The 235737-nt window shown below is 39.8% G+C and overlaps 9 protein-coding genes and 1 long non-coding RNA gene across 19 annotated transcripts; 2 read left to right on the forward strand and 8 right to left on the reverse strand.

Moving 5' to 3' along the window:
- The first annotated feature begins 15014 nt into the window (after window positions 1-15014).
- On the forward strand, window positions 15015-18322 carry admb (adrenomedullin b). The gene is made up of 5 exons (XM_084364739.1): window positions 15015-15126; window positions 15508-15623; window positions 16319-16453; window positions 16874-17115; window positions 17468-18322. The coding sequence occupies exons 2-5, from the start codon at window positions 15520-15522 to the stop codon at window positions 17509-17511; spliced, it is 525 nt and encodes a 174-aa protein (XP_084220865.1). The 5' UTR covers window positions 15015-15126; window positions 15508-15519; the 3' UTR covers window positions 17512-18322.
- On the reverse strand, window positions 17037-34120 carry LOC311264129. Its single transcript, XR_014623437.1, has 3 exons — window positions 34053-34120; window positions 33540-33590; window positions 17037-17125 (listed from the first exon to the last, which is right to left on the reverse strand). It is a non-coding gene; the product is annotated as an uncharacterized lncRNA (long non-coding RNA).
- ampd3b (adenosine monophosphate deaminase 3b) lies at window positions 21237-39326 on the forward strand. 2 transcript variants are annotated; one of them, XM_084364737.1, is made up of 16 exons: window positions 21237-21433; window positions 25217-25281; window positions 29589-29811; window positions 29927-30098; window positions 30725-30890; window positions 32920-33139; window positions 33294-33423; window positions 33981-34175; window positions 34471-34602; window positions 34855-35018; window positions 35483-35609; window positions 35733-35896; window positions 36595-36715; window positions 37328-37501; window positions 37591-37701; window positions 38569-39326. In XM_084364737.1, the coding sequence occupies exons 2-16, from the start codon at window positions 25224-25226 to the stop codon at window positions 38743-38745; spliced, it is 2334 nt and encodes a 777-aa protein (XP_084220863.1). In that variant the 5' UTR covers window positions 21237-21433; window positions 25217-25223; the 3' UTR covers window positions 38746-39326. The 2 variants fall into 2 exon arrangements, with proteins under 2 accessions (XP_084220863.1, XP_084220864.1); XM_084364738.1 differs by lacking the exons at window positions 21237-21433; window positions 25217-25281 and adding an exon at window positions 26479-26784.
- A 2813-nt stretch (window positions 39327-42139) lies between these two features.
- rnf141 (ring finger protein 141) lies at window positions 42140-49518 on the reverse strand. Its single transcript, XM_084363921.1, has 6 exons — window positions 49430-49518; window positions 47970-48167; window positions 46351-46459; window positions 45665-45846; window positions 44656-44763; window positions 42140-44562 (listed from the first exon to the last, which is right to left on the reverse strand). The coding sequence occupies exons 2-6, from the start codon at window positions 48104-48106 to the stop codon at window positions 44412-44414; spliced, it is 687 nt and encodes a 228-aa protein (XP_084220047.1). The 5' UTR covers window positions 48107-48167; window positions 49430-49518; the 3' UTR covers window positions 42140-44411.
- A 4454-nt stretch (window positions 49519-53972) lies between these two features.
- LOC311263352 (alpha-1,3-mannosyl-glycoprotein 4-beta-N-acetylglucosaminyltransferase C-like) lies at window positions 53973-109608 on the reverse strand. 5 transcript variants are annotated; one of them, XM_084363344.1, is made up of 5 exons: window positions 109521-109608; window positions 90076-90157; window positions 56226-56368; window positions 55989-56136; window positions 53973-55382 (listed from the first exon to the last, which is right to left on the reverse strand). In XM_084363344.1, exons 2-5 carry the CDS (start codon window positions 90128-90130, stop codon window positions 54217-54219), a joined length of 1512 nt encoding a protein of 503 aa, XP_084219470.1. In that variant the 5' UTR covers window positions 90131-90157; window positions 109521-109608; the 3' UTR covers window positions 53973-54216. The 5 variants fall into 5 exon arrangements, with proteins under 5 accessions (XP_084219470.1, XP_084219472.1, XP_084219471.1 ...); XM_084363346.1 differs by lacking the exon at window positions 109521-109608 and adding an exon at window positions 107620-108165; XM_084363345.1 differs by lacking the exon at window positions 109521-109608 and adding an exon at window positions 95605-95855.
- Window positions 105416-107596, reverse strand: LOC311263354 (uncharacterized protein). The gene is made up of 3 exons (XM_084363349.1): window positions 106472-107596; window positions 106308-106379; window positions 105416-106216 (listed from the first exon to the last, which is right to left on the reverse strand). Exons 1-3 carry the CDS (start codon window positions 106541-106543, stop codon window positions 105971-105973), a joined length of 390 nt encoding a protein of 129 aa, XP_084219475.1. The 5' UTR covers window positions 106544-107596; the 3' UTR covers window positions 105416-105970.
- On the reverse strand, window positions 109543-127972 carry borcs5 (BLOC-1 related complex subunit 5). Of its 3 annotated transcripts, none has more exons than XR_014623339.1 (5): window positions 127425-127972; window positions 126597-126740; window positions 125829-125986; window positions 124873-125176; window positions 109543-109630 (listed from the first exon to the last, which is right to left on the reverse strand). XR_014623339.1 is itself a non-coding variant. In XM_084363348.1 (4 exons), the coding sequence occupies exons 1-4, from the start codon at window positions 127480-127482 to the stop codon at window positions 124943-124945; spliced, it is 594 nt and encodes a 197-aa protein (XP_084219474.1). In that variant the 5' UTR covers window positions 127483-127972; the 3' UTR covers window positions 121795-124942. The 3 variants fall into 3 exon arrangements, 1 of the variants encoding a protein (XP_084219474.1); XR_014623340.1 differs by lacking the exon at window positions 109543-109630 and adding an exon at window positions 121795-124514; XM_084363348.1 differs by lacking the exon at window positions 109543-109630 and having other exon boundaries at window positions 121795-125176.
- Window positions 127973-128049: 77 nt separating this feature from the next.
- Window positions 128050-141399, reverse strand: smc1b (structural maintenance of chromosomes 1B). 2 transcript variants are annotated; one of them, XM_084363340.1, is made up of 25 exons: window positions 141173-141399; window positions 140617-140805; window positions 140147-140259; window positions 139633-139836; window positions 138481-138719; window positions 137911-138169; window positions 137042-137182; window positions 136425-136507; window positions 136024-136231; window positions 134989-135174; window positions 134721-134912; window positions 134146-134292; window positions 133794-133931; window positions 133552-133668; window positions 133039-133145; window positions 132528-132669; window positions 132105-132250; window positions 131509-131656; window positions 131110-131208; window positions 130872-131028; window positions 130481-130635; window positions 129893-130044; window positions 129130-129199; window positions 128708-128818; window positions 128050-128612 (listed from the first exon to the last, which is right to left on the reverse strand). In XM_084363340.1, exons 1-25 carry the CDS (start codon window positions 141279-141281, stop codon window positions 128502-128504), a joined length of 3723 nt encoding a protein of 1240 aa, XP_084219466.1. In that variant the 5' UTR covers window positions 141282-141399; the 3' UTR covers window positions 128050-128501. The 2 variants fall into 2 exon arrangements, with proteins under 2 accessions (XP_084219466.1, XP_084219465.1); XM_084363339.1 differs by having other exon boundaries at window positions 131503-131656; window positions 141173-141398.
- Window positions 141400-142120: 721 nt separating this feature from the next.
- Window positions 142121-146632, reverse strand: cpa4 (carboxypeptidase A4; the record flags this gene model as incomplete). The annotated part of the gene is made up of 10 exons (XM_084363145.1): window positions 142121-142406; window positions 142571-142655; window positions 143398-143597; window positions 143957-144047; window positions 144294-144404; window positions 144764-144865; window positions 145151-145252; window positions 145483-145581; window positions 145999-146133; window positions 146597-146632. The coding sequence occupies 10 exons, from the start codon at window positions 146630-146632 to the stop codon at window positions 142219-142221; spliced, it is 1149 nt and encodes a 382-aa protein (XP_084219271.1). The 3' UTR covers window positions 142121-142218.
- On the reverse strand, window positions 146068-228139 carry LOC311263351 (copine-8-like). 2 transcript variants are annotated; one of them, XM_084363341.1, is made up of 22 exons: window positions 227967-228139; window positions 215142-215182; window positions 209174-209220; window positions 206914-207017; window positions 198329-198368; window positions 193886-193962; window positions 188217-188280; window positions 186422-186525; window positions 184694-184798; window positions 183100-183141; window positions 182164-182239; window positions 179312-179368; window positions 177580-177641; window positions 177274-177320; window positions 174634-174815; window positions 170265-170392; window positions 167709-167811; window positions 166542-166599; window positions 165754-165827; window positions 164787-164984; window positions 146761-146842; window positions 146068-146133 (listed from the first exon to the last, which is right to left on the reverse strand). In XM_084363341.1, exons 1-21 carry the CDS (start codon window positions 228047-228049, stop codon window positions 146810-146812), a joined length of 1725 nt encoding a protein of 574 aa, XP_084219467.1. In that variant the 5' UTR covers window positions 228050-228139; the 3' UTR covers window positions 146068-146133; window positions 146761-146809. The 2 variants fall into 2 exon arrangements, with proteins under 2 accessions (XP_084219467.1, XP_084219468.1); XM_084363342.1 differs by lacking the exons at window positions 146068-146133; window positions 146761-146842; window positions 164787-164984; window positions 166542-166599.
- Window positions 228140-235737: the final 7598 nt, after the last annotated feature.

Here is a 235737-nt window from a genome sequence, read left to right on the forward strand (position 1 = left end):
TTCTCTGGAAAAAGAGAAAAAACTGCAACCCCCATGGACTGTGCTGTACTACTGCCAGCACATGAAGTTATTCCTTTTTCACTTGAAACCGTCTGACTTATCATAACTGAGCCAAGTGTGGAGCTGGCCCCCAACCAGAGCATTGTTTACCAGCATCCTACTTAATTGCACAGAGTATATGGAACCGTGCTAAAAATACCAGAGCACAGCAGGCTTAAAAGGAAACAAGTCAACGAGTCAGCGGATCTCTTCTTTACCGGGTGAAAGGCCAAGTGCTTGATGAGGCGATGCCGAGGGTTACATTACCTGCACACTCGTGTATCATCATCCCTTCAGTAAATACACACCCTTTCTCTTCCAGGATAAGTGTGTCATCAAGGTAAGGCTGTAGGTGCTATTTATGACCGCTGAGCAATACAACCAGCTTTATATATATATATATATCTTTATTTCAGACTCAGGGTCCATAGCAAGACAAACACAAATACGACAACAGACAACACAAACATTAAAAGAGAATAAAGCTAAAAACATAAATTGGGTTTTACATAGTTAATATCAAAAATATCAAAAACATTTCACTCACACTCAGCCATCGGGGTCTGTTAAGTAAGATTCTTAATGCATCGTTATAAGCAACCTGTAGTTTTTTTATGCTTGCTTTCTTATAGTTAACCCATAGGTATGCGGTGTACAGAGGTGTACAGTACAGCTTTGTTCTCCTTTAAATAAAAAAGATATATGCGTCAAAGGAGGGAATGGCACCTAATCTTAACTGTCATGATCCTTCTGTAGTGAAGACACTGGCCAGGAGCATTGCCAATCCTCCACTTCCACACTAACTCCCTAATTGGCTTTGTTAAATTACCACAATTTATGGTGAACATCTTTCTGCGTCAACACTACTTACCAATAATGATCACTAATAAATTATCCACAATTCTTTGGAAAATTGGGAAAATAGAAAAATTTGAAACATCCACTGACAAAAACTGTAAAACTCTTTTCAGATGTGCGCTTTCTTAATGCGATGGCAATTTTACACGTAGCCACAGCTCATAGAATTTTTTTTGTTCTTCTAATTATTATTATTATTTTTTTTAACTATTAGTCTTTTGAATCCTACATGGAGTGTATGGAGTTTTATTCAACCAACCCATATCTAGTTCATTTCTTCAATGAAATGGTTCAGAAAAACAAAGCTAACATAGCCACTATGACATACTGTAGCTCGCTACTTCTTCTAAATTACGTTTTTGACTTTTAAATTTACTGATTTTAGTCATTTAATGTGTTAATTTTTAAGGTAATGCAGAGAAACAAGTACTGCTCTTTATCTATGTGTGGTGATTAACAAACGCCACCGTCCCAGCCTTTATTTTTAAAAGTAGAAAGAAGAATTGAACAGGGTGAACCTTCATGTCCAGGTCAAATTGAACAAGTGTCTGCTCTCAGTTTGTGTTTACGCTCAGAAGATTCAGACTCCCAAAAGTGACCACGAGCAGCTTTGATAATCACAAGCGTGAGAATCCCGACTGCTGGCTCAGATTTAGTTAAACAATTCCTCTTGTATGCCCAAATCATCTGGCACACCGCTGATTTAATCCTTCTTTGCACACAAATCTGCTATCAAAAATCCCACCCAAATTTATTTTGTGGTCTCTAAAATTGTTTGTCATCAATATACTTCTATACATAAGACTTCCAACATGGCAACTGATGAGCTAATTCTAAGTTATTAATAAGATTCCTCAGACATGGGAAAAAAAAAAAAATCACAATTTTGATAGGCTAGCACCTTCTTTGTATTCATCAATGCCAACAACATGCATTAATATCCAGCAAAACTGTGTGCTAACAACAAACAAACAATAAAAAGTGCATTAGTGTCCCAACTAAACGTCTCGTCACTGAATGCTATACTTTCGGATTGGAGCTGCAGGACAGAAATCAACAAAAAACTAATCTGCAATTATCTTTATATAAATCAATCATTTCTCAAGCAAAACTGCAAAAAGTTCAGGTTTCAGGGATATTGTAATTGGCATTTTTCACAGTTTTTGGATGTTTCATAGATCTAACAATTAACAAAACAATTATCATTAGTTAGTTGTACTTAATGTACCTACTTTGGACATTATAAAATAGCAACAGAGTTAGTCATCTAATGGTTAAGTGATGAGACAATGTATAAGAAAATGTATTGGGGACAAGCGGGGACAAGTATCCCTTACACTCTCTGTGGTCACTAATAAAGGCTAGAGCCTGATCAATACTGGATTTGTGGGGCAGATGCTGATATTGATATATTAAAGTAAAAAAAATCTGATAGATATATCTGCGGATTAACACTTTTTGGCGGTGTGGATATCAAGTGGTTATCCAACACTTGATATGTAACAGAGGCAGGGTATTTTACAATTTAGCAATAATCTTTATTGTCCAAAGTGACACCAATGCACTGAAACAGTAAACTTGGCTGGGAATTTAACAATCATAAACTATATAGGACAACATATCCATTGATATTGCTGGAAAAGAGGGCAGAGAACAATATTCTTTGTTCATATGTTAACTTTATAAGTCACCAACGCTGCTCTCTCCCATCCACAAGGTGTCAAATATCCCACAAACATTGGGGCTCTCTTATTTTTCATAATAGACAAACATGTCTGAATGACAGAAGGCCCTCACTTCAACAGATAGATGAAGCCAACCATGTTACATATTCCATGACTGAAAAGGGCTCAACAAACCCTGAAAAACACAACAACAAGAGAGGTGAGGTCCTATTTGAAAGAGCCTGTCTAAAACAGTCAAATAAATTCCACAAGTTACCCAATCCATCTCTCCACTTAATTTGAAAGTGATGAAACATGTCTTAAACTATAAAGTTGTAATGAGGACAATGTGACAGTAATCCCTTTGGCTCCAAAACTGGAGATAAACTCCAGTTTCTAATGAAGTGTTATACAATCATTTAGCTCACACGAGTCCCTGGTTCACATTTCAAAGAGTCTGAATCACTCAGCAGGGAGACAAGGGTGAGTGATGGCCAGTGATTCTAGCCAGATTTAGCTTTTTGATACACAATCAACGCAGCATCAGGCGAAGACTGTGGCCTTTCGGCATGCGATGCATCCGTGTAAGCAGATGACTCATGGCAGCAGAATGCGATAGAGCAGGAAACATCACTTCCAATTACAATGTTAACTTCCAAGGGATAACTATAGTAAACATGCTATTTTCGAAACATGTTTATGGGCCACTTGAGGGACATCCATCTGTTGGAAATAGCGAATAAAATGATGAATAAAGCCCCAAAACATATTGGAAATGTGATCTACGTTTGCTCTCTGCTTGTTGCCTTGGTACAAAAATAAAGGGGATAAACAACTGTAGGCATTGACCAACATATCAGTGTGTCAGTGTGTTTCTGGGAATATGGTTGGTTTTACTGGCAAAGGACAAGGATCGCTTATATAATTTTACGTGTCAAAGTGTGGAACTTCAGCTTGTGTATAGATCATTGTGTATGGCAAAATTTGTGTTTTGTGAGGTCACAGGGACTTTGACCTCTGGCAGCCAAAATCTTATCAGTTCATCCTTAAGTCCGAGTGGATGTTCATGCCAAATTTGAAAAAATTCCCTTGAGGCATTCCTGAAATATCATGCTCACAAGAATGTGACGGACGAGCAACCCGAAAACACAATGTCAAAACTCTGAATAAATAATGTTGACCCCCACACACACCACTTACTGTCAACGTGCCATCAAAGATATAAATCAGCATTAGAGTGGTTGTACTAGGTGTGATGAATGTACTAGGTATGAAATGGTGAATGTTAAGCAGGGCGTTGCTGGAAAACTATAAATGCACTATTGAATAAAATTCCAGACAATTTCCATATAATTAGGCTTTTAAAGCCAATTTGTTACATAAGCATATTTGCATGTCATTGCTTGTTAGTGGACTCACACAGAGGTGTTTTGAAACCAAATAAAAGCAGAGCGTTGTTACTGAGAACAGATCGTAAAGGGAGATTTCTATAAATATTCAAAGGAATAAGAAGAACTTGTTGAAGATATTTATTGGCCAATAGCATGAACAATGAACAATATATCTGTGGTTGGTTGACAGTATTGTTGATCAATATGAGTGACTGCTCTGCCAGGTGCAGAGATTTCTGGCTTTCAAAATCCAGTTTCCATCCTGCACCCCACCCACTGGAATGTCAGGACTGTCCAAATCGATCCCTGACGTATTTGCACTCTCAACGCAACAATGAAAGACAAGTGAGGAACCAAGATCACCAGGCACGTTAGCTATAAAACACAAATATGTGTCAGGTACAGGTCAAAAAGTAAATTTGGCGTGCTGATATATTTCCCTTTTCTCCTCTTCTGTTAAATTAACCGGCCAGGGAACATTACTCCATTATGAAAGATTGGTTTAATGGGGTTGTTGAAGCTATGTCTAATGATTATGAAGAAATATTTAACTGTGCTGGACCCTTGTACACTTAATACTAATCAAACCTTGATGGACACAACACGGACAACATCAGCAATCACAGGGATCAGTACCTGTGTTAGTACATGTAACTGTTGCAATTCTCCAGACCAAATTGTCCCTCTACACTCTGCCGTCAGTGACGACTTCAAACACATTTCTCTTTACTTCCATGACCTCATTCATGACATTTCAGTGTTTCCCATACATAGGCTCTGGTTGGCCAGGTAAATTGAGACCCACCCAGGAAGATTAAATCCGAATTCCACTCTTTTACCAATCAACAATGCAATTTTACAACGCACACAGACCATCCGCCCTCCAGCCGCACCCACCTCATCACACACGAGTGCATCACGCAGCACGCATCAGCTCTGGCATCAACAATTTATTTCAGTGTTTCCCCACACATTCATTTATTTGTGGCGAATATCAACATTGGCCTCCACATATTGATTTTCTATTTTTGGAGCTGCGCATCACGTTCTCACTCACTCAAGACAGCGCAACCGTCAGTGAATAGCATGATGTTATATACTTTGATACAGTGGATGGCGGTGTGGTTTTTAGTCTGTTGGTAAAACCAACGAAGAAGAGGAGAACTATTTAACCTGGTTGGCTTGACCAGAACTTCCTCTGCAAAGAAGAGGGCTGGCCTCATCATCGAGATTAAGCCCTCAGGAAGAGCGCCAGGCCTTGAAGCCAGGTTTTGTAGTGGCCAAACCGTATAATTACATCGTCACGTGATGCACTGGGGCCCGAAAAGACTTTTTCCCATAAGCTAGCATTGTGAAAGATGCGTCTGTAAAACAGTGGATTTGTTTTTTTGAGCCTCACAACCCCCACGCAATGACTAATTTTACTGTCAGAATTTGAGCCATTCAGTCCAATAACATTTGGAAAGTCTAGAAGAGCCGCATGATTAAATCATTTTAACCCCATTCAAGTTAGCCGGGTGCTAAAATGGGAGATGGCCGGCTCGGTCGGCGGAGGTCTTTAGTGCCACCCTACTTTTTATTTAAGAAGAATAAATAATTAATACAATGAATTCTGAGTTGAAATGATTGTCAAATGATTGCTAAAGAAAATCATTATTAGTTACAGACCTAGAATGAACTTGATGATGCAAACGTCTGAATATCAATATCTCAATAACTGTTAAACCATGAAATTGTGTACAGACCTTCATGATTTCCAGAGAATGAAACATTCTGACTTTGTAGATCCTCCGACTTTTCCATTAGCACCACCATGAGGCTGACCTTTTGGGTTTCTGCTGAAATATCTCAACAAATCTTGGATTGATGTAACTATCTGACCACAGATATTTAAGGTCCCCAGTGGATAAATTCTGACACATTTTGTTATCCTTGACTTTTGTTCCATCACCATCATCTGGTCAAATCCTTATTCAGTGAAATATCATATTTTGAGAGGTACTGGATGACTTGTTGTCAATTTTGGTATAGGTGGTCTTGCTCCCCAGAGGATGAAATGCCATCATTATCCCCACCTTTCATTCAGCACCACCATCAAGTTAAGTCATGTTAATCTGTCGAACATTCATATTGGTTTATGAAACAATACTTGCAGAACTAACGACATTCACATCAGCCTCATTTGTTATTTGTGTTTAGTGCCAAATGGCAAATGTCGGCATTCTAACACACACTCAGGTAGGATGGTGAACATGGCAACAATTATGTCTGTTGAACACAAAATAGCTAGCACTACCATTGTGAGCATGGTGATGTTAGCATTTAGCTCAAAGCACTACTGTGCCTAAGTGCAGCCTCAAACAGTTGCTAGCATGGCTGTAAGCCCTTCTTGGCTGGAGTCTTTTTAACACTTCACCAGCTGGGTAATTAAATTCATTTCTGGGAAACCTCTTAAAAATAAAGACAAATGAAACATTTGATTACCAAAGACTCATTAAACGCAACAATAATGGTAAAACTCTGAGACTTCTGAGAAATGTTTCACTACCATGTGACATTTCTGAAGCTAGCCAACATCTGGAGTATGATTAAGTCAAAAGGTATGAAACTGGGTACAGTATAAACAACTGTAATCATAACTATTTGTCATTTGTGTTGATATCGGTGTAATTCATGAAACACGGAAGAGCAGCACCATTTCAACACATAGACCCCACTGTTTAGGGAAATATTGACTGTGCTTTTAAACCTGTTACAGAATATCAGATTAACTAACATCTGTGGCTTAACGCTGTTGAGATTTCTGGCCTTCAAGAGTCACTTTCTGGTTTGTTTTGGAACAAAATATCTCCCCCTCCCCCGCTGATATTCTGACACGCTACTCACTCACATTTTTAACTGCTTAATAATGGAAAACTGTGCTACGAAAGCGCTACTAGCAAATCATTTTAGTCTTAAATGATCTTAGGGTTATAAAAAATTAAACAGTTTCAGCTTTCATGCATCATTTCATAAATGTGCACATTGTTTGCCATCTTGGTGAGATTTTCAACAAATCAGAGGTTCAATGACAATTTAACATGACATCTATGGTACACCAAACACTCAAGTGAGGTAAAAGACATTAACCTTTGAGTCCAGTTTTTGCGAAGAGCAGGCACTCTGCTGTTTATGTGGCAGTTTGGATTAAAAAAAAGTCAGTTTGGCATCTGGACACTCATCTTTACCCCAGCTCAGTTTGTGATGAAGGATAATAAAACAGATTTATCCTATGATAAAAATCTAGAGCAGCTTTAAAGTAGCTAAGTCACATACCAATCTAATTCAGTAATTGCTCTCATGAAACAGATAAAACAAAACTGATAGTTTTACATCCATTTAATCTTTGGCACAGCATGATGGAGTAATGCTGAAGCCCAACAGTTATAAAGTCTGTCTAGTCTTCATATAAGTTCACTTGTATCAATTTCCCTTGTGTGTGTGTTTGTGTGTGTGCATGCATACAGTATGCCTGAGGGTATGTATTAATGAGCGTTTAGATCGAAAAAAGCATCACATACAAGAAAAAACAATGGAGTGCGTTGGTGGAGTGTGTCACATTTCAGGTGTGAGTGAGATGATGAAATATGTTCCAGCACGGGTGGTTTCCGTAATAGATCCATTGTATTTGAAGGTTAATCAGCCACAAAAACACAACACAGTGATTGAATAATGCTACAAGACAAGATTTCACTAGTCTGAAAGGTTATAAAGAAGTCATTTGACAGTAGAGCTACAGCATTCACATTACCGAATAATATGCAGTTTATGTCACGTGTACATATTTGCTAATACAGTGCATTGCCAAGTAACAAAAACAGTCGAGTCATGTTAAACCTGCAATAACTGATGACTGAATAACTGGGCAGTGATTTGTATGATGCATTCGCACGGCATAAGGAAAAGTCTAATTTTTTACTCTGTTTTACTGATATTTTCTCCTGGATATGATGTCAAGGTTTCATGTAATATCAACTTTCAGAGGCAAAGCTTATGTTCTACATAAGCCACATTATTAATATAGCTCAGAGGTGATTTGCCCACTTTCTGCATGTGTGCTACAAGCATAAATACACATTTTCAGCTCTTTAGAATAAGTAACAGTGCATTTAGTAAGGTTTGAGCCACCAAAAACCTCCAGAACAGCTAAAAATCTCCATAGTGTAGATTCTCCAAGTCTCTGAACTGGAGGGATGAACACCATTCTTCCTAAAGATAGTCACTGATTTTGTGTTTTGCGTTGGTGCTCTATCGGTAGCCTGACAAATCAAGAGTTTCAACTTTGTCGCATCACTGGTCATCGGTCTATGCAATCACCCTGCCACTGTGGACAGCACGGATCTGCTATGTGCCATCATTGTTTCATCACTGAAGTAGTTAAGATACATTAAAGTCACAGTAATAAAGTGAACAAGAAATGAAATGTGGTTATTTCCTACCACCCTTAACATTACAAAAAACAGATATATTCATGTTCTACAGGGTCATGGATGGAATGATGAACTTAACAATGAATCATAACAATACTGGCACTCTGTATCTGTACTCTCCAAATATCCATCACTTGACACAAGATTTACTTTATATTCTGACTAAAGGTTCTGCCCTGCCTCATTTAGCTGTGATGAACTAGTCTCTCAGGACAACTGTTGAGACATTGCATTCTGAGTTTAAGTACTAGAATTCCCATGGCAAAGTTCTCAGGACTCAAAGGTCCCACATGGTATAAATCTGAAGTGCACAGTAATAAGCCAGGCTGTCACTGGCCCGGAAGAGTAATATTTATAGGGGCGGGTGAACAAAATTGATTCAAAGAAGGATCTCAATTCTTATATCCTACGATGAAGACTGATTCACAAAAGTCCAAAATCGATTTTGTAAAAGTTACTAACACAGGACGAAAAAGTCAGAACTCAACTGAGAGGACAGTGCAGCACCTGGACAGCACACACAGGCACGAGTAATCTTATAATTCACCTTCAAAAAAGAATTGCCAGTTGCAATCATTACTTTCATTTATTGACTTAATCATTACCTTTGTGAGACAAACATTAAGTAGGCCTGCATTGGGAATACTTTGTATGCCTTCACACAGAGAATAACATTAACAAAGTAGAGCAGCAATCAGCAGTGGCAAACAAGACCAGTTAAGCAAAACACTAAAAAATATTAAAAACTTGAAATCTGTGGTAAAGAAAATAACTATGTCCAGTCTTGTACCACAATGACCCTCCCTGGAGCTAACAGTGCAGCAGAGAGGCTGCACTCCACTGGTGGACTTATAGCTTGAGCTCGACCAATATATTAGTTGGCCGATATTATCAACCGATATTGACACAGATATACATCTGTTTTTTTTAATTACTTTTTTTAAGAGAAGGAGATTATAGAGTCATGTTATGGTCTTTTTAGACGGTAAAATGTATTGCTGAACTTTAAATGATCCAGCCTCCATTACATACCTTGTGTCACCTGACACATTGATATAAGAATTTTTTACTTCCTAATATCGGTATCAGCACCAATCTCAAAACACATCGGTCAGGCTCTACTTAAAACATTAACAACACGGAAGAACACAACTCCTCATGTTGTTATTCACATACAGACATGAATCGAAACTTGAGATTGCCAAAAAGTCATAGTCCTAACACTGAATACTGTTATCAATAAATGTTATTTGTTAACTAGCCACACATTTCAGCCGCATTTAAAAAAATTTATAAGAATTTGATTTCAATTGAATTGAACAGTTTCAGACAACTCCTATAACACAAGCCATCTGCTTTTGTTATACATTTATTATATCTTAACTTGTGCTCCATTGTGACTGTTCTCTAAGTGTTTTCTTACTTTTAGATTAGTTGACTTGTCCGAGTTTAAACTTTTGCTTCAATGTAAGGGAAAGTCGTTCTTAGGAACATGCCTAGTGTGTGTTAGATATACAGCTCTGGAAAAAATGAAGAGACCACTGCAAAATTATCAGTTTCTGTGATGTTACTATTTATAGGTATGTGTTTGAGTAATATGAACAGTTTTGTTTTATTCTATCAACTACTGACAACATTTCTCCCAAATTCCAAATACAAATATTGTCATTTACAGCATTTATTTGCAGAAAATGACAAATGGTTGAAATAACAGAAAAGATGCAGTGTATTCAGACCTCAAATAAAGAAAAGAAAACAAGTTCATATTGACTCATCAATATTTGGTGGAATAACCCTGATTGTCAATCACAGCTTTCATGCGTCTTGGCATGCTCTCAGTCAGTCGTTCACATTGCTGTTGGGTGACTTTATGTCACTCCTGGCGCAAAAATTCAAGCACCTCAGCTTTGTTTGATGGCTTGTGACCATCCATCTTCCTCTTGATCACATTCCAGAGGTTTTCAATGGGGTTCAGGTCTGGAGATTGGCCTGGCCATGACCGGGTCTTGATCTGGTGGTCCTTCATCCACACCTTGACTGACTTAGCTGTGTGGCATGGAGCATTGTCCTGCTGGAAAAACCAATCCTCAGAGTTGGGGAATATTGTCCGAGCAGAAGGAAGCAAGTTTTCTTCCAGGACAACCTTGTATGTGGCTTGGTTCATGCGTCCTTCGCAAAGATGAATCTGCCCGATTCCAGCCTTGCTGAAGCACCCCCAGATCATCACCGATCCTCCACAAAATTTCAAAGTGGGTGCGAGACACTGTGGCTTGTAGGCTTCTCCAGGTCTCCGTCTAACCATTAGACGACCAAGTGTTGGGCAAAGCTGAAAATTGGACTCATCAGAGAAGATGACCTTACTCCAGTCCTCTATGGTCCAGTCCTTATGGTCTTTTGCAAACCTCAGCCTGGCTCTTCTTTGCTTCTCATTGATGAAGGGCTTTTTTCGAGCTTTACACGACTTGAGCCCTGCCCCTAGGAGCCTGTTTCCAACCGTTCTCGCCGCTGGCATGGTCAATAGTTATTTTTTCGATTCCAATTACTTTTGAGGTACTACTAGCGCTGTTTTTCTCATCCAGCTGGTCCTATTGCAAGAGGATAGTGAGGACCACAGTAGTGGTTTTTATACTTTTCCTCGTTAAATGAGATTTGGTTCAGGTAATCACCTAATCAGTAGCTCATTAAGTAGAATGAGGTGTTTCTGTGTTGGAATTCAACAGACACTGGAATGGAATGGCTGTCATACATGTAGAGATGCTGATTTCAGAAAAATTTGCAGAGGTCTCTTATTTTTTTCCAGATCTGTATGTATATATGGTACATGTGTCTTTGTAACACAGCAGCCATGCACTGACAGCAATGGTGAACTTCACCACAGCAAGATCAGATTGGTTATTGGCAACTGAATACAACCAGGATCACATAATCTGAAGATACAGACATTGCCCAAGCCTGGCAAACTTGAACAAAACAGCTGCAGTTCATATCGTTCTGTTATATCTCTTTAACCATATCCGTCAGGAATACGAGGAAAATTGTCTTTCCCTTGGGCAAACAGATATTTTCCACCTGTTAGATATCTGATCCTGTATTCTTCCACAGAAAAACAACACATACTGTACATACTGTGATTTTCCGTTGTTTGGAAAGGAACTAGAAGGAATGTTTAGGCCTCACATTTAAACAAAAGGCATATCACTCAGTGCATTTGAAGGGAGTATTTTCTTTCTGACCCATGAAGAGCACCATGGTATTACATACCAGAGGAGTAGAATTGATAAAATCCCTGCAATTCCTGCCTTTTTATCTCAGTAGTAATAAAAACACAGAATGAAATGTGGAACTATAAATAGACACTGAATATCTAATAATATCACATAATGGGTGCCTGCCAAAGTTGAGCTCACATTGTGTTCTACTGACCCCTGACTGTGGAAATCAATCACAGCTTCATCCTTCCCCCAACTAAACACCATATTGTCTTGATTTCTTGTAATGTAAAAGGTATTCTTGCAGCAACAGTTCAAGGGGGGAAAAGATGTTGGCCTATTGATATGGATACAAAAAACATTTATCAAACGATTGGTCTGATAGATTTTGATCATGAGTACACTTTGTTTTGGAAAAATTAAATTGTGCAGCACGAGGCATAGCAGGGCAACTAAAATTAACAACTGGAAAGGATCATGTTAAAACACAGATCACCGTTACACCCTTTCTGGCCTGTGAAGCGTGCCGTGTTGTTGCCATGACTCCACTGTGTGTATCTATTCAAGGCATCCAAACGCATGACTCATGTGCTTCTATAGAGCAATCAAACCTAATGTGTCAGTGGTTTTTGTAAAGTCATATCAAAACAGACCTGATGCTGGCACCAATTCTTACAGAGATTTTGCCTACGGACATGATGAGGATGATAATTGTGGGGGTGGTAGTTGTTGTAAATTGGGTTGGGATTGCATCAGCTGTATGCAGGTCAACACAAGTTGCTGGCAAAAGATGTTGCACAAACTGGGAACGTCCAGTATTACTTTTCATCTGCCAACTGTCGATTCAGTTCATCAACAGACCATTGTGGTAACTGTGCTAAATTCAGGTGATTTGTAAGTATGCTGTCACACCTGTTGTTCTGTTCATTTGGTCCGGTCCGAGGGGAAATATGTACATGTACATAAACATCGTCACATAGTTGTAGTTGTATGCATCAAGTCGCACTGCCCCACATGGGGAAATCAAATTTTAATGACTGACAGCAGGCCATGCAACACTTCTTCTTAACACTAACACTAATTCTTCTTATATGTATATTTATGTTCCTGGTGTACAAAAAAAACTTGCAAAGAAATAAGCGATTAAAAGCAGTATTAGGTCTATATGGCAAAAAATCAACTGCAAAAAATGAAAAACAGTCTTTTCTTCTCAACAAGATAAAAAAGAGGCGTCTAGTACGGCAGTACTATGACGGGTGTTGCTTTGCTACGACAGACTTTAAATCTCCATGCCCTTCAAACATTCACACTTAATTCTATTGTGTGGAACACATTTAATTAAGTGATTATAAACAATCTGTCCTGATATAAGACTTGATCAAAATATTTAAATCATCTTCAATTTTTAAAACCTTTATTGGCTAATGTTATAAGTATTCAGTCTGTGCAACGGTGAGTTAGTTCACCTATTAGTGGATTTAAGGATTAGCTGATAAAAGAAAAACATTAGTGTTTTACATATGAATCCTTGCAGTCCAATAGAGACTGAGAGACTCAAGTGACAAATTTTGACGCTCAAAAGTGACTTAAGTGTTCAGCCGAAACTACATCTAAGATGCCCAAATATACAATTTGAATACCAGGAAGCCAGTAGGAGGTACAGGTGTTTCCTGTGGTAATTCCCTGTCCAACCACAATTTCATACAATCAAAGTAGATAGAAAGGGAGAGTGTAAAGTGGAAACCCCATTAAGTAAATGAATTACACTAGATCAGCTCAATCCTCTACTGCTGGCAACTGGGCATTAGAGTTAATTCTGCATTGTCATTTTTCACAGCAAGATTTCCTTAACTAGGCCTTGCATTTGAAATGCGTATGCTCTGGTTAAAAGCCTCCCAGGTGACACCTCATAGACTTCCATTAACTGTTTAACAAGTCTTAAACTGAACAAGATCATCACAGTTATTAAATTCTTCTTATGATAACCACAAATGGATAGCCGAAGGGTTTTGGGTGTGATATTGGACGTTTTCCCATAATACTTTTTTTTTTTTAAACTTTTGAGGGTGCTCTCAAGCTGACATCAAAATTGTCAGTAATTAATTTCCTAATTGATTATCATTTAAGTCATTTCCAACAAAATGCAAAATATCTGATGGTTTTAGATTCTCGAATGTTTGGCTTTTCTCCATTACTCCATATCCGTTTAGTTTTGGACTGCTGGTTAACAATTTTGTGGTCAGCATTTCCCACCATTTTCTGACATTGCATTGCATATCTTGAATACAACATGTCCATTCATCAGTTCAACCTACAGGTGCCTCGCAGAGATGAGACTACACTTGAATCTTGAGATGAACCTTGAGGCCAACTGAAGTATTGCTTCTTAAAAATGACTTTAAAATCTTGATACGTTTGGGAGCACTTTGAGCATAACACAGCGTGTTTTTCAGGGCAAGACTCAAACTTCACATAAAATATTCAATTTCAATGCATTTTTTAAATATGAAGCCTTTTGCATTTTTGATAGCTCTCATTAGTCTGAAGCTAACAAGAAGACCTTAATCAGTCTTAATTCTTACACATGCAGAACCCAGTGCCCTTGTCCAGAACGCTTAGAAGTCACTACCAGAGGGGTGTAAGTAACACTCAAAATGCTAAAACTAGTCATCTGGAGGTTCACAAGTTCAGGATAAAGCCCATGTTCCTACCCTTAATTTCCACAGTGCATGCAGTTGCTGTAACAACACAGTCCTAATTTAAATATACTTAGCCCTTAGCAGTGATTTAAAATCACAGATGGCTAACTCACACTGAAACAGAGCCGTCCAAAAGCACATGTCTTCTAGAATAAATGGACCTATTGACAACACGAAACACCCTTAACTGCCTTAAAGCATGCATGCCCATTGTTTGAACCATTTAACTTCCCAAAACAACTAGTTTTGAGACAAACATTAAGAAAGTAAGACAAAAATATGTAAATAGACCTGGTGCACATAAGTCTCCCATTTGCACAGCCAGAAATAAACCTTTGAGAGAGGGGAAACATGTTTTAGGGCAATTTAAAAAAAAAAAAACATGAAATGCACAAACCCAATTCTTTCAACATTTTTTGAAAGAACAGGAATTCTTTGAGTGTATTAAATTGGAAATGAGATTCACACAAACAAATAAGCACTAGTCACGCCATTTTTGGGATTGCTGACTCAATTATAATCTCTATCTGCATGTTTTTGGTTTGACTGTCTACATGTGGGGTGGATGGGTTGACGTGAACTGTCCCACAGTCCCTCCCACTGGGTCTGGCATTCAGGTACAGCTCCCTCCCTCCCTCTATAAAGCCTCTCATGTTAGGAGTGTAAACTTCAGACTTCAACTCATGGTAAACTCTTTACAGCATTTGAAACAACACCCGACTCTTGGTAAACAGCATACAACATATTTGGATGTGCATCATAAATTCTCTACATCACAGTACAAGCTATAGCCTGAGGTAAGTGACTTTTTGCACAATTTTACTTTAGGATTATGTTTTACAAGTTGGCTTTAGAGTCTTCAGGTATTTAAGAATGTAAATGTATGTCCTGTCAAATTTGGGATTGGAGTTTGGAGGACTACAAGTTGACAAAAAATTTGAATTTTTATGTGTGTGTGTGTGTGTGTGTGTGTGTGTGTGTGTGTGTGTACTTATGACTGGAAGTTTCTTTAAAATCCCACCCTTAAAATCCATTAACACTGATTTCAAATTGACAACTGTTCTTAACCATCCTGTTGTGCAGCTATAAAAGCAACTGAATTACCTATTAGATGTTGTTGTGCCAGCAGTTCAGAGCCAACTTCCTCAAAGTAATTGTTTTATCTTTACCACTGACAGCTGCCAGCCAAAATGAGATTAGCCCTGCAAACTGTCATCTGCTGCTGTGTTTTCACCACTGTCCTGCCACTGGTAAAAGGTGCCACAGAGGATCTCAACACTGGCATGAAAAAAAGGTGAGCTGCGTGATCAACAAGCACTGTGAGAACATTGTGTTCATTCTTAAAAAAAAGCTTTATTTTTCTGTCCTTCAGCACTCAAGCTCTCAATAACACAACATATATTTATATTAAGTAATGTCTGTTAGCAAATGAGAATAAATGAAGAAAATAATAGAGTAAAGTCAGAAAATGTCAGTATTGCTATAGCTCGACAGATACTGGGTTTCTGAGACAGATGCTGGAAGATATTTGAAAATTTTAAAAATCTGATCACAATGTCAGCCAATGCCTAAACTCTTGGAAACCTTGTTTGATAAGGATCCCCAACTTCATCAGTACAGAATAGTGACAAGCATTGAAAATAAACTTCTCAGTGTTTTACAGTGGACAAACTATTTTAAATGCCCTCAAAGATGTCTTTGGAATTTTAGTGCTGCAAGTTGTAACTAATTAGACATGTATAATTATACCAATACAGCTTTGATAGCCCAATATTGGGCTACAGTGTTGGCCTGGCCGATATATCAATAAGCCTCCCTTCATGATAATGCTACATGATCCAAGACAATCACTGAAATTTCTTGAGCTATGAATTGATTGCATATATGGAAGTGTGATTCTGCATCACATCAGTCTGTACCCCACAATTTGTCTCAGTAAATTAGTGTCAGTTTCTGCTATTACAACCTCTTTACTGTTCTTTGTGGCAGGTTCAGAGTATGGATGCAGAGCCGTATGAAGAAAGACCTGCGCAACAGCTTAGTGACAGCCAATGAGCGGCACCCTGACATCCATGTCGGACCACACCAGGACGGGAATGAAAAAATTGTCGCACCTCCATCAAGGTAACAAGCTGCACTTTTCTGAGCATTTTTCCTTCTTTTGATGGCTGACAGTGTGGAGATAGATGGGGAACATAGGGATTGAGAAAAGGGTATGAAAGGCAACAAAAGTCCAAATATGTCTTACCCCCTTAAACATTGGGCAACCATGACACCCAAGCACCGCAGTTTATTGAGTGTTTAAAGGAGCCACAGATGCCATCTGGTATTCCCAACTGAAATGTCCACCATGAGGGAAGAGACAGATATTTTTGAGAAGATGGGTAAATGGGGGCTGTGAATGATCTATTCTCTATTTTACTGACACATTTAAAAGAATTCAGTTAAATCCTGATGACACTTTGGATTTATTTGTTGCCAGGTCAGATTTAACTACCCTGGAAAGCCAAAAATAGAGCATAAATATTTCTTCTCCTTTCCCAGCTTTGGACTACATATCAGAGCCAAAAGGTCAACATCATCCAAATCATCTGGCTGTGCCTTTGTCACATGTTCATACCAGGACCTGTTGCACCGACTGAGCCATTTTAACAACAGGAGCAAAGAGACCAATGCCCCTGAGATCAAAATTGGTTCGAATGGCTACGGACGCCGACGCCGCTCACTCCAGGATGTCATTCAGCTTATGCTCTGGACAGGAAGACAAAGACGGAGCACTGAAGCTGGTCAGCAACTCTGCAATCACAAATGCACAGGCACAGTGGCTTAAGACAGGAATGGAAAGGCAAAGGAGAATCCTTGTTGAGTTGTTTACTCACAGCAGATAAAGATGTCCCATCAGAGGTTTTATTCCATAGATTTACAACTAGATATGCAGAAAGAACGACTGCTACATCTGTACAGTTCTTCAGAGGAAGACTTGCTCAGGTCACTCTGGATGAAAGCAAGATTCCAATAACAGATACTGTTTGTGCATGCTTAGGCGCAGTTTTCAGTGTGTCTGAACAAGTGTGTGATTAATGGATGAATTCAGGTCAGGCCTGTGCGACTTGACAAGAATGTCTGTCTCTTCTTCAGCTTCCAAAGACAGTTTGGCAGCTGATATAGAAGACAATCCCTGAAGATCTTCTCTGACATACCCGTGAACTGAGGAGGAACTGAGGCCGCGATGGAGGATTTTTTCCTCCAAGAAATTGACATTACTGGAACCCCAAAACTGCGACAAGCATGATCCTTTCACAAGTGAAACGAATGTAATGAACTGCTTGTGAGATGCAATTTATACAATATATTTAGATAGTTCAAAATATGTAACTATCAGCTTGTATAAAAGGATATATATGCTACCTTATATTTAAGCATATAACACAACTATATTTTTATACAACCAAAATACATATTAAACATGTCTTTTTCAACTTCAATGAAGTATATGTATCTTAACTGTGTAAGTAATTATCTTGTCCTGTATTCTTCATGTCAATTAAGTCTCCTATGACAGAGTTATGTGTTATATCAATTGCCAAGACTTTATTGTGGTGATTATACCTGATCAGAAAATAAGCATATAATTAGATTTGTTGTGGACATTTGTTTGGATGGTGAAAAACACATATGGTAACTTAACTGCAAAGCAGTCATCCAGTTTTTTGCTGGAGCTATGGAAAGTGATGGAGAGCCTATTTTTGGTATGAAGTAGAAGGACTGATGCGCTAATAAAAGTGTTGTGCTGCCATCTAGCTTTACAGAAGGAGACATGTAACAAATACAGGCCAAGTTGTTTCAAAAATCAATGTAGCTTCAACAAAGCACTTCCTGTTGTTATGCTAAATGTTTAATCTTAAAAGCCTTTATCTGCTTCTTCATTTGAATGTAATAAATCGTATTCACAATTCAGCTGAAATTACTTGACATTGTTTTTGAATTAAATGAATTAATGCAACAATAAAAAGAACTTGAAGCAACTTTAACGTTATTTGGTGACCTAATATCAAATATTCTGCTTATGCATGCGTGTGCTAGTGTAAGGAGGCTCATAAGACAAACAGTACACTATGTGCCTCATCAGGTTATGATGGTATGTGTTTGTTTCATTAAGTTCAGAATATGTGAACCAGTAGTACAGATTCCTTTCTAAAGATAGTACGAGATTTGTCAGCTGCACACATAACAAATATTCTGACATCTATTTTTTCTTGGGTCGACATGTTCCCAAATGTTTCAACATTTCACTAAAATGAATGAGGCCTATCTTTTGGCAAAGACACACCAAGTTTTTGATGAATGAAGGGAAAGAGGCAGTATGTTCGTTTTTAAACCAGGAACATGAGGATTAAATAGAGATATTAATCACTATGGAATGTGACCTCCACTGACAGTGTGCAGAGTGGTCAGACTGGTACAAACAATTTCACCATAAATCTGATTATTTTCACTGAAACATCAAATTCTCCCCCACTATATTGAGTAGATACGAATAAGTAGATTATAAAAATAATGGTGAAAGACTTGCAAATGTTTGTTATAAAAAAAGTTGAAATAAAGACTTACTTACTTAAATCAGTAACTCTTTTCTTCATCTTTTTCAAATAAGGATCAACAATAAATTTCAGCAGTTGTTTGTGTTCAAAATAAAATGTAGTTTTCTGTGATACTTTTCTTTCCAAAAACCACCCCCAAAATGCAATTTTTATGTCACCTTTTTTAATTAAGTCCTGCACAATGACTCAAACAAATTGAACGTAGCTCTCTTCAGAACTATTTGGGCCAACTGAACAATTCAACATATACATATAATTTACAAGGTACCATTTAATGCAGCAATATCTCAACATGAACACATGCTCAGTTCTTTCTGCCAAGTGAAAATAGTAGCCCTCAGAAATTCCCGGCATCTTCCATTCATAATTAGATGCAGCCTTATAAATGGACCATCTAAACCCATACTAGTTTATTGCTGATCTGTTGGTTTCAGTGTACCTTATTACAGGTACACTGAAACCAACAGATCAGCAATAAACTAGTATGAAACTTGAGTGCAGAAATGCTAGGTTACAAGTAATTTAGAAACGCTCTCCATTATATAGTTTGTCCAACTGAGAGCACTGACACAGTAACTGTTCAATTGCTGGGTATGTATAATATTTAGCTTGTTTAAAAAGGTGCCATTTTTAAGAAAAGCTGATTTTTAAGTCTCGCTCCCAACTCGTCAAAAACTGACACTTGGGGATTGAACGCGTCAGCCACCATACCAAAGTATCAGTTTTTGACAAGTTGGGAGTGAGACTCAAAAATCATCTTTTCTTACAAATAGCACCTTTAAACTGTGTTGCTTCTTTCTTTTGTGTGAAATTTTCTGTTTGTTTTAAGTTGGCTGTTCTTTTGTCTGAAACTTTTTCTGTTGCTTGTAAAATAGATCATGAATCTCAATGGGACTATTCCCGGTAAATTAAATGTTTAATAAATAAATTAGAATAAATACACCTACATAAATACAATAACCAATATATCAACATGTTTTTGTTTTTAAACTATCAAATATCTAAATGGCATTGGCCTCAAAAATCCTATATCAGGATTACACTCACACATTACACTCATAATTACAACTAAAAGTGTGACATAAATATTTTTCCCAGTTGACTGCATGATGTGCACTCAACTCCCAGAGAGAATTCCTGCTATAATCCTAAGTACTGCTCCCAATTATACTCAATGGCGATGCACACTGGTGTGGCAACTCTTACACTAAACACAGCCCAGTGTATACTGAAAATAAAATAAATGTTGTGCCTTTATTTAACGGCAAGTAAAGCAACAAGAAACATTGTGGCATTGTGTGTCAGAAAATACAACAGTTTAGCATAACTGGTCACCTGCTCATTTCTGCCTGCCCTGTCACCAGCCATTCTCACCTAATCAGCCAAATCCACTCACCTGTTCTCTCAGCTGCTCCTCATCACCAATCAACCCAGTATATACTCCAGCCTCAGTCAATTTTAAACACCCCCGAAGTCACAATTCCTGGTTTCCTGTGTGCTGCATTTGGGCCCATACACCATCTGTTACAGTAATGTAACTGTTTTCTGATCATAAGGCGACCAAAATCTTTACAAATGCAGTAACTTCAGAGTCACATCATTGTAATTTTATTTTTACCAGTGTATTTATTGAAATGTCATAAAATACTATAATCTTAAATACTATATTTCCAGAATTATTGTTCCAATGAAAAAGTCTAGCCATACAAAGGTCTTGAGAGGGATGGAGGATTTTCCTTGACTGTCCAGATGGTGGCATTCTAAGCCTTACTCCACCACTCTAACACCAACTCAAGTCCCAATATGCATAGGATTCTGTAGGTAGTCAAACACCGACTGATTTGTACCACTTATGTTCATTAGCATTCATTACCTTGTCACAGCAACTTGGGCAAAACAAATTTAAGTTTAAAAGTACAAGTTTTCTCTAATGATTCCTTGCCACCCCCTAGATCTCTCTAATTTAATGCACTTTACCAGTTTACTCTTCTGTACTTGTCAAACTTCCATCTCTACTTAGAGGACACTATAACCTTTTAAAAGAAAAAGGCTCCACCTAATATTTAAATACCTCTTTCTATGAGTACTATCTGATACAGGTCTTGAAGCGGATTTTTGTGCAATCGTATCCTCTAAAAGGTTAGACTTTGCCTGCACAAGGAACTGCGCATACATCCTGAATGAACAATGAGGGGTGTGGCCAAAAAAAGTTTACATGCTCTTTAACAGGGGCAGAAGTACTAATACGATACAAGCTTCCTCCAGCACTTCCTCCACTGCACTGTGCAACACTGATGCAGATAACTTCCTCAAACTTACTGAGCATAGTAAACATTTTAATTCCAGTTGCACACCCGTTGCACAGACTGGCAGTGAAAGGTTAAACCGGTTTTACCTCTGCATGCTGGAAGAAGCTGCTCTGACAAGAGTCCCGTCCTGTGACTCCTAATAAGGGTCTCTACAGTCCCAAGAGGTGTTTACATTGTCCACCGCCCTGCAAACAGTAAGTACACTGCTGTCACAACGATTCTTTGAACGTGAGTTTTGCCTCTTTGCTCTTCTTAGCTTCATACCTCTTCTATCTTTAGTCACGGCTTATCATTTTCATCACTCTTGCATTCTTTCTAGCACTTAACCTACTATGTATGGTGCTATCTGCTAAGAAAAATACACAGCTGTAATTTGCCCTGGAGGTTGATACAGAGCAAATTTTGTAAAGTAAAGATGCACCTCATCAGTTTTACAGATAAGAAAGTATCTATGCATATTAGAACAGAATCTGAATATTTTGCAGTTGTTTCACTTCAGGGACAATAAATGTCAAGAGATACAGTTGTACTGTGGATAACACTGTACAACTGTTCACACCTAAAAAGTTGCTGGGTTTTTCGCCTCAGTTTTGTTTGTTCAGTAAAATCTGCTCATGTTTGTGCAAGTGTATTCTTCTTGTTTACATAGCCCCAAGATAAGCAAGATCAGGTTCATTAGAGACCAGGAAATTCCGACATGTATGAATGTGATGTGATGGATATGGCATGTCCAATGTATGGTGTGAAAAACAAGTCAGAGGTGCAGACTATGTGTTGTAAAGATTGGGTGAAAATAACCTCCCAAAAAGTAGAATTAAATGACATTCACGTCATTTTTACTTGTTCATTTCATTACACTGTAAGCTAACACTTAGGTTTACCCAAATGCAATAACAGACAACTAAATGCATTTGATTAAGTAATGTTAAAATTAGTAATTCAGAGAAAATATGTATGGCTGGCAAATGCAGGCCAGAACTTGCTGTGCAGTTGTGCCTGAACAACAAGCCTAAACATGCACTTGTATGTACACATGAGAAGAGTGCCCTGCAGCTGGATGTATGCTCTTCTATAGATACTGGATTGACTGCTGCTGTATTGAGTGAAATTATCACAGAAACACATTATTAAGACTGCTTGCATTGCCTGTATCTTTAAGTATCTACACTGTTGACCAAATACATCTGTGATATCTACTGATCTGAAATGATTCCCTCAAGGCTGAGACAAGCAGACACATGCAGACCTTGTAGCTTTTCAGCCAAAGTTGTATCATTAGTAAACTTGCCAAACCCTCAAACGATGTCAGCTGCCACTGTAGCTTTGAGGGTTTTACATTTAGGAAAATTTGAATATCTAAATATAACCCTGTTCACACTGACATTGTCAGTAAGCCAGTGCTGCAGACGCTTCAGACATGCAAAAGAGCTGCGAAAAACAATATTGTAATGTTTGGCGTTGTATACTTTCTTCAGACAGGAAAAAAACAGGAAATTCCAAAACCAACACAGCGTTTCATGTGAAACTTTCTCAACCAACTGCCAGCCAGCCTGGGTTTCTCTTTTCTGATTTTTCTTCTCTTGCAAGTGCCATTCACCTCAAAGTTGTATACTTAATCGGACAGATAACATCGCACACTTAGTCACACTAGAAGTTCAACACCCAAACTTGATCTGAACCTACAGACCGAGGAACTGAACCCACATTGACCTTCATTCTCACTGGTGATCATCACAAGTGTCTGAGTGAGGCTGCAAGGAATTTGAGAGATCACAGATTAGAAAAATCACTAGAAAAATTTCAGGGTAAATTCAAATGAAAGGCTTCCATTTCTAGATGAACAAAATAATGCTTTTGTTACTCACTTTCTGAAGAACAACCTAAATAAACGACACAATCGTGCCTTTTTATAAAAGGAAGAACCAGTGCTTTCTGCTACGTGCCGAATCTGATAAACTTGTTCTGTTCAGGCCATCTCTTTCATCCTGATATATATATATTTTTTTATTATATACATATATAATTTTTTTTTTTTTTTTTGGAAAGAGCAAATGTATGCAGTTATACACATAATACAAATACAGATACAAGATTCTTTCCTCTCTTTTTTTTGTGGGCTTTTTTTACTCACTTCAACATCGCCACTATTACCATTATTTTCTGTTTAACTTCTTTCCCCCAAAAACTTTAAGCCAGTTCCCTTCACGCACCAGCCCATATATACAAAAACAAAAGATAAGAGAGAGCCAGAACATAGAGAATCTGACACTACAAACTATTTACACTAAGATATTCCAGCTTTTTAAATGTTAAAACAAAGGAGGAAATTGTGGGTAATCCCCTAAAGCAAACAATTATCTGCAGCTTTGCGAGATTATTGTGCAGAAAAGGTTATTAAAAAAAAAAAAAGCCTGAATTCTTGGGGCCCTATTGGGAATGGGCTTTGAAGGCTTTAGCCAAATATGTCCACCTTGTGTCTTAAAATAAAATCCATCTTGTGGCTCAAAATCTTCTTTTTTTGTATTACGTGGAAAGTTCTGGCCAATGCTGACATAACTTCTTGTATCCAGCGTGAAAACAAAAAAAATATCTTTTTTCTCTCTATTTTTTTATGTTTTACATTTTCTTAGCCTAAGGATATTAGCATGAAACAAAACAAAGATTTCTCACATTGTGTAGGAATAATTCTAAATACACAAGGTTCCAACATGAATCACAAAAGTAAAACTGAATATAAGGATAAACAACTAAAATGGACACTTTTCTCTCTAAATGTCCGAGTATTCGATGCAGTGCAGGAAATGTGCTTCTGCTGTTTACAGTATTATTACTGAGAGTGGTGTGTGTGCGTCTGTTTCGTGGAAGGACCTGAACTGCACTTTAATCCCCTTAACTCTGCTGACCCTCCAGCAGGTCTATCATTATAAACACATGTTGCGTGGGCAAGTGCTGTGCAAAGCCTCAGAATCAAGGCAGTTATCTGAGCATTTTGGCAACTTAACACCACTGCAACACCAAACATTTCTCACTTGCACTTCCCACCTGCACGGAATAAATCTGTTCTTTTAAAACACTTGGCTACATTCGGCTCCTGCTTCATATTCAATATTTATCTAAATTATTTTGCAATCTGACTCTTCACAACTTTAGCACCAGTCAGACATTGCCTAAATAAGGAGCTGAGAATTCACCTCAATTTGACAATGTCTTGTTCCATTGATGGTTTTTATTTTCTTGTCTGAGAAGCTTAAATATGATACTGCGGGTTTTCTGCCAGTATTCTATGTTTAGTGTTTATCGACTGCACAAGGCAATAAAATGTGAGGATGTGAGGATGAAACATATTTAATGAGCATTCAACAGCTAACAACAAACTTGGCCATAGGCACACTCCAAACTTCAACGGAGCAGTTGGTGATGACTGCTAACACAGTAATCTTGATAAAAACTAGGGCGTTCTCAGATTTTACACTCATAATTCACCTTTTCAGAAAGAGATGAAAGGAAAAGTCATAGATAGATCACTCATAGATACCAGCAACCTAAAAAGCTGGATTTTCTACATCAAGAGCCATTCTGTATTCCCTGAAAGAAAGTTAGAAAAATTAATGGATCCGTGCCTTTATCTGAATCAACACCAATTAATGGGGTCTATTCTGGGCTGAGACCCATCCTACATCCAAGTTTTGGGGAAATCTGTTCAGTTGCGATCGTGTAATCCTACTGACAAACAAAGCAACAAACAAACAAACAAAAAAAGGAAAAACGACTACACATAACCTCCTTGGTGGATGAAACAAAGGCTAGTGAACAGGACAGTACAACTAAGTGCCCCTTATTTACTACCTTACTTTTGTTCTGTGGACAAACTCTATCAGTTGACTCAGAATTCATCTCTGGGTTACTACTCCACCACTCAACAAACAGTGGATTATTTAATTTTTACTCAATACTTTTTATCTCTTGTGTCAACGCAGATCAAAAATGAAGAAAAGGGACACGCCCCTTTGTAAGCAGCAGTCCACACCCTGCCTTGGGAAAGGTGAGTAAATAATCCAGTGCATGAACACAGTTCACACAGGGACATACCACTTCGTACACAACAAGAAACAATGGTCTCATTCAAGTAGCACAAGTACTCTGACTTCACGTCAACCAACATGCTGTTATAACACAGTTTAGTATGCATCTGTTCACACAGTTCACAAACCAAAGTGCCAAAGATTAAACTGTACAACGATACTGATCATTCTTCTTCCATTGTCTCATCATACTACCCAGTACTGACAAGGAAAATGTTTGAATGTCATCAGCTGGCAACATGTCATGATAAGCTACAATGACTTTGAGTTATATGTATTGAAGTCTGAATACAACTGTATTAAAGAATTATATTTCAGGAAACAGCTTCAGTGGGTTTTACCTTGATGAGAACAATTAAACAGTAAACCAAGAGTGAAATCTCTACATGAACCCACATTATCCATCAAGGTAGAAAGTGGGTCACAACTGTAACAAAAGCCTGGACAAACAGCTTTGTGGACACATGATTTTATGCCACCCACACATACAGGTTCAACTAGTTTTCTTCTGAAACGTTTTTTCATTTGTCAAAGGACAGGCACCACAAATATCCTCCTCCACCGGCACACTCCGACCCCCCCATCAGAACCAAGTACCTTACTTGAGCCTTTCCTACTGCTGCTCCCACCCTCTGGAACTCACTCCCCAAAAACACATTCAAGAAATCCCTAAAAACACACCTCTTCAACACTGCCAACAATTTTTAATAATGAATTGATTTTTAATTAATTTAGTTGTTAAATAAATTAGTTACAGTGGTTGTAGCTGCTTATACCTTACATGCTAGCTAAACCACAAAGACTTGTTGGGGTTGTTTGCTTTGGGAATTACTGGGTTGTTTACATTCAGTAAATGGCCCTTCTGTCTTCAAATACATGGCCAGCTGCCAAAGCTAACGTTGTAATTTGGGAATTATTAAGAGTTTTTCAAATATACTTTCCCACGGCCTAAATATTAACTTAGAACCAGAGGATTTCATTCCCTCCTCATTGCCGCATCTCACGGATAGCGGCTCACATGTTAGCAGACAGTTGTGACATGCCAGCTTGGATTAGCAGCCCCTGTTGCCGTGACACTCTCGAAACCCTAAAATAGAGATAGAGAGGGACACTCTAGACAGCAACAACGAGCAGCTGCATTATACATAGAGGCACCAGGCCACATAAACAGCAGAGCACATCCTGACTCAGGCAGTCGGGAGTGTAAACCCAAGAAGAGACGCACCATAGATACTAGAAAAACAGAAACCAGACAAGACCACCTTGATAGTGTCAAGAGGTTTCTGCAACAATTTAAAGTGTTCTGAGACACGACCAAAGTGGCCGACATAAAAAAATAGCAGAGCCACAAGCTCCTAAATACTAGGGAGTCTTGAAGAGAAAGCAGACGCTTGAAAGCTGAAAGCCTTGATTCAACAGACAGAGACTGAGAGAGTTAAACATGGCTAAAACCACAGGAGAAGGTAAGAGACAGATAGAGCTTCCTCTGCAGAGCTGTGTATCGACACTGAGATACAATGTGATGACAATTACAAGTTACAAAGAGGTTCGTTTAATGTCTATGGTCTAAGGTACTGAGATCTGCTGGATGACTCACTTCCTGATTTTAAGATGCCAGCATCCAGCTGTGACAACTATACATTTTCCATTTCAAAATTCCATACTTTTCCAGACTCAAGTCTCCAGACTTCTCAAAGGATTTTTCAAACCATATTTGGCATCTGGAGTACAGAAAAGCTTGATGTTTATTATGTGAATATCATAAGTTAACATGTTACCATGCTACCCTATGACCATGTATGCTGCATTATGTTGCCAAATAACTGCTCGAAGACTGTTGCTAGGTACCGAGGCTCCCCAAACCATAGAAACAATCATTAACACAGCCATAAAGGTATGGTTTCCTTATATGCAAAAGATAGATTACCTTTCTGATAACCACATCACTGCATAACTCATAAATGTTCAGACAATATTAACATTTGGGTGTTACTGCACCAATCACTAGGAAACATACTCTGCTTGTATTACAGTTACATTTTAGAAATTCAGAATTTTATATTTTAGAAAACAATATCTTTATTCAATACTTATCAAGACTTCAGTAAAATCAAATTCCTAACTTTTCAATACTGCGTGCCCTGTGAAACAAAAAAACTATTAAAATTAAGCACTGTGCATTACTGAAGTATTATTGATGTAAGAAGTTGTGGCTAGATAAGACATATTAATCAAAATTGTATTACATATGTTAAAAGACCCTACCGACATACATAGACTGCTACATGTACAGCATGTGTCAGGTTTCTATAATAGAGGGATGTAGGTCAAGGTCAACCTAGAAGCTTCTCAGCTGTTCCAGTAGGCAGTGTACACGCACTGAGAGGCTCATCAGGAATGACAGCTTCAGCAACGTGCTAGCCGGGTAACAGGCAAAAAATTGTGCCGATGTGAGAGCAAATGTTAACGGTGTCATCTTTGAGGCACTAAGAGCACTCGAAGTTTTCAGACGGATAGAGTTGCATGACGGTGAGTCTGCAGCAGAGACTTTTGCTACCTGATCCAACAGTACTGCATATCCTGTCTTGTACTTGTTGATTCAAATACCTCCACAGGGATTGATGCTGGAACTGGCCTAGTGACCGACACCAGCTGCAACATAAATATTATTAGTAACAGCGATGACATGGTGATCTGAATAGCCAAATATCTCCACCACTGATGGTATGTTGGAAGCAACACTATTTTTCACACCAGGGGGATTAAGCAAGCAGTCAGAGCTAAAAACCCGATTCAAAATATAAATTCACACAGTCTCAAGTTTAAAAATAGGACCCCAGTTCTAGCCATGGGTATGCAAGAGAGGCAAATAAACATGACTGTTTTTCCAACCAAAAGGTCAAGGAAACCAAAATGATGGTATGCTAATAACTGCAGATATAACCACAAAAGGGTCGGGCATTCATTTTCCTTTTACAGTAAAAGCCAGAGAAATCACAGTCATGTGAATTTAGCTGACTGTTCCCAAGTTGATCTGGTTTAGAGTTTCTGCAAATACACTAACTTATAGACTGAGTCGTAAAGAAAAAATGTTTTGACTAACTTAAAGGTTAAATATAGGACATTTACTGCCACTTGATATTACACTGGAGCACCAGCCTCTCAAACCAAAACATATGCACGTGTTGTTGTCTAGCAAGGCTAGAATAGCTGAGAGGGAGTGACATCATTCTCTGCTTATGCTGCTATATTTATGTTCAAAATCTCATATATATAACCTTTAAAAGGCCCGCATGGAAAATGCAGCAACAATGAAAAGTATCAATTTAAACTCAATCAGCAAACAATTGTCAACCAAGCTTCTATAAACCATGCCCCCCCATAAAGCAATCATTAATGGAGATAAATTACAAACTTATACTTATCATAGAACCTATAATCTGCATGATAATGTCATGCTTTTGGATTTAAAGCGACTAGATTGACTTAAAAATGATGTTTCACATCAACAATCTAAGCACAGTGATGCATCAGCAGACAAACAGCAGGCTGTGGAAGCAAGATGTTTTCTGTTTTCTTGGTGTTGCATACCATTCCCAGTGCTGTGTTTCTAGAAAGGGTGACCCTTAGTCCCCCAGGGGTTTGAGAGGTCACCCTGCCAGTCTTGGAGACCCGGGACAGTGATTAACTGTGTTTACTGTAACTTGCCGGACACGCTGGCAGAACACGTAGCCAGCACTGAAACACAAGTCAGCCACTCAAGACATGTTTACTGGTGCGAGTTAGGATGAGGTGTTGCAAAATGTGGTAAGTTTATCCCTTAAGTCATATTTGTAGGTCTCATGTTTATCTTGCTGGTATTTGTATTTACTGCCACCACTAATGTTATTTCTCTTAAGTGCTGCCACATTTCATCGCATTTATGTGATGAAATACAGCATGTTGGCAAGTTGCTCAGATTCTAAAACCATGTTACTACCTCAAATCTATATTCTGTTTCAAGTCCACAAACTACATTCAACTGTGTGAGGTGGACCAGAAGGAGAACTGACATTTTAACTACAAAGAAAAGACTGATAATCATAATTGTAATTGGCACGGCCAAGCATTTCCTGTAGGCCAACACAAAATGAAGCTCTGCCCAGAGCCAGCCATCATCATTGATCATTTCAATTAAAACTTTTTGTCAAGACACATTTAAGTCAAACATTTCCTGGTAAGACAAGAAAGCATTCACTAAACCCCAAATCTTTCTAACTTCCCTCAGACATGCCACGGCTTTTCCAAAGAATGTCAATGAGTGAGGTGGATGAGAAGGTACGTCTGCTAGCAGAGAAGGTGTTCGCCTCTGCTCTGAAAGAGGAAGACACCAAGGATGCTATTGCCCTGTTCACTGTGCCGGAGGACTGTCCTATTGGTCTACATGAAGACAGGGAGCGGGCGCTGCAGAAGGAGATGGCTGAGCAGCTGTCCCAGGAGACTGCGAAGAGGTAGTAAATTAAATTATGTTTGATAAAATATGTCTGATGAAAAGAAAATACCTACAGTATGTGAGCTTTTACTCTGTCAGGAGGGTAAGATTTCTCCTCTCTCATGTGTCACTAGGAAGAAGAATTTCATGTTGAAGCGTTCGCAGTCGGTATCTTTGCAGATACCCATCGGCGGTGACTGGGCCCAGGCTATGGGGTCCTCAATCCCGGCCACACCTGAACCTTTCCTCCCAGAGGGTTTTCCAGACTTCCAGAGAGTAACCATCAGTGGAGATTACTGTGCAGGGGTAAACACTCCAGCATGTTGATGTGCAACTATGCATAATATGAACATGTAACTGTAGCTTCACACAACTTCCTGTACTCAAAAATGGCTACCATTATTAAAACAAAAACAAGTGGCTGTGCACAAATGACAAATAGACAAGTAACAACCAGAGTAAACACGACTCAAAGTCTGAAGCCATGGAAAAGATGCAATGGTCATTTTCACACAAGGAAACCAAATGGATGTGGTATTTTTCGATTCTTAGCTATACTGGAGGAAAAGACATTTGGCCAAAGTTAGTCAGAGGAAAGGCCATGTTTTCACCCGCCTTAAAGGGTTTGTCATCAAAAATAAAGCCAAACAACAAGAATTCAAAATTACTGAGACTGCCAATTGTGTGGTTGTTGAAATGCAATCTACTGTTAAAAGCCAGTGTTGCTCAAGAGTTGAGAATCTACAAGATGGCTTCCTGTTGTTGCCTTAAAGGCTGACGTAATGCTACACCAGAGAGAGCAGTCATTCTGCTGAGTATCATAGTTTCAATTGATTATTATTATTCTGAAAAGGGCATATAAGGACAGACTTTGTTTTTAAAGTAGTTTCTTGGTTAAAAAAAAACCTGAACTTTTTCCATGACTTTTTCAGATCACAGTAGAGGATTATGAGCAGGCAGCCAAAAGTCTCCTTGGGGCGCTGTTCATCAGAGAGAAATACTCTAGGTTGGCCTACCACCACTTCCCCAGGACCACTGCCCAGTTCCTCCGCAATGCAGAAAATGAGAAATGGAGGGAGGAGAATGAGATCCTACCAGGTAGGGGTATTTAAAAAACTTGGTCAATACTCCTGCAATTTTTGGTCTGGTATGTATTCATACATGCCCTGTTGTATGCCCTGCAGAATGTGAGATGCCATTTTGGGAGCCCCTGGTCTCTGAAGTAATATTTCCATTAATTTTTCCCATACATAAATGTTAGATGTCTAAAAGTTGGAGCACTATTAAAGCTTGGGTAGACATCAGACCACAGATAAATCATCCGTACACAAGATTAGAAAAACTGCATTTGAAAATATCTGTTTCTAACTATAACTAACTATGTCTCCCAAGGTGCAAGCACTTCAAAAGTGTACATACTGTACAGTACTTGAGAAAATTAACTTAGTTGCTTTCAAACACTGGCTACCGATTAGCTCTTCTGACTGGCCCCTTCTCAATGGCAACAGCAGCAGTATGGGTGTTGTAGTATTTGAAGCCCAACCCCACCAACATTGCACTGCTATTTGTGCAAGGACCAAAGACATGGAAGATAGGTGGTACCTGATTGAAATAAGGAAAAACTGTTTGGGTCTGGAGATCAAAAGGATGAAATATTGGTTTGCCTGTCAGTAAATCGCAATTAGCTGACCTAATAAAGACAACAGTCTGTGAGTGGTTGGCACTCTCACATCGAAGACTAGCAAATCAATTTAGACTGAGAGCAGAAACACGTAGACAGAATATGAGAGACTAAGAAAATACCTGCTTTTCCCCACATTACATTCACTACAACAGGTGTCCATAACAGAATAGTATAGTAAGTTTTTAACTAAGCCAACTGCAACCTTAATCTGATGTCAAGATGTCAATTGGCTGTTTCAGTGTTGTTTATAACTATTTAACTATTCTACAAGCCTATTTTGAAGGGCTCTCTGTATATCAGAGTTGGTGTGAAGAGTGTGTGAGTCAAGGTCAGTCGAACTATTCCTGGCTGCAGATAAGGGACAAGCTTCCAGAGGCTTCTCCTGAGTGCAATCCAGCCAACGAGAGGGGGAGAGACAGAATGTGTCGCTGTTATCATATTTCATATATGATACATGGATATTACCAGAATTGACTCATAATGTATTCATCAAATATGTGTGCATATTAGTCAAAACTAGTTGTTTCGTGCAATTATCAACCATATGATGTATTTGAGATTTTTGGTCAAATTTTAACAGACCTGGGAAAGTTATGAAATTTTGTTTGGATTAGGTTAAAGTTTTCTTATCATGTGGGAGCTAAAAAAAGTATGTTTATCAGGTCGAAGGGTGAGAAGGAATATTTTAAAAGGACAATGTTTTTAGGCAGTGTGCGGCAAAAAACAATTAAATTCTGAACCGAGGATAAAGAGGAACTGCTTTATTGCTCAACTCTCACCATGTCTATTAAAAACTGAAGCCACAGTAAGCGAAGTTTGTTTAAAACAAACAGATGAAAGGATAGTTCAAATTTCAGCAACAGAAATAAAAATAAATAAATAAAATAAAACCACCACAGTCTTCCCTTGAAGAATAGCAATAATATCGCACAGATAAGGGACCCTATCGACATAATTTTGTTTCTTTACACCAAAAGATAGACTTAAATGCTTCTTGAAGAGTTTAAGGTGGCAAAACTTGTTTCATGTAATATCACGAACCTGACTGGAATAGCGAATTCTGCTTACAGAGCATGTCACATGCTGCTATCCACACTGATCATTCCACAGTTGTGAATAATTGTGTTTTACCCTCACATAAAACGTCTTTGTCATATCATATGCAATGTCCTTGTGTAATATATGATTACACAAGGATATAATAATATAATAATAATATAATGATGAAAATGCTATCCATTAATGTGCACAAGTCATTCTGTTTTGCACCCAAAGTGTTTATAATGGTAAAATAGTATGATACACAATTTATAATTGTGATATTTCACATGATGTTACAACTGTTTTTGTCCATATTACTCTGACTGTAAGGCATTCTCTATAGATTAAACGACTATGACTATTTCTCATTTGCTGTTTTGTTTTTACTTCCATCATCTGTAGACACCTTGCCTCCCCCTCATGAAGGGGAGGATCCGTACTCCATGGAGGGTATTCCTGAGGACCTAAACTACGAGCTGCAGATGAAAGATGGTATAGTTCATGTTTACGACAATGCCGAGGCCCTGAAACAACAGCAGCCTCACAGTCTCCCTTACCCTGACATTGAGACCTTTGCCATAGACCTGAGTCATGTCCTTGCAATGATAGCTGACGGCCCAACGTGAGTATACTCTTAACAATACGTCCAATAGACATTTTACACAGTTTTTAACTAATATTTCACACAACAGTTAGAATAGGTTTCTGTCCCTGAACTGTTGGGACAGTGTGCCTGGTGGTGATGAAAACTAGTTTCTTTCATTGATGCCTCACAGGAAAACCTACTGTCACAGACGGCTGAACTTCTTGGCCTCTAAATTCTACCTCCATGAAATGCTGAATGAAATGGCAGAGCTGAAAGAGCTAAAATGTGTTGCACACAGAGACTTCTACAACGTTAGAAAGGTCGGTCAGTATTTCACTTCCATCTAGTTCACTGTGCAGTTAGTAACTTATTGTAGAAATTCTGCATTAAAGGGACGGTTCACCCCAAAATCAAAAATACATGCTTTTCCTCTTACCTGTAGTGCTATCAATCCACCTAGATGGTTTTTGGTGTGAGTTGCCGAGTTCTGAAGATACCGGCCATAGAGAAAAGGATGCAAAGCAAGCCGATTAAGATAATGCTAGCAAACGATACAGTGATACGGATGGCGGGTTAAGTTTGGCAGAAAGGAAATAGTTCCTACATTAAACTGCTCACAACGAGGTCTGTGGAATATCTTGAGTAACTTGGTCATGATTTCTGGGAAGAGATTTTGCTGTTGAGACAAGTGCCGTGTAGTTCCTATATATTCTAAAGAAGGTAGACATCTCTACAGCTGATATGATAAACATCATGTAACAGAGGTTATTTTTAACTTAAGTGCTTTCAATCTAAATAAACTTAAGTTTATGGATCTACTGGAACTTGCCCAATAAATTCATGCACATTGTCACTGTTTGCTTTCTGTCAAACACAGGTGGACACACACATACATGCTGCTGCTTGCATGAATCAAAAGCATCTGCTGAAATTTATAAAGGCCTCGTACCAGACAGAGGCAGATCGCGTGGTCTTGGAGAAGGGCGGTAAGAAGATCACACTCAAGGAAGTCTTCAGCAGCCTCAGCATGGACCCCTATGACCTCACCGTAGACTCTCTGGACGTGCACGCTGTAAGAACAAATTCATAACTCATAATGACGTACATAATAATTCCATGTGCCTCCCGAGAATCAATTCGTCATTTTCAAAAGTCACAGCTCATTTTGTTAACCTGTGCTTACTGACACAAGGATGCAATTATGGGTGTTTATACATTTCATATGGTGTTATGCAATCATTTTCTATGTTCCATGCAAGTTCCTCTTAATGTGTAATCTGAAAATAATCAATACAGTCACTATGTTGGAATGAGAATGTGATCATCAGTACATACGATTCACTCTCTCGCACGATTTACTCTTCTAGGGAAGACAAACATTTCATCGTTTTGACAAGTTCAACTCCAAGTACAACCCAGTGGGAGCCAGCGAACTGCGAGAGATTTACTTGAAAACAGACAACTACATCAAAGGAGAATATTTTGCACGTCTCATCAAGGTGTAGTATGACTTAAAGCACTAATGTCACTTAAAGACCCTGGACACCTGTGTTTCCAGCTCATCCGGTTTAATGAGATGAGTTGGATGAAGCTAAGAATAAGAGTCGTCACTTCATGTTTGTGCTGTGGAGCATAAAGTACACTTGCTTTGTTGGTATTTAGAAATTAGAAGGAAGTGACTTTGAATCATGTTATCTGTCAAGTGAGTTGCTTCTGCTTTATCAAGAAACATCACCAACTTCCTGTTTCAGGAAGTTGCCAAAGAGCTGGAGGAGAGCAAGTACCAGCATGCTGAGCCCCGTCTGTCGATTTACGGCCGCTCTGCCAGCGAGTGGGAGAACCTAGCAAACTGGTTCATCCAGCATAAGGTCCACTCACCCAACATGAGATGGATGATCCAGATTCCAAGGATCTAGTAAGTGCTCAGTGAGAGCCATTTAAATAGGCCTAAAGAAAGACATTTGGAAAAAAGAAACATCACTGTTGTATCATTATTAACAGTAAGCCATAATAAAGGTTAATACTTAACCAGTGACTCATCTTCAAAATTGTTATATTGTTTCCTCTTTCAATTAATGAGTAATGAAATACAGGTAGTTCATTTACGGTTAAAATTTTGGAATTAAATCCTCATATCTGGGTCAAGTTTAGCCTTTTTTTAAAAATCATAAACTAAGAAATCCTGAGTCGATAAATTGTAATGCCAGTTTTGCCAAAGCTTTGGCTCTGAACTTGTAAACTGCCGGTTCACAATTAGGTTAGGAATAATAACATTATTCAAAAGGCTGTTCTTCTGAACTTAATAAGCAAATAAATGCAAAAATGTTTGTGCTGTTTGCATGAGATGACGAGCTGATTTGATTCCTTTCTGTCTTGCAGTGACATCTTCAGGTCAAAGAAATTAGTACCACACTATGCCAAGATGCTGGAGAATGTTTTCCTCCCCCTCTTTGAGGCTACAGTCAATCCACAAAAGCACAAAGCAACACACGTATTCTTGAAATACGTAAGTACTGTTTGGAAAAAAACTGTGCAGACACACAAGCATCTTTCTGCACTGATGAATAAGGGCATTGTTGTGTAATATTTATTTTGCAAATGTCCTGGAATTATCTCAACTGTCCTGTAGGTAACAGGATTTGACAGCGTGGATGACGAGTCCAAACACAGCGACCACATGTTCTCTTACAAAAGCCCAAAGCCTGAGGCGTGGACAACAGATGACAACCCTCCCTACACCTACTACCTGTTCTACATGTATGCCAACATCATGGTTCTCAACAACCTGCGCAAGTAAGTCCTGCGTGTTTCTGCATGCAACAAGATTCCTGTGTGGATTTATGCCATTGAATGCTAATCCAATTAACACCTAGGAGTCATGTTACTTGGCAAGAAAGTAGTAGTGGTAATGTGCATGATTTTAGGGAGCAGAATCCAATCCATCTTCTGTTTTCCTGGCACATATGGGTGGTGGGGTAACATGCTAACACTGATTTCATAGAGAAAACTTATACTGTATTTATTACATATCTGTAATAAAGCCTGAATGTAAACACCAGCAGTTTCAAAAAAGTATTTAGCGGGTGAAAAAATGTGGTGTATCGATAGAAGGATGAAGCCATAAAAGCAGATGGAACATGTCTGCCTATTCTGCATAATTCGAGCAGTGCAGACACAACATCAGGGTATTACTGTTGCCAACTGCTTAATGTGAAGTAATTTAGCGGTGGCCAACAGAGAGCCTAAAAGATTAAAACTGTTGCACACAAAATATTACACAAAAGCTCTCCTAGAGGTGGAAGTACCAATGAGGAGGCATCATATATACAGAACTACATTAGTTAGGCCTCCTGAGGCTATCATTGATGTAAACAGACACTAGTGCACATTTATGTTTTTGAAACTTGTTTAAAATTTGAGCAGCTTTTACCTTGTGAAATGCTACATGTTGTACTACTGGTTTTAAAGCATCATTATTTGTCCTTCCACAGGGAGCGAGGACTGAACACCTTCCAGTTTCGTCCCCACTGTGGTGAGGCCGGCTCCATCACCCACTTGGTTAGCGCCTTCCTCACAGCCGACAACATCTCCCACGGACTCAACCTCAAGAAGGTACAGACCTGAATTCATATTTGGGTTTGATACTCAACATCTTTGAATGCTGATACCGTAGATGATATTTACTCCCAAGAACAAAGATACCAAGTGGTAAAGTGCTAACCAATGAAGGTTTGCTTTTTTAATCTCAACACTTCAACTTAGAAGCAACCACAGATTCGGCAGATGCTGGCTGAAATATCAATGACAGAAGGACACAGAAAAAAAAAATCACTGTTGTCTAAATTCTGAGCTTGGAGAAAGTCATTTTAATTCATAAACTTGCAAATGAGAAATTTCTGTAGGCGGCACTCTTTTCTGTTTTCATCCCCAGTGAAACACACTGTTTGTAGTTCAGCTGTTCAATCAAAACAATTTGCGGTTAATGCTGACGGTTACCCCAAAATCTATCACTTGCAGTTGTCCATCAATTGTAAGAACAGTCATGAACTAGATATAAGCTGAATCATTATGCTACTGATCACTTAGCAGTACCCCATGAGACATTTATATTGATTTTAATTATTCCTTCAACCTAAGACAGTTCATTTTCTCCAGTCACCCCTCAAACTAATCCATAGCATTACTCATATTACTTTGGTGTCTTTACCTCCTCCCCCTCCCCAGAGTCCAGTGTTGCAGTACCTGTACTACCTGGCCCAGGTCCCGATCGCCATGTCCCCACTGAGCAACAACAGCCTCTTCCTGGAGTACTCCAAGAATCCTCTAAGAGAGTTTCTGCAGAAAGGCCTGTGTGTGTCGCTGTCCACCGACGACCCCATGCAGTTCCACTACACCAAGGTCAAAACAACAACAAGAAGGGATCAGATATGACAATTTATGTTATCCCCACAAAGTTCTTGATAATTCAACTCTCTGAACCCTTTCAGGAGGCCCTGATGGAGGAGTATGCCATTGCAGCCCAGCTGTGGAAGCTGAGCACTTGTGATTTGTGTGAGATCGCCAGAAACAGTGTGTTGCAGAGCGGACTCTCACATCAGGTAAGTCCAGTAGCATAACTGGGTTTTAGGAATAGAAAAGGTGAAGAAAGATGCAATCTAAGTGCTATATCATAGGCAACTGGACTGGTTTCACAGTTTGTACAATGCAGTACTTCCCTCCCCAGACAGCTTAACAACCATTCACACCTGGGCTCACCTAGCCCTAGCAACCCACACGAATGCTGGTTGGGTCAACGGCCCACAAGTGGCCCTAACGACTCTAAAACTCAGAACTCACATGTGTCCTTAACGACTCTGTAAGGACACTCCCACACAGAGTTTAAAAGCCTGCAACTCCCCTCCAGCTAGTCAGAACTGAAGAAGCCTCTTGGATGAGAGGTGAAACGTCTTCAGGAAACTGAAACAAGTCCAGTTGCCTACGATACAGCACTTGGAATTACCATGACCTGGATGACTGAGAACCTTCATCAACAAAGATGACACTATTACACGCCTACTGATGTATTTCCTATCACTCCTCTGCTTATTTCAGTTACAGTCAGCTAACATGACTAGCTTTATAAAACTTTGCAGGCAGCCATGAAGCCAATAGAGCTTGCTAAATCCTACATACTTGGCCTTTAAATTCGACTCCACTGAATACATTTTAATGAGAAGCATTTCTTCAGTGCATTTGCAGCCTCAATACCCCAAAAAGTCAAAAAATTACTGAAAATTATTCAGTCACGCTTTAAGCTAACTAAATGGTTGCACAGCTTGTCCACAAACAGAGAGATCAACAATTCATATACACAACTGTTACCGCCCATGTCCCATGCTAGTTACCTAAAAAGAGCTTGCCACACACTGAAAGGATTAACACATCTGTGCAATATCTGCTCTTAATTCTTTTTTTTTTTCCTACAGGAGAAGAAACACTTCATTGGTTCCAACTACCTTCAGGACGGACCAGGGGGTAACGATATTGGGAGGACAAACGTGGCACAGATCCGCATGTCCTACCGCCACGAGACACTGTGCAATGAGCTCAGTTTTCTTGTGGATGCAGTGAAGGCAGATGTTGTTACTAGCCCATGTGAGTGATTGACCATGGCAGCACAAACTGGGCCTGAGCATGTTCTCAGGGATGAAGGGGCATAGGTCAGATGCAGCATGAGAAAAACTTGATTTTTGGACTGAATTTTAAGCTTTATCTCTAAACTTTGCCAATCACTGTGTGCCACATTTTATTGTGATAAAGGTTTATTTTCTTTTTAAGGGTGTGAAGTGTACTTGTGGATTCTGATATATGAAAGGGCATCAGCCACAAAGCCTGATTTAGATTTGACACATTCAGAAGTTCTTTGTAAAGGAACTGATTTTCTTTCTACTTTTCTGTCACTTGCACATACATGTTACAAAAGGACTATAGAACAGAAATGTAATGTAGAAAAAAGACCAATTTAATGCTACGGTCAGATACTCCTTTTCACACTGTCAGACAAATACTCACTGACAGGTGTGACCAAGAATTAAAACTAGTTTTGTGAGAGCTTTGTAGTGATATCAGTATCAGAAAACCCTGTTAAACTCACAACTGTGAAAAGACTGATTAGTTATTTTTTTTTTATGTTTTTCATTTTTCATAGTTTTTCATATGTAAATAAAGGCTGCAGAACAGTCAATGCTTCTTGTTTTTCTCATGTATGTCCATGACGATACATTTACACAAAGTGAGCAGAACTAGTAACAGACCCTCATACTTGGAAATACCTACCTCAGTGTTAGTAAGTAGTAATCTGCTGGCCACATGCAAGAGGCAACATTTACTCCATCCGCAAATTTCCCCTTCAGACGTTTATGACAGTGCTAGGGCAGCAACTAACAAACGTTCACCATTGAGTAACTTGTCAATTATTTTCTCCTTTAATAGATTAGTTGTTCGATAACATGTCTTGTGTTGTCCACAACCCAAAGATATTCAGTTTACTGTTATACAGAACTACAGAAACAAGAAAATATTCACATTGAAGAAGCTGGAATCAGAAAATTACTGATAACTTTTTGACAACTCCTTGATGATTCAATCAATCATTGCAGCTGTACATGGTGCTAACCATTTGTTTCTTTACAAGCACCTATTTCCAGCATCTTGAAAAGGCGATAAATTATATTGTCTTTTATCAACTGCTTCTTATTTGGTATCCTATTCAATGTTTTAAGGAACCTAGCCAGTGTTAAATTTTCATATAGAAAATTAAATTGGTCCGTTAGTGAAAGCATGAGAAATTGAAAAGCTATTATAGCCAAGTTGCATTAAGTGTGTACATTGGTTCTAAAAGAACAAACAATGATTGAACATTAATTATTGTTATTGTTATTATTAATTATTTCTAGCTAATCCTGCCAGGAAGATGTCAACCCACAACAGGTGCCAGTGGTTTGTTAGCAATTAGCTTAGCGCTGATCCCAGACAGTTCAAGTAGCCAATGTAACTTTCTCTTTTAGGGCTGCATACGTTAATTAACCCATTTCACGTATTTAATGCTCATACACTTCGGAAAATACAAACTCATCGGAGGAAAGGTGAACATCTCAACAGGAGACAATAAGGTCGACCGTAAGGTGGAGTAAGGTAATGGCCACAGGGTTTTCCTCGTGCATCTCATCCACGAACGCCACCGACCACAGAGCTGCTCAGTGCTGCCATTGATGACCATAAACTGTATTGCAGCAACTTCAACTTAACTCTGATTTGTACGGAAGCCCTAAAGGGCCATGCATTCATACATTTTATTTCCTCCGTTTTCCCGTGATAACGAGTTAATTTCATTTTTTTTCTCGAGATCTCGAATTATTATCTCGAAATAACAACTGCCATTTTCCCGAGATAACGGGATCATTTTCTCAAGATAACGAAACTTTGTTTTCCCGAGATAATGGTATAGTTAATTCGAGATCTTGAGAATACGGAAGCCCTAAAGGGCCATGCATTCATACATTTTATTTCCTCCGTTTTCCCGTGATAACGAGTTAATTTCATTTGTTTTCTCAAGATCTCGAGTTATTATCTCGAAATAATAACTGCTGTTTTCCAGAGATAACGGGATCATTTTCTCGAGATCTTGAGATAACAAAACGATAGTGTAGTATATTAAATCATTGCAGGAAACATCATTCAGTGTAGCAATGTCAGAGGAGCAGGAGCATATCGATCACCACGTCACATATCTTTTCAATCAAGGCCTGGCACAGGCTGAAATAGCATTATGCCTTGCTATTACAGATAATATACACAGTTAGCACGGCTTCAGCTATATCGGCGCCACAATCTAAGTGAGCCTTATGTCGTCATTAACTACATAGCTGACCAGCATCGAGGTCCTCAGGCCTGTCATATCATAGTCATTATCGTGAGATCTCGAATTAATTGTATCCTTATCACAGGAAAACAAAGTTACGTTATCTCGGGATTTCGAGAAAATGACGAGATCTCAAACTAATCATATTGTTATCTCGGGAAAACAAAGTTTCGTTATCTCGAGATCTCGAGAAAATTATCCCGTTATCTCGTGAAAACGGCAGTTGTTATTTCGAGATAATAACTCGAGATCTCGAGAAAACAAATTAAATTAACTCGTTATCCGGGAAAACGGAGGAAATAAAATGTATGAATGCATGGCCCTTTAGGGCTTCCGCATGAGAAAACAAAACGATAGTGTAGCTTAATAAATCATTGCAGGAAACATCATTCAGTGTAGCAATGTCAGAGGAGCAGGAGCATATCGATCACCGCGTCACATATCTTTTCAATCAGCTATATCGGCGGCGCAATCTAAGTGAGCCTGATGTCGTCGTTAACTACATAGCTGACCAGCTACGAGGTCCCGGGGCGTCTCCATAATCTCAGGCCTATCATATCACAGTCATTATCTCGAGATCTCAAATTAATTATATCGTTATCTTGAGAAAATTATCCTGTTATCTTGGGAAAACGGCAGTTGTTATTTCAAGATAATAACTCGAGATCTCGAGAAAACAAATTAAATTTACTTGTTACCATGGAAAAATTCAATATGAAATGCTGTCCTCTTCATCCAGCGTAAATAAATAATTTGTTGTATTGCCTTGCAGCCACTGGGTCAGAAATGGAAGTTAATATTAAACATTTAAATATATTAAATGGAATTACATATTAGGAATCAAACTACGTGTGCTACATTTGACCAACTTAGTGAGATATTTTAATCATCATTTTCAGAAAAAGGCCAAGTAGGTATGAAGGTATTGAAATGCAGTAATACAGTACTGCGCTCAAATGAAATTAACACATACAAATAAAAAAACAAATAACTTCATAGTACATAGCTTTAACGTAACATTGTTGATGCATGACAGAGGGATAAATGTTTTTCTTTATGATCAGTAATAAAACTTGATTTAAATAAATTCAAGATATGAAATACATTTGGAAATCAATCCAACATAAGACAAAGTGTCTTTGTGCAAAAAGTGAGTATCACTTTATTAAGGATAATACATTAAGTGTCAATTCATTTTTATTACACCTCCTTCCATTCAGTACATTAACTTACAATGTGCATATGTAGATTCAGATGCTTTTATAGTAATATACCATGAGAAGTGGCCTCGGGACCAAATTGAACATTTTCTCATTCTCTTTACATATTAAATATAATTATAGGCTAATATTACAACTTTATACATTTTGAAAGGACCACACAGCAATGTGGCCACTAGGTCAGAGTTTAATCCTTAGTTTAAAGTTAGTGATGACAGTTTCCTTCTGCTGCAGCCAGATAATTGCAGCATCAAATAATATGTTCCACCACAGAAGTGGTCGTGGACAAACACCAAGAAAGCTACAGTGAAGTTTCAAAGTGCAATTCTTCAGCATCAAAAACCAAAAATTACCTTTGGTCAAATTAAAAATTCACATGTTTATGCTATATTAATTGAACATAAATCAAATGTCTATTCAGGAAATAAAAAGGCTTACATAACTGTGGAGTTACTGTCTCATATTTTGAAAAAAGCTGTAAATTATTCTGTGATCAAACGCAAAACTGATTAATTTGCTTAAAGACACAAAAAAATGCTATATTAGCATTCCACATCTTTGAAACTTTTAACAATGCAACAGATTTCAGTAAAATAGAAATTTAACAGTCTAATGAAAATGAAAACAATGCATTTTCACATTTTCTGAAATACTTCAGCATGGATCCAGACCTCATAAATCACAACGACATCCTCTTTAACTTATAGTGCTGCCTATGATTCATGTGATCTGGAAACCAGACCAGAAATGCTTAAAATAAACTAAATCGTGGTTTTAAATTCTACTTTAATTCTACAAGAGTTCATTTGTAACTGAAAAGCTGCCTACCTCCATAAATCAGTTATTTTTAGCAATAGGCATGACAAAACAAAGCAAAGCAAAGACCGGCTGTTTTTGGAGTGTAAACTACAGTACTTACACAGCAATCAGATTAAAATAAACTCATAAAATTATGGTGAATTAAAAAAATATCTATAAGTAAAAAGATGAAACAGCATATATGACAAATAGTGGTTATTTCCAACAGTGAAGAAGACACTGCATGAAGCCATGTCATTAAAATCATATAAAACTATTTAGTCCTGTCTGTACACCCAAAAGCCCCTATGTCAGGTTCTGAGCTGCATCAGAACATCAGTACTTAAAAAGGTTCACATAACACAGCTTATAAGGCATGTCATGTGGGATATTAACATGCAGGGTTACATTGCACAGCCTACAGAACAGCTTTACATGTGGAAAATAAATTTGCTTTTAAAGTTCGACCAGAAACTCTGTGCACTTGGAAGCAGAAGTCGACATTTTGGGACCCAAACTTATAGTGGAAACGTCTAGCCTGAGACTGTCTAAAAGTACCTCTAGAGCTCACTGATTCACACATTATATCTCCATCGTTTGGACCGTAGCAGTACCAAAACGTAAAAACAAACATATAAAGTTAATTGAGTGAGCTTTAAAAGGTGCTGGCAGATTGATTTTTTGAACATTTGGACAGAGCACGACTAGCCGTTCCCCCCGTTTCGGGTCTTTGTGCTAAATTAAGCTAACCAGCTGGTGGTTGTCGTCTTACAGTTCACAAACAGATGTAAAAGGGGTATTGATCTTTTTATCCAACTCTCCCCCAGAAAGCAAATAAGTTAAAGTCCCAAAATGTCAAACTTAATTTAAATTTGTATGATTATGAATATATGAGACATTCAACAACCCTCTCTGGATATGAGGGTTTACCTCAGCTCCCCTCGTCTGTCTCTGCTCAGTCCTGTTCATACTAATATGAAACGCAACTTCAACTTGGATCCTCTTCTCCCATGTTGATAAACTGGCCTGACTGTACTTCTGGTTATTCTGTGTGTTAAATCAATATATTATAATTAGTTATAACATAATACATATACTGAAGGTATAATCACACACAGTTCCCATAAAGCACCACATTTACAACACTTGGGTTACAAAGAGCATCCTGGGATTTTTAGGACTTGACAGAAACAAGGCTTCTTTTTCCAACCCTATCACTAAGCTCCCTTAGGAGCAGGACACCCTGCTGGTTTCTTCTGCAGTGTGCGCTTTGTAGGAAAAAAGAAAAATCTCCTCCTCAGTGAAAGTGACATTTTGTGTTGCAACATGTAAAGTCTACTTAGTACGGGTCGATTTCCCTTGTCGTCTAATTGGCTCAGTGTGCGGTGCGTTAAGGCCTGTGTGGGTGGCCCGCCTCGTCAGCCAAGTTGAGGATGTAGCCAGCTATGTCGTCCTCTGTGGGGATATCAGACAGTACCCACGATTCATTGGCAGCAGTCACCTGCAGGCGGCATATCGGACAGTTTCGGCTCTGCCCACTCCTGCGGAAACAGAAGGGAGTGTGTGATAATCATCAAACACTTTTCTGTGACAAAAGAATTACTGGATTATTCAAGCTTGATCCATCAACTCACCATTTATCAATGCACTTCTGACAGAAGCTGTGTGCGCAGGGCAGAATGAGGTCAGCCTTTCCGTCCATGCAGATACAACACTCCTCCTCGTCAGTCAGCTGCTTCACTCTGCACAGACACACAAACAAAAAAACAGATAAAGTTTTACTTATTTTCTAAGGAAAAGGGCACAGATTTAAAATATCAAAATCATGTTTTGATTGAAATGCTTGATGTTGGATGAGTCTGGATCGCTTGTAATAAAAAGATCAGCCTGAGAAAAATATCCTTCTGTCATAAAAATGCATGAAAATTTAAAAATAATCCCCTCAGCTCCTCTTATGGATGGGAATCCATGCAGGGGGATAAAAAGTAATTCCACTGCAAAATAGGATGCAAAGTCCATCATTTAAACAGCCTGTGAGACATTTAATAACTTATTTTCTAGTACTGACACAGGTGGTGAGCAGGAATAAAACTCCAAACAAATTAATTGATTCTGAAAACTTAACTGAAAGTGAAAGCATAACAGTGACATACATATATCATCCATATTTGTAATGGAAAATGTGTTTCATTGTCACCAATGCAGAAGACAAACAGCAACATTATCATCATTTATATGGAGTTGTGGTACGAATATAAGTCCAATATTCAATCAAGTCGGCAGTTTGATTCCCAGCTCCATCTGTCCACATTTCAAAGAGACCCAGGCAAAGACATTGAACCCCAAATTGATCATGATGGTCAGGCCAGCACCTTGTAAGGTAGCTGCTGCCATTGGTGTGGGGCAAATTATAAAGCATTTTGGAGAAATGTCTCAGCTTCCCATTTACCAAATATCTGACACTTTAGATGCTAAATGAAAGAAATTGAAAGACAAGGGCTGAAGTATAATGTACACACAAAGGGTCTTTTATGTGAAACATTATATGTAAATGAAACTGTGACTTTCTAACTGAAATTCTTCCTTAAGATAACTTCCTTAGTTGTAGGCTCTTTGTTTGAGGGACCATTTCAGTTCGCCTACCTGCCCATCCACATGCTGGCCTGGCAGGAGTCAGTGGAGGGGAGTGGGGCAGACGGGCCCTCGGTGGCGCCCTCTGCAGCGAGAACCCCGGCAGCCTGGCTGGTGATGTCACGGTACAGCTGGATGAACTGGTACAGGTTCATGATGCGTGATGCTTCCACCATGCCATTCTCTTTGTTGATCTGGGCAGAGGCAAAGGCAACCACATGACTCAAACAACACACTGGTATGGTATTCTGTATGACATGCAGTCACAATCCTACACAGTTCGGAAATAATTGGGTTTAACAAGTGTGTATTTTTAACAGTCAGCACAGGTGTCTGAATCTTTAAATTTGATGATTTTCATGTAGCAATGGAGATTTCGAAAACAGTACACACAAACAGCAGAAAGAAAGGGGAAATAAGTGCCCAATGACATACTTTATACCAACAGTCTACATCCAGTAGTCAGACTCCAAAGGGATAACAAAGGGATAAACTAATGTAACCATAATAAAGATAACCAAATCTACCCGATAATATCCTTTCCACACTTACCCCTGCACATAAACACAAAGTACAGGCTCATTTTCACCATCTGCATCTATCTTTCTGTCACTCTCACACTCCAACACTAAATCAAAGCTGTGGGCAGATGCTCTTCTTGGCATGTGATGAGTGTGCAAAAGGTTCCTTGGTCTCACCTTGGTACAGAGGATCCTGACAGCCACCTTCCACAAAGCTGAGGCGTCGGATCCTGGCTGCACCTCAAACAGCAGGTGCTTCGGCTGCCCAGCAGCTAACTTGGCCGTACTGAGAGAGATCCAGCAGAAGAGAAAGAGACTCTGTAAAGCATTCTGCATCGTTTTTACTGCCTTGTGCTAAAGCAGTAAACATTACAGTGTATGAACACAGCTACACATGCAAACACACACAAAGTATCCATGTCGAATGATGGCCAAAACTGCTGTTTGTTGTTATAGTGTGCACTCTGCATTTCAGGTGCTGTTTATTCATCAGGATACTCTGCTGTGACATAGGATCCAATACCTGCACTGACTGAAACTGGATAATAGGAAATGTAAACATACAGTGCATAATCACTTACATAAAGCTGCATAAATTATTGCTCAACTTATCCAAATGATAGCTGCATTTTTAGATGGATAAGACTTCTAATGACTGTGTCATTTCATGATATTATTATGACTTTCTTTTGTCACAACTAGGAATACTTTAACCATGTTATCCTGCTCTCTGAGAGCTAATAAGCTAAAATTAAGTTGGCAGAGGCTAGGCCTAATGCCTGGGGAGTGAAATGGGCCAAATTCTACATGGTGGAAATAGTACTGAGTACTGAGTACTGCTAGCTGTGCAGAGGTCTCAATCAGAACAGTCTACACTGGGAGCCAAAAAGAAAATCAGCTAAAAATACATAGCATTCAGTAGGGATGCAGAGATTGTGAAATTCTGGGCTGATACCAATGCTTAAAATAACAATTTGGCTGACAGCTACAGATGCACTGATTGCAATTTTCTTGGCCAACTCAGATTTCAAATATTTTAAAAGTCTGACCGGTTGATTCCGATTTTCTTTCTGTATAAGAACAATAATTAACAGCATACGCAAACATATTTGTGATCTTTTTTTTAAATGGAAAACCCAATTGTATGTTTGTAATAAAACACTGACTATGAAATAACTAATTAAAATAAACGTTTTAAGCTATTTTAGGAACCTGTTGCTGAAATGTCTCTGTGAGTTTTAGCTTCCTCTTATAAGCAACTGAAATGTGAGCATAATAAAAAGTTTGCTGCTATGGTTCAGACAATGGATCCTTATCTTCATGCAGCATGTGTGTATATGTGGCCGGCATAGAATCGCATATCTAATACTGACCAGCTGATCATAGCCGGTCATGCTGAAAACTGGCCGATTCCAGTCCCAGTCAACCAGTAGCTCACGAATGTGGCAGCAAAAATGTGATGCGACACAACAGATAAGCACCGACTACTGCCATCACTGACTGTCATCTTGCTTGCCAATTGGCTGATAGCAGTCAACAAGTTGAATGTCGGCTAATAAATCGGTTCATCCATCGCATTCAGGAATTCTTAGTAAAGTACCCTAAGTCAACAGTCCTCAGAGCCAGTTGGTTCAATCTGTTTTGTTCCAAGGCAAACTTGTTCATTCTACTGCCCCTACACTACATTAAAGCAGCTGGAAAAACAGTGGCATGTTTGCACAAATGAAAATCTATTGATGGAGAGTTAATTGTTCCTGAACAGCTACAGTATGTGTCCTGAACAGACTTTTACTTACACATCGTTAAGTTCAGCCACTCTTGCCAGAAACTCCTCGTAGGTAAGGTAGCCGCTGTCACGCACCAGTCCGGCGTGTTTCACCAGCTTCTCAGGCAGATGGTTCACCACCGCCTGACCTGAGAGCTGCTGGCCCATCCTGACAGCAGCAGCACTTACAAAACAGCACTGGCAGAAGGCTCATTCAGTTCTGCAGAGCCTGGTGGGAAATTGGGAAAAACAGTTTGTTTATATGTGACAGTTTATCTTTCTTTCTCTGGGACAATCTAGCCTGTACTCATTCATTATTCTTTTTCAATCTGGACACCCATATTTGATTGCTAAATATTTGATTATACTGTAAGATTTTTTTTCTTTGAGATTTTGGAAGGTGGCTGCAGGGATTTGACCCATTCAGTCAAAAGACGCATTTACATCCATTGATGAATTTCAGGGCATCGTTAAGAATGTAGTGAAGGAGGTATGTTGTTTTTCTAGAGAGGCTGCTCTGTTTGAGTAGCTGATGTTCTGTTTTATTGTGATATTTGTATATCATGTTTAATATGTTGTATTTAATTATTATGTTCTGATTTTGTGCTGAGGCTACCTTGGCCAGGTCTCTTTTGTAAAAGATCTTGATGTCAATGGGACTTCCTGGTAAAATGAAAAGTAAATAAATACATTTTTTGCTTTTTTGTTCATGTGTCCTGTCATTGTGTTACTTATGAATGGAGTTGTAGTGAAAATAAATGATTCCTCTTTATGCTGTCGACCACACTCTGAGAACCACTGGGCTAAAATGCCACTGTGAAGCATTAAGAGACCCAACTGGGGCCCTAGTGTCCGAGCAGAACCTCACAAATCCAGCCTCAGACTAAAGCACACAGATCAACTTAACTGAGATAGCTGCTGAAGTGCAAACTCAGCGAAGTGAAAGTAACTAAAACACACATCCTGTCAAATCTGCTAACGTTAACTAAACTATTACTTCCTGTTGCAGCTGACCATTAATTTGTACAGCGATGAGGTATCATATCTCCCAAAAAAACAACAATTGTTTGAAATTGAATCGTTAAAAACGCAACTAAGCAACCAAAATCTTAACGTACACACAGGACTGCTCCTCAACATAATTAGCTAAATTAGCATTATGTAATAACTGAAGCTAACAGTACGGATGATAGATATTTCATCTGTCACCGCCACAAATGGCAACAGCGTTCTAGTATTGAAAACACTTCAGTGGCTCATTTAAGACACCACCATTTTAGGTCCAAGTCACCAATGAACCTCAATTCAAACACGACTTGCTAATCTTAGCAACAGCGTCACTTCTTGACAGCAGTTTGCTAACGAGGAGCAGCATTTCTTCACATTCCCATTCAACAAGCCACGATTGAGAAAGACAAAACCTTTCGAAACAAAACACAGATAAATATGATCCCCTGTTGTGGTGTGAGAAAGGGAAGCTTATTTTCTTACCAGTCACTCAAATTCAGAGGCAGGAGTTGAGGTCCTAACTTCACCACTAGCTTCGCTGGACAGTTGTTTGTATTGACACAACACGGTCGCCGTTTGATGACGTCAAAGCGAGTCGCATAGTTTCACTTTTCAGTTTCTGATGTGTCATGTGTTCATTTACAGAAAAGAGATTTTATTTTTATGAGACAAACGATCCAGGCAGAGGCCATATTATTATTATTATTATTATTATTATTATTATTATTATTATTATTATTATTTTGAGTCTTCTCATTTTATATGGTGAATTTTATATCTTTATATGCAAACCCAATATTCACTAATTCAAGCATGCAATGAATCTCTGACACTGCTAGGACTGACAAATCTGGACTATGGTCATCTACAATGCCTTAAAAACCTCTTTAATAATTACACCCTTTTTCCATTTTGCTTGTTTTCCATATTACTTATTGTATTCCATCTGTTGTAGACTGCATTTTTGATGATTCAGTAATAAAGGAAGTTTAAGATTTAAAAAATGTCACTCTACCTATTGTGGAGGAATTTGCTGAAATTTTGTAAAGATTTAAATGGGCCTAAATATTTAGGTGATTTTGGTTACAGCGTACAAGACTTGGTTGCTTAGATCTCCCCAACAAATAAGCAGGGTTACTTTAAAAACATATTCTGATACAATTACTAATTACCTGTTAAAAATGCGGTTAGTTACATAATCCAAGTATCACAATCTATCTCGATCACTTTCCATTACAAAAAAAGACCAGAAAAAAGGAATATCAATGAGATGACTTTTATTTAATCTAAATAACACATTTTTGGATTTGGTTTCACTCAAGACCAGAGTGAAGTTTGAGACCTGTGAAGTGTCTGAAGAACCAACATTTTACTACCTAACTAAACACTAAAGTCTTTTCAGTACTTTTTTAACTAAGTCACTTTTTTATTTATTATAGTTTAAACTTGAAATATAATGTGTTGTATTTTTTCACTTCCTGGAGCTGTATTTTGTATTCTCATACAAAATGCGGTTACATTAATTTTGCTATCAAAGATCTCAATCCTAAATTCTGAAACAATAGTCATAGTAGATAGGCCGAATTATTTAAAGTCTTTTGTAATGATGACATTATAAGATGGACATAACTTATATTTTTATTTATAATTAGATCACATTTGCCAAATAAAGTCCAAGTGTAATTTCTCTTTATATGAGCCCTAAAAGTCGAGTACAATTTGTTCCATTGTTATGACAATCAACCAGTCAACACTGCAAGTTTATCTCAGCAAATTATTACAATATTTTGGTACTCAGTTACCATGACTTTAGTCTTTAAAATACAAGCTGACGCAATGTTTCTTTTCAAGTGCGCTCAATCATCCAGCCATCTAATCTACGAACCATTAACAGAATCATATTAGTAGTTACTATTTAGAACACTGTCTTTATTTTAATTTCCTGCTACTGCTTCATCTTTGAGATAAATACAAATAAAATGGTTTTGTGATGGTTGGTTTTCTTCATGTCATGTTACTTTAACTGAAGTGCATTAAGTTCACTATCTTTTGCTGGGGGAAGATAATGTGAGACTGATTCAGATTACATATGGCCGCAGGGGATCCAGGAGGCCGCAGGTGGTAAAAAAAACAGAAGGTAAAGAATATAACGAGGAGAGAAATAGGAGGTGAGAATTGGATACGACTGGAGGGCAGGAGAGCAGAACATGCCGCCTAGGGACAAAAATAAGGAGGATAAAATATACAGTAAGATTGAGGAGGAGTGAAAAAGAAAGAAACTCTGAAATGTGAAGAAAAAGCAAAGAAAATGGCTGCCGAAAATAAGGCGCAGGGTGTTGATACGAGGATAAAAACCAGATTAACGTCTGATGCATCCAAATGAAATGTCACTGTAACAGAGTTAGAGAAGTTGGGTGAACTTAGTTGTCTGGCAGAAAGTCTATTTTTCACTCAAAAACTCATTTTGGGCTGGCTGGATCTGCAGCCAGACCATCTGTCTGAAACTGGCAACCAAAACACCTGAAGGGGACTCAAACAGAGAAGAGAGTGCAGCACAAACGACACCTGTAACTCTCTGAGACCAGAGAAGGACACAATCTTCCTCAGATTCATATTCCTGTTGTTCTTTAACTAGTGACCGAATATTGATGTTTTGTTTCTTGTTATTTCTGTTCACTCTGCATACACATCTGTGTGTGTCTGTTCATCCGAGAAGAGGAGTCTATCCTCTGCTGCTCTCTCTCTCAGGTTTCTGCCCTTTTTATTTTCATTATAGGTTTTGTTGGAGGTTGGTTTCCTGATCAAAGGTCTAAGAGGCTGTTGTATGATGCACAGATTATTAAACCCTTCGAGGCAAATTTGTGATTTTAAACTATATGAATAATATTGACTTTGCTCAAAAGCCAGATGGCTACCCAAGTACAGTAAATGCCACTGTTTGTTGTTATCTCTTAAAGGAGGAGTTCACCAAAAAAAAATTCTAATTCAGACATTATCTACTTGATTTGATGTCAATGGAAAGTTTAGTGAAGTTTTGTAGTCAGCAAAACATTTCTGGAGCTTTACAGCAAAACAGTGTTGCAGCTTCTCCTAAACAGCTGAGTGAATGATTATATAAATTTTTCTGATTGAGGGTTTGTCACACTTTAAAACGGAGATCTGGGACATTTAATCACATTCTCCCGGTTCTCTTGGTTCAAAAGCTGATTAATAAGTCGCTTTTTGTTATTTCTTTGTGATATACCAGCAGATGGCAGGAGAGGACATCAAACAATATCTACCTGAAGCTGAAGTCAGAGACATGGATGGTTCATGCTAATTCTGCATATAGACAACTAAAAGCTTAATTACATGCAAATATTCTGCTGTTTGATGACGGGCAAAGCTGCAAACTCCAGGTTCCCTTAAGATTTTATTGGAAAACTTTTCGAGTACACTCTTTAAGTAATCAAGATATAAAACCAGTTGATTGTTGCATTTTTATGGAGAAAAAAGTTACTTTACAAATTGGTTGATTTTCTTTCACTTGATTTAAGAAATTCATGATTATTAAAGGACATTAAAGGATTTCTTTTTGCATATTCTCACAATTTAATATAATCAGCAGGTCCTCAGGCTCGTTCTTCTCATAGCCGTACCTCAGCTACTCACAACTCCAGACAGAATATCACATCAAGACAGTCCAATGAACCATTAAAACTTTTCCTCCTTGATTTTTTCCTTTCATTATTCTTTTCAGATCTTATTTAATTTGAGATGCAGGAAAAAGCTCTTTGGTGCAGCACTGAACCCATCGTCATTCACTTTCACACTTAGAAACACTGCACGAAAGGCAACTATTGAGGGATTGATTCTGGCTGAATGACTTCCTTTAATTGCCACCCTGATAATGAGACTGAATGACTGTTTCTTCTCAGTTTGTATTTCTATTTTACAACATTTTGGGGGCGGTAGGGCTGCAACTAGCAATTATTTTATTTTTTCAAATCTGGGACAAACGTCCACTTGGACTGAAGGATGAACTGATTAGATTTTGGTGTTCAAGTGTCTAAAGGTCAGCCTCACTGTGACATCATAATGTTCTGCTTTTCTGGTCATTATTCATAGCCTGATTGGTTCACAAGGCAGTAATTATAGTTTTCATTATAGATTAATCTGACAATTATTCTTACGATTAATCAATTCATAACATGGTGTATAAAATGTCAAAAATTATCACATTTAAGAAGCTCGAACCAGCAAATGTTTTACATTCTTGCTTGAAAAATGACTGAAAGGATGGATCGATTATCAAGAGTTTACAACTAATTTTCTTTTGATTGACTAATCAATAACCCAACTGCCAGGATATAATGTGAGCAGTTAATGTTTCTACAAACCACAAAAACGTACAGGTTGACATTTGCAGCATCGGGTTCACATAAAGCTTTTTAACTGACTTTCACATCAGGAGGTGAAGATGATCAAACAAGAACCAACAAGGCTGCCAAACAGCCAACTGCAGTCTGAATCACACCACTGGATATTTAAAGGACACCTGCAGTTATTTCTAGCCATTTCTGTGTGATCAAAACTGGCTATCTTTCATGTGAAGTCGGATCAACTCCATCCGTGATCGTGACAACCAAGACAGGTATTTCAAGGCAAACTATGATGTTTTTCTAACCCTAACCAGGTGGTTTTTGTGCCCAAACCTAACCAGATCATAAACACAGCGCTGTGACGAGAGAGAAACAGAAAATTCAACCAAAATAAACATAATATCACAACATAAAGAGATGTTTAGTTTGAACTCATTTTAACTTATTTTGCAGAAATGCACTAACTAATGCTAACATTCATTCTAGCGATTGGGTTACTAATAATATTATTATCTCAGCTCTAGCAGGCAGCTGTTTTAGACATCTGTGGCCAGGCTTTTTAAAAATGTTGTCTGAACTACGAAACAGAAGAACATTTTGAAGCATAGATGCTGTAAAAAAAAATAGGCCTTTACGTGCTCTGACAAAAGAAAACAAGATAACAGTCGAGTTTCAACAGTTTTATATACAGATTTTCACTTTAGGAAAACAAGAACAAGTATAAAGGCTTCATACCGTACAGATAAGTCATTTTAATACATCACACTGAAAACAAACAGCAGATCTCTGAACAACCCAAGAAAATATGGATTGCTTTGAATCCCAAAAACACACATTTCTCAGGAGTAGTCCAAAAATGAACTTATAGAAACTGCATCCAAATGTAATACTATACGTACAGATGATCATTTAAAAACTCTGACTGACAGGTTGTGTGGTCCATAAACTGATAGTTCTTATAATGACCCACTCTTTCTGATTGGCAGTGACGACTATTCGTACACACTCGATGTCGAAGCCGATCTTGTGGTCCACGTTGGTAACCTCAATGCTGCCACCTTTAAACTCTCCTAACGTGATGTAGGATGAACACTGCCTTCCCTGTTTAGTGTCCACAGACTTCTGGCCTACTTCCAGAGCTCCGTGGTGAAGAATGTCATTTTGTCTGTCCTCTGTTCCCGTCACTATTTTAATTCTGCTGACTTTAGTTGATTTATTAAAGATTATGACAAAGAAATCTCCAGTGCACGGAGGCTTCCCCCAGAAATATTCATCAATGATACTGCTGTAAGCCTTTGTGGCGTCGTAGTTCTCAAAGACGTTAATGTTGGTGTAAAGGCTGGCAGGAGGGTTGTCAGGAATGTCTATGGAATCTTCCTCGAAGTCGTCGTCCTTCAGCTTGTTCTCCGCTCCTTTGTAAGAAGAGTAGTAGCCCATGTGCTGGAACAGCGAGGGCTTGAAGCGGATCACGTCCTTCTGGGCCAGCAGGCCCCTGAAGTGTATGAGGAGCCAGTCGCAGGGCATTTCCTGGTAGAACATGAGGAGGAAATGAGCCAGACGTGGCAGGTCTTTGGAGTGGTACAGCTTCCCGATGTAGCCCAGCTTGGAGAACTCCAGCATCACCCAGTAGGAACCTTCTCTGGAGGTGATCACCTTCTTCAGCGATGTCAGGAAGTTCCTGGAGCAGCGCACATCGTCCTCTAACATCATGTAGAAGTGAGAGAGGTTTGTGCAGAAGTTTAGGAGGAATGCGTAGTCCACATTCTGCTTAGAGCGGAAACGGACCCGATCCTCCGGGTCGTTATAGTTCCTTTTCAACCCATCCAGAGATGGATAGTACTCCTCTGGAGTGTGGATCACAAGGAGGCGTCCGGCTATGATGTGGTGAGCAAACTTCCTGGTGATCTCCTGCACCAGGTTCTCACACCAGACCAGATCAAAGTCTGCCAGGTGGACCACAACCACAATCTCTTTGAGTTCCTCGTAACTGGACTGATCAAAGATGGATTTGATCGTCTCCAGGAGGTAATTCCCCTTTTTCCTCTTGACAGATGACAAACCGATGGTGAGATACTCTGTGAACAGAAATCACTTTAGTCACTTCATGATGAAACAAAATCTTAAAGGAGACCTACAGTATCGTGCTTTTCAGATTGTTTTGTATGTATCTTGAAAGTTAAAAAATTCCGCACCAACAGAAGCTCCTCTCTCCCACAGAAAACACTGCCCCTGAAATGCCTCGTCAGTAGTCTCGCCTATAATTCTGTGACTTTGTGACATCACGCAACGTCACCATGTCATACATTTGCATAATTTATGCCTAGCAGCTAGTTTTAAGAATGAATTTAGCACAGCTGCTCTGTTGTTGTTAGCTGTGCTGGCTCAGGCGTGTGTGAGTGGAACAATCAGAGGAGACTGGGTATTCAGAAGGGGGGGCCTTAAAGAGACAGGAGCTAAAACAGAGCGTTTCAGACAGAGGGGGAATACAGTAGTACAGTATGAGAAAACATGCATGTGCATTTATAGAGCGAGTATAGAGCATGTAAAGCTATTCTGGTAGTAACCCAAAATAAAATAATGAACCTGAAAAAAACATATTATGTGTCCTTTAAAATATTTCTCGCTGTTGTGTGATTAAATAAGATTCGCCAAAGTTCTATCAGCTTGGTAGAAATACTTACTTTTACGTGGCAAAGGAATTCCTGCAAGGTAGCGGTACGTCACGTTAATGGTCCCGGAGAAATTAGAGAGATCTCTGAATGTGTGGACGTATCTTTCAGAGTTAGCAGGATGCATCAGAGTCTCTCCCAGCTGTCTTTTTTCAGCCTCCTAAAATCACAAATACAAGAACACTGAGTAAAAGCAAAATGCTGTAATCAGCAATTGTTGTTTTGCCTTTTGCAGGTGAGAAAACTTACCAGCACATAACCATCATCCATATAAAGATTGAAAAAGAGCAGGAAGGTGATGAGGAAGCCGAGGAAGGGGAACATGGATCGTTTCCTGAAACACCTCATCTTGTCCACGGACTTCCACATTAGCCTCAGGATCATGCCTCTCGCTGCAGGACATCAGAGATAAAACAGAAATTTGGTCATAAAAAGTGAATAAATAAATCGATCAATTTATTCTTTGTGGACATTTGGGTAATGACATGAATATCAAGGATTAGGTGAAGGCTTAGAATAACAAAGAGCTCATCACCTGATTTAATCAAAAATCATGACTCAGGATTGCCTCACTAATCAGAGCAGAACTGATTTTTTACTGAAACATAAAGTGGTTAAAGAAGTGAAGAAAGTATCATCGTACTACTAATGAATCAATTAGTTAATTAGGAGAAACACATTAACGACAATTTTGATAACAGACTCATTATTTATGTAATTTTCTAATGTCAAAATGCCATAAAAAATCAGTAGTTTTAGCTTCTCAAATGAGAATTTGCAACTTTCCTTGTTTTTTATATTGATGCAGCTGAATATCTCTGGGTTGTGGTTGGTTTGACCAGACAGTTTACAGTGGAGAAACTTGGGGAGAGAAAGCGGGTTTAACATGCATTAAAGGTTCAAAGCTGGAACTGAACTGAGGACTTTGTGGTGCAGTGTACGCCTTAGCCAATTTTCCGCCAGAACATCCAAAAAGTCATCTTGGTTCAGGGGCTCAGGGACATTTTCTCTATTTTCTGACATTTTAGAGGCAAATGTTTAACTGAATGAATAAAAAAAGGACAAATTTGTCAGCAGGAGTAATGGAATTTTCTGAAGGACTTCAGGACACAATATTGAGATACATCGAGATGCATCAAGAATCTTGCATTCAAATCGTTTACAGTTGAATCGTAAAAAAAATCAAATAATGAGGCCTCTACCAGCCAATAGCTATCTTTGCCCGTCTGTCGTTTGTCGTACGGACAGGTTGTGTTCAGTGGGTGTATCAGAGCTTTTTTTGCTGGAAACAGGGCTGATCGGGCCGGTGAGAGTGAACCGAAACATTGTTGTGGTCCATAAAACAAAAACAATGAGCAAAAAGATGCTAAATTGCTCAACAGAGCTGAGAGAAACTGCAGTGTCAGGTGATACTTCAACGTTGGTTTATCACTCTGAGTCATTCCTTTCACATTACACACTCACATGATCCATTGTTGATATAAAAATACTGATACTAGTGCGGCTTTTATTAAAATACTCAGTACTCACGGCCCTGTAGTATCAATCACGAAGCAAGACTGATGGATATTCATCTTTAAGTGGGTTATGATGAGGTGCTCAGAGTGACAGATGTGACCAACAGCACTGACACAGAGATACAGAAGGCTGATTTCAAGGTTTATTATCGGATTAAGCAAAATGGATCTAATAATGGATCATCTCGGTCGTTAATCTAACCGCTCACGAGGGGAAACGTCAGTCATCTGTTCAGTTTGTGTGCAGCAGTCAAACGAGCCAGATGATGTTTCAAAACTCAGTAAACACCAGCGACATCTCTGGATAGAAAACAAAAGCCTCCAGCCCCGGATGTTTACTCATAGTGCTGACAGTCTTTAAAGTAAAAAGAATTACCCTGGTCACTATCTGTCCTATTTGGCGCTACATCTAAAAAAGCACCGATCCCATGACGCCCTCCATAATTCTGATGTTGCGTAACGTGAAAACACAGCCTTCGATTTGAGAAGCCGTGAACTCCCTGGCGACGGCGACAATTTTGGCAGAGGCTGGACCCAACAACTCAATAAACAACTCATTATTCATTGTGTTATTCATTGCTCGAGTTCCATTTTAGCAGAAAAAAATCATCTCCCGTCTGCCTGAGAAGTGAGCCATTTTGCGTTTCTGTTACAAAAGAGCTGCACGGTGGCACCTGAGAGATGCAGCGGCAAGAGTAAGTGGAAACACAATGACAGCTGTGAGTCAATATTATGAAAGTCCTCACAAAAAGCTTCTCTTCCACACACACACACACACACACACACACACACACACACACACACACACACACACACACACACACACACACAGCATTATTTGAGATAGCAGCCTGCAAAATCAGATATTGAGAAGACGCAAGAATACCTAACAAGGCGAAATAATGGCCACATGCCTTCTCTGCAAGTGGAAATACTGCTAAGAAATTAGATTTTTGTTTGCTTTCTCTGACTTAATCTACACAACAAACAAGTCTCCCATAGGTCACATACATTTATATGGAAATGAAGGTACGTCTATGAATAAATAAGCACCATTTGTTGGGTCTATTTGCTTTTGTTTACAATGCTGCTCTGCCAAGTTGTGTTTTCTTTTTTTTTACCTCGGCAAATTATCAGCACGGTTGCCCAGCGAGCTCATTTCTACTATGAAGTCATTTTAGATTAGAGCCACTGAAATAATAACAGGTAGAGGGGAATACCAATGGGTTTTAGCATAAAAAATGTTATGGGTCCCTCAGGAGGGTTTTATCTTCACTAGACATTAGCGACAGTCTCTCCAGGACAGAAAACGAGAGGAGATTTGTCCCGTTCACTAATCTTTTGTTTTAAAAATGTAAATTCCACAGAAAAGGGGAAATTACAGCAGTACTTAGTATTGGTTCGAGCCCAGCTCTCCTGGATTATAGGTAAATCTTCTTGAAGAAATGAATGTTAGTATTTAAAGTGGAGCTGAATTATGATTCACACAAGCTTTAACAATAGCCTGAGGAGAAATTATGTTTATAGGTGCAGGTTAAACTGTCCTACGACACTGGAGTACTGCAGTCATTCATTGACTAAATTAGGGGTAACTACTTATTTAAATTGCACATTAAGGCTGCAGCTGAAAAGGTCTTGGATTTATTTCCCCTTCTGCATCACAGAGACCTGATGTTTCTTTCAACTCAAAATGGCCCAGTCCCTAACCAACCATACCTGACCCATAGTTTATGGTTTTTCACCTGATCATGGTGCTAGATGGAAAGTTAGAGAAATTAACAGCAAATCCAACCAAAAGTTGTTGAGATAGTTCAGTTTGGACCAGAGTGGTGGACAAAGCGAGGGACACCGATGTCCCTAGAGACGCTCTGCTAGCACGGCTAAAAACATGCTAATGCTTACTTACCTACCTACCACAACCAAAAAACTCATAAGTCACCCAGCAGCGGATTTAGGGAAATCTGAGAAATATTCAACTTCACGCAAATGTCCCTTGATGAATGACGCCCACAGCCTGATATCTAGTCCTACCAATCATGTTTGTTTAGATACCCTCATTAAGAATATGCACCATAGTCGTTTTCTGCTTTACCGATCCCATGACACCCTCCACATTTCTGATGTTGCATAACTTGAAAACACAGCTTTCGATTTGAGAAGCCGTGAACTCCCTGGTGACGGTGACAATTTCGGCAGAGGCCTGTTTTCTGCTTTACTCAACTCTATAAAAACACTTCAAACTAAAGACAGGAAACTAATCAACGCTGTCAACAACGTGTGTTCTGCTGTTCTCTGTGATAAAATGTACAATTAGCTAATCTAGGTCTGGACACTGGGAGTCTTCAGAAGCTCCTTCAGAGCCACAAAGGACATAACTCTTCTCACTAGATGAATAGTACTTCTTGTGATGAGTAAACTGATCTCAATGTGCTATATTCATGGAGTGCCTCTTTAATGTCTTGGCATTAGACGTAATCCAGGGTATTACAGGGTAATCCAATATCGACATTTTCAATCCATTAAGATATAAACCTCACATCAGAGAAAGTTGTCACGACGCGAGGGCAACAAGATGCAGAACACACAGAAACAACATCAGACATGTTAGAAATGTCTGTTGCTGGTGTGATTCATGGATTTATTCCAACAACCCTGTCAGTGCGCATTAAAGGCATTCTGAAATGAAGACTGACAGCTAAAAAATTCAGATTTTAACAGTAATTTTGAAAATTGACGTGCCGAAGCCTCATTGAAAGTGAAAAGAGACAAGCTTGTGGCTGAAGGCATTCAGAGTCAATAACTAGACACACTGTGAAAGTCTGATTGTGGAGAATGAATGAGTAGTGCTTAAAAGAACTTCCATCAAGGTGCCCTTCGGCACCGCTCTTAATCCCCATTTGCGTCAGTATAAGCGGAAGAATTCTCCACCAGTAAGGAGACTATGGTGGTTGTACTGGGAGGCTCCCAAGTGGGAATGTGTGTACAGTAACTGTACGGAGTGCTGGAAGGTGATCTGCTCTCTCAGCAAAAACCTTCCCTGAATAAATTAAGACATAAAAAAGATGGATGGGAGACTTGTTGCTGCAGAGACAAAGTGTCATGAGACTCTACAGTGATGTATCTATCTGACAGCTGGCTCACATCTTTGACTCAATAAACTCAGAAGAATTTAACTAGTTAATGAATTTACATTAGGTTGACCATGTGTTGATTTTGCTCTCTAAAGAAGGAAGATGTGTCTGGTAATCTGAGTACAAGAGGATGGCTTTAAATACTTGAGTATGGTGAGTATGCACCAAAACACATGTGGAAGGTTTTTTTTATCGACGCCAACTTGATCTAAACTGATGTATCCATAATCCAGTTTGTATTTTAATGCATAACCAAATTCAAAGGCATCTCTGACTGCATTAAAATGTGGTCTTTATGTAGTGTGCTTATTGCATAAAAAGCTTTCTGTAACCATGTTACAGCCGCTTCTCTCACAATGTAATGTCTCTCTTTGGAAAAAAAAATTTTTTGGGCCCCTGTGCGTCATGTGACGATGTTATTACACAGACTGTCTGAAAGTTGGCTTCAAAGCCTGGTGCTCCTCTCGGGGGTTTATGGTGCGTTCCAAGTAAGTCAGAATATAAAGCATATTCTCAAGGACGTCTGATGAGCACAGATCAACGCTGCACGTTTCACAAACAACACTATATGAAGTAAAAACTGATGAAGAGGTAAAAAGTAAGTGTTCACTATGTGTGCCGCCATACTGCTGTGATGTCATCCGTATTTATGTCAGGGAACTCGGGCTATGCAGATCTTGCCCGAACTTGGACTTTTCCGTGTAAGAGGTCGTTTTTTTTCCCCGGGTTCTGAGTGTAATGAAATCTTAAAATGACATCTTAAAATACAGTACAGCAGAAATAAACATGTTCGCCAAAAAAATTGTTTGGATCTCTATAGTTAGTTTTGTTATTTGTTATCCTGTTCATGACAACTATATAGGGGGTGAATTTTAATATAATTCACTTTTATAGGAATAGGCTGAGATAAATACAGTCTTAACACTAACATAGACGTATAAAGCATGTGCAGCAGTTAAAGTAGGCAATTTGCAGGTAGGCTGCAAGTGTAAATATACAAGGCCGGTGTAAGAACGAGTAATGCTAATATAGATATCAGAATAAACAGCTGGATATGAATATGGTGTTTACACTGTAGGTCAGAAAGGTACAGTGTAGACAGAAGTGTAAATGTAAAATATGCTCAAGGTTATAGATAAAGATATATGGATGGTGTATTGGTATGTAGGAGCATCAATAGTGCAGGTGAGAGTATCAATCAATCATTGGGATCAGTTCACTGATTTTTGTCTTTTCATGGATTTAATGACAATGAGAAAAATATAGAATATTGCCAGATGTATCGTTTATCATTTAAGGCAAATGTGTCACTTTATCTCTGCTTTTATGAACTCTTATGAATTTTATTTTTATTTCTTATTCACTTTTGTGACACTTAATTAATATTTCCAAATGCTTTGCTGCTGTTTTATCTCTTAATTCTGTATGGACACCTTTAAACTGAAGGTCTTGTCTCAGTGTATCACCCTGTATGAGTAAAAGCAGAGATTTTAATGGAACTCTACTCATCCATTATGAGTGATGTTCCTTCAAATTTCTTGAAAGTTCAAAGTCCACTGCAACTTGAACAAAAATATGATAATGCCTCTGCGGTAAGATGCTTTCAGTTCTTTTTCAGAGTCGTGAGATGTGCTGGGGAATCTCTGCCAAGGGCTTTTAATGGCTTTTTTTTCCAATCCCCTCTAGTTTATGAACTTCACACAGTCTTGTGGAACTCTGTGAATATAATTTAATATACAATGCGCGTCTTAGACACTATATCCAGCTATTATTCTCCATCTCTATCCTGCCTCAGCGGGCCTCGGGCAGAGAGCTAATGTGGGTCAAAGCACTGACTGCTGAGGAGAGCCCATCCTCATTACAGTCGCCACCACTGGGACTGCGAAAGCCTTTCATGTTCGTCTTTGACCTGAAAGGTAAATACACTCTAGATACAATTTACATGTACTGCAGGCCTGCTCCTCACGCAGTGCCACACTTCACAGGGAGAGAATTATGTCTGCTTCGGGCTAAAGCCTCCTTTAATCACGAGTAATGTGCTGCTGCAATTTGTAGGCAACTGGGATTATTGATTACGGTGATCTGATTATTTTATAACACTGATGATGATAATATGAAAATATTTCTAGGACTAAAGCAGCAGTAGTTTTGAGATTAAGAGGCGAGAAATGTCTTTTAGTTCACAGAAAACAAAGAGCCTGACTGATAAACTGACCTGGCTGACATTATTTTTGTACTGATTACATATTCATCATATTATTATATTATTATTATATTCTATCAAGTACATGACTGCTGTGTGACCTCCCACACAACATTGTAAAAGCGAGATGGCAGTGTGCAGCGATCAGCTGATGGCTTTCACATTCAAGCAGCATCAGCAATACCTTACTAATGTACAGCGGGAATAAACAGCGTGTAGAGTCAAAATATTTTCAAGTAACTGAACTTGGTGAATTAATTATTTCAACCAAACCGGAGTTGGTCATTGTTGGAACAGTGGGAAGATAAACCAGGATGGTTTATAGTTTTATTCTAGTGTTTCAAGATGATCTGCAAGGTAAAATTACTGCTTTTGTCAATGGAGTCTGGTGGCTTTGATGAGACCAATGTTATGGCTGTTTATGGTTCGGGTGGAAATGTAGACAACACGGCCATTCCATCGGTTTTCGATGCAGGTGCTCTACTTCAACATCTAGTGGAAGTGAACGTCAAATATAGAACAACCATTTGGAAATATAGTGACACTTTACTGTATTTTCTATGAAACAGGCACTTTAACCAGCAGGTTGTCAGTTCGAATTGTTGGAAATTTGTAGTCCCAGGTCCTCTATCTGCTAAATAATATCAAATATTACAGCACACTCATTTAAAAGCCAAATAATGTCCTCATAAGATCTATGGCTTCTATCTTTTTAAGATAATTATATCTTTGACGAGTGTGATCTCTGTTCTTTATCAGGCTTCTTCTCTTTTTTCCATCCAGAACGAAGATGGTGAACAAAACACAAAAACACAACAAAAATGCTCTCTTTTTCTTGTCTGCTGTGAAGCTGACTGTCACAGCCAGCAGATAAACATGATCCACAGGCTATTAGAGTATATACTGTGTACACTGTAGCACAGCTGCAGGGAAGCAGTGAAAAGTGACAGTGAAGAGGAAATGCTTCAAACTTGCTCAGGGCAACTGAAGTTGGGCTTTACTGAATAAGAGTATTGTAGTTCAGTTGACTTTTGACTTTTTATTGAAATTCGTATCTGGGTCATTTTTTTTAGTAGTCAGTTCACTTGTTTTGCAGTCAGAGGTTTTGCTGACTTCTTTATGTCTCATTTTTTATGCATTTCAGTTTTTTATGCGTGCGGCTGACTAAAGTACAAAGTGCAAAAATGAAAGGAAAAACATAATTAGGGACAGATTTTCTAAGCTGTACAGAATTTTTTTATGGTGAATAATTGAATACAAACAGTATTTGGAAAATTGATGCTGTTCAAATGGTCTTTAGTTAGTTTTAATTTAAAAGCACTTTAGACATTCCTAATGACTATGGCTCTAGGGAGAGCAATGTCGGCCAGTCACACACTTTGTTCCAGACTAGATATCTCAAAAACTATAACTACAGTATGAAAACATCCATGGTGCCCAAAAGATGAATCATACTGACTTATTAAACTAAACGTTTTTTACTTATTTGGTGGAATATCTTTCTGATTGGTTGCCATGAAATTTGGGACAGACGTTCACGTTGCTCTCAGGATGAATTTAATATTTTGTTGATTAATTGGTGTTTACTGCCATTGTCAGGTCAAACAGGTACCTGAAAAATTAATGACATCCCCATCAGCCTCAGCTGTGCGTTGTGCTTAGCACTAATAATCAAATGTTAGCTTGCTTACATACTAAACAGAGCTGGTGAACAGAGTAAACAAAATCATCACAGCCCTATGTGAGGAGTGCATGCACAGGCTAAGGAAGATAGATTAAATCTGGACACAGCGCTGGAGGCCTATTCATTCCTATTCCTATTCCTAATATCCGGTTTGGTGCCCGGCTAACTTTTATCGGAACAAATTGCTCCAGTCTTTTAAGGGCATAGTGCATCACCTGACGATGTAATTACACGGTTTGACCACTATGAAAACTGGCTTCAAAGTCTGGGGTTTTTCCTGCAGGCTTGGCGCAAGTGTGTCCGCCATCTTGGACAGCTACGGCAATGCCATTTGGACAAACTACATGAAGATCTGTGATAAAAACTGAATTTGTTAAGTTAGTTTATGAATCGAATTACATTTGATAATTATTATTTCAGACACTGTGTATGTGTTGGCCTGTTGTAGCATAGCTGTTTATTCTTTTTAGTGTGTTTGGCAATATTGTTCTTAAAATTTCCATGTCAATAAAACCCCTTTGAATTGAACTGAAAAGGCTCAGCATGCTCATGTTAGCATTTAGCGCAAAAAAACAGCCTTATAAAGCCAATAGCATGACTATAGACACTTGTCTTGTTCTTACCAAACTACCAAGTGAAATATAAGCAGGTAAGACAAAAAAAAAATCTGTATTAGGGTTGCATTGCATACAGTGTTGAATTTAATCTTATTTAAAGTTATGCAAAACTCCAGCACTTGATTGGTGTAACACATACAGTATATGTTCATATGCATTTCATATGATGATCAGATGCTTTCTGCTTTCTGTTTCAAGAAAAAACTTTGAACCTCAGCGTTTGCATATTCAGAGTTTGTACAAAGGGTGATTCAGGCCAGCAGTGTGAATGGACATTGGGAGATATACTGTTGGACGTTTCATTAATTTAGTAGAAAACACATTGAGCCTCTTTTTACATACAGAGCAGAAAAGCTTGTGTTTGAAATTCAGCGTCGGTCTGCTCACAAACACAGCTCCGCCTTTGGCTCGTTTCCCAACCGTTTCTAAGCTTCCTGTAATATGAATATGTAGGGCTGTTACGGTCACAGCAAATCCATATGCAACGCAGAATAATAATGAAGAGAAAATGCTTTCAAAAGTGCAATTAATCTCTTAGAAAATGGCTACTGAGGGCCTCTAATGAGATGCCATTTTAATAAGCCTGTGTGTGTTCAACAACAAAGCCATTTGGTAAACACTATTGTTCATTTGCCTGTTGACATCCAAGCAGTGTACAAACCCACATGGACTCTGCTGAGCTGTGGTGTCTTTGTGTTTGTGTGTGTGGGTGTGGCAGCAAAACAGGCAGCAGGAAAGCTATTGATGAGTGTTGCTGATGACAACGTTTTGGTGGTATTTCAATGCTTTTCAGTCAATTCGTCTGAATGAGCTGTTAAGATATATTTAATTTTGCTGAACTGACCATGAAAAATATTAAGACCTTTCAAGGAGACATCCCTTCTGTAACCTTGAGTCTTTATTTTCAGTAAAGTCAGTCTATACTGTCGTCACCACGATTAGATTAATCTCTCAATAAATGAGGAGATGAAGCTGAACAGCCTCCGATTTATGGCAGGATTCACTGAACACTGTCCAAATAACATGATTTGGTGGTATGAAACAAAATTAAAGGCTTTAACTATTATTGAACACTAGTTTTAGAGATATTAAATTGCTGAGAAACACGTGGACCTCACAGTACATTCTTGACCTGAACAGCCGTTCGACAAAAAAAAAGTAAGGTCCACTAGCTTTTTAAAAAGCTTTTAGTCACATAATAGGAGGTGGTAGTCGTTGTGATCAAGTATGCAAGAAGTGTGACAGGCTTTGAAGCCAATTCAACACAGTTATATGGGATGAACATGGCTCTGCCTCTGACGCTGTATCCAGATTTGCCTTATACATCCATAGTTTTGATTTCCCTTACCATATACGACTGCATGTCATTACTTGACCAAGGACCCAAGATAAAACTGAATAAACCAACCCAATCGCCTGAATAATTGTTAGCTAAGTAGATTTCTGCAAAACCACAGACAATTGATTTTTTAAATGTATCTTTCATCACAATGCTTTGCTTATGCTGGTTTCTGCACAAACATCACTTGGCTAGGGTAAGTAAAACATCATGGTTTTACTTTAAATACCTGTTTTCGTTGCTACGATCACGGATGGAAATGGTCCAACTTTCCGTGACAAATTGTCAATTGTCTTAGTTGCTACGAAAAGGCTGGACATGTCCCCACGTGTGCTTAAAAATATTCAGGAGTGTCACTGTGATCGGCTGTTTGGCGGCCTTGTTGGCTTGTAATAACGAGATCACCGTCCCATCTACCTCCTGATGTGAAAGTCAGTTTATAAGCATTTAATGTGAACCTGACATGCCACGGTTGGTGCAAATGTTAACCTTAAAGAGGCACTATTTAGTTTTGGAGAAGAAATTCAAACTCAGAATTCCTTAACTGAATAAACAAGCTGCTCTCAGAGGAAAATAAAGTCCCCAGACCACTGTTTGAAGCTAGAAAGGTGGCAGGGTCCGCCACATATAAACAAGATAAAACAGTAGGAAACTGTGTTGTCTTTTAAGGTCAGTTTGTTTATTCGGTCATGAAAACAAAGAGAGTTTGTTTATTTAGTTTGTTTAGGCATATAATCAGTCAATGAAGATCTTTCTCTACTGATTAAAATGTCCTTCCCAAAACTACGGAGTGCACCTTTAAGTAACCTGATATCGCTGTGCTGTTGTTGTTCCTGGAACATCTCGATTAATGTTGCCCGGGGACCATCCTTGAAACTGACCAATCACGTTTTAATAATCTCATAGCCCTGTGACTGAGGGAAAAAGACTGGAAAAACACATGTACAGGACAAGTTATTATTCAAAACACACTATTTAAATCCAAACCATGTTTACATGTCGAAACATAACCAAGATTTTAACAGTGACATTAAACTGAAAGGAAATGGACAGTTTAACTACAAAATGTTCCAAATGAGATACCAAACCCAGTTTCCTGTACTGAACCTACTCAGCAACAATGACTGCACCAACACAGCGATATCAGATACACCACTGTGACCTGCCCAAGAATTGATGAAAACAGTTGGAAATTGGATAAAACATGCACAGCCATGGGTTAATTTAAAAAATTTGGTTTTGGAACAACCTTTGCAACAAAGGTGGGATGCTGCATCAACTTCAATCCCGTCTCTGCTGAGAGAGTCGCATCAGCTCTGCATGCCGACAACCAAACACGCAACGTGGGTGCATGAATATTTGGCACAAGTGTTGCAGTCGAGCCTGTTCCCATTCATTTTTAATCGGGTTTGCCCCTCTTGTCCACAGCAGGAAGAGGGTAACTGCTGGAGCCTGGAGTCTGAGAAACTAGCTGGCCCCCTCCACCTTGATGAATAAGTAAACACATCGAACGAGGCAGAGATGCAGTCGGTAAAACTCCCGGCTGGAAGCAAAAAGATTTGCTTTCTTCTGGAAGAAATGCTATTTACTCGCTGATGATTCCACAGCTCGCTCCCTCTGAACTCTATTAACATTTTCCACTGAGTCTGGATCCATGCATCATCTTTAATTCTGGCCAGGAGATTGCATTCCAGTGCCTCAATCAAACTCGCAGCAACCCTTATTAAAATATAAAAAACCTTGCCTCAGCCTTGATATCTGGCTGTTAACACCGGGGTTTTAAGGTTTTACTTGACTTGTCTTTTTTCCTTTTACATGAAAACGTTTTGTTTAAAGACAGAGGAGCAGTGTATTACAGTGATTCTGCCAAAGCTAGGACAAAACTGGATGAGATTTCTGTGTTAGCGTTTTGTCTGTGCTTTTGGTTTGAAGTGCATCAATCAGCATGCAACAATGAAAGTATCAGAATCTGATGGATTGTTATGTTGTCAAGGGTACAGCAGGGTGACGAAGCTGATTAGCTGAGAGTGGTCACAGAGTCAATGTCATGGTCGAACTAGAGGAAATGGTGCAACTTATGATCTGGTAAGATTTAGGCACAAACACCACATGGTTAGGGTCAGGAAAAGATCATGTTTTGGCTTTAAATACCTGTTTTGGTCGCCACACATTTCCACAGCTGGAATGTTGTGCGGCCTCATTAAAAGCACCCGTTATTGTTATCACACGGCCGCATGTGTCCGAACTCCCTTTCAAAAATATCTGTTTTTTGTTGCCACAAACATGGCTATACTTTGTCCTGAGGTCTCCATAAACTTGTCTGGTGGTGTCCATCTTACAAATGTTGAAACGCAGTCTTGGACTCCAGTCAAACTCCATCACCATCCCCTCCTGCTCCAGATATAAACGTCAAGTCATAAAGATGCAGTCTGAACATGATATGACACGTTTGGTACAAATGTCAATATGGTACATAGCCGATAACATGTACAAACGTGAAAGTGGTTTGCAGAAACGTTAACTGCTAATATTTATTCTGGCAACTTGGCTGAGTTAGCAGATTATTGGAATATGCTTTAGTTGTGTAATCTATTTCAGCGAACATCAAATCTGCATTAAACAAGTCAAATTCTTGCTATGAGATCAGTGCAGACTTTCTTGCAAATCAACCTTCACCTGTTCACTCAACACTGACAAAGAGAAATGCAGACTTGTCATTGGTGAAATCAGCAAATGGAAATCAGTAAAAAGAGTAAGAAAACTGTATCATGTGCAAATAAAAGAGAATAGGAAAGTGATCTGTAGTTAACGAGTTACAAAGACAACGGTCCGTTAAAAGATGAAAGGAGTATTTCCCGTCTCATTAACGCTGTTAATATAAGACGGTAGAAAGCGGCAGTAAAGAGAAGAAAAAACAGAGTTAATTGAAGTTGTGAGTCTTCTTCAGTGACAGCAGTGATTTCTTTTGTTGCCGGGGGAAGACAAGGAATCGCAGCGGGGAGGCAGTGATGCAAGTTTCAGTTCAAACGTTTGATATCAGGAAAAGACGGCGATCAAACCGAGACTCGACAGCCCACACGACAAAAAACGCTCAGCTGTAGGGGTCTGATTTGTATAAGTAAGTGGAAAATGGCATCATATTGGCTGGAAACAGCATGAAGTTTTGAAAGCACGATTTTTCAGCACAATTTACAGCCACAATCATCTACAGCCGTGTTGGTTCCTCCATCAAAACTGTGGTAAAGAGCCTTCAAAGGGTCAAGGTTGATCCAGTGGGATGTAGCTGTAAATGGGAAGGAGAGCAGAATGTACTTACAGCTTGTTTGTTTTGCTTCCAGGTTTATGAGTGCTTAAAGTAATAATCTGCAACATTTTCCAGCTTAGTTTGGAGCTCCCATAAGTGATTTATGTAACCATTGCAGTTGCATTGATTCAATCTGCAGCTCATGAAGGTTTTCCATTTGCTGTTCTAAACATCAGAATATCTTTTCTGGGAAAATGGTGCAAAGAAGTGGGCACCTTTCATGGAGCAGAATAACCACCACAGATAAAGAGCACCACCGAACCTGATCAACAGATAATCTGGTTAAAAAGAAGATCCAGAGTCGTTCAAGTGTACTTACTATTCATTTTTACATAAATGAAACCAGCAGATATCAGTATGTGTGGCTCTGCAAGGTCTGCCTGGAGATCCTTTATGTATGACTGCTGGATTTACTCACATCCTGTTCTTGAAATGTGGCTCAGCTAAGGTGAGGTTGAGGTTAACATGCAGTTATTGTCCTCCAATTAATTTGGTTCTTTGAAAGCAGTTTGATGATAGATAATGCCCAATACATTACCAGTGAATGTGGTGGGACTACGAGCTTTTATAGGCAAAATATGACACTGACATCACAATGTAGGTGTAGTGCTGCTAGAGCGCCGCGCTTCCTTTTTTCTATGAGGAAGTGAGGACATAAAATGCTCACAGTTTGAATAATTCGGTTGAAGTTCCACATTAAAAGATGCCGGTAGTCTTTGAGAATGATTTTTTTCCCTCAGTTTTTAGCTGGATAACATTAACTAGTAACGATGAAAAGGCAGCAAAACATCCTTTCATTTTCTGTTATGGCTAAAAAGGTAAAAAAATATTACTAAGCAAGTATGAGTGTAATCATTTAAAACAGATGTTTTGGCTGATTGCCGCATTATATTCTCAATGTTAGTCGTTAGAGCGGGTCATCTAGTAATCGGAGGGTTGCTAGTTTGATTTCCCGGCTCTCCTGGCTGCATGTCGAAGTATCCTTCAGCAAGATACTGAACCCCAAATTGCTCCTGATGAGCAGGTTGGCACCTCGGCATGGCAACTTCTGCCATCAGTGTATGAATGTGTGTGTGAATGAGTGATTGTGACAAGTGTTGTAAATCGCTTAGAGCGTCAGTAGACTGGAAAAAGCGCAGTAGAAATGCAAGTCCTTTTAAACATGTGGTTTTGACCAATGTATGCTAAACTTGCCGCAGTAAGAACAGTGGTTACTTTACCTTTGAAATTAGCCATAATGTAACTGTATACGTGCACGTGTCACATGTGCCTGTGCATGCATGGACGCATGTCTTTGGTGTGCCCCGGTATTTAAACAAATATCACTACATCCCTGATTGACACAGTGGATAAGAGCTTTGGTGTGATACCGGGTTGCAGAATTTGATGAAGTCTGTCTTTGGCGCTTTAAGACATGTGGACATCTCTCACAGAGCAGCTTAGGACCTCTTTTTTTGGATTGATGATAAACGATTTCACAAGGTTTCTCACATGACTTTTCACTTTTGACTGGCAATGCCCAAAAATCGAGAAGAAGGGTTGTGGTATTCCCTTTAGACCAACCAGTATGCTCTAAACTTTCCTGTCGGTGAGTGAAGTACTGTCTGTTGAGCGGTGCTTAGTTTTGGCTCGTCGGGTTTAAAGCAATTGCAGGCTATTCACAGTGTCTCGCAATTACAGATCTCTCTCTTGATCCGACTTCTATACCACATGTAAAATCTGCTGTTCCGACGACAGCCCCAGAATCAACAAAAGTTTTAGGCCGTTTTGTAACATCCGGTTGGCTTTTGCCAGCTTATCAGTGGGGAGCTCTGGGTGCAGGCAACATGGAAGGAAGTTTAACAAGTTTCCCTTTACGAAGTGCTGTGAAACAGTGGTTTGTCGATTTGATTCAGCCTCTTGTCAGTAGCAGATACATGCTCAACAGCATTGATCATCGTTAAGATTAAATATTCATAGTTTATCTGGAAAGTGTTTACACCAGTTATGTGAAGTTACTGGAAGCAGAAGGTTGTCAGCGTCTGTTTGCACCACCGCGGGCCAAAACACGCTTCCCACTCATTATTTTTACATCATTATATTATATATCAAAGAAATCATTTACAGAAACTTTGATTTGTTTCATCTGTTGCGAACAAACCGTGCAACAACAGTGCTGCTTCTAAACTTGAAGCAAAACAAGCAGAATTCAGACAGGAGGAGAAAAGGTTTGAGATAATCAATCAACACTGACTTCAACATTGTTGAATCCTTCAGAAACACTGATATATTTGCTTTGATCATTCATCAGCCGGCACAACATGGCTGACAATATTTTAAATTGAAGTGATACAGAGAGGGCTTTCAGCAGAGAAGTGGAGAAAAAGAAATCTGTGCCGCTTCAAAGTTAGAGCAGAAATATATATTTTTACATTAAAGGTACTCACAAGCTTAAAATGTTCTCTTTTGAACGATGCAGGAAGTGGCTTGACTGTCACAGGATTTGACTCCATGTGTCACTGTGGCTGTTGAGGGCCGGGTTTAAACATTTAGTCTCATTATGTAGCGATCGAGAACAGTGATGGGGCACGATGACTAACTCAGTCGGCTTTTATTGTCCAGATGTGTGACGTCAAATCCGAGCTGAACGCTGGAAAGTGGCTGATTTGGGCTAGAAGTGGTGGACAGGAGGTGGGTGGTGTTGTGTCAGTTAAGGGGACATTTTGGGAAACATGGTCACCTTGGAAACGTTAATAGCCTCAGATAATGTTGATAGCAGTTTCTTCTGGTGTTGATTTATGCATCTTTAGCCTTTAGACATTTAGCCTTGCTCAGAGGAACATCAGAACATTTCAATGCTGACAAAAGTGTCAGACAGAGAGGACGAGTTGTTTCTCTCTGCTGTTTCAGCTCCATTAAATTTTACTGGTGCTGGTCTCACTTGGCGTGCTCTGACAGACACTAAAAGGTTGTTTATATGTCAGAGATCACTGTATGTGAGTGTTAGCCCGCAGTGGAAGAGGTACTCAAGTCTGTTTTTTAGGAAGGATGTCCGCCAGCGGTATGTTAGAGTGTCAAAAATAAATGCATGTTATATGTACAATTCTGGAGATTTTAATAATACTAAGTTTAGATGGAGAAAACAAGATAAACAAACACAGAAATAAAAAAAACAGAATGAAAAGATGAAGGAGACAAGGCAGGACAGAAAAGGGGAAGGAAATAGAAAAACGAAAGGGAAAACAGTAAAAAGAATGTTTTGTGATGTTGTGCTTATCTCATATCAAATCAGGCAGTGTAAGTGTTAATGTAGCGAATTAAAAGGAAAAAGTCTCCCTAAATACTCACCATTACTTTAAACTGCAGTCAAGAGCGGCGGCAAAACAGTGATTGTAAAATATTAATCAGTAAAGCCAACGAGGTTAATATAAGAACACTAGCAGTGTGGAGAAACATCCTGTAAGCCCAGAATGTCGGACCTAACTGACAGAATAAATGTTGGCACCACTTGGTCATGGTTATGAATACCTCATGCTTTGGCTTGAAATACCTGTTTGGGTTGCCACAAACATGGCTGTAAAACTGGGGTCTTGTTAAAAATATCTAGTGGTTTCACACTTGTTGCCTGGCTCTTTTGGCACTACATTCCACTTGTGTGTAGGAATACGCACGTTGTACGATTGAGGGAATGTACTGCCAAAGGAAAAGGCTGTTTAACGGCAACGTAAAGCACCAAAAATGTTAAAAACATAGCGTACACTTAAGCAGATATATATATATTTTAGGTGGGACTCATTTCAGGTGGCTAAAAATACATCTTGTTGCTGGTACAGTTTCAGCAGTACAGAGCCCTGCTTCCTGTCGGCGCTGCACACCGCTTCTCCACACCGGAGGAGAGCTGAGCATCTACTGCAGGTAACACACTGACTAAGCACCTCATACAACCACACATCAAAAGACCCAAACTATCCCTTTAACTCCACCACCACCATCTCCACCTCTTGATATAAAAGGCAGGTCCTTAAAATGTAATGTGAATCTATGACAAGCACATATTTTACAGAAAGATTAACTGCCAACATTTAATTCTGACTCGACTCTGCTGCTACTGTCGGACCTACAGTAACTCAGTGAACATACATGTTTCCTTTAATTCTGCCAAAGGACTGACACACTGCAGATCTACCTGCGCGGAAATTTGTTTGGGAGACCAGTTATGGAAGCACTCTGACTCATTAATCATTCATCGGGCAGAGGAGCGTCTGCTGAGAGCTGATTCTTGGCATTTAGACGAGAGGGAGACTACAGTAAACACATTTTCTGAGTGCTGCTCTGTGGTCCACATATAATCAATTCTCCTGTTATTGCGTTTCACTTGCTGTGGGGCAATAGGGCGAAGGGATATGATATCACCCAGCACTTGCCAATAATAAAATTCTATCAGCAAGAAAGCACCAGGGGGTTACTGGGAAGTGTCAAGCTAGTCTGAACCACATTTTCAATAACAAACAGCCCTCCTGTGAGAAGTCAACAATGCCCCAAGGTGAGACGCATGCTATTTGTCACTCTAGACACATGACACTGTGCGCGGCATAAATGCAAAATACGTGCTATCCGCCCGCAGGGGAAGGGACTGAGATTTCACATCTAAAATGAAAACTGCCTGAGAGGGAAATACAGAAGTCATTAAGTATTCTCAAAGCCCATCACTTTCTCTCAGCTCTGCAGGAACTGGGGAAATCCGTGTTGAAGCAGACAGCAGTAAAACGGGTGCAGTCTCATCGCCACTAGTTTGGGAGTTACATATATTGGACAGAGGGATTTTACTGTAGAGATGCAATGGAAAATGGGGGAGAAGATGTTGGTCTCCATGGCGACGAGTGTAATGGAAACATCAGTGGTTGCTCAGTGGCAGAGCGGCATTGAGACACCCAGAATCTTTGTGACTCTGAAATGATACTGCTCGCTGTAAAATCATCCCACAGCTCAGCTCCGCAGAGAGAGGAGGAGGAGGAGGAGGAGGAGGAGGAGAGGGAGAGGTGTCGGAGCGCACACAGCTCTGATCTGAAGCTCAATCAGCCGCTTAAAAAATTTCCCAATTTTTTCTAACACGACTTGATGATGATGATTCAGAGATATGATAATAAGCCGCAGATTCACACTACCGCTGAACGCGTCCCCATCCGCCCTAATAAGTGTTGGAGAAAGAGATGATTTGAGATGGCATGACAATATTGAAAGAAGCATGTCATCTACACCTACGTGACATGTAGATGATGATGCTGAGAATGTACAAGCGCATGGCCTGAATCTAATGCTGTAAAAGGGGGTTTAAAGAGTGAGTTCAGCCGACAATGAAAATTCAGTCATTATCTACTCAAGTTTCACAGTCCAAAGAACATAAAACAACTGAAAAAAAACACAAAATGGGTCAGTATAGCTTGTCCAGCGTAATTCAACTCTCTCTCTTCATTTGAAAAGACACTATTTACACCCTTTTTTAGAGCTGAAATCTTCACTGTAGCTGCTTAGCTCAAAGCATGAGCAAACACCGTGTCTGAAGTGGGTGCAGAAGCTATATTGCGTTAGTAGATAATTTCTTTTTTTTTAAATCAATTTAAAATTTTAGGCTGTCAGAGACTTGGATTGAGCCAGACGAGCTGTATTGAGGCAGCTGGAAGTGACTGCTATAACTGACTAACAGGTTTTAGGACTCACGCCTGCAGCACTTTATTTTGCCTTCAATCCAGCGACACACTGGCAAGCACATTTCCCTGATAGATAACTTTGTAACTTGAACAGTGTAATGCTGCTTTCACGTGCTCCTCGGATGGTCCCATTTCCTGAGTTGGGAAGTCATTCATCCGACTTCAGTGTGCTCATGTGCGTCATGTCGGAATGTGGGAGAAACATGGACGCCAGAAAGAAGCACTGTATCGCTCAGAGCATTTAAACAACATGTTGACTGATGTACAGTATTTGAGTGACAAGGAAGCACAAAGGAAACAATACAATGACTATACAATAAACTTTGGCAAAAGTTTCTTACCATCAACCCACTGTTTAGTTTTGTTTCACCATGTTTCAGCGTTATACGACATCATCTCGGGAACTCGTCTACCAAAATTTTCTCTTTTTTGAGATAATCTTTGAGATAAAATTTTTTCGATAATTCCGACAGCACAAGAATGCAGTTATTGTACTGTCACTGCTGTCAAACCAGCTCAGGGAAAGTGACAAGTAAGGAGATTTATGCTGCATTCCAGTTACATGGGAGACCACTCGTCCGAGTTGCTCTTACGTGAGACGTGACGTCATTTTCTGGCTTGTAGCACTTTTAGTGTTCCCGTTTGTCATCGCTACACGACAAGTCGGAAGAACATGGACGCCATCAGGGCAGTAGCAAGCTAGTCATTGTTTTGTTATTGTTAGCTACATTAGCCTCTTTAGCAAACCAGCTCGAAAACAAAACTTTACATTGTATTGTACGCACAGCAAGACCGTGCAATGCAAAATATGGTGACCGGATTAAAGCAGCAATGTAATCAAGTGTGTAAGAGCATTTAAAATCAACATTAAAACGACCAACGTGGTACAAATACAAAAAAATACATCAATTATGGGCGCAGCCATCTTTGTTTGTCAAGTCATTTGTCGATCCTTGCTGAACTCGGTGTACTCTCAGGAAGACCGAGTCGGACAGTGGATATTCCAACCAAAAGGGGGCCTGTCTCGGTGAAATGTCGCGAGACAGCTGCAAGATTTCCCACTTTCCAACTCGGGCGAGTGGTCTCCCATGTAACTGGAATGCAGCATTACTTCAGACATGAATAACTTATTAAGCTACGGTAAACACAAATCAAAGACAGACTGAAAAACATTATTGCAAGGTGGATGGCAGCTGTAGTGAGACACATGGGGCAGCTTTTATAACCCAGACGAGCTCCCATGCAGCTCAGAGAATGTGACACTACTGTTTACTTTGCCAATATTGGAGGATAAATGATTAGAGCGGTGATGACTTCCTCGAGTTCCAAAATCCCGTCCACCGTGCAGTACTTTGGTGTTTGATAAAACTAAACCATCTGATTCATGGTGGCATCTTATAATTTGCCCACAACATGCAGTCTGTACTGTAGAGTTCATGTTGATCTCACTGTGTTACTCATCCATCTTTCACTTGACATACGCTCACTTTGGTTATCACCAGCTCGGGGAAAATTTGGCTGCAAGAGAAAGTGTGATGGTATTTCTTATTCTCTGGACGCTTCATGACACTGCTGTCAGCTCATATTGATAGAAGATTATTTTATTACATCCAAGCAGAGACGTGAACAGTGATCCAGAAAAACCACACAGGAGCAGAAATTTGGAGGCGAGCCCGAAAACCCATGTTGTGAATGTAGCCTGAGAGTGCGGAGAAACAAAACCTTCATTACTCAGGTGCCTGCCAAGAGTGTACCAGGGAAGCTGCTACTATAAGATGAACATAATAGAATGCTAATAAATCCTCTGGAGATCACCTCGAGTTCAAAATGATGTTTCCCAGAATACTCATCAATCAGACAAGCGAGAGGCTGACTCGCTCTTGGAAGGCGTCCTGGTTCAGCAAAGCTTCACTTCGTCTGCAACCCACACACATGTTTTTCTCTAATATCTCAGTTTGATGTAAATAGTCACATTTGATGGCTGCTGCTACAATCTTTAACCACTTCACTGTTGCTCAAACTGGCAGAACTTCTTGGCTCCAACTAGATCGCACCGTCCTGTTTTCTCCTGTGCCGTTCTGTTTTGTCTGGTTTTGTCTGGTTGTGCCTAGTCCCCCACATCGATAATGAGTCACATACTTGCAGTTTTAAAGCAACATTATGTAAAAATTGGCATTTTGTGTGATTTGGTACCCCCCACAGTTTCTGAGTGCAACACCACTGTCATAAATAAAATCCCAGGTCTGTAACAGTTAATCAGAAAATGTAGGTGCTAACTACAAACAAAGCCCATTATGTCATAACAATGTTATGTGTTGACAACTTGTATCTTGAAGTAAACATGTATCTAACGCTGTGATCTCGCGCCGATATTCCGCCTCGCTGTCTGTATGGAAGTTAAAGGCAAAATGGGCGGACAGTTTCATTCCGCCTCTGATCCACCAACAGAGGTAGTAACAGAGGCGAGATGACATCTGTGTTAAAGGGTAGGCCGGCAGCGTGGGACAGGAGTGTGACCACACTTCAACCCACAAAGCAACGTTAGAAGACCAAACAACAGTAATGTGGGAGTAGGTAGTGTCTTCAGCAATAATTTTGAAGGTCTAGCACCATGGATAAAGAAAGAGAAGGAAATTATATACAATTTTGTAACGTAGGCCCTGATGAACACCGACATAATGATAACATTTTGGTTTTGGGTGAAATTGGATGGAGCAGTTGGATGGATTGCCACGACATGTGGTATGTGACATATTGTATCAATTCACCTCATCTGCTCATCAAGAATTTTTCTGGTACCCCTGCCCACGTCAATCCAATCAGGACAGTCTGTCTGGTTGTGAACACACAGAGAGAAGGATCCTCCTGTTTGCTGCGATGTGTGGCGATAAATGCTTATTGTGTTCATGCGTTGACGTAGAGCAGAGTGAGGGGGTTGCTGACTACAAACTGACCGAATTGAATTGGAATACATTACATTGGACAGAATTGAATTTAAACTGGATTAGATTGGACTAGAATAAATTAGATTAAAATAGATTAGAAAAAAGAAAGAATATGGCTTCAACCTGAAGGAAAATCCAATTTTATCAAAAAGGATAAAATGATAAAATCTGTTGTTTCCACTTTGGTCTTCAAAGACAAAAATAACATGTAAGGTTACACCAAACACACTGAAAACACTAAAAATATAAATGCAAGGCACTAGCTTTTGAATCAATAGCTGGATAATACAAAACACCATCAATTAATTTATAACATATCAGTATGGAGATGGTATTTAATATCTGTAATGTACTGTAGTAACACTGTTTTAAGGAACATTTTTATTTGTACAGTTTATTATATTACCTGTCTTGCCTGGACAAATGTAAATGATACCATTTAAGACTTTCATCTACATCAAAATGTATTTTTTCTGGATGCGATTTTGTTTTGTGCTCTTAAAAGGATTAACTGAAGACAGTGCCTCAGTCTCACAGTTTATCTTCCAGCCTTTAAAGTGGAGATACGGATGTGCTGGAAGAGAACATTTTTACTTCTGTTTGTTGAATTTCTGTCTTGGCTGAGAGCAGCAGCAGATCTCTCCGTGACTGTTTTTCTTACAGAGAAGCTGTTTTGATGAGAGGCGACTGTGAGACCGGAGAAGGACCTCCACAGCAACCTCGGCTACATCAATTAAAATTTTTAAACTATCTGAAGTCACTTTCATTCCCAATCTGAGGACTGCATGTCTGCCTGGAAGAATAATGAGCGGCTGACTCTGCCATGGGTTTTCTTTCGACTACCAGCATAACAATCCACTGCAGGAAGTGTAAACAATCTTCCCTCTGCTCACCAGATCAATTGTAATTTTGTTCCTGAAGTCGATATGCTTCTCATATCCCTCTTTTTCTTCAGCTACTGTATTTATCGAACCGTTGCCTGCATGTAGAAGGTTAAATCAAATCTAATTTTCTGACTGAGATCATAATGTATGATGTACATTGTTTCATAAAAACTGTTTTTTACTTCCCTTGTGGGATTGGAGCCAACACTTTTCTCGTTCAAAGACTGTTGACTCCTGATGCAGTTGATGATGGTCTGGTGCCCCGCTGTGATATTATTTCTCTCAGAAGAAGAAAGCCTGAAGTCTCATAAAACATTAAAAATCCCAATAAACCACATTCTGAGTAGAAATGGCAAAAATAAACAACTAGAAAGGCACTCAGTAGAGCGTATACCTCCGCCAGGGCACAATAGTCCCCTTACGTACTCGGTTATAGATACCAGCCACCTAAATAAACCTGATATATTTCCATCATATCCATGAAAAATTATGCGTTCCATTGTGAAAAAACAATTTGCAATGTAACGGCTATCCAAGTCAGAATTCGGAAGTCGGTAATTGGCAAGATCCGTGTAGCCCGAGTTCGCCATCATAAACACAGGTGACATTACAACAGAATGGCGGCACACAATTACTGAACAATTACTTTTCACCTCTATATCACTTTTTACTTCATGAGGTGTTTGATTGTGAAATGTGCAGTAAACACAACTTCGTAGTTGTCATTTTCACTTTCATTCACTTGATCTGTGCTCAATAAAAGTCTTTGAGAGTAAGCATTTTTCTAAGTGCCATCAACTGATAAATCAGCTGCTGTAGTGGCTTATGAATCTCGCAGACTTGCCATTCAAACACCTGTTTGCAGTGTCCATGTTTTTACGAGCAAATGCACTGGAACGCTCTTAGACTGGAAGTCGGAAATACCGACTCGGAAATTCCAAAAATCCTGTATCCATCCTTTTCTGGATCCACATCAAAAATTAATGGAGTCTATTCTGGGCCGAGACCCATCTGACATCCAAGTTTTGTCAAAATCTGCTCTGTACATTTGTGTAATCCTGCTGACAAACAAAGCGGAAATGAGTGAAAAAAATCCTGACATACCTGATGCGTATGAAATCAAACATTTTTACTATACTGAGGAGTCAAAACATTGTTTTAACAGGTATTTTAAGCCAAAACAAGATCTTTTCCTAACCCTAACCAAATCGTTTTGTTGCTCTAACCTAGCCAGACTATAAGCACTGCGTTGTCCCAACATAAAATAGAACATTTAATTGAAGGAAATGTAAAAGTTGCAACAAAAACAACAAATCTGTGGTTTGTAGAAACTACTTAGTAATTTGCCAACATTTATTCTGTTGATTGATTTGGATAGTATCACAATGTATTATACAATAATTCCAGGTTAAATTAGTTGCTAAACAGCACCAACAATGGACATCTCAGAAATATCTGCTGTTTTGTTCGGTGTCTGTGCTGGTTGGTGACTGTGATAGTAGAAAATAACACTCAGATGTTTTTTGTCACATGTTGCCGCCTTCCACGATGATCAAAAGGTTCTGTCAGGGAACTATGAAAATGGGTCCCCCAAAGGTGGAGACGCCTGGCAAGCCTGCCGCCTTCAGAGGAGACAAGCTCAGCTTATTAAGTTGAGGAGCTGTGTACTGAATATAGCTGCCTGCTGGGACATTTTAAACACCAGCAGAGGCTGATACTTCCCATCATCTTACACATAACTCAAAGAGATTTTGAACAAAGCTCACAAAAAGTCGCTGAGCAATTACCAAACCTACCATCCCCGTCAATTTGAGTACAATCCACTGTATGTTATGCGTCCCTGCTTAAGCTGACAGATGGAAAATGTCTGCTGCTGTAACATGTCTATTTGACAATGCACCACATTGTTTGCTTTTATGTTTTACCTTTTTCTGTATAGTTTTGTTGAGTTTAATTATGCAATGGAGAGCTGGGAAATCTCAGTGTATTTAGTCCACTTTTAAAGGCTGCTGGGAAGAAAGTCATCACCGCATTGAAAGTGTACAGGGCAAAGTCAGTTTCCTTGAGGCTTAAGCTGTGAACTAATTCCACAGAAGTACACGGCCTTTGAAAGCTGTTTTATTCATGGAGCTTGAAGGCCAAATGAAACATCCTCAGAGACAATAAACTAAAGGTGCATTCAATCAATCTTTACAGACTTTAAAGACAAGTGATGCCTGAAGAGGTTGTTATGGTTCACTGATGGACAACTGTTAAAGAGTGTACAGGTTAAAGACAGAAAATTGTACATAGATTATATGTATCGATATAACATCTACTGAATGACTGCATGAGTCGTTTCAGCCAAGTGTCACGAAACTACATATGTTATGGCTTATCACAGTGCACTAGGTTTAGGGCTGAAAGCATTATTCAAAATGAATTAGCCTCAGTCTTTAAGCCCCAGGCTAAGAGAGCTTTCACATCAGCCCTATCTCGGCCCAATCCTAAGTGAGCTAACCCAAATTTAGCCTTGGGTTTGCTGGCCCTGCTCTGGAGCATTGTTAGCACCGAGTCTGTGGGGGTTGTCCCCTTGAAATCGACAAAAAGCAGAGCCAAAAGGTCCCAGTGTGAAACGGAGATGAAGTAAATAATGGACTTTGGGTCACGCTTCTGTTGTCTAATCACACGACTTCATCACGTCATTACAGTACACATTTGCTTCATGTTTAGGTTGTTGACATTTTGTTATGATTTACACAAAAAGGGACCCAAATGCAAGACAAACAGACAGGCGGGTTGAAAAACTAAAGCTTTATGAACCGACAAAGAGAGAGGGAAAGACATAGACTTAAATAAACAAGGGAGGGGAGACTAATGAAAGACAGATGAAACTAATAGGGCAATCATAAAAAGGTGGGAAGAAACAGAAAGACAGTAAATGGAAAGTAACACATGACACATGAGAATAAACATACCACAATAAAACAGGAAACAACTGACCAGAAACCTAAACCCATGACACTTATTGAACCGACACGGCAACATTCAGATGACTTAAAAGAATAATATGTCAGGAAATCACTTTAAAAAGTCAAACTGGTAGCAGGTGGAAACAGCATTGTTCCTATGTTTGTGGTCGGAAACTTCCATTCAAGACAAACTAAATGGTACATACCGCAGCTGAAAGGTTTTCCACCAGTTGTAAGCGAAGCTTGCGAAGCAGGTTTCAATAGGACACTTGACTCAAAGAAAAGAAACTCAAAGAAAAGCTCAAAAATGAAAGGAATGCAAAACTATTTACATCAGGATTTTAATAACCATTAATAATTTTACATTCTTATCTAAATAGACACTACACCAACAGGTCATTGACACTGTAGTATGGGCATAGATAATATATTAAAAAAACAAACACTTATCTTAGATCTAACCAGCCTAAAAAAGAGCCACATTAAAATAGGTACATATCAGATTTTTATTAATAGTAATTTGATTATTTTTTGAGAATAGAAACTAAAAATTGCAGCCATATTTGACATTAACTTTAAGGGTTAAACTGACATCAACCTTGTATCTTTACTATCAAAAAATGAAGTGGGTGGGAGTGCTTCCTGGACTCAAACTGAGTTTTTTTTAGAGGTGCTCTTTGGATAGGGATTCATTTTAACATACAATTCACAAGAAAACTACAAGGTAGTCTATTTGAAACTGTTACAATGTATTTATTGACACAGCGTAGTAATGTCAGATGGTCAGGGACTCCCTGACGAAGGCTTGAAGCTGAAATGCATCAGAGTTTGGTTAGTGCCTTGGAGTATTCTTGTGCTTATTATGTATCTTTACTGTTTGAATTAGTAAAAATGTCTTTCAAGAAGCATGTCAAAAATGTTGAAGTAACATTAATGGTTTCATTTCAGGAACTAAATATAAAAAAGGTGAGGCCATGGGTGATGTCATTGTTGGCCACCCCAGTAGCCCCCCCACAGCAAATTCACGCCGTTGGCCAATAACAAGCAAGTGTGAAGCTGTAGTAACTTAACTGTGTTGTTCCGTAAAAAGAGTGATGGTTGATGGAGACAAGAGTCGAGGATACAAAAACATCTTTTGAATATCATAGCTAACGTGCTAACAGAGCAGTACTAACTGACCGGTGCCTCAAAGAGCTTTATTTTCCTTCTTAAATTAATTTTAATTGAAGAAATGGTGTGCAAAGGTGACAAAATGGCAAGGAGAAGTAAACAAAATAGTAAAGATCAACAGAGTGAATCTCAAGGAGCTATTGTGACTGACCAGTGCTAGCCCGACCAAGTTGGCTAACAAGTTAGTAGTAAGCTTGCCTGTGGAAATGATCACACCAGCATCTGCTACAAAACACCTACTGAAAATCACAATAGAGAACAAATATGGAAATCACACTTGTGATGCTTCTCAGTATTCCAATGGAAAACAAAAGCATGATGACACTGAACCATAACCACAGCAGGAACAACACTGCTACAGCACAGCACGACTGCAGGGTAGAAATGGAAAAGAAGAAAATTTAATTTGAGAGCTCAAGAGCAGGCAGGCAGGAGTCTGTGATGAAATCTTCTTTGGGATTTGCAAAACAAGGTAAAAGCGAGCTCTGAATGTCAAACGCTTATCTGATCCAATCACTGACGGGCTTCAGTTTGTGTCAAAGACGAGGAGCGTATCCTCACTAATTAGTGAAATAATCCCTGATCTGAGTCACCGTCATAGGCGCAGCACAGAGCATGTGTTGGGAATTGACTCCTGTGCTCTTCATGGTTCAGCAGGTTGTTGGTATAAACGGAGGATTGATAAGCTCCCGTCTGATTGTCCTTCTGGCTCCAAATTGATGACACACTTAGTGATTACTGAACTGTTAAATGGCTGATTTGGTTATTGCTCATTATATATCATAATATTACTGCTTATTATGTATTTATATGAATTTGTGTTGCTATAATTTGACTTGACTATGACTTGTGGGGATTCTTTTCTGGCAGCTATGTATGTCTTTTTTTTATAATATGACGAGGATTACTATTATTATTGGTAGTAAAAGTAGTATTTAAGTATAAATGTTAATATTATTGAATGCAAGTACTTTACTCAAGTAATGTACTTAGGTACAATTTTGAGATACTTGTAGGTTACTCTAGTATTTCAGTTTGTTGCTACTATATATTTCTACTCCACTACATGTATGAGGAAGAATGGTATAGTGTGGTATAATACAGTACAGTGCAGGATAGACTAGAATTATATAGTATAGTATAGTACAGTATGGTGTAGTACCTTACAGTACTGTATAGTATAGTAGAGTATAGTATAGTAGAGTACAGTAAGTACTGAACTGCATAGTAAAGTATTCCACAGTACAGTACAGTATTACTCATCCTGCCGACGAGAAACAACATGTTTATACTGGTTAACATTGCATTTCTCTAACTTGTTTTTTGTTTTCTGTTCCCTCAAGCTGCGGAGCTGTGTCGCTCTCTCACTGTCCTCTCTCTAGCTTTCTCCTTCTCCTCATCCTCCTCCTCCTCTCTTTTCATTCAGGCTCCCTTCTGATGAACCACGAGCCCCTGGGAACATCTCTCTTTCCTGGCTCCTGCTGCCTCACATATAGATGGATCTGAATCATCATACGCTGGGCTCCACTGGATCATTGCTCTCCTCTGTTTTACCATCTCCTTATGTCTGTGTTTCTGTCAAATGTGATGCCTCTTCATTCTGATGTTTTCTTTTTTATTGCTTATAATCTTGTGTGGCCTGTCCTCTTCCAGGTCACCATGGTGGAGAGAAGGTTGTATGGCCTTGGCATCACTTTGCAATTCCTCCTGGATCCACACACTTTACGTATATTTTATAATTCGTATCAGATATTCCGTCAATGCAATTTGTAAACTGTGATTTTGTTGTCCTGTTCTGTACATGTGACATCTATTGCATATCTGTCCGTGAGGGATCCCTCCTCTGTGGCTCTTCTTCTTCCATCTTTTTTCCCCGTTTAAAGGTTTTTTTTTCTCAATATAGCAATTTTTTCCTCACTCAAATCGAAAGTCTAAGGACAGAGAGGACATTGTTCACTGTACAGATTTGTAAAGCCCACTGAGGCAATGTGATTGTGGGCTATGTAAATAAAATTGATTTGAATTGAATTGATTTGTATAGTATGGTAGAATACAGTAAAGTTAAGTTGGTAACTATATAACTGCACAGTAAAGTATTCTACAGTATAGTATAGTAAAGCATAGTATAGTATAGTATAGTATAGTATAGTATAGTGCAGTACGGTATAGTACGTTAAAGTACAGTATAGTACAGTATAGTATAGTATAGTATGGTATAGTATAGTGCAGTACAGTATAGTACGTCAAAGTACAGTACAGTATGTTAAAGTACAGTATAGTACAGTACAGTACAGTATAGTATAGTATAGTATAGTATAGTATGGTACAGTATAATACAGTACAGTATAGCATAGTATAGTACTATACAATACTTCATGATAAGTACTCTTACTTTTGGTACTGTTCGCTTTTGTTGCCAATACTGATGTACTTTTACTTTGGTAATATTGTATTCCAAGAGTTTTATTACATTGTGATATTGCAATTTATACTCTTTTATTGCTCTAACTATTGCCGGTTGTCTTACTTTTTGCCATTTCCAGCTATAACTCACAATTTAGACGATATGGAGAAGACAATAGTGATAAATATGTTATTATGCCTATACAAGGAGCTCAGTAGTTGCTTTTGTTCTCTGTTGCTGGGATTTCATACAAATTAATAATTAATACAATATTGCAGATCTAACCAATATCCCATTAGTTTGCGCTATCAAATGATCGTTCCCTGTGCTTTTCCCCACATCCTGTTCCCAACGGCACCACAGTCAGGAGTCAGGATGCTCTAAACACCATCTCACTGACTTATAATGTCACTGATTTTTGTATTCTAACAAAACAGTCACTTAAGTTTTGGGCTGCTGACCGTATCTCCTCCTCAGTCAAACGGATGGTGTGTTTTCTACTCGTCCACTCCTCCTCTTCCAGCCCCACATGACTTTGTCATAATTACTTTTGCCAACAGAGGTGAAAGTGGATATTTGAATCATTGGACACGGACACTCAGCTCACCTCTTCTCATATTTGATATCATCGTATATCATCATTTGATATCGTCTCGAAAAGTTAACCTTCAGTTTGAAGGTGGATCACACCGTGGAAATGACTGTTTCTTCGCTGTGAACTCATTCAACAACAGAGATGAACACCAGGAAATATCAACCATGACAATATAATGACTGAAGATTATTATTATTACTTGATAATATCACAAAATTATAAGTAGATTTCTCTTTGGGACAAGATTAGTGCTGTCAAGTGCAAACCCAAATAGCTGCTTTTTCTGTCTGCTAAGCCGCTTAGCCTTACGACATCTCTGTTAAAGGATAAAGTCGCTGTTTATCAAGCCAGACTTGTAGAAGTGATGTTTCCCCTGATTTACAATTCTGCACAAAACGAGATTTAAACCACTAAGCTGTAGCTCCTCACTGGGTATGAACAGTCAAATGCTGACTGTTGTTTATAAGCCTTTAAAAACAGAATAAATGTTGTTTTGCAGGAAGCTGAAAGCACAAGAATATCTATATGTTCTTGCCATAACAAGTGGGTTGCAAACCACATTTTCTATCACGTTTTATCGACTCGACTATTCTTGGCCACGTGTATTACAGCAGCAGAAAAAAACACTCAATAACCTGACCTGATAGCGAGCATAGTTCCCTGTTTTTTTCACTAGCAGACATAAAGATGTGTGATTGCACAGTGAGCTTCGCATTATTGAAAGGAGGCCTTTTTATCTGTTTTGAAGGCCTTATAATTGGCCCCGTTGGACTGCTATTATTGAGAAGTTGCAGCAGAGTGATTTTTCTCGGTTTTAAAAGGTATATGTGTCCTCAGCATTGATCATGTGTCAACAATATATCTCTTTTTAATTAAACTTTTTTGGTATTATGCTTTTTCAGTTTTTTTTCAACGGGAGCTCTTCTCTCCCACAGAAAACACTGCCAGTGAAACGCCTCATCAGTATTGCCGCCTTTAATTCTGTGGCAGCACACGATGTCACCGTGTCACACATTTGAATAATTTATGCCTATTCTCTTGGTAGAAATGAATAGTAACTGGGCTCTGAAAACAGGACAGAGCTGACCAGAGACACTGTGAGCAGTGCTGGCTCAGGCATGTGTGGGCTGACCAATCAGAGCAGACTGGGTTTTTGGGAGGGGGGGCCTTAAAGAGACAGGAGCTAAAACAGAACGTTTCATACAGAGCGGGAATACAGTGATGCAGCACTGGACAGTATGAGAAAACTGATGCGTTTTTTGAGCATTAAAGGGGCACTATGTAGTTTTGGAGAAAAAATCCAAACTCAGAAATATTTTTCTTCCATAACTGAATAAACAAGCTGTTCTCAGAGGAAAATAAGGTCCCCAGAACACTGTTTGGATATAGAAAGGTGGCAGGGTCCGCCAAATATATACAAAGTAAAACAGTATGAAATTGTGTTGTCCTTTAAGGTCAGTCTGTTTATTCAGTTTATTCAGTCGTGAAAACAAAGAGAGTTTGTTTATTTAGTTTTTTTGGCCAAAAAAAATAAATAAAAAATGTCTTACCTAAAAATACATAGTGCACCTTTCAAGCATGTAAACATTTTCTAAACCAAAATAAAATTATGAACCTGAAAATGAGCAGAATATGTGTCCTTTAAGATTAAATAGAAAAAAGAAGAAGAATGTGTTGTTGTGATGTTTTCACTAGCGCAATAAACTAGGATGTTTAAAAAAAATGACATTACTTTTGGAATTTACTGAGTTATGACAAAAATATATCACATGCATAGTTGTACTACATTTCTGTCATAGTTTTGTCTTTTGAGCACTACTCTCTCATCTTGTCCCGACACAAAAAGTTAAAATGTTGAGCAAATATCCTAATAAAACAATTCGGACAACTTTGAGCAGTACTTCAGAAGTCAAAGAGATAATGATGAAAGTTCAGACTGACTGTCTCTATGGACTATCCACAGAGAATATGACTATAACTAAGTCAAATTTAAGAATGGACTTGGTTATTAAAAAGCAAGATGGAAATAGCAGCCTCAGAACTGTGAAGTTGGGACCCTGACCTATTTGATGAAAGATTTAATGGGATTCACGCCTTCAGATATTTATTTACAGTAGTATGGGCCCTCCCATTGGGGACCAGGTCGGTCAGTGATGTCTTGCTCTTCCCATTGAGCTACACAGCACCAGCAGTTTTTGGCTTCGAGAAGAGAAATCGAGAGGATTATGTGCTCCGCCTGCCAACACAGTCTTTTGATCAGAGGCCAGGTAATATCAGGCAATCTCCATTAATCCAACCATCTCTATCTCCTCTTAGTTCCTGTTCTCTTCTTGGCCTCCCATCTTACCAGGTTGTTATCAGTCTGAGGGATAATTAAGCCTTGTGGGACTGCTGTAGGCTCTCCTCCTCTAAGTTGTGAAAAGTTAGAGGAAGGCAGATCAAACGCCTTTGAAACACAAGAGAAAATAAAAAAAACCCAATCTACCGGAGACAACAGACATATTGCTGAAGATGTGTTGCTCTCCTCTGACTCTCATCTTGTACTTCTAGATCAAAATTCAGTCAAACTCTGGGCAGAGTTTGAAATCACGACAAACAAATTCACAACTAACACGAAAACAAGTGAGTGACATTCAAATTCATTAAAAAGTAGGTTTTTTTAGTAGGAGTTTATTGCTTAAATGATTAGACAGTTGATCCATTTCTCAATTACTGAACAATCAAGAACAATTTTGATAACTAATTGTTAATGTAAGTTGATTAGCAACTGTGGCTTCTGCATGTACAGTAACTACAAACCACTGATATGTTGACATTTGTACCAGTCATAGGCTATGATAAAATTTCTACAATATGTGTCATATCACGTTCACATTACATTTAACGAACTGACTTTCATATCAGGAGGCAGAGGGGATGGCGGTGAAGTCACAGGTAATAAGGCTGTGAAACCACCGGATATTTTCTAGGAGAGTTGAAAGTAAGATGTCAGGGCATTTCCAGCTAAGTTTGTGGAGACCAAAACCTCTCCCCTTCATCACTGTGAAAAAAATATCCAGGGATGTTCATGAGAGAAGTAGATGTGATTTTTCCTGCTCAGTTTGGAACGTGAACACATGCTGTACTGAGACAGGAGCAGCTGTTTAGATGAATCTTTAATGCGTATGTATGTTAGGGTCTCCACAGCAGATCAGAGCACCAAAGGATGAGAAACTTTTTAACTGTTAAAGTTGCTGTCATCTAGAAAAAACACATTCTTCTCAATAATTAATGTTGTGAACTCAACATGAGGGATTTGTCAAAAAAAGAACTCATTGACTTCTGCTCTCTGTTACCTTCCTTTTAGAAAGTGAGTGTTTTTATTTTAGGATCTCTGCTGCTCTTTCTTCAGATGCCTAAATCACCATTTCACAAGGGTGTTTTTAGATTTTGCATACAATTAAAGCCGAGAACTTTCACATTTAGATGAAATGATGACGCAGACCGATAAGTGAAGCTGCTGTTGTTCTGGTGATAGGAGTCGCACGCGTGCCAGCAATCAAAATGTGCGATCAACGCTAATTTGAAAACAATGTGAGAAAACACTTCACAATCTGAACACTGAGGCACCTTTTAAATCGTCCTGGAAAACAAAATATGATCTTTGACAATCCTTAACTCTTACCTGCCTGCCAATGTGGTCAGGTTGTATGTTGTTGGTCGGAGGGTTCTGTGGACTGGCATGGATTCTTACTGATGAAATGAGACAGCCTGGAAAAGAAAAAGACACATAAAGAAAAGGAGAATAGAATATGTGGTGAGGCATTTAGTTTTGAAGCTCAAAAGACTGTAATGCATTTTCACCCACACACCCTCTAATGAACTGTCTGGCCATTTGATACAGAGGAGTGCGTTTTCAGTCAGACTTAAGTATTAGACTCTAACAGTGAAAGTGCTCTTTTCTTAAACACTACGTCTGACTTTAGACACAAAAACAACAGGCTCATTATTGACCAAATCACATGTTGGCTTCTCATCTCATCTCATTCTCTTGTCCGCTATGTCCCTATTGGGGTTGCGGGGTATTGCCGCTTTTATCCCCCCCTTTCGGAGGGTTGCGGGGCTACTGGGGCCAAATCCAGCTCTCACAGGGCGAAGGCCAGGGTACACCCCTGGACGAGACGCCAGTTCATCCAGGGCCCTCTGATGGCAGAGGCTGCCTCGCAAGGTGCCAACTGCGCATCAGGAGCAATTTAGGTGTTCAGCATCTTGCTCAAGGATGCTTCGGCATGTAGCTCAGTTCCCAGCATTTTGTGCCTTACAACTATTACAAAGCCACATTTCCTCCCAAAGTACCCACAACTACCTCTCAAGGAACTGCATAAAGCATTCCTCTGGTGGAGTAGTGCATGTAAGGCAGCCCAAGCACGGACGGGTAATACTAAAACTTCTGCGATACAATTGGCTAATGAGAGTTTATATTACACTAGAAAGACTTAACAAGTTCAATTTTAATACACCAGACTTATGTAATAGATGTTGTAAGGATAAGGGTACACTCTTTCATTGTTTATGGTTATGTCCGAGAACAAGGAAACTTGAGTGCAGGAGATCTTGTCGATAAGACTCGAGCTGGAGCCAGATTTTTTTTTTAATCGGCCTATACGCAATTATGTTTACCTTTGGAAAGAATCACATACACTCTTAAAGATAAACAAATGCTGTTTCAAAAAGTGTGGGGACGATACATACAATACATAAATAACAATAATTGATCGCATTTAACTAATGAGCCTTGAGTAGGGCAACTATATCATCTGCAAGATTGCGGTCATACAACCTACAAACTTGGAGGACTGGCTTATAGCACTTGGATGGTCTCTGATGAACTGATGGGCCTTTACTAAAAGTAACTTTTTAACCACTATGTTTTGTTTTGTTTTTACTGTTCGAGTTATTTAAACGTGTGTATCGGGGCAAATATGTGCAGGGGTTTATAAATTGGTATAAGGATGTAATCCTCTTACAGACAAGGGTTGTTTATTGTATGTATGTATGTATGCATTTATACACATGTGTAAAGTTGTATTTGGATTTTAATATATATTTTTTTTTGTAAAAGTAGAAACCCAATAAATATATTGATAGAAAAAAAAGAGTAAGGAATACAATATGTAGCTTTTGTAGACAAAAACTTTAAAAAACACTTTGGAAATGTCTTTTTAATTAAGCAGAACAAGAAAAACAGCTCCATGGTACAATAGCTCCCTGAAAATACTCATACACATAATGTCTGTACATTTACATACATGTTACAACCGTTGTCAACTGAACTAACATACACTTCCACTCTGTAAAGTGAGTCCAATTCTACATTTTTTATAACAAAGTTATAGAAAATCTAAAAATAAATGGAGATAACACGTCGCTCAGGAAGACAACAAGCAACCTGCGGCAACCTCAGACTAATTTGCCAAACGTGGCATCTGTTTAAGGCAGTGAAGTCACGCTTGGATTTCGACTTGAATATGATGCACCTCACATGTTATGCTGTGTGTTCTGTTCGCTTTCAGTACAAGATGCTAAATTGCAAGAGTGAGAGAGAGTCTGGTTCTTGCGAGGTTGCATACTTGATTAAAAGTAAAATCCTGGTGCGAGCAGATGGTCGTGTAGACTTTGCTTGCTTTTAAAAAGTATGCAGTCCACCCACCTTCCACATTTTTCACACTTTATTTTGTTGAAGGGAAAGCTGAAAAGGGGACAGACTGTCGAAGGCCAAGAAAATAAGAAAACATTCTCTCCATTGTTCCAATATGGAATAAATGTTGTTTTTTTCTGTTTGTTTTGTTAGTGAAGAGAAACATCACTAACTATGAGGTGCATAATGGTTTTGCCAGATGGAAGGTACATTTGTTGATGTTAAATGACTCAGACCTGAATCATGATTTGTCTGACGGAGGTTTTCTAACACTGAATAGCTCAACAACCCTGTCTCCTCTAATAAGAATATATCTTACTAATTTGTTTATGCTGCTGCCTGACATTTATTCACTGCCAATGTTTTTTCAAATATAGAAGTGCAAACATTTTACAGAACAGAGGCCTCTGGGACCCAGCAAGCAAAGGACTTCTTTTAAACGTCTCGGCCAGACAGAGCCCCAATTAAGTTGATTATCTGTAACCCACTTCCAGCGAAAATAATCTTAAAATTGTTTAGATTTTGTTTTTTCTACTGTAGCTTGGAGGAGGTTATATTTATATCCTGTATATTAACAGTGTAGATGACCGTGAAAAAGCATTGTTCAACGCACATACTGTGAATGAAAAAAAGGTCTATACATGTATTTTATATCTATGTTCTCATGCAGAACTACAGTAACAGCAGGCAGTAACTACTGCTGTCAGTTGATGTCTGCCTGACCTGAACACGGACATCATTTCTACATTTTTGTCCAAACAGGTTGTGTCGTTTTATGCTACAGTAATGCAAATAGATACATTTGTGTATAACTTTCACAGTATTATGACATCTTTATTTATGCTTTTTATTACAAACAGGGGTAAGTGTACTGTAATAATATCGGGAGCAGATTTTGATTCCTTATTATAACTTTATTTAAGATTCCAGGTGTGGCGTGTTTTGACATCCTATACTGCACCATTGAGGATGTAGTAGTGTATTGTAAGATGATTCTGTAGTGGGAGCATTATTTGATAGGGGAAAATACCTGTGAGTATCAAAATCTGCTCCCCATACTTCTACGGTACACTTACCCCTGTCGGTAATAAAAACCATAGATAAAAATGTCATCATACTGTGAGAGTTATACACAAATGGATCGATTTGTGTAACAGTAGCATTTTTCACAAGGCAGCATTAATCGATAAAACACCTGGTTGGGTATCCATGCTCCACCTCACACCAAAGACAAAGTTCAGTGTTGGTTAGGTGTGGAAGAGATTGGGATCGTGGTAAAGATTGAAAAAGGAAAAAAGCTGGGCTTTTGTCGGTTTTGAGAATTTTAATATTTAATACATAAGAGCAGCTTGACATCGACTGAAAATCTTGCTTCTCGCTGACCTCCAGTGGTTTGACTTCTCACCCTGCTGCAGTGATGCACAAGTGCACTGTTGGGCATGGCTGTAAGTGAGTAAAAGCACAAGATTTGAGAACAGATAGGGACAGATCCTGACGCACAAAATCAGTTTTGACAGCATAAAGCCAGACTTCTCGTCACAATGCAGATTTTGCACTGTCAAGAGGATTTGCGCCTTTAGATTTGAGCAATTTGCATGACGACTTCTCCTGGTTGCCAAAGTTTCTGGACTATGGAGAAAGCAGTGGGAGCAGATTTTAGGGTGAGTGCACATGAAACCAGGACTGAGAGTTTAAACACTGACTGTGTTCTAAAACAACTGTCCCTGCACGCTCTTAAATCTTCATTTCTCCAATTTAGTTCTGTGCTTGCTCAATAGTTTTGACGTAAACAAAATGTTGCTGATTTGTAAGTCTACCTGCCTCGGCACAAGTTGTTAAATTTGTTTACAAGCTGGATTGCTGCGCCCTTGCATTGTTTCTGCCTGTTTATTGATCCTTGAGTCTGAGCTATTTCACCGGCTATGATACAGAAACTTGAATTTAAAAGAAAGTGTTTAAGGTTTTGAAAAGTCCAAGGCGACTCACTCAGAGCGAGAAAAACATCAGCAAACCTAATCTAAAAACATGTCAGTGACGTTTTCTCTTTCCACAGAGAACCGGAATGAGGTCAGTCCAGGTAAGAGCTGTGTTCCTTTATTGATTCTCAGTATAAAATCTATACCAATCACAACAGAGGGGCTGGAGTTAAAGAGAAGCAGACAAATCAATGAGAAAGATCTTTAAGCTACAGGATAACAGCGATGTGGAGAAAGGGACTGAAGATCGATATGTTGGAGATGACCCTAATATTTTGTACATTCAATCATAGCCTGTGTCGAGGACTACTTTGTGGGCCAGCCAACAAAGACAAAAATATCCTCTGGAGTTGTCCTTTACAGAGAGAGAGAGTGATGGAGGTCCTCGCTGACGGTAAATCCAGCCAGCAATAAATGTAATTTCTAATTTTAAGAGGTCCATTAATTCTTGTCCAGCACCTCTGCCAGTAGTAGTTTTGATGGGGGTCATGAGGAGAGCTAACATTAATAACAACTGCCATATTACAACTAGATGTGGCTGGCGACAGCGTCCCGTTTGACAGTGTCCTCTCGGATATAACATATGATACCATTAGGCACCATTATAGGTCAAACCCCACACAAACACAGCTGGGCTGACGGGGAGCAACAGTAAATCACTCTAATCCAACGGTGAGATGAAGGCAGGTTATTCCCACATCGCTGAGGGGACGGGGATTTGTGTCACAAGCCGAGCTGCAGTTTACCAGCTTGAGTCATGATGAAAGCTGTGATAGAGCTCAGCTGTCATTCAGGAGGGCTGAGCCACAAATCTGTGATCACCTGCCTTCTCTACACCTCCAAACACCACCGATTGCACGCTTCAGTCAGCGTGGACTTGACGGGATGCCCGGGGAAAGATCCGGCTCTTAAGCCAATGTGGCAAACAGAATCCAGGATGCACACATTTTTATATAAGCTGTGCTACGAAAAGCAAAACGCAACAAAAAAATGCAGTGTACAATCTGACATGCAGCCAGGGCTTATTTGCGCAGGATTATCTTTTTTCTTTCTCAGCTCTCGAATAGATTGGGATGATCATCGCTGATGCTGTAACCCTCCCGGTCCCTCAAGCAGAGATTTGACTCATCTCCCTCTCATCCTCTTCCAACCCTCAGTCCCAGCGAGCCCGCCTGTCAATACACAGACACTAAATGCTGCTCAGACTGTCAGAGAGAAACTGCAGCATGCCTCGCACACTTTACACAGTCCCACTGTACAGCCTGCATGAGCACAAACTATCCTTCCACTGCAAGGAGAAATTCAAAGAACGAAGCCTATTAGAGGGGTGTACGGGGGAAAGGAGAAGAAAACTGAACAGGACCCAAACTCTGCAGAAGTTGTTCACTTTTCCTCACAGACAACAGAGATGAAAAAGCAGTTAAGAGGAGAAAACAGTGAAAATTAGACCCAGAGAGAGATGCAGAGTGAGCTTACCTGCCCACAGTGCAGACGCACACGCAGATCTGTGGCTTTCCACTGCTGCTCCGTGCCGCTCCACTCACCTAAATCACTTCCATGACTCACGCAGAGGGAAGATAACCGGCTCTCAGGAAAAGTGGAGTAAACACACGCTGCAAAGGCTGGCAGGGCGCTCGCTCTCGCTGCAGAGCTGCTATCTCTCATCCTTGTTTCTCCTCCTCTGTCTCTTTCTTTGATCTCTCCCTCTCTCTCTCTCTCTATCCAGCAGTGCCCCCCTCTCTCTCCATCTCTGCCACCCCCTCACTCTCCACCACAAGGTGTCACAAACAGAGTGTGTCTGCACCCACTGCCTCTTATTGGCTCTCACTTCTCGCTCTTCCGCGCTCTACCCCAACACCCTCCCCACCACCTCTCCCTCTCCCTCACTCTCTCTCTCTCTGTGTTTGGATTGTCTGCCTTAAAGAGGCAATGCATCGCACCACAGCTGCACAAGCCAGAGTGTGTCCGCACTTGGAAAGCTAAATTTAAAAGTGTGCAGGACGACACATTAACAGCTTTCTGTAAAGATATCTGTCCTCACTAAACGCCCCCAGCAACAGAAAGCCACTAAATCTGTTTTCCTCTGCCTATCTCAGCTAATAAGTAACAAAACTGTTGATCACATCTAACATCTGTATAAGAGTTGGACAGACATGAGTCCATTATTAACAGTCAAACTACTGTTCTGTTTCCTCCTTTTTGACCTCCGTTTTGTTTTCAAACAGCTGAAACCCACAGTGTAGTTGCTCTCTGGGGAAAGCTGAGCAATTTCCATGTTTGTTTTTTTGGATCATAATGCTTAAAACAACATGGTTGTCAGATCTGATGTTTTGGCTTAAAATACCTGTTTCGGTCACAACAAACATGGCATGGAAATGTCCCAAGGTCTCCTTAAAAAAATTATAGTGGTGATGTCACTTTCTCCTAAAGTCTGTTTATTTTGGGTGATCCTTCTGTGTTAAGTGACTTGACTCCACCACTAGCTGATCAGACCCAAACTGTCCTTACGTTAGGGTGGAAACTTTTGGTCAGAGAACGGAACGCCTCCTCTGCACGACACTAAATCTGTGGCACACCTCTCTCTGGCGGCCCTTGAATGATTATCATAAAGCGTGCTTGATAAGGTGGAGGAGCATCACTTGAAATGGGAACAGTGCCACTCATACATGTCGAGAGGTTGATGGCGATTCCAGCTTGTAAAAATAGCCGTAAATAGCCTTTCTTTCTTTTCCTATTAACCTATTTCTGTCCCATTTTATTGTATTTCTTAATTACCCATATTTGTGTGTCTTGGATGTTTGTATTCAATATTGTTTCATCTTATTTTGGTGCTCCATGTCAACTTGTTGCATCCAAGTGTTACTGAATGACTGCTTATGGTTTTAACAAAACAATGCCCTTTTAACTACATCTATTCTGGAAAATGTGTTGATGATGAATTGAGGAGTCTCATTTATCCTTCCTTAGTTTCTGTAGGAAGAAGGGTCTTTTCTGTGCTTTTTTTAATCAGGGTGGTGATGTGTGTTTTTGTCCATTATGAAAACAATAAACTAGTAATCATGAAAAAATATCCAGTGGTTTCACACAAACAAATGTTGAAACACAGATTCGAACTGTGGTCACTGGCTTGGCAGCCTTTTCACCTGTAACTCCGCCACCATCCGCTCCTCCTCATCATATGAAATACAGGTCATAAACATGTAATGACAATTACGTTTAATGTGTTTGTAGACATGTCAATATGGTACCTGGCCTATGACATGTACAAATGTGAACATATATATAGTTTGCAGAAACTGCCATCATTTTATCCTGGCTGGCTCATCGGGAACAGCTATAATCCCTATCGACTTTAGACAACACTGAGATATACAGACAACTTCATATTGACTAGTTTGTTTCAAGCATACACTAGATTTAACACTAACAGCAATGACAAGGATGAGGAGGAAGATTTAACCATCAAATGTATAGAGTGGCTCTTCTGGAGGGAATTGCAGGAAGCTATGAGAAAATAGCTTGCTAGAAACTCCACCAGTGGAATCCATTAAATTAGGTGTTTAAAACCTGACTTTCCCTCATTTTTGATGGCCCTATTGATGCAGGGGGGTTATTTAATGTTTTACACTCTCTTAAATTCAGCTGACACTTCTTCTTCTTCTTAACCCACCTGCCATATAGTTCATATAAATACTGTCAGAGAACATCAACACCTCCACCCTTTGTTCATACATTTTTTTGTCTATTATCTCCGTAACTTAATATAATGGATTATTTATGTACATGGTTTCTGTGTAAGAGGCAGAAATCCAAATTAAAAAAACAAGCAGAACATCAAACTGCCCTCAGTAAGAAGATCTGAGGACTGTGAATTTTTAGTGGATGTAGCCTTTAATGATCAGTTCAAACTGGGTCTGTGCCGAAAGAGGGCCAGGAGTCAAGTTGCCGATTTGCAATTATAATTAGCCTCCAAGCCCCTTAAAATGTAGATTGCATATATTCTGCCATGTCCTTGTATGATATTCGTCCTAATTCGGCATGAAAAACAGATTAATAGCAGAATCGCAGATGTGCTCATGTTGAGGGCGTGAAGAGCTCTCGTTGTTGTCGCGTTTGTGTATCTGAAGATATGCTGCAGCTGTTTTAAAATTCAAGCATCCTAAATCATTCAGTTCACACCATGTAACACCACGCACCAACACAGAGTCCCCGCTGTTACAACACTCCTGTTAAGCATTAGCCTAATTCAAGTGCAGCAGCTTTCATGCGAACAGGAAATTAAAGAGGAATGCTGGAACATCTGTCCTGCTCTTATCGGGAACCAGAGTCTCCGTGGTAATCAGGAGTCATCTTATTGTCATCGTGTTAGTTTTTATTTGTGGGTTTTATATGAATCGCTGTCTGCAGGTCTGTTTACTTGCCTCAAGAATATACAATTAACTTGGTTGAGATTTGGTGGGCAGATTTCCCTGGAGGAGACACAGATTTAGATCTGGGATTTGTACCAATACATAAACGGTATTTTTTAGTCTTGAGATTCATTTATGCACCAGTGGGACGGTTCAACATGCAGAGCTCCATTCTCAGAGGCAAGGTTTTTATCCATGTGCTCCTTTTGGACTGAAAGGGAAAGAAAAAAGTGGAGGACAGATATCACACATCAAACAAATATTGTCAGTGATGAAGGAAACGGGTGCTGTTAGACATGTCATTACATTTGACTTCTAGCAGATGTCTTCGCTTTAGGGGTGTTACATTGATCCGACTCAACATATCTATTCAAATACCAACGATCCAATATATTGATGCAAAGTAAAAATATTGATCCATATAATCATCTCTAAGACATGATTTTATTTTGAAATTCCAATGGCATGTTTTTATCATATTTTCCTTCCAAGCGCTCCTCTTTCCTTAACATTTAACCTTGCTGTTCAGGTGTAAAGGAGACTGTAAATACTGCGGTATTTAGTGTTGTTATGTTCCTCTACGGCCAAAACCAGAAAAGAAAGGGTTTGCAGCTTCCTGTATGAAATGGTATGATATATATGATATTGTTTCATATCATCTGCGGGCACCTGAATCAAATCCAATCTAATATGTGATATTGGTAAATTTCGTATCTCTGTCCGAAGAACTGATATAATATCGTATTATGATGAAACTGCAGTGACTTTACGTTAAAGAAAAAAATCAAGGAAACCAAATAAAGTAGACTAATAATTAAAAGTTGTTAAAACTTTTGAGCTTATCCAATTAAAATTTAATAGTCTACTTTATTTGGTCATTCTGAGGTAATTGGTTTCCTGACTTATTTCAAGTAAAGTCAACTTTAAAATTTACAGTTAGTTCCAGTAATGGATGAGCTCTTTGGGGAATTGAGGAAAGACATTTGTCTTGTTGCGTGTTTTAATCTTGGCTTCATGCATTTATATTTTTATGTTTTACCGGAGGATACCTTTTCTTTTCATATTTATTTCCTATCTTCTAAGCAGCCACTCATTTATATTAATTCCCAACCCTCAGTAGCATTACCTAAAGACACACAGTTCAAAGAGCTCAATAGTGTATGCCTCTGAACATCAGTCACTTAGTTATGTTATTTTCTTGTTGCTAGCTCTGCCCTATTTTAAAAAGCTGCGATTCATTCAAGGACGCATCGCCATCTAATATTTGAACATCCGCAGAAACACATTGCATTCATGGGCTGTCGTGTTAGAAAAATCAAACCAAGAAAATAAATAACGAGAAAAAGTAGATGCTGTGAAAAACACAGAGTAAATGCAGTTGTTTACTACATTAAAATAATGCTGGTTAGCAGCTGTCAACCCAAATCTTCGATGTCAGAACGTTCTTTAAGATGCCAACATCGAGAGATTTTAGACCACTTCACTATTATCCTGCAATCATGTGTAGCTTTGACAAAAAGCTAAAGCTAAATGTAAAATGTTCACTGAGATGAATAATGTATCTAAAGCACATTTAGGTCACCGGTACTTGATTTTCATACGATTGTGAAATGAGCTGAAACCAGTGATGAAAATCGATGAACAAAGGTATGTATGGAAGAACGTCAGCAGTAATGTGAAGTGAATGCAAGTTAATGGGCTAAAATGTGCAAAACCTATTTAAGGTCCTTTTACACTTTATGCAACTGTAGTTTTTAACTGGGATCTGATTTTAGTCAGAATCTTTAAAGTTGAAATGCCAGAGCCATTTTAAAAATATGAGGTTGTTAAGAAAAGATATATTACATTCTTAATAAAAACACACAAGCCTGAACACTTAGAGTTATTAATTGATTTAAAAATGTAAATAAAAAAAGGACAATATTTGCACCCAAAATGTAGTAGAGTGGAAGTATAAAGTAGAAGAAAATGGAAACATTCACATGAAGTGATACCTCAAATTGTACAAATTGTTTTGAGTGGACTTGTTTCAAAAGTGGACTTTCAAAAACGCTGATGACTTCTTTGACTTTTTGGGTGGCACACAGTGATGGAATGTAATTAAGTACATTTACTCAAGGACTGTACTTGAAGTACTTTTACTTTAATTGAGTATTTCAATTTTCTGCTAAATTTTACACTCCACTACATTTTGGAGTAAAATATTGTACTTTTACTCCACTACTTTTATTTGATTATTCTAGGCACTAGATAGTTTGTAGATCGCATGCTGCATCAGAGCCAAAGCAGTGCATTTAAAATTAATTTATTTGATTGGCAATTGGATAAATATAAACACTGATTACGATAATCTGAAAAATGCTGAATATTGGATCTGATCATTGGAAAGGCCTATAATCAGTTGACCCATAGCATATTGTATATACATACATGTTAACATATGTATGATTGACTTTTACTTGCACTTTTCATGCTTGAGTACATCTATTGCCAAAAAAATTACTTTTGATACTAACTTTAAGTTCATATCAGACACTAAGACTTTTACTCAAGTACAATTCATATGATAGACTTCCACTTTTACCAAAGTAATATTTAAACACAATATCTTTACAACACTGTGCTCGACATGGCTACATACTGTTTACTGAATGGTGGATGTTATCTTTATATATAAGTGTTTTGAGCGCTGTATTACTGTCAAGTGTTCATTGGTTTTGGAACATTTTGCCAAAGGACTGGAGTTGAAAATTAGCCAGCTGGCTAATACGTGGCACATTATGGAAATGTTGTTTAATGTGCGTTGTCCTCATTAGTAAAGAAAATTACTTATATTACATTTTAGGCTAAGTTAAGCCATAAATAATTACTGTTATTTAGGCAGTGCTGCAAGAACTAACATCACTGTAAGTAATGCAGCTAGAGTCAATATGGTGATTTTATCGGGAGCCGAGAGCCACTGTCAATGTTCAGTCCAGTCAAATAGAAAACAGGCTTCAGTGCCCAGCAGACCTGTCAATGCCTTGATATTCTCCACGCGCCTGATTAAAGACATTATTTGCAGTATTTTGTCTTGGGAACATAGCTGTTAATTCTAATTTCAACAATCTGCTCCTGGGAGCGACTTCATTAAAGGCAAAAGTTCCTTGTCAGCTTCTCTAAGTTGCAAACAAGCTGGAACCATTAGCAGCCATGATGATGAGCGACAGTCAGCTGACTATTGATACAACAAGGGAATGCAATTACACATCAGGGGCCTGGTGTGTACTTTAGATATTCATGTGTGCTTTGGAGACAAGCTAAGCTAATTCATGAATAGATGAATAAATCAATTAAAAATTGATGAGGCGATGCAAAGTCCTGCTCAAAGACATCTACGGGTGACTGGTCTCTTGGCGTTGCGCTGCATGACCTTCTTCTCTGTCAAATATGAATATGGATTTCCTGCCTGAAAAATCAACGCTGAATGTGTCAGAACAAGTCTTAATTAACTGTTTTAAAAGTTCAAGTTGCTCTGAGAGCATTTGAGGTCGATATATGACACTTTAGACCATCACAAATACAGGAACAGGGGGGAGAGTGGGGAGAAAGAAAGAGATTGAATTTTCTCGAGCCAGGCTCATCTTGTCTCGCTGATAACGGATGCAAATGACTACTTCCTCCATCTGGAACGCATTAAAGAGAAGATCTTATCATATTTAGCTGCCAAACAAAGTTATGACAACTTGGTGCATGGTAAACCTTGCAGCCAGATAGAGAATGAGTAACAGCCACAGTTACAAACACACAAGTGACAAAGGCTAATCTTGTTGTAATGTTTTCGTCTGATTCATGTCATCACTGAGGGGATTTTAGAGCTTTAAAACCTCTTTTCCAAAGAAAGTTCTTCCCAGTAAACTCTCTTTCTTTTCATATTTAAAAACAGCCAGTGATGGAAAGTAGCTTTTTGAAGCTTTTTTTCATGAGCTGTAAGAACAATTCTGTACTTTAGTATTTCCATTTCATGCTACTATTATAGCATGACTACTACATAGACTTCAGCATATAGCCAAGGGTGTCACTTTGTTCTAGAAGTGGTGGGGATATAAGGGGTCAGATGAAAAAATATACAACAACACTGACTGCACAAATAACAGTCATCCATTTGCATCACATCTACAGCTACAGCTACAACAACACAACCAAATATCACTATCCTAAAAACAAAAAAGAAAACTGAAGGTATGACATTAACAATGTCAGCTACAAGATAGTAAACCAACCTTACCTTTGGTCGTCAAGTTAAACTGTGTTGTTGTTTCAATGATACGAACTTCTTTAGTTTAACCAATGATGACTCATTCAAAGCAGAGGTTTAAATATTGCTATGTGAAAACAATTTAACTGGATTAGGTATTTCATTACTTGTGTATTTATCAATATTTATTTTAAAATTATAAACTAATTTATTTTCTTTTTTGCTCTAAATCCACATGCTTAATTAAACATTCTGTGTAATTAAAAACCACAGCAGTCAATCTCCTCATGAGGGGCTGCTGTGGGATAATCAATCATAGACAAGTACAATAACTCACTAAACATTTTTAAAAAATGAAGTAGCTTAATTTACATCAACCCAAACTGCATGATGTCCAAGAGGAAAAGGGGAGGAGACGGAAGAAACTACGCCATCGTTCCATAAAATTGGACAAATGAGGTGCAGATGGCTATTCAAACTAGCTACAGCTAACTAGCTAATCAGTCCATCTAAAATCAGAATGTAATACATTGCATTCTGATTTTACAATATGCTTTCACATCTATTATCTAATGAACAATAACAGTTTTCCTGCACATGCTGTAAGCTGTTGCTTAACCTTAGATTATAGTGTACTATAAATGTTAGGTCCTGGGTTCAAATTGTCAATTGTTGTTCCAACTTTGCACCAGAATCAGCAGCAGCCAGTTTCAACAGCAGGTGCTGGTCTAGAGCAAAGTGTTCTCTTTGGTTATTCAACATTTCTTGGTGCAAAATATTTTTCAGAACATTTTTCACAAATAATGCTTTCAAAAAGTGATGGGGACAAAACTGGACATTTCAAAAAGTGGTGCAGACATGACCCCAGTGTCCCCAGTGTAAATGATAAGTACGCATATCACACACACAACGCATTGTTAAAGATTAAACTAGTGACTGACACATATTTTTGTCTTGTGACCTCTTACTGAAATACAGTGTCTGTCAAGTTTCTGATGTCTATGAATTTTACGCGGCTTCGTCAAAGAGAAATTTGCCATCTGTCTCAGGTTATTTCATTAAAATAACTCTTAAAGATGTAAAACTTTCCTACACCTCATAAAAAAAGCACAAAATAGACTATCTTCCAAAAAATAAACATAGGTTTGTGTGTTAGATATTATTTTTTTTCTTCAGTTTGATCTCATAAATCATCTCACCACCCGTCAGATTAATCTTGTGATCTTTGAAAGGGGTCGACCACCAGTGAGAGCCAATGTCTAAACTACAAAGCAGTTAAAACCAGCTCAGCCTTGACCGACTACAAGAGTGAATTTACTGCTTGCACATTGTTGCATCAGTATTCACAATCCACTAAAGTAACAAAATAATACATCAATTACAGAGGCCAGTTTCTGTACATGCTTTTTTCATACTTTAAGTACATTTAGCAGATTATACTTAGGTACTTTTACTCGAGTAGGACTTTAAATGGAGGTATTTTATTTGTAACGGAGCATTTTTACAGTGTGGTATTGGTTAAGTAAAGGCTTTGACTACTTCTTCCACCTCTGAAAATAGCATTAATTCCTGATGCAATGAATGATTAATACGGGACCTTGAGGTATGCAATGAGAGCGATGATTGTGCGAGGCAAAAAAAAAGTCAATACTTTCCCTCATCTCCCTCCATACATCATCAGATTTCCAATCACAGAGAGAATGTAGTGGATCATAGCCGCAGCGCTGAGAATTTTCCTTCATCTCCGGCGGCCGGCAGCACTTTACATCACCTCCACAGCCCAACTTGAACTCCATCCATTAGCTTGTCAGAAACTTTGAATTGGAATTGATCCCCCTCGCCATAATTATTCATCTGTCTCGGTTATTTATTGTTGTGACAATGGAGTTGGTTGCTTTTGTGGAGGGTGTTTGGTTTGATTTTGGGGTGCAGAATTAGAATTCAGACAACGGTGTGTTAGCCCTCGAAACACTAAAAACAAATCTGTCTGGAGCAACAGCCACTTAAAACGCTTTTACATCAGTTTTCTTTTGCTGTGTCTGAGTTTACATTTCCCAAAACTGAGTTTTATTAGATACTTAGACCGCTTAAATAAAACAACGAGGATGTGACGGCTGAGTTTTTAAAGCAACATTTTTGAGGCACTATTTCCTGGAAGAGTTGTTCATGTGGCTAACAGGTGACTGACAGGGAACAAAAGGTGTTGCCGATTATGAAAACACTCGGAAACAGTGTGTAAACGATGATGGATTATGTCACTCGGGGGGGAGTATAATTGGCAGCAAATGGCTGCTTCTGAATAGAGAATAATGAGCTTTAATATTTCATACTGAGAATGTAAAAAAAGCAGTGTATTCTAAAAGACTGGCAAATAATTGTAAACAAGAACGCGGCATCATGGAGGTGAACAAGATGACACAGCTCAGCATCACTGCAGAGGAGGAGGATGAATGGTGTCTGCAGACAATGCAACAGTAGGTATTTTAACATATCTGCCTTTTAACAAACTCACTGTGACTGAATGAATGGGTGGATAAATGAATGAATGAGACTGTGAACGGAAGGGATGGGAACTGATAAGAATTTAACGACTCCGATTCCATTATCAATATTGCTTATCGATCTGATTCCTTATCGATTCTCTTATCGATTCTCATTGGGTGAGGGAATAAGTACAAATTTGTTGTTCGTTGTTTGTATTAACTCGCTTTAATATCTGATCAGAAGACACAGCACAGAGTATACACAAGTTATGTGTAGCAACTAAACCTAAAAGTAGGTGAACTACTTCTCAAAGTAAAGTCCAGGGACCCATAGCCTAGGGCAGTGTTTCTCAACCAGTATGCCATGGCACACTAGTGTGTGCCTTGAAAGATTATCAAGAGTGCCTTAGGATTGGGAAATTGTCAATTTTCACATTAACTGGTCCAGACAAAAAAATAAATGTTTGGCTTTTCAAGCCCAACTGCCATTATGTGCCATAAAAACTAAAAACCCAGACTGAAAACAGTCAAGGAGGAGCTTGTGCCTTTTGGAATATTAACATTGCTCATTTGCATTCAACGTGAAACAAAATTCAACTGACATAAAAAATACAAAGAAGTCTTCTGTAAAGATAAGACCACAACTATCAACTTTGGCAAATTAACAATTTTTGTGCAGAAAAATGATCATGTTTGCCCACTCAGGAAGGATACGAGATCTTTCTGGACTTAGGGTGTCTCCAGCAGTGGAGAACACCCTTTCAGAAGGGGTGGAGGACGCTTAGACACAGAGACACTTCTCAGCTAGAGCTGACAACACTGGCAATGTGTCACTCTTCTTCCACCACCAGAGTCTGGCACTGTCTTTGGTTGGAATGGGAGGAAGGCTTCTATAAAGCTGGATTTCTTGATCCACTCTCTGGGCTGTGGAGACAGGGGGCTGCTGCTGCGTGGAAAGCAGCTTGCTGTCCTCTTCTTTGAAAAGTTCCTCTAGGGCTGTCCTCTTTTTCTGCTTTACAGGTGGCGTCTGAAATTATGACATAACCACAAGGTTTAGTTTTAAATTAAATAGTGTAATAATCCCTGCCATCTATCATCATTCATCACAACAAACTTACGTAGTCCTCTTCTTCTCCTTCTTCTTCATCCTCTTCTTCTGCCTGCCCCTGTGTCTCTCTTGGCTCTGACAGCTTGAGAAGAAATTTACAGTGCAAGAACCACAGAGCAAGAAGAGCAGGCCTCACAACAGAAATGTGCTAAAGGCATTGTCAAATTCAAATACCTTCTCAACTGCCACTGTGTTTGCTGCCACTGCTGATGCCCTGACCCTGTCCCAGATTTCATCCCTGTCCATTTTAGATTTCAATCTGGGATCTAACACAGTGGCTTCCTCCTTTTCAAATGCGTAAATCTAACCAGATCATAAGCATAGAGCTGTAACAAGATAAAACTGAGAATTGAACCTTAAGAAACATAAAGTTGCAACATATCCTTTGTTTCCAGAAACATGCATTGCCAACATTTAATCTTGTCACTGGATTGAATCTCATATTGGCACATTTTGCACTGACAACTATAAACCACCTTAAATCTCCTATAAAAATGAACAGCCTCTAAAACCCCCACTGGAAACACGTCTATCACTGCTTTCTACATAAGATCACTGTGATACGTACATTTATTGACCATCATACTCTCTTATGCACAAAATCAGTTTAATATACAGAGAAACACAGTAAAAGAGCCCATTTCAGGTTGCTGAGGAGATTCTTTTCGTACCAGATCCGTCTGTAAAACCTAGTTTCCCCCTAATGATGCAACTGGGGCAGAAGATGTTAAAAAACACCTCAGATGACCCGTAAAAAAAACCCGGTGATAATCTGACTGACTGTCACCGCGTGGATGAATAAATGAATATCCGGCAAAACACTTTACATACTGTACTGCATGAGAGCAAATGAGGAATTACAAGAGGGACTAAAGTTCATTTAATAAAGCACTGTGGCTCTTTCCATTAATGTCCTGATGTTTGACTGACACTGAAAAGAACATTAATGTAAAAAAACACCCACAAAGTGTCTGACAAAACCACTCTAATGTTACATATTTCCATGTCTTAAAAGGCCTTTAAGAAAAATCATTCCCTCTTTGTTTTCTGCCCACACTATGTAGGCATTTTTCACACCCTAAAATAAATGCAACAGATTGGATGGCGTCATTAACTTCCCACTACTTCGCCTGTGGGACTCATTATGCTGATATTTAATTATATATTTACATGAAATATGAACTTGTAATAAACGTAAAGATATTTTAAATTAATCTTTTAATTTCTTTTTTTATATAAATATTGCAGGCACACTGTGCGAACAGCTGACAGCTTAAAAATATAGTTTCTCCATAGGGTTTGAGTGTTCAAGGGTTTCTTACCTGCTGTTATGTTTATTCTATCTGCTGTTTACTGATTGCCTGGCAGCATTTATGAGTCACTGTTAATAATTAAAGGAGAAGAACAAAATTGAGAGTTTGAAGCCAAAGTCCACACATTCTTTACTCAAGTAGAAGTACAGATACTTGAGAAAAAACAGACTGGTACAAGTTGAAGGACTGATTCAACTTCTTTACTCAAGTAAAAGTAATAAAGTACAGGCTCTGAAATGTACTCACAGTATAAAAGTAAAAAGTGTGAAGCCGTTGTCATGTTAATATAATTCTAACACTATTAAACTCAGTGACTGTTAAGTCTCACTCCAAGGATGTGAAATACCGACATTTTGGGTTGGTAAATCAAAAACTGAGGAAATAAGGAAATCCAGGCAGAGGGCAGCAGGGTCTCTGCAGATACAAGAAACTAACATGGCAGTCTCCCTTTCTGTATGCTTCTGTCTTGTTACGTCTTTGACGTCTTTTTACGTCTGCCGTATGTGATATGCACTGATAGGTTGAAATCAGTCTTATGACCTTGGGAAGGTGGTGTGCAATAACCCAAAATAAAATAATGGAAATTAATAAAAGAGCATGTTTTGAAAATAGAAGGAGTAGAAAGCACAGCTATGTGTGTTAAAATATAGGGAGTAAAAGTAAAAAAAGTTGTCAGAAGTAAATTAATACTCAAGTACAAATACCTGAAAAATCTACTTAAGTACAGTAGCAAAGTATTTTGTACTTCCCACCCATGAGTATAAATGAGGAGAAAGAGGAGGAAAAAAGAAGAGATTTAGATGTCTCTGTATTGCCTTGGTGTTTCCAAAGATGAGCTGCAAATGCTTGAGTGAACACGTGCCATTTTTTGATTCTGTTGAAAAAAAGGAATCAATCTGCTGGTGGCTTTGTTTACACTAGAGTCACAAGACAAGTCTGAGGGTTCGCGAAGAATTTACCAGGATGGGAAAGCAGAACAAAAATTGGCAGAGAATATATATTTAATTTTCATGTTTTTCTCCAATCTTTGCTTTGCTCCCTTGTGATTTAATGAATAATTTTAATACTCAAGGCTCCTCAAAACTAAAAATGAAACTGAATATAGAAAAACAGGGAATAACATCACTCTTTAAAGCCAAAAGTTTGGGAATCACTGGTTTAGCTATGATTATTCTGAGCAGGTTTTTTATGATTTGATCTTTTTGCAAAGGCTCCGACTGTATAAAAAAATTTAGTTTCAAGGCTGTTAACGATGTCTATACTGTATATTAACTCTCAAGTCAAGTACTCTTGCTACGGGGGCTTAAGCAGGTTAAGCACATTTAAAAGAACCTACTTTGTATTTACACTTTTACACTCTTCTTAAAATGTGGTCAATTAAACTGCTGTTCGTATGTTTAATTATAGATCAATAACATTAATTTGATGTCTTAGCAGCTCTGCGCATCTAAGATCTGCTTACCAGCTGGCAAAGATGGTACTCTGTGTACTTTATTTACCTTTTTGAAATGCTTAATCCCCAGTAGTCGCTTTTTACAGAGGCCTGCAATTTCAAGCTCCAAACAATTTCCATGTTATTCATTTTTGATAAGGTAATGGATGACAGTTCACTCAGTTACAATGCTCCCCTCTATAAACTGCTAATTGCTGTATTTTCTAACTGCCCGCACCATAATTACATGCTTAAAAAGGCATGAAGGGTATCCATTAATGTCAGCTTTGTCACTGTAAAAGGTGAAGGCAGAGTTCCAGTGAGCTAAAGGGAAACTGTCACCCAATCAGCTGTCCAAGCTCCTGCTGTGTTCCTGCCCTGTCCCCACAGAGATGAGGTCTGAATATTTCATAACCGATCATTTGAAGGGTTGCAAGAGCTCCCAGTGTGACTAAATATTCAGTGAACTGCTACTCACATTTTAACCCGGTGGAACAGGATGAAAGGCTGCATCGTGGACAAGACGTGAGCCGCTCCTTGGAGGACTGGCCAGAACTCCCTCTCGGCTGATTCTCCAGGTCAGATATTCTGAAACCAGATAAATTATTCAGCAATGGATTTAAAAAATCTTTAATAGATATCTAATGCATTTATACAGGATACAAAGTCAAACACATCTAACAAAAAATACAAATACTGCTAAGTGTTGTAGACCTTCTTAAAAACATTTTGAGTTTCCTTTGTAGAGAACCATAGACTGTATAATAAATAGTGGATGGAGCCACCATGACATCACCCACTGGTTTGTGGACTACCATTTTGAAGCCTCGAGTTTGGCATCACGGCCATTGCCATCTTGGTTTTGGAGCCAGAAGTGAACATATTTGGGTGGGATGGGACATTAATTTACAAAATGAACATCATGCTGTGTTGAAGAAGACTTTAGACTAGCGATGGGACTAAAGTGCAGCTCGGCTTCCTTTTTTTACCAAAAGAAAATAACAGGGCCTGACCCAAACTCGGCAGGCGTTCAGTTTTTTATGTCAGAACCCAAATCGAGCCCGACGCAGTTAAAAGTTCTGTTCAGACCAAAGATTTCCCCAGTTTGCACCAACGCAACTGGAGGAGAGGGTGAATAAGCATATATTTATAAAAAACTATTAAAATGAGGTAAAAAATTAAATATATTGTCACTGTACTATTTTCAATTGAGTATATGTCAAAGGCGTCTCTGGCCATGAACGAAAAACAGGAAAATGTTCCCATCAGCTTCAAGACAACCACCGTCGTCCCTGTTCCTTAAAAGTCTGCAGTGTCTAGTCTTAACGACTACTGCCCTGTGGCTCTCATCCCCATGCTGATGAAGTGCTTTGAGAAACTGGCTCTACAGCACATCAATTATAACATCCCTGCCAGCGTAGACCTCAACAGTCAACCAACAGATCCACAGAAGATGCCATATCCACTGCCCTCTCCTCAGTCTTCACATACCTTGACCTATGATTCAGCTGTTTGTTGATTTCAGCTCAGCATTCGATACTTTCTCCCCCATGAAAAAGATTGGAAAACTTGCACTCAGGGCTTGACTGTGCATCTTGTACTTTCTCACAAGCAGACCTCAGACGGATCAGATTGACGAGATTGTTTATCAAACCCTCTCAGGACCACAGTGGCTGGACAGTAAAGTTTCTTTTATGCTCTAAGTGTCTACTTCGCCCAGGCACAGAGACACAAGCAGTTACTACAGAACAGCTGAGACCGATTGGATTCTTAGTGGCGCCTTCTAGTGGTTGCATTGCTTAAGATCTGGGCCAACGTGAAAGACGCATGGAATATGTGAGCAGTGAGAGTTATATCATTTGAAAGTGTATCTTTTTTCATACGTAAAGGGACCATAAATGAGGACAATGTTCAGACAAACTACAGTAAGAAAATCAACAGGATTTTGAAAGTTCAGGAGGACATGTCTCCATGATTCTCCAGTGGCAATTGCACCCTTGCTTCTTTAGCCACTTTGAGCATGAGGATTAAAAATGACTGAAGAACACAAGTGCAGAACCCCTGCATTAATTTACAGTATACAGTCTGTGAAAATAAAAGGGAGAGAGAGAGTTCAAGCCTTCTGATGTGTCTTTGAGCAAATCACTTGCTCCCAGCACCGGCAGCACCATTTTGTTGCTCACCCTTCACTCTGACCTTGAGTCAAACAGATATCAATAAAGTGTCACATTATTATAACACAGGAACAGCAGCCTTGTGGTTAGTACATTGGCCCTGCAGCAAGAAAACACCTGTGTTTTAAGCTTGTTGATGTCTTGGTGCAGTTTGCATGTTGCACTCAGTCTGGCTTAATGCATGCTTGAATGGGCTCCAGCATACTGTGACAGAAAAGCCTACTGGGAAAAACATGATCAAGTCACATGACCAACAAAAATAATGTCAGTTTCTCTGATGACCCGGTTTTGTATGCTGGACCTAACACACCAGAACTATATGTAAATTTAACAACCTCTCACATCACACCTGACCTGACCCAATTTTAACCTCAGCTCTGATTACATTAATTCCTACCTGTGTGACTTAACCTCCAAACCTAACAAACCAGCTTCTTTCTTACCCACAGAGCAGCGTCCATTTACTCTGTAACCCCGACTAGGAACAGTAAATGAATAGAAGACAAGGCTGCATTGCAGCTTTAAAGATACTTCATAATGCTTGTGGAGCATCCAGCTTGGTGCATGTCCAGAGCATCTGACACTCCAGTCATACTTGACTCTTGTGTAATAACTTTAATCAAATAGAAAAATATGATGTTTTCTCACCATAATGCCACTGTCTCTTTGTTGAGTGAGTCATTTATTTGAGGCTTTCCTCATAAAATGAAAAGATGACAAACCCAAACTGTCTGCTGAAGAATTTAGGCTCACAATGTCCCATACTGTCGCATCATAGACTGCCTTTATGCATGATAGTGCAATTTTTATTGTTCCCTTTGTATCTGAGTATGTGTTTGCCCTTCTACTACAAAACTGCATAGTTTTAACATTAATGTTCACCATTTCATCAGGCAGGGTGATGTTTTCAGACTTCCTTCCAGCAGCCATTGGTTTCCATTCATTTTTGTATGGTGTTGAAATCAGCAATGGGTGTGAACTTCTGCTGTTGTGTTGTTATAATTACGTGATGTGGTATAATTATGTTGTATTATGTGGTTCAAATCAGCCTACACATTGAAACATCATCACTGCACTGTGCAAGGGCAGTGTATTTGATGGTGTTGTCATTGTGTTATCTCTACTGGCTCACTTGACTCTAGACTTTCATGTCAATTGGAAAGAAATAGAAGCAAGTGGCTGTCTGTAAGGCAGGAAACATTTTCTAAAATGTCAGCTATACGTAAAACTCCCACACATCCAGAAGTTATGTTTCTGGATCAGTGCAGGTTGCAATGAGCCGAGACTCAAAAAATACTGCCGGTAAGTGACAAAACGGAGAGAGAATGTGAGAGATGCCGATTACACTACTGATTCCATCTAAGTGAAATCAAATCATATTTTCAGACATTTCTGTGATCAAAATGATGTATTTATTTGTACATTTCAGAGAGAGAAAGTAATAATGAACACTTACTGTATTATGAAAAGGAATTTAAAGGGCAATGCTGGCAATATTCCATATTTCTCTTATAGTCAACAGATGCTATGTGAAGACATCAATGCATTTGTCTGTCTCATTACTTTCCGACTTTGTTACCAGGTCTGTGGCATTCAAGCTCAATCATTCCTACTGAAGTCTTAAATCTCTAAAAATGAGTCATAGTTATATAGTTGTTTATTTTTTAAGATAGAATATAATAAAGGTAAGAAAGTAATAATAAAAGTAATAATAAAACCGCTTCAAAAACAGATGCTGCTGCAAAAAAGCTACAAATTCCCAAACATGGATGCTTCACAAACATCTCCAACCAGGCAGCACAGAAGATCTGGACAATCACCAAAGTTTCAAGGAGGTCCCCCGAGATTGGCATCACCAATTCATAAGCCTAGCTGACTTAATGTGAAATATGGTCACAATCGCCTCTTCTGTTCCTGAGTTATGGTGTTAAATAATGGCCATAAAAGCTGACCTTTGAACTTTTGGATAAGAAATGTCAACGCTTCATCATTTTATCCTATTAGACAGTTCTGTAAAATTGTAATGAGCTTATGAATTCTTGAGTTATGGTCATGAATGTGTTTTGTGAGGTCACGCTGACCTTTGAACACAAAATCTAATCAGTTAATCCCTGAGTCCAAGTGGACATTTGTGCCAAATTTGAAGAAATTCCCTCAAGGCATTCCTGGGATATCATATTCACAAGAATGGGACGGAGAGATGAACAACCAGAAAACATTGTGCCTCTGGTTACGGCTGTCTCCGGCATGGATGCATTAAAAATGTTACGGTCAATGAAAGTCTCCTTGACACACAAACACTGTGGTCAACTTTCAAATGTAGCAGAAATCACATAACGGTTCAGTGGTGTTTGGCATTAACACTGCTGAGCACCGCAACAGAAAATCAGAGGCTGCAGATAATGTGGTGTTGGGGAGAAGGTGATAATGATTTGTTGATGGGTTTGGGTATTTGTCCACGTTGAGGAAACAGCCAAACACAGAGGACATTTCACTTCAGGCCAATGCGCTCACTAAGTTCTGTTCTGATCGAACCTTGAGGGTCCTCCAGAGCCTTTCCACCGACAAACACCCACCCATCTGCCCACAGTGGGTTTCAGGAACAAAGCATTTGGCTGAACCGCTCATCTGGTAATCAATTTGGAGAGACCACTCAACATAATTGATATAGGATGTGATGATGTTTTTTTTTCTACACTCAAGCACACACACATACACAAAGCTGGAGCACCCAGCTAAGTGGAGACTGAAGAGGAGGGCGTTGTTGTAGAGGATACGTTCTCATTTGCATATGAATAACAGAGAATAATGAATTCCTCCTGCTTGTTATTGTTCGTAGTGAGGCAGTACATGTGTTCCCTCTTAAATGAAGCCATAATGAGCAATTTGGTGCTCGCTGCCATTGTTTGAGATGCATTACCATTTCAACACACTGAGGGCCAATTTAACTACTTCATTATAAAACATATAGACCTACTGTATTACTCATAACTTACATATGATAGACGTTCATACAACCGTAATGACATCATAGTGTTTTAGTCACAAAAGGATTATTGGGTTTTCTATTTGTGTAAAGAACTGATGATAATGAATATTTGATGTATGCTGTCCACATTTAAAGCAACAAATAATATGAGAAAAAGAGAAGAAACATGCAGAAAACAAAAAGAAAAACATCAGAGCTTGGGGACGTGAATGAAAATGTCCTACAACAAGAAACACTAAGCTGAGAGAGAGCAGAACTCCCAGTGGCTTGTTTGACTCACTCATCTGAGCAAGTCAAACATAACAGAGCAGTGATGGACGTGGCTCGAGTCTCACTGGGTTTCCTCGATGTACTCTTCTATGAATTATGGATGAAAAAGCAGCCATTCGAAAAAAAAAAAAGAAAAAAAAAAAGGCAACCTTTCAACACATGCAACCAAGTGCTGACTTTTTCACCATATTTCCAAAGTGTAAAAGGCCTCAGTGTGACCTAAACTAAGTGCTTGGCTAATCACAATCTCATAATATCTGAAACCACAGTGACTGTGTCCGACAAGTGTTGCATCTTTACTTGAATATGTAATATGTAGGAATTCTGCATTAAAATGTCTAAAGATGACGACAGTTGTCACATATTTTGGCAAACAAGACTAAACCTAACTTGAATAAACCTTTAAAACATTACCTCATCTGTTAACAGTTGAGCCTCACTCACGTCATCAGCCGTGGTGGTTTGCTAATGTTGTATTCACCACAAGTGAAGCGATCTTTTATATTGATTGGGGTTACTCGCACAGTAAAACCCTGCAAAATAAAAAGGTTACAGCTGCTAGTTTGTTTACGTTCGTGCCGTTAGCAAACAGGGTAGTGTTAAGTAACTTCCCAATTAAAGCAAGTAGGTTGCCAGCTTGGAGGTTGTTGTTGATGTTTCACCTTGCAATGGGGACTTTGGGAACAGTACACACAAACAGAGAAAGGAATGGGACAATTGGTGCCCAATGACAGGCTTTCTACCAGCTGTCTACATCTGGTAAGTCAGACTACTCAAGCAGTGTTTATCTACCTCAAGCACTCACCAGGGACTCTGGTTCTCTCTGTTATTTTTCCCCTCTTCTCTCGGTAATGTTACACTCAAGTAAAGTACATTTCCACTCCAGCTCCAGTCAGCAATCAACATTACAATATAAAACAGCCATCAATAGAGGTCACCTCGGCGGATTGCTGCTGCAGTCCGGTCGAATAAAACAGGAGTAAAGATAAATACACCTTTTAATCCCAAAAGTTAATAAACTTTACACAACGATTAGCCAGGTGTGTGGAGGTAAGAAAGTAGGCAAGGTTAGAACTTCTCTCTCAAGCTCTTTTTTCATCCTTCACACAACTATTTCCACCATCCTTTGTGTCTACAAGTCAGTGCAACACTATGAGTGCCTTCAGCGAGAGAATGTCTGAAAGTGTTTACCCGTTTTCTTTCTTTTCTTCAAGTTTGTGATAGCTTCAAATAAGCCCTGTGTTTTCTGCCTCTTCCTGCACTGTATATTATTGTCTATCCTTGTTATTTGTGTACCAGTATATATATATATATATTTTTAATTGTAATAAAATAAATCTTAATCTAAATTGTAAGATACATTCTGTCTTGTCCTTCTCTATGACTCTATATTTTGTTTGGCCCATTGTCAAGCTTGGCCATTTGGAATAGTTATGAACACATGTCTTTAAGATGTGCTCAGGATGAAAGCAAATCCAATCTTCTTGCATTATTCACACAAATTAGACCGCTGGACCACCTGTGTCCTCAGTGTATTTCCCCCACAAACACCAACTGTAGGATTACACAAGCAAGCTATAAATTCATGCACTGACCAAGTTCGTGTTTGTGTTCAGCTCAGCCGCTAAATGATCTCCAAACTCACAAGGAACTCCAGTTCTTTCTCCCACAACCCTCCAGTCTCTGCTTTTCCATCTTGACTCTGTACATTTATAAAGTAGATTCTTAATGCCCAGGGGTAGCTGCAAATTTTCCGCTCAAGTTGAAACATTCTCAACTCCTGGAATATGCCGACGTGGCCCTGGGCAGATTCTCGTCTAAACACACTGACTTGCATCTATTTTTTTTTTACTTTGTATGCAATCATGTCACATCTAAAATTCACTTTGCAGTGTGAATGGTTTGTTCCCTCTTGCACTTGTAGACTGTTGGTACACTTGAGATGTGGTCCAATTATGCATACCACTTCCCTTGTTCAGGTATACTTAAACCTGAAAGAACAACCTGAAAGTATGTTTTTCAGTGAGGTTAGTGAAGCCTGGAAAATGTGAAAAAGTGACCCGATATACCCGCCCAATAGCTTTCTAATTACAGAGGTACTCCACAGTAAAATGTGTTTTTTACACTGCTAAATTACGGTATATCACTGTACTCTGATGAGACACATCAATAATGGTATTATGGGGTGGAAATTTTTACCAAATGTATAAAAATGTACTGTTTTAAATCATCCTCAAACTTCTAGGCCCAATGCTGACATGCAGAGTCAAAGCAATGACCACTTACAGAACTAATGGCAGCTAATTACATCTAACAGGAATATAGCACTTACTTAAGTAACAAAGCTAACAGTATCTGTCTACCAGGAAACTTCATAAATCAACTCTGTACTTCGACTGGCCTCTGCTGGAATTCTCAGAGGTGTTCAGTGAGAAGCTGCTGTTTATCAGTAGCAAGTAACGCTATCTTTCCAGAGTTGCACAAGGCGGAGCAGCCCGAGTGCAGCCGAGGGAAAACTAGCAAGTATTTTCTCCATAAAACATGACCCACCTTGACGCTAATCATTGAATAATATTGTGTTATTGTACAGTAATTAGTGAGGTCCAGTTCCTAGCAACAGACTCCTCTGGCGGTGGATGAAAAATTAACATATGCTCCATCAACATTTTCAATGATTTTTGCGGAAGTTACAAACTCTAAAATATAGCTTTTTTTGCCATTGTTAAACAGCAATTTTGACTTCATGGGAACTTAAAGTTGTTTTTTTGCTAACCATTGTCTTAGTTTTCAGTTTGGGCTGTATCACTGGACTGCATTCTTTCCCTTGATGATCCCTCTATAAACAGCAGGGATACGGCTATGTACCGACAGTCCCCCACAGCATTCACAAACCTGAGAGCCTCTCAGCCTCTCTGGGCCGCTAGCTCAGTTACAACACAGGTGCCACACAGAAACTTCAACAAATGGCCATGAATGTGGTTGTAATGAACGTTAGCAGACTTTGAGTGTGACAGCAACGGCTAATGGCAGGTTAGCTCTGATTACTTATTGTTCCTGCTACACTGTCACACGTCCCTCTGGTCAGTGTCTTTTTACCTCCCGTGTCACACACTACATTGCCACACACACCTACAGTGGTTGCCCTGTGCAGTAAAGCAACTGTAACAGGATAGAACGATTGATGAAAGCCTGGAAATATGTTAAAGTTCTGCTTCTTTGAAATTCCTTGCATGTCTGGATCACATCTAACCAAACAGATTGCTTGCTGCAGCCTCTCCTGAGGATTGACTTGGCTCATATTTGCAATAGCCAGTGCATCCAAAGTTCACGTACCTTTGATTCAACATCGTGACCGCTGAGATGTGAAGAGACATTAAGAAATTTATGGCACCACGCTGCCGCCTCCCCTCCACACACACGTCCCACCCCCACATTATGAGCCAATGTCACCTCTCTTCCATTCAGAGCAGGCGATTCAGACTGATGCTGTAATGAGCTGCTGTTTGTTTGGCTACAGGCTGTCTCAGATGACGCATGATGCTGTCACTCAGATTTCAGCGGCCCCGTTGGCACTGAATCACCATCTGAGTCTGTCACCGCTCCGCGTTTGATCAAAGGCAAGTTCTCAAACAATTTCAGTGTTATCTCTGGCATAAAATGTCCTTATCCAGGGTTTATTTCTTCTTTTTATTACCGTTGTTAAACATTTTATTCATCCATACAAGCCCAGAACATGTTCTTATTTACACCAATGACTAGGGAATTTAACTGTGGGGGAGGATGTGTTACACATCATTCATTTGCCAGTACCCTCATCCACAATCATTATGTGTTGTTGGCCGCTTTGCCGGAGCAGCAGGGGCTAAGTGCCATGCTCAAGGGCACATAAATCACACATTTTGACACTGAACCCGACATACCGGAGCTGTACAGTCGAGGGTTTATGTGTTCAATTAAAAGATGAACACCTACAACTATGAAAAATGCGGGCACATAAAGCAAAATAATTCAATGGTTTTTGGAAATACAACAACCTGATTTGATTTTTTTTTCAGGTATAAACATGTTTTTGTGGCTTGTTTTTAATAAAGGAGTTTATTTCTCATTATCTCTACATTCCCACAAAAATATCCTGGCAAAAGCTGAATTGTTTTGACATCTAAAGTTTTAGATTTCCACTCGGCTGCCCACACGGTTTTCGCCCTAATTCATGATGACAGGGTGGCTCTGGAGGTACATAATTGTACCTTTCACTGCGTAAACACCTATGAGGTAAACAGCTCAAAATGTCAGTCTGAAAGGTAAAGCAACACACTGTTGTTAAAATGTTTACTTAAAGCTTAGATGCATGATTTTTTAGATTGATATAAGGGTTATCTCAAGTGCAACTTTGTGTCTTTTCCTGTTTCATTACAGAGAATCTGGGTTCAAAGGAGTAATCTGTCAACCACATCTCACAGTCTCAACCTGCAAATGAGCAAAAATCCTTTGAATGGGACCATTTCTAAAGTAATGTATTATTAAAAGTGTGTCCAGCGTATTCAGACTGGTTTTGGTCAAAGCACGATAACTGGGAATTGATTAGTTCTCTTAAAGTCTGAGGGCCAGGTTTTTACTGTAAAAGTAGTTCATATGACATGGTCTCCGACCAATCAGCAGTGTTTATACCTGATCCAAACGGCCACATTCAAAGGCAGGGAGAAAACTGGCCATTACAGGAAGGTATCGTTATCGTTTAAAATGGGCGCATGTTTTACACGATCTCCTCTGGGAGATACTCATGCTGTTGAACTTGACAGAATGACAGAAATACTTGTGTCACGAGTGAAAAAAGATGGCGAGAGAGAAAAGTTCAAGATCTGGCTTTCTCTCACCTCCAGACACTTGGCCAATCACAGTGTGAAGTGGGTGTGAGAGTTGGACCATCTGTTTCTAAAAGTGACAGAAATGGTTAACACAGAACCAGAGGAGGTTTCCAAAGCTATGTGACCGCCCCAGAAGCAGTACTGACGAGCCCCATTAGAGGCCTAAAGCTTGAGCATTTTGCAAGACTTAAATCTTTAATGATCTTTATTTAATGTTTAAAAAATTATTGACTCTTTGCGTTCCTATAAGTAAATATTGTTGCAAGCAAATATAAAGAACCTCTCTGATTTCGTAAGAGTGAATTAAAAAACAAAAGCATGAAAACTAAATAAAAAGAGACTTTTTAATCCCCCCAGACAGCCAAGGTGTTGAAGTGTCCTCAAGCAAGCACTGAACTACATCTTAAATATTCCCCATTACACTGCACACACATACGTGACGTAGAGACCAAACAGCATCTGACTGAATTTGTTTATTTGGAAGTACTAACAGTCACGCAGATGATGTACTGTTGCCCTCCTGAACACTACCAGAGCCGTGGTATTTCAGTGGAAGGACACTACTGATCTGCTGCAGCGTCTCAGTGTCCTTGAGAGAACGACTGTGCAATGAAGCAACAAAGTGCTTTATTAGATGTCCCCTGATAGATCTGGTCTGAGGTAGAATTCACGTCTCCAGTAAGAGGGATAATGTTTGGCTTCAAGACAAGAGGGAGGGTCCACCGGGAATCTATCACTTGAGGTGACGGAGTGTCAAATAAAAAAGCAGTGCTGGGTAATTTTACAGGATGAAAGTCAATACAGTCAATACAGGCAATCATCTAAGGGACGCCTCTCGCCTTTCTTAGAGCTACTCACCGGCACAGTGAGTACACTGATACAACCGTCCTGGGCCGAATGGTTTTAACCTGCTCAGAGGGGATTTGTACATGTAGAATCAGACTGTAGTGAGATTAAAAAACAATCGAGTTAAAGGAGTTCGACATCAGAGTTTTTAATCTACTTTTGTGGCGGAATGTTGTGTTTTTATGATTTTTTACAAACATATTCACTTACAAGGTTTTTAATAAATAAAGTCATAAAAAGTCCTCATCAGTCTATGACGTAAACCACAGCCTAACTTTCTGGAGGTTCTGCTGGTTTGCTGCTTCCCATCTGTATGATAAGCTAACTGACTGCATATAAATATGACAGCGACATCAATCTTCTGATCACACTCTCAGCAAGAACGCAATCAAGTGCATTTTTCCAAAATGTCAACCTCTTCCTTTCACCTATTTAGACCAGATGCAACATTTGTGTGTTCCTCCCTCTTGAGCCTGATGCCACGTGAGCGAATTTTATTATCATGTCACTTTCAAGACATGTGACTGAAGAAATGCATTGTGATTAGTTCATGAACATTAGAGCATAGGCAGGCAATAATTTCCAGCTAAAGCCAAAATCTTAAGCTCCTTAATTGTTTTTATTTGAATTTTCTACCTGCTCCAGAGGCTGAGAAATAAAGGATTCAGTGAACGTTTACAATTCTGTCAAGGTTTTCAGAAAACCCTTGGGTTTTAGGAGGTGTTTTCAAATAATAGGGATAATTGGTTAACAAAATGTTTGTTTGAATGGACACGAACCATGTGGAGAATTATTCAAAACATTTTCCAATCAAGAAGGGCTGCAATCTCTTTCATCTTCAATAAATTGTCTGGAAAAAAAAACAATTTCTCACAATCACCACTTCCCCAAACCCTTCAAATAACTTTGTAAATAACAAGGTTTAAGATGTCACTGTCCAAAATTGAAAGATATTCAGCTCATGGTCACATATTCAGTGGCAACTGAGCAACTATTTTTTAAGTAAGCAATCAATGTTTTGTCCAACTTCACATTTTAACCCCCCAAAGATTCAGTTTAATGAAGCAGTAGCAAATCCTCTCTTTAAGGAAGCTGGAATCAGTCATTTGCTTGGAAAATAACTCAAAATGATTATCAAAGCTGTTGCTTAGGTCATTCATTAATAATTCATTAATGAACAATATGAATAATAGTTTCAGCTTTAATAACAAATATACACAAATCAGAAGCTGGAAATAAGGAATTTTTTTTAACATTTTGCCTGAATAATGACTTTATTAATATCAATTAATTGATTATCAAACTGACTAATCAATTAAATATTGTGGCTACAGATCCAAGCAGCCTGTGAATCATCTTTTTTGTATGACCTCCGACAGGCTGTAAACTACCATTTTATCTTTTGAGTTATGCAACTAAAACATAATTATATAAAATGTTTTTCATATTTCGGTAACGTGTCGTCTGGAAACTGAAAATTCTGCTCTTATCGCAGCCAAACAAGCAGCCTTGGTCTGAGTTTCACCCTAAGAGATGACAGGGATAAGAAGCCGAGACTTACTTTCATGTCTCCAATTTTGAGTGTGCAAAACAGGAAGGAAAAAGGGAGCAAACCAGCCTTTGATTTATATTCAAATGAGAAGTATACAGGGGAAATTGGATTTCTCTTTCATTTCAGAGAATGAATATCCTGGTGGCAGATCGTATTGTATCATCTTGTGGCGTTAATATCCAGCTCTGAGCGTCAGGAGCTTTTCTTCATTACAAAGACTCGGAGGAACTTTTACACCTCCTCGCCGCAGAATGCAATGACAATTTCCATTTCTTTTCCAATGTTCAAACAATACCCCCGAGGCCATTTAAGACATTTTTCACTCGTTTCAATTTACACATGAAAGGCAATAACATATCAAAGGACTTCTTCTTAAAAAAAAAAAAAAATTGTCTCTGCATTATGTCCCTTATGTCAACAAACTCCGCTAATTCCGTACCTCAAAGCAAGCCAGCCGGAGGACGAGCCGTTTGTAGGTGTAACTGAGTTCAGCAAGTGTATAAAGTGATGAAAAATTCAACAACGTACACAACCACTCTAATCAGACTGCACTGGCTCCTGGGAGAAAACACCATCCACCACTGAACCCAGAGAAGAGCCACTCTCCATTAGCAGTGAGCCCTTTCTGGTCAAAACCCTTTAGCACATAATTCGGAGTTTGATGCATACATGTTGTAATCCCCCAGCGATACACTCGCCCTCCAGGCTTCTGTGATGTTACAGTTGTCACAAACAAAAAACACACACCGGAACGAGGGGCTTCTCAGAATACGTGAGTGTGATAAAGCAATCGAGCACTGACCAAGCTGGTCTGAGTGCTACTTCGGAGCCAGGGCCTATTCTCGAACCAGTGTTTTGCGTTTGGACAGCCAAAGAACTGGTTCACTGTCAGGAGAACTGGTCTGAGAGGGGCACCTATACTTTGCTGGTCTAGAATAAAGAATCGCTTATATCAGGGGCAGAGGGTGGGATTATTGTGACCAAGAATAACTAAAACCAAATGACCGCCTTTTCAAAAAACTATATATGAAATAAAATCAGATGCTCAGATGAGGATGACGCTGTCTGAAGGTATGGTAGAGGTAATCCAAATGAAAACAGGTTGGCCCAGTAGGTGGTTAGACAACTTTATATTTCTAAGGTTTGATTCCTCCGTCAGCCAGTGTGTGAACAGCCCTAATGCCCAAGTATCCTTCAGCATGGCACTCCAGACCCACATACTCTCTGCTCTGGGACTTTTAATCTTAAAATGTGTGTCAGGAAGCTACAGACTGTGCAAAGTTTTCTCTGGCGCCACCTAGTGAACATACACAAGCCCATGCTGAAAATGTTTTCGCATTCTTAATTTTTATTGCCACACTGAAAACTGACCAGTCGTTAGTGTTTGTTCAGCAAAATTAGAAGAGAACTCACTTAGTTCTTGCCCAAGTTTTAAAGTATCCGCCTCTGAGATTTTTGCTGCCACCAAATAAAATTAAAGTGGATTTAATTTTGAATGTAGTGCTCACACAGTATGAAAAGGTATATTAACAACTCAGTATTTCTATAACAAAATGTCTATATTTTAATTGCTCACAGATTGTTTTGTGGATTAAGTGACACCAATTGTTGATGAAGGTTCTCAGTCATCCAGGTCAGGGTAATGTTAAGTGCTGTATGGTAGGCAACTGGACTTGTTTCAGTTTCTTGAAGACAATTCACCTCTCGCCATGATTCGCACACCAAATATGACACTGTTGATTAATGTAATTCTTGTGGTGGAGGCAGAAATCGCAGAGACATATCGGTCAATACCTGGACAAATAAAACTATCTACACAGACCACCAGATGCAAGTTTGTTTTTTTTGTTTGTTTGTTTTTTTAGCATTTAAGCCTAAAGAGCATATAATACAGAAGCAAATATTCAACAGATGAAGCAATTAAGTTACTTGATCACTTTCCCTTACAGAGACCCAGGATATGACCAACTGTTTCTAAAGTGCCACTTTTAATTCGCTGTGAGGACGTGCGAATCTTTGGTATGTGTGATGTTTGGCTATCAATGTGACAGGCTGAGTTAATGCCGCAGTGCAGTGACACAGTTGGCAACTTGATAGGACCTTTTCTTTCCATCTATGCAAACATGGTCTATACATCTTCTGGTATCTCTGGTTAATTTATTTTTTTCACTTTTATCGCTCTTTTGCATGCAAATAGGTTTGACAAAACTGCTAAAGCAAACAGATCCAAATAAATTAAAGTTCTCTCATCACAAAACTGAAGTTCACAAGTTCATGAGAATATTCTGTCCACGAGTGAGTTTCTCCTTTTACTTCCAAAGTACAGTACATCCAAGCTCCTTGTGTAATCCAAAGGCAATAATCCATCTTGATCCTCCCCGTCAGTCTCTTCCTCATAGTATCCAAAAACGACACACCGATATTGTTTAGAAAATGAAAAAGCTGTCAATCTGCAAACAAGCAAACAGTGGAAGGGATCTCCGAGCAGTGAGCGAGGCATATGGCATAATCACAAGCAACAAATATTTGTAATGGGAAGCGCAAGATCCAAAATCAATCACCTGCCAATTCTGGAGCAGCTCTAACCTCCAGAGGAGCAGGAAGGATTTTGAGATACTTTTTATATCGCTCGCAGCCATTCGAGTCCTGCAACACATCTGCAGACAAGTTTCTGAACATATGGAGTTCATTCTGACTCAATCAAAATAGTTTGTTCCTCCCCTGCCTTTGGATTAGTAAGGAAGGTCTGTCGCTGGAAGATTGCCAGTTTGATTCCCTGCAGGGAAGGGATAAGTATTAATCTCTCGGCCCTCTACAGTTGGGGTACATTTGATCGCAGCAATTTTTAAGTTGGCAACTGCTCCGCTCGAGCTGCTCAGCGGCCAGCAGCAGAAGGTTTCGGTTAAACTCAGGTGTGAATGCGTGTGTGCCGAGTAGGTATGATTGCCGCTGATTAAGAGCACGAGTGTGCAGCCAAACTTCTGCGTCGACTAAAAAGAATAAAAAGGACAGATCACGACCTGGAGACCTGATTAGAGCAGCCTCACTCATTTACACCTTAGCTCTACCTCTAGTATAAAACCAAGACATTTTATACTCCTATAAAGACTTAGTATCCCTACATCTGGACAGACCTGCTCTTTCTGCTGGACAGAGGACTGGGTGGGACTTGGATAAGAAGCAGCTCTGTTGGCTTTAAGGAGGCTACTTGGTGGCGGAATCCCCATCAGGCCTCATGCTGAAGGGCTCCAGGCGCTCGCTCTCAGGCAGTATGTTGTTGAGTCGCTCCATCAGCGGCACGGTCTGATCGATGCCCATCTGGATGCGTCTCAGGATCATGGACATCTCGTTGACCTTCTGGATCTGCTCGGCGTACTTTGCGTAGCGTTTCTGGCGCTCCTGCATTATGCTGAACAAGGTTTCTACTGACAAATCCATCTGGAAAGAAACAGGCACAAGAGAAAAGAGAGATTAAGTGTTTGACTTTTGAATCATCTCAAAGTAAAACAGAAGCAAAACAGCTTAGAAGATTTATTAAATTCTGCTTCACTAAGACTGAAACATAAAAATATCGGACATTACCAACTGTCTGTTGTCAATGTGTAAAGTTTTGGCATAGCCTTTCCCAGATGCAACTGCCTTCATTAAATAAGCCAAAACAAAGTTATTTTCACATGCATGTCGGTTAACTTGTGTATCAGCAAGGAGAAGCAGGTCGTTATCGGTTGTCAGTATCACGCATCCATAATTATTTTCAATGATTCAATCATTTTAATTTCATATGTAAAATCTCAAAAGTGCCGATCACAATGTGCAGTGCTGATGCTATGACTTCAAACTACTTATTTTGACCAAACAAACAAAACCTCAAAGAAATTTAGTTTTATGGTTGTAAAAATAATTGTTGATGGATTTTCTGTCAACCGACTAATCATTCCAGCAAAAAGAAAACAATCTAAAAGCTGATAGCTGTTGAAACAAAAAGGTGCTCATGCCAGTTGTTGAACAATACGTTTGATATGGTTGCTTGAGTGAAAAATAACAACACCCTGTGTGTTAAATGTCTCATGCTGTACTATGGTCTTCTCACCTCTTTGATCCTCTTGACCAGGGCGTTCTGGTCGAAGGCCACGGCCTCGGCACACTGGTGTAGGTGGTCCTGGTATCGGATGCAGAGCTGCAGGACCTGGGCAGCATCCAGCCTTTCCAGACACACAGTGCTGGGTGACGTCTGGCCACTCAGCACTCCTGTGGAGAGTGAAGCTCAAATGACTTACATGGACATGTTGGAGCGGAGTAACACTTGACAACGACGTAGCACTTGATAATTATTGTAATTAGCCTTGCACAGGATCTGACATCCTGCTATTTCAGGAGTGCGCCTACACAGGAAACTTGGCTCATTATACACCTTCAGACACAGTGCTAATGGGCTGCAGTGACATCAGCTTCACTGCACAGAACTTGAAAATGGACTGGTGGGGAATGGTTGAAAATGAGATGAAACTCAATATGTTCATTTGTAAATTTACATGGTGTTAGTCTGACAAAATGTCAGCACTTAAACATTAAATCTTATTCAACATTGAAATCTCAGAAGATTATCTGTCATATGTCCACACTTAGTGCAGAGATCGCAGTGTGCAGATATTTTCTCTGACTTCTGCTTTCAGTTGTTTTTTTGATCATCTGTGGAAGATTTTATAAATCTTATATTTTACTGAAATGGCACCTATTCCGTCAGGTGTCCCAAATCAGTGATGGTGGTTTTATACTTGATACATGTACAATTAGCTGGATGTACCTGATATTTGTCTTTATTAAAGGTCCCTTAAAGACTTGAAACCACATCAGTTACCTTTCAAAAGTGGCTGAAAGGTGGGTATCTCTTGAAGCTTTATGACATCTGGGTCGTTGTGGATATTTCGCAACGACTGGGTCCCCTGGGTCACAACCACAATATCGTCCATCTTTGCCTTCTGCTTGGCTGGAGAAGGCACCACTGCAATGACAACAGTGCTATTAGACTCATCAGATAGTACTTAGCTGACACTATGGAGGCATCCAATCATAGGACGTGCAACTTAAAAACACTTTTATAAACATCTCTGACTAAATACAAGCCACGTGTGCAGTACATTACCAATACATTTACTCATGTGCTGTGCTAGCATAAGAATATGAGTAATTCTCATTGTACTTTAAACATTATATAGCTACATCAATTTCACTTCATGTCAGAGGGAATTATTGACTATTTTACTTAGATACAGATCAAGACATTTCATAAAAAATAATGATAATCTAAAAAAATGATGCATCTCTGCAGACTGCTCGACCCAACACTGTATTAAGTAGTTCAAATAGCCTCCACTTAAACCCAGCTAAAACTTTAAAATGTTGTTGATCTTTATGCATCAATAATAATGCCCCCAAACCTAAACATATTTTACTGTAAATATCTATATACTTTCAATTTCAGTGCAGAGCTTGTACTGTTAATTTTTACTTTGTGGTATTGCTACTCCTCCTTCAGGGAGGAAGTGAGTACTTCCACCACTTGATTTGGAAAATAATGGCTCTTCTACTACTGATAACCTCTGTAACACAACACTGCTAACATGACACTGAGTTACTATATGAAATGATACAATCAGAAATGAACACTGCAGGAAGTCTCACTCACCCGATGAGCTGTAATCGGACTGTTTGTGCTCCGCATCTCCGCTCTGTTCTGCTCCCATGGTGCTAACGCTCGGTTAGCGAGCTAGGTAGCTGGCTAGAGGTTAGCTTTTGTCAACACTTCCAGAAAATGCAGCCATAGACTTTAAATAACGTTAGCAGATACAATCCCCGAGACACTTCATATGACTTCCAGACACACCCAGCGTGACAACCAGACAACCATGTCCATACGAAGGTAACTGAAAGCGAGTGCTAACGCTGTTAGCTTCGCAATTACACTAACAGCTAGCTAAGTTAGCCACGTATCACCCGTTGCTGTTTGACGTTTACTAGCTAACAGGCTATCAGTCAGCTAGCGTTAGGTTCCGAGTGCTATGTTGACATAAGTGATAGCGCTAAGAGCTAGAAACGATAATGTATTTTAACATCAACGCAGGACACTGCAGAAATGAGTCACTACTGACAGAGTTCAATGAGGAAACACTTCCGTAAATATTGATCACGGGGTTGTCCAGACGAGAACATTACCGCCCCCCACTGCTCCCGAGGTCAGACATGTATTTGTAGTCAGTTTTAATAAGGCTTGTTTGATCACCTTTAGACTCGGGCACAAACACTTCAGTGGGAAAATCTTAAACTTAAACTTTAATGTTCAGGACAGAAGTCACGCTGAAAAGCACAACTTGAGTACAAAACAATATAATTAACAAATATAAACACACCTTTAAGAACAAGGGACATCCTCAGGAGATCAACAACAACCATAACATTTCAGATTTACATTTAGTAGCACGGCTGTATTTAAGAACGTCTTTGTGGGTCTTTTTCATGAACAAATGTGCAAGAATTTTAACAATAAGGTGACATAAATGCAGTCAAATGCTAAATCCCCAAAAATAACTAAAATCTTTTTAGTAAAACAGCCTAAAACCGAACATAGAAAACCTTAATTTGGTGTTGAGGTAACTACTTTGCCTGCACACTTAGTCAACAGATGAACACACTGGAACAAAGACATGGCCAATGAACACAAATGTGAGAACGACACATGTAAGGGCTTCAGGCAGGTGAGTCCAGGCTACACATGTCCTGTCTTATCCCTCTCCGCCTTTTTCTCTTGGTCCTCGTCAACCAGAGGGTACGGCTGCAGGTCCAGGGTCAGAATGCGGCTGAACATGCATTCATCAAACTGTGAAGGAGAGAGTACAGCAGTGACTCGTCGTCATGACGTACAAAAATTAAGAGATATTCTTCAACTTGCAACACAATTTAACAGTTTGTTACATCTGAGTAGACTCCCAGCAAAGCGTCAGACTTGGAGAAAAACTCCTCCTTCAGGGAGATGACAATGATCTGCATGTTCTCCCTGGACTCCTCCCTGAGGAAACTGGTCACCTGGATACAAATGAAACACACACACTAGGTACGCACAAATATAATCCATAAAAATAGGATAACAGGTTAAACACGCACTAATCTTATAGGTGGTATATCGATCACAAACTATGTAACTGGAATTTCAAAGAATGCTATTTGTGGAAGAAATCTTGGGGATTTAGTTGTAAATCAGTTTTCAATGATATACAACAGACAAAGCAGCACATTGGAGAGCACTGAATCAAATCATATTGGCATTTTTGCTTAATAAATTCAAATGAATTGCGTCATCAGTACGGTAGAGCTAAACTATAAGCCATTAATCGTACCTTGCCAATGTTAGTGTTGTCCAGGGCTGCATCCACCTCATCCAAGATGAAGAAGGGAGCAGGGCGAAAGCTGAGAGAAATGACACAAACACCAAAAAGCCCAGAAACTTCATGTCAGAGCCTCAACCATTAAAACTGATGCAAAGGATAATGGTAGCTAATATGGGACAAGTGCTTCAGGAGGAATGAAGTAGAAGTCAATAGAGGTAAAGAGGCTTTGATTTTATAGTTTGGTGTTAGGACAAAGGAAAATAAGAAAGAAGCAACGGTGATGGATGAGAGTCAGATAAGAGTTCTTCATGTAAAGTTGATGATTCACAAGACAAGGTCAACAGGCTCTCCAAACTACATAGCAGATACTTTACTAGTCTATTCATCAGTTTAAAAACTGCTCGTTACCTCCAGCTACCTGTTTTTCCCTCCAAAAAGAAATGATAGTTTCTGAAAGATATTTCATGGTGTGACAACAGCTGTGCTATAACTGCAAATCCTTTTTTATTTTTTCATAGCTGTGGGTGGTAAAGATCCAGCTGTCCAGCTTTATTAATGTTTACCAGACACAGATTTTTGAGGAATCAGATGGTTGTTTTTCAATCCGTCACTAAAGATGCTTTATAACTTTAGCCTACTCACTATCTGGTGCTATTACATTCATTACTTGTCATTTTTATTATCTTATTGTCACTAACCTCTACTTCTACACTCCGATGTATTGTAATCTAATGTAATATAGTCTTGTTTCAGGGTTTGAGTCCAGTGTTACCTGTGGATGGCAAACACCAGAGCCAGGGCAGCGATGGCCTTTTCTCCACCCGACAGATTGTCCATGGACATGAAGCGTTTTCCCGGCGCCACGCAGTTGTAGTTGATGCCACCGAGGTACGGCTCATCTGGATTCTCTGCACTCAGAATGGCCTGGAGCACATATACTAGTCTATTTTGATTTCATTTACTGATGCTTGTCATTTAAGACACTCTTTCTTGTCTGAAGCACCTTCTGCAATGCTCAGTGCCAAAGATAATTATGTATAGTTTACATTGTTAATGAGGGAACGACAGTGGGTCAGTTAAATTAATATATACTGTATACCTACCAAAGTTAGCATGCTAACCAGCTAGCCCTGGCCCACACCGGTCCAATTTGTTTTGAGTATGAATTCAACAGGATGCCAATTCTTACATATTGCACCTTTAAGTCTGTACAGTTACAGTAAGTAATGTTTATGCTCAGATTATTTTTTACAAATATTTCTGTGGATGAGTGAAATATAATGACTCAAATGCAGATAAACACAATAAACAAAGAAACAATTGTGTTTGTGTTTCTGTGGTTGAGGTTTTGTCGCTTCACCTGGGCGCTGCTGTTCCTGCATATTCTTTTATAGATCTGATCGATTATGACCGACACATGTTCAAAGCACTGGCTGAAGAGGTTGAAGCGTTGGGATTTGACTTGCTCGAACTCCTGACTGCATTTTCTGGCCGCTCTGGTGCTGGCATCAAATGCTGCAGAAGGGACAGGAAGCAAAGTTGAATCAGCAGTTCACGTAGTCACAGTTATAAGAACTCAATTGTATTGCAACATTCAGCAGAAGTCCCACGTGGGAATGAAATGCTGAAGAAAGAACCCTGACAGTTCAGAAAACGTTTACAAATATTGTTATTAAGACATTAAATATACAGCAGATCGATTTTACCTATGAAGAGTTTAATTTTGAAATTAAAAGCTGAGCTAAAAATACCTTGTGTCACTCCCTGTAACTTGTCTTTCACCTTCCTCATCTTCTCCAGAGCTTTGAGGTTGGGGGCAGTGGTGCGATGCAGCACTCCCTCTATGGCAGACAGTGACTCCTTCAGCTTCTCCAAGTAGGCCTCCAACTCTTCCTCTGCCTGCAGACTCTGCACTCACACAAATAAACATGTATATAAATAAACAGCACTAAGAGAAAATTAAGGCAATCATGAGGCTCGATGTCTCACCCTGAGCTCTGCCTCCAGGCTGGAGTAGTCAATGACTAGTCGTGCCTCTCTCTCGTAGATGTCCATGGTGGCTGAAGTGCTTTCAGATTCTGTGTCCAACTGCACAGACATGAATCAGCGGTCAGTCATTAGTGACGGACACCAAAAGTGCTTCAAGTCCTTTAATTTCTTTAGTTTCTCAAAAATTCAGGAGGGGTTCTCAGTTGTCATTACTCTAATGTGAGGGTTTCTGCAGCTTCTTTTCTTTTTTTATTTCTAAATATGCTAATTGAAGCTCAAATTAATATCTAGTACTTTCCAAAATTGTGCAGGACTGGTGTTGAAATGGCAATTCAGAAGGGACAAAGAACAATCTACTATCAAAATAGACATCTACACTTCTTTATGTCCTACCTGCACCTCACTGATTTCATCCAGGCTCCCTGACAGAAGAACGATGGGCAGACTCTGGATCTTACAGTCCAGCAGTAAGTTGTGTCTGGCCAAACGTTTCTGCTCCAAGGCCGTCTCTGCACTCATCACCTCCCGCTGAAGCTTCACCAACTGTCTGAAAGAAAGACAGTGAAAAAAGTGCTTGTTTAAAGTTGGACTTTCCTCATATTGCAGTGAAGTCAAGGTCCTCAAAATGTCAATACAGATCATCATTGAAAACAGTTTCTGTTTAACTAATGATTTTATTAATACTACAGATAAAAACAACCATAAAGCAGAAAACAATAACACCTTAGTTTTAGTTTGTATCCGGTAAGAGACCTTTGAATCTATTTAGCAGTGAGATTTAATATTTTTAATTATGGCGCTGACGTTACCATTTTGTTTATATCTGGATCACAGGTATATCTTTAAAAGTTTACAAAAAATCATAGGCAGTAGGACACACGCTCAGTTTTTACAGGAGAAACTACATCAGTAACTAGTAGCAGTATTGGTAGTATAAATAATACAAAAGCACAGTAGCAGTGCCAATTGCAATGGAGTATTAGTAGTAAAGTTACTTGTTTATTTCTTGGACGGTCTGTGTTTTCTGGTCCAGCTCAGCTTTGGCAGTGACCACCTGGCTCTTCTTAGACAGCAGCTGGTTCTGCTGTTCCTGCAGTTTGTTCTGACCCACCTCCACAGCCACCAGCAGCTTCTCCTCATCCTGAGAGTGAATATAAAGATCAGGCCAAAAATAGGCTGCGATCGCTGAAAGGTTTTGTTTTACATAAGCCACAGTGTGTCTAGAAATGGCTCTAAATAAAGACTTATTCTGAAATCTCATTTGGAAGAAATTAGTATTCCAGGGGAAGGTGGGTAAAAAACATTTGCCCTGTTCTTCTAAACTAAACCTGTGATTCTGGACACATTTCAGCCACATTACAGGAGGCAGTTTGATGGTAGTAGACTGTATCAGCATCAGAGAGTTAATTTTTGAGTACCCTCCTGTGCTCAGCCATGGTCCTCTCCTCCTTGTCGATGGTTTCCTCCATTTTATGGAGCTTCTTCTTCTGCTGCTCCAGTTGGTTTTGTTCATACTCCAGCTGTGCAGACAGTTGAGTGCACCGACTCTCAAACTCCAGCCTGAAAGGACCAACGTGTCACTGAGAACTTGAAAACAAATACCATCATAGTACAAACAAACAAACAAAAATCATATGACAATACATACACACGACGTAAACGTTACACGAAAAATAAAAGTCTTTCAATATAAGCAGTAAATGTACCATTTGTCAAATTTTTTTTTTATTCATGTTCGGCCTAAAAATTGTTAACCTAATACTTTAGCAACCCTCTGATTGTATCAAAAAAGCCACTTAAAATAATTTCTCATGTTTCTAGGTGGTCTAAAATCACTCATGTTTATTACTTAACTGTAATATATTCATTACACATTTGGCTGATGAATTTTAGCACGTGACTGAAGATGTTGGTGTGTGATTGCTGTACCGCTTCTTGTCGAGCTCTGTTTGCTGTTTCAGATGCTCCTGCTCATACTCTCTGATGCTGTCCACACCAATCTCAGCACAGAAGTCAGAAAACACCAAGTCCTCCATCTAAATATACAGAGCATATACGTACATTGTTAAGAACATGTAACCAGCCAATAGACAGTGGCTGATTTTTCAATTAAGTCTGTCCACTAGTGGCTTTATCAGGTGACAGTCTAATATATTATTTAGCATGCATAGTTTGGCTTTTTTGAACTCGCTGGCCACTCTGTTGTATGCCAAGGGTTCTGGCCCAAAACCCCTGTACATGAAGTGATTTAAGACTGAGAATAATGAAGATACACCAACCAGGTTTTATTCCTTTCAGTTAAGGCAATTAACTGCAACAGTAATTAGAGGTCGGCAAAGGCTGAAAATATGAATTCGCTGGAATGTCAACAGCATGAGGGTCAACACTGTAGTCAAAGCCACGTGCTGAAACTGGTTGAGGACGGAGTACAGACAGCAGTACCTGGTGGATCTGTTCTCTTATCTTCCTCATCTCTGCATCCTTTGCCTCCACACTCTCCTGTTGCATCTGGATCTGAGACTCCAGGTTTGCTGATTCACTCTCCATACGAGAAATGTCCTAAGAATAATAAGCAGGACATGGCCCATGGCATTGTGACAACGACACAGTGTATCTCTGTATGTGTAATATGTATGGATTCAAATAACAGTGTCGAAGAACACAGCCTCAATCTGTGACCCTACCGCTTGGCATTTAAGGATGTTTTTCTTCCGAAGGTTTTCCAGCTCAGTTTTGGAGTATTTGAGGCGAGTCTTTGCACCCTGAGCCTGAGCAATGATCTGCTTCAGGTCTGACTCCTTCCGCTTCAGTCTCATCAAATCCTGTCACCGGACCACAACATAGAGTTCAAGTTAATTTAGAATAAATTATTCAATCTTAAATAATAATTTCAGAACAGTTGTGTCTCATCCTTGACAGAATGATTCAGTAATACATATACAGTACGTAGATGATAAGGGCAACCAAAGACTTTGGTTGAGACAGTTCACATTCTATGATCTTCCAAAATATTTGGCGTTTTCTGCGTTGACTCACTCGCAGCTCTGCTGACAGCTGGTCCTTGCGTTCCTTCAGCTTCATCATGGTCTTCTGGTCCCAGCATTGAGCTTTGGTCTGCAGTCCACTGGAGCCTCCAGAGATCTCACCGCATTTTGCAAACATCGTCCCATCCAGAGATACTGTCTACAGAAAAGACATCCTATTACATGTCAGTAATCAAGTTCAGGGCTGAAGGTAGTAGTACTAAATGGGCCTGTTAGGTCCACAAGACTTTTAGTGTTGACTTTTTTAGGTAACATTCTTACTTGGATTTTTAAGCCCAAACATGCAAATTTATTTGAGTTAGCACGGGCAGAAAGTGTTTTAGTAAATGGTTGAAACGATGAACATTGACTACTGAGTTTTATTGAAGCATCTACTATATTTGGATTCAATACCTTAAGGGGACATTTTTAAAGAGACAGATGGAGCCACACTAACAGTACTAATCAACTTTGTCATAAACAGACAAATAATTGATATGCAGCTTGAGTGAACCAAAAAAATATCTTGTGCTTTTGTGGATTTAACTGACCCTAATTGCAAAATTGCAAAAATTGCAAAAAGTTTACCTTATGGCGCTGTTGCCCATCAAAGGCCAAGCTCCTTGCTTCTTTGATGGTTTCACACACTAAGGCATTGCCACAGACAAACTGCACAACTTTCTTAAGCTGGTTGGCACCTGTGGAAGCGTTAATCAGGACAACATCGACCACCATCTTGGCACCAGGCACCTCCCTCAGTCGCTCACTCAGAGGACTCACCTAGGCACACAGTAGTCATGGTTATCCATGACACAACTTTATCTGCTGTTCTTGGCTTATATTAGTTGCAACTCACTTCCAAGTAGTCGATGGGCAGGAAGGTCTCACGTACAGCTCGCTCCTCCTTCATGAAAGCAATACAGTCGCGGGCCACTTTCTCTGAGGCCACTACAATGGCATTGATGTAGCGGCTAAACACCTTCGTGACAGCAAGTTGGTACTTTTTATGGATGGGGCTGCATAAGTCAGACAGACGACCATACTGGGACAGGAAAAAATAAATATTTGAGAAGACAAACAAAGAAAACTATTAATTCCAACAGATCAAGTGAAAAGCTTCCAAAAAGCTTTCAAGTGATAAGTTTTTACCTTTAAAAAAACAAACAAAATACATTTCTCTCTCAAGATGCAGCCAGACGAGCTCTAAATGATGAATGACCAAGTACTAAAGTGGATATAGATACAATATATTTTAATGATGCTTGAAGTAAAAAATTGCTTTTGATTTGTAGAGATTAAATGTGGAGGTTTATTATCATCTTCAAGAAAACTAAACTTAGCATGAAGGGTGTTTGCTCTTAAGAAGTTGAATGATATTACTCTCAGGACTTTGCACCATGGACGCTCTCCAGGGTGCTGATCCTGCTGCTGGAAGCAGGTATCGCCTTACTATTTACCTTGTCTGATCACTGACTTCCCCTATCAGAGTTGGGTAGTTGCAGATTATATGTGATCAGGATTGCAAAACATGGTATAAAGTGCAATATTTTTAATGTCTGACTTTGAAGTAAAAGGTAAAACCAAACTCCAAAGGTAAACCAAATGTATTCAGATTAGATTACTTTTACAAAAACTTCCATTTGTACTTAGTAAGTAAAACTATTAAAAAAGTAATAGTAATCTGATTCCTGGTAGCTGAGTCTTGAGTTTGCCCTTGAGTGCCTTTACCTGAGATTTATTTGTTATTTTCAGTGCCGTAGATTGACGGTCACCATGTGAGACTAGTTAGATACTGTAGCTTTGTTGGCTGACATGTTTTTTGTTATAAATCCTGAACATGTCTTCTGCCTCTCACTGCATTCTAACAGTGATCCCTTCTAATGTCTCTCACCACACTTTCAGGGTAGAGTCTGCGGAGCTTCTCTAGAAGCTCTTTGCGCTGCAGCTGCCATCTGCTTTCCTGGCTGTCTAGACGGGCGTTCCCCAGCTCCTCCAGCACCTGGCCCAGCTCCTGGTTCACCTCCTCGGTACGCTGGCGGCCCCGCTCTAGCTCTGCACTCAGACTCTCCTCCTGCTGACGGCACTTTTCAAGGCTTGAGCTGGAATGTACAGTAACTCTATAAAGTATGCTAAGCTTCTTTATGTGATGTTACATCCTGATTTAAAAATATATAATTTGTCACTGATAAATAACAGTTAATTCAACACCTCCCTGACAGCTGGGAACAGCTATTTCTCCTGGCTGGCATAACATTATACAGCCCTGTGGAGTACGGTGTGCCCATGGCATACCTGCAGGTCTTTGTGTACTGCTCCAGCTTCTCTGCCCTGCTTGTCAAATCTTCCAGCTGAGTCTGGTTGTTCCTGATGGCAGCCTACAAAAGATATTGTTCCAAGAGCAGCAACTATGTGTAATAATATGTTATATTCTTATAATAACAATGTATCTAATGACAACTTTTATCTTGTTGTTTAGACCTCCGGTTGTTTTAGTTAACTTTTTTCACTCTCATAGCGCTTTTTTCGGCTTTGGCAAGAAACCTCTGTACACCACCTGGTAAGCACAAAAAGGTAGACGGACACAGTGAGTGTCTAGCTGGTGAACACAGTGAAGAGCCAGATCTTTGAGCCAGAGTTGGTTGTGATCAAAAACAAAGATTAAGGAGAGTAAATACTGGACTTAAATTCATCAGGTGACCAGGGACATGACTCCAAATCAGTCCTAATGTTGCTCTGTAACTCCTGAAAGCTGTTTGCTTACAAGTTCATTATATCATCCTCAAAGGTGATGATATGCCAGTGTTGTGGCCACAACTTGTTTCTACTGCCCCCAAATGGCAAAAGAAATTAGATATTGCAATATTAAGGAATTACCAACTACAAATTCAGTAGTGTGTCACTGACAGTACCTCCACTTCCTTTTTTTTGCGCTGGTCAAAAGCCATCTTCTCATAGTCTGCTTTCACCTCCCAGTGCAGCTTCTCTGCCTGCTGGCTGAAGGCGGCACCCTGCTTTCGAGCCAGCTCCTTCAGCTCTTTATATCGCTCTAGCTGTAGCAGAAACACAAGCAAAAATACACAGACGGTGTTATGATGATGCCCCTTTCTGGTCACTATAAAAGTGAATCTTAATGTATATTAACTTGCAAACTTGAATTAAATGCAATATATTAACTGGATATTTAAGAGTTTATGTAGTTTGAGTTACCTCAAAACCTCCAAAATAAATTAGGACTGGATAATCTGAAATTATGGTCAAAATTAAGTGATGTATCATTGCAACTCTGCCAAAGAGCTTGCCTCGCCTTTCCATTAAATGTGTTTGTGGCAGATCTAAAGCAGCCATTTTACTCACAGTTTTAATGTTTTGCATACAGATGACAGACTGACTCCTGCTTTTTGACAAGAAAAATACCACAAACATAATTAATAATTATTAATCAATTATTTTCTCAGTTAATTGATAAGTCGTTTGGACTAAAACAAGTTCAAACATTTTTTTTTTAAAATGTCGAGTAGGTTTTTCCGAAACCCAAGATGATGTCGTCAAATGTCTTGTTTTATCTACAACTCATTGTTGTGACTTTACCGTCATAGAGGAGTGAAGAAACCAGAAAATATTCACATTTGAGTACCTGGAATCAGAAGACATTGACTTTAATAGTTGACAACTAATCGATTAATCATTACATATTTAACTGTGGACAATGTTTATGTGTTGAGCATTGTATATCCCCACATACAGTCAACTGAAACACAGTCAACTGAAACACACTCACCTGATCCTCATCGAGCTCGATGTCTCTCTCCCTGGAGGCTCCCTTCTCCTGTACCTGCTTCTCATAGTTCCTCCATGTTCTCTCTAGCTCAGTGATTTCTTGCCGATTCTCTGCCAGCTCCTGCTCTTTAATCACCATCAGCCTCTGACTCTTCCTCAGGGCATCACGGAGCTCCTGAGCCTTCTTCATGTGATGGGAGGTGTTTACCTTGGCCTTGATGTACTGGGACCGGCACTGGGAATGGATTTGCTCCTGGGTGCTGAGTGACATAGTGAGAGGAGATTAATTCTAGTTAAAGTTTATGTTGTATGCCAATTCCATTACAGCTAAATAGATCCTATCATCTGGCTTGAAATTTAAATATCCCTACAGGGAGAAACTAAATAGCTGGCGAGGGACAAATTAAATACTTATTTACTGCTCCATTAGCTATACTTGAGTGTTTTTTTTAATATACTGGTTAATACTTGTTCAATATATTTTTTCACAGTTATAATTTTCAAATCATGCTCATAGTTTATTCCCAGAGGTGAAAAGCAAATTCACTGCCCCTAAAAACTAAACACACACCGGATCTCCTTCTCTACATGCTGCTGCTCTCTGGTGAGGCGTCCATGTTCCTTTTTGTGGGTTTTAACCGTCTGCTCCGCTTTCACCAGTTTATTGTTCATGGCAGCTGCAGCCTGCTGTTTCTCCCTCAGGGTGTCGCTGAGGGCGTTGATGCCCTTCTCATTATGGTAGAGCTCAACCAGGCTCAGCTGCAGGCGGTTTTGGTCAAGGTCGTCCACAAGTGCCTGGTACTTCTGGGCCTGGTAAAGTGGGAGGTGTGAGGACCAGTCAACGGTGGACAAGAAAGTTCAAGAGCAAGTAAGGCAATTAAACTACGGTCTAGTTAATGCTTACGAGTCCATGATGCCATTACTGTTTGCATTCATACATCACTCATTCAGGAAATTCATAAACTTAATTTTGCATGTCTCTCCTATACCTACATAAACAGAGACAAAATGGGCTGCAAGCCAGAATACGGGCAGTATAAAGTGTAACAGTCAAAGCTCTGGATAAACTATGATTTTGTGGCCTGAGCCATATTTGGCTATATGAACATTGCAAGAACTTAATTTCCCCACAGTGTTAAATATACACTACATATGAGCATTACAGCTGTATGCTATATGTAGGAAATTAGTAGTTAAAGTGTCAGTATGCATCTACCAAAATGCTTGTAGTATATCTGTGGTCCCCTTCAGAGGAAGTTTTTTTTTGTAGGCATATGGTTATTAGAATGAGCTGGGTTAATCTACATTTTGCCAACATGTTAGGGTAAGTATAAAGTAAACAGACAGTATTAGGTTCAGTGGTAGGTTTGTATGGATAAAACAAATTAAATAAAATACCGGTGGCAATTAAGATCTCAAGAAGACCATTTAATTACTTTTAATGCCTAATATTTTTTAAATTAAATTCAAGACATGTTATATCCCCTGGAGTGTCAGAAGAGCTGTCGACACTTTTGCCTTAAGCCTTCATTCACGTACCTCTTGTAAAACTGGAAAGAAGTAATTCCTTGAGAAGTTCTGATGTTTGTGAAGGAACGATTGTCAGCCAGACACTTAATTTGTCTGTCTGGATGATTACGAATGTTTCTGGCAGGTTAAATAACTACCACTGTGTGGTGACTTTGGGGATTGGGATTACCTTCCTATATTTGTGTGACTTTACCTCTTCTTTTTCCTGGGACACCTGTTTCTTCTCAGCAGTAGCAGATTTCTTCTTGTTGAAGTGAAACTGAGTGTCCTCTTTGGCCTTCAGCAGGGCCTCCTTCTTCTTATCATACTCTTCAGCATACTCTTTCGACTGACAGATGATCTCAAACATCTTTGTCCTCTCCTTTGGAGCCTTCAAAGCTATGGACTCCACTGCCCCCTGGTGAGGAGAACAATAAGCAACAGATCTGTTTGTAAGGCATTAATACTACCAGCCATTGTAATGGCTCAACGATGCACTGCAGGACAATTTTTAAAGTCAGACCCTACATAACTATGTAACAGAAAAGTTATGCAAAGTAGAAATTGAATGTGTTTGGGATCGCACATGATTGATAGGACCCCACAGCAACTTCATCATGTATATGTGTTTTGCTGTCCTGAAATATCTACAATGTATTTGAATGTTTTAGTGTTTACAGCATAATTTCATGTCTATCTACACTAACTTTTATTTACACAGTCTTTACCTGAAAAACCAGACAGTTTCTGGCTTTGGTCACAATGCCAATCTTCTCCAGCTCCTCCAAATATTTGGCCAAAGTGACGTGTGAACCATTGACTTGATACACAGAGGAGTCACCTAAAAAACACAATGACAGACAGCAGCTAATAGCTCAAAACTTTAAGAAAAAAACATGTGGGCTTGTTTTTATTTGTAAGTACTAGGGGGTTTTATTTGTAAGTACTAGTTTTTCTTTCTCTGGGAATTGCAAAGGTCAGACAACTTATTCGCCTACCACAAACCACCACCTGTGTCATGCAGTTATTATGAATATATTATCATGATTAAGGTTATTAATGTCCCTAGTCAGCCATAACAACCACCACGGGAGGCCTAATGTGACAACTTTACCTCCCTTAGCTTGCCCTTACACATGTTTTGACTATAAACCTATAAAAAATATGTCCAGACAGAGAAAGTGAACCCCAGACTGACCTGAGACGCTCCGGCAGAAGACGGTCTCCTGTTCTTCATCGTCGCAATAGCGCATGCTGACGCGGGCGGTGTCGGACACCGGCCGGCCGATGTGTGCTCCGTGAACCAGGTCCCTGAGGTGCCCCACCCGGAGCGAGGCAGTCCGCTCCCCCATGGCAAAGCTCAGGGCGTCCATTACATTGGACTTGCCTGGTGTGAGTCAGTGTGGCACAGCAACGAATTTTAGCCTTTTTAAGTAAGCTGTTGTTAAAGCTAACCTAGCTAAATTCAAGGCCATCCATATTAAAGTTAGCATACATTAATTATGAACACATTCCCAGATACATGCTGAAATTTTTTTTAAACATAACAATGATGCTCTATTGTTGTAATATGATTTATATATAGTTCGTCTTCTTAGAAAGAGGGATATGCAAACAAAATCGACCTAGCAAAACTTTGAATGCTAGCTAGCCTAATAGTAATTCAACTAAATGACAACTTAAGCTAGCATTGGCAGCTAACGTTAGCTAGCTCGCTGGAGAGCTTGGAAAGTGTCCATAAAAAGTTAACTTACCAGAGCCATTTGTGCCAATTATGCAATTAAATCGCATGAAAGGACCGATAACCTGCTTCCCTCGCCATGACTTGAAGTTTTCTACCTCGATTTGTTTCAGATACCCCATTTTAATCGGTCTCGCTGCGGTGAGTCAAGATGCTAATTTGTTCTATGCAAATGAAGTGAACTAATCAGAGTGGGCAGGGCGACTAGAGGCGGGAAACACGGATGTAACGCGTTACATGACATAACTGTTGTAACATATTACTGACATATTATTAGTAACGCATTATATAACTCTGTTACGGCTAAAAGAAATATATTACTGTAACGTACTTTTGTAATATTTACACCCAACACTGGTCCTGACTATTTGACGAACTATGGTTTTGGGTTATGTGGCTAATTACTATGCCTTAAAAATACAAGTAAGTCTATAAAAGGAAACAAGGAAATGTTTATATCCAAATCTAAAGTCAAGTCCTGAATCTAAATGTGGAAGGCCAGCCTATTTCAAGGCCAGGTCCACTCAAGTCAGAATAAACTGTAGAAACACGAAATAAGGTCTTTTAAGTCTAGATCTGGTTCTGCCAAGGTCAGGTCTGGACAAGTAACATAGGCCTACTCAACAAATAACTTAAATTGTATTGTATTGATTGAATAAAAAATGGGACTATGACTTAAAAATAATAAATAATTAGGAATCCTACATAGCTAAATAGCACTTTCACATGCATTGTTTGGCAAAAGACATTGTGGACCTGCCGAGATTTCCATTTTTTCAATCAGGGAGATTATCACATATGAAATTCTCAATATTGATTTAAAACACCCCATATATATGAGCTGGTGTCAGTGTGTCATCATACACACTGGACCTTTGAAGTCATAGGTGTTGACAAGTTGACCGTTTGTGTAAGCCAGTCGAACAGAGAAAAAACAAAGGAGTGCTGAAACACAGACAAACAGGGTTTTTATTGGTTTATTGGACTTTGGTCAAGTCACATGTCATCAGCATAGAGTGAATGCTTTTAAACTATTCCCTCCTTCCGCTGTTTTGGCGATCAATAGGGATGGTCACGGACGTACTCCATGATGTGTTTCAGAGCCAGCCAGGTCTCGGAGGCTGTGGGGATGATCTGATTGGATGGCAGAATGAAACCATAGCGACCGGTGTCCCTCAGCTCGAAGGCATAGGAGTACTTGATGCCCACGTCGTAAGACCAGTCAATGCTGCCGCCACTGGCTTGATCTGAGAGGAGGAGGATGAGGCAAGGAGTCAATAGTAGCACTAGTACTGTTAGCAGAAGCTCTACCAACAAGAATGATGACAGCATTTTTATTTGTCAGTTTGAATTTGAATTTAAGGTGCGGTGAAGTCGTCTTGGGGGGAAAAAGGGGGAAAAAGCTACTCACAGATGATGTTACAGATGCTTCCAACCTTGTATCTGGTACCGTAAAGGGAAGTGAGTTTCTGCACTGCAGCTCTGCCAACAGAGTCCTGTAGGGAGCAATGAAAAAGGGAAGCAGACCTGAAGTTAGATACAGTGCACAGGTAATAGTGGTACAGAAAGGGACATGGAGAAGAAAAAGGCTAAATGCTCACATTAAATTGAAAATATCTCGGGAGGAGAGGTGAATAATAAAGCAACTTTCAAGGTCCTGCACATCCTATTATGGAGTTTACAAGTCAGCCAGTTTTGTTTATATAGCCCAAAACCATGAATTTATCTCAGAGGAGTTTGTTAAATCTGAGTAACTACATGACTGTTAGTCCATACGGCAGTTTGTCAGTGGTTAAAATGCACATTTTTATAAACTTGAAGCAGTACTGGCTCAGTTAAGGTGGATCATATGTCATATATAACAGTGATGAGTTTTTAATTGGTCTTTTCATCAGTGCTGGAGCAAATTATTTGAATCTTCAGCTATAAAAGAAAGAAATTACAATCCCACGTTGTCCAGCTAAGGTTGTTCAAGCAGTCTGCAGTCAAAAGGCCGGAGGGATAATGGTTTGTTGAATCATTAGAGCTGTCAAAGGATGCGTTTCAAGTCAGGTCACAATACAGTCGTTCATCTTCCTGATGATTCAGACATTTATAAAGAGAGAATTCAGCTTCCTCTCTGATTTGTCTCTCCTGTGTGAGAACTACTTCACAATCTCAGTTTCATGAGAATGAAATAGAAAAAGCTGTCAGATTTAATCTTATTATGTGTCTCTTAAAAGTTTTTTCCTTCCTTACCAGCTCAGGCTGATCGGGCACTTTCCCGCAGGAATAGCCGTAGGGGTACATGAGCAGCTGGGAGTAGGCGTGTACGGAGATGAAGGACTTGAAGTTGCCATGGCCCTTGATCAGGTTCACCACATTCCTCACCTCGATCTCAGAGTGAGCCGAGGGGCCGTGGAAGGAGTCGGAGCAGGGGTTCCTACTGGCACCGGGACCTGGAGGGAGAAAGTAAAATGAGAACACGTGTGCGAGACAATGGAAATCATAAAAACATGATACACTTGATTCATGATTCATACACGTAAATAAATGTATAATTTACTTTTACTTGAACTTTTGATACTTAAGTACATTTAATATCAGATACTTCAAAACTTTTACTCAAGTACTATTTGTATGGGTGACTTTCACTTTTACCCAAGTAATATTTTAACACGATATCTTCACTTTTACTCAAGTATGGCTTTTGGGCACTTTATACAACACTGGCTTTACGTACCTTGTTTATAATTTCTATATCTGTATCTACAAAATACAAAAACAAAGATATGAGGAGCATCTTTTCTATACTGACCACCAAAGCCTGCGTCCCAGTTCCTGTTGGGATCGACTCCACGGCACACAGAGCCTGAGTTAATGGAGCGGGTCTTACGCCACATACGGTCCTGTACATCACACAGTAAAAACAGTCAGTCAAGCACTACAATGAAGGCAAAAAGCACATAACTGCAATTATTGGCATTTCTTTTTAAGGATGTAAACCTTACAAAACAGTTTAGATACCTGGTTTTCAGCTATTTGCACTGGCTCATATCAACCATGTTTTCCAGTTAAATATTCACATCACGTAGTAAAACTAAAGTAACAACGAGAGCAGTCCAACATGTTTCCATTGATTGTTAGTCACATACATTAGAGTGGGTGTAAGCATATCCGTCAGGGTTGGCCAGGAGCAGCATGTAAATGTCCATGGTGTTCAGGAGGGAGGTCAGGGAGGCATCGGTACCGTAATCAGTGGCAATCTGAACAAGACCACAAGGAGTGATGTTAACAATGAATGCAACAATAGAGGACAGGAAAACTCTAGATTATTAGATTATTTAGATTATTTATAAAATAGGAAAGAATTTGAGGGTCAATGCACTTTGATTTAACACATTTTGTTGAGTCTAGAAACAATAATAGTAGATGGATTATAGACACAGCATTTGCCTTTCAGTGGGCAAAAGTATGGATTGATTTTCAATTTCTATTTATCTGCCGATAATTTTTAAATTAATTGTTTTCCTCTAAAATATCAGAAGATAGTGGTGGTGTCGGATAGTAGGAGCACATTTCAGTTCAATCAATCATATTATTCAATGTCATTAAAATGTTGTACCTTGTTGGCTGTCCACACTCCGGTAGCCTGAGACACCCATTCTCTGGAGTGGATACCGGTGTCGATCCAGATAGCAGGGCGCTTGTTTCCTCCGGTGCTGAACTAAACACAAAATCAACAGCAGGAAAACTCATGCTGTCATAAAAATGGCTGAAAAGATAGCATGTGATGTTGGCAAACAGTCAAGACATCTCTCATTTAATGGGGACATTTAAAGTGGCTATAACTCATGGTTTAACGCATTTCTTTGCAAACACACACACACACACACACACACACACACACACACACACACACACACACACACACACACACACACACACACACACACACACACGGTACAGGCAGGTAGAAACAAGCTGTTGTCCTGTATGAGCTCTGTCCTACCTTGAGCACATACATGGGCCTGTTCTCATATGATTTCCCAATTTCCTGCTTGCTGACCAGGTTGGGGTACTGAGCCACCAGAGTGTCCATCCAGCTGTAGATCTGTATGGGAGACAAGCCAAGCGCTAAATTACCGACAAATTTGGCACGTCTGATACTAAACAAATACACTTGATGTATAATTCAGAATCCGCAACAACTCTAAACTAGGTTGACTAATAAATAGTTAATTGGTTAAATTAAAGAAATGCCTGTATTTAGATTAAACTTTACTGCAAATAACCAAAAATGATTCTAACTACAATATTTATGTGTTTGTATAAATAGCGTACTGTCTCCAGACGATGATAGGCTCCAAAGTTGAAGCTGCGGGTGCTGCGCTCCTTCATCTGGTTCATCTCCATCTCAGCTTTCTCTGCATTGAGAAGCTCCTGAATGTGACATGACAGTGAAGAAAAACATCAGAAATCTTATTGTTTTAGTGGAAATTTTTATAAATGTATATATACTAACCCAACACAATCCAATCCATACTAAAGCTACTAAATGGCTAAAATGTGACAGACAATATAAGTTCATAAAAAAAGGTTTTTTGTTAGGTTACAAATTACTTGTATTTTAATCAAAATACATTTTCTCATACAGTACCAGTATTGTGTTTTATTTTGACATATTTGATAACCAATTATTTGAAATTTGCAACAAGATATTTTTTTATGTATTTGTACCCACCTCCGATTGTCGGTTAATACATTTTTAATCGGTTAAATTCTTAACGCCAATGAATCAATGATTGATTAATCATTAACATCCCTAAATGGAAGTATTTGAGTCTTTTAACAACAGACCTGAAGGTTGTTGATGATAACGGAGTAGGCGATGTTGTGGACACGGAGGTACTCCTTCACAGAGCTCAAACTGGAGCGGGGCACTCGGATGTCAACAGGGAGCTCAGTGGAGACTGGGTCAACCCAGAAGTCCAGCTGGGATCAGACAGACGATAGAGAAATCACAGGTTAGACTGGAGAACCTGCGTTGAAAATGGGGAAGTGTACTGCGCAGAATGATCAATTCTTTAATAATTTGTCAGTGGCTTGTCCTCATATAGATCCAGTAAGCATGAACACATCACAACAGTTGACAAACCTGCAAGTATTCCAGCGTGCTTGTACTGAGTCAAAGCTTTTTGCAATAATTAAAATCCAATAAATTCCCAATATGTGTCAAACTAAAACATCCAAAACACAAAATCTAAGACGTTTATTTATTGCACTTGTTTGATTCTAAATCTGCACTAATTTATGTGCAAAGGAGCAGCGAAAGATTTAATAAACAGAATTAAAAAAGAGGGATGGTTAATGTCTGGATTATTTTCTGTATGAAAGAGTGCAGCAGAGAGTTTCTGACTTTCTCATAAGCAGAGGTGACTGTTAACCTTCAGCCCACGTAAACTCTCAAGTGGATTATTTCTTGGAAGTTCATGAGAAAATGTTTGGCACAAGCAGCTGAGAAAACCTGAACATACGTGCTTGTTCTGTGTGTGTGTGTGTGTGTGTGTGTGTGTGTGTGTGTGTGTGTGTGTGTGTGTGTGTGTGTGTGTGTGTGTGTACCTCCCACTCTTCTTGGCTCTCCAGGGCCTGCAGCAGTTGGATCTGTTCCTCATTCTGCGCATTGACCCTGATGACCTGATCCCTGGAAGAAATTAATATTCCTGAACATCATTATTTAAATTTAGGATTTTAGATGATGCTCATATTCATGACAGTTTGAAGTACAGTGAGTTCAGCAATTGAGGAAGATTTGAACTGACTCCTTACTAATATAACTGGCAATTAATCGTACAGAACAGCTCAGACCAATGACGGCGTGGGTGGCGTGATAGTGTCTCGTATCTGCAGAGACTCTGCAGCCCTCTGCCTTGATTTTCTTATTTTCTCACTTTGCTGTGCTCTTTACCTACTCAAAATGTCGGTATTTGACATACTGGGAGTAAGACTCGAGAATCACCAACTTTTGGGTGCGTTTACGAACAGCTTGGACAAATCCCACTGGTTCTACCTTTAAGTTTAATAGTCTTTGAGTTATATTTATATGACGTGAAGTTAGCTTTTTACTTTTATACTTGAGTACATTTCAGAGCCTGTACTTTCTTACTTTTACTTAAGTAAAAAAGTTGAATCAGTACTTCTACTTTAACCAGAATCTTTTACATATACAAGTATCTGTACTCGAGTAAAGAATGTGTGTACTTTTGCCAACTCTGACCCTAACCAAGTGGTTTTTGTGCCTAAACCTTACCAGACTTAAACCATAGTGCTGTCACAACATAAAATTGAAAAGTTAAGCAATCTAAAGTTTCACCATACCAGCATAATATAAAATGTACAGATTTAACATATCCAGGTTTGCAGAAATGTACACTGTCAACACTGAGTTAATGGACACTGAAAGTGCTTGCTTGAAATTTTAATTACCAAATGAACTTCATACTGGTATAATAGTTATTTATTTTGTGAGAAAATTAGATTTGAAACAGTCTGCAGAGTAAAATATTACAACTCTCAGTTGGCTTTAAATGTCCAAAAGGTTTTTCATGACTTGATTGACGATGCGAATAAAAACACAGTAAATATGTCTTTTTTTTTCAGTGTGCACAGATTAACTTACCCGATGAACACCCTCTCAGCCTGGGCCGCAGCCACAAGCACCAAAAGCAGCCAGAGACCTCTCATCTCGTCTGTGAGTCTGGACCGTTTCAGAGCCACAAATGTGTTGGGCAACAGTTTTTCTACCTTCTTGCTATCATCAGGTGGCAGGTGGACTGTTCCCATACAGGAGAGTTACCTCACTCTACTGATAAGCACACAGCTCTCCGGTCTAGACAGAAAGTTATTTTCAGTGACAAAGTTTGCAGACTTAGTTTTATTTTATCTGTCCTGTACTCAGCTGCAGATAGTGGTACTTTCCCCCATTTTGTTCCCTAGCTTAGTGAACTAGTTACTCTACTACATTAAACTTTTGTCACATCTCAATCTATCACACTGCCGTCACAGTTCATGCTGGGCTGTGGTGGTGAAGGCTATTTGGCTTCACTTTTGAGGAACAGCTCATGGATTTGTGCCTCTAAAGAACAAATTCTGCACAATCTTAAATGCTGGTTTAAAGGTGCTATTTGTAAGAAAAGACTTTTCAGTCTCATTCTCAACTCGTCAAAAACTGACGCTTTGGGATTGTATGACGGGTCGGCCACCAAACCAAGAGCGTCTGTTATTTCCATGGATTACACTTCACCACCCTAGAGACAGTTTGGGTCTGATTATTTGCAAAAACATCCTCTGTTAGATTTGGACTCATCACAAGGCTCTATGACCAAGTGATGCCTCCTCATGAATGCCTCCTAATTTTTATAGTTTTTACTCTCGTGAGATTAAAGTCTCAAAAACAAAGATTTGACAAGAGATGGAACATATGAATTTCATAAGAAAACAGAAATCTTTCTTCTTCTTTCTAAACTTGTAAATTTGGTTGCGATCCCTCAAATTTATGCTCCACCAGGAATCCAAATGAAAGGAATATTTACAGGTTGTCAATATGTAGACTTCTGTCTTCCCTGTAAAGCTGTGGTTCTCCAGTAAGTAATAACTAATTACTAATAACTTTGATTTGTGTATATGAATAGCAGGCAATCCTAGATACTAGTAGGTCAAAATAATAAAATTCATTCAGCAAGATTTAAATCTGTAAATCTGATTAGAAGTAGGGTTGCACCTAATTTTCATTATTGATTCATTTTCACTATTAAAAGCTAAATTTTTTTCAACCTGAACCAAAGACTCTTTACTTCCTATCATAAATGATGAAGAAAGACAGCAAATCCTTACATTTGAGACGATTAATTGCTTATCAAAATAAGCATTTAGTTTTATTTTGATCAATTAATTGATGAATAGTTGCAGCTCTAATTAGCAAACCTGCATGGTTCAAATGTGATGGGTGGTTTAGGCTAGGATAGTTAGTTTCAATGAATTAAAATCTTACTGCTACAAGATAAAATGACATTTTAAATGACTGCTTCGTACTGCCAACAGTTTGTGGGGAAAACCCTCGTCTGTTTTGACAGGACAAGGCCTCTGTACACAAAGCCACGTACTGGTTTTCTCAGTTTAGTGTGTAAGAACAAGGCCATCCAACACACTTTGGATGAACTGGCGCACCGTCTATGTGCCAGTCCTCATCATCCAACATCTGTGTTGGATCTCACTGAAACTCCAGGTTCAGCCAGAATGTGGAGAAAAGCCCGTAACCAGAAGAGTGGAGAGGCCATCGCTCCGGCATTCACACATCTTTTTATTTAGTTAATCATCCTAAAAGATTGACAAACTCTTGCATGTGGGCACAGCAGCCAGTAGATGGCAGCGCAGTCCCAAACATCTGTAATAAGGTACTACACACTAATAATACACCCCTTTTATGGCCACAGTGAGTGTCATCGGATTAAGTAGGCTGGAAATACCCTGAATCTTAAATTATTGATCACACAGAGAGCTTTTTTATCTTGATCAGTGTCATTATTAGACGAGTGAGTGGGGAGCTCCTTACAAAACGGTACATTACAAATGACTAGAGCTTAAATGATTGGCTTTGTTTATATCATTTTAAGCTGAATATCTTTAGGTTCTGGACTTCTAATCAGACAAAACAAGACGTTTGAAAACAGCATCTTGGGAAATTGCCACATTTTATCCACTGTTCTGACATTTCACAGACAAAATGAGAAAATAATAGGTTTGTCGCATCATTTTGTATGATATTAGTAAATATACAACAGCTCAAAAGTACATGTTCCTTATGAAAGACCTGACAAATTCAGTACCAGTCAGTCACTACATTTTAAAACACTTCAATACATTAGAAGCCAATCATCCATATATATGTAGTGTATGTGTAATAAATCCTGTAGTAACTAAATTGCAATCAAGCGATCCTTCCACCAACTACAAGTACTTGATAATGTAATAAGAGGGAGTGTGATAAGGACCCAATCTCCAGTCTTTCCTCAGCATTCCCCAGTGGTGCAAACACAATCAAATGTTATTACTGTTAGCAGAGGATTTGGGCTTTGTGTTAGTTAAGTTATTCATCCTGATATCCGCTGGTTGATATCAGAGTGTGCACCACGCAGCCTCCCTGCCTCCCATCAGCTGCTGTGACACACCACCAAACCTCCTCCCTCCTCTCAGAATTAATAAAAAGAGGTTTTAACGTGTCACTTCCCTTCCTTTTCACTCCCAAACAATCCCATGAGACAAAGTGGGACGTAGGGTTTAATAGGCGTGGGAGGCTACAGGGGACGTGGGAGTCGAACTGGGGCTTTCCATCTTTCTCAGTGTGGAAATTATTTATCGCTATTCTTGCAGTGTGCGTCTTAAAGTTTAATGTCCCCAATGAAAAGTGGCTTTACATGCAAATGTGGGTGTAGTGTGTGTTTTTCTCCCTCTTTTCTCCCCTGTCAGTTGCCTCTAAAAGCTATATGAACAAGGCACCCCAACCAGCCTCTTCCACATGACTTCCTCTGCTACACTATAAATAGATCCATTTACATTGCATTTCATGGCTGAGCTCTCTCTCAATATTTCAGAGGCCCAACAGTAAATTGACCATTAATCATTTATTGCTCACTTGTTCATCTCATTTTGCACATTGCATGTATGCTCAGATACAACAGAGGATTTACCAAAACACGATCAGCCTTCTTGATCTGTTCTTTTTGATATTTTCTGTCAGGACCCATGAGAAAGGTTTTATTTCAGTGTGTGTCGTGGGTCATGTTGGTCACCTGAGCACGTTTTAAACACGCGATTCCTCCTTCTGTCCAGTCTGGCGGTCAGATGACAGAGGCCAGGAGAAGTTGGTCACCTGTGACTCCCTTTTGTGAGGAAAAGTCCATCCTCTGATTCGATTACACTGTTAGATATCAGCCTATGATGTCCAATAGAGAGGCAAAGTCACAACCCTTCTGGTGGGCCACCATGGGACCCTGATCCAGAAGATATATGTATGGTAGTGCATGGTAAGAGACAAATATATTTTTAATACCATTTGATCCCATTTGATGTTTGTCAAGTTAAAAGATCATTTTTCAACCCAAGACCCAAAACAAAGTTTTTCCGAGATAATTTTCTAGCGATCAAGACATCGAGCTTTGTTATCCGAGATAACGAGTAATGTCAGTCTGTTGGTTGTTCTGATGGTTGTTCCCTCTATTTCCTTATAGCTTAATGTTTATCAGATCAGCAGTGGTAAGCATGCATACATGTTGTCTTGACAAGTGTAGCAACTGATTTAAGCTGAAAATGTCAGATCAAGGAGTACCCATTATTAATGGCAAAACTTCACCCAGCCCACAGAGCAGTGAGTATGTAAAGGTCCACTCTTATGAATCTTATGAAGTCATGTTCTCATGAAGTTATCTTGTTATCTCAGGAAAACAACGGTTATAATATCTTGATACTGACATAAATAACGTGATCTAAAAAAAACAAATAAAACGTAACTAGTTATCACGGAAAAACAGGAAATAATGTTTGACCTGTGGTCGTTTAGGGCACACCGGAAGTGTCTGGACTTTACTTCTCTTTGTATTACTTTTGTGACTGAGCGTTATAATCTAATGATGTACCAACTTTTCCATCATCCTGCTCCATTTATAACATTCAACAGCGGGTCTGAACAAGACATAATGAGAGCAGGAGGAAAGTGACAAAGTGTTCACTTTCTGATCTAGTTAGCTTTCTGCCTCTAGTATTGAATACTAAATATTGTTTGATGCTGTCGAGGACAGAAGGATTCCCTATCATTCTGTGGGATTAACACAGAATATTGATATTATAGAAGTTCACATACTGTTTCAGAGCAGGCAGTATTTCACATTTTTGTAGCTGGTTATCTACATCAATAAGTAAAATACACTACTAAACAGCAACACTGAACCATACTGTAAATAAAGGAGCATATATAAAGTATGTCAGTGAGAGTGTTTTAGTCTACTAAGGACTGAAGTGCTTAAAAAAGCAGACCCAATATTTGTAAACCTGAGGAAACTTGTGTCAAATGTATGGAATCAAAACTAAAAAGACAATGCAATGGTGTAAATATTATCATCAGTGTGCAATAGTGTAAATATTTTTAGAGTTTTTACTTCTTACTCATATTAATGATATTGTTCCTACTGCTCTTTACTCATAAAATATAAAATATTATATAAATATAATAAATATGTTTTACTTATTTATTACTACTGTTTTAATTGATGCTCTTGTAATATTGCAAATTTCCCCATTGTGGGGCTAATGAAGGATTATCTTAGCTTATCCAGGCATTTACACTGATACACTGAAATACACTGAATTATATAAGCTGTGAAACAGAGAAAATCCTCCATGGCGCTGTCACATTTACATTCTCCATTTTTGCCATCTGAGTCTTGATGGAGCCGTACATCTGGGCGACATCACAGATGCAGCGACTGGAGATCGCTCTGCTGGCCTGTTTCTCACTATATGTGAACAAGCAGTGAGTGTTAACTTTCCCAAGGCGCGGATTCCAATGCTGAAAATCAGCGTTTTTCCCCTTTAATGCTGTTACTCCTGCATACTCAAGATGACATGTCTCCCCGAAGACTAACTCATTACCTTTCCCTCCCTGTCAACCATCCGAGCTAACAGCGAGCTGACAAACTGTCCTTTGGGCTGTTTAACTCTGTCTACATTGCAGCACACATTAGTCTTGTCTTTGCAGAATCAGCCACACTGCTTCACAGAAATCCCCACAACACATCCTGCATCCTTTCAAATCTGCCTCTCATCCTTTTTATCATAACAGATTTCTCAGTTTGATTGAATGATGGGATACTTCATTCTGGGTCTGAGTCTGCATCATTGCATCATGCCTTAAGATGTATTTATTACGTAATAGTCTAAGAAAAGACCAGAGCAGCCCAGGAAGCCTCAGCTTGGGTAAAAATAGCATGGCAGGCACAAAACGATCCGGTTATATTTAGCAACACTACCCCCTCCACTTCTAAGAATAGCAGGAGAGATGTTTCATATTCATCCTACGACTAAGCCTCGTTCTTGCCAGGACATTTCTATCCCTGTACTTTCTGAGCAGAGTGGACAGACGCTGCCTTCTGCAGGGTTGGTGTATGTTTGTGTGCTGGCTGCAGGCTTTTTTGAGGTGCACGTCATCAAAATTTTACACACTATTCCTTATTCCATTACTCATCACCGCCTATTTCAGCATGCAGTCATCTTGAGTTGATGAGCTTATAAGGGGGAGCGAGGGAAATAAAACTGGTGGAAATGGCAGCTCGGAGACTCAAGTAGCTCCCCGTATCGGCTCAAGTGATATTAGATTCATGCTGAGCTTGTTCAAGTCTGCTTTATTGCTTTAGAGTCTCAGTGCTCGATGCAGGTGGTCCCTGTAGTGAGAGAAGCTAGGACGTGTGATTCCCTGAGCGCTGCAGATTAAAAAGTCTATTTTTTGTGTCGGATAAGATGAAGCAGATCTGCATGTAGCTCTGTAGAACGAAATTAATTGATCTGCTCTATTAGAAACTGCATTTCTGAAAGATATTTCCTTTGTTTAGTTCCACAGGTTGTGAGTTACTGTAAAATGAAATTAGATCAGCCAAATCATCAAGGTAATCTTCTCAGACGAACACCACTTTTGTGATTATCAAAGCGTAAATTAAATAAGTAAAAGACTAATGTTAGGCTATACACAGACATTTTGGTCACATGACTTAAATGTCACCACCACTAAGCATCTTACTAAACAATTACTATACACCTTTTCTGTAAATTAATCAATTTACAAGTTGTGAAGTTAGAGTTAGGATAGCTTGCAACTAAAGTCGGCCTGTAAAGACTAGTGAGTCTCCGTGTTCGCTGTGATGACGTTTAATGTCCGTGACAACTTCTGTAGTCTCATTTAGCCATTTGTTAGCAGACAAGTACTATTCATATGGGTGACTTTCACTTTTACCAAAGTAATATTGAACACTATATCTTTACTTTTACTTGAGTATGACTTTTGGGTACTTTTTACAACACTAGACATTTTCAGCAGTGTTTGTGGGGACCAAAAAAAGTATTTTAGGCCAAGCCATGACCAGGTGTTTTTTTGTACCTAAATAAGGACAGCAAAGAGTGACAAGAAAGAAATAGACAGAAACAGACAGCTTGGACTTCTCTGATGTTTTGCAGAAAGAAGAAGCTGTGTTTACGTTGGTTGTTTTTGTTTTATTGCACTGTTTTTTAAAATCATGCAGCCATATACATGAACACTTCTTTTCTTTTTACGGAAGGTGCAACACAAATAAACATTATCATTATTACGTCACTAAGTCACAATGCTATTTCAGCCTCCCTACCAGCATATGTACACTCTGGAGTATTTTAGTTTGTTGTGATTTTGTGATATAACATTACCATGTGTTTGGTGTGTGGGGGGTTGCTTAAAGTACCAATTAAAGTTTCTGATTATAGCTTCAAGTGGGAGGTGACCATAACAATATAATAACTCAACATGAAGTTAAAAATCATAGGCAGATAAACATACAGAGCAGATAGCAACGAGTGCTCATTAAAATCTTGAACAGGACCGCAGCGAGGAAGAGAGAAAAGTCTACGGGCTGTAATTAGCACACTGTCACTTGTTACAAAGCAGCCCACGTTCTGAGCATGTCAGACCACTTCCCAAAGAGCATCAACCGATTGTTTTGTTGCTATTCTGAAAGCGTGTAACATCTGTGACACAGAATAAAGCAGAAATGCCTCAAGTTTAATAGATAAACATTGGAGTGTGTATTTATAAAGACAGCAGGCTACAACACTTACACACACACACACACACACACACACACACACACACACACACACACACACAAACACATCGCCTCTGCATCTCTAAGGGAGGTCGGATCAGCAAACCACTTAAGAAATAAACTAGAACACACAAATTTATATGGATTATAAATTCAAAGTGTGATTTGCTGCACTGTGAAGCAGACGACACCATGATGTTCTGTTCCTTCTGTCATGTACTTGCTTTTTTGACTCTCTTGACACTCCACACGGTGCTAAATAATGAAGCAGAGGGTCCGTAAAACGTGATCGTACAAAGACTGTCTGTTCATACAATGAAGAAAGTAAAACCCTTCAACCATAAACTCCAGATGGCTCAATGTGAGGGAGAAACATCTCAGTATGGCATATGACAGGACATCCACCTTAATTTGATGCTGTTGTCATGTGAAAACTTCATAAACGCAGAAGCCTTTCAAAACCCTTTGGATAAACTAGAAAATCCATGAAGTCTAAATATAGTTCTGTTTTTATTGGCTCCCACAACACTGAGACTTTGGAGCTACAAAGTTTTCAAAACCAGGCAAGAAAATAGTTTAAAACTGAAACCTGTTTACTTCTACATCCCTGTATGTGCCCTCTCCAACAGCCACGGATAATGACAAACAATAATAACAATAATGCCTCGGCTGGGAGAGCTGTTTTGTGTGGACTGTTATGAATCAGCCTATAAGCACTAACTCGTGAAGTTTTCACAAGTAATGTGCGCAATATGTTTTGCGTCTCTGCTATACTTTGCGTTCCCTTGCAATACTTTTGTGTTCCTTCACAACATGTTTTGCGTTGCGCACATTGTTGTTGTTTCCCGGTAGAGTCAGGGATTTTGAAAACGTTAACGTGCAGATAGCACAATGGAGGAGGATCCCCACTGAAAAAGTCTAAAGGCTATTTATCGCCAGTCTACATCCAGTGAGTCAGACTACTTTGTGATGAGCCGCATCACAATACGATGCTAATGCTAATACAAACAAACAGTGGACTTTGTAGCTGGCTTCCATTATTTAAGTTGTATAGTTTTTTCCTAAGTCCAGGTTATTATGTCTTTAATACCAGTGTGCAAATGATGGTCATGTTTGCTGATTGTACAAGTTCACGAAGACGAAACTGAATTTCCTTCCTCATCCTTTAACGGTGCATTAAAGGATGAGGAAGGACATTACATATTTTGTGATCTGTTATTAAAGATTTCTGTATTAAGTATGTACAAATGGAGCTTGGGGCTTTTTCCTTTTTTCTCCTTTTCTTTTAATGGTATTTGTTGACAGTGAGAAAAAGAATGCCTTTTTCTTGAAACATCTAATTGGTCTGCTATGGATTTTAAAATACAGAGGCTGTAAGAGACACCCTGGCATAGTCATGAAATTGCTTCATTTCTCAGCCACATTTTGAAGAGTCTTTGGAATTGGACAGCCTGTCACCCCATTATATCGTTTTAGTTCTTGAGATCCACACTTCAAAGGTGTAATGGTGTGAAGTATTCCAGTGTGCTGGCTCAGTTTGAGCAGATTTTATTGGCATTGTCAACCAGAACAGGTGCCGACTGACGTGGAGAGAGTCTATGACAAGACAAAATGTAGTTTCTGTGTTTAAATAAAGCCCACCACACAGATGAACATGTTAAAGGTTAACTATAACAGCATGGATATTTTTATACAATGCTTTAAAGATTATTTTTCTTGTGAGGCATCCAAATATCCTCATTATATGGAGGACTGAAACTGCCAAAATAAAAAATAAGGGAATCATGAAGTGTCTCAATAAATTCATGAATATACCATGAAATGCATCAAAATAATATTAAAAATAAATGTTGCATTAATTTTCTTTTGTTTTAATTTGCTTGTTTTTTATTTAACTTGTATTAATCCTCTATTTATGTACTTTCCCAATTAATTTTCCATTTCGTTTATTAATTTATTTATTCTTAATAAACGGTGCAAGGACCCCCTTGAAATGCAAGGAATTATTCTTTCTTTTGCCAAAATAAACTGCCTTTTGAGGGCTAAAGGTGCTCAAAACCTTTACAAGTTACAAGTTTTGTACTTTACCAAACTCCTCCGACAGCTTTAAGGCTATCAAAAGTTAGAATTTTTGTTACAAGGCGCGGCGAATTGTGATGTTTTCACCAGAAACAGAAAGCTTTTTTACACACTAATATTCAGTTACAGTCATAGTGACCCTAGCAGTAGTAGGAAATTATATTCTTTAAAACAGTGGGGCACATCTCCGAGCTGGATGTTGAGATCCACCTCAAGCAGCCTGGGATATACACCACACACACACACACACACACACAGAGGGTTTGACATGAATATTTATTTAAAGACTTCAATTCTTACAGAAAAAGTCATTTGAAATCAGTCTTTAGTGGCTTCAATATTTCCTATTAGAACAGTAAAACCTGTGCTGTCTTGCAATATCACCGACATTAAGAACTGATTTTAAGTAAATACTATATGTATTAATGGACAAATCATTTCTGATTGGTCCTTTAGTGTAATCACAGGCATCATGCAGAAGCCATGTGTCACTTTTTTGAGATCCAAAAAAAGGGGGTTAGTGAAAAATAATCAGATTAATGAATGATTCATTGAATGAATGATGAATTGTTTCAGTTTATGATAAAATACAGATCTGTAGTAACTTTAAACATGGCTATATGAGGCTGGACAACATTATTCCCGACAGAATGATCCTGTCTCTTTGCAGAGAGCGAGACAGCCCAGTTTTTCTCTGTTCAGATCATTCTCCCTCATATTCACATCACTTCAACCACTGGGTCTGAGAGAACAATGCTGAGAAGTGTCTGATGAGTGGCTGTGCACGAACGTAACGAAAAAAAGAGAAGAAAAGCAAACCAGAGAACAAAAAACAGTCTTCAAAGGAAACATCTGAAGGCATTGCACAATTCCAAGATTGATCAGTGAGATTTTTAAGGCAAAAAAGTTGTCTAAAATAACACATAAAGATGTTATATCACTATTTTTTTAAACCCACTGGTGTATCTCTGTTAGAAAAATCTACACATGCAAACTTAATGCATGCTATAAAAAAACATCAGAATAAAACAGGATATTCATCACGAGCATTTGATTAAACCACTTTGTTAATATTATAAGGTACAGTAAACACCTTTCATGTTGTATGTGTGAAGATTACGTGGGCGTTCATATGGCCATGCTGACACGGTATCGCCTTGGCAGAGTGACACAGATGCAACGATGAGCGGTGGAGGCAGCGAGGTGTAAGCCTACTTCATCGATGCTTGTTTGTCCACCGTTAGCGCAAAGGGTTGTTTTCCCGCCGTGTAGTCTCCTACACAATAAATGCTTTTGATTGTCACTCCTACACTGACACAGCCTCAGAGGAACAGTGATTTCACACATTGCAGCCGCACGTGACAAACACATCGGTATATGTTAATACATCGAATTCCACTGGGGTCCCACGCAAACAGCGTTTCTTGTCCTGGGGGCAAATCCATGCATGTCAAAAAAAAAACAAAACATGCTGTCACATCTATACAGTGCATCAGAGAATAATATGGTAGTCATGTGGTTGTATGAAGTAGATCTAATGATGTACTGTTTGTTAAACCCCTCCCCCAAGCAGTGAGTGTCCAATCATAGCCTATCAATCATAAATGTATGTCAGAGCTGTCAAGCTTTGAACTTCTCCACACGATGTTTGTGCGAGTGATACTATTTTTTTGAGCCATTCCCAAACCATAAACCAGTGAAAGCGTGTAAGAATGGCGTAAATTGTGTGTTGCTAAGTCCCAACAAGTGGCTAAATGAGAATGCAGAGCTTGTCAAGGACATTAAATGTCATTACACCGAACATGGAGACTCATTTACTCACTAGTCTATCTTTACAGGTGGACTTCAGATGGAAACTATTCCAACTCCAACTTTCCAACTCATAGATTGATTTTAGTAAGGAGTGTATATTGTAGTGTCGGAGGAAGCTCAATGATGGGGAAATTGAAGTCTTTCAAATACGATGTAGTTTGTTTGTAGCCTAACGTTAGCTTCTTACTTCTGGTGATTGCATTTACACTTCAAAAATGAATATTTTCTGCAATAATCCAAAATCCAATTGAAATGAATGAATGAATCCAATAGGCTTTTAGTTGAGGGAACCAGGGTGATGCTAACCTACGGGCATCCCTGCTGCTCTCTGTCAGCATACCCAGCTAACTACATTAAAAACTTACAAAAGTAACCAAGCAATTTATATGGCCGATGAGTACATCCTTAACTACATTAGTTAATGGTGAATTGGATTAGGATAATCTTCTGGGAAGTCTGCACTTCAACCAACGTTACCAAAGATAATACACCTGTAAGCCTTCTACTTTTAACGTGACCCTTTTAATGTTCAAAGTGATGAAAAAATACAGTTTTGGTAAAGTATGTAAAGGAAGCAGCCAACCAGGGTGTTGTTACAACCAAATACGAGTCTGATCCTACACTTTTCATTAATATACCTATGGCATTTATTATTACTCCTTCATAATACAATACCAGTGCTGTTTCTTTATTTCCATGAGTCTTAGCATTGTATCATGAATGTACAAAGTGCACACTGAAGACCACTTTCACAAGCTTCCTCTTTCAAAACAACACGTGGAGCATAGCTAAATTAGCTAAAGCTGCTAGTGACAGTTTTCAATACAGCTGGCAAAATAAATGGTCGTCAGGTAGAAATGAGAAGTTGTGTGAGAATGTAAAGCTTGACAGGCTGGTCGAGTTTAGCAAACAGTTATTTTTGTTTATCATCATTATCTGAACTAAGAATGTTTTTGGTCCCATTTGTTTAAATGGTGAAAATTTGAGCCAACTTGTTTTTGAACTTGAAAATTGTACTGTATATGCCATTGTAAAATGTGCACAGCTTGAGCTCCGGGACCTAAAGATGTGATCACAGGACAGAAGCGGGTAAGAAAGCAGCTTTTAAATCTGCTGATACTGAGATAGACATCACGTCTCTGAAACCACTGTTTCTCTGAGAAAACAAGCGAGAAAAACCATCTTCGCTCAACGCTCGCCTTGTTATGTAAGTGTCATGCAAGTTTCATACACAAATACATGTACTGGATGTACAGTATAAATGAGAGTGTGGGTGTGGGATGAAGTTGACATTGTGTCATGATAAATAAATGAAAGGCCCCGCCTTGTGTTTCAGCAGGAGAGTCACAGAGTCCTGGCAGTTTGCTGCAAGTCAACTCTCCAGAAAACAAACAGTATATACAGAATATATATACATATACATATAAAAAGACTGTTCCTGCCTGATCTGGTCTGATCTGATCCAGTTTGGTGTTGCTCCAGTCCAATACCAGACTTGAGACCTGTGCTACATTGTGCAATTCAACATCCCCGCTGTTGTACGGGGTCCCCGCAATGAAACAACAATACAGAGGAATACAAAATCTATCAGATCATCTGTCCCCACACTGAGGGACCCTATTCAGTCAAACTGAATGACCAGTTTTGCTTGAATGAGTCTGAGACGCTACACTTACTGTAATATGTCGAATTTGGCAGAGAAACGTTGCTACGGAGTATAACGGATCAGCAGGTCTACTTTTAAACATCTTGTACTCATGAAACCTACATTAATATCTAACCATTCGCTTATAAAAAAATACAGGCCTGTCGTTCATGATTTAAATATGAATAACTTATGTATAAACATGAATAAGGCCTGTTAGTCATGATTTAAATATGATTACAGGCCTCAGTATAAAATGTAATACTTTATATCAGCAGTAAAGAAGCAGCATTACACATACAGTCGATTGACCAATACACAAAAAGGCAAAAATTTGTACAGTGTATAAATATCTAAGAAGATGTTTTACAAGCAGTTTATGAGTAGACGTTCATCAGCCAAGCAGTATATGATGATTTTGAGGCGCAAGTTTAGAAAAATGTTGTAAACCTCCTCTTAGAGCGATTTCTTGACTGAATAGGGCCCAAAAAGTACTGATAGCATCTACAGTTTGTACTACACAGACAGAGTAAAATGTATAAACGCAGTTCTTCACACATTTACATGAGTTAAAAGGGGCCTCTGGATACAGTGGCTGAGTTTGTGCTTTGTGTTAAGTATTCATTTACACATTACTGGTCAAAACAGCAGGGTTGCATTTGAGTTTCACCCTCAAACTTGGCTAAAAGTGACAAAAAGTGCAATTACCTGTTCTGGGTTTGAGTATTTCCCCATTTTTAAAGGAATACTCCTGAAAAACTAGGTTTTTAATATTTAACTATGCACCACCTGCAGGCTCTGGAAAGTTTGTAACTTGCTCTTTTGCAGAGGACAGAAACTAAGTTAAGCTTGGATTCACAGCAGTTACAATGGATTCCAGTGGTGACCCAGTTTCCAATATGTCCATGGAAAGTTTCTGGAGCAGCACGAGAAGACGAAGCAGGACTCAGCGGATGTAAACAGCTAACCATGCTAGCAATAAACAAAATGTGCTAAGCCATATTTTTGTGTGAAAACGGAGGTTGTATGACAAAGAAGGACTGTATGCTGTGGCAGAGAGTTTCACCCTGAAACTGGGTTGTTATTAACCGTTAATCAGACTTCATTTCCATTTTGTTTCCAATTCATTATTCACAAAAACTGAGCTAATCGGCCTCATCAGGACTGTGTGGGTTTGATTGACAGTGCTGGCAAGACAAACATCGACAAAACTCTCATCACATTTGGATTCAAATGCTGCTAAACAAAATTTTAAAAAGTAAAAAAAACCTCTCAGGTGAAATGATCAAATCTGCTCACTTTCAAAGATAGTTGTGGTAGTTTGGCCCCACTGGACCTAATTTTCAGGGCATTAAACTAGACTTACAACAGTCTGTACAACTGTGTCCATTTCATTCATGTATGCAGCCAATTAGGTAATTTTTCTGTATTTCTTTTGTAATTGTTCTTCAGCTCTGCCACAGGAAAATCAGCCCTGTCGCCAGGATATCATGTTGGCGGTAAACGTTTCTGCAAACCACTGATACATTCATATTTGTGTGTGTCATAGGCTACGTACCATATTGACAGTGATCCAACTTTTTACCTGACTCGTGACGTGGAGGGGATGGTGGTGGAGTTTCGGGCGAGATGCCTGCCAAGCCAGTGAACAGAGTTCGAGACTGTGTTCCAACATGTTATAAGTGTCACACTATTGGATATTTTTAAGGCGACCTCCCAACAATGTTTGCAGCGACAAAAACATGAATATTTTTCATGGGAAGCTGGGACATCTCCAGTGTTTGTGACGACAAAAGCAGGTGTTTTTTAACAAGACCTCAGGACTTCTCCAAGTGTGTTTGTGGCTACCTAAAGAGGTGTTTTTGGCCGAAATATAATCTTCTTTTTTCAAAATTTAACCTAAAAAATATGAAAAGTTACAACATGAAGAAATGTGAAGGTTCAAGGTTTCACTGGTTTGCAGAAACGTACATCGCAGGGTTCCAGGGTGCAACTTTTTTGGTCACCCAAAAAACTGCCAAGTGCGACGAAACATTTTAATTGATTGCACCGGTGCGTCTGATATTCAGCAGGACATTAAAATAACACCAACTGGATGTGTATTTGCATATAAACATATTTTCTGCATACTATTTTGTACACTACATCAATTTATGTTTTTTATAACACCTAAATAATATTTGAGGTTGATTTATATATTTGAGTTTGTCAACCACCTTAACGACCCTCTGTTTCTTGAGATTGATGCAATTTCTTGTTGCATGTGCTGTGATTCAAAAGAAGAAAAAAACATTTATCTGCACATTTATTCCCATTAATAATCTCTCTTTTTAAATAAATATAGTATATTATTGGGTGCACCTAAATGTCAAAGTTAGATGCACCAGTGCAACCAGTGTAAAAAGTTAGTGTGGAGCCCTGCACTGCCAACATTTATTCTGGCAATTGGTTTTGGGAAAATCACACCCTCACGCTTAATCCCAGTCTGATGGACATGGTTGTTTCTCATCTGGGAAAAAGCCGTCAGTGAGCACAACACATAGAGACCTATTTGAATTGCTATAAAAAAAGAGGTCAGCCAAGTAGCCGAGTAAACAGGGAAGTTGCCACTGGAATCCATTGTGACTGACTTGAATCTAAGATGAGATCAGAAAGTCGTCAGAGCCACTTTTCAATCCTTCAGGAGGTGAGAGTTTGATACTGTAAACGTCGTTTCTGTCGTCTATTCGTTTAATTCCTCACGATTAACTAAATGCTACTAAACCTTAGGGGGATGCTGATTATAACTGGCTTTTACTGTGACTGTTAAATGTTGTAAGACAACACTGAACTAAAATGTGTGCTCACAGTCATTTCTGTCTAAATCCATATGGGCAGAAGCATATCTGCATTTTGATCTGTTGGTTCACTCTGTTCTGTGCACATATTCACAGTATGTTGCTAACACAAACGTGTGAGTCACCTGATCTGATAGCTACCAAAGTGCTATAATTCTCAGCCTACAGTTTGGCAAATATCTGATGAATACTTGGTGAGAAAGGTAAAACTGTGAGCTTACCACAAATCACTGAAACGCCGACACTTATTAAAACAACTTTTTTTTGGCAATACTGAACAAAGTGAGAGGTAGAGAGACGTAAAACAAACCAGAAAGAAGAAAAAAAATGCCTCCGAAGTACGATGTTATTTCATGAAAATAAAGACACGTCACAACACACAGTCAGGTTCGGTAGTAGGATGTGTGTTTTTGACTTCTGGGCTTGGAGATCCACATTTCCAGAACCCACGGTGGACACGTTGCCTGTGAATGTTTTCTGACAAAAAAGAGTAAGGCTGGTTCAAGTCCCTGCTGCATTTCATGTGACCAGACTCCCAGGGAGCACAGCTTCCTTTTGAGTCAAGGCAGGTGGACGGAGCAGACGGCGGAGGAGCGTGGGAAGATTCCAGGTAGGTGATGGGTTTGCTCTTAATGGAACATGGCAGTGGTGGTGGTGGTGAGGCAGTGGGGGGGGCGGGGCAGGGGAGGTCGTGTAGGAGGGACAAAGCCCTGAGTGCAAGACAACAGTGCATGCTTCTTTTAAACTAGCACATGCTCCATTTATTTTTAAAAAAAAAAAACACACTCTGTAATGAAGAATGTGGCGCCAGGGCCTAAACGGTTTTTGTACAAAGTCACAACCTCCAGTTTCTGCAGCCGAAAAATAGGAATCTGAAAGGTTTTTCACATTGATCGGTATAAATTGAAAAAGATGCTCCACTCCAGTCCCCGTCAATTTTTGTAAACATTTATATATTGAGAGACATGATATTTGTGAAAAGTAGAGGAAGTGGAAATAGAAATAGCAAACAGATGAACAGTGTTTCAAAAAAGGGCTTCTTGAGTTTGGACCCTTTCAGTCTGACAGCCGTGAGTGGTCAGTTTCTGTCCTGTTGCAGGGAGGTGATCTCAGACCACGACCCGTCAAAACCTCCACCTTAGTCCACTAAGGTAAGAGTCCCCTCTTCTAAACAGTGGAAGAGTCCCACTTTCTGCATCATGGCTCACGGCCAAATGTTCTTGAAGTGCAACATGAGAGAGCTGACGAGGTTCGCCGTGTGCTCAGAAGCTTCCAGTGAAGAGTAGGAAGAAGAAGAAGCAGAGAGAGGAGAGTAGAGACCAGTAGAGTCGGCTGGCCGGCGTTGGAGGGAGACCTCGGCCTTTAGATTCGGCTTACCCGTCTGGTGAGGAGGGGGTGGATCGCCGGTGGTGGACAGGGGGTGTAAGGAGGTGGCAAGGGGCCTGGTTTGATCCCACGGGTCCTCATGTAGGACAAGAACTGGTCTGGGATTTCGGCAAGCACTTCCTTAGCCAGACGAGCCATGCTGAGGATGTGGTTTCCCCGCCGGTCAATGTAGTCTCTGAAAGGAACGAACTGTGGAGAAGAAACAAGGAAAGGACATAAGATGAGATAAGAGGAGAAGGAAATGGCAGGGAGGGAGAGGAAACTAAGAGAGGACAGAAGAGGAGATGAGAGAGGAGGAAACCAGGAGAGGAGAGCAAAGGTGATGAGAGGATAAGAGAGGAAACAAGCAGAGGGAAGGAAAGGAGAGGAAACGAGGAGAGCAGAGGAGAGGAAACAAGGCCATAAGAGATGAGGAAACAAGGAGAGGAAAGGAGATGAGAGGAGAAGAGAGCAAACAAGAAGAGGAAAGGAAAGAAGAGGAGAGGAAACAAGGAGAGGAGAGGAGAGGAGAGGAGAGGGAACGTGGAAAGCAGAGGAGAGGAATTAAGGAAAAGGAAAGGAAACAAGGCCAGAAGAGAAGAGGAAACGAGGAGAGGATAAGAAGAGGAGAGGAAAGTGTGGGAAGGAAAGAAACAAATGAATAAGAACAGGAAAGGAGAAGAGAAGGAGGGGAAGCTTGGATAAAGAGTAGAAAATGAGAGGAGAGAAGAGATGTCAGATAAAATATCAGATGAGAGGAAGCAAAAGAAAGGCACAGAGTGAAAAGAACAGAGAGGAAAAGGTGAAAACAGTTTAGAGGAGCGAGACGGAGGGAAGGAGACAGAAAAATGGCAGACGGAACAAGAGCACAGCAGAGGGTAAGGCACCATGACCTTTTCCCATTAATCATAAATCCCACAGTCCTCCGAGGACGTTGTGCCGAGCGAACAGTCTCACAGTCAGTCAGCCATGTCTGTACCTGAACAATGTCCCTCTCTGCATATCGTCCTTGGGATGAGATCCTCTCCTCGTCCCCGTCCAGCTCGATCATTTCTGAGGAGGGAAGCACATCAGTCACACCCTGTCGGGAGACTCAGGCCGCCATGTCAAAGCCAGCATGACACTCAGTTTGTGTGTTTTAATCTGCTGAAGCCGTTAGCGTGCCAATGGCTTACATCTCCTTGGAGTGTTGGTATGCAAAACGTGGCATGAGTACACAGAATTTGCGTCGCCGAGCGAGAAGCCATCGGGCTGTGAGTAGCACACCACTGTGCACATGGGGGAAACATGCAAGGATATGTTTAGGCACAGCCAGCGATGTGCACCACGGGGACATCATGCAACCGTGCACTCTGGCTTCATGAGCGTGATAATCGTTGAATCCCGTTGACTTTGCAGGCTAATTGCTCATTGTGAGTGAGCTTGCTTTTACAGAGGACTGCTCCGTGAATTGTAAACATGAGAGAGGTGAGAAATGTGGCCATCGTCCATTTAAAAAAAGAAACGCACCACCAACAAATACGATTTTTTTACATCCACTTGACCTCCGATTCAGTGGAGGAGGTGGTGGAGGGGAATTAAGGGTGAGGAGAATGCAGGAGGGAAGAAAAGACGAGCTGCACGAGGAAGGACTGAACCATGTGGGAGGCGAGATAGGAAGAAGAATGAAGGCGAAGGATTACTGCATGCAAATAAACACACGCATACACCTACACACGTACACAAAAGCATGCAAACACACACGCACGTGATCTTCACCCTGCTTACCATCAAATTCCGCTGGTCCAACCCCAACTATTATAATTGACATGGGCAGAGACGCGGCCTGTTAGAGGTGGAAGGAGACAGAATAAGCACATCAGAGGCGGGAAGAAGCCGCGTTTGTTCTTTTCACCATTTTGCTATCTTAAACGCCGCAGGCTGTCAGTGAAATACCCCCGCGAATTACTAACTGTAAGCTAACAGGCCACAGAAAGGCTGCTCAATAGCAAAATTCAATGCCATTGTTAAGACAGACGGGGTTCAACCAATCCCATCTGCCCTCTGCAGCCGGTTTCATAAAGCCTCTCGTCCGACCGGTTCTGGAGTTTTCTAATTTCATGCATCTACAACTTTGTCTAAATCTCCTAAAGCTTGACAGCTTAAAAATGAGTCCATTTACATCTTCCTCTGCCCTGAGCTGCAGCTGAACTGCTGCCCTGCATCGCAATATTGTTTATTAAATCTTAGCCGAGTGGGACAGCAAAGTACAGTTCGAGTGATGAATGATGAATGAAGGTTTTCAGTGTTTCATAACTTCCTGTGGTTATTAGACAGAGGCCCAAATTGCTTGAGATATGAGGGGCATGGATCCTCCGCGGGCTAGTAAATAATTACTCTCAAATCTTACTTTACAATAACATTACATCACACGGGGGCGTGGGGGAGGGGAGGCAGCGAGCGCACACGGCGGAGGATCCAAATATATGAGAAAACGTTACACACATCGGCTCTGATTAGAAAGCAGTGTTATTAGAGCTTAACGCAGCAGCATTGGTGGGTGCAGTGGGAGGTGACCCGCCGACTACTCCTCTTCTCTCATTAGTGAAGACGAGTGAAAGAGTGGGAGGGAGGAAGCACTAAGAGGGAAAGACAGCAGCTGATCTGCTTTTTATATTCTCTCATTTCATATTCTTTGTTGGTTCATTAGGGTCTCATGAGTGGTTTAATCATAGCTGGACCTCCCGGGGTCCTCGCATGTTTTACACTAAATTAACTGAATAAATATGAGCGTGATGTACACGGACTGCTGCTGTCCACTATATTGTAAATCACATTTGTTCATCCACTGTGTGTTTACAGCTTGACAACGTCTCTGAAGTCTCAATAAACAATAAAGTCGGAACAATAAAACACACAGTTTATAGACTGAGAGGGTTAAAATTGGTACGTTACATTCACTATGGACTCCTTGGTCTGCGCCATGTCCGTGATCACGCCGTCAGAGATGATGAGCAGGATGAAGTACTGCGAGCCGTCCATCACTGCCGATGCATACCTGGCATAAAGAAAGAGAGACAGTAGAGTCAAAGGTCAAATGAGACAAATAAAAGGAGGCAAAGGCAGAAAGCCTGCACTTCTTTTAACTTTTATTAACTGGCTTCATTTTCTTTTTCAGTTAAGACCAGAAAACATGAGTTTAAAGACTTTCTGGGAGAATCTAACAAAAACACATTATATAATTATATATTATGGTTGCATTTTGGAAAGTGTGAGATCTAATACAAGGGACAAAAAGTCAGGATGTCTCGGACTCTGTGGCTTCAACTTTGACCGTTCTGTATTTCTGTCTCAGTCAAGTCCATCAACTTTACAGTCGTACAAAATGAACTCACTGGAGTTGCCCTGTAATGAATCCCTGTCTCAAACCACATGTGTTGTTGCTCCAATCATGTAATTATACATGATTGGAAACATAATATCCAATATTTGGCTATGACCCCTCAGTGAACACTAAAAACAATCTTATCTTATTGAGGTCAAATGGTCCATTTACAGTGTAAGCATCAGTGCTATGATGTAACCAGTGCTAATAACTCTAGTTATTGATTGATTGATTGATTTTTTTATATTTAAAGCAATTAGTACATATCTATGTCTTTTATTTTTAGTCTGTTATTCGGAATCACATTTAAGTTTTATATATTCTACATGTCCCACAGGTGACAGATTTTATTTCTCAGCTACAGTAATTTTGTTATCAGCGTCCCCTCGCAGTGTTATGTCTTCATTATAATTAGCCAACAGGAAGATAAAGCTCGGTAGCAAGGCCGACATAAAAGAGTTTCCTCAGGAGGTCAGTGGGGAAATTATGATGGATGACACTTCCCAGTGCTCGGCAGGACGAGCGTAAGTAACAAAGTATGATAACAAGTAACACGCTGGCTTCACTTTCAAGGTTTCAGAAGGGTTTGCTAAGTGGGCTAAGAAGTAATAACAGTTTTAATAGTATTCACTCTAATGTTGTTAACCTAGATCTAAATGAATGTACCAATCGCTGTAAGAATGAGGATTAGAGTCCTGTTACTACAGAAAACACTCTGATGGCCTTTGCTTATGTAGATCAGAGGCATCAGTATTAAATTGAGTTTCATAACCAGTTAAAGCTCCGTGTAGTACGTTTAACCTCCAAACTTGATATTAAAGTCCATCAACAACCATCTCAATCAACTATAAATTGCTTTGTTGGGGCCTCTTGTATGCAGGTCTAGAGCTGGTCTGCGTGATGTACTCCCGGATCATCTATAATTTGTTTATCCTGATTGTTCGTCCTGTAATTTTACTATATTTGTCTGCTTCTGCACAAACAAAAGCCAGAAGAAACCGCTATCACTGCGCAAAGTGCTGCTTCTGCTTCAAACAGACTGATATGATGCACACTGGAGTCAGGTCTATTTTATAAACTTGCATCAGTTTATGTTTCTGTTACATAAATCGGTGTGACATGTTTGAAGTGATGTCACAGGACAATGTTTTGAGAGTGTATGTTAAACCACGCTCTTACGCACAAACGGCCCAGACAATTACGAATCTGACATGACTCGGTGTCACTTCTCTTTTTTTTTAGCCTCATCTTCCTGGGTTTTAGTCAGACGCGCCACAGAAGCGAGCGCTCAACAATGCAGCTATTCTCAGGCCGAGTGGGCGGGCGGCACTCGGAGGGAGAGATAGAGAGAGACTTGAGAGAGAGATGGGATTTGAAAGCTGATGATGAAAGGTGGGAAAAGTGCTTGTTACAGTCGGTCTTGAGGATCCCGAGAGAAGATACAGATATTTGAGAAGTCAGGTGTAGGTCGGAAAAATACGACGCGTTACTTTTCATCAGTGGTTATCCCTGTATTTGGACAAGCGCAGCAGACAGTTTCTGGTTGTATCTCTACCAGAAGTGTATATTATTTGTATTAAATATTTAAAACAGTACAAGAGCAGCTTTTTGCATTTAGAAGTTGTTGCTCTAATAAAAATGTAACTGCACTTGAGGGCCTATATGTTTCCTTTAATTCCAGTTGTAGTCTTGTGCCTAAAGGATTTGCTGCAGGTGTGACTTTTACTGTTATTCACAGCACTGTTTCTTCTTCTGTGCATGAGGTTTCTCTGTTTGATTTTTTAATGTCTTTGTTGCCTTCTCCTGCAATGTAAAGCAGCCCAGCAGTCATGGTGCAGACTTGTTCCCTGCTGTTTGTGGTTGTTGCACGTGTCCAAACCACCACAGCAGGTATTGATTCCTCTTAGGTGACGAAGCTATTAGCACATTTATTTTAACCTCCTCCCTTTGCTCCTCAGATGGCTGTACAGCAGCCCACACACATGGCTGAAATTTCACAAAAGCCGATTGATCCTATTGGAATTTCTTCAGCAGAGCTGGAGATTGGTGGTATTGTATTCTGTGACATTTGCGTGTGCGTCCGCCTACATGCTTCACGTCCCTGGCTGTGATTATAGTGGACCTACCTGGCCACGTGGTTAATAACAGGGGAGAAGTGGGTGGGTCCGTAGAGACGCACAGATTTGAGACTCTGGTAATAGGCCTCCATCACCCCCTCGATCCCGCTGCAGTACGGGTTCTGTGGATTACCGTTCTGCACAAAAACAGGAAGACAAAACCGAAGACAATTACTTAAATGTAAATGTAAAATTGCAGAATCACTCTTAAATCATCTGTTGAGCCACTCAAAGGGGGCACTGCAACCTTTCAAAGACCCTGGGGTGTCTCAGTTTCTTGAGATATCTTTGTAAGAAACTTGGATTAGATTTGTGTTTAGAGAAGATGACAAGATACCTAAGAGGAGCCATAAACTGCTCTCTTTATGTCCTTGTTCTCATGGCAGCTTGGGGAGAACAAGGCCAATGAGAACAAGCTGACACTATACTGTATTTAATGTGTGGAGTCCTGGTACCAGTCCTGTAATAAAATATATTCATGTCAAATAACCAAGACAGAGTTTTCATTTTTTTCTTTGATAAGTGAAGAACAAGTTTGTTTTCAATTTAGCAGATTCAGTTTGTGAAATTAAGATATTTCTTATGCACAAAGGTATGAAGGACGTTTTAGGTATCCCATAATGTGATTTGAGTTCATGATAATAATAAACTTTATCTATATAGCACTATTAAAAACAGAGTTTGCAAAATGCTTTGACAAGCAAAAGCAGGAAACTCAGGAGGAAATATTACAGAGTAAACACTCAACAGTCAAGCCAAACACAAGGAAGTCTTGTCTAAAGTGAGTTAAAACAAGAAGGCGAAACACAAAATGTCAAACACAAAATGTCAATGTAAGTAATCACAAGTAAAAGGAATAAAAGCAATCAAACAGCTAAAATCACAGAGGAAAAGCAATGCATAAAGAGATATATAAGAGAATAAAATCAACAATAAGATAAGAAGACAACATCTTATCAGAGGAAGTAAAAACAGATATATAGATTAAGAGCAGTAAAAAGAATAAGAGATCATAAATAAATTAATGATAAACAAATAGAAGCAATAAGTGATGATAAGAAAATAAAAGACATCACATAAGAGGAAATTACAAACAAGAAAGAAAGAAAGAAAGCAAGTCTACAAAAGGGGGTTCAAAGAAGTGATTTAAATGATGATGGCCATCATTGTTGAACTTTAACTTAAGTATAAATCTTAAATGGAGGATGTGTTGGCTTGTATCAAAGGTCTCTTCACAGCTGCTGCAACATAACTCAGGTGACTGCACACAAACAAAGCCTTTAGTCCTCTGTAATCTCACTTTGTGCTATTATTACAAGCTGGAAACACAGTTTGTACTTCTTGTACACTAAGATAAAATAAAAGACAGTCAGTCTGATTCTGTTGTCTGTGAGTTTGATTATGCTTTCATGTAATTCCTAGAACTCTAAAATAAGCCAACCTCATTTACAAAGATCAGATATTAGTTGTTGTCTTTCAGGATGATGCTGTTAGTCTGATGCATCTTCAGCCACTTTTCTGCTTTACAACACTGACTAAACAGCTACGTCATTGATTTAATGTCAGCCAGCTAACATTTAGAAAAATGTGATAAATATATTCAAGGGCAATTAGAATAACTTTGCACCAGTAAGTCAGTGTTGTACACCTGAGACCTCCGCACATTTTAACACTATGCATCAGAGTTTAAATGAAATTGAACACATTGCTTCGATTTATTCAGTGACACCTGCAAGCTAAAAATAAATATATAAGAACTGTGCCCCCCTGAAGGAGAAAACCAATGTAACATATTTGTAGGTTTTATATCCCTTAATGAGAAAAAGTCTGGGACGGAATTACATTTTAGTTTCAAAAGACGCATGCTTTGGCTCCATATTACAGAATAACAGGATTACATGCACACTAAGAGACATCAAAAATGGCCACCTTCAGGGCAAAACATAAATTTTGCTCCAATATAATATAAAATTATTACCCAGTGTAAAATGCACTAGAGGGTTATAAGCCCTTAAGGATTTAAAATCCAATCTCACATTAGAATTATTACAATATTTTAGGGAAATGTTAAAAGTTTAATTCTTCTGTTGCAGCACTTCGGTAAAGAATATCCCGAGGCGAGACATTTCACATATTTAACTCTGCATGAGGAATTGATACCAGGAGAAGCATTCTGGTAAAACCCAGTGTAGTGAGATAGAGTGTGCTTCCAACAGACAGAATGTGATAATAATCTGCTGGCTTCCTAAGTGAGTTCTTGTTTTCAGAAGTTTTATAAAAGTTGCTGCAGTGTTTTCTGTATCTCTGCAGATGCCACATCCTTTGAAAATATTAAAACTGCTGTCTGGTTGACTGAGTTTCGGATATCCAAAAGAAACTCACGAAGTAGCAAACAATACATTATTTAAGCGAGCCATATGTTTTGTGCTTTCTAATTATTTCAGTATGAAACCATCTTGACTGACTCTGCTTGGCTGCCCATGAGCATGAACAGTGCACTTGAGACTACTTTGCTTTGTAAATGGTGCTTGCATAATATCGTCGGATTCAGTGGTGGCTTCCTCCCGCTGCGGCTACACAGCTGCAGCCTTCCTCTTTAAGAGCTGACTGACTTAAATCCTTAATGGTTAGCTTAATGCATATGTGCCTTGTCTCAAGGTTTGGCGCCTCTGGGGAGGCTGTTACCCAACGCTGAGCAGCTGTAATGGCTGTAAACGCCTCTGGAGCAACATCTGGAAGTGGCAGCAGACCAGGGAGAGGATTATGGGTGGCTGAGGAGTGGTCAGTATGTCTGGAGCCCCGGAGCGATTGACATTGGCACAGAGGCGTGGACGGATGGATGGGTGGGTGGGTGGAGGATGCAAGATGGAAAATAAGAAAGATGTATGGCTGAATGCTGATGGTGCTGAATGGAGAACACAGATAATACAGATTCTTTATCCATGAATTTGAAAAATTATATATATATATATATATATATATATATATATATATATATATATATATATATAAACTAAAGTTGGCTTGTTTACAGACACAAACCAACTAGCTCATTTGGCTTCCATTAGCACAGTGTGCACAGGCTTGTTGGCTGCATTTGTTCCTGTTTTTGGACAGCAGCGCTCACCACCCACGTGTACACGACTGCCTGTAATTGGTCATCTGTGTATAAAAGTGCCTGGTTGCTGCATGTGTTTTTAGTTTACTTTTACAAAGTTTTTCTTTTACATAGTTATAGCATGACTTTATGTTTATATCTTGCCTTGAGAAACATAAAAGTAGTCTTTGCTCTAACTGTGACAGACAAGCTCCTCCGGCTGGCGAGAAGGCCATTAGAAGATTTATTCTCTGTGCCATATTCGACAGCAGCGGTAGAGCAAGCCAAATTCTTTCATACTGCCAGTCCTAATCATAATGTTGCTCAAAATTAGCACCACATTTCACATGAGCCCTACTGCTTCATGTTACAAAGTAAATCGTTATCTCCAAATATTCTGTCTCTGATTTTACTGGACAGTTACTATCTTAACCACGTTTGGATTGATTTTGTACCAACATCTATGATTTCTAGAGAATAATTTAGTTTGGAGATTCTCTGACAGCAGATCAGAAGTTTTCAGTTATCCATTATCAAATATTTCCACATCCGATGGATGGATTGACACAAAATTTGTGTAAAATGTCAAATGTGTTCTTTTGACTTTGGTTCTCCTCAAAGACGTTTTTCACCATCAGCAGGTCTAAACTGTAATTTGTCGAATACTTTAGTTTGTGACCAATCATCTAACGCAGTCTCACAGCAAAGACCTGGATTAAAATAGTCAATGTTGATTTGTTGAAGGAACTACTTATTTTAAGTCAAACCATGATCTTTTCCTAATCAAGTATCTATGGTGCCTTTACTGGACACGGCCGACCATGACACTGACAGGTCTACCTTGCTTTGGGACCAGGTTGTCCTATCAGCCTTACTTGTACTTTTCAGCACATTTTAGAAGAAGCAACATTTTAATTCATCACATAAAATCATGCTGACATAATCATTTAGCTCACAGTCTAGCCAATGCCTACTTACAGCCTCAAAGAGCTGCTGGAATGGCTGTATTTAACACCGCAGGACACTTTAGCATTGTTAGCACTGGATGAACAGTGCCGACTTCAACTTTTTGATTTCTGTAAATCAATCCTGTAGTTTCCTTCCAAATGTGACCTGGTAGAAGCCACATACAAAGTTACAGTCTTCTTCCTCAGTGTTCATACAATATGTACCCACAAATGGATAAATGGAGGGAAAAATGATTGGAAGATCTGCACATGTACTATAGACAGGTGGATGTTTGATGGTGAACATGACGGGAGAAAGAGGTCGTCTCCTCACCAGGGCAAACTCGTGTGAGACCCGTCCATCTGGTGGAAGCTTGGCACCAAAGCCCAGCGCAGGAAACATCTTGTCGCTGTCGTAGTCCTGGATGATCTCTCCGACGGCCCGCAGCGCCATGGCGTAGTCATTCAGCTGGTATGGGCTCATGTAATGGAGCGAGGTGGGCTGGGACGGGTTGCCTGGGACCCGAATGGTTCAACACAGTAAAACACACATCAGCATCAAACTGTAATTACGCCTGCTCCCCCTGGGCTCTGAGTCATATTAAAATAAAAAGGAGGGGAGTGGGTGGAAGAGGGTTAAAACGCAGACTAGAGTTTTAGTTACACAAACATTTCCCTCAGGCACAGCTGCACTGGAGACAGAAATAATCTCACTGGTTGCCTCAAACCTCAGAGGGCAGTGTCAGGAACCTCAATATTACAGCACAGAGTGGTAACATTAGCCACTGTGCTGATAAAATGATGAGCTACAGTGGTCTGCTGACCTACTAAGAAGTAGATTCAAACACCGTTACCACAATGGTGACATTAAAGGAAAAGGCTGGTGTTGCTCTTCATTTTTCCTATCGTCAAGACCACAACAAGAGTAAAATCATCGATAGTCTCAAAATCTATTCAGTCACTATCTACGATTGAAATTTTCTTTTTCTCTTTTCTTTTTCTCAATTTTGAAATGTCCTGTAGTCTCGGCCGTTCATTTTTCATTTTACTACATTGTCAAATAAGCAATAAGTTACTGTTAGAGTTTCACCGTCTGTCCCTGTTCCTTTTGTTGCCACAAAAAACAAGATGGTCAGAGCAGAGAGGGCAGCATCTATTTCATTATCACATGTATTAACATGATGCCTGTGTTTTCTTGTTTTCAAAGAGGCAGCTGCTAAAACTGAGTTTGCTGTTTGATTGTTAGCAGTCAAAAGGCTGAGCTGTAGCTGCCTGTCAGTACCCTCCAATTCTGTTTCCTTTCAAAGACTAATTCAACCCTTTTCATCGCAGCTGAATTGCAAATAAATTACATGTATGAGTTATTAGGCTATATGTTCCCCTGTACCCATTCATTTGTGTGTGTTGATATCAAATATAAAAGATTAATGGAGCTGGTCGGACGAGGAAGACGGACAATACAAGCAGCAACATGCACCAAGAATTGGAAAGGGTTTCATTTTTGGTAATGCAAATGTACCTTTCTCTGGTAACGCTGTAACGTAAGTCACTTTTTAATGGCAGTAAAGCAACCCCACGCTGCTCACATTGCGTTATATACAATTAGATTTATACAATATTATACAATTATATTGGCCAGTCAGTTTGGAAAGTTGGAAACAAAAGCAAGAGGACATTAAATACCTTGATCAGCTGAAACAGTTAATTGTGAACTCCTTCGAGATCAATCAAGAATTGAAATTGTCAGAACACCCACCCCTAGTTCAGCCCCAAGTCCCTTATATTCTGCTAGTTCTGCTTCGCTCAGATCTTAATGGGTCAGAAATATGTAGTTTCATTCTTAAAAACGTCACATTAATTTCCTGAAACAGCTGAGCACCTTAGTTTGAGCAAACATTATCCAAACAAGAAGACATGCGGTGCATTTGTTACGGACCAGATTCGTCTGTGGATCAACACACATTCAGGATTTCCAGCAGGAGGATGTCTTATGTTGGACTGAATCAAAATGAACTACAGCTCCCATCTTTAGCATAATAAAGGAACATGTCAGCCAGTGAAACAGTGTGGCTCATTTATGTGTTTTTAATGTTATTTTGAACAACAGTGGAGCTCTGGGGCACAGAGATGAGATATCTCAGGCTTCAGATACACAGACAATACAATAAAGCAGTTTCCGGTCCTTCCATGTTTTTGTTTTATTATAATGAAAACACATCACCAGCCTGGATTTTTTAATATGCTTTAAATGTTAATGGGGTGCTTTGTGGAGTATTATAAAAGCAATGAGACAGTTTTTATATGCTGACACAACTTCTATTAGAAGTTTTTGCAAATATGAGCAACTGGGGCTCAAAGAACAACTTCCGCTCGGTCCCAACTGCCAGCAACAACCAGAAGTAATGGAATTACATGCATAACATCACTATTACTTCTGCCACTCTAAATGCTGAAATGTGGAAAACTGATTTGATGGCGGTGAAGTAAGCCAGTCATTTCTCCTGTGACATAATGATGTCTCCAAAATTGTATTACATATATTAACTGAAATGAGAGCATCACTCATATGTGACAAAGTCCTCTGTGCAGAATTGCTCCTTTTGTTTGTTTTGTCGTTACACTGTTGTCATTGAAAAATGCACAGCAGTTTACCTGTGGGGCTTCATAAACACGGACTACATGGCGAATTGGAAATGTGATTTTAGAAAATGTGGGTGTGATGACTTTCCGTCTACACTGAGAAACAAATTGTACAAATTGTGGTTAATAAAGAACATCAAACTGAGCTCAGATGTTTAAAGTGATGTTTAAAGTTAAACTGCTTTCCTCTTTTAAGTGTCATTAGATGAGTATATTAAAATTGACTTGTAAGAGTTCACATCAAATAGAGATCTGAGTGCTAACAACCAAAGTTTCATCTGTCCGATACACTTAAGGGATTCGTTTGATAAGAGCGAAGCTTTAAAACACTTACCATTTGATGCTGTGAAATCAATTGCCACTGTGAAATTAATCTGCGTCCTACAAGAGAAGATAAATCACATCAGGAGAAACGTGGAATCATCAATCAGGCTAGATTATACCACAGCATGTTTCAAAGCATGCAGCAGCGGGCAATTAAGCAGCGGGCTATCTGCAGCTGTTTGTCTTAATATTGGAGCTAAGAGATGCACACGGTGCAGTAATCCTCTCAGCAGAGTCCACACTACATCACAACTGCAAGTGACTGTGGACGTAATGATGCAAGTAATGCTGCTGCTGCCATTTGTTGTGAACTTACCCGCCTCGGATGTAGTCCAGGAAGGAGAGCTCGGTGTCCACCAGGCAGGACAGCAGGGTGACCTGAGAGGCAGGCAAGAGTCAGAATTAGACAAGAAGAAGTCTGTTAATGATTCTCAGATCAATCAATCAATCAATCAATCAATCAATCAATCAATCAATCTTTATTTATATACCTTATACACCTTTCAAACAAATCAAATCAAATCAAATCAATAAAGATAAAGATATAGTAAGATAATCGCATAAAAGCTGATTTAAAAAAATGTTAATATAATGTAATAACAAAAAAATCTATTTAAAATATAGTAAAAAAGAATACAGGGCTATGATAATAAACAAATAAATTAAAATAAAAGACATAATGTGTCAATATTTCCAGCTCCTCTCCTCTCGATGATCATATGTTTCTGAGGTCAGTGGTCAGGGTGTCCCATCTCTCTTCAACATGAAGTTCTGTGCCTTGTTCTTTGTTTTGCTTCTCATTCTCAAGTTCATTTAATTAATGACAAACTCAATTACATTTACGATACAAACTCATTATACACCTGCATGTCTGGGAGGCTAAATTAGTGTGACGCAATTCTAATGACTCCTATTCAGAGCCCAAACTTGCTGTTGGGCATCCGTTACCTTCAAGTTCCCATCATCACAGCACACTTTAGATGGAGGTTTGATTGTATTTTGCACAAAGAACAAGAAACTAACCAGAAAATCGCTGGCCCTAGGTTTTCTATATGCCATTACTGTATCTTTATTTGATGAAACACAACTTTTTACGAGGAAAATGCCCCGTGTGAGCACATTATAAATTAAACTATGCAAAACGATACCACAAGTTAGGAATCAGTCATCAAAAAGCAGGTCACACGTGTTGAGCAAGGGGCTTTTTGAAGGTCTGGGTCCCAGGGCTGTTACCAGATTTGACATTTTTCAGTTCTAAACTGCACTGGACAGTTTGGACTTATGTGTGGCGACAACATTTTTTCAGCATGAACGAAAAGTGCAATGGAACGGCCATCCAGTCGGAAATTCAAGTTAACTTAGACAGTTTGTGTCCGACTCGTCCTGTCTTTTCTTTAAGTGCCCTCAACTGTTAAATCAGCTGCTGTAGCTGCTTGTGAAGTTCACAGACTTCCCATTCGACTTGCCTCCCGTTTGCAGCGAGCGTCAGTGTTTCTCTGAGTGAATGCACTGGAACGCTTTTACATTGAAAGTCAGAAATACCGACTTGCAATTGAAGGAACCATGAGCCTGTGTTTTTCCCCCTCACTCTCGGTTGGTTTCCCTGGTCCTCATGTGTTCGCTGTGTTCTGGGCTTGTGGTTTGTCCTCTGTTTGTGTATTACTGTTTGGTTTTTTGGATTGTCCTTTTTTGCCTTTACATTGCCAGCTTTTTTGTTGCCTGCCTTTTTGTTTGTTGCATTTTGGATTATTGGACTTTGGTTATCAGCTCTTCATTAAAGCTTGCTTTCTGTTGGTGAACCTGCCCCTTTGTCGGCCTTTTTTGATCTCTGTGACAATATGTTCAAAAGAACTGGAAAAATCGGAGGTTCAAAAGAGATGTGATATATTAATGTTAGACAGTGTCTGTCGTTCTGACACCACTGTCACTATCAATCAAATAAACTTTAAACAGCAACTTTGAATTTAAGCACTGGGTCTCCAGTGTACGTGCAGCTTTGGTGTCGCAGAAAAAAACTTCAGTTACAGATGAACAAATTGTTGACTCACCGTTCCTGAATTTAGGTACTTTTTCTTCTTCTTTCCTTTTTTCTTTGGATTTAGTACCTGTGGAGAAAACATGAGTGATTTATTGTGATCAGTGAGCAGTGGGTGAAACAACATGAGAGATCCTGACTCATTTCTTCTTCTTCTTCAATCGACCGAGACTCTATTCAGCAGAATACAAATTAAAAAATGCTTTTAAAATTTGAGAATACACCATTATTCGGTTTAATGCAGAAATTAGTTTCCCTGTTCCCATTATTATAACTAGTCACTGCTTCCAAAGAAGTCTGACTTCAGTGAAATCACTTCAAACTGCAGAAATTGCTCGCCCTGTAATTTGCATGTCCTGCATTTAAATTCATATTCTTAGTTTTTATAATGCTACTCCTGATCAAGCGGATATTTTAAGTTCCTATTAGGTTTGATTGACAGATTTTCAAACTAATTACACTCCGACCTCACTGAACACGACATGCACCCAGAGGCTTTTTACACTTTGGGTGAGGACACGACTGCTCCATCAGTGTTTGCCTAAGATCTGTTCCTCAGATGTGTAAGGGTCAGCATTTTTGCTGAAAAACAAAGAGAGGTTGGGGGTGTCTGTCGATAGAAAAATGCAGAGAAAACGTAGGCATCACATGTTACGTCACACCCTGCTCTTCCTGCCTCTACAGAAGGTGATTCAGGTTCTGCTTCATCAGCACCTTTACTGACTTTTGACCTTCTGTGATTTATGTTTTTCTTACATGCAGTTTGGAGGTTAATGGAGCGGTCAGTTAGCCTTAGAAGACGAAGCAGAAGTCACTATTTTAAGGAACTGGTGCTAGATTAACAGCACTGGACTCAGTGTATAACTGCTGACGTATTCCTCCATGTGTCATGACTTGAATCGAAAACACAGACCAGAGAGGGAGGTTTTTTACATTTAAAAATTTTATGGACACCCTCCAAATCAATAAAAACCTGCTGAATACATATGAGGTGGTGAAGCATTCCCAATGGAGAGAAACAGCACTCAAACTGGATCAAACCGGCTGACCTTGAGTTAGTTTGAAATACATTTAAAATCAAGTGGAGCATCATTTTGAGTATGTATGTGTCTACATTTCAAATGAAGCGATCAAGGTAAGGTACAGTGAATCAGCATGGGAATTTCTATAAGACGTGGATCAGTCCATTGCAAAGATCCAATTTTAGTCTTACTCAAGGTCTATGTTGCTTTCATTCATGTCCAAGGACAAACAAACACAAGGAGCACTGGAGAATCACGGCAAGGGAAGGAAGAAAATTCATCTTCATATTACTGTGGAAAACACTTTTTCGCTGGTGGTTCCTCTGTTCTGTTGTATGTTTTGTCTAATGTTTATCCACTTGTATGCACTTCACTGTGTGGGCAGTTCAAGCTGCGCTGACCTTTGTGAGCTCAGCCAGTTGTTGAATGGTATGGGTTTTAAGATCTGCACAATAACACGTGATCATATATTATGACAAAAAAAAAAAGTAATTGCTTGGCAGAATATCAATATTCAGATGCAGCTACATAGTTTGAGTATCTATAGTTGTCTAAAAGGATCTTTGGTAGAGGTTCAATAAAGAAGATATTTTCTTTCTCATTTTATTCCTCTATTGGGAAATTTCTACTTTTCTTCTCACTCCATCATCTTCAGAGTTTCTTTAATCACATTCTTCTGTCGGATGTATTTTGTATCTGGCCAATCAGGGATTTACTTGTGTTCCTTGGGCCAAATAAGTTTGCGCTAACTAAAGTCTTCCTCTGTTGATAACTACAATAAACTACGTTATTCACTTCAATTTAACTCTCCTTATTAAACTGGTGCTGGTAGCATTAGCACTGTAGGCTGGGTCTGTTGCTCAGGTCCCACAACTCTGAACAAATCTGTAGAAGTTGATCTCAATAAACTAGGTGCGTCCAACTCCACAACTGATCGATTCAATTTTTTTAGGTTTACAATTTTATCAATGACAGCTCCATTCTTAAGTCGAGACAGAGAAGATTTTGGTAGATGAGTTGACCTCATGTGACGCTTAAAGTCATGTATTGTATAGTCATTGTATCCTTTGCTCTTCTTTGTCACTCAAATACTATAAACAGCTGTCAACACGTTGCTCAAACACTCTAAGAGATAAAATGCAAAACAACTTCTTTTTGGCGTCCACGTCGCTCCCACATTCCGACATGACCCCCGTGAACACACCAAAGTCGACTTCCCAACTCAGGAGATGGGACCATTTGAGGAGCATGTGAACGCAGCATTAGACTATCCCAATCTAAATTTGCAAAGATTAACAGATCATTGGTTTTAACAACAACAGCTTGACTGTATCCTGTTGGCTTTTTGCACTTTAGAGTTAGTTCAAATAATATTCACCAGAAATCAATTTCAGAACTCGTCAGCTAGCATCTGACAACAATTTGGCTTTTTGTCAGTTGTTTTTATGTATGCAGATTGATAAAGAGTTGGTTCTAGACTCCAACTCTATTCTCATGTTTCATGTTACTAATCTGACTGTAAGCAATGACCAGTGCACAGAAGAGATAGTCTCTTGGTTGGCTATATCCGAAGTCCTGAAACACTGGCGATCACCCCCAGAGGGGGAGATAATCATCAGATTATCGTCGATGGTGTCCAAGATTGTGTAGAATTAAATGCGGGGCAAAGAGATGTGCACGGGGCAAGAGCATTGTTTTGTGCAATAAGTTTGCTCTGTAATGTTTTGTCTGGTCTTCACTTTAGAATATAAAAAGATGTGAATTAGGGTCAGGTTGTGGTAGGGCTAAGGACTAGAGGATACGGATCAAGTGGAAGAAGAAGTGTGTGTGTGAAGAATATCACCTCATAGATGTGGAACTGTGACTGGCTTCTGGACATTTCTCTGTAGCTGGTGCTGAACTCGCCGATAAAGTCGTGGCTGTAAAAATGAACACACAGTCACATTTCTTTCCGACTGAAAAACTTGCAGCAGTGAAGCGATGACACCCGTAATGATAGTACAAAAGAGAGGAGCAGATTTGATTCATTTCTTTGTAGCGTATTCACATTGTCTGTAAAGTCTTCTGCAAAGCCCAGGAGAAATCAGGAGTGTCACTAACAAGCTCCGTGGTAGCTGGAGGCGTGGGCGTAGCCACCATTTTCATAATTTCACGGAGATAATAGGCGCAGTTGGACATGGGAGCTCAGGGCAAAATGCCCTTGAAATGTCAGAAACCGCCTGTGAAATCACCGATGAGGGAGCAAACTGTGGCCCTCAATGCTGGAAATTCACTCACTGCAGAAGATAAACACTATCTTTATCCCCCGACTGACTCTATGACGATATCTTCATAGAGTCAGTCGGGGGATAAACATAGTCAAGAGACCGTTTAAGCAGCATTAATAGTTAATGTATATTTAAAGCATTAGGGAGTGTTGTCAAATAGAGCTATTTCTCTGCAGTGTTTACTCTGGCGACAAACGTTTTGGAGTGTGACTATAATCCCAAATGCCCTTCCCCACTTTGCACATAGTAGCATATGATATCAGTGTCATCAAGTGAAAATGGTATCGTTCTATCTTTGAATGGCCTGTAGGATTAATAAATAAATATATAACCACATTATATAGATCATAGCTAATTATAACGTTTACTCTGCCCCTGGGTCTTGTTGCAAATGTATGTGGGATTTCTTTCACAGCAGGAGGCCAACAAAACAATACTGTATATATCGACGGAGCATCATAACATTCAATGCATCGCACACATTACAGTACGGACGAAAAGCGTTCCCTCACCCTCCATCTCTGTCCCAGTCGTACACCTCCACCTTAATGCTCCTGTAGGGGAAGAGAGGAGGGGCGAGGGGGCGAAGAGGAAAAACCCATTAAAAATCCAATTAGCACCAATGATTTACAGTCTTTCTGCTTAAAAAGCTGGCAACTGGTCCGTGGAAGGTTGTGGTCCTAAGTGGACGAGGGGAGTTAAAAGCAGTTTTCTGAGGGTTGTTATCAGTACACCCTGCTGCAAGTCAGGGAAATAAGAGAAGAATTGAAAAAAAGATTAGAATAAAATCAAATTAAGACGCACGAGCCTCCGCAATCCTTTTTTTTTTTTCCGGAACAGGGTTTATTTTTTCTGAACTTTTGCACAAAGAATAAAAGCATCAACCAATCACGTGCAGAACGGATGTCACAACTATTGGCAATGGCGGCCCTGTTGACTGTTTGTTTGTCATCACCCTGTATTATATGACAACGGACACAATATTATAAAGACAATTTGACAAAAGTGACGGATTTACCGCTGTTATATCCATCTGTACTCTCTTCAAATCCACCAGACTTCCTTGATAAAACCAGTTATTTTACCTCACAGAACATGGTAGTTGCTGGTCTTAAGCTGTCTCGATCAGTTAGTTTGTTTGAAAATTTGTTTTTTTAACGTATTAATACATCTCAACGGACCTTAACCTATGATGCATTGCCAATATAGAACTACATTAACGTACCGTTGATGTAAGGCAACCACGTTTTTACATGTTTATAATGTGGTTTTGTGTTTTTTTAGGCACAATATCAAGAGCCAAATTGTCAATCGTGGCTAATTCGGCAACTGACAGACATAAATTTTGGGTATATAAGCTAAATTGATCCATGATGAAAGATTTCTGTTGATGCAGCTTGTTGTGGTATTACTGTCGGTCATTTCAAACATAGCAGGGACAGTACGGTGGTACTTCCATAGTGCCCAGGGGCTCTGTGGCTCAGGAGGCAGAGCTGGTCATTCACTAATCATACAGTTGGTGGTCCAATCCTTACCTCCTCCTATCCACATGTCTAAGAGTCCTTGGGCAAGACACTGACCACAAATTTCTCCAGATGGTCATGTCAGCACCCTGTAGGGTAGCTCACTGCCATCAGTGTTTGTGTGGAAAAGCCATGTTTAAATGTAGCCGTCGACCACGTCACAGTAGTTTTTACCAGTTTATAGAAAAACTGATGAGAAGAAGCAAAATCAACTTTCGCTTTTTTTCCACTGGGTCATAAAAACTGCCTCACCTGAGTCAGTTTGTTCTAGTTAAAGGTGTCAGTACTTGTACTCATGGAGCAGTTCAAACATTGTTACACGTGGCCTCAGGTCGGCAGTACTTTATCTGTCAGCTAACAGGTGGTAAGCTTGGTATTTGCAAGCAAAGCTGCCACGAGATATTACTAATGAGCCAAATCTTACTGACTGCACACTTAGAGACTCAGTGAAATAAAGTTAAATGTCAAATTATGTCAAGTATTTTTATGTCAAATTTGCTCTGTTTTCCATTTATTCTATCAGTCTAACTGTAAACACTGTCAGTGAAATGTTTATGTGCGGTTCTGACTGTCTCTACCGTACCTGTCATAGTCTCCGTTGCACAGCGCCCTGACAGGAATTTTAAAAGCCTGCCACACTGGATCCAAAGTATTCTTCACCACTTCTGTTTTATGGCAGATGGTGTACCTGAGAGACATACAAAGATGTTAACAGATGACAACTTTACCTTCAAGTCAAACTGAAATCACCCTACCTGTTATTCCTTTTTGTAGTCAGAAATAATGGCATAGTGTTTTTTAAATGGATCATTAACACTTCTTTGTTGTTAAGGAAGAAAAATCTTCTCTGGGGAAATATCAGAAATGTTCCTCTTTGTCTCTGCAGCCGACAGAGTGTTGGTGTAACACTCTGGCAGCCAGACAGTTTTGTTTTGTGTTCGTAATTACGGACTTACGTCCCAACTATTCATCGCAAGCAAGTGAATTTCTTTAAGAATGAATAGAAATGCCAACACACATGGGAGAGAAGCTCATATTCTGTTTTTATATGAGTATGGAGCATTGTCGAGACAACAACAGGACCAATAATGCATGATGACGAATAAGCAGACAGAGCAAACTCTGCAGATTTTGTTTTTCACAGTTTTCAGAGGCAGAATTCAGAGGAATGTTTCTTTGCTTGTAAAGTGATATTTGATATTCATTTAAGATGACCAACATTGTTTCTGAGCAATAATAAGCAACCTAATATTACTTCAAGCAGGTTGAATTTGACATTATGTATTAAAATCTTTCCACATAGTGGCTGTTGTTACACAATAAAATGCCATTTGCTCATCCATGTGAAATGTGTGTGGCAGGACGCTCCGTGACATAGTGACTGCTCACAAGGCTTTTTAGTGTACCACTGTAGCTGCCGAGCTAACTGCTAAATCACTAGCCAGGATTTTCCTCTACTGTTCAGTTTACACCGCCCTAAGGTTTCATTCTTTTTGATAGGAAGTTATTGAACAGAGGAAATAAACCTCTCAGAGCTGTAGCTAACGAGAGATTAGTTCACACACTTAACTCAAAACTGCTCTATGGAAAATTGGCAGGTAAAATAACTGCAAAGGAGAACACAGGACAAGTGATGTGCAGTACAGACATGTACGCTGCTGCAGACAAAAAATACAAATTCATTTGGGTTAAAAGTTAAAACTGGAGTGTTATTCAGAGTGTAGTATTTCATAAAGCAATATCTTTGGCTCAAATAACCACTTCCTATGCTGTTTTCTGCGGCACCTAGTCTGGCTCTTTGTAGCTGCGGCGTGCTGCTGTTATACCCTGCGGCTGAACATTTAGGCTGCATCAGTAAATACCCAGCTGCACAAAGAGAGAATGTGTGTCTTCACTAAGACGCTGAAGTCGACTTGAATAAAAGCATCTGCAGGGCAAAAGAAACTGCGACCTCCGCACACAGTTTTCACTTAACTTCATCTTATCCATCCTTTCTCCCTTTATTTTCCTCTTGTCAACTCCGTCCTATTATCTCTGCTCATCCCTCCTTCTGCTGCTGTCTCCTGTTAACGGCTCGGCGACATAAGTCACATATACAGCACCGAGAATTACGTAACCTCACACAGGCAGTTTAGACCATATATCCTCTGTATGGGAGCTTTTTGGAGCATAAAAAATCACAGTGTCTATATACATTTATCTTCATGTGCTGTGTATGTGTGTTGTTGTGTGCACAACTGAGGTTGATGCTTTTGTTAATTCAGCAAATGGATGTCCACAAATGCCACGGGGAAGCTGCTTGTCAACTTACGATCCGTCTTCGTTACTGCGGTAAAAGACGAGGAAAGGATCTGATTTTCCGAAGAAGTCCTTCTTATCCAGCTTGTTGCCACAAAACTGCAGCATCACCGACTCCTGAAAAGGAGGGAGGTAACCAAAATATAGATGTTATAAAGCCTCAGAGTTAAATACATATAAATAAATATATATAAAATAATAAATACATATATAATAAATATAAATAATTATAGCTACAGTACAGTTTACACCTCAAATACTGCTGTTTATTGTCTGTATATGCACCCTGTTTCTCCACTATTTACAGATGGATTTTGGAGAATAATTCTGATTTTAAAAGTCAAATCAATCTTTCTGATTCCTTAAAATTACTGAAATGTACAGCTCACAACATTCATTCTGTGTAAACAAAAATGATAAAATGATAAAGAAGTTCACATTGTCAGCAGCTGAATCAGTACTTTTGGGAGCTGATATCAAAATTAGATTTTCAACCTGATCTAAAGCAGAGACTACAAGATTAAATCGAGACAATCCGGCTTTTTTTCGCCCTTGAAGATTTGCATATTATTGTCATTATATCATCTTTAATTCATAATTATTGGTAAGAAATTAAGAGTATGTTTTCCAAAAAGTGGAAGTGTTTTGGTACAAAGAATCTCCCTGTGCTCTCGTTCTTTATTGAGCTGTTTGCTTTGCTTCTCTAGATGCCTTTCGAAAGCACACAGACTGGAAATGAGCTTCTTTCATTTATCATCTCAGATAAAATGACAAAAAAGGAAAACTTGTCTTAACTTCTCTGAAGGCTGCGACACATTCTGGCTTATTGTATATTGCCAGAAAAGAAATTGGTGTCTCTGACTCTTTTACAAAGGTTTTCTGAGGCTGTAAAAGGACATACAACAGGTGGGAACATAAACAATAAAACAGGGCCAGAACGGTGAGGCACTTATTCAGAAAAAGCTCCTTTTTAATCCAAAATGATTGAGTTGATGTTTTGTTCCCTTCTAAAGAAAGAGGGATACAAACACACAGTCACAGTCTGACTCATCACAAAGTCCAGCAGACGCCATGACAACAGTGTCAAACAGTCCACCGTGTCTGAAATGAAAACCAGTCCTCCTACGCTAGTTGACAACTTGCACCATGAACAAAAGTGGAGTCAACAGAAACCAAAAACAAAAGTAACTACAAATCTTAAATGGTGAACAAAACATGTTAAATAAAGCACCAAATCTATTGTGTGATCGTGCTTGATGCTTCTTCTGGCTGCTGCAGCAGCTCGCTGGTATTTTTAGACTTTAAGAAAATACACTCAGTTGTCTAATTGAAGTCACATTTCTGGTGTTATAGCAACGCTACTGTCTAAGAAATAATGCCTTTGGTGCGTTCTTAAAGCAATGCAGTATCAGAGCTAAATTTCACAAATGTGAAATACAAAGACGTTGTGACTCAGAACTCAAACAGAACATGATTATTTGCTAATCCTTCTTGACATAAACTCAATTGAAAACAGTACAAAGACAATATATTTATGTTTTACCTCTATTCTTGTGTGACTTGAGTTTGTATAAATCTTTTTAGTAACTACAGCATTTTAATAACATTCTCTGTAAAATCTCTGTATTGTCAAAAACAACGCCCAGTAATTCAGTTTTATTTCAAACTGTGTAGAGTACCAGATGGGTCACACTTTTCACTTTGTAAGATATAAAAAACAGTAATTTGGGCTTATTTGAGGAAATGATTGGAAAGGTCTGAAAGTCAGACTTCAAGTGAATCAACAGCCGGACCAAACAGACTCTTACCCTGCAGTTGCCCAGCTCTTCTGCTCTCACTATGATGGTGCCACATTTCTTCCCCGGGATCCCACTAGAAAAAAAAAAGAGGAAGACAAAAAAAGAAGTTTCATATTTCATATGATTATATTCAAGCAGCCTGAAGTCTCAAGCGATGAGTTTGTGACAGGCAGGACAATGGTTTGAAACCACAGGGTTACCGTGACAATGTGTCTGAGTGGTTGAAGAAAGGTCAGAGTAATGTAGAGGAAATTAATTAACTACATTGTATTATAGCTCTTTTTCAACTTTTCCCCATCAGTTTCTTATATCGTCGTCTTTTCTTTGCCTTCTGAAAACAAAAAACGTTTACATAATCTAACCCTGAGTGCTGATATATAGTATATATACTGTATATAGATATATATACTTCATGCAAACTACACCTTTTCTGTTTCTTACAAAGAGAAGAAAACTGAGCCGTCTTCAATGCAAATAATACATACAAGGACGGGCAGCTGTAGCTCAGGAGATAGAGTGGATCGTCCAGTAATTGGAAGGTCACTGGTTCAATTCCCCCCGGCTGCATGTTGAAGTATCCCTGAGCAAGATACTGCAAGCCAAATTGCTCCTGGCGAGCAGGTCGGCAGCCTCGGCCATCAATTTGTGAATGTGACAAGTGTTGCAAAGCGCTTTGAGCGAACTGGAAGTCCATTTAGCGTTTCAGTAGGTCGATTCTACTTTACATACATACTCCATGGGGAGAGTTGTTTATTCTGCACGTCGTATCCTTCATTCAATTGCGTATACAGTATATTTATGTGCACTTTACGACTGTATATCTCTTGATCTATAGTGACAAAGCACCTTTGTTTCTTGTTTCTTTTTCTTCATGTAGCATTAATCCACCACACATAACAGTTTCAGGCAAACTGAAGTATTTATGACCTCATTTACACCTGGTTTTAAAATACAATCCATATTCGGACATGTTATCCAGTTAAGGAAAAACGCATATTTCCGTAGATGAATACACATCAGGATTAGAATATGATAGGATCTGCCTGACCACATCTGGAGGTAGTCTGGATCGTGGTGTATTGAGACTTTAGATCGGTGTTAGTGCAATCAGCACAACCTGTTGACTTCCATCCACAACACTGATACAGATATTTGTTTTTGACTGACATATGATTTAGGTTGATGTTCAAATTTAGAAAGCAAGCAAGCAAGCTAGAAACACACACATTGGTTGGTGTTTCACAAAGTTTACAATGTTTCCAGTAACTCGACAACTTCTAAAACTTGGTGATATTTTAAGGGAGTCTGGCGCTGATCTGCCACTACTTTAAATTTCTCAGGTTTTGCTCTGGCGGACGGAGATCTGATCTCAATGAAGAGAACAAGAACACATTAAAAATGCCAGTTGCGAACGCAAAGGCAAGACTTGATACATCCAGATAATGTATCAGGATACAGATCCAATTTTAATAACAGGTGTAAAAGGGATGTAGAAGTCAGAGCATAAGAGTATTCTGTGGTTAAAATCTCTCAGCTGAGACGCCCGCAGACCTAGAATCAAACGTCTCTTCCTCTCTGTCTCTCTCACATTTGTTGCCTGACTGTCTAAATAGATATTAATTAAAGCTGAATGAAAACCTTCAAAAAAGAACATCAAAGTAATGTAACCACATCCAGTGACATTTCAGCAGCAATGTTTGTTTACATCCCGAGCTGACGAAGCGTAACGTTCAGCCAATAAAGCCAAGGGAGACTGACCACTAAAAATAGACCAAATGAATGCCACAGACCCCGGGCCTGATTCACGACGAGGAAGAGAAGAGAAGAGAAGAGACATAATTTCATTTGGCTAAGTACTGTCCAGTAATGACGGAGAGAGCTCATGATAACACGTGTGGACAACCTGATGGCAAATTGAAGCGAGGCTTTGATAACCCCCGTCCCCCCATCACCTGAGACACACTGCTGTCCCTTTGATGCACAGGGAAGAACTGTGAAATTAATTCACTGTATGAGCAAAGAGATTGCTCAGTAAGGGGGCAGATGGAAAACTGGCAGAGAAAGAGAGAGAGAGAGAGTGGGGAGAAGAGAGATGGATAGAGTCACAGAGGCAAAGAGAGGAAAAAGAGTCACTAGAAAGATGGAGGAGTGGATGAGAGGCTGCAGAGTGCAGGGACAGCGAGGCTGAAAACATCAGTACACGGTTTCCACTAAAATGAGTTTTTAGGCTGCAATTCTCTTTGGAGCTGATAATCGATATCTTATATATTTATATATAATACTATACAATACTCTAAATTGTATTCTTTATCTCGATCAGGATTTGTATCTGTGAGATATCTTTATGGTACTTTGTTTTTTTGTCTGGTTTTCATGTGTGTTATTTTGGCAGTGTGCACACCCTGTCAAGTTTTAAATGGTAACCTGTCTGACTTTGTATATTGTATTGCTATTGCTACAGTTTTTTCCAGTTTAACAGCATACGCCACTGTCCCACTTCCTGGATAAACACTAATGTTTGAGAAAAGTGACAGCCACATGACGTCTAATGAAGCAATGATATTTGGGCCGACCCAGTACAGGCGGTCCCTTCCTCAATGAATAGATCATATTCAAGGCCAATCGTCATCTGTCAGACCCAGAAGGCAGGTCACACGTCAAGTCTCTATGGCTATGTTCACACCGCAGGCACATCTGATTTGTCTCTCAAACCAGACCTGAAAGACGGCGTGTTGGCACTTTTATTTGCAAGTCATCAGATCAGATCTTTGGGTCCAGACCAAGCCCCCAGGAAGTTTTCGTAGTGGCCAAAGTGTTAGATTACATTGTCACATGACGCAAAAAGACTTTTTCTCATAAGCTTACATTGTGAAAGGAATAATTATGAAATGGTGGATACATTTTTTTGAGCCTTTTTGTTTTTGCTGTCCATACCTCCCAAAATCAATCTGGATATTCCAAAAGACAGTTTTGGGCTGGTAGTCTGAACATGGTCTATGTCACTTATGTGTGCACGCCTTGAGAGAATGGTAGCAGCTAGCTGTCGTTGTTATCCTTTCCTGTCTAAAATTAGTGAGCCAAATCATATAAGAAAGTTGGGACCTTGTATAACTGACTGATTTGTTTTCAAATGTCCTCACACAGAAGACGTGCTGGGCGTGTTGGAGAACAACTTTTCAAAAACAGACTCTTGAGCAGTTTTGGTTTGGGTAGACTTATGTTTGCCCTGGTCATATAATGTTAGTAGTCTCACCACCTTCTCTACCTGCTGTATTTTGTGATCGGATCGACCCGCTGTGCACTTTTTTACTGATTCTCTCTCACTCCCCTCTATGTAAGGATCGTAAAAAGATAATGTTGAGATACATTTGGCACATTTTTCATTCAAATATGTGCAAAAAAAAATGCACACAAAAATGCACGCATGTCTCACAAATGGTAAGAAAGCCATGACAAAAATCCTACATTTGCAGCTGGAAAGCATCCTGGCAAACTTAATCCTCTTCTGTCAAAAGCAGCAGCTAAGGATTGTTGCAGACAGATTTTTGTGACACAGGATGGTTTGTGAAGTGTTTTGTTTGTCACTGAAGTTAATTTGTATCATAAACAAAGTGTGACATCATCTCACAATGAAATTGTTTTGATTGTTTGGAGCAGACCGTCATCTCAGTCAGCTCAATCGTCTTTGTTGCTCTTTATTTTTGTGATCCGCCTCCACTCCACTGAGCAGGAGTGTGATGCTTTTGACTTAAGATGGGTTTTTTCTTCTGTTTCACTTGGAGGCAGCTGAGTGAGTACAAACACACACACACACACACACACACACACACACACACACACACACACACACACACACACACACACACACTTACAAATACAGACAAGGATCCCAGAATAACAAAGAACACCTAAAAATATCCTCACAAATCTAAAAAAAAAGGAACAAAAATAAAACATGCAGGTACAGTATGCACCAAACACACACGCAGAACAGATCTGAGTGAATGACTGCAGGCAGATTACATAACTCAGCGACAGCAACACATTCTTACATCATTTTTCTTGTGTGTCATTCTTCAGCAGGCCCATTCAGCTGCAACCACTCGTTGATTCCTCCACACGCACACACACACAAACACACACTGTGTGGCTGAGGTGAGGGTCAGACCGCTGATGGCTCGTTGGCTCAGGAGGAAAAACAAAAGCAACCAAAAATGGCTCTATTGTTGGGATATGAGGATGCTGCAGTTCTGCTGTGTGTGTGTGTGTGTGTGTGTGTGTGTGTGTGTGTGTGTGTGTGTGTGTGTGTGTGTGTGTGTTGGAGGGCAGTTAGAGTGCAGCTGAGAGAACACAGGACACTTCAACCCAGTTCATGAATGTGGTAAAGTAGAGAACTGTCATATGAGGAGTCTATGATGGGTTTAAGAGTAAATGTCTCACTACAGTTTCTATATTTGTGTGTATATTTGTAGATCAAGTTTGCTAAGAGAGAGGACGTATCCTTTAGTTCTATGGGCTCATTTTTGTTCTGGGCGGATTTGATACAGTGATTTCAGTACAGTCTGTGGTGGAGAAGTGCATCTGCCATTATACAACCAAAACAGGAAGAGTCATTGTTTTCACTAGTCATTATCCCTCGATAACAGTGGAATTACTAGAAAATAACTGGAAACTGTACACTGCAAAAGAGAAAGAACCCTCCTGATGGAGGATAGAAACCGAGGTAAAACAAGCACGGACTGACGGGCAATCACTCGCTGGAAAGTGAATCTATTAGTCTATATATATAATATATAATCTATACTTGTCCAACATCAAACGTTTTGTTGACGACACACTTCTTTGTCTCTTCAGCCCTGTAGTGTTAACGGCTCAGTTTTTCCTCTTTTCATGACTCGGTTTATTTTGCCTCATTTTTGTCAGTGTTAGACAGTTGATATTAAAGAGTGGAAGGAAACATGAAAAGAGTGAGAGCGGGAGATTTCCTGTGCACTAGAAGATGCTTTCAAACAGAAACTAACCGCACAAAGAGCAGCAAGTGTGAAATCTTCCATGAACTGGTTAGAGGTTTAATCACTGTTTTGCTTTACTAGTCAGTGATAGAGGGCAGGAATCAGACATTTATTCATGTGAGAATGTCCCTGATTATTTCTTCAGGCTTCAGTTGAGGCTTCAGTTCAGTTTAGGCTTCTTCAGACAACGAGCTGAGAAGTCGCCACTGACATCTTCCCGTTGGGTGAACTGTCCCTTTTCACTACACGCTGTTTACCATCTCAACATGTTTACAGACTGTCATTAGGCCTGCTGCTGTTTAACTATTCATCTCATTTGGCTGATGGAGACAGTGTTCGCTTTCATCAACATCTTGGCTCATTTTCATGCCCCTGCTTCGCTTCCCTCAAAGACAAACGGTTTGCAAGAGATCTTAAAATAACATGCTGATTTTCCATTCACGTCACTGAATGGTGCTGAATCTGAAATCAAAACAAGATCCCGAGCAGCTTTTTATGGCACCTAATGACAGTGTCTTTCTGATTAGAGTAATGCAACACAGGTCGTTTGCCCCTTCGCTTTCAATTATGAGTGTCTAATTAAAATAGAAGTAGGTGTGTTTGTTTGTTTGTTGGTGCGTGTGTGTTTGTGTGTGTGTGTGTGTGTGTGCAACGTGTGCTACTTACATCAAAGGCTTTTCCAAGCGGCTTCCCAGGGAGCCGACGATCTCACCTAGCGTACAGAACGCCTGGCCCAGGAAGTCCTGTGAAAAACATGTGAAGAAATGAAGAAAACACGTGGGGCAGAAAATAGAGAAGCATTTGCAGGAGGAAGAGCAGAGGAACGAGGTGCAGAGTGAATCTTTTATGAAGATGTTTTTGATATTTCTTTATTTTAGCATTCACTGTTTCAAATGCATCATTTTACACTATATGATGTCAGAAACAGTGTAGATACAGTTTAAAAAAAGGTTTTACTAAAATGTTGCTGTTTCTTTTCACCATAAAGGGTTTATTTTTATTTCATTCCAACTATTTTATTTCAGTTTTAGTAAATCTATTTTAATTCAACGACGCCATTTTTTCCAGTTTTATGTTTAATCTTCAAAAATGACAAAAATTCTTTGTGTCCGGGTTGTTAAAAGTGATGATTTGAGTCACTTCTGTGCAATAAATGATAGTAAGCAGACTTTGGTCTGTTGCTCAGATAAAACAATCATCAACATCAGTCATCTTGGGCTCTGAGAAATTATAAATAGGCATTTTTCACAATTTTAAAACATTTCTATAAATGAAATGATTTTTGATTAGCTGATGAATTCAGCAGCTGAACCTACACTGGAAATAATCATTTTCATCATACTATCTTTCATGAAGCCAGCTGTGGGATTAACTTCCATCTGACTGAACAAACAGCGATCATACAGATCAGCAGGGACACGCAGAGAAAGCTGTTCAATTAAAACATAACAAGCCAAACAGTTTTTCTCCATTTATGCTCATAATGTGAGCTCCACAGAGGCACACAGAACATAAACAAAGCAGGACTGCAGAAGCAGCCTCGTGGGTTGTAAAGTTTTTCACTTCCTCGGCTTATTTCCATGTTTGTTAACATTAAAAATCACATCTTTTAAATTGAATGTCTTCCTTTGTCTTTTCTGAGCCCAGTATGCAGAAGAGCCTGTGTCCTTGTTGATCAGTGTAGGGCGACCAGAGGAGAGGATTCAGTTTGGGGAGGAGGAGCCAGCAAGAAGAGCAAAGCAGAAAAGAGGGCAGGGGGGTTTTAAAAGTCTGTTTACAACGGGCCGGGAATGATTGTTCATGCACTGATACTGAGGCCTCCCCTACCAGATTGTGCAGAAGTGTGCATGCGCTTGTGCATGCATGTGTGTGTGTGTGTGTGTGTGTAAAAGTGCTTGACAGATGAGCCATGTTGAGTCCGGCGGGCAGAAAGCTGCTCCAAAGATCTTTGCCGGTGCTGAGCAAATTTCTCCCCCAGCCGAGGTCTCGAAACAAAAAGAGATGACAAAAAACGCTCTGGCCTTTCCATAAGAAGTGTGCTGCTAGCTAGCAGCCCCGGACACAGCGCCTACTATGCCTCGGAAATCTGATGCCAGAGGCCGCGGTGCCTCAGATTAACTGGCTCAGTGGTGGCAAGAAAAAAAAAGGTTTGGAGGGTATCTCCGAGTAAAAAATATCACAGCTGATTTTCACCAGTCCTACATCTAATCTTCAAGTCTGGCTGCTCATTTGGCCTCAAATATACAGTACATGTCTATGTCTTAAAGTGAAAATGTAGAAGTGCTTCAGTGAGTTGACGAGAAATCCACATTTTCTGGGTCTGATCCTCACATTTTTGTCAATTAATTCATATGGGTGTGGTGACCATTTGTTATAGATGGACATTTTAACGGTACTTTTACCTTCACCAAGTGGGGTCAGCATTTGCTTTACATTTTTATTATTTTCTCAGGGAATAATGCATGGATTTTGATGAAAAAGTGTTGTGTATTGAGGTAGAGGGAATGCGATTTGATGCAGATCCAAATAAAAAAATCCAGAGCCGGCAGTTTTATTTGATATTGGATGAGGCTTGATTGAATTACAGCGATCTGAAGGGCCTTGGCAGAGGTATACGCTCTACTGACTGCCATTCTTCAGTTCACATTGTATACTACTTGAATTACAACTCGTTTTGGTATGTTTATTACTGTGGGCAGGTTTATGTATTTCAGTTAATATACAAACACACACCTGCTCTTCGTCAAAATGATTTAACAAAAGCCACTAGAAATACGTAAAAGAATCCAAAAAGTATTTTTCAGAAATCATCTCAAACAAGACTCTGAGTCTGAACAACAGTTAACACATAAAGCAGTCTCTTGGAAATCACTGTAGCTGTTGAGGTAAACTGTTAAACACTTAGTCATAATAGACAAAAGGATGACTGTAAGACTAATTTTGGTAAATACCAGACTTGGAGCTTTCTAAAATGGAGCAGTTGGTGTTACTAAGCCTCATTACAGAATCCAGCATGAGTAGTGAATAGTTCAAACTTAAACTTCTCAGACCGATTCTTTGAAAGGGGAGCGAAAACTATTCAGGATTTCATAAGGAAAGAAGTTAACGAGTAGAGAAAAGCCTGACAAAAAGAAATTTGCAGAGCATCATGTCACAATGCCTAAGATTTATTTTCAGGTCCCTTAGAGGGTTCCTTATTTCTAGGCTGGAAATCACTGTCCACTTTTCACTGGTGCAGTCAGACGAGTCTTTTTTCCCCCTTTGTCCAATGTCACAAAAGGCTTTTCTAACAATAGTGCGTTTAATAAGGGGAATACACGTTTGCAGTAAAATCCTGACTGCTTTCAAATAGTCGTGAGGGAACACGCCGCCAGTTAACTTAATTACTGCCTGCAAACAAATAAGCTATTTCCCTGCCTGGATTCATTTGCTAATCATCAAGTTTAAAATAAAGACTTTGAAATGAGATTACTATTTGCAAGAAGGGTATTGGTGTATTTTACCACAAAGAGAAAGAGGAGTGGAACACAGAGCTGTGTACAGGGCCGTGACAAGTGTCTGTCAGGATGAAAAAGCATCCTCCACTCCATCTACGAGGAAACGAGGATACTCTTAATTAGATTTTCCTCAATGCTCTGTCTCTGCACATCATCCCCTACAGCCATATCTGCACAAGGTATGCAAACCATATGGCGTAGGAAAAACATCTGCTGTGATGAGAGGAAGGAGGCATCCTCCAACGCTGCCACTGAAGCTGCCAAGACAGATACTGTACTTGTGTGCATTTTTTTCCATTTTCTTCCACTTTCTGTTATTTAAAGCCATGCGACAGGGGATGGACTGTGCCCGGACAATAGAGCCATCACTGCGTGCCAGATCTCTAATCCCACACATCCACAGCTACGACAGGACGCATCCAAGCGTCCTCAGCTTTCATGCTGAGAGTGAGTCGCCACACTCACATTGCTCAGCGCTCTCAGTAAAAGCCCGGGGGCGCACTGGGGTTGGGGCTGAGGAAAAGAACTCCGCCTGCAGTTGGCAATGAGGCTGAAGCCGGTTAATAGGAACGGGGGCTGGGGGTGGAGATGGAGCCCGGGTTTATAGACAGAACTGGAGCAGGGTGCTGCTGGAGCTTCTGCTTGAACTGAAAGTGATGGATGGGGCTGTAGGGCAGTGAAATCTGACGTTACAGGTTTGTAGAGCTGGACCAGGAAAAGCAGAAATGAATGAGTTGCGTTTGGGAGTAACGTCAACCTGCACTCCATCATCAGCAGTGGCAGGAGGCACGCAGGATGTTTGCAAAAACTGAGCCCCTCGCGAGAAGGAGTGACAAAGCTGATACGATCTCATCTATTTATTAAAGCCTCTCGGTTGACACTTGTCTCTGCTTTAGAAAGGCCCGTCAGATTGTTCATGATCTTTCCCATCATCTATTTGATCATTTTGATGAGTTGTCCCTCTCTCTCGCTCTCTTGAAATCCGTGCAACAAACTGTTTATATTACAATATTTTGTCCTTGTTGCATTCATGAGGCACCTGTTTAAACCAGCACACCAAAATATCTGTACACTGGTGCTGATGGAGATGAGTTGAGTTGATGAATAAATCAACAGACTATTAACCAACAACATCACAATAGAACTCATATCTAGGTATGAAAAAATAAGAAATAATTGAACAACCTTACAAGTTGCTTCCTGGAGTATAATTATGCTAGATTATGCTAGAGCTCCACCGATATATCAGTTACCCAATTACATATCGGTATTATTGTATGTGCTGCCTGATGTACTGTAAAATATCCTGCCTCCATTCATATCTTAGTCACAAGTGTAACTTCATTTGAGGGAAAATATTTTCAGAAGCGGTCGGAAACATTTCTCAGGTGTGTAAAAAGTCTCAGAATGTCTTTGATATGGCTCACAAAAGTCCTCAGTCTTTTCGTTTGGAAAGAGTTAAATGCCGACACGACTGTTTTGTTCCCGTTACCTCTGACATTCCAATTCAAATCAGGCCGCTATTGTAGTGAGAGGGCAAACATTTGGCTGTATGATATTTCCATGAATGCATGACTGATTGTTAAACAGCTGAGGTGAAGGAGGCACTCACGTGTTTGGAGAGGTTGTCGCTCTTGGAGTCTAAATCATACCTGCAGAGGAGAGAAGAGATGACACATCAGAGTGGGGGCTGTGATAGGCTGCGAGCACCTCTGTGACTGAAACGCTGCCAAAAAACAAATTAGCAGACTATGACAAAAGCTTCTCTCTGGCGTTAATGCGAGACACTTTGACGCTAATCACTGCAAAAAAGCTGTTCAGGTTTAAAGTAGGCTTATGATTACAGCGCCAAAAGCTTTACTGATCTGATTTCATGCATGAGGCTGCAACAATATCAGTGGATTCAGTTTCATTAATGGCTGTCAGGTGAAAGTCTTATAACTTTATCCAGCATATCTCACATTTTACAGTTTTAAGTGGTGTTGATTTTGTAGCAGTTGTTTTCAAGACAACATTTGATACACAGTGGCAACTCAGGGTGGTTTAGAATTTGAATAAAAGACGTAATTAGACAATTAAAGAGATATCTTACAGACGACAGATAATATTGCAGTAGTATATGACATTCTAATAATATAATGAGGATGGATGGATGGATGGATGGATTGATGGATGGATGGATGGAGTATTCTTTGCACTGCTTTGTTGCACAATCCGACCACAGACCTGGATAAAAAAAATCTCATTATATTCAGTATATTTTCTTACCTACCTGCCTATACTGTATATAAAACCTGTATGTTTATGTCTCAGCCATGTTATCTTTGTAGAGTTTCATGAATATATTCACAGCTGACAGTACTAAGAGCTGCTGACATACGGACTTCCTTCCTTGTCAACGTTCTCGGCCAATTAAGTTGATTCTGATTCTTATTCTGACAGGACACTTGGCAGACATCTTCACTGTCACTTTTGATGTAACTTTAGAGACTAATGCATCAGTTCAGATTACATTTGAACAAGGAAGATTGATATAGAGAATGACTGCATGCATAAGCTTAGAGGAATCCTGAATCTCATCACTGAAATCTGCATTTCTGAAATTGGAGTTTAAAGGCGTACTATGCTGGATTTGTCTTGCTGTTTGTAACTATGCAAAGGTGCAGGAGGTGATTTCAGCCTAAAAACATCAGCATCTGATGACCTCCAGGATTGCTTGTGCCAAGAAACATCCTGAAAAAAAAGCACCAGTTTGACAATATTTTGGAATTCAACTCTGCTAATATTAAACATTTAAAGGTCCAATTTGTTAGACAGTTGATTATTGAGTCTCATCACCAACTTGTCATCTTGTCGGGCCAGCCACCACCCCAAAGCGTCAGTTTTGGGAATGATCAACAATCAACTGTCTTACAAATTGGACCTCTGAGGGAACCTTTAACACGCTAATGAGGGAAAAGGAGTTGGTTACCTCACTGAGAAGTTGGAGGTGTGCAGCCTGTCACCTGCAGCTCTTCATCTAACAGCTCCCTCTTGTTCCATTACTCCCACAGACTGAATAAAACTACTCTGTGACACATGAAACTGATCTGGTGTCAACAAATACTTAAAATGAATGAAAATCTTGTTTTGCTCTGTAGACACATTTTTGATGAATGATATCAGTAACTGCTAAACTCACTGAACACAGTACATTTCCTGTGACTAGGCCTACTTCAAAATAAAAGTCAACTTTAGCAGTAAAGTAACACAGTGCTTGAAAGATCTTTTTATGTGAAAAGATCAGGAGCACCGCTGTCGTCACAAGCTTATTAGTTGGTAGGTAATTTTATTAAACACGGCAACCCTAAAACACAGCAAAATACAAAGAATATAAGGGAATACAAGCAGAAGGCAGGGTCTCTACAGATACAGACATCACCACACACTTCTAGTGGGTGATGATTGAGAGGGATGACTTCCAGCTGACAGCACTGCTGGGCTTACAAACTACTTGGTCTGAGAGTTCAACAATCCTAGCTTCTCTCCAGCTGGCATGCTCGTCCATCCTTTGTAGGAGCATTCATCCAAAACCGTAAGCAACAGCCACATCATGCAAACCATGTGATCCACTTGCCTCTCCAGAGAGCAATCTATCCTGCTATATTTACTCCCCATAACCCGTCACCTTCCTAGGTGTCTCAGGTGTGTGTCAATATGCGTGTGTGATGTGTGTGAGCAGCAGCATGCAGCCGAGTGTGTAAAAAGGAGAGCCTGAGCGTTTCTTAACACAGACAGCGTGCCATGTACGATAAGACGCCTGTTGACAAAACTAGGAGACGCTGCGTGTCACTGCGGGAGGGGGGCAGGGGCCTCCAATACAGTCCCGCTACTAATGTAATTCCATAAGAGCAAGGAAACACGCTGCTGTTACGCAACATGCCGTCGGCAAAATGCACAGGTGCGCTTCATGTTCTATTCGTCCCTTGCCTCTGTCACTCCCAAATGTTCATAAATGATTCATTTAATCTTATTTAATAATGAGAGAGAGAGAGAGACACAGAGAGAGAGAGAGAGAGAGAGAGAGAGAGAGAGGAGGGAAGAAAAACATACTACTGATGTATGTATGTTGATTTGGCTGCACATGTTCACGCACACACACACCTACAAACACACAGGAAAGTGTTTGTAGGAGTAGATGTCCCACGGCGCCTCGTGAGTGCACATTTGCTTTGTGTGACTGGATGTGTGTGCGTGAATGTGAGTGTGTGTGTGTGTGTGTGTGTGTGTGTGTGTGTGTGTGTGTGGATGACATCACTCTGCATCGGCACTGGGCCAGACAGGATTTCTCTTGGTCCTGTGCTGTCTGTCTTTCGGGGGGGAGCGGCTGCTCAGAGCTCCGTTTGAACTGAGCGCTGATGACTAATGATGGCACACAAACAGTGTGGGCCTGAGAGGCAAGCAAACAACAGACGACAGCGCACCATTTTTAACAGCTTTATGAAGCCTTCATAAAGCCTTCTGACCAACTGATATGTGATGCTACACAAATGTTTTAGTAGCACATATTCGATGCTGTAATTGGTCCTGACAGGTTATCCTAAGCATGATATTTTCCCCAAAATACGACTATGAAAGGAATTTTCTGTGGGATTTTTGAAGCCGTGAAGCTGTTTCTTGGGAGTTGTAATGATGTTGCCTTGGACAAAAACATCTGCAAAATGACTGTGATGAGCAGGGGTGGAATCACAGAGTAACTCACACTATGATACTATCACGATACGTTGCCCATGATAATGATGGTATCAGGAAACCATGATTCTGTGATACTTGACACACTGCAAGACAATCCTCTACAATACATCACAATGTGTAACTGAAGAAGAAACAATACCCCTGAAAATGTGTGCAAAACAGTGCATAAAGTCTTTGCTTAGTGCTTCTTTAACACACACACACACACACACACACACACACACACTGACTGCAACTTGTAAATGCCCATGTGTGCCATCATTCCAATGTAAAACAGCCACTTGCCAAAAGGCTGAAATGCCAGAAAGCAAAGCAGTTATGGAGTTAAAATGTTTAAAAGAAGGATGCAACTATGGGTGCATCCTGAATTGCATACTTTTTTCTTTTAACTTTTATTACATACTGCAGCTGCCCTTACAAAGCACATATTTGGGACCTACTACTTCATTGCCTTGAACTTTGACCCTCTTGCTCCTATATCCATCTAAGGGCCTCACTTAAACGTGCTTTCATCTGTCAGTGCAGTGTCTGTCATTCTGTCAAATGTTTGCGCTATCTTTGTTTGTGTTTGCGTGACACACCGTGATGTTATGTGACATATCTTCCACTGCACCGAGGATTGTGGGTCAGAGTAGCTAGAAAAGCATGCTGACCTGCATAATGCAAAATGTGACATCCTGGTATTTCGGCATACGGCATTTTAAATACCTCATATTGGGACATATTAAATCTTTTTCTGGCATAATAAATAGTATGGCAGTATGGGTATTGGAACACAGGACATGTCTCATTAAAAGCTTCTCAATCTGTGTAACTCTGCACTGTCCACCATTTCCCCCCTGTGAGGTTCCTCTTCAACTTTACCCCCTTTAAAAGCGAACCACTACAATTTATTCCTCAATTGATATTTTGTTCCATCCCTTGTAAGAAGTATCTACATGAAAGATGTGAACATTTCCAACATTTTTAAACCCAACAAATGGTTCATTTGCATTTAAACTGTTGAAAAGCAAACAAGAACATTTCTCTTCTGGGTGCAGCCAGTACAGGGCAAATCACAGTAGATCAAAAATTCAATATCCCAGCGCACACCAGGATACAATTGACACTATTTTATAAGCAGTTACATTAAAATCAAGAAGGAGCGAACTGCGTGTATCACATGCAACTTCGCCAGATTTGTTCTGTGCTTAAACTAACTAATGACTTGATACTTTGTTTATTTGTCATTGATCTGATTTTGCTTATTGATGTTAGTTCTGATTAAATCCTTCCACTTCTATCTGTGGTATAATATTTTGGCAGGGACAGAGTCCAACATATGACGGAACTGATTTTTCTGCAGATTTTGAATGCAGGACAGTAATTTGCCATGAATGATTCCTTCTGGTTCACATATAAATGTAAGAAAATTCATGTATTCTCAATCTTGTCATGCAAAGGTGGATTGTTTGCTGTTTTACACTTGTTTATATTGATTTTTAATATTAACCGACTGAGGTTTGAAGGCTTTTACCACAATAACACTGCATTTTTAAAATAGGATGCAGGAAAAGCTTGAGCCCAAAAGAGTTGCTTCTTCCGTTACTCGTCTGACCTCTCTAGCCAGTCTAACATACTGTAGACACTATAAAGTACATAAACAGCAACACTTTGTTTCCATAAATTAATATCTGAAAATGTTTTTTTCTTAATGACTTCAAGATTCCTTTAAATTTGAAATTGGTAAATTGGTCTAAAATCTAATTTCAACATATTCTCAATGACCTATACTCTAGAAGAAATATATACAAGGTAAATACAGCTATATATTCTTCTTTCACTCCTTTTGGGAGACTATTTCAATCCATTTTTTGAGGTCTGATCCAATTTGCAACCCTTGATTAGACAACCATCCGCCTGCAGGGCTTCCACTGGCTTCAGTGTGCATCTCAAGTTTCAATTCCAAAAAAAGGAAAAAAAAAAGAAGCAAAGATGAGCACTGAACATGGCCGGCAGTGAGATGAGGGTTAACAGGATTTCCAGGCACACAGATAGCAACGGAGGAAGCAAAGTGTGTCTTGGCTTTGGGGTGTTCTGGTAAAGAGAGCGTGGGATGGTTCAGCAGCAGCTCTGCTGGCGGTTTGCGGGGAGCTCGGTGCTGTCTGGGTGTATGGATGTCCTGAAGGGATGTGAAGCGCTGAGTGGAAGTAAAGGAGGTGGAGGTAATGAGGGCTTCGGGAGCTACAGTAAAAAAGACTTCCAGACCTCAGGACAGAGGCTGAGGAGAGCAGGAGTAACCACTGGTGCAGTAATGAGAAATCTGAGCAATGTGTGAACGTGGTGTGTGTACTGTATGTGGACATTACAGCTCAACATGAGTGCAAAATAATGCCTGAAAAGTGAATGTGTGTCTCTGTGTTAAAAAGTGTGTGTGTGTGTCTTTTTAGAAAGGCATGTGTGTGTGTGTGCGTGTGTGTGGGCTGGGGCCAGCCATGTCCTCCTTGCGAGTGATCATAGGGCCATCAGCCCACAGGATAGTAACGGGGCCTGATGCTCATCCACTCACAACGAGCCCTGCAGGGAGTCGACCACACAAACACACACACACACATACACGCACATACACACACACACACACCATTATCCTATATTCTCTCCTTTGCTTGTCAACGTTTAATATCTTGCATGATACTCTGGCAAAGTCTGCACTACATTGCTCTAGCACACAGGAATATATCCACAGTTGGTAAAGCACCGTACACACACACGCACACGCACGCATGCACGCACGCACGAACACACACACACACACACACACACACACACACACACACACGGTCACACAAACTCACATATACCCAATACCACACAAATTATTCATACCTGCCTCGCCAAACACACATAAAGCTGAACAGGCATGCACAAACACCAAAATGAACATGCACACACGTCCTTAAACACAAATGTCCAAACACACATATTCATACATTCACACACCCACACACACACACAGCAGAAATCCTGCTACACACACACACACAATTGCAGTTCCCTGAAAGTGCAAACAAAATCCTGAACACACATTTGTACACACACACACACGCAGTTTATCTGGTGAAGACTGTATATAAAACTTAAATTCAATCCACTGCTTGCACACACGCAAGTGCGCGCGCGCACACACACACACACACACACATGCACACAGCCAACAGCTAGCGTCTCTCCTTGACCTTCACTGTAACCTCCCACAGCTTGTAAGCAGCATGAGGCCCTGCTGACAGGCCAACAAGTAAACAAACAAAAGAGCCGTTCCATATTTCATGAGCTATCATGGGAAAATACAGTGAATATGTGTGAGGCTGGAGCACAATAGAGAAAAATTCAGATTATCATAATTACTCAGACAGCTCGACTTTTAGGGCTACATGAGGAAAAATTACTCCTTTATGTTTTTCTCTTTAAACAGCACCGTGACTCCTTAAGCAGATGCACCTGATGTGGACGAGAGAACGTGTATTCTATTAATAGAAGCGGTAAATACTTTCCTGTCATACAACCAGAATTCATTGTGAATTCTGTCAGTCTCACACACACTCTGCACACCTGAACCTAATGAACCAATCAGGACAATTTTCTATCTGCATGTCAGTCGCATCACACGGGCGGCCCACTTATTTTCCAATAGGCTGAATTGCTGCCAACCTAGCAACCAGAATCCACACATTTTCTGATTGCTTCTCTGACTTCAGATTAAAAAAGTTCTTAGCAACAACTTTACATTATTACCTCGCGCTCTGTTTTAGCGCCTGTCGGTCTACGGCCTCCCCTCCCAAATACCCAGCCTCCTCTGATTGGTCAGCTGCCACACGCCTGACCCAGCACTGTGCTAAAACCATTCTTACATGTCAAACTAGCTGCTAGGCAAAAATTATGCAACTGTGTGACATGGTGATATAGTGTGATGTCATGAAGTCACAGAATAAAAGGCGGGACTACTGAGGAGGCGTTTGAGGAGCAGTGCTTTCATTGGGAGAGAAGAGCTTCTGTATGTGTGGTCTTTGATATCTTTAACATGCACAGGAACATATATAAAACACTGAAGGAAAGGAAAAAATGAAAAAGCACAATATGTCTCCTTTGATAGCTGTCAGAGGTTTGAATTATGACTATTACGGGTTGGATAAGTCATAAAATTAAAATTCGAGGAATAGAAGCTGCTCTGTAGTGTGGTGATACGCTACGGCAGTAAAACAAAGTTTACTTTGTCTCACCATTGTCATCTTTTGTCCCCCCCCATTGTGGCATTATTATTGCAGTGGATCTCATCCGTTTTCCTTAGAGTCACAACTAACAACAACACAGGACAAAGTGTGAGTTTATTAAATCACTTAGTCCACAGTGAAGACAGATATGGTGCAAGGCCATTCCTTGCAAGTTCAAGGAGGTAAATGACATTCAAAAGCCTAATTAAATAACTGCATCACAGATATTAGTTCACTGGTGGAGAGTAAGGAGGTCGTTTAGAGGGTTGAAAAAGGTTAAGGACATCCAATTTTCTCAGTAGTTTCTAAAAGAGCCAAATCATCCGATCTTCTGGATATCAATAAAAATACACATTGCAAATTACGTTTACGAATGATACTACAAAATAAAATACATGAAGGGCAAGAACATGGAGCCTCAAAATAAACCCAGTAAGTGTTCGCTGTGCGCTGCGGTCGCTGTTTTAACAGAGAAGGTTCTATTTGAGCGGTAAGTTCTGAGAAAAACTCTGCGCTGACCCCGAGATACCCACCCAGTGCTTAAGGCAGTCAATTAAAATTGTATGATCAACTGTGTCAAAAGCCGCACTTAGGTCTAAAAGGATTAAGACCGAGCAATCTCCTGCATCTGCTGTTAAAAGGAGGTCATTTGTTACTTTCACAAGGGCCTTTTTCTGCACTGCGTTGTAAAAAAAACCCAAAAAAACAATGGTGAAAACATTTTATTAAGGAAAAAAAAATGCAACAATACTGTTTGAGGGTCAAGTGATCAAGATTTTGATCACTTATAATGAACTGACTTTTGCAGGATTTTAAATTGTTAGCTTGATGAACACATTTACATTCAAATGTGAGGACAACCTTGTCTTTTCAGTGGATACCGAGGTGACAAGATCAACGCTGAAAATGGATCATAATCATCACAAAATGCCAAGTGCATGATTCATTGTAGACACTTGGCCTTATTTTGTCTCAAAGCATTGTATGAATGAGATGTATTCAAATGGAAATGCTGGTGAAAAAGTGGCATGAAAACTTGTCTTTTATTTAAGAGGGAGAAGACTTACATCTCCCCCCGCGCTGACCATGAATATTTCAGTCTTCTCCTTAACTTTGCTCTACACTGAGCAGCACTCTCACCCACGCCTGCACAACACACACACATACACAAAAGCACACACACAAACCAACACGCATAAGTTAATTGTTAACTCACAGGTCAAAGCGCAGATTCTGCCTCTCCTCAAAGAAATAATCCAGGATGAATTTGCGGACAAAGTCAGGGTTGAGGGTGTTGTCTATGACTTCTGTCCTGCCAAACTGGAAGAGAAATTAGGAAAAGATGGTCAGAGAGAGAGAGTGGTGTGGGCATGTATTAAACACTAGCTTTGTGAATGTTGAAAAATGAACTGTTGTTGACATCAGATTTTTCCAATGGTTTAAAAACCACATAAAATCTGAATATGTTTGACTCCATTACTTACAAATAATGTGACGAAAAGGCTCAACTGTCTTGTCATTGTTAGCACGCTAACAGACCAATACGTTACATGATACATGCTAAATGTCAAATAAAATGCTGACTGTTCACCTAAAGCTGATAAGTGACACTGGTGAAAAGTGAGTCAAGTCTTAAAACTAAGTGCTGAGTCCAAGATGTCCAAGCATTGCTACTGTATAAAGAATAAATCCTTAAATAAACTTAATATAGCAAACTTTTCTCTCTATCTTTCATTCATCCAATGATTTTGTTTTCTAGAAATGAACATGGCAGCTTTAAAGGGCTGCTGTCATGTTCACTTGATGTCACGTTTTTCGCTTTGCAACTTAAAGTAAGACAATTTGACAATCTGTCTGATTGATCCTGGCTAAACTTGCCAGTTGGTTATTGGGCCTTCAACAGTCCCAAATCCAAAATGGACCCATGAACAAAAAACAAAAAGAAAGGCTGCACGGATATTTCAAATTTTCACCCAATGATACCTGGAGCCTGACACAAAATTTACAACTTGCAAGCTGCAATTTGCAAAGTGAAGTTTTACTGGTTCAAATAATGTTTTGGACCCAATCATTAACAAGTCAGAACACTACGATTCCAAAATGAATCTGCAATTTTCAAGCAACAGTTATTTGTCAAAATGTAAAGTTGCCACAATCGGTTATCTGCATGTGGGTAGTGCTTACAAATCACTGATCTGATAGAGACCTGAGGATAATGAGGCTTTGTTCAGACTGCAGGCAAATCGGATTTGTATTTGTTCAGATGGATTGTCTTCACTGCTATTTGCAAGTGATCATATTGGATTTTTTTGTCCAAACATAATCACTCTATCTGCATGGGTTGCAGTAGTAACTTGAAGGTATCACTAACTACATACTGTATGTTCGAGGCACGACTTTTCAACACGGAAGTGTTTCTGTCAGTGTCTGTCCATGGACATCTTGTCTGTGATGACCACTCTGCTAGCAGCAGCATGGAATCTGCTCAACCATGAGACATGAAAGTCACTTTGAAGTCCAATCTGAGAAGTATTTTAAATGTGGCTTGGACGCAATTTATTTAAATCGCATTTCATGTGGTTTTTTGTTGTCCAGACTTGTCAAAATCAATCCGGGTACAATTTGGACAGCCCAGTCACCAGAACAAAATGTTGGCAGTTAACGTTTCTGCAAACCACTGATACTTTAATTTTTGTACGTGTGATACTTATCAAGTGTCATATTACGTTCACATTAAATGTTTATGACCTGACTTTCATTTCAGGGGTGTGAAACATTCGTAAGTGTGAAACCACCGAATATTTTTCAGGAGACCACAACGGGCCAATTTCCTGCCATGTTAGTGTCGATCAAAACAGGTCTTTTTTTTATTACCCAAACCAAGTGGTTTTTCGCCTGAACTTAATCAGACCATTAGCACTACGTTGTAAAGTTGCAACATGAAGACATGTCAAGTTTCAACATATCCGTGGTTTGCAGAAAAGTACATTGCCGATGTTAATTCTGCCGATTGGGCTGCTTTTAGATATGCCAAAATTGGATTTGGGCTGGCAGTCCGAACAAGGCCTGCTCTATTTTTGTCACACAGACATTTTAACAAGGCTGCCCCAGGAATGATACAGCAATGTCATTAAACATTTCTACATCTGAGAAAGAATGCCTGCACGAGATGATTATTGCTCAGCACAAAACAAGTAAACACAACACGAAGAGTGAGTGTTAAATGTGATAAAACCAAACCATCACGTTGATCAAACAAGCTAAATGTAGCATTTGCAAGGACAAAAACACTGCATTATTTTTCATGGTCTTATCATTTAACAGATACCGTAGGCTGACTCACAGGCCTGCCTCCCAAAAACTCACTGTATTCCATCAATTTGACATGCTGAAATGCCGCATTGCTGCCATTTAAACTCCCTGGAAACATTCACTGTTTATAAATGATCCCCCCACCACCACACCCCTGTACTCACCTCTCTCCATTCCCTGTTGGCTATTCCTTGGGTGTACAGCACACAAACTGTTGAGTAGGAAACAGAAGAGGGGACAGAAACAAGACAGGGTTAGATTGATTGAAGAGTATTTAACAGTGAATAAACAACGCTGAGAAGTCAGCTGAGAGCGTGTTCTTTCCCCCGGACCCCAACATGAGAGGAAAACTCCCTAATTAAATGTCACTAGAACTTTGCCTTGCAGCATGATGATATTTCAGAGAGGGGGAGATGAGGGAGGGAGGCAGGGGGAGGATAGGGAGGGGGTTAGTGAGTGTTTGCGTGGGTGGAGGAAAGTCCTCCTGATTGACATTCCAGCGTCTCCGTCTGAGGGAGTCTTGGAGTGTTTTTTAATGACAGCCCACTAGTTAAAACACAGCGAGGCAATCAGCTGGCACTAAAATGACATTTCATTTGCATTCTAGCAGCCTTTACTGTATTCACACACATCTGTCACATGGCAGCGACTCACAACTCTGAAAACCCCTGGGACCAGACACTTGGAAATGTGTTTTAACTGGTGAAATGTTTATATAATGAAAAAGTGTGGATTTCTTGGAAATGCCAATGTAAGACACAAACTACTTGTTACCATGGATGACCTATGGTTAACCCCTTCAAAAATTACAAATTAAAAACAAATGCCAGCCATTTGGGATATCTTCTTGTTTAAAAATATATCATTATGTTTTGCGCAGCTCATCGTGACCCATATTCACGGTTCTTGTTTGGCGGTGACCTGTCAGGGCTGTAGTTATTGTTAAGTTGCAAAGTAGGAAGTGAGGAGATGTAGTATAATGGGCAAAATGTCTACGTAGGGAGGTGTTCGGGATGGGTCGCTGCTGTTCGTGTCCCTGAAGTCAAAGGTGAGTTATTTTAACTTCCTAATGTAGTGAGGTTACATCACGCACATAACATGACATTATATTTTAACCCAAACCAGTGTTTTCCTAAACCTAACCAGACTGCGAGTGTACGGCGAAGGTCCACTTCACCTAAAGCCGGTATGTTAACAGTGATGATGTTTTGGAAGGTGATATGCATCCTTGGCAATCGACCTATTCAGTCATTCTAGTATGAGGTTGTGTTGGTTTTGTTGTGTGTTGTGTATATAAATGCCTGTTTGGATTACGACAGTGCAAGCTTTAGCTTAGTTAAAACATAAGTAAGTTTTTATCAGCCTAAGAGGAGATTCACACATCTTTGTAAATAAAGCATAAAAAATAATCGAAAACCGCACAGTGGCACTGCAAAATAGTTCAATATAGAGATCATGTATGGCTTAATATCTACAACCATAACTGTTACATAGCTGACTAAACCAACTGACAAAACTAACATTAGCCTGCTCATACACAGTGTAGCTATTAGGTAAATATACACTGAAGAGTTGAAGAAGTGATGGAGTATGTTTAACATATACTGTATATCTGCACTAACACTCAAAATACTGTAAACTACATTGACATACACGACATCGAATTACCCTAGACAATGATGTTTTGTACGGTCGCTGTTTGCTGCTGTTATCCGAGCGCCTTCCTTTGGGGATAATCTTTAAAACACACTCATGAGGAAGGCAGAGCAACCTGTTTCCAGCCCATTCCACCTGAGCAACAATGATCACTAACTCTAAAAGGCCACAACATCAACCTCTGTCTGTCCTTGTCCTATCTAGTCGCACGAAAGCACTAAAAAAGAAGACGAAAAAAACAAAAACAGACATGAGCCTGTGAGCTTGTGATGAGTGCTAAGTAACCACTAAGATGGTCTGCCTGGCTGGTTGGCAATGCACGGGGACTCACGGCATGGTTTGCGAGCTGGTTCGGTAGCTCAGTGGTTACAGATGTTAGTTAGTGACTTGTATAGTGAATTTGCTAAATCTGGTACAAAGCTTTAACGGAGATTAATGCTTTTTGTAAATGGTCTCTGACAAACATGTGAATTTAATGTTTTAAAGAAACAGTTTTGCTCCTAAAATCCAGCCTGTACTTTTACTAAATGATTGACGGTGTGTAAGAATTCTTCTCCTCATTCAAAGTGGTCGTGAGGAGGAAGGGGGGAAAAAATGCAAGAAAAGTTGCCTGGAAGTTTCACAGCGATGAAAAGATGACTGGAAGTTACCTGCGTCTGGTCAAGAAATAGTCTGACAGATGAAGCTGAACGTTATATTTTATCTTGACAAGATATAAAATGTTAATTAGTGAGATTTTGTGGTGCTAGTAGGCAGATTTTGTCACCACGTACGGAGCAAAACAAGCTATTTCTTACTAGTTCCAGTTTTTGTGCTAAGCTTAAGTGTTAATTGGCTGCTGGCTGTGGTTTCATCTTTACCATACAGACAAAGAGTGGTGTCAATCCTCTCCTGTAACTCTCATCACAAAATGAAGGAAACGGGAAATGGTTAAAAAAAAAAACATGCTCATAACTAACAGAGGTTTACATGTGACTTGTTCAGACCCGCTTTTTGTGTAAACAATTACAAAAGATGAACTTTGACAAGCTTTACGGATGAAGAAAGAAATTAACATTTTTATCTACCGGACAGAGACGAGCTGAAGCCAAAAGGTGAACCCATTTAAATGTAGCATAACAGCTCTTAAATGGAGGTCCTGTCAGCAGAGACACCCATAGGAAAAAAAACAAAAACTCTAGGAGCTAAAAAAGAGAAGAACTTGAGTTGATCTTGTGACATCTGATTATGAAGGCATCACCTTCCACTGAGGTGACATGCATTATCATTAATTACAGAATTAATTAATTGTAAATTTATTCCTGAGTTAATGTATGAGCTACCACCGGCTGATCAAATGACATGACTGACTTAATCAGGGGTTCATTAACAGTTGTGACTGAGTGGAAGTCATCAGCAGGCCGATGTGATTATTTTGTTTTTTCCCCCCAAACTGGCATTTCCTGTTCAGCTCACGTGGAGCCCAGAAGCACTAAATTATTACTAACATTTTATAGCAAACTGATGTTTTTTCCCGACTGAAAATGTCACTGTTTTTGAGCACAAACACAGAGAACAGACACCCTAATTATCCTGCGTCTGGTGTGGTGGCAGAAGTGCTCAAACTCGCCGTGTTTTGGCAGACTGTCAGTCTGGATGTTGTATATGTTTCATTGTGGATGGTGTGCAGCGAGCTGGGGCTCAGCTGGTTGAATATACAGTCATCCTTTAATCTTGCAATGAGGCATGGGATGACACATGGTCTCTGCGTTAGTGTGTGTGTGTGTGGGGGGGGGCAATACATCAATCACACGCCTGTAAATAGCGATGCATCCTCGCCATCCATACGGGCGCACTTTCAACTCTTCCTATTCATCAGGCTGATGATGAGGGACCGAGCTTAAAAAAAATAACATACATGTACAGTAGCTAGCCATCTCTCTTTTGAATATAGAACATACTGTACCAGAGGTGCATACAGTACTTTGATAATGTTCCTGTCTGCTAAATGCCCTTTTCCAATCTGCTGAACCACAGTGATCAAAGCAAACCCATATTCCTGCAGCACAGCAACAACGGCTAAAACACACACAAACATGCACCAAACAGAAACACTGGATTGTTGTCCAGCTTTATAAGCTAATATGAATATGGTGCGTGAGCCTGCCTGAGGCCCTGGATGTGTGCACTTTTGTGTGTGCGCGTCTGTATGTGTGTGTGTGGCTCTGCTGAGGCGGTCTAATGCTGTGTGACTGGGGCCAGTGCTGTCAGCAGAGCAGAGACATGGACGCAGCACAAGTGCCTCCTTGCATAAACGTTGGGGTGGGCAGGGATGCTCATCCTCCTCTCCCACCGTCTGACACTTAAAGGTCCAATCCGCGATTCTGGGAGCTCATCAATTATGTGTTCACACACACACACTGCCCGATGCTAAAAACACCACTGGGTTCGCTGCGCAGCATCCAGGTGGCAAAGTGCTGAATATTCAGGGAGTGAAACAAGGTGATGCAGGAAAAATGTGTGCGAACCAAACCCGGGATGAAGAGGGAGGAAAAAAAAAAAAAAGATACATATATTTTAACTTTATCCTTTCCTCATAACCGTGACTATTTCCTCCCATCATGTTTATTTTTAGAGGGCTTTTAAAAGACAGGACTGTCACAGTCTGTTAGAGAAAACAAAGCACGCACGACAGATGAAAACAGCAAGGAACTACTTTACAATCCTCAAGCTTGTGTGTGCACGTGTGCCTGTGTACGTGGGTATGAGAAGACCTGCTCTCAGTGTTAAGTCAGGCTGGCTTTTATTTCAACAGTCCCGCTGATAAGATACCCGAGTGTTGGTAACAATAACTGAACAATACGTTTTTCAATAATATATACAGCTGTCTCTCTATAATGTTATTTTTAAGCTTTATATTTTTTACATTTTGTCCAAACACAAGCATTATTATTTGGAATTACTGATCAAAGAATAGCCTAACTTAGGGATGCATGATAATATGGGCACATCATCAGTGTCTGTCGATAAAGGCTTTGAAATCAATCATTGGCATCAGAAGCCTGAAAGGAACATTTCTGCGATTAAATAGTTTTTTTCAGTTTGCCCAGTGTATCTTTAAAATGTTGAGAAGCACTGCATCTGCCATCATGATAAGAGCAGGCGTAGTAGTATGTTAATTCCACTACAGGAGAGACTCGGCCCGATCCCATTTCAAATCTGTATCCCTTCCATCCATTTTCCAGTGAACCCTTGCACCACAGAGCAGAGTTACACGGGGTAGTGGTCCTTATGAAATGGGACGACCCGTCAAGACCCTCATATGTCACCAGCAGTTGTCGATCGCGAGAGGTAAGATAAAAAAAGAGTGCTGCTTCATGACCTGGCCACTATCAGTGTTTTACATTAGCATCCTGTGCTCTGTGATATGAGAGGAGCAGTACTGAGACTCAGGGTTAAATTTCAGGCGTCATGTACCATCAAAAAAATGGAGGCAACACTGACGTGAACATGCAAAGCAGAGTGGTAGGCCTAAGCGGTAGGGCCGAGGGGTGTTTTGGGATTGACCCTATATGTTCTCAGTGTTAATCAGGTGGAAATTTTTCATTTTGCATTTGTCAGTATCGCAATCTGAAATCTGGCGAAATGAGTTGGGAAATATCGGTATATCGGATATCTGCAAAAAAGCATCGCTAGAATGATCCCAGAGTCAGAACAGGTGATCGCACAGTCATAGATCCTTGGTGTGATTTGGCCAAAAGACAATCATAGTGTTCACTGCTTGTGTGACGTTTATATTGTAGGTGGTCATCAGCTTTCAATCTGCCGTGCGACAGATGCACTTCAGTCTGTATCAAAAAAGAAAAAAGATTCAAGATTTGATCCTCAGCCTTAGTGCTTGAAATGTTCGCTTAGCACAAACCTCTCCTCGAAAATGAGAACTCAGTTTGCATCTTTGCGAGGAGAAAAACATCTTCATTCCAACTCTGCGTTTCTCTATCAGGGCAATTTGCTGTCGGTTAGCAGACTGGGCCTTTAAAAACCACTGGACCAGTTGCCAAATTGAACCCCTGCTGTCAAGGGAGTGAGGAGTGTGTATGTGTGAATGTGTGAATGTGTGTGTGCGTGTGTGTGTGTGTGTGTGTCCTTTAATCTGTAGGAGGGAAGTGGCTGGTTTGTGTGTGAGGATGATCTGGTTCCCCTCACTCACGTTGGGAGCGGAGCACAGTGACGAATACGACCCCTGACATATGCAAATGTCTACTGATTCACACAGGCGAGGCAGAGCGTGAGTGTGTGTGTGTGTGTGAGTCTGTGTGTGTGTGTCCATGTGTAGTGTAAGCTGGCCTGTGTTAGTACAGTTAAAATCTGCCTGCATGTGGTGGATGTTTGTCTGCGGATATTTAATGTGCACGTGTCTGCGTGTGTTTGTTTGGCCTGCTGGGAGTTGGTGTGTGTGTTCATTGTGTGCGTGTGTGTGTGTGTGTGTCAGCTTACTTGGATCCGACTTGGAAAACGTGTCTCTATCCAGCAGGTTTCTGAAAAACAAGAGAACAAAGAGACACATTGTCATGAAAACAGATTGCACAGCTCTCCCTCCTCAACAAGGAAAGTTTAACCGGAAACTTATCACATCACTACACCTCGCCTAATTAGGTCCCTCACTGACCTCGACAAGTTGTTAAACCGTAATCCTCCTCTGACTTCATTAACAAAAGCTGTGTCGTCCAGTCACTGAGGCAGCAACATTAAACAGACTATAAAGTTGTGCTTAGAGTGAAGCCCATTTATATTTCAAAAATACAGAAAAACAGCAGACGAGAGGACCTATTTTTCATTTTTTTTGCGCTCCCTGGGTGCCAGCAACAACAGCGGAGGCTGCCATCAAATTTACATGACACTCAGTCTTTGCTCTTTGCAGGGCGAAGGGATAAATGCGCCGATGAGTCCCATCACAGAGCAGATGCTCGGCACCGCTGAGGTGCTCCACGGTTAAACAGCTCTGAAGGAATTAAAGATGCACACAAAGACGACAAGACACAGCTGCCTGAGACCCGAGAAGAAAGACGCAGAGCAGCTCAGGCTCAGAGAAGGGGGACCCGGCCTCTTGCGTCACTGGTGGGGCTTTGTGGTTTTTAACCGTGTGTCATTTGCTTACAGTGTCCAGGTCTCAGGAGGAGGCGGCAAAGGGGGACAGGGACGAGCCTGACAACACCCAAAGGGGCTGAAGTGAACCCTTCGCTCACTCACGCAGCTTGTACTCCTGCCAAATCCTACATTAAAACCCCATAAAGCTTTCATGGAGCTAGCCCAGTAAAACTAAATAATATGAGTGCACTGGCCATCAGCAGGGACACATTACCCCCAAAATCTACTGTTGTGGAGCAACTGAAAGTGTTTTAAACCACATAAAAAGGTAATACAGGCATAGATGTTATAACCATAATCTACTGAAAGACATTTTAAATCAGAAGACTGACACAGTATAGGGAGTAAGATTCTTCGCTTCAATCTTACTCATCTTAAAATTGACATTTCAAACATTCAGAATGTCAAATCTACTACAAAGTAGCTTGTCAGTAAAACAGTAATTCACCAGTTTAAGGAATATTAAAGGAATAAATTCAGGGGACTTTTTATGTTAGAGACAATTTAATGACTTAATTAATTTTCCTTCCCATTACTGACACTGTACCAGTGTGTTTAAAAAATGTTCATTATCATTCTTTAACAGCTGAATACTACAAATCCTGTATGGATGTTGTATAAGTGTTATGCTTGAAGTAACTTGCGTTTATGGATACTGGCTACTTGTGCGGTCAAAAAAGCTGTTAAGTTGCACACACGTTTGAAGATATTCCTGTTGTTTTTAATGGGGCAGACATGTGTCTCTGGCATTTTGGTTAAAGGTAGGTAGATCATTTATCAGCCCGCGATTGGGAAAGCTATATTATCAGCTATTTACTGGTATCTGTAAAATTATAACAGTAGAAAAAAGCCCAGAATACAATGCCGAATATATTTCATTGACAAGCGCACCATCCACACACTGCAATTACTGTAGTTGGCAGTAAGCACCCTAAAGTTAGTTTGCAACCACTGATACCATTTTTTCTCGGGAACATACGAGTGTTTGGATCACACTGTTTCCGCTGTCACATCTGAATCCATGGCTGACATAACTTAAGTTGACCTTAGCCATCATGCTCCACGCCATAAGAGCCACAACAAACTTTTATAGCCACTTTCCAAACCTACAGAGTGTGATTTAGATTCTTATAGGGAGATTTTGTGAAGAGCCTCACTTTAAGCTGCAGTAATCGCAGCAGCGTGACTTTCTCCATATTGTGCTCTGCTGACAGAGAAAGGGAGAGACGTAGGGGAGGAGGGGGGAGAGAGGCTCCTGCTATCATGCTAGCTGCGGGGCGAGCGTTCTGTCGCCCGTCCTGTCCTGTATGACAAGCAGCGAGTGTCTTGAAGCTGTTGATGGCTAGTGATGTATCTAGATCAGGCACTCGTGTTGTGCTGATCCCAGTGTGGCCCAGATGGTAAAACGCTACGCTCTGCTGCCTCGCTGTCAGGGCACGCCCACCGGCCTTTCCCAGGATTTGGGACCTTGAATAAATGATAATAAGCGGTGGAATCCAGCCTAGTCATATCGAGGTTGTGTTTATGACTGCCGGAAAGTCTGAGGGATTGTGTTGGAGTGAGAAGTGGCTGACTTCACCTGCCAAATGGCATAAATGTCCAGTAAAAAGCAATACTGTACTCCCAGAGGAGTGTGAGTGGAGGCAGGGAACAAGACCCAGTAAAGAAAAGAAGAAGAACAGGGCATAACTGTAATTGTGTGAGTGCTGGCAGAGCTGCACACACTAACATGGATATGGTAACCTCCCTCTGATTCATGCGCACCCTCGGGCTTCCACCTGGCCCTCATAGAGACGGGCGACTCTTTAAAAAGGCCTTTCCACCGCGGGCAGCCCGGGAAACGTCTGGGCGGCCCGAGCAGAGTGCCTCGTCTTTCATCAAACATTTACGAGAGTGGTCCCTCCTCGACACCAGAATTACATTTGAAATCCCACCAGTTACATCACAGCAACCTAAACATGGCAGCTGGAGCTTTAAATACCTGCACGTGAGGAAGGAGGGGGTGCTCCCATCTGTGGCAGCGATTGAGATGAAACAAGATGTGTTCTTGAAAAAGGGGGAACATCACACGCATACACTCACAGAAGTGTGAGTGTATGCTCGTTTTTCAATTGTGTATTTTTATTTTTTTTATTCGTAATTTTCAAGCAAATCCAAGAAAAAGAGGAGTCGGTGCATACAAAACAAAGAATATACACACATACAATTTCCCTTGCTCACACATCCACTCACCCTCACCTCTAATTGGCAAACAGGTTGCATCATCCACGGGGTTTTCCATATCGTATCAAAAGGGGCGGCAGTAGCTCAGTCTGTGGGGACTGCAGGGTTCAAATCCAGCACAGACCAGACAGAACAGTCAGGACCGGTTGCTACTTCAGGAGGAGAGACCTCATTATTTTCTCTTCTTTGTTTATCTCTTGTGATCAGCTTAGTTTATTTAAGACGGGACAGTGCACATTAATAAAACGCAGCGTAATGACTAAAAATGCCAGATTTAGCCAACAGGCTATTTTTCATCTGTACTCCCCCGGCCAAGGTCTTCAAAAGGCTTCCTAAAATACAACAAAGCAATGAATATCTTCTGATCTCTGATATATTTTTGTTTTTATATTGTCCACTTTTATACCTTGTGTTTCAAACTGCCTTCAGAGTACAAGGCAAAGGAAGAATGTCATTTTACAGGGATGTTTGTTTTTAACTGTGCAAAAGCCTCAACGTGTCTTGACTTTATCGAGGCACCGAACCCCTAACAGCTCAGGGCCTCCCATCACTCCAACATCTCTCCACAACAACTGCCTGTCTACTATTTTTAAATATTACAGGTATTTAATAATAAAATCATTCCTCTTTGTTCTCGAGCAGCTCTGTACTTCTTTGATACAGCCTTAAAATGTAGGAGGAGAAGCGTGTTTTAACTTCATGATAACAAGATGCCAAAATGCCAAAAATGTTGAACATGTGGACAATCACCTGAATCTGCAATTCCCCTCCCTTGACAGCCAGCAACTGTAATGTTTTGTTTCACTCTTCTCGCTCTCCAAGCATAGTTCCCGGCAGCAGCAGGCAGCTGTTTTCAATGATAAAGCTCTGACAAAACAACTAGACAATACAATTCAATACCACTGAATTATCAATGCTTAACAGCAATTATTTTAATCACTGCATCTGATCATATACCTGTAGAAGAATGAGCATATAGCCAATCCGACCCTGAAACAACCATCAAATCTTTCCACAACAATTTTCAACCACGGAGCTTCCTCCAGCTAATCGAACACATGCTATGAGATCGATGTGAAAGCCAACATTCTTGCTCCAGTGGGGTAGGAAACATTAACCCCAGCAGTGTTTGTGTCAGCCTCCAGACTCCACGGGAGCACGAGTAGCAACAAAACCTTCTCAGCAAGAAAACCTCCTCGCCTTATTGCTTCTTGAAGTCACAGAGGTCCTGATTGCAGCGTTGGCGGTCACTTCCATTGCGTAACCTCCCCTAAGTCCAATAGCTAGACATTTAGCCCCCCAGCCGATGTACAGGTTTCCTCACTGCGTGCAGTAACAGTGTGTGAAGCTATAAACCAGCTAATAAAGAAGTCCCCTCTGTGAAGGCGGTGAAGTAATGAACAGCAAAAGCTCATCCTGCTGAGAGGGTAACACCAGATCAATAAGGTCAATTGAGTCTGAAGAATACTCTTAGATGTTCCCGTCAATCCACCTTTGAGGCACCTGAGACACTTAACTCTCAACGATTTTCTCAGGTTCTCTGCGTGTCTGTATGCGTGGTAGTGGTGTGCATCCGATAATGAACTAAACAAAGCCTACTCCCCAGCCACCACCTTTTCTCCCAGCTGATAGGAAACCCTGAGGTAGACCCAGAACACCCTGGAGGGTTTATTTATCCAACATCTGGCCTGGGAGCGCCTTGGGATCCCCAGGGAGAGCTGGAAAACATTGCTGCAGCGATAGACAGCTGGACCACCTTTCTTAGCCTGCTGCCAACGCAACCTGGCCCTGAATAAGCAAAAGAAAATGGATGGATGGGCTGAATCCTACTTCACTGAGAGAAAGACACACCATCAGCAGTCCATGTAAATATGAGAACAGAATAACTCTGTAAAAGAATGACTGTTTGGAACAACATTCCTCCGTAGCACGGGAGGAAAAAACATTTTATCACTGCTTCATCCATATCAATGCGCATCAGGAAAGATCATGTTCTGACTCAAAAATACCTGCTTTGGTTGGCACAAACACAGGAGATGTCCCGAGATGTCGCTAAAAATATAAATCTTTGTCGGCACAAACACAACTGGAAATTGTTCCGTGGTCTCCTTAAAAATATCGCGAGGTTTCACACAAATACATGTTGAAAAGCAGCTTTTGAACAGTCGTCACTGGCTTCACAGCCTTCCACCACCATCCCCTCCATCTCCTTATATGAAAGTCAGCTCATTAACATTTAATGTGAACATGTTAGGACACGGATTGTAGAAATTTCAATGTGGTACACAAAACACGTACAAATGTGAACGCATCAGTGGTTTGCAGAAATATTAATTGCCATTCTGGGGACTGGGCTGGCCACTGTGATTAATTCTGTGGCTTGATCAATTAGATCGTTCTCATTCCAGAAAATAAAGCAATCCGGACAACTGTAAATGCACATTTTCAAACCGCATGTCTCATCCAGATTACATAGGTACATAGTGTAATTTAACTGTAAAAGCTTTACAAATTACACCAATCTAAATGCTGAATGTGATGCTGACGTATGTGATGCTCAGAGGGTCTAAGATTCCTGGGTTATTTTAAGCTCAAAGCACACTAACCACATTAAAATCATATTGTGCTCAGTATAAAGGCATCAAACACCACTAATCAACAGAATGTCTTCAGATCCGCTCACAGCAATCACAGAGATGGAGGAAAGTGGCTATGCAAGAGATGAAAGCGTAGGAACAGAGGGGGCAGGAGGTGAGGTGGTTAGTAATGTGATGGAGCCCTGTTGGCTCTCTAGAGTAACCAGGTGAAGCTACGTGGCGGGCTGGGGCCTTAATTAGGCCAAATTAGTCCTTCAAAAAACCCATTAATGCAGCGGCTCAGCATGACCCCCACGCGGCCTCCTGCGGTTTGGACCCGCCACATGAGACCGACTCGATCTGTTGGGTTTACGCTCTTTGCTCTGCGCCACTGAAATGGTGGAGGGTTTGTCAAACTGATTGATACACTTCAGGTAGCAAAGCTGCAAAGTGAAGCAACACTATGAAGGAGAAGTGGAGGAGAGACAGGGGATCTGTTTGGTCTGATATTTAACTTTAACTTTAAGTTGTACTTCAGCTTTATTTGGTAGTCAACAGATCCAGCTGGCGAACAATAAATCTGGTGAACAATAAATCAACAGAAAAAGTGATAAATTACATAAACAAACTGTACCTGGAGGAATTGTTGCATGTAATTACAACACAGAGCCACGCTACTCTGAATCTACCCTCCCTCATGACAACAGGGCATGACTCTTTAATCATTGTAGTCCAGAATATGGGGTCAAATAACAATGTACTAAGTTGTACCTGTATATTACAATGTTGTCTGTTACATTAATATTCCAGCTTGAAGTCACAATGTGTGGCTAATTCTACATTGTAAGATAGTTTTAATCGTGCACTGTGTTTAGCTGACAAGCAGTCTTATAATGGACCTTATCTCCTGATTCAGCAATCCCAAGATCACTTCTCCATATTCAAGACCGTCAAACTGTCACCTATCTACACCTACCACTCCGACAGGACATGAATCATTTTTCTTCTGTATAAGACAGTTTTTAATTTATTAGGTTTTTTTGTTGACAGTGTTGTTAAGAGGCCTAAATCAGCAGCCCAAAGTACAATAACTAACCCTCCCCCCAACTCTCCTGTGCCAAAAACAGCTCCAAAACCACCAATACTCTATACAGACTTCAAAGATGAGTTTACATTGTTGGCAGAGTGTAGCACCAGTCGGACTCAACCAGCTGTCAGACAGTGAGCATCAACCAAGCCCCCAGGAGCAGCGCCAGGCCGTTCCATTCGGTCTGATCACACTTGGAAAGTCTGGAAGAGCTGCACAGAATTATTTTATCCCCATTCAGGTTAGCAGAGGGCTAAACCAGAAGTCTCTCGTGTGCACCGTCTATTGGCGGAAGATCAGGGTAATTTTACACGCAGGAATTCAAACTTTTCTGGCTTCATGCGCCACTGAGCCGCTTTAAAGGAATGAACGGGGCTCTGCCTCTGACGCTGTGTCCAGATTTCCCTTGTTAGATCCATGGCACCAACACGGCTTATGGTCAGCTACTGTTTGGAGTTTTCTAAATCATGTATTAAAGGGAAGGGAGATTATAACTGCTAGCAGACACACATCAGTCAAGCACCACACAGTAAAATCAAAATATAAACTGGAAAAATCTGGAAAACATATTAAAAATGAACCAGTGTGCTACTGCTGTCGTTGATGCACACATCTGGCTGGTTGGGTATTTTTTTGTCTAACAGGGTATCACTTGTCTTCTGAAAACTGGGTCGGTAGTTGATTTTTTAATAACCGTGTCACTGTTAATCGATCATGTTCTCATTGAGTTGTTGGTCAAAAACGCACACACGCTCACAGGTGGCAATTCTGAACGTGGAGAGTTAATACTGAAAATAAAGAGAAGTTCTTAATGTTTGTGTTTGCGAATTGATTGCTGAACACATGCTTATTTCAGCGTCTCCGTTGAATAAATTAAATATTTTTTGTATTTTGGACTGTTGGTCTGACAAAACAAAAAGCTTTCTGGGCTTGTGAAGTTGTGACTGGCATTTTTGACATTGACTGAAAAAATAAGGAGCAATACATTAATCGCCAACAAAAAAAAAAAAATCATTAGTTGCAGCACTGCTTCAGGCTTTTTTTAAAGCATTCAAATAGAGAATGATTTGTTTCTTCAAATGCTTGATATCGCGGTGACGTTGGCTCTTTGTGTACAAACGTGAACGCAGGATTCCTCCTCTGCTCCCAACAAGTCTCTCTGTCTCTTTCTTCACCTTCCTCGCGGAAAGTGCAACATCGGCTGTGACACATCGACCGGCCTCTCAGCAGGTCAGCGTCCGACTTCAATACAGCCACATCACAACACGTCAATTCTTCAGCGGCTTACACTTCCTACCTTTTGTGTCCAAAGGTCACGGCTATCTCTCCGCTGTGGACCACTCAGATCAGATGACAGACACACCAACGTCTTGGTGCACAAAACATTCTCTGAGGACCAACGGGCTGCAGGGCTCGTTTGATCCTGCAGCTCTAAAGACAAGCCTGGCTATCTGTTTACTACCGATGCACAAAACTCAACTCCATCTGTGTGTGAATGTGTGTCATCAAGGCCTTGTGATCAGGAGCGATAGGCGCTCATCAGTCAAACGTCTGTGTGCTGCTGCAGCAGACTGAGGGATTCACTCCTCAGCGATGCACAATATTGGACTTGAGTTAATCAATCTGTCACTTCTTCTGCTTGACTACACGCATGATGAGTGCGGGGAGGGTTCGGATATATTGAGTGAAGGAGGGCTTTCACTGTAGAATGGGATCTATCTAGACTGAATGCTTCAGCAGCTTTGCCGACATTCAGAGACACCAAAGTGGGAAAATCACACCGCCCACGAGCTCAGGGCTGGTAAATTTAGTGTCAGTGAGGCTGCCGAGGGTGTCGACTCTGCTCTCAGCTCTAAATAGTTGTCTTCTGCTTAAAAATAATCATATTAAATGATACAGCAATGGATGTGTCTGTCAAATAGTAAAAACTGGCCACTTCATCCTATAGAAAAAAAATGTAACAGCGCTGGTATTCAGATCAAATGTTTCAACTGAAACCTGAATTTTGAGCAGATAGGAGCCACAACAAATAGAACATTAAGTGATAAGTTCATCAGCAGAAAATTAATCAGCAACTTTTTGATAATCAATCAATAATTGAAGTCTTGAAGCAAAATTGTCAAACATTTCAAAGTTACAAAGAATTTGCTGCTTTTCCGAATCATAGTAAATTCAATTAAATTGAGTTTGGGCAGGTTAGTCGGACAAGGATGTAAGAGGATGTAACCTTTGGCTGTAAGATATCGTGATGGGGCCGTTTACAGTTTTTTCTGATGTTTTAAAGACAAAATTAATCAATTATTAATCTATTAATCAAGAAAATATAAACAGGAGGTCAATCGATAATTGATTATGATACAAATCCTTCAAACTGTGACTTAATAACAGGCTTAAAACAGTGATGTTAGTGTGTACTGACACATGCAGGAGTACACTTCTACATCACTGCCGGGGTAGAGCAAAAACAAGATTTTACACTTTCAGAGTGCTGATTTAATATTGCACTTCCATAAAGTTTGGGGACACGCAAAAAAAAGCTCAAATTGATGCAGCAGAGACCAAGATGTCCTGTCTTTTAGTCCTTAGTTCTGGGTCAGGTTCCAAAAATTCAGAATCTGTTTCCCATAATACAAATCAATCTTATCTTTCGTAAGACCCTCAATGTCTGGTGAACACTCATTCCTTTCAAACTCCCCAGTTTGTCACGAAGGCTTTCTATAAAAATGAAGCCCTTATGCAACTGCTTTCCCAGGCAGAGCCAAACTTCTCATGACTAATAAACTGACTATTGAGGTATAAAGTAAATGGAGTTCACATTTAAGATGCTCTTTAAAGACTCGCTGAACCAGATGAGGATGGATGCGGAAGATTGCAAAGGGTTTTCCAACTGACCAAAACATTATGCTTATGGTCTAGTTAGGTCTGGGCACAAAAACCACTTGGTTATGGTTAAGAAAATGTAATATTTTGGCTTAAAATACCTGTTCTGTTGCCACAAATACGGCTGGATATGTTCCAAGGTTTTGGTGAAATCAACCTGGGTTTGTCTCCACAAACACAGCAGCAGATGTCCTGACAACCTGTTGAAAATATGCATTTCTTGTCGCCACAAACACGGCTGGAAATTGTCCCGACGTCTCCTAACAAAATATCCAGTGGCTTCACACTTTCAAATGTTGAAACAGCCTTCTTGCAACTCCAACCACCATCCCCTCCACCTCCAGATATGAAAGTCTGGTCATAAACATGTATTGCGAACGTGATATGCGACGTCAATATGGTAATCAGCCGATGAATCATACAAATGTGAATCTATCAGTGGTTTAAAGAAACTGCGTATCCTGGCGATTGGCTGCACATCCACAACTTTGCATTATAATATGCATTAAGTATGTGCCAAAGAGCTGTTACATGCACGTCTCCTCCTCCGGGGAGCTGACAAGACACACAGAGAAAAAATATGTAACTTCATGGTCGAATGACTCAAAACTCCTCTAGAATCATTAAATAAAGGTTACTGCTGTTCGTCACTATCCGTCCATTCATTCAACTACCTGCTCCTATTCATGGGCTGAAGCTATGTTTTGCATCATGTATAAACAAAAGCATTTTGCAGGAAAGCAGACATGAGTCATAACATAAGAGCTTTTCCTGCGTGATGCCATCAATTCAAAAGAAGAATTATTTTGTCCAGATGGCGGCTTCCTCATATTGGAAGAAGCATCTTCACAGGGTCAAATGTCAAAATCATTAAGGTCATTAACAGGCTGAATTCTTCTACCGAGCCATTTTCAGGCTTTTATCTTGATATTACTGATGTAAAACAGCAGCTCCAGCAGCAGCTGGCTGAACCTGAACCAAAACATACTGCTTCCAGCTGTTCACGTGCAGCAACTTTTCTCTGTTTTATATCTTTGGCAATTTAAAGACGTCACCTTGAGAGAGAGAGAATGATCAATAATGACAGCAATCATTAGTACATATTTCTTGAATGTATACAGACAAGAATCTTGGGCTGTATTGATATGATGACCGAACAGGGAGAAGCAAAACAGAACAATTCACTGTAAAGCAGCATTCAGAAAGAAACATCTCATGTAAGAGAGAGAGTGGTCAGGTCACTGACTGGTTTGATGTACGGAGGCAACATATACATTATTTTCCTATCCATTTATTTGTCAATTATTTCCTTAAAATATTTGGTCTTTTAAACACTATTATAAATTCAAATAGTGAAAATTGCAGTCACTATTTCACAAGTGCAAGTTGATTATTCAAATTGATTCTTCCGTCCAAAACAACTGGTGAAGTCTATCTGCTGATTAAGGTAATGAGATACAATCGATTCAGTTCCAGCACAGCTATGACTCGGACCTTGTGGTGAACAGAGGTTTACTATAATAGAAAGTCAAGTCAAAAAAGGGACATTGCCCAAACTAAATCTGGCACTTTTGCCTGAAAACGACACTGACGATTAATCAACTGCCAAAAGTGTTGTAGTTTAATGTTCTCAAGGTCTAATTAGATGAGAATGATGAGAATCATATGCTGTCTTTCACAGTCACCAGATTTCAACCCAGGTGAACACTAGAGGTGTGGACAATTTCTCTTCGCTGAGCCTGACTTCTGCCTCACGACAATTATACTAATCACGTCAGCCATTTTCACCTCAAGCTAACGTCTACAGCCATAAACAACAACTGTAACGGCAAACCCAGCTAATCAGCCAAGATCTGAGGAGGCGCTGTCAACTTTGGCATCCAACTCAGAGAGAGGTGTGTGCAGCAGAGTCAATAAAAGCCTCATCTCAAAGCCGCCATGTGAAAACAATATCATTGTAGATTACAACAAAGGCGTAAGGCACTGCAGATGGATAAATGTTTTGTTTTTGTAATGTATGACTGCTGTAGTCTGATTATTGGAAGGAATTTCTGAATAAAATGTGAAAACAAATGATGAAAAAGTAGCCACGTGCAGTATTATAGACCAGTGAGGATGCCGTACACTGAGATGCATCGCGACAGCTGAATCACAATCGAATCGAATCGTGACGCCAGTGAAGATTCACACCTCTGCTGAACACCTATGTAAGATTTTAGGAGCAGTGTCTTCAACAGAGCTCTCTGCCACCATCATCAAAACACACGATATTATCAGCAACAATTTTGCTCATTTATATTCAATATTATTATAACAATATTCAGCAGCTGAACTGATTATGAACACAACTGTTAGATGCAGCTCTACCCCGAGGCTGTTCTGGAAGTGTGTGGTGGATAAACAGCTGACAAAGATACTTAATGTGGATTTGTTCCTTCATTTCTTACATATTTGTATATGACTATACATAGATAGATAGATAGTGTCATATAGATTGATTAGACTGACTTAATCAATCATCGATTCATGGTTGATTCATTTGACTGATCAATCAATCGACTAAGTGTCACAGCTGTATTATAGACAGACAGACAGACTGATGGAGTTATTGTGACCAACATCCACTTTAGTAAAAATGAATAAATATACCAAATATATAAATAAGGGCTGACTACTATGCAAACTACAGCATCCAGATATGACTCCCTCCCTCGCTCCAAACCCTTTACTTTCCATCTCCATCCACAGTACGCCCCTCTCACAGTACTGCTACAGTCAGAAACAAGTGTGGAAGATGGTGCTTCAGTAGTAAAACTGCCACAGTCTGAACCAAACACACTGTACATGCTGCCTCATTCAGCCAGCTCCGCACAAAACCCTTCAAAAACAAGAATTTATGGGACATTACATTATTGGCCTTGCAGGCACCAAAAGTGGCTGTGATAAATAAAACACAAATTCCCAGAGCTGTGCATGTGGCAGCTGTGTTAGAGATGTGACAGTCCAGTAAAGACATGTCAACTCTGACCTCCATCTGGTGATCATCCACAGGCAAAGTGCCGCCAGCAGACGCGCAAGACTCAGCTGCATGTCCCTCCAACTCCACTTTAAGTCCCTGAATTATCACTCAGTCTCCACCACTGCGATACTCAGAGGAGGTTGAACCGTTAAAGCCTGCATTACAGGCTGAAATCAATGATAGTAAAGTGTATTTTACAGCAAACCAAAAAAAATCCGAGCGCAAACGGAGTTTCTGGTGCGTGCACTCGCCACTACATCCATCGTAGTAGCGACAGTTACTCACGGTGTCAGATATCACACTATGAAACAATTCACACACAGAAACACATGTTTTGTCTCTGTAACAGCAGGAGATTGTGTGAGAAAGCATCAGCTGTCCGTACTCACCGACAAGAAACCGTGAGTTCAACTTTGGTGGCAGGTATCGCAGCGGTGAAAGGGTCCGCGTCCCCAATGCACGCCATATTCATCGAGCTGCTGCCTGCTAGATCACAAGTCGCCCCGAATCCAGCGCCGTAACGGCGGCATGAGAGGTACCGAGAGAAGAGAAGAGGGGAAAAGATGGGAGAAATAAACAGGAAGCCTCGCAACGTGAAACCAACAAGCCGTTTGTTTGTGGAAGCGCGAAGCACTGGGGAGAGATGCGCGGACGCGGAGTTGCAGCGCGCCGGAGTCGCGTCTGTGTGCGCCTCGGTGCTCCGGAGGAGAGAGGACCGGGTGAAGGGGAGGGAAGACACACACACGCACGCACACACATACACACACGCACTCACTCACACACGCGCACACACACGCACGCACACGTGTACAGTAATTGTTGTAAGGACTACACAAAGCTTGTCAAGGAAAACAGACAATCTCTGCTTTTTTTTTTAGAATTTAGCTCAGAATTTAAAATAAAGGTTTTAAAAAAATAAACAATCTTTGAGTCTATTTTATAAAAATGTAGTGCAGATGATGAATCACTTGGAGAATGAAGCTGCTCTGTAGTCTGGTGGTACAGCAGCGGATACTTCTGTATCTTTTGCCAGGTGGCAGCAGGGTGAACAGACTGTAGCCGGGGTGGGTGTTGTCTTTTAGTATCGTTTGGGCTCAGTGCAGAAATCTCACTTCACCGATGTCACTGATGCTCTGCAGATGGGCACCGAAGATGTTCTGGGTGGTTTTAATCACCCGCTGTAGAGCCGTCCTGTCCTGGGTCGTGCACAAACCATGCCAGTTTGTGATGTTTCCAGTCAGGATGCTTTCTATTGCTCCTCTGTAAAGTTGACCAGAATCTGGCTCCAGAATTTAGCCTTCCTAAGTTTCTGTAGCCTTTCCTGTGTTTTTTTGACCAGGGTGGTGATGTGTGATGACCACTGTTGGGTGACTGACCATCATCAAAAGGCTCACAATTCCACCGACAACACTTCAGGACTCGACTGTTTGATTTATAAAAAAAGAGTATTAGGCAAAAGTTAAGGTGTGAGGAATGGGTGTGAGCATGTGATGTTAGTGTTAAGGTTGTGGTAAACCTTCAGAAAAATTAAGTTAATACGGTTTCAGTGAAAAAACTAAACAAAAAGTAGACTTTAATGAAACAGCCACAAAAGATCTGCAAGTGCTTGATAAGGTTGTCTATTCTTAACTCTGATTACTTGGCTTGGAGCTAAGATTCATGCATTTAAAACTCACATTTAGGATTGTTTTGTAACAACTACTTCCTCTGTTTTATGTAAATGAAACTTTGTCTGTTAACTCAGTGGGATATGAAGTGTGAAAAAGCCCTGTGTCATTGCAACTGAATTATGTCTTTTCCCCAGCAGTATAGTTCGACAATTAGTGTTTAAAAAAGGAGCTGTTTTGTTATTTAATTACTTGTTCGCACAAATGAACTCCTCTAATCGTGTGTCTGAGGTTGGATTATCCAAAAGCTAATTTTCCACACAACCATCCTTTAAAATATTATAGAAATTGAGGTCAAAAATGGAAAAGATGACAAAAAGTTGGCAACTTCCACATACAAAATATGATGAATCGTTCACAGGAGAGCCAACTGAGCTATCCTAGTGGGTGGGAGAAAATGAAATTGGAGAATAATTTGGAAAGCAATAAACTTTAACTAAACATAATTGGAGGAACAGTGTTAATGTTCAAGCAATTAAAGACATGCGGCGTCCCAAAATGAGATTGAAAATGGCTGTAAACTACCTGACGGGTCAGAAACACGAAGCAAAACTAATTATGTATTAATTATGGATTATTACTATTCTGTGTACCGCCAACTTGTACAACACAGTTTCTCATTTGCCCACATAGAGCAAGCTGCTTCTGACTGCGACTTTCAGTTTAAAAAGTTGTGTCACAAGGCCGGAGTCGAGCCTTACAGGGTTAGGCAGGGTTAGTTTATAGCATTGTGATTGTGCAGAAAAGTGTCACATTGATGCCGGATGACAAAGACCACCTGAGCAAAACAAACACAATTAATGTGCCCAGCATGAAACTGCGAGCTAAAAATGGGACTGTGTGTGTCAACTCCAGTTAGTCTGAAGACAAAGACAGAAAATTCATTCTGCAGGACTAACACCTGTTAGATGTGCGAGATAAAGAGCCATGTGTTTTCAGTGGGCAAGCACCAAACGTCTGAGTGATCAAAACGTAGCGTCTCAGCATCCTGTTATAGTACAGAGCAGCGGTTCTCGACCTTTTTGTCTTACACTGTCCCTTAAAATTAAGTTGTTGCTAATTATTAGTCCCAGCTCATGCTGCATATGTCACTAAGTGTTTATTCCTTCTCTGACTGTTTCATTTGAATAGAAATCTAAGAAGTAAAACAATCGAATTCAATTATTACCTTAAGGGGGAGAGCTGACGGTCATCTACCGCAGGTAATACACTGACCTCATACAACCCCACACCAAAAGATAAGTTAGGTGTTACTGCTATAGAGGCACAGTATAGTTTGTTTAGGAGCGTATTCATCTTTCCCTTCAAGTTTTTTTTTTCCTTCTTTTAAAACAAACCAAAAATTTTAGATATAATATAGGCCTGTTACATGGTATGTACTACATTGCAGACAAAACCATAAAAAAATGGTCAGGGCAGTGGTGTCCACACACTTTTTCTCCATGTGGTGTGTGATAACATGTCAGCTTCTTCTGGGTTTAAAAGGCCTCTCCATCCTATATTGAATGTCTTGTCACAGAGATCTGAAACCAGATTCTTTCTCCATACTCTCGGAGTCACATTTTGGTTGAAGAAATTGAATTGGAGTGGCACAATTTCAGTGTAATTGTCTGGCTAAAGTGATTTCTACTTACACCACAGCCCTCTCATCTCCACCTGAATTCAGCACCTGGCATTTTGTAGAGCATGAAAATGACCTTGAGATGATGTGACTCATATTTTCTTCAGACATGAAGAAAAAAATGAATAAAAAACTATGAATTCATTTTGATTTTGTGGCGCTGTCCTGTGTCTACATCACATACTTGTTCCCCTCTTGAGACTTTTATCCAGGTGAAACAGAGAGAATGAGTCTCAGGAGCGCTGTGGGCACTGTGAAAATACTCAGTCTCACACATTTAATGAATGTTTTTGCAGATTGCAGTTGTTGACAAGTACACTGTGTTCTGTTGGGCTTTCAAGAAACTAAAGTAAGGCGTCATCAGCGTATAAAGACTTTTCTATTTGTGATTCTGAAAAACAGGGATAAGAGACAGCGTAGGTAGTCCATGCACCTAAATGGACAGATATGCAGTAGAAGTTTTATAGCAATAGGATTGCGATTGTTGTGTGACATCGGACAACTGCTTCTAAATGAAGCCAGTGTGGATGGATTGGCTTTGAGTTTAGAAGTTGGAAGGACGTCTGATTTTTGAGAGGCAGTCCCTTGTACTTTTCTATAGTTGGAGTTCAGAAATGTTCCAGGTTGTCTGTTATGGCTGTATGTTATATGTTGTGTGTCCCTTCTCTCCTCCTGTCCTTTCTTGTTCAACCCAGGTGTGCTTCATCTTGATTGTTAATTGATGGGAGAGAAGAGCTTAAAAGTTTCTGCACCAGAATTTTGCTGCATTCGACACGTCAGCGGTCTGAATTTCCTTGTTGAAACATCCAACTTTGTTCTCAAAGTGTTCGATGTGCACGACGCCAAGAGTGAGCAAAAAACTTGTAACAAAATAACTTTGAGTGGCGCTCCATTGTACATTTCCATGTAGGAGGTTATAATTCTTGAGTTGTCTGGAACGCAGCATTAGAAGAGAGAAGCTTCTGGAGCGAGGACCGCTGGTCTTGATGCCTCTCAGCCTGGGTTATTGTGTTTTAGCTTAGTGTCTTTTTGGTAGTCCTGATTTAGAGGTCTTCATGTGTTTATGTGTATAAATCCCACCTGATTGGACAAACACCACTCGCTAGCTGTCTGCTCAGGACTTTTAAACCAGTCCAACATGAGGACTCGTTTGGAAACTTTGTCTTATTTTACCAAAAAAGTTTACCGAAATGATTTTGTGTAAACACACTATTAATGAATAGTTTTTGTTGGCAGTGCATCACGCAGGATGCCCCTCATGCAAATGAGGAGCGGGCAACACGATGCCCCGTCTCTTGAAACGCTTGAATGTGCGACCAGAATGCATTGCACGGCTGCTTGCATTGACAATGAATGGGAAAGCGTAGAAACAGATCCTGAGGATACGAACAATAACAGCATTATGACTCTGACAGTCATCTTTAGTCCCTCTAGCACCACCCTGAGTGGTGCTAGAGGGAGTTTTAATTGAAATGTCTCAACAACTCTGTGATGGATTGCCATGAAATTTGGTACATACATTCAAGTCTGACTCATGATGAATTGTAACAACTTTGCTGATCCTCTCACTTTGATTTCGGACCAAATACCCTAAAAACAAATGGAATTCTCATCACCCTCAGCTGTGGTTTGTATTTAAGGTTTTCTACCAAATGATAGCATGCTAACATGCTAAACTAACACAGTGCACATGCTTAACATTATACCTGCTAAATAACATGTTAGCATTGTCATTAATTATTTTATTCAACCAATGGCCTAATAGCTCAAAGGACAGCTATGCCCGAGTACAACCTTGCGAAGCTGCAAGCGTAGCTCTGAAACTGTTTTGTTTCAGTCAGTTGTTCTCTGCTGGGAGCAATAACTTGAGGTTATATAATGGGTCTAAATGAGCTCAACCTTTATTCAATACAAGTGCGATATTAACTTCATACAGCAGCTGAGGGAGTGATCCAGATGAATTGTTGAGTTTGATCATCTGTAATAAAAAAGGGACAGGTGATTTAGAAAGGCGTTTGTACAACTCCTTGGTGTGGTTGTGTGACAAATGAGCTTTATTACTGGGGAACTGTTTTATCACCGCACCTCCAAGGTAATTGGATTTTCTTCCCTTGCTTTTTGTTATGAAGTATTTGGAGACGCATATTGGCCCGAAAATAATTTTCAATTGAAGGATCACACTTTGATTAAAACAATGTTTAAAATTCCTCCAAAACTTTATTAAACGTCACCATTTAGGAATCATTCTTTCATTATGCATCTGAAGCTTGAGTTGAGCAAGTAGTTTGACTTGTGCATGACTTGAATTTAGTATTAATCCTTTTCATTTGTGAAATAGTTTTTGCTTTAAGCTGCCAGTGTATCTGAAGTGACAGAATTGTATTATATTCATGCCTCAGTGCCACAAATAGATTTCAAATTATCAGAGTGTGAAGCAGCTCTGACTGCTCCTAATTACCGTCTCCTCAATCTCCCTTTTCTCTCAATTTGCAAGAGAGAGACATAGTCCTGCTGTGATAGATGCATTGAGTTTTTCTAAAATGTATTAACCTCCTCAACTCTGTTGGACTCACAAATGGACCCATTATTACAAACTCAAGTTCAGCTCATGTTGCTCAGGTAAGTTGCTAAAATCTTTTTGTTCAGAATCAGAACTTTTATAGAAAGTTAGTTAAGATCCCAAACTTTATAAAAATATAAGCAAAAATTCTGTCAAAATGCTAATTAATTGATTGTTTGATATATTTGGGCAGGTTCTATAAATTTGCTGATCATTTTCTCAACTAATCAATGAATTGTTTGGCCTCTCTTAACTTTTGCAACTGATAACAGAACCGAAAGACACAAATAGTCAAAAAGACACAAATCTTTAAGCCCTGAACCGACAGTAATATGTTTATTTTAGTCAAATATAAGTGCTTATTAAAGAGTTTTCCGCCACGTAAATGGAAGTTCTGTATGAAAGAAACCCACCATCAGTAATCACCTGGTGTGATTTCACATTGTTCAGTGTAAAAGGGTCTTTCAAATTTGTGCTGAGGCAGGTCAAAATCTCTCTCCAAGGGCGGAGATCTGCTCAGCAATGAGTAAAAATGTGCACATCTCTGCATCTTGTGAAACAGCTGGTGGTGCTGTTTTTAAATGAGGATTAATAGACTTACATCAAAGAAACAGGCTCCTGACCAATGAACACATGTGATGTTTATGGAAAAAGTCAGCAAGAGAAGCAGTAATGGTGGCGGGCTTTGCTAGACAAGAGGTAAGGGTCTGTATAATGGTGATTTAAAGTATTTGGGGTTCAGAGTCGGTGTCTGTGGACTAAGAGGAATAAAGTTAAAGTACTTTTAAAGTGTTCTGGGTCAAATTCAACCCAACATAACCTCAGTGACATCCACACAGTCAACACTGTAACTGTCACATCAGGCGGCCGGTGATTGGTGCTGCCTGTCACACAGATTTATGACAGCAGCTCCCTGATGGCCCCGAGTTGTTCATTAGCCATCTGAACAAAGTCTCTGTATGAGTTCCCACTGATTGTGGCAACATCACACTATGTGTTAGACACTTTGCCACAGTAAAACTTTCAAGAAGTTCATCAAATCGGTAATTTTTATTCATATACAATCTGTGTTTCAGTATTATCATCACAGTGTTGTGCTGACTAACTAAGTGCTCAGACCTTTAATTTACAAGGAACTTTACTTTTGTCGAATCTGGTAGCAGCTGTGGGCAAAGCAAACCCAACGTAGCCATAACAGAGCAGGTTCCTTCTTCAAGCTGTGAGACTACCCCGAACATCCTCAACACTTTGTCATTAAACAAAGTGTTAAGTACATGTAAGCGCTGTAGATTGTAGAAAACATTGGGAGAAAGCTACATTTTGAAAGTATCCAACAGAAAAATGACAAACCCCTCCCGTTAGCACCACTCATCTAAAACACATGCACATGCTCTTTTTCAGCTACTAAAAACTGCTGCTTACTTTCACAAGCTTTGTATCATAGTGTACCTGTTAACTACTTAATTTGACAAGCATTTTGATAAATACAAGCAGGGTAAAAGTTTGTTCTTACCTCGAGCACTCCTGATCCAAAATGAAGTTTCCTGTAGCAGATGGCGCCTCAGAGGTGGATAGTCCATGTGGGGTTGCCTATGCATTTTTGCAGGGGCCAGGGGCCAGGGGCAGTGTGTTGATTATTTTACACCTCTCTTCATGTAAAAATAGCCTATCAGATGGTTATACTAGCTAGGAAGTGGTTGAATGCTAACATTAGCTGTCATGCAGACTGTTCTGAGGACAGTCTCTACAGACTGCCTGGGTTTATAAGACTTGGAAGACCACAGAGCAACATCTGAGCTTCCTCCCTGATGCACCCAGGAAATCTCAGAGGAAAATGGGCTCTGCTTGTTGTTACTGGGTCATTTCTTCTTTCAGGCTGCTTGTTTAAAAAGTGGAACACAGTTCGTTAAACATTAATTTGATGATTTTACACACACACATTTACTATGTCTTGATACAAATCAGTGCCGGACAAATGTCCTTGATATTGTGGTATTGATTTCAGCCATGAGGCCTGGCTCTTAGTAAATTATGTCCCATATAAATTATTTAGAGTTTTACTGAACTGCGCTTGGAGGCAAACATGGCGGAAGAAGTTAATTACTGTGCAGGTGAAATATTGGACCGCGGTGCAGTTGTATGTGATGAACTGCAGGCGACAAACAGCACAACGCAAGTGATCAATTCTCATGTTTAAACACCACCAGTCATTTCACATCAGCCCCTACTGAAGGTACTTTTGGTGAACATTTGTTTCAAAGGTCCCTGGACTGAGGGAGGGAGGGAGTGTATGGAAAATACAGTCCCTACTG

Source organism: Pagrus pagrus (genome assembly GCF_965226575.1).
Source record: "Pagrus pagrus genome assembly, chromosome: 10".
NCBI lineage: Eukaryota > Metazoa > Chordata > Actinopteri > Spariformes > Sparidae > Pagrus > Pagrus pagrus.

Coding starts and splice junctions, on each gene's coding strand:
- LOC311263354 (XM_084363349.1), bottom strand. CDS start 106,543: ATGGACAGGGATGAAATCTGGGACAGGGTCAGGGCATCAGCAGTGGCA. Junction 106,380..106,471: donor ACACAGTGGCAGTTGAGAAG/GTATTTGAATTT, acceptor TTTCTTCTCAAG/CTGTCAGAGCCAAGAGAGAC. Junction 106,217..106,307: donor AAGGAGAAGAAGAGGACTAC/GTAAGTTTGTTG, acceptor TCATAATTTCAG/ACGCCACCTGTAAAGCAGAA.
- rnf141 (XM_084363921.1), bottom strand. CDS start 48,106: ATGGGCCAGCAGCTCTCAGGTCAGGCGGTGGTGAACCATCTGCCTGAG. Junction 46,460..47,969: donor GTGGCTGAACTTAACGATGT/GTAAGTAAAAGT, acceptor GATCTCTCTCAG/TACGGCCAAGTTAGCTGCTG. Junction 45,847..46,350: donor TCAGGATCCTCTGTACCAAG/GTGAGACCAAGG, acceptor GCCTCTGCCCAG/ATCAACAAAGAGAATGGCAT.
- LOC311263351 (XM_084363341.1), bottom strand. CDS start 228,049: ATGAATATGGCGTGCATTGGGGACGCGGACCCTTTCACCGCTGCGATA. Junction 174,816..177,273: donor TGATTTCACAGCATCAAATG/GTAAGTGTTTTA, acceptor TTCGGGTCCCAG/GCAACCCGTCCCAGCCCACC. Junction 166,600..167,708: donor CCAAGGAGTCCATAGTGAAT/GTAACGTACCAA, acceptor CACCTCTAACAG/GCCGCGTCTCTGCCCATGTC.
- admb (XM_084364739.1), top strand. CDS start 15,520: ATGAGATTAGCCCTGCAAACTGTCATCTGCTGCTGTGTTTTCACCACT. Junction 15,624..16,318: donor AACACTGGCATGAAAAAAAG/GTGAGCTGCGTG, acceptor TCTTTGTGGCAG/GTTCAGAGTATGGATGCAGA. Junction 16,454..16,873: donor ATTGTCGCACCTCCATCAAG/GTAACAAGCTGC, acceptor CTCCTTTCCCAG/CTTTGGACTACATATCAGAG.
- LOC311263352 (XM_084363344.1), bottom strand. CDS start 90,130: ATGCCAGTCCACAGAACCCTCCGACCAACAACATACAACCTGACCACA. Junction 56,369..90,075: donor CAACCTGACCACATTGGCAG/GCAGGTAAGAGT, acceptor GATGTCCTGCAG/CGAGAGGCATGATCCTGAGG. Junction 56,137..56,225: donor TGGATGATGGTTATGTGCTG/GTAAGTTTTCTC, acceptor TTGTGATTTTAG/GAGGCTGAAAAAAGACAGCT.
- ampd3b (XM_084364737.1), top strand. CDS start 25,224: ATGAAGAAAAGGGACACGCCCCTTTGTAAGCAGCAGTCCACACCCTGC. Junction 30,099..30,724: donor GTGGAGATTACTGTGCAGGG/GTAAACACTCCA, acceptor TGACTTTTTCAG/ATCACAGTAGAGGATTATGA. Junction 33,140..33,293: donor ATGATAGCTGACGGCCCAAC/GTGAGTATACTC, acceptor GATGCCTCACAG/GAAAACCTACTGTCACAGAC.
- smc1b (XM_084363339.1), bottom strand. CDS start 141,281: ATGGGGTATCTGAAACAAATCGAGGTAGAAAACTTCAAGTCATGGCGA. Junction 133,146..133,551: donor TAAGAGAACAGATCCACCAG/GTACTGCTGTCT, acceptor CTGTATATTTAG/ATGGAGGACTTGGTGTTTTC. Junction 132,670..133,038: donor ACAGAGCTCGACAAGAAGCG/GTACAGCAATCA, acceptor TGGTCCTTTCAG/GCTGGAGTTTGAGAGTCGGT.
- borcs5 (XM_084363348.1), bottom strand. CDS start 127,482: ATGGGAGCAGAACAGAGCGGAGATGCGGAGCACAAACAGTCCGATTAC. Junction 125,987..126,596: donor CTTTCAGCCACTTTTGAAAG/GTAACTGATGTG, acceptor CACTCTCCACAG/GAGTGCTGAGTGGCCAGACG. Junction 125,177..125,828: donor TGGTCAAGAGGATCAAAGAG/GTGAGAAGACCA, acceptor GTTTCTTTCCAG/ATGGATTTGTCAGTAGAAAC.